Below are 275,444 nucleotides of genomic sequence, written 5' to 3'. Positions count from 1 at the left end.
AGACAAGGAACAACAGGGACAAGCTGGACCCCAGGAGGTTCCATCTGGACAGGAGAAACTTCTTTGTGTGAGGGTGCTGGAGCCCTGCAGCAGGCTGCCCAGAGAGGTTGTGGAGTCTCCTTCTGTGGAGACTTTCAAGCCCCCCCTGGATGTGTTCCTGTGTGCCCTGCCCTGGGTGATGCTGCTCTGGCAGGAGGTTGGACTGGATGAGCTCTGGAGGTCCTTCCAACCCTTCCATCCTGTGACTCTGTGACTCCACAGACAACGTAGTCTCCATCCTGTCAGACAGTTCATGCTCCCTGAGGGGAGCTTCCTGCCAGTTTTGGGGGGAGCCAGGTTGATCCAACTGAAGACACAACTGAAAGCTTCCATTGTTTTTCTACTCATCTCTAGAGTCATTCCAGCTGCAGGAAGGTGGAGCCAGGAGTCACTGAGAGTCATGAGAACAGTGCAAGTCAAGGGGCACCAACTGGACCCCAGGAGATTCCACCTGAACAGGAGGAGAAAATCCTTTGGTGTGAGGGTGCAGAGCCCTGGAGCAGGCTGCCCAGAGAGGTTGTGGAGTTTCCTTCTTTGGGGAGATTCCAACGCCCCCTGGCCATTGTGCTGCTGGGAAGCTGCTGTGGGTGCCCTGCTGGAGCAGGGGCTTGGACTGGCTGAGCTCCAGAGGTCCCTTCCAGCCCCTCCATGCTGGGATGCTGTGGATAAGGACTCCTCTGCTCAGGGGATGTCACAGGATCTCCAGGTCAAAGCAGCAGCAGACACAGAAGAGTCTCTTCTCAAAAGGTAGGACCTGAACTCAGCCCCTGGTGTTCAGAGCAGAGCAGTGGGTGGGAGAAGTTAAGAAGGGTGGGAGGAGAACTTGAGAACCTTCATCAGATGTCCATCAGAGCCTCTAGAGAGCTTTCCCTTGACTTCAGTGTGCTTGGAATCAAATCTTCCCCAGCAGCTTTGCCAACCTGTCCATGGCTGCATCCCTGTGAGGGAAGAAGTTGCTGGGCTGTGGGTGGGCACTGCAGCACCTCTGCTGCTTTTGGACTGCAGCCCTTCCAGAGGTACCCCTGAGACCCCTGCCCAGGGCACAGCAGCAGTGATGTCCCTGGGGTTTGGGCCTCAGGTCTCCTTCCCATAGTGACTGTCTGCAGCAGCTCTTTGTAGCTCATTGCCTTGGTTTGTAAATCCTAGCACCAAGAAACCACAGCATCAGAGGATGGCAGGGGGTGGAAGGGACCTCTGGGGATCTGTGAGTCCAACCCCCCTGCCAGGGCAGGACCATGGGGCACAGAGAGCACTGTCAGCAGGTTTGCTGATGACACCAAACTGGGTGGAGTGGCTGACACAGGAGGGTTGTGCTGCCTTCAGCCAGACCTGGACAGGCTGAGAGTTGGGCAGGGAGAAACTGAACGAAATTCAGCAAGGGCAAGGGGAGAGTCTGGCACCTGGGAAAGAACAACCTCATGGAGCAGGAGAGGTTGGGGACTGAGCTGTTGGAGAGCAGGGAAGGGGAAAAGGCCCTGGGGGATGGGAGGCTGACCATGAGCCAGCAATGTGCTCTGGTGGCCAAGGGTGGGTTAGAAGGGTTGTGGTCAGTAGGTCAGAGAGGTTCTCCTCCCCCTCTGCTCTGCCCTGGTGAGGCCACATCTGGAATATTGTGTCCAGTTCTGGGCCCCTCAGTTCAGGAAGGACTTCAGGGAACTGCTTGAGGGAGTCCAGTGCAGAGCTACAAAGATGCTGAAGGCAGTGGAAGATCTTCCTCATGAGGAGAGCCTGAGGGAGCTGAGGGCTCTGCAGCCTGGAGGGGAGGAGCCTGAGGGTGACCTCACTGCTGTTGATAAAGGTGTGCAGGATGAGTGCCCAGAGGCTGGAGCCAGGCTCAGCTGGGCAATGCCCAATGCCAGCACAAGGGGCAGTGGTGGAAGCTGAGGCAAAGGAAGTTCCATGGAAACAGGAGGAAGAAATTTTTCCCTGTTCAGACAGAACACTTGGAGCAGGCTGCCCAGGGAGTTGTGGAGTCTCCCTCTCTGGAGATATTCCAACCCCACCTGGCTGTGTTCCTGTGTGACCTGCCCTGGGTGACCCTGCTCTGGCAGGGGGATGGACTGGAAGAGCTTTTGAGGTCCCTTCCAGCTCCTAATATTCAGTGACTGTGATAGAATCCAGCACAGGTCACACAGGAACACATCCAGATGGGGCTGGAAAGTCTCCAGAGGAGGAGGCTCCACAACCTCTCTGGGCAGCCTGCTCCAGCACTCTGTGACCCTCACAGTCAAGAAGTTCCTCCTCATGTTGAGGTGGAAATGGAGAAAGAGCATTTGGTATTGTTCCCCAATGCCTGTCCCAGCCACCAGGACCTGGATGATGGTCTCCAACCAATTGGTCAATTCAGACTTCCAAAGCTTTTCCCAGCTGGATTCCTGCAGTTTGGAGGATATTTTTGTCCTCCTCCATGGGTTGTCAGTCACCTGGAGCCTCACCTGAGCTATCTCACTTCAGGTTCCCCTTTTGCTGCCCTCTTTAGCACTTTGCCATTGTCACAACAGAAATTCCTTTGCTCAGTTCTTCTCCTTTGCTCAGTTTGTAGGGCTCCAAAACACCCAACCAGGGAGGTACAAACCTGTGCAGCACTTTAAGCTCTGCTCTTGCTACATCTACTTAGAGCTTCTTTCACAGCTTCATCGAATACGTTGGGTTGGAAGGGACCTTGAAGGTCCAACCTCTCTGCCATGGGCAGGAACACCTCCCACCAGCCCAGGTTGCTCAAGGCCTCACTCAACCTGGCCTTGAACACCTCCAAGGAGGGGTTCCACCACCTCCCTGGGCAACCTGTTCCAGTGCAATTCACATACTCCATGGCTCACTTGGAACCAGTCACTTCAAAGAGCATCTCCTGGCACTGGAACCAGAGAGAAAGGCACAGAACCCTCTTCATCCATCCTGCTCAGCTCATTCAGCCTCCAGAGGAGAAGAGTCACATCTGAAGGGTCTGTGTGGTGCCAGCAGAGCCAGAGAGGTGACTCTGCCACTGCTCTGCTCTGGTGAGGCCTCACCTGGAATACTCTGTGCAGGTCTGGAGCCCTCAGTATAGGAAGGACATGGACCTGATGGAGCAGCTCCAGAGGAGGCCATGAAAATGATCAGTGGGTTGGAGCAGCTCTGCTGTGAGGACAGGCTGAGGGAGCTGGGTGTGTTCAGCCTGGAGAAGAGAAGGCTGCAGGCAGACCTAAGAACAGCCTGCCAGTACCTGAAGGGGTTACAAGAAGGATGGATAGAGACTAATCCGAAAGGCCTGCAGGGACAGGACCAGGGGCAATGGCTTTATGCTGGAGAAGAGCAGATTGAGATTGGATGTGAGGAACAAGTTCTTTACTATGAGGGTGGTGGAACACCAGAACACGTTGCCCAGGGAGGTGGTCAAGGCCCCATCCCTGGGGATGTTCAAGGTGAGGCTCAGCAGGACTCTGGGCAACTTGATCTAGTTGGGGATGTCCCTGCTGACTGCAGGGGGCTGGGCTGGATGAGCTTTGGAGGTCCCTTCCAGCCTGGATCATTCTATGATTTGAAACAGTTCCTGCTCCACACTAACCCCAAATCATGACTACAATTTCTTCAGGGCTGGGCCCTGCCAGGATCCATGCTTCACAGCTAAAAATGTGGATAACTGAGTTGAAGATCTGGGGAAGATTCCCTGGCACTGTTCAGTTTGGTGGAACAGATTCCATCCACATGTCTCCAAATGCTGATCTGAAGCCCATTGCTTTCCTGCAGCCAAGGAGCTGTGTGCAAAAAAACATGGCTGGGTGCCAGGAAGGAGACTTGCCAGGGCACAACACAAGATCCCACGAGGGGACCAAACCATGTCCAACATCTGTGATAGACCATACAGCTGGAGAACTCATTGGGTTGAGCCTGGAGAAGCTTGGCTGAGCTCAGAGTCCTTGCAGCAGGTGAAGAGGCTGATGAAGAGGAAAGACACAGAGTGAAGAGCTGGAGGTGCCCTCTCTTGGGTGCATGATGGCCTGGAAACCAAACACCACTTATGAGAGCAGCTCTGCATCAACTCATTGTCCAGAACCACTCAAATGCAGGAGAACTGGGGATCAGGAAAGGCAGAGGCGTGAGGCAGTGACTCCACAGCACCAAGGGATGTGTTTAGACCCAGAGCCTTAACATCAGGAAAAGGTCTGCAGCTTCCAGAACCATGAGATGCATTGAGCTGCCTGAGAGAATCCCAGAATTGTCAGGGTTGGAAGGGACCTCAAGGCTCAGCCAGTTCCAACCCCCCTGCCATGGGCAGGGACACCTCACACCAGAGCAGGTTGCTCACAGCCACATCCAGCCTGGCCTTCAAAACCTGCAGGGCTGAGGCTTCCACCACCTCCCTGGGCAACCTGTGCCAGTGTCTCACCACCCTCAGGGGAAGAACTTCTTCCTGACATCCAATCTGAATCTCCTCACTTCTAGTTTTGCTCCATTGCCCCCAGTCCTGTCACTCCCTGACACCCTAAAAAGTCCCTCCTCAGCTTTCTTATAGCCCCCTTCAGATCCTGGAAGGCCACAAGAAGGTCTCCTGGGAGCCTTCTCCTCTCCAGACTGCACAACCCCAACTCTCTCAGGCTGTCTCCAGAGCAGAGCAGCTCCAGCCCTCTGCTCATCCTCATGGCCCTTCTCTGGACACCTTCCAGCACCTTCCAGATCCTTCCTGTAATAGAGGCTCCAGAGCTGGACACAGAGCTCCAGGGGATGGGATCTTGGACCTCTGTTACAGCCACTGCTCTGCAACAAGCGGATTTGGTGGTTCCTCCTCAAGCAACTCGTCTCCAGGTGGTCATAACCTGGGCAGATCCCCTGTGGGTGCTGGAGCTGGGATTGCTGAGGATGCTTTAGGAGCAAAAGGGCTTTTCTGACTTGTTTCTTTGTCCCACTCTGTTGAGTCATGCCCTAGAGCTGCTCCTGCAGGACCAGTGTCCCTGGGCAGGATTTTTCAAGGAAGGTCTCTATTGGCTCTTTGCAACCCCCAAGATCTTGAGAGGAGTGGTTCATACAATCCAGAATGGTTTGGGTACAAAGGGACCCTAAGGCTCATCCAGCTCCAAGCCCCTACCAAGGGCAGGGACACCTCCCCCCAGCCCAGGTTGCTCAAGGCCTCATCCAGCCTGGCCTTGAACACCTCCAGGGAGGAGGCATCCAGGACCTCTGCCAGTGTCTCCCCAGCCTCACTCAGCTGACGCTGCCTGGGATTTATTTCAGTCCTGCCCTCTGTGGCTTTTGGCAGCATTTCTGCACCCAGAGAAGCCTTTCACAAGGGCTCCATGGCTGGGACACCTTCCTGCCTGCCTGCTCTGCTCTCCCCAGGACAGAGAAAACCAAAGTGTGCCCTCCCCAACCCCCCCCTCATCCCACCCACCCACTTGGGAAGACCTCCCCTGGGCACTGCAGGGCTCATGGGAAGTTTGGAGCCAGCCTTGCCCATGGGGCTCACTGCAGCACTTCAGAGGTTCTCCTGCCTCCTGCAAGGGTTGGTGGTCACCTCCCTGCCCACCTGCAGGCTCAGTTCTCTGTCTCACCTCCACCCTGAGCCTGAGTCTCCTTCATCCTGCAGAGGTTTGGTGTGGTCAGGCACCAGCAGTGGAGGGGAGCTGGAAATAACTGACACAAAAATTATCAAAAACATTAAAACAAAAAGGGTTTTAAAAAAAATAAATTTTGGAGGGGAAAAAATTTGAAATTCAAAAAATTTATTAAAAAAACAAAAAAAAATTTGAAAAAACTGAAAACAAAAATTTAAAATATTTTTTAGAAATTAAAAAATAAAATGAAAAAGTAAAAATAATTTAAAAACCAAACATAAACTAAAAGGAAAATTAAAAGAAAAAATTAAAAGAAAAAATTAAAAAAAAATAAACACAAATGGAAACAAAAAAATTAAAATTACAACAATTTAAAACACATTTAGAAAAGTTAAAAAATAAGAAGGAAAATAAAAAGGAAAACAATTTTTAAAACTTAAAGAAAAAATATTTTTTAAAAGAAATTTAAAAACAGGACAAAAATTAAAATAAAATTAAAATAAATTTTAAAACTTAAAATAATTTTTTTAAAATATGAAAACTAAAGCAAAAAAATTAAAAATCAAAACATAAATTTTAAAAATGCACAAATATTTAAAAAATTTAACAACAAAAAAATTAAACATATTGAACCAAAACATAAAAAAATTTAAACATAAATAAAATAAAAATTTAAATGAAACACAAAATTTTTAAAGAACAAAAATTTTTTTAAAGCAATTTTAAATGAAACAAAAATGAAAACAAAAATCAAAGAAGAAAACAAAATTCATAAAATAAAACAGACATTAAAACAAAAATTAAAATAAAAATTTAATTAATTTTTTATTAAGCCAAAAAATGAAAACAAAAATGAAAAAAATATAGTTGAAACAAATTATTAAAAATAAAATAAAAATTACAGCAGACATTTTAAAAAATTAAACATTTTTAAGAATTAAAACATGAATTAAACTAAAAAATAATATCAAAATTAATGCTAAAATGAAACAAAATTTAAAAAAACATGAAAAAGTAAACCAAAAATTAAACAAAAATTGAACCGAAAATGAAAACAAAATTTGAAAACAATTAAAAGAGGGAACAAAAAAATTGATAACAAAATAAAACTTAAACAAAAATAATTTAAAATTGAAAAATACATTTTAAAAATTGAAACAAACATTTTAAAAAATAAAACAAAAAAATTAATGCCAAAATAAAACCAAACAGGAAAAACAATTAAAACTTACATTAAAACAAAAATTTAAAGAAAAATGAATGCCAAAATTAAACAAAAAATGAAAACGAATTGAAATAAAAAAGAATTAAAAAATTAAGGAAGAAAATAAACAAAAATAAATCCAATTGAAAGAAAAATTGAAATCAAAATGAACACAAAAAATCACCTAAATTTTTTTATACATTAAAACATGAATTAAAACAAAAACAAAACTAAAAATGAATGCCAAAATCAACCCCAAATTTAAGACAAAATATAAATAAAATTAAAAGAAAATTTAATGCAAAAATTGAACCAAAAATTAAACCAAGTTAAAGCAAAGTGAAGCAAAAATTAGAGGAATGATGAATGCCCAAATAAAAAAATTTAAACAAAGTAAAGCAAATTAATACCAAAATTAAGAGAAAAATGAATGCCAAAACTAAACCAAAAATGAGAACATATTAAACAAATTAAAAGAAAATTCAAATAAAAAATAAAGTAAAAATTAAGCCAAACATTGAAACAAATTAAAGGAAATTCAAACAAAAATTAAGGGAAACGTGAATGCCAAAATTAAACCAAAACTTTAAAAAAAGAGAGAGAAAACATGAAATAAAACAAAACTTAAAAGAAATTTAATTAAAAGAGATTAAAACAAAAATTTCCCAACTAAAGCAAAAAAACTAACAGAAATTATTATTTTTTTAAATTCCGCTCAATTTTCCCCAAATTTCCCCACCCGCGCCCACCGCTGCCCTGCCCTGCCCTGCCCTGCGGTGCGCTGCGGGCTGTGGTCGGGGGTCCGTGGGTGGGAGCCAGGGGAACAAAGTTGCGGTGCGGAGGGGGCAGGGCCGCGAAGGGGAGCGCCGCGCAGAGCCTCATCCCTCACCTTGCGCCGTGCGCGCTGATTGGCTGCGCGCTGACATCCCCGCGCCCTGCACTTTTTAACAGCCGCTTTGGGATGCGCCGCGGGGCCAGGGCTCGGCGAGGTGCGCGTCCGACCAGCCGGGGACGGCACCCGCAGCGCCGGGGGCTTGGCCGCGCTCTTGGGGTGGATTTTTGGGGTCGGGGTTGTTTCGGTTTTTATTTTTTGGGGGGGTGGGTTTTTTTCGGGGGGGGTATTTGTTGTTTGGGGTTTGTTTTGTTTTTTTTTCCCGCGGAAGGAGGCGGACTTGCCGCATCTTGGCACTTGATGTTTTGCTGCAAACTTCGCTGAGCTCCCCCCCGCGCAGCAGCCCGGACTGATGGATTGCCACCTGCTCGGACTAATTCTAGCTTTTCTCTTCGATGGCACAAAGGTCTTAGCCGGGTACCCAATTTGGTGGTAAGATTATTTTTATTTTCCTCCCCCTCTCTGCGCCATCCTTCTCCTCCCCACCTTCCCCTTCTTTCTGCGATCGATTAATGAATTAATTAATTATCGGCCACAGGCTCTGCCTGGGCTCCTGTCCCTTCACCCTTCGCCCTGCTGCGTGGCTGATTCCAGGCGTGATTCCTTTTGGATTTGGCCAAGCAATGAGGGAAAAGTTTGGGGGAGGGGGGGTTGGTTAAAAAGGGGCCAGGTCTGGGCTTCCCTTTGCGCTAATGGAGGCTTCCCCAACCACTCTTAATTTCTCCATTTTCGGCACTGTAGCAAGAGGCATTTTTTGTTCCAGATGGAAAGAGGCTGCAGGGGTTCTCCTGTGCAATAGGGATTTGGTCTGTGGGATGAGTCTGGAGCAGGTATTTGCTTCCTTGCCATTAAATTGTGGTCAATCCTTTAACGACAACAAAAATTAATTAATATTAATTCAATTTGCTTCTTGGCTGCTGCAGTTTTGGGAGTTCTTTTCTCTTCTTTTGTTGCCTTCTGCCATGTGAAATTAAGCCCTGCAAAAAAGCTGGGAAAGCCCAAATGGCACCTGAGGATAAAACAAAACAAAACCCAACCCAACCAATATTCGTTAGGAAAATCCCTCCCCAGATGGATTTTGTTCTTTATTATTAATGATGGAAATGTCACTTCTTGCCTCGCCCCAACAATAGGCAATAATTTTAAGCCAAAAGAATTGGTTCCGACCTCGAACGTGGCTGAGAAGTGACCTGAGTTGTGTGAAAGGAATTTAAAGCAATATCTGAATACAAAAAAAAAAAAAAAAACACCCCCCTCCCCCCCCCCAAAAAAAAAAAAAAAAAAAAGGAATGGGGAGCACTAGGGAAGGGCAAAGGCACAATAAAGCGTTTCAGGTCCTTTGGACACAGCAGCCAGCCAGTTGCATAACCCAGAATTTCAGCTCCTTGCTCTCCCCACGGGCTGGGATTTCTGGCTGGAATATCCTTGGCTGAGTTGTGCTGGGTGCCAGGTAGGGGCTGCAGCCCTGGAGATCTGCAGGGCGAGGAAGGGAGGTGCTGGGGTTTGGTGCTGCTGGGGGGCTTGGGTGATTTTCGCCTTTCCAGAAAAGTCCTTTTCTTTTCTTTTTATCATTAGTGAATTAGGTCCTTTCAGTGCCAACATGGAGATGGCAAGAAGTAGGTGGGAGAGAACTTGGAAAGGGGCTGCCATGTCTGGGGATATTTAGAAACCAGAAGGGCAAAGCTCAATTTTATTTGAAATCATCTTGCTTCTTGCCGTGGAGGTTGGGGGTGAAAATGAGCAGTGCCAGGGGAGCCAGCCCGAGAGCACAATGAGAAGTCCACGCTCAGGAAGCATTTAAAACCCACCCAGGTTCATGAAATGGCTAACTCACAGCGGGTTTTCCCGAGGAATTAAACGATCTCCTAGCCCTGAGCACGGCTGCCCCAACTTCGGGAGCTGAGCCCGGGGGCAGGGGAGCTCAGGGGCAGCATCGCTCTGCGTCCTCCCAGCCCTTGTCTCCTTCTCCGGGCACCGGCGCGGCGGAACGGGGGCGGTGCGGTGGGTAGGACGGCTCGGAACCGCCTGGCTTGGCCCTGAAGGCACAGATATGCGTGGGGCACTGATACCTTGTCGTGACATCAGCTCTCCCAGGGTCTCACCAGCTCCTGCCCTGCCTCGGGCTTTGATAGCCATCAGGATTTAACGCCCTGATCAAGGAGGCTTTGGGCTCCCAGGGCGAGGGAACGAAATCTTCCCGAGCAGAAGGTCTGATTTTCCCCGGGAAGCACAATCTGTCCCCGAGAGCAAAATGCCTCTCCCTGCTCTCCGGAGATGACACTGCAGACAGGTGTCTGCCCCACGTCCCTGCCTGCCCCCACAGCCCTACGAGTTCACCTGCAAGGAACAATACAGAGGCCGTGTGAGACAGGCGCACGGCGAGCAGCATCTAGGGAAAGGAGGGAGCCGAGCAGGCTCTCCGCAGGATTTCCTTCCGTGGAGCCTCGGCTTGCAGATTTTTTGGAGATTTTGGCAAAAGCCAAGTGCCAGAGGCTGCACTGCTCGGAGGGGAGGGGAGGAGATGCCCCTCGTAGGGTTGAGGAGCTATCAAAAACGTCACCGGGCTTTGGAGGTTTCCTGAAGCTAAGGGAACAGAAGGGCAGAAATATCTGGGCCAGGGTTCCCCGAGTGCTCCACAGACACAATGCTGCCCACAGCACAGCCAGCTCAGCACCTCCTGCAGCACTGGGGTCTCAGCACAATGTGTGATGTGAGAAATGCTCTTCAAAAAGCAGCCTTTTCCAGCCTCTCCCTGAGCCTCTGATCCTTCGGCAGGTACAGAGCAGACTTTGGGGGATGGGTCTCACCTGCAGGGCTCAACACGTCCCAGAACAGCAGGAGGGAAGCAAGGATGGGGCACAGCATCAGCCCAGCTCCTGTAGACCTCCAGACCCATCTGGACCAGAGCCCACCCATGCTTCCTTACCCTCAGCTAAACCTGTCTCTGCTAAATGTGAGACCTTCAGGACTCCCACTGATCTTGCAGGACCCCAGCTGACCTTGCAGGACCCCCAGCCTGCTGACAGACAGTCCCTGGTCCTGCTGCCGGGACCTCCCCGGGGGTCTTTCTGTTGTATACGGAATATTTTGGCAGCCAAATCCATAGGGATTGCTCCTGATGGGGGTGTGGACGGGGGGATGTTCTTTGCTGTAGCAGGGAGGAAGAACCTGAGGGTGCAGGGGGAGCAGGGGTGCCGTGGGAAGGGGCCCTCAGCCCCTGATGGATGGGTGCTGGGGGGGCAGGAGCAGCCGGGCGGCTCCGCGGTGCAGGCAGACAATGCCCAAGCACAGCACCGGTGAGAGCCTGGTGGAAGGGATGAGAGCAAAGAGATGGAGCTGCTGAGGGCTGCCCCTGGGGGGTGCTTGGACTGCAGGGCCAGGGCAGGATTTTGCCCATCTGGTCACCTCACCTAGAGAGAGCACAACCCAACAGTTGCCCTGCAGCCTGCTCGCCACCACCTTGGAGGCTGGATGCTGCCCTTGGACTCGGTGGGGGTCACCTTGTGTGGAAGGCAGGGAGGCTGGAGCCAGCAGCTCTTGGTGTGAGGGGAAGGCTGGGCAGAGGGCAGCAGAAGGGAAGGACTTCCTGGTGCCAGTACAGATCTGCAGTGTCCAGGCTGGCTGGTAGCTGCTGGAGTCTGCTGCAGAGACCAGAGAGGGGTTTGCAGTGCAGCCCTACAGGCTGGGGACAGAGTGGCTGGAGAGCAGCCAGGCAGAGAGGGGCCTGGGGGTGCTGGTTGACAGCAGCCGAACAGGAGCCAGCAGTGTGCCCAGATGGCCAAGAAGGCCAATGGCATCCTGGCCTGGATCAGGAACAGAGTGGTCAGCAGGAGCAGGGAAGTCATCCTGCCCTGTGCTCAGCACTGGTCAGGCCACACCTTGAGTGCTGAGTCCAGTTCTGAGCTCCTCAGTTCAAGAGAGATGTTGAGATGCTGGAAGGTGTCCAGAGAAGGGCAACAAGGCTGGGGAGGGGTCTGGAGCACAGCCCTGTGAGGAGAGGCTGAGGGAGCTGGGGGTGTTCAGCCTGGAGAAGAGGAGGCTCAGGGCAGACCTCATTGCTGTCTACAACTACCTGAAGGGAGGTGTAGCCAGGTGGGGGTTGGGCTCTTCTCCAGGCAAGCAGCACCAGAACGAGAGGACACAGTCTCAAGCTGTGCAGGGGGAGGTTTGGGCTTGAGCTTAGCAAGAAGTTCTTCCCAGACAGAGAGATTGCCCTTGGGATGTGCTGCCCAGGAAGGGGGTGGGGTTGATGTCCCTGGAGGTGTTTAAGAAGAGCCTGGATGAGGCACTCAGTGCCATGGTCTGGTTGATTACTCAGGGTTGGGTGATTGGTTGGACTTGGTGATCTTGGAGGTCTCTTCCAACCTGGGTGATTCTGTGATTCTGTGATTCCAGCCCGTTGGATTGTAGCAGCTCCCTGTGACATTGTCCTGTCCCCAGGCAACCAGCACCAGCCCAGGCAACGCCTGAGCAAGGCCCAGGAGTAGCCCAGACTGAGATGTAACCTTCAGGGGTGGTATTTTTCCAGAGGCCTTCTTCACAGGCTTCCATCCTACGACAGCAGTGAAAAGGAACAAATGGAGCACAGATGGGAAAAGGTCATCTAAACTCTGCCTGCCAGAGTGCTGACAAGGGCAGCTGGAGCCAACAAAAGCTCCCTCAGATACCTGTCCAGCACTTCTGCTGCTACTGAAAGAGAGCCAGAGAAGGGTGAGCTGGAGACATGTGGTGATGTCACAGAGAGCAGGGCTGCTGCTCCTCCTGACCCCCCAAGGGTGGCATGGATGGAAGCAAAGTGGGCAGCAGGGCCACAGCTGGCACCCCAGCCCCACAGACCCCAGGTATGGGGCATGCCAAGAGCCTTTTTAGGTGGCAGCAGCAGGGCCTGGTGGTGGCACCAATCACACCTGCATGGTCCCAATGGCAGCCTGGGAAGGGAGTGAGTCTGAGTCACTGGGGATCAAGGTATGAAGGATGGGTCCAAGCAGTGAACAGACAGACTGATGGATGTGCCCTCAGCTTTCTGGGAGTGTCCTGAGACTCATTCAGGTGAAAATCTAGCCCACAGGCAGGGCTGTGTCAGTGCTGGGCAAGGAAACAACCAGAAACTGCTCCCAGGATGTGAACACATCTGCAGGGACTGAAAAAGAGGATCAGGGAGACAACTCCACCCATCAACTGAGGATCAACTCCAAATGCTTCCCCTTTCCACCAGCAGTGTTTAGCAGAAAGCTCTGAGCAGCCTGGAGATCAGAGCCAGGTCTGGGAGTCATTGGTGTAAAGAGGGAGGAAAAACCACAGCCCCACTCCTCTCATCCCCTCTCCAGGCAGCACTGGGAGGTCACTGCCTGTGGCTCTCACCAAGGGCATTGCTCACCCATGAGCAGATGGCTTAGCAACTGGAAGAGAGGTTGTGGAGTCTCCTTCTCTAGAGAGCTTCAAAACCCACCTGGATGTGTTCTTCTGTGACCTGCCCTGGTGACCCTGCTCTGGCAGGGCTTGGACTCAATGACCTCCAGAGGTCCCTTCCATTCCCCCAGCATTCTGAGAGTGACTTTGAGCATCATAGAGCCACAGATTGGGTTGGGTTGGAAGGAACCTGAAAGCTCTTCCAGCTCCAACTCCTGCCATGGGCAGGGACACCTCCCACCAGCCCAGGTTGCTCAAGGCCTCATCCAGCCTGGCCTTGAACACCTCCAGGGAGGGGACAGCCACAGCCTCCCTGGGCAACCTGTGCCAGTGCCTCCCCACCCTCACTGCCAAGAATTTCTTCCTCCTCTCCAGTCTCACTCTCCCCTCTCCCAGCTCAAAGCCATTGTCCCTTGTCCTGTCACTCCCAGCCCTTGTCCAGAGTCCCTCCCCAGCTCTCCTGGAGCCCCTCAGGTACTGAAATGCAGCTCTGAGGTCTCCCTGGAGCCTTCTCTTCTGCAGGCTGAACATCTCCAACTCTCCCAGCCTGTACCCACAGGGGAGCTTCTCCAGCCCCTGATCATCCATCATGTCAGTGGCTTTCATTTCTGTCCCTCAGAAATCTTTTCAGGGGGAGCTGGAGGACTTTGGCAGCTGGCAGAGGATCTCAGTGGCCTTGGGCCCCTAGGAAGAGGCAGAGAGAGACTTAAAAACATGTTCCCACTGGTCCCACCTTAGCTTCCTCCTGAGGGAAAATCTGGATGTGAAACCATTTGCATGCAGATGCAGTCTGAGGTGACAGCCAACCTCCTGTCCTCTGCCTTCTGGTCTCTGCCCCTGCTGGGGTGAACAAGAGGCTTCCTTCTCTTGGCTTTTCATCCTCTGGAGGCTCCCAACCTTTCTGTCCCACAGTCTGTGTCCTGTTTGTGGCCCTCAAAGCCTCATTCCAGAGCAGTAAGAGCACAGTGTAGCATCAGCCCCCGAGAGGGAGCCCCTGATGTACTGCCAGCTGCTGTGCACGACAGAGGCAGGGAAAGACCCCAGGTGACAATTCCCTGCAGCTCAAACTGCAGCCACTTCTGGGGCAAAATGCCTGAGATGAGGCTGGTGTGTGCCAGAGGCAGCTGCTGCCCTGGCACATGGAGCCAAACCACCTCCCCCAGCAGCCTGCACTGGCACATGAGGCTCTCAACTGCAAGGGCTGATGGACAAACCACAGCTCACCTGCTGCTGGGCACTGCCACGGGCTCTGGGGGCTGCTGGGGGCTGACATAGGCTGCTGGGTGCTGGCATAGGCTGCTGGAGCTGCTGCTGGGCACTGCCACAGGCTGCTGGGTACTGCTGGGTGCTGCTGGGCACTGCCACAGGCTGCTGAGGGCTGCCACAGGCTGCTGGGTGCTGCTGGGCACTGCCACAGGCTGCTGGGCACTGCCACAGGCTGCTGAGGGCTGCCACCGGCTGCTGGGTGCTGCTGGGCACTGCCACAGGCTGCTGGGTGCTGCTGGGCACTGACAAAGGCTGCTGGGGCTGTTTCTGGGCACTGCCACAGGCTGCTGGGTGCTGCCACAGGCTGCTGCTGCCCCTCGGTGTGCTACAGCCTGGGGGAAACTGCCTAGGGACTGGCACTGAGGACAGGTGCTGGGGTGAGGTGTGGCTGCTCATGAAAACAGGGACTGCATGGCCACCAGCATCAGCACCTTGGGATCTTAAAGAGCCTCTTTACCATTCTCCACAGCCAGGCATGGTCCCTGGGGTGCCATAGCAGGTCCCTACCAGATGGGATGCCCATGAGCCATGCCATGGAAGTGAGAGGCTTCCAAGCTGGAATATCAGATTGCTCACCTGCCCTGTCCATCAAGCACAGGTGGGCAGCTCTGGTCTGTGCCAGGGGAGAGCTCAGGAGGATGTGAAGCCTTGGGCAGCTCAGTGTACCCCAGGGCCTGGCAGGGAGTGAGCATGGCCAGGGAGCTGCTGCTGCTGCTTTTGCCTCTGCCCCACCTGGCAGAGTGTAGTGCAGTGGAGTCCTGAGCTCAGCAGCAGCTCCAGAAAGCTACCAGAGCACAGCAGCTCAGAGCAGTGAGGAATGCAGGAGGCTCCCAGGTTTCAGGAGGTCTCATCCCCTACAACCTTCACCACCATCTCTGTCTCCTGGGGATTGCCAGCCCCAGGGACCCACTGAGCTGCAGGGCCTGCACCAGCCTGGAGCAGAAGAGCAGGGGAGCAGGGGAGCAGGGGAGCAGAGGAGCAGGGGAGCAGGGCTCTGCCTCCCAGAAAAGCTTCTGATCTAGAGCAGGGCAGAGTCAGGTTGAGCATCAGAGAAAGTTCTGTCAGTGAGGGTGGTGAGACACTGGAACAGGTTGCCCAGGGAGGTGGTGGAAGCCTCAGCTTCAGGTCAGCCTTGCTGTGGCCCTGAGCTGCCTGTTCCAGCTGGAGCTGCCTGCAGGGGGGTTGGAGAAGGTGATCCTGGAGGGTCCCTTCCAGCACAATGTGTCTCTGGTTCTGAAAAATGTTTCTGCCCTTAAGGCAGAGATCTAAGACCATTCCTGGAGCTGAACTCAATGGGTTTGCAGCTGACCTGCATCCTCACAGCTCTCTGTGACCACTCAGACCCCCTCCTGACCAGGCACTTTAGTTGCAAACTGTTTGCCTCTCATGTGAAGCCTTCACTCAAAGGAGCCAATGGAGCCCCAGCCTGGGGGACCCCATGGCAGAGCACTGGGAACTCAGAGGCTGCCTCTGGCCACCCAGGACCCTCAGCTTGGGGCTGGCTGTGGGGTGCTGGAGATGCTGGAGACCACCACCCCACGAACTGCCAGCAGCTCTGCCTGCTGCCTTGCTCCCCCAGCTGCACAGCAGCTCTCACCTCCGTGTGGTCAGGCTGCAGCTCCACAGCCCAGCTGCAGCTCCACAGGCCAGCAGCAGCTCTGTGTGTCTGGTGGTGAGCACAGGAACAGGAGCTCCCAGCTGGGCTCAGCTCAAACTGTGCTGGGCTGTGCTGGGCTGCACTGGGAGGAGAGGTGTGGGCAGCAGGCTGAGGGCAGCTGTCACCCTCTGCCTGGCCTTAGGGCACCTGTGTGGAGAAGTTTCCCCCTGCCAGAGTGCCCCCTGCCAGCTCTAGAGAGGTGTGGAGAAACCAGAGAGTGAGCAGAGGGTGCTTGCAAGATGGCAAAGGTCTGGGACATGTGGCTCAGCAGGAAAGGTGGTGGGACCTGGGTTCATTTAGTCCAGCCAAGAGCAGACTGAGGAGACAACAGCAGCTTCTTGAAGGGCTCTTGCTGCTGGGATGGACTCCCTCTTTGCTCTGTAGGGCTTGGACTGGATGCTCTTTCCAGGTCCTTCCAGCCCCTAGCATTCTGTGAAGCAACAGAGCAGAGGGCAGCTGCCACGAGCTGGAACTTCCACAGCTCCTGAAGCCAGGTGGTCATGAGCCAGCTGCTGATGGAGCTGAGGAGGTGCTGCCCTTGGCCATTCACAGGACTACTGCACAAAGCCCTGACCACCCTGGGCTGGTGCTGGGGAGTGTCCTGCTCTGAGCAGGTGCTTGGATGAGAGACCTCCAGGGATCCTCACAGCCATCAGTTCTGTGGCAGTGGTGCCCTCCTTGCTGAGCTGTGCTGGAGATCATCACAGAATGGTTTGGATTGGAAGGGACCTTAGAGGTGTCTACTCCAAGCCCAGGGATGCCTCTCAACCAGCCCAGGTTGCTTGAGGCTTTATCCAGTGGCCTTGAACACCCCCAGGCAGGAGGCAGCCACAGCCTCCCTGGGCAGCCTGTGCCAGAGTCTCACCACCCTCCTACCAAAGAACTTCCTCAGCTCCACTCTAACCCTGCTCTGCCTCAGCTCCAAACCATTCCCCCTTGGCTTGGCTCCAGACACCCTCAGGCCAAGTCCTTCTGCAGCCTTCCTGTAAGATGTCTTCAGGCATTGGAAGGCTCCAGGGGGACTTCTCTTCTCCAGGCTGACCACCCCCAGCTCCCTCAGCCTGGCCGCATAGCAGAGCTGCTCCCCAGAGTCTAAGGAGGAGGTTTGGGACCCTGAGCACATGCAAGCAGCTCCCATCCCTGTGCCAGCCCCTGGCTGACAATGGCAGCAGATGGCCCAGCACAGACAGGTGCCAACTGGTGGTCACTGCTGCCACCCCTGCCAGGTGCTGCACATCTTCTGTGCCTGGATACAAGGCACTGCCAGCCCTGCTAGGTGGTGCCAGGGCTTTAACTCAGGCTTTACCTCAAGCCTCTCTCTTGGCTCTGCTGCCCTCCAGCTCCTGCCATGCAGTCACTGCTCTGCTGCATGTGGGAGCCAAGGAGAGATGCAAGAGTGCCTCCAGCCCTCCCTGCAGGCACAGCACAGTCCTGAGCCCTCACAGCACCTGGCTCTGTGTCTGAATCACTTTTAAGTGCCACTTGCACTGGCACTCAGAGGGCAGTTTGTTTCCACAGCTGTCCTGGAGGTCAGATGAACACTGCCTATGCTCTCCAGGGCTGGTAAGCAAGGGGCAGAAGGTTCTCTACCACCTGACATCAGTGATGCTCATCAGGCCCTCCTACTGCCAAGTCCAAGAGTTCAGCCTAAACTGCTGGATTTGGGATGGAAAGGCAGGAAAAGTGCCCAAGCAGCCAATCCTGAGGAGCTACCAAGCAAAACTGCAACACAGCCTAGAGAACTGCACCTGGGAAAAGAGCAGATGCACTGCAGAGCTCTTCCAGGTGCCTCTGATGGGCCCAGCTGAGCAATGCCTTCAGCTGACATCCCAGTTGCTAAAGCTCAGCAGCAGGTAGCCCAACTCTGGCACAGGTTGCCCAGGGAGGCTGTGGCTGTCCCCTCCCTGGAGGTGTTCCAGGCCAGGCTGGATGAGGCCTTGAGCAGCCTGGGCTGGTAGGAGGTGCCCCTGCCCATGGCAGGGGTTTGAGCTGGATGAGCTTTGAGGTCCCTTCCAGCCTGGGCTCTTCTGTGATGAGGGAAATACACATCAGACACAGAAGCTCTGTGCCCACCTGTCACCAGGCATCCCAGCATGAGTGAGGGTGCAGAGCCCCTCCTGCAGCATGGGCCCCAAGCTGCTCTCGTGGAAGGGTGCTCAGTGCACCCTGCCCAGCTGGGCTGGCAGCAGTGTCTGTGTGGATGTGCCTGGCTGCCACTGCCCCCTCAGCACTGCAGACCCAACCTGCACCTCTGGTGCTGAGCCAAGGTGGGATCCATGGCAACCTGCACCAACTCCAGCCTCCTGGGGACCTTCTGCCAGGCCTGAGTGAAACATCCCAGACACATCCAGCAGGAGCCTTCCAGCAGCCAGTTGCTGCCTTCCCTCTGCTTGGTTGGTTTCAGTTTGTGACAGCAGATCAGAGTCATGCAATGGGTAGGGCTGGAAGGGACCTCAGAGATCAGGTGACTATTTTGCAATAGCTGAAGGGGCTCCAGGAGAGCTGGGGAGGGACTTTGGACAAGGGCTGGGAGTGCCAGGATGAGGGACAATGGCTTTGAGCTGGGAGAGAGGAGATCAAGACTGGAGAAGAAGAAGAAATTGTTTAGAGTGAGGCTGGGAAGAGCCTGGCACAGGTTGCCCAGGGAGGCTGTGGCTGTCCCCTCCCTGGAGGTGTTCAAGGCCAGGCTGGATGAGGCCCTAAGCAGCCTGGGCTGGTGGGAGGTGTCCCTGCCCATGGCTGGAGGTTGGAGCTGGATGAGCTTTCAGGTCCCTTCCAACCCAACCCATTCAGTGCAGCTCTGGACTGCAAAAGGATTTCTCTCTACAGCCTTTGGCTCTCTTGGCCACCTGGGCACACTTCTGACTCCTGTTCAGCTGCTTGTCCATCAGAGCCCTCCAGATCCTTTTCTGCCAGCAGCTTGTCAGCCACACTACCCCAAGCCTGGAGCCTTGCTCGGGGTTGTTGTGCCCCAAGTGCAGGCCCTGGCACTTGGCCTGCTTGAAGCTCCTCCTGTTAATGTTGGCCATGGCTCCAATCTATCCAAGTCCCTCTGCAGAGCCTTCCTCCCCTCATGAAGATCAAGGAAGAGTTTCCCCTGGAACACCAAACCTGCTGGTCCCCTGGGACTGCTCCTGCAGCTGCCTGGCTCTGAGGAGGACAGAAGCAGCTTTGATGAGAACATTTGCTGTGATAAAGGAGCCAAACTCTTCCTAATTCCTCTCCTACAGACAGGTTTCCTGACCTGCTAATTTGCCAATTTGTCTTTTTCACAGCTCTCTGAGCCTGCCTGCTTTTAATTAATCTTGCAAATCTAATCAAGCCTCTCTGGCACCTTTCCCACTGCTGGCACTTGCCTTGCTGCATGAGAAAGGCTTTCCCTGAGCCCCTGAGCACTGCCTGGGCCCAGGCACCAGAGATCTGCCCCAACCTTGTCTGCAGGTGGACCCTCCAAGGCCAGGCCAGGAGGGGTTGGTGTTAGGAGGTAAAATCTTGACTTTTTTCTTCTCATTCTGAGCCCATTTCTGTGCCTCACAGCCATCTGCTTGCCCTGCAGTTACTGTCTGGAGGCTGTGAAGGATTATAATGAAGAATCATAGAACCATGGCACTGTTGAGGCTGGAAGGGACCTCTGAGGTCATCAAACCCAGCTGCTCACCCAGAGCTCACAGTCCCACCACTGCTGAGCCACTGCCACTGAACCACCTCCCTCAGCACCACATCCTGGTGGCTTTTAAACACCTCCAGGGATGGAGACTCCACCACCTCCCTGGGAAGCCTGGGACAGTGCTTCAGAACCTTTGTTGGGAAGCTTCAGAACCTTTGTTGGGAAGAAACTCTTCCTAATGTCTGTCCTGACCCTCCCCTGAATTGAGGCTATTTCCTCTTGTCCTGTCTCTCGGTGCAAGCAATAAGAGCCCAACTCCCACTCATTACAACTCCTTTGAGGTAGTTGCAGAGAGCAATGAGGTCTCCCTCAGTCTCCTCTTCTCCACACTAACCAACCCCAGCTCCCTCAGCTGCTCCTCCCCAGCCCTCTTCTCCAGACCTTTCCCCAGCTTGGTTGCCCTTCCCTGGACCTGCTCCAGCCTCTCAATGTCCTTCTTGCAGTGAGAGGCCCAAAACTGCACCCAGGATTTGAGGTGTGGCCACCCCAGTGCCCATACATGGGGACAATCCCTGCCCTGCTCCTGCTGGCCAGGAAAAATTCACAATGATCCTTAAGAAATGTCTAAGGGATTTCAGAGCTCCAGTGGGGTCCCAACAAGTGCCACTCAACCCCTTAGTCCTTCCTCCTTAGTCCTTCCTCCTTAGTCCTTCCTCCTTAGTCCTTCCTCCTCTCCTGCCACTGGTGACAGGTGGCCTTAGTGACTCTGCTGTGTTTGCAGGGTGGAGTTTCCTTGCAGAGGTCTAAACCAAGATGAGTTTCTGGTTTGTTCCTTGGACCATGGTGGTCAGACCAGGCCAGTGGTCTCAGCTGAGATGCCTGCAGCCCATCAGCTCATCATAGAATCACAGAACTGTCAGAGTTGGAAGGGACCTCAAGGCTCAGCCAGTCCAAACCCCTCTGCCATGGGCAGGGACACCTCACACCACAGCAGGTTGCTCACAGCCACATCCAGCCTGGCCTTCAAAACCTCCAGGGCTGAGGCTTCCACCACCTCCCTGGGCAACCTGTGCCAGTCTCTCACCACCCTCCTGGGGAAGAACTTCTGCCTAACATCCAATCTGAATCTCCCCACTTTGCTCCATTTGTGCATCTGCAGGCACAGTGCAGCTGGGACCAGACTCAGCTGCAGGTGTCCCCATTGCAGGCTGCAGCCCAGACTGCAGCCAGCAGCAGGAGTGTCCCTGCTGCAGCCCTGCAGTTCCTCACTGCTGGTCTCAGAGGTGTCTCATGCTGCAGCCCTGCAGTTCCTCACTGCTGGTCTCAGAGGTGTCTCATGCCGCAGCCCTGCAGTTCCTCACTGCTGGTCTCAGAGGTGTCCCTGCTGCAGCCCTGCAGTTCCTCACTGCTGGTCTCAGAAGTCTCTCATACTGCAGCCCTGCAGTTTCCTCACCACTGCTCTGTTCCAAACCTGATTTCCCAGAACATGGCCCCCTGGCTGCTGCTGCTCAAAATGCTTGCAGGCTTTATTTTCACTGTTGCAGTAGATTTTCAGTTGCCTTTTTAACTCTTGATCATTGCAATTTTTGCTCTCTGGCCTGGTTATCTTTGCTAGCCCAGCACCTCTTAGAAGTGATTCATGAAGGGTTGTAGTGATAGGGTGAGAGAATGGATTGAAGCTGGGAGAGAGGAGACTGAGACTGGAGATGAGGAAGAAGTTCTTTAGAGTGAGGCTTGGGAGAGCCCGGCACAGGCTGCCCTGGGAGGCTGTCCCCTCCCTGGAAGTGCTCAAGGCAAGGCTGGATGAGGCTTTGAGCAGCCTGTGCTGGTGGAAGGTGTCCCTGCCCTGGGGGTTGTAGCTGGATGAGCTTTGAGGTCCCTTCCAACCCAACCCAACGCATTCTGTGACTCTATGAATCTCTGCAATCCATCTGATTCCTGCTTGCTCAGCAGGTTCTGCAGCTCCCTGGCTTATCCTCAGCTCTCATTTCATTTTCATTTCAGTTTGCTCATGTTTTCCTGTAAGTCTCCTATAAATAAGACCTCCAGAAGCTCAGATCTCCTTTGTGGCTATGGTGGGTTTGGCCTGTTGGTTCTTCTTTTGGGGGAGAATGCTGAAAGAGTCTGGGAGCTGCTAAAAGCCCCCACAAAAAGGGAGCCTTTGCCTTGAACTGAGGCAAGAATGGTGCAGCATTCAGGATCAGAGTTTTGGAGACTCAAGTTCTACCAAAACCCCTGAAGGACTCCCACTGCCAGGTCTGCAGTCTTCAGTCCTATCAGTGGGCTCAGACCTTGAGGGCAACCCTTATTGAGCCTTTGATCTGATAACTGTCCCCTCCCTGGAGGTGTTCAAGGCCAAGCTGGATGAGGCCCTGAGCAGCCTGGGCTGGTAGGAGGTGTCCCTGCCCATGGCTGGGGGTTGAAGCTGGATGAGCTTTGGGGTCCCTTCCAACCCAAGCCATGCTGTGATTTGTTCTGTGATAAATCAGAGCTTGCACCAAGGCAGCAGGAGGAGAATGAGGAAGGTCAATGAGACACACTGGGGACAGAGCTTCCATCTGCACACCAAATGCTCTGGTTCTTCAGGTTCTTGAAAGCCAGACTTGAGTACCCAGAGGACAGAGAGAAGCCTTCCCAAATGCTCAGACATCATCTTCCTCCACTGGGTGTACTTCTTCTCCCCATTCAGGGCCCATTGGGTGAGGGATAAAGGCAGGACCCCTGTGGCTGTATAGCAATGAGATTGGAGATGTGCAGAGAGCAGAGAATCTCAGAAGCCCTCCCAGAAGGCCTTGTAGAATCCCAAGAATTACAGAGCCTCAGAGTGTCCTTAACAGCAGAAGTCCTGGAAGCCCTTACCAGGGGAAGCAGCTACCAGAAGCCCTGATCATGTCCCTAGCAGCATCCCTGCACCTGAGCATGTCCCTAGCAGCATCCCTGCACCTGAGCATGTCCCTAGCAGCATCCCTGCACCAAAGCCCTGACCAGAAGCAGGTAACTAACAGAAGCAGAGGTCCTGAACCCCCCAAGCTGCTCCATTGCTCAGAATGGCTCCTCCTGTTCTCTCTGTTCTCAATCCCTTACCCACTAAAACCCAACCACATGTCTAAGTTTGGTGACCTTGGAGGTCTCTTCCAGCCTGGCTGGTTCTGTGGTTCTGGAAGAGAGATTGCCCCTTGGGATGGGCTGCCCAGGGAGGTGTTTGAGATGTGCCTGGATGAGGCACTGAGTGCCATGGTCTGGCTGGTCACTCCGGACTGGGTGATGGGTTGGACTTGCTGATCCTGGAGGTCTGTTCCAGCCTGGGTGACTCTCTGGTGCTGTGATTCTGTCAGCTGACATCTGCTCCCAAGGAGAGGTGCCAGCGTGTCAAAGAGGTGGCTCCTGCAGCATGGTCCAACCCCAGAGTGCCAGGGTGAGGCTGCTGTGCTTGGCACACAGGGAAGGTTATTCTTTTGCCCTTTGCTTCCTGCTAAGGAATTGGTCAGCTAAGGAATCCTGCACTCTGCACATGGCCAGCAGCTGCCCTCAGAGCAGAGGCTGCCACAATCAGGTGTGCTGGAGCTGCCCCCAGCACCAGGGCTGCTCTGCTGGCCTGCACTGAGCTCTGCTCTGCCAGCCCAGTGCAAAAGACTCAGCTCACAGCTCTGCAGCTGGGCTCAGGTCAGCAGGATCCACACAGAACCCCAGGTCTGCAGGGCCTGCAGAGCTCTTCAAACCCCCCAGGGGCTGAATGATTCTCTCTGGGGCTTTTCACCTGGCTGAGTACAGAGTTCACTTGGGAGGTGTTTCTGTAGTTTCCTCACCATCATTGCTGCCAGGAGGCTAAAATAAGCCACCAGCCCCTCCCTCAAATTCCTCAGACCCTCAGCAGCTTCTCTGCAGCATTCATTCTCCCAGCAATAGCTGAGAAATCCTCATCCTGCAGCTCAGCACTGCTGGAACCTGCACAAACTGGGCAAAGCCATCTCCACCCTTGCCTCCTTCCATGGAATCAGAGAATCACAAAATGCTCTGGGATGGAAGGGAGCTCCAAAGCTCATCCAGTCCAACCCCCTGCACTCATCAGGGACATCATCCGCTGGAGCAGGTAGTTGAGTCCCATCAAGCCTATCTCCAGGGATGGGACCTCAACCACCTCCCTGGACAACCTGTTGCAGTGTTGCAGCAGCCTCCTGGTGCAGAACTTGTTCCTCACATCCAATCTCAATCTGCTCTGCTCTCATTTCAAACCATTGCCCCTGGTCCTGTCCCTGCAGGCCTTGGGGAACAGTCCTTCTGCAGCCTTCTTGTAGCCCTCCTCAGGACCTGGAAGGCTGCTCTGAGGTCTCCCTGGAGCCTTCTCTTCTCCAGGCTGAACACCCCCAGTTCCTTCAGCCTGTCCCCATAGCAGAGCTTCTCCAGCCCTCTGATCATCTTTGTGGACTCCTCTGGACCCTCTCCTGCAGCTCCAGGTCCTTCCTGTGTTGAGGGCTCCAGAGCTGGCCCCAGCCCTGCAGGTGAGGTCTCCCTAGAGCAGAGCAGAGGGGCAGGATCCTCTCTCTCCAGCTCTGGCCATGCTGCTTTGGCTGCAGCCCAGGCTGCAGGTGACCTCTTCTCCTTCATGGCCACAAAGGCCTCCTGCTCCAGCCTGTCCCCATAGCAGAGCTTCTCCAGCCCTCTGAGCATCTTTGTGGCCTCCTCTGGACCCTCTCCACCAGGTCCATGTCCTTCCTCTGCTGAGGGCTCCCCAGCTGGACACAGCTGAGTTCTCTCATGAAGCAGGCAGCTGTGGAGCAGCCCCAGTGTGTCCCATGGCAGTTTGTGTCTCCCAGAGCCCAGCACCCTGGGTGCTGCTCTGCTCTCCTTGGGGGAGGTTCTGGAGGTGTCACTCCACCACCACAACCCAGCAGCATGACTTCTAGCCCTGGTTTCCAGAAGATTCCATCTGTCCTTCCCATTTTGTGTCTGACTTAAACCATTTTCAGACCCACTTTATCCAGATGGGAGAGGGCTAAGTGGCTCAGGCTCAGCTGGACAGCCCAGGATGGGGAGAACCAAGCTCCTTGGGTGCACTGTGTCCTCCTAGGCCAGGACATGCCCTTCCTGGGGCAACCTCAGGCTGGGGATGGGAGCAGAACCATCCCTGCTGCTCCCAGGGATGCTCTCAGGATGCAGTGAAAGACTCTCCAAAGGGAGGCAGCCTGAGCAGCCACCTTAGATCACTCCCAAACCACAGGACAGCTTGGGTGGGTGTCCCACACAGCACCTGAGCCAGGGCAGTGCCAGAGCTGGTGGCTTCCAGGGGCTGATTTCCAGCACTGACCACACCAAGGCCCCTCCAAAGCAACACTTAAGCTCTAGGCACATGGTGACCAGCTGGAGATGGCCAAGATCCTGCTGGCTTGGGTGGAGAGGGCTGGTTGCCTTTGCTCTGTGTCTGCCATGCTCCATTCTGGGCTGAGCATCACCTCCTCACCCCGGCAGGAGAAGTTTCCCTCCATCAGTGCCAGCCTGGGGAAGGAGGCAGGAAAGGAAAGTGAACCCCAGTGGTGGTCATCAAGTGGTGGTCACTTGAGTGGTGGTCATCAAGTGATAGTTATCAGGTGGTGGTTGTCAGGTGGTGGTTGTCAAGTGGTGGTTATCAGGTGGTGGTTATCAAGTGATGGTTTCTCAGTGGTGGTTATCAAGTGGTGGTTATCAAGTGATGGTTGTCAGGTGATGGTTATCAGGTGGTGGTTATCAGGTGGTGGTTATCAAGTGATGGTTTCTCAGTGGTGGTTATCAAGTGGTGTTTATCAAGTGGTGGTTATCAAGTGATGGTTGTCAGGTGATGGTTATCAAGTGGTGGTTATCAGGTGGTGGTTATCAGGTGGTGGTTATCAAGTGGTGGTTATCAAGTGGGGGTTATTAAGTGGTGGTTGTCAGGTGATGGTTATCAAGTGGTGGTTATCAGGTGGTGGTTATCAGGTGGTGGTTATCAAGTGGTGGTTATCAAGTGGGGGTTATTAAGTGGTGGTTGTCAGGTGGTGGTTGTCAAGTGGTGGTTGTCAGGTGGTGGTTATCAGGTGGTGGTTGTCAAATGATGGTTATTAAGTGGTGGTTATCAAGTGATGGTCTCTCAGTGGTGGCTGTTGAGTGGTGGTTATAAATGATGATTATCAAGTGCTGGTCTCTGAATGGTGGTTATCAGGTGGTGTTTATCAAGTGATGGTTATTAAGTGGTGGTTATCAAGTGCTAGTTTCTGAGTGCAGGCTATCTCTTTGCTGGGAATGCCCCACAGGCAGGCCTGGCAGTGGGAGGGGCGTGAGGGTGGCCCTGGTGGCACAGGATGCAGACGCAGCTCCACGGCCCTGCCAGGACTCACTGCTCTGCAGCAAGCAGGGCTCCAACCAAACCTCAGCCTCCCTCTGAGGAGGAAAGGCTCTGCAGGGCTGACAATCTTGCTGTGTTTACGGCAGTCACAGCCTAGAAGCCTTCATTTGCATATGCAAATCATATGCATGTATGCAAATTCCCGGCTGAAGGATCTTCTCCGGGAGCTGCTCTCCCATCGCGAATCTCTTGTCATGCCTAAGCAGAGGGGCAGTGGCCTGCCCCAGCACCGCTGCAGACCCCCTTCCTGTCTGCTGCAGGGCACGATGCAGGACGCAGGCAGGTCCTGCACCCACGGCCCGGCCACCAGCTCCGCCCCAGGCTGCCTCGGTCGGCAGCAGAAGGAGAATCAGCTCCGGAGCCCTGCCCCCGCCGGCGCCATCCTCCCAGCGCTCGCTGGCAAGTCGGAGCCCAGCCCCGCGCGGTGCCAAGACAAAGGGGTGGAGGCAGATGCCAAATCACTTTCAAGGCCATGACAGAGCCCTGAGTCACCCGAACAGGAGTAGCTCCCCCAGAATGGGCTGGCCTGACAAAAGTGCTGTTGCTGCAGCAACACTAATCCAGGGGCAGCAGGCAGCCCTCGGCGTGCTCAGCCCGGAGCAGGGCTCAGCACCCTGATCCCGAGGGATCCTCTGCTCCTGGGAAGCTCTTTGTTGTGGGCACTCCTCAGCAAAGGGGCTGGGGACACTGGGTGACACTGGGTGACACTGGGCTGGGTGCAGGTGAAGGGCTCAGGTCTGCCCCGGCTCCCTGCTCTGCACAGACACAGAGAGGGGCACTGGCAAAGTTTCCTTCACAGCCTGGGCTGGAACTGGAGATCAGCCACAAGGCCACTTGAAGTCCTTGAGGCCCTGAAGGTCTCAGCTGCACCATGGATTGCCCTCTGTGCCAGGCACTGGGGAGACTGCACCTCAAATCCTGGGTTCAGTTTTGGGTTCCTCACCTTCAGCAAGAAGGACATTGAGAGGCTGAAGCAGGTCCAGAGAAGGGCAACAAAGCTGGGGAAGGGTCTGGAGAAGAGGGCTGGGGAGGAGCAGCTGAGGGAGCTGGGGGTGTCCAGTGTGGAGAAGAGGAGGCTGAGGGAGACCTCATTGCTCTCTACAGCTCCTGAGAGGAGGCTGGAGCCAGGTGGGGGTTAGGCTCTGCTCCTTAGGATCAGATGATGGAAGAAGAGGAAATGACCTGAAATTGTGCCAGGGGAGGGTTAGATTGGAGATGAGGAAAATTTTCTTTGCTTCCAGAGTGGTCAGGGATTGGCAGAGGCTGCCCAGGGAGGTGGTGGAGTCCCCATCCCTGAAGGTGCTCCAGAAACCTGTGGCCATGGCCCTTGGGGCCAGGGTTTAGTGGCCATGGTGGTGCTGGGTTGAACTCAATGACCTTAAAACTCTCTTCTAATCAAAACAATTCTATGAGTCCATGACTGTGAGAGCCCAGAGCAGGTGAGGGTGAAGAGCCCAGCTGGGGTGAGCCAAGAGAAGTGGTGCACAGGCACTGGCTGCAAGGGCTCCCATCCAAACCTGCACTCCACTGACACAGACACGAAGCTCTCATCCCAAACCAGCTCACCTGATGTGGGAGCTTCCATGCTGCTCTCTGTGGAGTTCCAGGAGAATCCATTTCCAAATCCAAGTCAGGATCTGGACATAGCAGCTCTTGGTGTACCCAAAAAGGGTTTGCAGCAAGGGGCAGAAAAACCCAAAAAACATCTCCCCCAAAAAAGGTGATTTCAAAGGATTTCAACCCAGAACCTCACATCAACCTCCCCTGAGCTCTTGCTGCAAGCTCTTGGTGAGGAGCAGAGAGCTTGACAGAAAACCTGGAGGACAAGAGGTGTAAAGACATCACCTGCCAGAGGGTCTGGCATGACAGCTCTGAGGGGGCAGAGTGGAAACCCTTTGAGATCAAGAGTTTGTCCCAAGGTGCTGCTCTGGGGTCCTGCCACCCCCCTGTGGGCAGCAGGTGGTACAAAGGTGCCCAGGGGTTGAGTGCTTGAGGCTCCATCCCTGCAGACAGTCAAGATGAGACTCAATGTGGCCCTGGGCAGCCTGCTCTAGCTGGAGGTGTCCCTGCTGCCTGCAGGGGGTTGGACAAGATGCCCTTGGAGGGTCCCTTCCCCCCTGATGTACTCTGTGGATCTGGGGGGGACCATCCCTCATGCCACCAGCAGGCTCCAAGGCCATCAGTGCTGCAGCACTGCAGCAGTGACCTCTCCCTGCATACCCCTCCAGTCCTCCTTGACTCCCTTGCTCCTACACTGCAGTATGAGAGGGGCATCCAGAGCCAGGGCAGTGAGGTCACCACCACCAAAGGCTGGCAAGGTGCAAATGTGGACATTGGCTGCTGGAGTCCAGTGAGGAAATACCTCAGGGAGTTACAAAACCTTTGGGGTGAGCTGAATGGGGTCAGAGTGGCTGGAGAGCAGCCAGGCAGAGAGGGACCTGGGGGTGCTGGGTGACAGAAGCTGAGCCAGCAGTGTGCCCAGGTGGCCAAGAAGGCCAATGGCATCCTGGCCTGCATCACAATAGTGTGACCAGCAGGAGCAGGGAAGTCATCCTGGCCTGTGCTCAGCACTGGTCAGGCCACACCTTGAGTGCTGAGTCCAGTTCTGAGCTCCGCAGTTCAAGAGAGATGTTGAGATGCTGGAAGGTGTCCAGAGAAGGGCAGCAAGGCTGGGGAGGGGTCTGGAGCACAGCCCTGTGAGGAGAGGCTGAGGGAGCTGGGGGTGTTTATCCTGGAGAAGAGGAGGCTCAGGGCAGACCTCATTGCTGTCTACAACTACCTGAAGGGAGGTTGTAGCCAGGAGGGGGTTGGGCTCTTCTCCCAGGCAAGCAGCACCAGAACAAGAGGACACAGTCTCAAGCTGCTCAGGGGAGGTTTAGGCTGGAGGTGAGGAGAAAGTTCTTCACACAAAGAGTAATTGGCCATTGGAATGTGCTGCTCAGGGAGGTGGTGGAGTCACCATCCCTGGAGGTGGTCAAAAACGATTGGATTTGGCTCTTGAAGCCAGGGTTGAGTTAGTCCTGAGGTGCTGGGTGATAGGTTGGACTTCATGATCTCTGAGGTCTTTTCCACCCTGGGTGATTTTATGATTCTATGAATTTTGCCTCTTGCTGCCCCACTCAGCCTGTGGTCAAGCAAAAAGTGGAAGCCAATTGTCCCAAAAGAGGACAATTCAGTTCCAGTTCAGTGGGGCTGGAACTGGACTTTGCCAGGGCTTGGACTTGCCCTGCTCAGAAAGAAGGTCTGGGGAGGAAGGAGCAGGAGAAAGGGCAACAAGAAGAGAGAGTGCTGGAGGTGTGCCAGTGTGGGAGCTCAGGGCATGGTGGCACTGCAGGGCAGGACCTGGCTGAAGGCAGGGTGGAGACTGCACAGAGGCTTGGCAGTAGCAAAGGACATGGCCCCAGGCTGTCCCTGCAGCACAGCAGAGTCACTGCAGACCCTCCCTGAGCAAAGAGAACTCAACAGCACAGCCCAGGACCTCTGTTCCAGGAAAGATCTGGAGGTGTTGGAATGTGTCCAGAGAAGGGCCATGAGGATAAGCAGAGGGCTGGAGCTGCTCTGTCATGAAGAGAGGCTGAAAGATCACAGCTCACAGGATGTTAGGGTGACAGGTTGGACTTGATGATCCTTGAGGTCTTTTCCAACCTTATTGACTCTGTGATTCTGTGGAAGGGATCTCTGGAGAGCTTCCAGTCCAGCCCCCTGCCAGGGCAGGACCAGAGAATCCAGCACAGGTCACATCCAGACATGGCTGGAAAGGCTCCAGAGCAGGAGACTCCACAACTTCTCTGGGCAGCCTGCTCCAGGGCTCTGGGACCCTCCCAGTGAAGAAGTTCCTCCTCATGAAGAGAGTTGGGGTTGTTCAGGCTGGAGAGGAGAAGGCTTTGAGAAGACCTTCTTGTGGCCTTCCAGTGTCTGAAGGGGGCTACAGGAAAGCTGGGGAGGGAGTTTTTAGGGAGTGACAGGACTGGGGAGAATGGAGCAAAACTGGAAGTGGGGAGATTCAGATTGAATGTCAGGAAGAAGTTCTTCCCCTGAGGGTGGTGAGACACTGGCACAGGTTGCCCAGGGAGGTGGTGGAAGCCTCAGCCCTGGAGGTTTTGAAGGCCAGGCTGGATGTGGCTGTGAGCAACCTGCTGTGGTGTGAGGTGTCCCTGGCCAGGGCAGGGGGGTTGGAACTGGATGATCCCTCAGGTCCCTTCCAAGCCTGACAGCTCTGTGATTTGAGGCTTCCAGAGCAGCTTTCCTGCAGAGCAGTGGGCAGGCTCCTGGCTGTCACAGGGCATTGCTCCTGGGCCAGCCTTTGTGAGGTGCCTGGCTGTGGTCCCTGTGGTGTGAGGAGCATGGCTGTGGTTCCTCTAGCAGCATGCTGCTGCTCCTACTGAGCCTGTAGAAGGATGAGCCCTTCATGGGCTGTGCTTGCAGCTTCTCCCAGCCCTGGTGGGCGTGCAGGCAGTGAGTGCCACCTGAGGCAGGCATGGAGGCACAGGTGACAGCCACACATCTGCACTGCAGCCCAGAGGACCCAGAGGGGAACAGATAAACCAGGTCAGAGGATGATGCTCTGATGCATCATTGCCTCCCTGTGTTGGGAAGGGAGCCCATGGGGCTTGCTTAGGTGGAGATGGGCACTTGATATCCCTGCTGGGGCCTCCTCAAGGTCAGTTCCCTAAGCCAGCCTCCATTTCAAGGGCAGCTGGTCAGTGAGGCTCCAGGGGAGTCAACCTCCACTCTGAGGTCCTGCACACGGAGCACAGTGGAAAGGGAGCTCCCACAGGTGCTGGTTCTTCTTCTCCACTGACTGGAGGAGGAACCAGTACCACCAGCTGCCATTTTCTCAACCATCTTTTAGAATCATAGAATGGTTTGGTTGGAAGAGACCTCCAGGACCATGGAGTCCAACCCTTAACCCAACACTGCCAGGGCACCACTAAACCATGGCCCTCAGCACCACATCTACACAGCTTAGAAACCCCTCCAGGGGAGAGGTCCCCACCACTGCCTTGGGCAGCCTGAGCCTGGCTTTGAGAACCCTTTTGGGGAAGAAATTAGAGTCACAGAATTGTCAGGGCTGGAAGGAACCTCAGGGCTCAGCCAGTTCCAACCCCCCTGCCATGGGCAGGGACACCTCACACCAGAGCAGGTTGCTCACAGCCACATCCAGCCTGGGCTTCAAAACCTCCAGGGCTGAGGCTTTCACCACCTCCCTGGGAAACCTGTTCCGCTGCCTGGGGAGCTTCTGCAGTGCTCCCTGAACCACCACATCACAGAATACTTCAGACTGGAAGGATCCTTTGGTAGGTTCTTCTCTGGAGCACCTGCTCAAAGCAGCCCCTGACCATTGTGGTGGTCTCCCCTGGACTCCCACCTGTCTGGCCCTGTTTTGCCTGCCCTAAGGAGCCCCAAACTGGACATCAGATCCCACAGGTGCTGAGCAGAGGGAAGAGTCACAGCCCTGATGGTCCAGGAAGTGTCCTGATAATGAATCAGAGAATCACAGAATGCTCTGGGCTGGAAGGGACCTCCAAAGCTCATCCAGTCCAACCCCCTGCAGGCAGCAGGGACATCCTCCACCAGATCAGGTTGCCCAGAGCCTTGTGGAGCCTCACCTTGAATATCTCCAGGGATGGGACCTCAACCACCTCCCTGGACAACCTGTTGCAGTGTTGCAGCAGCCTCCTGGTGCAGAACTTGTTCCTCACATCCAATCTCAATCTGCTCTGCTGTAGTTTGAAGCCATTGCCCCTGGTCCTGTCCCTGCAGGCCTTTGGGAACAGTCTCTCTGCAGCCCTCTTGTAGCCCCTTCAGGTCCTGGAAGGCTGCTCTGAGGTCTCCCTGGAGCCTTCTCTTCTCCAGGCTGAACACCCCCAGCTCCCTCAGCCTGTCCCCACTGTAGAGCTGCTTAAGTCCTCTGAACATCTTTGTGGCCTCCTCTGGACCCTCTCCTGCAGCTCCAGGTCCTTCCTGTGTTGAGGGCTCCAGAGCTGGCCCCTGCCCTGCAGGTGAGGTCTGAGCAGAGCAGAGCAGAGGGGCAGGATCCTCTCTCTCCACCTCTGGCCCTGCTGCTTTGGCTGCAGCCCAGGCTGCAGGTGACCTCTTTTCCTGCATGGCCACAGAGGCCTCCTGCTCCTCTTGTTGCCCACCAGGGTCCTCTAGTTCTTGTCTGCAGCCAGCCCCAGCCTGTCCCACCCAGGACTTTGCATTTGCTTTAGTTAAGGTTCATGAGGTTCTCACCAGCACATTTCTCCTCCTGTTGAGAGGAGCATTCCTGAAGCCCTGCCATGCCCTCCAACCCCTCATAACCACAGACTCCCAGGTTGGAAGGACCTCAAGAATCCTCTGGTCCAAGCTCTCCTGGCAAAGCCCAGTTTAGGCAAGCTGGCCCAGCTCCCGTCCAGCTGAACCTGGCTGTGTCCCATGGTGGGGACTCCACCACTGCCCTGGGGAGATGCTTCCAGTGCTGATTGTTCTCCTTGTGAGAAAACTTCCTTTAGTGTCCAAGTGGAATCTCCTCAGTGGTGACTTGTCCCCAGCTCATCCTTCCCATGGGACTCCTTGGCAAGAGGGAGTCTCCAGCTCCTTTGCAGCCACCCTTTAAACACATGGTGAGGAGGTCTCCCCTGAGCCTTCTTTACTCCAGGCTGAACAAACCCTCAGCCTTTCCTCACAGGGCAGCTTCCAGTCCTTGGATCATCTTGGTGGTACTTCCCTGGACTCTCTCCAGCCTGCCCACAGCTTTTTTGAGCAGTGGGGATCAGATGCCAGTTAGACTTTCAGCCACTGACCACAAGTTTTTCAACCCAGTAGTGCATCCCCCTGCAGCCCAGTGGTGCATCCCCCTGCAGCCCAGTGGTGCACCCCCCCTGCAGCCCAGTAGTGCATCCCCCTGCAGCCCAGTAGTGCAGCCCCCTGCAGCCCAGTCGTGCATCCCCCTGCAGCCCAGTGGTGCCCCCCCCCTGCAACCCAGTGCTCTCCCACCCTGCAGCCACTCTGGCTGGCACTGGCTTGATGGCTGCACCCAAAGAGTGGCTGTCAATGGCTCCATGTCCCAGTGGATCCCTCAGGGATCAGTGCTGGGACCAGGCTTGTTCAATGTCTTTGTTGGTGCCATGGACAGTGACATTGAGGCAGCCTCAGCAAGTTCCTGATGACAGCAAGCTGTGTGGTACAGCTGAGAGCCAGAGGAAAGAGATCCATCCAGAGAGAGCTGGACAGGCTGGAGGGAAGGGATCCATCCAGAGAGAGCTGGACAGGCTGGAGGGAAGGGATCCATCCAGAGGGACCTTGACAGGCTGGAGAGGTGGGCACAAGCCAACCTCAGGAGGTTCAACAAGACCAAGTGCAGGGTCCTGCATCTGGGTGGAGGCAATCCCAAGCACAAATCCAGGCTGGGCAGGGACTGGCTGGAAAGCAACCCTGAGGAGAGGGACTTGGGGGTGCTGGGGGAGGAGAAGCTCAGCAGGAGCCAGCAGTGAGCACTTGCAGGCCAGAGAGCCAAGCAGAGCCTGGGCTGCAGCAGGAGAAGTGTGGCCAACAGGGCCAGGGAGGGGATTCTCCCCCTCTGCTCCACTCTGCTCAGACCCCACCTGGAGCTCTGTGTCCAGTTCTGGAGCCTCTGTTACAAGAGGGCTATGGACATGCTGGAAGGTGTCCAGAGAAGGGCCACCAGGATGAGCAGAGGGCTGGAGCTGCTCTGCTGTGAGGACAGCCTGAGAGAGTTGGGGCTGTTCAGTCTGGAGAGGAGAAGGCTCCAAGGTGACCTTCTTGTGGCCTTCCAGGATCTGAAGGGGGCTACAAGAAAGCTGGGGAGGGACTTTTTAGGCTATCAGGGAGTGACAGGACTGGGGGGAATGGAACAAAGCTGGAAGTGGGGAGATTCAGGCTGGATGTGAGGAAGTTCTTCCCTATGAGAGTGGTGAGAGCCTGGAATGGGTTGTGCAGGGAGGTGGTTGAGGCTCCATCCCTGGAGGTGTTTAAGGCCAGGCTGGATGAGGCTCTGGCCAGCCTGATCTGGTGTGAGGTGTCCCTGGCCATGGCAGGGGGGTTGGAACTGGCTGAGCCTTGTGGTCCCTTCCAACCCTGACTGATTCCATGATTCTATGATTCTATGACTTCCTCTTCTTTTCCATGGGGATCCCCTGGCAGATAATCCCAGAGGTGCTGCTCAAGCTCAGGTCAGGACACCTCCTGCTCTCCCCCCAGCACAGAGCAGAGCTGCTCACACATCCCAGTTTGCTCTCAGACTGGCCAGGCACACTCGGCTTTTGCTGAAGCCATGCTGGTTGCTCCCAGTCCCCCTCTTGTCCTCCATGTGCCTGGAGAGGGCTTCCAAGAGGATTTTTCTCTGTAGCCTTCTCCAGCTGAAGCTGTTTCCCAAGCCCAGCTGCTGCAGCTGGTGCTCTTGGGCAGCCACGCTGCCCCCCACCTTTCCAAGATGCAGTGCTGGGCATAGCTTGGAGCAGCACATGGGAGACCACAGAGCCAGCTGCACCCTGGAGGGAGCTGTTCATTGCCAGCAGAACCTGAAACACTGAACTGCCCTCAGCAGGGTGACCATGGGAGGTGCTGCCTCCCAGCAGCCCTGCAAGCTTCTGTGGCTGAGCAGAGAAGGCTTCCAGAGGTCTGCTGAGCTGCAAAAGCCTTAGGAGCACCTGAAGCAGGCATGGGAGGAAGGCTGAGATGTGCATGTGCTGGACAATGATTAGGAGACAAGGAAAGGCAGCACATTGACACTGGTCCAGAAGATTCAGGCTGCTTAGAAAACTCTTCTCTAGGAGGTGGCACAGCTCTGGGACAGAGTCACACAACCACAGAATCGATCTGGTTGGAAGAGAGCTCCAAGCTCATCCAGTCCAACCCACAGCCCAGCACTGCAAGGTCACCTCTGAACCATGGCCCTAAGCCCCAGGTCCCTGCTGCTGGAACACCCCCAGGGATGGTGACTGCAGCACTGCCCTGGGCAGCCTGTTCCAATGTTTGAGATCCCTTCCAGGGCAGAAATATTTCCTGAGCTCCAGCCTGAGCCTCCCCTGGGGCAGCTTGGAACCATTGCCTCTGCTCCTGTCCCTTGCCCCCAAGGAGCAGAGGCTGCCCCCTGCTCACTGCAACCTCCCTTCAGGGAGCTGGAGAGAGCAACGAGGTCTCCCTCAGCCTCCTCTTCCCCAGCCTCAACACCCCCAGCTCCCTCAGCCCCTCCTCATAGCCCAGGGGCTCCAGGCCCTTCTCCAGCCTCACTGCCCTGCTCTGGACAGGCTCCAGCCCCTCAGTGTCTTCCTTGCAGTGAGGGTCCAGAGCTGAACACAGCACTCGAGCTGTGGCCTCCCTGGTGCTGAGCACAGGGGGAAGGTCACCTCCTGTCCCTGCTGCCCAGCCTGTTTCTGACCCAAGCCAGGATGACATTGGCCTTCTTGGCCACCTGGGCACTGTTGGGTCATGGTCAGTGAGTGCCAAGAAGACCCCCCAGGTGCCTCTCCAAGCTGCAGCTTTCCCACCACACATCCTCAAGTCTGTAGCTCCCCATGGGGTTGTTGTGACCCCTGTGGAGCTGGGCAGTCCTCACCCTTGGATGCTGGCTTGTCAAATCCATCACCAATCCAGACCAGTGCTGGTGGCTGTCCTGCTCCAAGTCAGGTTGTCCTGAATCCAGCATGAGAAACCTTCCTCTGTGTTGTTTCAAGCAGGCAGAGGTTGAGTTGGGGTGGGAAGTTCTTTCATGGCATTGTACCAACTGGAGGACACCTTCCAGCTGTTTCCTCTGATCTGTTCATCCAGGAAATTCTCTTAGGGTGCTGTGTCCAGCTCTGGGCCCCCCAAAACAAAGACATGGACCTGCTGGAGTAGGTCCAGAGGAGGCCATGAGGATGTTCAAGTGGGCTGGAGAACCTTTCCTACAAGGACATGATGAGAGTTGGAGCTGGTCAGCCTGGAGAAGAGAAGGCTCCAGGGAGACCTTAGAGCTGCATTTCAGTATCTGAAAAGGACCTGCAGGCAGGCTGGGGAGGGACTGTTCAGAAGGGGCTGTGGGGATAGGATGAGGGGAAATGGTTTGGAACTGGAGCAGGGGAGGTTTGGGTTGGCCATCAGGAGGAAGTTCTGCACAGTGAGGCTGGGGAGACACTGGAACAGGCTGCCAGGGAGGTGGTGGAGGCTCCATCCCTGGACACATTCAAGATCAGACTTGAGGTGGCCCTGGGCAGCCTGCTCTAGCTGGAGGTGTCCCTGCTGAGTGCAGGGGGCTGGACAAGGTGACCTTGGAGGGTCCCTTCCAGCCCAGTGCAGTCTGTGAGAGGTCAGCCCAGATGACCTTTGCTGTCCCTTCCCTCCTGGCACACTGTGGTTCTCTCATTTCCAGGATGTTTTATTATTCTTCTCTAGAGGTCTTCTCAAACCACTTCCCCAAAGCAGCTCCACTCTGGCCTCTCCCTTTACTCACAGATACAGCCTTAAATTCCTCTCCTCACAGGGACATTTCTGTCCATTCATGCTGACAGCCTCAGGGGGGTTGTGGCCACCAGTCTGGAGAAGAGAAGGCTCCAAGGATACCTTCTTGTGGCCTTCCAGGATCTGAAGGAGGCTACAAGAAAGCTGGGGAGGGAGTTTTTAGGGTGTCAGGGAGTGATAGGACTGGGGGGGATGGAGCAAAACTGGAAGTGGGGAGATTGAGATTGGATGTTAGGCAGAAGTTCTTCCCCTGAGGGTGGTGAGACACTGGCACAGGTTGCCCAGGGAGGTGGTGGAAGCCTCATCCCTGGAGGTTTTGAAGGCCAGGCTGGATGTGGCTGTGAGCAACCTGCTGTGGTGTGAGGTGTCCCTGGCCATGGCAGGGGAGTTGGAACTGGCTGAGCCTTGAGGTCCCTTCCAACCCTGACAATTTTGTGATTCTTTGCTTCTTCCAGCCTTGGCCTTTCCCGCTTTTGCCAGGTCATTCCCAGTCCTCCTCTCTGCCCAGGATACAGCAGCACAGGAACTGAGCCTCTGGGGAGCTGCTGGCAGTGCTGCAGATCCTCTTCTTCTGTTGGAGTCATTTCACAGCCAGGTCACATCTTTGCCTTCTCAGATCACAGGATGGTAGGGGTTGGAAGGGACCTCTGGAGATGATCCAGTGCAACCCCCTGCCAGGGCAGGGGCACCCAGGGCAGCTCACACAGAACACATCCAGGGGGGGCTTGAAAGCCTCCAGAGCAGGAGACTCCACAACCTCTCTGGGCAGCCTGCTCAACCTCTTCCTTCTCTCTCCTCCTGAGAGAATCTGAGTGTCATCATTTCTCTACCTATTAGCACTCTGAAAGTCAGTTTATGTTTCCAGCCACATCCAGACCATCCCTCAGGCTTCCCACTACCAAATCCCTGCAAGAGGCAACAGGCTTTGGAGAAACAGGACTGGGGTTGGCTACTGAGTGACTCTGTGTGACTAGAGAAAGAGATTTGTGCAATCAATCAGGAGCATTGCTGGGGACCAGGAGTTCATTTTCCTTTGATAGGGCTCTCCTCACTCCAAAACTGCCACAGGAATTTATAGATTCATAGAATGCTTTGGGCTGGAAGGGACCTCAGAGATCTTCTGCTGTAACCCCCCCAGCCATGGGCAGGGACACCTCCCACCAGCTCAGCTTGCTCAGGGCCTCATCCAGCCTGGCCTGGAACACCTCCAGGGAGGGGACAGCCACAGCCTCCCTGGGCAACCTGTGCCAGTGTCTCCCCTTCTAAGGCCCAGAGCATTTGAGAGCTCACCGAGCAAGAACCTCCTGCCCATGACAGGATTTTGCCATGGCCTGGTGCTCTCCATCCTCCTGTGAGATGTCTGCTTCTCTGACAGTAGACCCTAAAGAGGCAGGAATCTCCCTCAGACCTGCCCCAGCATCAGTGCTGAGCCCATGGGGCTGCCTGGGCAGCTCTTATGAGAACAACCTCCCAGCCAGGCACTCCCAGCTCTGTGCTCCACCTGAGCTGAGAGGAGACACCAAAGTCCTCAGCTCAGACATCAATCTCCTATACAAATCTTTTCCACCTGCAAGGAATTTTGGAGCAGCTCTGCTCTGCCCTGCTGAGGCCACACCTGGAATACTGCATCCAGTTCTGGGCTCCCCAGTTCAGGAGGGACAGGGATCTGCTGGAGAGAGTCCAAGGGAGGGCTACAAGGATGCTGAAGGGCCTGGAGCAGTGCCTGGGGAGGAGAGGCTGAGAGCCCTGGAGCTGTTCAGTCTGGAGAGGAGAAGGCTGAGAGGGATCTGATCAATGTCTATCAATAGCTGAGGGCTGGGGGGCAGGAAGGAAGGGACAGGGACAGGGACAGGGACAGGGACAGGGACAGGGACAGGGACAGGCTCTGCTCAGTTGTGCCCTGGGATAGGCCAAGGGGCAAGGGATGGAAACTGCAGCACAGGAGGTTCCACCTCAACATGAGGAGGAACTTCTGCACTGGGAGGGTCCCAGAGCCCTGGAGCAGGCTGCCCAGAGAGGTTGTGGAGTCTCCTTCTCTGGAGCCTTTCCAGCCCTGTCTGGATGTGTTCCTGTGTGACCTGTGCTGGATTCTATGGTCCTGCTCTGGCAGGGGGATTGGACTGGATGATCTTTGGAGGTCCCTTCCAGCCCCTGACATCCTGTGAGCCTGTGAACAGGGTGTGCAGGGCAATGCCCATGCTGGCAGCACTCCTAGGGGTTTGGAAGTGCCCCTCAAGGTTGCTGTCTCCAGAGCAAATTCTCCCTGGTGAGGATGGGCAACTGAGGAGAGGCATGGAGTGTGCAGAAAGCTCGTGGGAAGTCAGCAAAGTGCTTCAGGTTTGGTCCAGAAACACCAACTGAGAGCTGCTGAAGGTGCTTCTGGGCAAGCCTGATGTGCAGGACTCTGAGCCCTGTAGCTGAACCTGGGTCTGCTCTGGAGCCATCCCTCAAAACCCAGCTGAGATTAGAAAAAAGGTGCTGAGAAGACAGGATGGGAGGGAGCCAGGCAGGCCCTGGGGGGTGGGAGCAGCCACACTGCTGTCTGCAGGCAGTGGATGCTGCTGCACCAGGAGCTGCAGGCAGAGCCTCTGAGAAAGGCTTAAAGCTCTGCAAAGCAAAGTGGATCTGAAGGGAATGGGGCAGAGGATGCAGGACCAGGAAATTTGCAGGTGACAGGAATGTGCCTCAGTGCTCCTTGGGTTTAAGGGGAACACCAGCAGCAGGAGCACTGCCCTGGGAGGGTGCTCAGCACAACCATCCTGGGGAGCACAGCACCCTCTGACCAGCTCTGGTGACTCCAGCACCCATGTGTGGTCTGCAATTAGCAGACACTGGGCCCAGGCTCTGCTCAGTGATGCCCAGGGACAGCACAAGGGGCAAGGGGCACAAACTGGACCCCAGGAGGTGCCACCTGAACAGGAGGAGGAAATACTTTCGTGTGAGGGTGCTGGAGGCCTGGGGCAGGCTGTCCAGAGAGGTTATGGAGTCTCCTTGTGTGGAGAGCTTCCAACCCCCCCTGGGCATTGTGGCAAGCTGCCTTGGGTGGGCAAACTGCTGTGGGTGCCCTGCTGGAGCAGGGGCTTGGGCTGGATGATCTCCAGAGGTCTCTTCCAACCCCTCCGTGCTGAGGTTCCAGGACTTCACATTCCTGAGCTGACTTAGACTCCTTACACACAGGACTCCTGCTCCTCCCATGTTTTTCCCTGATAATTCAGGGTCTCTCCCCAGACACTGATGAGTCCCCCCTAGTTCAGAGAAGAATTAAGGAACATTGATTACCCTACAGCTGCTTCCCAGCTCCTCTAATGATGCCCAAATCCATCCTCCCCCTTTGGCTGCCTCTGCATTTTCCCAAGCAGTCCCATGGAGAAGACCAGGGCTGATGGGGACAAGTCCCTGCTGGGGACGTTCCCACTGGACTCCAGAAGAAAATGTTCCACTGTGAGCACAGGCAGACACTGGAATCATCTCCCAGGGGAAGGGGTGGATTCCCCTACACTGGGCAGTGTTCAGACCCAGCTTGGCAGGGTGCTGAGCCAGCTCATGCCAGCTCCACCATCACCTAGAAAGGTTGGGCCAGGGGATCCTTGGGGTCCCTTCCAAGCTGGCACTCTGGGATTCTGTGGCAAGTGCAGAGGATCACTCTGGAAGAGATCCAGCAAGACACAGACCCTGTGGGCTCTCCCTCTTTGTGAACCCAGAGGAAAAGCCTCTCCTGGCAAAGGCACCCCTGAGTTTGCTGCCTTCAGCCCAGGGGTGAGGGATTCCAGCTCCTTCCAGGGAAGCAGCAGCTGGGGCTGAAGCCTGTGGGTGTTAGAGTCTGCAGCAGGAGCTGTCTCTGCCTTTGAAACCTGCTCCTTTGCATTTTGCTGCTCTGAATCCCCACTCCCCAGCCATTGTCTGGCCCTCTTCTGCTGGACACAAAGTCTTAATCTTCCCCTTCTGCTCACTGTAACTGAATAATCTCCCAGAAGCCTTTCCAATAGACTAATCAAACTGTCAGCATAAGCCTCTGCCTCAGCTCACTCCTGGTGCTCTTTTGTCTCCTTCCCATGTTTAACATCCTCCTTACAACAGGCAGGAGGCTTTCAACACCCCAGCCAGGGCTGCAGCATCCTCAGCTGCTGGCTGGAGAAGGCAGCAGAGGCAGGGCCAGGGCTCCATGAGGGCAACAGAAGCACAAAACCATCTTTAAGGTGGCCAGGAGGGAAGCTGCAGGCAGCCTCTGAGCCTGGGAGCTGAGTGATCCAATTTCCTGCAGGTGACACCATCCCTGCCCCCTTGGCTGGCTCACTCACCCTTGCTGAATGTCAGAGGAGGTGTTGGCATGCCCATGGAGATGCCCACCCCAGCTTCAGGAGAGCTCTGAGGCTGCTGCAGGAGCCTCTGCTGCTGGGGAGGTCACATCTGTGATGGGGCTTTGAGGTGCCCCAACAGGACACTAAGGACATTGAGATACTTGAATGTGTCCAGAGAAGGACAAGGAGGGTGGGGAGAGGCCTGAAGCACAAACCCTGTGAGGAGAGGCTGAGGGAGCTGGGGGTGTTCAGCCTGGAGAAGAGGAGGCTCAGGGCAGACCTCATTGCTGTCTACAACTACCTGAAGGGAGGTTGTAGCCAGGTGGGGGTTGGGCTCTTCTCCCAGGCAAGCAGCAATAGAACAAGAGGACACAGTCTCAAGCTGTGCCAGGGGAGGTTTAGGCTGGAGGTGAGGAGAAAGTTCTTCACAGAGAGAGTGGTTGGCCATTGGAATGTGCTGCCCAGGGAGGTGGTGGAGTCACCATCCCTGGAGGTGTTCAAGAGGGGGTTGGAGGTGGCACTTGGTGCCATGGTTTAGTAGTCATGAGGTGTAGGGTGACAGGTTGGACTTTGATGATCCTTGAGGTCTTTTCCAACCTTATTGATTCTGTGATTCTGTGACCTCTACCCCAGCCTGGGGCAGATGCTGTGGTACCAACAGGCACAGCCAAAAAGGTTCCCCTTGGGGGCAGCAGCATCCCGGCACTGCTGCCCACAGCTCTGGGCAGTGCCAGGGCCTCACAGTGCCCCACAGCCTGATTCTGGCTCACAACTCATCTTAGAGTCATGGAGCCATGGAATGGTTGGGTGGGAAGGGACCTCTAAAGCTCAGCCAGGCCAAGCCCCTGCAGCCAGCAGGGCCAGCCCCAGCCAGAGCAGGCTGCTCACAGCCCCAGGCAACCTACCCTGGGATGGTGCCAGCCATGGGGCAGCTCCCACTTCCTATCTCAGGTCACTCTCCCTCCTGCCTTGGTACTGTGGGAAAGAGAAGGAATTGGCAAGGGGCAAGTGGAGTGGGAAGGGGGAAGTGGAGTGGGAAGGGGGAAATGGAGTGTCCAGGAGGAAGTGGAGTGGGAAGGGGAAGTGGAGTGGCCAGGGGGAAGTGGAGTGGGAAGGGGGAAGTGGAGTGGCACAGAAGGCAGCTGGCAGTCACAGCCAGGTGGTGCCCACCAACAGGATGACTCCTGAAGGACATCTGCTGGCATCCTCCACTGTCTTTGCCCTTTCCTGAGCACTCCACCTTCCAAAGCCAGCTGCAGTACCCAAGAGAGGAACAGTGAAGGTCCTTAGGGGTCCTCTAGGGCTGCTGGTTTCCAGCTGGGGAGAAGGCACCTGACAGAGCACAGTCATGGAGCCACAGACTGGGTTGGGTTGGAACGGACCTCAAGGATCATCCAGTCCCAACCAGGGGCAGGGACACAGCTCAGCTAGACTCAGCTGCTCAAGGCCTGGAACACCCCCAGGGAGGAGGCAGCCACAGCCTCCCCTGGCAGCAGGCTCTCACCACCCTCCCTGTCAAGAATCCCTTCCCAATCTCCAGCCTCACTCTCCCCTCCCTCACTCAGAGATCCTCTCCTCTCCTCCTGTCACCACCCTCCCTGGCACAGGTCCCCCTCCAGCTTTCTTCCAGGTCCCTGTAAGTACTGAAAGGCTGCAGTGAGGTCTCCCCAGAGCCCTCTCTGCTCCAGGTCACTAACAATCTTCCCCTCTCAGATGCAGCCCCAGCTCTCCCCCTCTCTCCCCCTTGCCAGTTTCTGCTCCCCCCTGCCAAGCACTCCCCTCCTGCCCTCCAGCCAGCTCTGGCAAGTCTGCTCAGCCAAGCCCAAACCAATCTGAGTTGCCAAATGGTCAGCACTGACCCAGCCAAACCAAACTGGAGCCAGGGGCAGGGACAACCCCTGGGACATCAGAGGAAGGCCAAAGAGATCCTGGGTGCACTAAGAGGAGTCCAGCAGAGCCAGGGAGGTTCTGCTCCCCCTCTACTCTGCCCTGCTGAGACCTCACCTGGAATATTCCATCCAGTTCTGGGCTCCCCCGGTCAGGAGGGACAGGGATCTGCTGGAGAAAGTCCTAGCATCCAAGGATGCTGAAGGGCCTGGAGCACTGCCTGGGGAGGAGAGGCTGAGAGCCCTGGGGCTGTTTAGTCTGGAGAGGAGAAGGCTGAGAGGGATCTGATCAATGTCTATCAATAGCTGAAGGCTGGGGGGCAGGAAGGAAGGGACAGGGACAGGGACAGGGACAGGGACAGGGACAGGGACAGGGACAGGCTCTGCTCAGTTGTGCCCTGGGATAGGACAAGGGGCAATGGATGGAAACTGCAGCACAGGAGGTTCCACCTCAACAGGAGGAGGAACTTCTGCACTGTGAGGGTCCCAGAGCCCTGGAGCAGGCTGCCCAGAGAGGTTGTGGAGTCTCCTGCTCTGGAGCCTTTCCAGCCCTGTCTGGATGTGTTCCTGTGAGACCTGTGCTGGATTCTATGGTCCTGCTCTGGCAGGGAGTGGGACTGGAAGATCTCCAGAGGTCCCTTCCAACCCCTAACATCCTGTGAGCCTGGGGCAGGTCACACCTCCTGCTTTGTTTGATAGCAGCCCAGCAGCAGCCTGAGAGCTGCAGGGTGTGGGTGCTGGGTAGCAAGGTCTCCACAGGAGCACAGCTCCTGCCATGCCTGCAGGACAGCAGCAGAAAAGGGCAAAAAGGAACAATCAACAAGGCTGAGGTCAGGTCATGGGGCAAAAATCCCAGCACAGAGCTTCTGCTCCTGGGCAGAACCTGGAGGCCTGCCCTGGTTCATTCTTCTCCTTCCCCAGGCAAGCCCACGTGGGTGGCACTGTCTGGGACTCAGACAGGTCATGACCTGGTTTGAGAAGTCCTTCTGCACTCTGAGGAGTCAGTGGAACTCTGCTGGAGCGTGGCCTCTGCTCTGCATGGACCAGACTGGCTGTGCTCCTGCAGTGCCTGCCTGCCCAGGGAGTCTGGGACACAGCCACCAGGAGAGGTGAACCTGGCCCCAGGGACAGGGAGAACAGGAGGTGCCCTCAGCCCTGTGCCAGCCACACTCAGCTTTGGAGGAAAGCTAAAGAAATCCAACAAGGCCAAGGGCAGAGTCCTGCATCCCATGGAGCAGCACAGGCTGAGTGCTGACCTGCTGGGGAAAGGGACCTGGGGGTGCTGGTGGACAGCAGGATGCCCAGGAGCCAGCAAGGTGCCCTGCTGGCCAAGAAGGCCAAGGGCATCCTGGGGTGGATTAGAAGGGAGGTGGGCAGTAGGTCAGAGAGGTTCTCCTCCCCCTCTGCTCTGTCCTGCTGAGGCCACATCTGGAATATTGTGTCCAGTTCTGGGCCCTTCAGCTCAAGAAGGACCTCAGGGAACTGCTTGAGAGAGTCCAGCCCAGAGCCCCAGAGCTGCTGCAGACAGTGGAACATCTCCTGGGAGGCCAGGCTGAGGGAGCTGGGGCTGGGAGCTGGCAGCAGAGCCTGAGGGCTGCCCTCAGTGCTGGGGATAAAGATGTGCAGGGCTGGAGCTCAGGGATGGCCAAGGACAGCACAAGGGGCACTGGGGGCAAGCTGGAGCAGAGGAGGTGCCAGGGGAACAGGAAGGAAAACTTTGTCCCTGTGAGGGTGCTGGAGGCCTGGAGCAGGCTGCCCAGAGAGGTTGTGGAGTCTCCTGCTCTGGAGAGCTTCCAACCCCCCTGGATGTGTTCTGTGTGCCCTGCCCTGGGTGGTGCTGCTCTGGCAGGGGTTGGGCTGGGTGGGCTCTGGAGGTCCCTTCCAGCCCCTGACACTCTGTCATTCAGTGGAATCAATGCCTTCTGGGACTCTGGGTGACAGCACCCAACATGTCCTGGTCCTTCACCACCCAGGTGAAGCTTTCCCCACCCCCAGGGCTCAGCCTGGCCCTATTCTGGCAATATTTGCATTTCCCTGATATCTTTCACACCAAAGAACTTCAACTCTCCTGGTGTGAGACCCCAACCCCTCCCAGGGCCCACAGACCTCACTGGCCCTGCCCAGCATCCTGCATCTGTCAGAGCTGGAGGTTCATTTCCCATGGATGCTTCTCACAGCTGCTGGCTGCCATCTCCAGCCCATCAGAGGGCACAAGATGTGCAGAAGCCTTTGCAAACAAGCTGGTGTGTGACTCTCCCTCCCTCCAGCCATGTCCATGCAGCTGGTGAGGTGCAGGTGCTGCAGCCTTCACCACCCTCCCTGGAGCTGTGTTCTCTCATCGTCCTCCTCAGTCCCATGTGTCCTGTGCTCCTCACACAGCCACAGGTGACAGCCATGTCACCAGGGGAGTAGATCACAGCTCACAGGATGTCAGGGGTTGGAAAGGACCTCTGGAGGGGTTGCAGTCTAGCCCCCTGCCAGAGCAGGACCATAGAGTCCAGCACAGGTCCCACAGGAACACATCCAAGGGGGGTGGAAGCTCTCCAGAGCAGGAGACTCCACAACCTCTCTGGACAGCCTGCTCCAGGGTTCTGGGACCCTCCCAGTGCAGAAGTTCCTCCTCCTGTTGAGGTGGAACCTCCTGTGCTGCAGTTTCCATCCCTTGCCCCTTGGCCTATCCCAGGGCACAACTGAGCAGAGCCTGTCCCTGTCCCTGTCCCTGTCCCTGTCCCTGTCCCTGTCCCTGTCCCTGTCCCTGTCCCTTCCTTCCTGCCCCCCAGCCCTCAGCTATTGATAGACATTGATCAGATCCCTCTCAGCCTTCTCCTCTCCAGACTAAACACCCCCAGGGCTCTCAGCCTCTCCTCACAAGACACATAAGATGCTTCCCCTTCTGCCTGTGACCCCAAGTCACAGCAGTGCTGGCAAGGGACCCTTACAGATCTGCAGCCCAGCCCCTGGTGGAGCAGATCCACCCCAGCCCCACCCCAAGGCAGCAGAGCTTTTGTCCAGCTGAACCCCACAAAATCCCACAAAAGGAGACTACCCCTCACTGTGTTGAGCACCTGGAAAGAGAGTTTTTCCTGATGCCCAACCTAAACTTCCAAGCCCCACTCCTAACTGCTGCTCCTTGTTCTATCCTCTGGTGCCCCTGGGCAGGTCTTGGCTCCATCACATTTGCAGCTGCACCACAGGAGGCTGCAGGCTGCTGTTGGACATCCCTCAGCCTCTTTCCCTGCACACCAAGCCAGCCCAGCTCCCTCTACCTCCCCTCTCAACCCCTGACCATGTTGGTCACAGCTCTTGGACACTGGCCACTTGGTCACTAATGGCCCTGGAGCAGGATGCAGAGTTCCCAGCTCGGTGTCACCAGCAGCAGGGGGAGCAGACAATGACTGCCTCTGAGGTGCTGACCCCACACTCACCTTTGCCTTGCTGCTGTAGAGAGCAAGCAGAGATTTGGGTTCAAACTGGGCATGTTCAGCCCCTTCACCCCTGGACCTGAGCAAAGGCTTTGACACTGTCCCACACCACAGCCTGGTCTCCAAGCTGGTGCAGTCTGGGGTTGATGGATGGACCATTGGGTGGATAAAGAACTGGCTTGATGGCTGCACCCAAAGAGTGGCTGTCAATGGCTCCATGTCCCAGTGGAGTCCCTCAGGGGTCAGTGCTGAGACCAGGCTTGTTGAATGTCTTTGTTGGTGCCATGGACAGTGGCATTGAGGCAGCCTCAGCAAGTTCCCGATGACAGCAAGCTGTGTGGTACAGCTGAGAGCCAGAGGAAAGAGATCCATCCAGAGAGAGCTGGACAGGCTGGAGGGAAGGGATCCATCCAGAGGGACCTGGACAGGCTGGAGGGAAGGGATCCATCCAGAGGGAGCTGGACAGGCTGGAGGGAAGGGATCCATCCAGAGGGAGCTGGACAGGCTGGAGGGAAGGGATCCATCCAGAGGGACCTGGACAGGTTGCAGAGCTGGGCCCAAGCCAACCTCAGGAGGTTCAACAAGACCAAGTGCAGGGTCCTGCATCTGGGTGGAGGCAATCCCAAGCACAAATCCAGGCTGGGCAGGGACTGGCTGGAAAGCAGCCCTGAGGAGAGGGACTTGGGGGTGCTGGGGGAGGAGAAGCTCACCAGGAGCCAGCAGTGAGCACTTGCAGCCCAGAGAGCCAAGCAGAGCTTGGGCTGCATCAAGAGAAGTGTGGCCAACAGGGCCAGGGAGGGGATTCTCCCCCTCTGCTCCACTCTGCTGAGACCACAGCTGGAGCTCTGTGTCCAGTTCTGGAGCCTCTGTTACAAGAGGGATATGGACATGCTGGAAGGTGTCCAGAGAAGGGCCACGAGGATGAGCAGAGGGCTGGAGCTGCTCTGGAGACAGCCTGAGAGAGCTGGGGTTGTGCAGTCTGGAGAAGAGAAGGCTCTGAGGTGACCTTCTTGTGGCCTTCCAGGATCTGAAGAAGGCTACAAGAAAGCTGGGGAGGGACTTTTTAGGCTATCAGGGAGTGACAGGACTGGGGGGAATGGAACAAAGCTGGAAGTGGGGAGATTCAGGCTGGATGTGAGGAAGAAGTTCTTCCCCATGAGAGTGGTGAGAGCCTGGAATGGGTTGTGCAGGGAGGTGGTTGAGGTTCCATCCCTGGAGGTGTTTAAGGCCAGGCTGGATGAGGCTCTGGCCAGCCTGATCTGGTGTGAGGTGTCCCTGCCCATGGCAGGGGGGTGGGAACTGGCTGAGCCTTGTGGTCCCTTCCAACCCTGACTGATTCCATGATTCTAGGATTCACCATCAGGAGCTGGGAGTGGACCTTGGACTAGGAGACCCCAAAAGTCACAGCATTGAATCCAGAGTTTAAAACCTTTTCTAGGGCTGTGTGGAGCAGAGAAGGTCTTGTTGGTGGCACTCTAGAGAAGCTCCAGTGGACACTGCTCACACAGCCAGGTGGGGGGAGAGAGTCCAAAGGATGCTACTAGGATGATTGGGGAACATCTCTGCTGTGAGGAAAGGCTGAGAGCCCTGGGGCTGTTCAGTGTGGAGAGGAGAAGGCTGAGAGGATCTGATCAATGCCTACGAATTTCTGAGGGCTGGGGGTCAGGATGAAGGTGCCAGGCTCTTGTCAAGGGTGCCCAGTGATAGGACAAGGGACAAGCTGGAACCACCTTAGCATGAGGAGAAACTTCTTCGGTGTGAGGGTGCTGGAGGCCTGGAGCAGGCTGCCCAGAGAGGTTGTGAAGTCTCCTTCTCTGGAGGATTTCAAGCCCCCCTGGATGTGTTCTGTGTGCCCTGCCCTAAGTGATGCTGCTCTGGCAGGGGGCAGGACTGGATGAGCTCTGGAGGTCCTTCCAAGCCCTAATGTTCTGTGACTCTGTGGGCAGCAGAGTCTTCTTGGCCAGCTTGGCATTAGCTTGGAAATCTGAAGGGTCTGGAGATGGACCGGGAGTGGCTGTGGGATGAGAGCCAGCAGAGACTGTGAGGGGCTCAACCCTGGGAGAGCTGAAGCCTCTTCCCCACAGTGGTCAGGAAACCCTCTGCAGCTGGGGGAATTTCCTCCTAACCCCTAAAGCCTTTGAGTCCTTGAGTGAGGGCTCAGCCACTCTGCACCTGCTCAGACTGCCTGCAGGCCACTGTCCCACTCCTGTCCCCTCTTGAGTGGGGATCCCTGGGGTGCTGTGCATCAGGGAGGGCAGGGACCCCCTCTGGGCCCATTTCAGCAGCTGCTTAACCTCCTGGGCAGAGCAGAGCAGATTGCAGAGGGGAGAAGCCCTGGGTCTGAGAGCCTGCCTGCTTGGCAGCCACTCTGGAAGCAGAGGGTCCTGACCCAGGATCACTCTCCCAGCCCTGGGCCAGCACCCGCAGACAGCAAGTCTGCACCTCCTTGTCAGGGGTGGGATCCAGCCAGGCACCTCTCCTGGATCCAACCAGGCCTCTTTTCTGGGATCCAACCAGGCTCCTCTCCTGGGATCCAGCCAGGTACCTCTCTTGGATCCAACCAGGCTCCTCTCCTGGGATCCATCCAGGCTCCTCTCCTGGCCAGTGTAATGGGTGCCCAGGGAGGTGGTAGAGTCACCATCCCTGGACGTGTTTAACATCACTCTGGATGAGGCCCTCAGTGCCATGCTTGAGTTATCAGATGGTGTAGGGTTGGATTTGGGGAACTTGAAGGTCTTTTCCAACCTGTCTGATTCTGTGATTCCTGGGAGCTCACCCAGCTGAGCTCAGTGGGAGAGGATCCTGTGGCTGCTCGACACTGCTGGGCTCAGCTTGGCACTGCTACCACTGGTCCCACCCTGTTTCTGCCCAGGACTGAGTCCAGCAGGCAGACTCTGGGCACTTGCAGCCTCCTAGCCTGTGAGCAGCAGCAGGCATTGCCCTTGGAGGTGGGAGATGAGGTGCAGGTTGGTTGGTGGGGCAGAGGGAGACTGAGGAGAACACAGCTGAGGTTGAGCTGCTGAAAGAAGTGACCTTCCCACCCCTCCATGGGCAGCTCCTGCTCTCAGCTGGGAGCCCATCTGGTGATGCAGGGCATGAGCTTGGGGCTTGAGTGGCACCTCCCCCCCTGCACCCCTCTGTCCCTCAGCTTCCCTCACTGCAGAATCAGGGTGCAGTGTATGAAGGCAATGAGGGCAACCACATCCCAGGGACCCAGGGATGGGTTTAGAGAATCACAGAATGTTAGGGGCTGGGAGGGATCTCCAAAGCTCATCCAGTCCAACCCCCTGCCAGTTGCCAGAGCAGGGGCACCTACAGCAGCTCACACAGGAACACAGCCAGGCAGGTCTTGAATATCTCCTGAGAGGGAGACTCCACAACCCCCCTGGGCAGCTTGTTCCAGTGCTGTGTCAGCCTCACAGTGACAAAATCTTTCCTCCTGTTTCCATGGAACTTCCTCTGCCTCAGCTTCCACCATTGCCCCTTGTGCTGGCATTGGGCATCATCCAGCAGAGCCTGGCTCCAGCCTCATCCTGCACATCTTCATCAACAGCAATGAGGTCACTCTCAGGCTCCTCCTCTCCAGGCTGCAGAGCCCTCAGCTCCCTCAGGCTCTCTTAATGAGGAAGATCTTCCACTGCCTTCAGCATCTTCATTGCTCTGCACTGGACTCTCTCTAGTAGTTCCCTGTCCTGAGTGAGTGGAGGAGGAAGACAAAACACAAATGGGAAGGTCCTCTTCAGGAGGGATGTTCTGGTGCTCCTGGGCCTCCCTGCAGTTGTTTTGCTGGCTGAAGCACAGAGGGAGAGCTGAGGTGGTGACTAATGGTGCCCTGAGTGCAGACACCCGCGGGGCTCCCCCTGCCCGAGCAGGGCCAGCTCCTCCCAGCACTCACCTGGCTGCTCCCTTCAGCCTCATCCTGGCTCTCTCCTCCTCTGCCTTTCCCTTCTGGCCATATCCCTGCACCCACTGAGCTCCTTCCCATTGGTGTCTCACTGGGATTACAGGCTCAGAGCTGCAGGTAACCCAGCCCCTGCCAGCCTGGCTACAGGGCAAGCTTCTTCTTGCCACCTCTGACATCCATCCACCCACTGCCTCCTCCTGCTCCTGCTGCTCCTCTGCCAGCCTCAGCACCCTGCTGCAGGGCCCAGTTAGCAGCCATCTGGGACAGGGCTTGTGGAGCCCTGAGGAAAGGGGCTGGGGAGCCTCATCTCAGGAGCCTCTCCCCTCCCAGCAGGCTGCCCACAGGGCGTGGCAGCAGTGACTGAGCCCTGGGGCTGAGCTAATTCATTCAGCTCTGAGTGCAGGACCTCTGGGAGGACCTCACTGCTTCGTTTACCCAACAGAGCTGAGGAGGAGGCAGCTTGGTGAGTGTAGCCCAGATGGCCACACGACTGCCACCAGCAGCTGCAGCCCCCCCAGCTGGGGAGGGCAGGGCCACCTGTGCCCCCTGAGCCTGCATGCCTGCAGCACAGCCTGGTGTCCAGGCAATGCTGGCCAGAGGAGCTGCATGCTGTATGCTGCAACTGCCTGCAGAGCCTGCTGCCTGCACAGGACTGTCCTGCTCTGCTCTGCTTCAGCTCCACTCATAGAATAATCACAGAATCACAGATTCACAGAATCATAGAATAACAGAATCAAAAAATAACAGAATCAAAGAATCAAAGAATCAGAGAATCAGAGAATCACAAAATCACAGAATCAGAGAATCAGAGAATAAGAGAATCATAGAATCACAGAATCATAGAATCAGAATCATAGAACCAGAGAATCAAAGAATCATAGAATCATAGAATCAAAGATTCACTGAATCATAGAATCATAGAATCAAAGAATTACAGAATCATAGAACCATAAAATCACAGTCATAGATTCAGAGAATAAGAGAATCACAGAATCACATTATCACAGAATCAGTGTCACAGAATCACAGAATCATAGAATCATAGATTCAGAGAATCAGAGAATCACAGAATCATATAAACAGAGAATCAGAGAATCACAAAATCATAGAATCATAGAATCACAGAGCGATAGAATCATAGAATCAAAAAATCAGAGAATCACAGAATCATAGAACCATAGATTCATAGAATGAGAGAATCATAGAATTATAGTCATAGAATCAGAGAATAAGAGAATCATAGAATCATAGGATCACAGAATCATAGAATCATGAATCAGAGAATCATAGAATTACAGAATCATAATATCAGAGAATCACAAAATCAGTCACAGAATCATAGAATCATAGAATCAAAGAATCAGAGAATCATCAACTTACAGAATCATAGAATCTTAGAATGAGAGAATCACAGAATCACAGATTCATAAAATCATCGAATCATACAATGAGAGAATCATAGAATCATAGAATCATAGAATCACAGAATCAGAGAATCACAGAATCATAGAATCAGAGAACCAGAGAATCATGGAATCAGAGAATCATAGAATCATAGAATCATAGAATCAAAGAATCAGAGAATCATAGAATTACAGAACCATAGAATCAGACAATGAGAGAATCATAGAATCACAGAAATATAAAATCATATAATTATAGACTGATACAATCACAGACTGATAGAATCACAGAATCAGAGTCACAGAATCTCAGAACCATAGAATCATAGGATGACAAAATCATAGTCAGAGAATCAGAGAATCAGAGAATCACAGAATCGTAGAATCATAGAATGAGAGAATCATAGAATCATAGAATTATAGAATCAGAGAATCAGAGAACCAGAGAATAAGAAACTCATAGAATCACAGAATCCCAGAATCAGAGAATCAGAGAATCAGAGAATCAGAGAATCACAAAACCATGGAATCATAGAATCACAGAATCATAGAATCAGAAAATCAAACAATCAGAGAATCAAACAATTATAGAATCACAGAATCATAGACTCACAGAATCATAGAATCAAAGCATCATCGAAACAGAATATCAAAGAATCATAGAATCAGAGAATCATAGATTCATAGAATCATAGAATCAGAGAATCAGAGAATCAGAAAATCATAGACACACAGAATCAGAGAATCATTGAGACACAGAGTCAGACAATCACAGAAGCACAGAACCATGGAATCATAGAGTCACAGAATCACATTATCAGAGAATCATAGAATTAACAAATCATGGAATCATAGAATCACAGAATCAGAGAATAAAAGAATCATAGAATCACAGAATCAGAGAATCACAGAAACATAGAATCACGGAATCAAAGAATCATAGAATCATAGAATCATAAAGTCATAGAATCACGGAATCACAAAATCATAGAATCATAGAATCATAGAACCATAGAACAATAGAGTCATAGAACCAGAGAATCACAGAATCACAGAATCATAGAATCAAAGGATCATTCAATCATAGAATCATAGAATCATAGAATCAAAGAAACATAGAATCAGAGGATCAAAGAATCATAGCGTCAAAGAATCATAGAATGACAGAATCACAAAATCATAGAATGACAGAAACATAGAATCAGAGAATCACAGAATAATAGAATCATTGAATCATAAAGTCATAGAATCAGAATCAGAGAATCACAGAATCACAGAATCATAGACTCACAGAATCACAGAATCAGAGATTCATAGAACTACAGAATCACAGAATCATAGAACCATAAAATCATAGAATCACAGAATCACAGAATCACAGAATCAGAGAATCACAGAATCACAGAATCACAGAATCACAGAATCAGAGAATCACAGAATCACAGAATCATAGAATCACAGAATCAGAGAATCACAGAATCATAGAATCACAGAATCAAAGAATCACAGAATCAGAGAATCAGAGAATCAGAGAATCATAGAATATCCAAATCACAGAATAATAGAATCATTGAATCATAAAGTCATAGAATCAGAATCAGAGAATCAGAGAATCACAGAATCATAGGCTCACAGAATCACAGAACCATAGAATCATTGAATCATACAATCATAGAATCATAGAATCACAGAATCATAAAATCACAGAATCACAGAATCAGAGAATCACAGAATCAAAGAATCACAAAATCATAGAATCACAGAATCATAGAATTATAGACTTAACCAGGTTGGAAGAGACCTCCAAGATCCTCCAGTCCAACCAATCACCTAGCCCCACCCAAATCAACCAGACCATGGCACCAAGTCCCTCATCCAGGCTTCTCTTGAACATCTCCAGGGACAGTGACTCCACCACCTCCCTGGGCAGCTCATCCCAATGGCAAATCTCTCTCTTAGGACTTCCTCCTAGCCCCCAGTCTAGACCTCCCCTGCACAGCCTGAGACTGTGTCCCCTCCTTCTGCTGCTGGGTGCCTGGGAGCAGAGCCCAACCCCCACCTGGCTACAACCTCCCTTCAGGTAGTTGTAGACAGCAATGAGGTCTGCCCTGAGCCTCCTCTTCTCCAGGCTAAACACCCCCAGCTCCCTCAGCCTCTCCTCACAGGGCTGTGCTCCAGACCCCTCCTCAGCTTTGTTGCCCTTCTCTGGACACCTTCCAGTATCTCAACATCTCTGGCCTCAGGTGACCTGCAGGCAGTTGTGCTACAAAGGTTTCTCACCACCACTCTTCCCCACTGCTTCACTTCCCAAGATGAGGTTGGAGCTCCTAGGGCCCAGACCAGCCTGAAGTTCATTTGTCCTTCTCTGTCCTCTGCCAGCAGCTTCCGGCGGCTTGAGCTGGGGTCCTGCAGCCCAGATCTGCCCAGATTCAGCTTCCCATTGAGTATATGACCAGCAGCAGTCAGTCACCACCTCACTGCTACCTCCCTGTGTCCTCAGGCTTCTTCATCCTGGGCAGGACCTGACCCCTCCACCTCTTGCAGAAGACATTTCCTTGTTGTGACCCTTTCCCAAGCAGCACAGAGCAGGGCAGGAGGGAACCTGCTGACAGCAAGGCAGGGGTGGATGGATGCAGCCTTGCTCAGCACCAAGCTGCCTGCAGAGGGGTCCACAGGGAGCTGCTAGGGGGCTTGCAGCTCAGTCACACTGTGGCCCACCTGGAGAGCCCTGAGCCGGTGCCCATTGCCTGGTGCTGCTGGGGTGGGCACCATCACCTGGGCTTTGCTGCCTCCTCACTTCCAGTACAGCCAGTGGTGGGTCACAGGGCAGTGAGATTGTCCCCTGGGAAGAGCCAACACCTTGGTGTCCAGCCAGCTCCCTTGGTGTCCAGCCAGCTCCCTTGGTGTCCAACCAGCACCCTGGTGTCCAGCCAGCACCTTGGTGTCCAACCAGCACCTTGGTGTCCAGCCAGCTCCCTTGGTATCCATCCAGCACTCTTGGTGTCCAACCAGCACTTTGGTGTCCATACAGCACCCTGGTGTCCAGCCAGCACCCTTGGTGTCTATCCAGCACCCTTGGTGTCCATCCAGCATCCTGGTGTCCAACCAGCATGGAAAACTCCTGTGTACAGAGAAAGGTTTGCTCTGTGTGCAGAGCTGGGTCCAGCTCTGGAGTCAGCACAAGAGAGCCAAGGAGCTGCTGGAGAGGGTCCTGAGGAGGCCACAGAGATGATCAGAGGGCTGGAGAAGCTCCCCTGTGGGGACAGGCTGAGAGAGTTGGAGCTGTTCAGCCTGGAGAAGAGAAGGCTCCAGGGAGACCTTAGAGCAGCCTTCCAGTACCTGAAGGGCTCCAGGAGAGCTGAGGAGGGACTTGGGACAAGGGCTGGGAGTGACAGGATGAGGGACAATGGCTTTGATCTGGAAGAGAGGAGATTTAGGTTGGCCATCAGGAGGAAGTTCTGCACCATGAGGGTGGTGAAATACTGGAACAGGTTGCCCAGAGAAGTGGTGGAGGCTCCATCCCTGGAGACGCTCAAGCTCAGGCTTGGTGAGGCCCTGAGCAACCTAACATTAAAGGTGTCCCTGCTGCCTGCAGGGGATAGGACAAGATGAGCTCTGAGGATCCCTTCCAGCCCAGTGCTCTCTGGGAGTCAAAGACTGTTTGGGGATTTCACCTGACTGAATACAGAGTTCACTTGGGAGGTGTTTCTGTAGCTTCCTCACCATCATTGCTGCCTGGAGGCTAAAATAAGGCTCCAGCCCCTCCCCCTCAGGCCCTCAGCAGCTTCTCTGTAGCATTTTTTCCCCCCAGCACTAGCTGAGAAATCCTCATGGAGTGGCTTTGCTTGGAAGACATCTTCGAGATCACTGAGTCCAAGCCTCACCCCAGCACTGCCAGGGCACCACCAACCCATGGCCCTCAGCACCACCAACCCCTGGCCCTCAGCACCACATCTCCACAGCTCTGAAACCCCTCCAGGGATGGAGACTCCACTGCCCTGAGCAGCCTGGGCCAGGTCTGGACAACCCTCAAGGGGAAGAAATTGTTCCTCAGGTCCAACCTAAACCTCCCCTGGGGCAACTTGAGACTCTTTCCTCTTGTTCTGTCACTTGCTCCTTGGGAGCAGAGCCCAATCCCCACCTGGCTCCAAGCTGCCTCCCAGGGAGCTGCAGAGAGCAATGAGGTCTTCCTCAGCCTCTTCTTCTCCACATTAGCCAACCCCAGCTCCCTCAGCTGCTCCTCCCCAGCCCTGTTCTCCAGACCCTTCCCCTCCTTTGTTGCCCTTCCCTGCCCTCTCCAGCCTCTCAATGTCCTTCTTGCAGTGAGGGCCCAAAACTGAACCCAGGATTCAAGCTGTGGCCTCCCCAGTGCCCAGTCCAGGGGCACAATCCCTGCCCTGCTCCTGCTGCCCACACCATTGCTGCTCCAAACACAGACAGGACAGACAATGTCCAAGCTGAGCAGGAGATCCTTTCTTTAACTGCTCTCTGATGTTCCCTTCTGGACATGCTCAGCAGTTCTCACATCTCTAACCAGCTGGTGCAGTGTGCTCCTGAATGCCACAGCCTGACCCCCCTGGTCTCTGCCAGATCCTCCTGTGGGGCACTCCCCTGCCACTGGGAACCTCTCTCTGTCCCCTGGGGGCTGGAGGAAGGGTTAAGCTCTCCTTGAAGAGGCTGCTGGAAGAGACTCTGCAGCTGTAGATAGGACACAGCTCATGGAGGGAGGCACCTCTGGTGTGCATGGACAGTAAAAGTCCCCCAGGACCTAGAGGAGCTGAAATACCCTGAGCTGTCCCTCTGGGAGAGCCCTCAGGGGGGTGTTTAACCTAATTCTAAGCAGGCAGAGGTTTGGGAGTGATCCCTGGGTGACTTTTGCCTTTGTGGAGGTTTTAGACAGGTTCCTGGCCCTGAGGTGTGACTAAATGAAGGCAGAGTCTCAAGTGGCCTGGAGCTGCCCCTGTGTGCTGCTGCTGCTGCCTGTGCAGCTCAGGCAGTTCAGAAGCACCACTGAATGAGGAAGCTTCCAGCAGAGCAACTGGGAGGGAAGCTCTCTTGGCCCAGAGTTCACAACCACTCTGCTTTGCAGCATCTACAGAGGCCACACAAAAGCCCCAGACCCAAGCTCATGCCCATGGGAATGCCCTGCCTGGGGGCACAGCCCCTGGTGCTCAGGCAGCTGAGAGAGTTGGGGCTGATCAGCCTGGAGAGGAGGGCTCCAAGGAGACCTTCTTGTGGCCTTCCAGGATCTGAAGGAGGTTCCAAGAAAGCTGGGGAGGGAGATTTTAGGGTGTCAGGGAGTGATAGGACTGGGGGGAATGGATCCAAGCTGGAGCAGTGGAGATTGAAATTAGACCTCAGGAAGAAGTTCTTCCCCTGAGGGTGGTGAGACACTGGCACAGGTTGCCCAGGGAGGTGGTGGAAGCCTCATGCCTGGAGGTTTTGAAGGCCAGGCTGGATGTGGCTGTGAGCAACCTGCTGTGGTGTGAGGTGTCCCTGGCCATGGCAGGGAGTTGGAACTGGATGATCCCTGAGGTCCCTTCCAGCCCTGACAATTCTGTGATGCTGTGACTCCTGCCTGATGCAGAGCCAGCAACAGCTGCAAAGACTGCTGGAGAGTCTGTGGCAGCAGCAAGGTCTCCTCCCAGGAGCACAAGGGCCCAGCAGAGAAGCTGACAACCCAGGACACCTCCAGCAGGGCTGCAGCTGTGGCTGATTCCTGAGCACAGGCACAGGATCCAGCCCAGCTCCCCAGCTCCTAGCCTCGCTGGGATGTTCCCTGCTGGAGCTCTGTCATCTGGCAGTCTGCTCTCCCTCCACAGCCAGGCAAGACCTGACACCCCTCAGGCTCCTGTGCACACAGCCTGCATGCTCTGACTTGCAGACATTTCCCTCTTGCTGCTCTTGATCTTCAGACAAACCCAAGAATTTGTGTCTTGCCATGTTCACAAAGGGCTGCAGTCAGCAAATCCCCAGGCACAGAACATCAGAGCAGGTCCAGCCCCACTGGGGACAGACAGCAGAGCAGGCAGCAGCTGGAGGCACTGCTTGGTGTCTGCAAGGACAGCTCTGCCCCAGGTGGGCTGAGAGCCCTGAGCTCTGAGCTGGAAATGAGCATCAGCCCCTTGGGAACAGCACTTTGAGCCTTGCACGAGGCTGAGCTGCACAGGTCAGGGTGCAGCAGGGCAGGGCTGGCTCCCCTGGAAGCTTTGGAGGTTCTCCTCCCCCTCTGCTCTCCCTGGTGAGGCCACAACTGGAATATTGCACCTAGTTCTGGACTCCCCAGTTCAGGAGGGACAGGGATCTGCTGGAGAGAGTCCAAGGGAGGGCTACAAGGATGCTGAAGGGCCTGGAGCACTGCCTGGGGAGGAGAGGCTGAGAGCCCTGGGGGTGGTTAGTCTGGAGAGAAGGCTGAGAGGGATCTGCTCAATGTCTATCAATAGCTGAGGGCTGGGGGTCAGGAGGGAGGGGACAGGGACAGGGACAGGGACAGGGACAGGGACAGGGACAGGGACAGGGACAGGGACAGGCTCTGCTCACTTGTGCCCTGGGATAGGACAAGGGGCAAGGGATGGAAACTGCAGCACAGGAGGTTCCACCTCAACATGAGGAGGAACTTCTGCACTGTGAGGGTCCCAGAGCCCTGGAGCAGGCTGCCCAGAGAGGTTGTGGAGTCTCCTTCTCTGGAGCCTTTCCAGCCCTGTCTGGATGTGTTCCTGTGTGACCTGTGCTGGATTCTATGCTCCTGCTCTGGCAGATCTCCAGAGGTCCCTTCCAACCCCTGACACCCTGTGACCCTGGGAGCCATTCTGCTCCTCTGCTCACAGAGCTTCTGCAGGGCTCTTGACCCACCTGAGATGTGAGGCTGTGGAGATGCCCCTGCCAGGGAGGGGGAAAGGTGAGAGCTGGGATGGCCTTGGACAGCACTAACTGAGGAGGAAGACTCAGCATGAGATCTCCTGAGTGCTCCTTGTGCAGCAGAACATGGCCCAGGACTGGGAAGCCCCAAATGTGTCTGAAATGAGCCAGAGAAAGCAGAAATGCCCAGGCAGAGAAATGTCTTCTGCAGGGGAGATGAACTGTGACCTGGTTTTCTCTTGCTGATTCACAGGGGAGGGCTGGAGCACCTCTGCTGTCAGCAGGCCAGGCTGAGGGAGCTGGGGTTGGTCAGCCTGGGAAGAGAAGGCTCCAGGGGACCTGAGCAGGGAGCTGCAGGAGAGCTGGGGAGGGACCTTCATCAGGCAGTGTGCTGACAGGGTGAGGGGCAGTGGGTGTCAGCTGACAGAAGGTCGATCTAGACTGGAGGTTAGGAGGAAATTCTTCCCTGGGAGGGTGGTGAGACACTGGCACAGGCTGCCCAGGGATTCCTCATTCTAGGAGGTGTCAAGGCCAGGCTGGACTGGGCTCTGAGCTACCTGGGCTGGGGGAGGTGTCCCTGCCCATGGCAGGGGTTTGGAACTGGATGCTCTTGAGGGTCCCTTCCAAGCCAACCCATCCTGTGGCTCTGTGGCAGCTCTCCCAGTGTGTTGTGGGCATTGCAGGGGCATGGGCAGCACACTGGGTGGCACCAGCTGGGTGGACATCTGCCAAGCACCATCATGTTGCAGCAGCCTGAGTTAAACCCTGGGTTAAAGCAGCCTCAGTCCCACCAGGGTCTTGGAGCCCTGAAGGGCTGCTGCTGGTTGTGACTCCCAAGGTTTCTGCAGGAGCAGTTGATGAGAAGAGGAAGGCAGAAGGTGGAGTTGTGGTGCCGCTCCTCCCCCCCCCCCCCCCAGTACTCACTTGCTCTTTGCACAGCTCTGCTCTGGCTCCAGGGCTGGGGGTGGCCAAGGGAAGTCTGAGTGTGTGGGCACATGGTGCTTACCCCCCTGCATGCCCCACAGTGTCTGCTGCCCCCTCCCTCCATCACTGGAGCCAGCAGCACCTCTGTGGTGCTCCCAGCCAGGGGATCTGCAGCTGTGCTGGGGGCTCCAGGGGGGAGCTTCCCTACCCTGTGGGGTACAGGCTGCCTAAGGCATGTCCTGAGCCCCCTCAGCAGAGGCAGGGAAGAGTTGCACAGCAGGCAGTGATCAGCCCCATGGCACAGGATGCCCTCTTGGAGACCCAGCTGGCCAGGGGCTGGAGGTGTCTTCAGGAGAGTGGGAAGAAAGAAACTTTGCTGCTTGCAGCTGCTGAGGTCAGAGCTGGAGAGCATCCTCCTAGCAGCACAGCCCAGGAGAGTTCTCCTGGCATCTCAAGTGCAAGCTGCAGCAGTGACCTCAGGAGGTGACAGCACCACAGGTGCTGTCCCACTGTGGAGCTCACACACACAGAGCATCTGCCATGGCTGAGACAGGCAAAAGCAGGATCCTGCCCAGCAGCTGGGCTCAGGACCATTCAGAGATGACAACAGCTCCTTGTGCTGCAGAAGGGAGGGGAGACCAGCCCAGAGGGGTGACCAGTCCAGAGGTTTTCCAAGGAAGGTGGTCCCCTCCTGGACTTTTGGGAGGTTTTCATCATGAAATTGGAACCTGAGACATGAGTGAGCAAAGCTCTCAGGCCAGCCCTGCACACAGAGCAGAGGAAGGACAGACCTCCTTCCAAGGAGCTGCTTTGTGCCAGACAGCAGCCAAGCAGAGCAGCACCCCCAGGGAAGGGCTCAAGCCCCAGCTCACAGGAGGAGCTGCTCACCCCTGCATGGCTCTGGCTGGTAAAGCCCAGCTCAGATGGGCAGCCTGGGTGCAGCTGGCAGCCCAGTCCAGAGAGCTCTGAGCAAGGGACAAGTGCCCCAGGGGCCAGCAGTGTCCTCCTGGCCAAGAAGGGCAATGGGTTCCTGGGGGGCATTAAGCAGAGTGTGGCCAGCAGGGCAAGGGAGGTTCTCCTCCTGCTCTGTTCAGCCCTGGTGAGGCCACAGCTGGAGTCCTGGGTCCAGTTCTGGGCTCCCCAGGTCAAGAGAGCCAGCGAGCTGCTGGAGAGAGTCCAGAGGGCTGCAAACTGCTGGGGGGCCTGGAGCAGCTCTGTGAGGAGCAGAGGCTGAGAGCCCTGGGGCTGAGAGCCTGCAGAAGAGCAGCCCCAGAGGGGAGCTGAGCAATGCTCAGCAAGAGCTAAAGGAGCTGTGGGGGGCAAGAGGCTGGGGCCAGACTCTTCTCAGTGGTGCCCAGGGACAGGCCAAGGGGCAGAGGGCACAAACTGGACCCCAGGAGCTTCCATCTGAACAGGAGGAGAAAGTTGTTTGGTGTGAGGGTGCTGGAGGCCTGGAGCAGGCTGCCCAGAGAGGTTGTGGAGTCTCCTTCTCTGCAGAGCTTCCAACCCCCCCTGGGCATTGTGCCCCTGGGCAAGCTGCTGTGGGTGCCCTGCTTTGGCAGGGGGTTGGGTCGGATGATCTCAGGAGGTCCCTTCCAGCCCCTCCCTGCTGGGGTCTGCAGTGCAGAAAGGACAAGCAGTGTCCCAGCAGCTTTGGCTGTTCCTGGCAGGAAACCTTTCTTGCTCTCCATCCTAGAAGTCCTTTTCCTATCTTTTGGCACAGCTCTGATCTGGCCAAGCCCTGCTGCTCTCCCAAGGCACCAGGCTCAGCTTCTCTTGGTGCCATGTGGCTCTCCTACCTGTGCCCAGACAGAAGCTGAGTTTGGAACATCTCTGTTCCTGCAGGGGGTGGGCACAGAGCCTTCCATGCTGAAGCAATGCAAAGACTTAGGACAAGAAGGAACAGCCTGAAGATGGAAGAGGGCAGATTGAGATTGGGGATTAGGAGGAAATTCTTGGCAGTGAGGGTGGGGAGAGACTGGCACAGGTTGGCCAGGGAGGCTGTGGCTGTCTCCTTCCTGGAGGTGTTCCAGGCCAGGCTGGATGAGGCCCTGAGCAGCCTGGGCAGGGGGTTGGAACTGGAAGAGCTTTCAGGTCCCTTCCAACCCAACCCAGTCTGTGGTTCTGTGACCTGAGTCACCTCTTTGAAGATGCTCCAAGGATGGGAATTGCAGGAGGAGGATCTGCCAGGACCATTTACCCTCAGGGTTTCAAAAGCTCATCCCAGACCAATGTGAACCATGGGAAGTCAGCTGGGGACTGCTGGATCCACAGCTCTGCCCTCTCTGGCCCTGCTGGGTGGCAACAAAAGGAGTCAGTGGCCTGGTGGCAGCCTGAGGGCTCCTGGGGAGTTTGGGGATTAAGCAGAGAAGGAGTCAGGAGACCTCCTGTGCCTGTGCCTCAGGCCCTCCTGGTGCTGGTGCTGTGCATGGTGCTGAGCTGCAGGCACACAGAGCCCTCCTGCAGCTGCAGCTCTGCCCTGGAGCAGCCATGGAGGGGCAGAGCTGGTGCTGCCCAGGGCTCCTGTCCCTCAGCCTGCAGAGCATCAGTGGGGAGCTGGGCTGGGGACACACAGCTGTCACCTTCTGAGGGCACAGCTGGGGCACAGCTGGGGGCAGTGGGCCAAGGCATGACCAGGCTGGCTCCTGGAACATGGTGGGAGCAGGGAAGGGGCACAAGCAGGGAGAGGAGGAGAGGGAATTGTGGGGGCTGGCACTCCAGCAGCTGGCAGCCTTGGAGCTGTGCTTTGTGCTTTGCAAACTGTCCATGGCCTACCCCCACCCCCACCCTGGGCACTTCCCCTCCTAGAGTCTGCTCCACAGCATCACAGAATGGTGAGGGCCAGAGGGACCTCTGGAGCTCATCCAGCCCAACCCCCTGCAGAGCAGAGGTGCCCAGGGCAGGGCACCCAGGAACATATCCAGGGGGGGCTGGAGTCTTTCCAGAGAAGAAGACTCCACAACCTCTCTGGGCAGCCTGCTCCACACCTCCAGCACCCTCACACCAAAGAAATTTCTCTTCCGTGTTGAGATGGAAGCTCCTGGGTTCCAGTTTGTGCCCTTTGCCCCTTGTCTTGTCCCTGGGCACCACTGAGCAGAGCCTGGCTCCTGCTTCCTGCCCCCCACCCCTCAGCTATTGATAGACATTGCTCAGATCCCTCTCAGCCTTCTCTTCTCCAAACCAATCAGCCCCAGGGCTCTCAGCCTTTCCTCCTAACACAGATGTTCAGTCCCTTCATCATCCTCATAGCCTCCACTGGACTCTCTCCAGCAGTTCCCTGTCCCTCCTGAACTGGGGAGCTCAGATCTGGACACAACATTCCAGATGTGGTCTCACCAGGGCAGGGTAGAGGAGGAGGAGAACCTCTTCTTCATGCCCCCCAGGAGCTCATTGGCCTTGTGGCCTCCTTGCTGTGAGAGCCACAGGGAGCCCAGAGGTGCCCCTGGGAGCTCAGGGCTGGACTTCATGCAGGTTTTCTTCACTGCAGAGGGAAGTTGTCAGAATGTGGGCCCCAGGAGGTCAGAGCAGAGCTGCAGCACCCCAGCCAGTGTCAGCCTTGTGCAGGACCCCTGGGCAGTGATGGGCCAAGAGGAATCAGGTGGTTTAGATCAGTCTAAGAGGGGTCAGCAGTGAGGAAACCATGAGAAGAACAGAACAATGTAAAGCAGAGATGAGCTGGGGGTGCTGGTGGACAGCAGGATGCCCAGGAGCCAGCAAGGTGCCCTGCTGGCCAAGAAGGCCAAGGGCATCCTGGGGTGGATTAGAAGGGAGGTGGGCAGTAGGTCAGAGAGGTTCTCCTCCCCCTCTGCTCTGTCCTGCTGAGGCCACATCTGGAATATTGTGTCCAGTTCTGGGCCCTTCAGCTCAAGAAGGACCTCAGGGAACTGCTTGAGAGAGTCCAGCCCAGAGCCCCAGAGCTGCTGCAGACAGTGGAACATCTCCTGGGAGGCCAGGCTGAGGGAGCTGGGGCTGGGAGCTGGCAGCAGAGCCTGAGGGCTGCCCTCAGTGCTGGGGATAAAGATGTGCAGGGCTGGAGCTCAGGGATGGCCAAGGACAGCACAAGGGGCACTGGGGGCAAGCTGGAGCAGAGGAGGTGCCAGGGGAACAGGAGGGAAAACTTTGTCCCTGTGAGGGTGCTGGAGGCCTGGAGCAGGCTGCCCAGAGAGGTTGTGGAGTCTCCTGCTCTGGAGAGCTTCCAACCCCCCTGGATGTGTTCTGTGTGCCCTGCCCTGGGTGCTCCTGCTCTGGCAGGGGTTGGGCTGGGTGAGCTCTGGAGGTCCCTTCCAACCCCTAACACTCTGTGATTCTGTATGGCTGCAGAGAAAGAGCTCTCAGCAATCAGCAACAGGGAAAATGAAGAGCAGACCCTCAGGAGTGATGGAGACCCTGCAATAGAGGAAGGGGAAGGTGGGAAAGCTTGGAACAGGTCATCAGAAGCAGCTGGATTCCTGTGTGTGGGTGAGAAAACAGCAGCTGGGTTAGGAGGAAGTTCTTCACAGAGAGAGATTTGCCATTGGGATGTGCTGCCCAGCGAGGTGGTGGAGTCACCATCCCTGGAGATGTTCAAGAGAAGCCTGGATGAGGGACTCGGTGCCATGGTCTGGTTGATTGGGTGGGGCTGGGTGATAGGTTGGACTGAATGATCTTTGAGGTCTCTTCCAACATGGCTGAGTCTGTGATTCCATGATTCTATGATTCCATGATTCTGTGATTCTGTGATTCTGTGATTCTAAGTCTGTGCCCAAATGGAAGGATGGATTCTGCCCAAGGGTCCCCAGCCCCTCCTGGGCAGTCCCAGCTCTCACTGCCTCAAAGCCACTGCTGCTTTCTGGAGGCTACCTGAGGGCTGGATCTGCTCTTCCAGATCAAACCTGGGGCAGGGTTTACACCTGTGAGCTGCAGCAGAAGGAACCAACATGTGAGACATGGTGTGGGGCTCACAGCCAGCACACCAGGACAAGCCTCATGGACAATACCTCACCAAGGTGAGGGCCACCAAGGTGACCAGAGGCTGGAGAACCTCTGCTATGGGGACAGGCTGGGAGTTCCTCACAGCTGCTCTGCTGCAGACTCTCTTGCAGCTGCTCAGCCAGAGGCTTGTCCAGAGCTTCTGGAGGGACACTGCAGGCCAGGTAGGGTCCCGGGCAAGGCAGGAGGGTGTGCTGGTTTGAGGCCAGCCAGAACATCTCTTGCCCCGAGAGGGACAAAAGAATGACACACGCAAACGGATTGGAGAGTGATGGAAAGTTTAAATGGAAAAGCAAACTGGTGAAGCTACAGAAAAACTACACAGCATAGTGGAAAAGAACATCCTAAAGCATACAGAGTCCCTTACATAGTATCCAGAGGTTTCCCAATCCTTCCCTTCTCCCACCTGAGGGTCTACCCAAACCCCCCAGGGCTCTTTCTTCCCCCCTCCCACTGCTAGGCAAGTCTCAGGCTGGCCAGGTCTGAGACTGCCCCCCCCTCCATTCTCCTCCTGGCATTAGGCCTAGACAGGCCTAAGAGGCCTTGAGGATACTCCCCCGGCATTACCCGATAAGAGAGGACATCTCCCAGGGGAGCAGAGAGGGAAGAAAGAGGAAGAGAATGACTCTGCAGATGGCTTTATAGGGTGCAGGATTTATGGGTAGAAATACGCCATTTCCTGTGTCCACCCCCAGTGGGTGAGCACCCAGGACACCAGAGGTGTATCTCATGCAGCAGTGGCAGGGGGCACCCAGCCTAAACTGCCACACTCTGCTATGGGGACAGGCTGGGAGAGTTCAGCCAGGAGAGGAGAAGGCTCCAGGGAGACCTTAGAGCTGCATTTCAATATCTGAAAAGGACCTGCAGGCAGGCTGGGGAGGGACTGTGCAGAAGGGGCTGTGGGGATAGGATGAGGGGAAATGGTTTGGAACTGGAGCAGGGGAGGTTTGGGTTGGCCAACAGGAGGAAGTTCTGCACAGTGAGGCTGGGGAGACACTGGAACAGGCTGCCAGGGAGGTGGTGGAGGCTCCATCCCTGCAGACAGTCAAGATCAGACTTGAGGCGGCCCTGGGCAGCCTGCTCTAGCTGGAGGTGTCCCTGCCGAGTACAGGAGCTAGAGAGAAGACCTCACCTGGAGAGCCCTTCCCACCCCAGCACTGCTCCAGGGGAAGCCTCTTGGTGGCACAGGAGACTCCTGATTCCCCCTGGGGGTGCGGCGGGGCCAGGACCATGGCGCCAGCCTGCTGCCCGCCCCTCAGGCCGTGCTCTGTGCCCGCAGGTCCCTTGCCTTGGGTCAGCAGTACAGCTCCCTAGGGTCCCAGCCCATCCTCTGCGGCTCCATCCCCGGCCTCGTGCCCAAGCAGCTCCGCTTCTGCCGCAACTACATCGAGATCATGCCCAGCGTGGCCGAGGGGGTGAAGCTGGGCATCCAGGAGTGCCAGCACCAGTTCCGGGGGCGCCGCTGGAACTGCACCACCATCGACGACAGCTTGGCCATCTTCGGGCCGGTCCTGGACAAAGGTAAAGGGCACAGCGGGGGGCTGGGAGGGAAAGGCTCTGCCGGGCTGGGTCCTGCTGGCACATCCCCCCTGGGCTCTGGACCCACCCGGGATGTCCTGCTGGGAGCACGCTGGGGAAGGCTCTGATGCCCTCACTGCCAACCTTCATTTCTCCAGATGCTTTTTTTTCTCCAGGTTCTTTTTTCCCTCCAGTTTGTTTTTTTCCTCCAGTTTCTTTTTTTCCCTCCAGTTTCTTTTTTTCTCCAGGTTCTTTTTTCCCCTCCAGTTTCTTTTTCCCTCCAGTTTCTTTTCCCCTCCAGTTTCTTTTTTCCCCTCCAGTTTCTTTTTTTGCCTCCAGGTTCTTTTTTTCTCCAGGTTCTTTTTTTCCCTCCAGTTTCTTTTTTTCCCTCCAGTTTCTTTTTTTCCCTCCAGTTTCTTTTTTCCCTCCAGTTTCTTTTTTTTCTCCAGTTTCTTTTTTTTTTCTCCAGTTTCTTTTTTTCCTCCAGTTTCTTTTTTTTCTGGTGTGCTACATCAGAAGGGATAATGAGGGGAGGGTGTGTTCCCACCCCAGCAGCTCTCAGTAGGGTGAAGTACAGGAAGGAGAAGATATCTCTCCCCATGCATGGTCTGGAATCATGGCCTCCATCGTCTCTGCCCAGGGCCTGCAGTGCTTCCAAGCAACAGAGTCCAGCAGATCCAAGGGAAAAGCCAGGGAGAGGGTTGGGGTCAGCTTCCCTGGGGCCAAAGCAAGCCCTCTGAAGCATGCACTCTATCCTAGGGGGCCACTGGGTAGAGGTTTCCCCCCCAGTGAGAAGCCATGGCTGAAATGCATGGTCCTGGTCAGGCTTGGTTGGCATTTCACCACTTCTTCTCCTGGGTGAGCCTGAAACAGTCAGGGCTGGAAGCAAAAAGAGGGAGACCAAACCCTACCTTCCCTCCAGACACTTGTGCTTGCTCCTCTTCATCCCCTGCTCCTGGAAGGCCACCTTTGTAGACCCACTGGCATGGATGAGGCACACTGGAAGCACACTGGTGAGGCACAGTGCAGTTGGGATTCCCAGGGAGGTCACAGCTGGGCAGCTGAAGCAGCAGCCTGCAGCAAGCACAGCCTGCAAGGAGGCTGCTGGAGGGTTCTTGGGGCAGACAACCCACCCAGGTCAGATGCTCACTTAGCAAGCCAAGTCCCCAGACTGAAAGGCATTGTCATGGAGCTGAGCCACGGAGAGGGTGCAAAGCTCCCCTTCCCCCATCCCATCCAGGGCTTTTGTTGACTCCATGCCCAGCCTGGCACAAGGCACATCCCCAGAGCACACCCTGGTGTCACAGCTCCAGCCAGCACCCAAAAGCCTTTCCTAAGCTGAACTTTTTTGGAGGCAACATGAACCAAGTCTGTTCAGTCCAGGGAGGTCTGTTTGTAGAGAAGGAATTGGTCACTCCAGTGGGGCTTTGGAATGGGGAATCTTAGAGAAGGATGGAACCATTTGGGTGGGAAGGGACCTCTGAGATCATCCAATCCAAGCCTTAGCCCAGCACTGCCTTGGCACCACCAACCCATGACCCTCAGCACCACATCTCCAGGGCTCTGAAACCCCTCCAGGGATGGAGACTCCATCACTGCCCTGAACAGCCTGGGCCAGGTCTTGACAGCCCTCAAGCAGAAGAAATTGTTCCTCATGTCCAACCTAAACCTCCCTGGGGAAACCTGAGGCTGTTTTCTCCTGTCCTGTTGCTTGTTCCCTGGGAGAAGAGCCTAACCTCTGCCTGGCTCCAGCCTCCTTCCAGGGAGCTGTAGAGAACAATGAGGTCTCCCCCCCAGCCTCCTTCTCTCCAGACTAAGTGGTTCAGCCTTTAAGAAACTGGAGAGATCAGAGCTGAACTCCAGGACATTGACATTTCCCAAGGGCCCCTGGACTGTGCACAACTCCTGGTGAATCTTTCTCACAACAAAGTGAAACTCTGCATGTGAGCAGGTCCTGATGAGCTTTCCAAGCTTCAGCCTTCCACTAGCAGCTCAGCTCCCTTCAGCTGCAGCTCTGCAGCTCAGGGAAGGTGATTCAGTGACAGGATGAGGGACAATGGCTTTGAGCTGGAAGAGGGGAGATTGAGACTGGAGATGAGGAAGAAATTCTTGAGAGTGAGGCTGGGGAGAGACTGGCACAGGTTGGCCAGGGAGGCTGTGGCTGTCCCCTCCCTGGAGGTGTTCGAGGCCAGGCTGGATGAGGCCTTGAGCAGCCTGGGCTGGTGGGAGGTGTCCCTGCCCATGGCAGGGGGTTGGAGCTGGATGATCCTGAAGGTCCCTTCCAACCCAACCCAGTCTGTGGTTCTGTGATTAGGGTTAAAGTGAGACACTGCAGAAATCAAGGGTTATGAAGGCATAGCAGAATGTAACAGGGACCAAGAGATTCAGCACCCCTTTTGGGGGGATGTACTTTGGGGCAACTCCTGTCTTTACAGAGCCACAGGACACATCTGGTTGGAAGAGAGCTCCAAGCTCATCCAGTCCAACCCACAGCCCAGCACTGCAAGGTCACCTCTGAACCATGGCCCTAAGCCCCAGGTCCCTGCTGCTGGAACACCCCCAGGGATGGTGACTGCAGCACTGCCCTGGGCAGCCTGTTCCAATGTTTGAGATCCCTTCCAGGGCAGAAATATTTCCTGAGCTCCAGCCTGAGCCTCCCCTGGGGCAGCTTGGAACCATTGCCTCTGCTCCTGTCCCTTGCCCCCAAGGAGCAGAGGCTGCCCCCTGCTCACTGCAACCTCCCTTCAGGGAGCTGGAGAGAGCAACGAGGTCTCCCTCAGCCTCCTCTTCCCCAGCCTCAACACCCCCAGCTCCAATCCAACCCAACCCCAGTCAATAACTCCTCACCAAGGCTCTCCACACTGTTACCCGCTGCCTAGACAAAAGCATGTCCCAAACCTCAGCACCTCCAAGACCAGGAAGGTTTGGGTTCCCTAAAAGCAATCATAAAATAATAACAACAAGAACTGGACTCCCATCTCTATGACCCTGTTTTGCCTGCCCCAAACTGGACATCAGATCCCACAGGTGGCCTCACAAGTGCTGAGCAGAGGGAAGAGTCACAGCCCTGATGGTCCAGGAAGTGTTTTGATAATTAATCAGGGCTGGAAGGGAGCTCCAAAGCTCATCCAGTCCAACCCCCTGCAGGCAGCAGGGACATCCTCTACCAGATCAGGTTGCCCAGAGCCTTGTGGAGCCTCACCTTGAATATCTCCAGGGATGGGACCTCAACCACCTCCCTGGGCAACCTGTTGCAGAGTTCCAGCAGCCTCCTGGTGCAGAACTTGTTCCTCACATCCAATCTCAATCTGCTCTGCTGTAGTTTGAAGCTATTGCCCCTCCCCCTGTCCCTTCAGGCCTGTCATAAAAATAGTGAACACATCAAGACAGAGTTGCTGCAGCACTCAGGCTCTGAGCATCTCTCACCACCACCTCTGTCAGCAAGGAAGCACTTTAAAGCTTGGCCTTGAAGCTCCCCACAAGGAGCAAGCTGAGCTCTGGATCCATGAAGGTGTTGAGATGCTCTGGGCTGCAGGGGCTGGAGCAGAGCTTCATGTGTGGACATGCCTTAGCATTTCCCTGTGCTCTGAGCTGGCAAAGGCAAACCTCACCCATGGCTCTGGAGCCCTTCTGACAGATGGAGAGAAGTCTCTGAGCACCTTTGTTATCCCAACCCTCCCAGTCCCTCCGTGGTACATCAGTGGTCTCTCAGACAGGCAATTAGCAGGGGAATTGTGTTTGTTCTGGCATCTCCCTCACCTCTAAGTGGAACAGTTAAAAATAAACAGCAGTGTCTGCAAAGGAGGACACATCAAACCCAGCCCAGCTCACCCTGCTCCTCTTTTACATCTCTCTCATGTGCTAATGGATTCTCACTGCTGCCTTGCAGAGGAACCGGCAGAGATGGGCTGGGGCTCACCCGGGCAGCACCAAGGAAAACCTCTGAGATCCCAAAGTCTGCAGTGCCAGCAGGCACGGGGGAAAACAAACCCCTCCCAGGCACTGCTTGCAGCTGAAGGAACAGGGAACACTGTCAAGGAGAAGGCTTTTGTCCTGCCCTCATAGACCTCATTAGCTGTCATGGCCCTGGGGACCAGGGCTGCTTGTGGACAGGGCTAGGGTTGGACACTTCCAGGCTGGACTTCTCCCAGGCTGTTGTCCCATCGTCCTTAGCTGCAGTAACACAGAAATGAAGAGTTTTGAGCCCATAACCCAGGTCTGAGACCAGTGCTCACCACTGGCTGCGTTTCCTCCATCTGGATGAGCTCTGAGCATCTTAGAGCCATAGAATTATCAGGGTTGGAAGGGACCTCAAGGCTCAGCCAGTTCCAACTCCCCTGCCATGGCCAGGGACACCTCACACCAGAGCAGGTTGCCCAAGAGCCACATCCAGCCTGGCCTTAAAGACCTCTAGGCATGAGCCTTCCACCACCTCCCTGGGCAACCTGTGCCAGTGTCTCACCACCCCCATGGGGAAGAACTTCTTCCTGACATCCAATCTGAATCTCTCCACTTCTAGTTTTGCTCCATCCTCCCAGTCCTATCACTCCCTGACACCCTCAAAAGTCCCTCCCCAGCTTTCCTGTAACCCCCTTCAGATCCTGGAAGGCCACAAAAAGGTCTCCTTGAGTGTTCTCTCCAGACTGAACAACCCCAACTCTCTCAGTCTGTCTCCATAGGAGGGGAGCTCCAGCCCTTCTTGTTGATTTGCAGGACATGCAGCAGGATGTAGCCCCTCAAAGAAAGAAGGGTTAATGAGTGGTAAGGCTCAGGCTAAGGTGACAAACCCTTGCAGCCTGCACTGCTGCAAGACATCAAGTGCCAAGAGGCATGCAGTGCTAAGCCCCAACTAGCCAGAGCTAAGCTGTGATAACTACCTGGGTGAAATCACCTCTTCAGGAGCCCCACTCAGGTTAATCTCATCCCTGCTCCCTTAGGTAGGTTGAAGCTGTTTTGGAGAAAACTTCAAAGGTGCAGCTCTCACTACAGCAGCATGGGAAATCATTTCTAATGCAGCCTGGAAAGAAATTGAGGGTAATTTCATCTTACAGGAGCTGCAAAAATGTTAATCACAGTCGCTTCCATTCCAGGAGGGCTTAGCCTGAGGAGTGGTGCAGTGTGGGAGCTGGCTGCAGTGGTTTGGCAGTGCAGACCCTCTCAGGGCTCATCCTCAGGCTTCTCTTGGTCACTCCTTCTGGCCACACCACCCAGGCTTGCAGCACTGAGAGCACTGAAGCAGCCCAAGAGCTTCCTGCTCTTCCACAGCCTCCCACCACATCTCCACCTCTCTTCCCAGTTCCACAATATGACTCTGATCTCTCCTTCCTCAGGCTTGTGGCTTCAAGTTTGCAGCAAAGCCAAACCCAGCCCAGAGAAAACCACCCCAGGGGGCCTGGCATCTGAGAGCTGCCGGTCACCAACCCCGGCCCAGGCTTTGCCTGAGCAACCTAATTCCCTCCCATGTGCCCTGCTCCAAATTCAGACTGGTGAGGGTTTTGCCGTAGAAGCTGTGGCAGCCTTAGCTGCTGAGGCTTGGGTTCCTGAGGGCCATCGATTATCTTCCTTCTGTTTTTTCATGTCTGTTCTGCTAACCTGGGCAATGCAAACCCCCACAGCCCAGCCCCAGTCCGTGGGGTAAGCTCATGTTTTTACAGGCAAATTCCCCGGGATGATTTATACTGCAGGTGTGCAGCCCGGGACGAGGGGAGAGGCAAAACCTGCTTCCTCCTGCTCCTGTCTCACTGCGAGAGCAGTCTTCAGCAGCAGCCAAAGCCTTTTGCAGCCAAGTCCTGCCCAAAGCCAGGGCTCAGCCCAGGGCCGGTGCCTCGCTGCCGCTCTGGAGGACGAGCGATCGCTGTCCTCCGGTCAGTGCTAACCTCCGTGGTGCCCAGAAGGGGCTGTTTGTGAGTGCAGGAGGAAGGGGGGCCCCGCAGGCACCTGGAGACAGACTCCTGGGGCAGAGAAGAGGTCTTGGAGCCGCAGGCAAGACTGGATCTGCAAGAGTTTGGCAGGAGCCGTCCCAAGCTCAGGCATCTCCCTCCGTCCTGAGCACGGCAGGGACCGCTCTTCCCCTGCCCTTTGCCGGCTCTCCCTCCCCAGGAAGATGCCACCGGCTCTCCAGGAAGGTTCCTCCTCAGCCGCAGCCGGGCTGAATCCTCCTGCCCACGGCGCCGCGCAGGGCAGCGCCTCGCTGTGCCCGGCTGCGAGGGGCCAGGTGCAGGCCGGGCAGCTGGGGCTGGGCTGCCTTTGGGGGTCCTTCTGTGTCGGGCTAAGCCCCTGACACGAGCTGTGAAAGGCAGGAGCCGCACCACGATAACCCTGCGCTTTTCTCAGCCATGACACCCGCAGTCATTTGCATCTAAACAGGGGTGTGTGGGATCAGGGGGCCGTCTTGATATAAACTCGGCAGCTTAAGGGGAGGGGGGAGGGAAAGGAGAGCAGGAGAGAGAAAAATAAGCTTATAGCGCTGAGAAAGAGCTAAGCTTCCTCCCCTACTGTGAGGCAGGGCGAGCGGCGGCAGCGCAGCGCCGCAGCCGCAGCCGGCGGCCGCATTCACACGCCCTTTAGCCGCTCCGAGCCGGGGCCGGGGGGCCGGGGAGCGCCATCAAAAGGGATTTCCCAGCCGGGCTGGCGGGATTGGAGGGTGACGGCAGGACAGGGGAACATTGCCCCGTTGCTACGAGGTGCTCCTGGGGAATGCCAGCGCTCCGTGCCGTGGGTACGCTGGCCGGCGGAAACATTCGGCATTATGCGGGTAATGGAGTGTGACACCGAGGGGACAATGGCAGATTGAGCGTCCCAGCAGGTACCGGCCCGGCTGGGGGACAGGCGCAGTGGTGCCCTGTCAAGGCGGCTCTAATCCTCCCTCCCGGCCCCTCCCCTGGCTCTGGGAACGCTGCTCCCTCCTCTCGTCTCTGGGAAATTCTCCCGGCGCCTCGCCCGGGCCCGGGGCAGCAGCTCCGGGCGAGGATTTGGTGCTTGCAGCTCGATGCCGCCGCCCCGGCACCGTGCGAGGTGCTGGGGGGCAGCCGCCGGCGTGGGGCAGCCCCCCGGGGCGGCTCAGGGCTCAAGGCTCTGGGCTCAGGGCTCAGGACTCAGGGCTCACGGCTCAGGACTTAAGGCTCAGAGCTCAGGACTCACGTCTCCGGGCTCAGAGCTCAGGACTCTCGGATCACGGCTCTCGTCCCGCCTCTGCCCGGCCGCGGCAGCCCCGGTTCGGTGCCATCCCCGCACCGCGCTCCGCACGGGGCCCCGCCGAGCGCCGCGGCTCCATCCCGTGCCCATCGCTGTCCCGCCCCGGCGTGGGCAGGGGAGGCAGCGGCCAGCAAGCGACTCGTGTCCTCCCCCCGTGCCCCCGAGCCGTCCCGGGCCGAGGCCAGAAGGGCTCCCTGGCTCCTCTTATCTGATCACAGGCCACCCAAATAGCCTTTGTCAGCCTGAGGCACCCTGGCTGGAGCAGTCATCTTCAGCCGGTGGCCTGTGGTCCCCAGATAGCTAAGGAAAACCTGAGCAGGAAGAGGCTGGACCTCTGCAGGTGGATCAGAGGTGGGAAGGACAAGGAGGGAAGAGTTTGAGTTCAAGGAGGTGAAAACCACAGCGTGGCCCCAGCAGCACAGACAAGATTGAGCAGCCCTGGTGTAGGACCACATCTGGCATCTAGATCCACATTCCCCTACTGCAGCAGGAGGAGATGAGCTCCTCCACAGCTGGCTTACACCCATGAGCTGCCTCTTGCAGTTACCTGCATGGGCAAAATTAGCTCTTTTTGAGGTTCCTGGGTCTTGGAAGGTAGAGGCCAGATCTTGAGAGAAGACTGCAGGCCAAGGAGCAGGACCTGGTGCAGTGAAGACCTCCCCAGGGCATGAGGCAAGAGAGGTGCATGGGGCAGCTGAGAAGGTAGTTCTTGGCTCCTGCTCTGGAAGGATGGGGTGGTCTCCAAGGTCATCATTGGTGTAAGCCAGCAGCAAATTCTGGCCTTGACCCTGACCCAGACAGGACAGAAACAGGCCAAGGGGGAATGGTTTGGAGCTGAGGCAGAGCAGGGTTAGACTGGAGCTGAGGAAGAAGTTCTGCAGTACAAGGGTGGTGAGACTCTGGAGCAGGCTGCCCAAGGAGGCTGTGGCTGCCTCCTTCCTGGGGGTGTTCAAGGCCAGACCTGATGAGGCCTTGAGTAGCTCAATCTAGCTGAGAGGTGTCCCAGCCTATGGCTGGGGGTTGGAGCAGATGATGTCTAAGGTCCCTTCCAACCTGAACCATTCTGTGATTAAACTCCAAGACCTCATGGTAGTCATATGTCATCATATTAAGTCATCTCCTTTTTATCCCCTAAAGCTAGGTCCAGGTCTTCTCACAGTCCTGTCAGTTGGTGCTTCTAACATCTCAGAAGTTTCCTCTGGTAGTAGCAGGCCAAGGAAATCCATCTGGGCAGCTCCAGAGCAGCTGCTGGTTCAGGTGTGCTCTTCAGAACAGCATCTCAGGGCTGCACTTCACCCCTGGGCTTTGGCCATTGCAGCCCAGGAGAAGCCCTGGTGCTTGGGCAGAGGGCACTGCAGTCTGCTGGGCTGCTGCAGAGGGTTTGGGGCATGCTGAAGAACATGCCCTCAGACACTCGAGGGGAGCTGGGAGGCTCCAGGCACAAAGCAGTCAGCTCTGGTCTGCTTTCCCACCCATCCTGCTTGGCCTTGCTGTCCTTCTCAGCCCCAGCCAATGCAAACATCTCTGTGGCTTCTGGTGGCTTCCTCATACCCCATGTGCACCTTGGCTGCTGCTGGGCAAGGTCTATGTCAGGGCTCCACAGAATGACCAGGGAAAGGGAGGGCTTGAAAGTCAACCTGCCATGGGCATGGGTGGAAGAGGTGATGGACAGAGATGCTCCAGCTCAGCAAGCCCACTGCACCTTCATCTCCATCTTCATCATCTTCTTCATCTTCATCTTCATGTGGATTTTCTGTACTGCCCCCACCTCCTGCCATGTGTCTTTGTTCTGCTGTTTCTCTCAGCACAGAAATTCACCCATGGTTGGACTTGATGACCTTAGAGACCTTTTCCAACCAAACTGCTCCTGTGGCTCTGTGCTCCTGTTCCCACCTCTCCACCCTGGGCATCCTGGACAATTCACTTCATCCTTTCTCCAGCCCTCAGTGCTGTCATGGCCTTCTCCAGCTTTGCTACTTTGGGCCTGCTGAAGGTCATTCTCTGCACCTGGAGCACACCAATGGTTAGAGGCTTCAAGACAGGGACCAAGTTTCACCTGCTTGGGTTTCCTCCTGGCTTGTTCAGTAATGACCTTCAGGGTTGTCTTCACACCCTCAGCTGGGCTGCACAGACTCACAGACTGTGTTGGGCTGGAAGGGACCCTCCAAAGGCATCTTGTCCAACCCCCCTGCACTCAGCAGGGACACCTCCAACAAGGCCAGGCTGCCCAGGGCCACACCAAGTCTGACCTTGAATGCCTCCAGGGATGGGGTCTCAACCAATGTCTATCCTGGGCCACCTGAAACCTTGCCCTGTTTCAGCACACGCCTGAGCTGCTTCATCTCCTCTTGAGCTAACTCTGGGCATGGAGGACCCTCTCTGGGCTTCCAGACAAGGAATTGCTCCAGTGACTCACTTCTGAGGCCATCAAACCCCTGCTGATGTTTCGTGTTCCCATCACCACCCATGAGCTGGGTGCTCATCTGGGGGAGATTGAGACTGGAGAAGAGGAAGAAATTCTTGAGAGTGAGGCTGGGGAGAGACTGGCACAGGCTGCCCATGGAGGCTGTGGCTGTCCCCTCCCTGGAGGTGTTCCAGGCCAGACTGGCTGAGGCCTTGAGCAAGCTGGGCTGGAGGGAGGTGTCCCTGCCCATGGCAGGGGGTTGGGACTAATGATCTTGAAGGTCCTTTCCAACCCAACCCGTTCAATGCTGCACTTGAGATCCCCAGAGCCGGAGCCAGGGCTGCAGCTCCTCCTGCCTGCAGGCATCACAGGGAGCTGCCAGCAGCCCCTGGCTCAGGCTTTGGGCACTGAAATGTAAGGAGAGAACTTTCTGGGCGTTGCAGAGCTGTGGGTGGTGGTGCTGGGGGGGGGGGAGGCTGGAAAGGAAGCCCGAGCCTGGCACCGCTGCTAACCCTCCGGGCTCTGCTTGTCCGCAGCCACCCGGGAGTCTGCCTTCGTGCACGCCATCGCCTCGGCCGGGGTGGCCTTCGCCGTCACTCGCTCCTGCGCCGAGGGCACCTCCACCATCTGCGGCTGCGACTCCCACCACAAGGGGCCCCCCGGGGACGGCTGGAAGTGGGGGGGCTGCAGCGAGGACGCCGACTTCGGGGTGCTGGTGTCGAGGGAGTTCGCCGACGCGCGGGAGAACCGCCCTGACGCACGCTCCGCCATGAACCGGCACAACAACGAGGCGGGCAGGACGGTGAGCAGCACGGCCGGGGCTGCTGCGGGCACGGCACGGCCGGGACTGAGCCCTCTGGAGACTGCAGTGCCCAGGAGAGAGCCATCTAGGTCATGGCAATGCCCAGGAGAGGGCCCTCTGGCGATGGCAATGCCTAGGAGAGGGCTTTCTGGCCATGGCAATGCCCAGGAGAGAGCCTTCTGCCCATGGCAATGCCTAGGAGAGAACCTTCTGCCCATGGCAGTGCCCAGGAGAAAGCCTGCTGCCCATGGCAATGCCTAGGAGAGAGCCTTCTGCCCATGGCAATGCCTGGGAGAGGGCTTTCTGCCCATGGCAATGCTCAGATTCTCCAACAGATGGGGGGGTAGGGATTAGAAAACCTCAAAGATGCCTTCAAGGCAGCACCTAGCAGTCCAGCTCAGCCACCTGAGACTCAGGTCAAGAGGACTTTTCTCCCCAGCTGCTCCTCCCTGTATGCTCCCCATAGTCACGTTTTCCCACCCAGGGATTTGTGGGACCAGGTGATGGCTGTCAGCCCCTTCCAGCTGGGATATTCTGTTCTGGCTGCAAGCAAAGAATCATAGAATGGTTTGGGTTGGAAGGGACTTCCAAAGGTCATCCAGTCCAATCCCCCCTGCAGTCAGCAGGGACATCCTCCACTAGATCAGGTTGCCCAGAGCCCTGTTGAGCAGCATGTTGAGCATCTCCACCTTCTCAACCACCTCCCTGGGCAGCTTGTTGCAGTGTTCCAGCACCCAGTGTGGCCTGGGACACTCTGCTCCAGGTCGTTTGCAAGCCCAGCAGGCTGAACCCTGTCACAGTGAGACCTCCCAAGCAGTGCCTGAAGCAGCACCAGGCATGGCTCCTCCACACCACAGCAGGCAGTGGTGGGAGGGTAGAAGCTTGGATCTCTAAATTGTGTTAACAGCTGACAGCTGCCTGTGAAAAAAACACCAAACTGGTAATGGCAACAGCCCCCAGGGGCTGCTCAGCTCCAAGGAGGAGCTTCCTGGGGAGGAGGAGCTCTGTGCCCTTAGGGACACAACTTCATTGACTTCCTGGTGCCACCGCTCAGGCTTGGGCATGAAAGGCTCCTGAGCAGAGCCAGCACAAGGGGGGCAGTGTAAATCCATGTCAGAGACATCCCCCAGCCCTCAGCTGCACTCTCAGGCAGTTTGCAGGTGACACCAAGCTTGGTGGCTGTGGTGAGCTGCTGGAGGGTCAGGAGGCTCTGCAGGGGGATCTGGGCAGGCTGGATCCAGGGATGAGGTTCAGCTAGAGGTGCTGAGTGCTGCACTTGGGTCACAACAACCCCAGGAATGCTCCAGGCTTGGGACAGAGTGCCTGGCGGGAAAAGGCCTGGGGGTGTTGGCCAACAGCCAGATGGAGATGAGGCAGCAGTGCCCAGGTGGCCAAGAAGGCCTCCAGCAGCCTGGCCTGGAGCAGCAATGGTGTGGGCAGCAGGAGCAGGGCAGGGATTGTGCCCCTGGACTGGGCACTGGGGAGGCCACAGCTTGAATCCTGGGGTCAGTTTTGGGCTCCTCACTGCAAGAAGGACATTGAGAGGCTGGAGCAGGTCCAGAGAAGGGCAACAAAGCTGGGGAAGGGTCTGGAGAAGAGGGCTGGGGAGGACTGCACTGAAAGGATTTGGCCTTTGGATTAGATTAGCCTGGACTGGACTAGAGTGGATTTGAGCGGGTGCCCATCTCAGCCATCCCAGTGCCATGTCCCCACCTGGAGGTGGCTATGCCACACACCAAAGGTGGGGGCTGGGAGCCAGCAGGGGTGGGCAGCTGAGAGCCAGCAGGGGGGCACCATGAGCTGCTGCTGACCACTTTGCTTTGTGTCCCCCGGGAAGACCATCCTGGACCACATGCACCTGAAGTGCAAGTGCCACGGGCTGTCGGGCAGCTGCGAGGTGAAGACCTGCTGGTGGGCACAGCCTGACTTCAGGGCCATCGGCGACTACCTGAAGGACAAATACGACAGCGCCTCCGAGATGGTGGTGGAGAAGCACCGCGAGTCCCGCGGCTGGGTGGAGACCCTGCGGGCCAAGTACGCTCTCTTCAAGCCCCCCACCGAGCGGGACCTGGTCTACTACGAGAACTCCCCCAACTTCTGCGAGCCCAACCCCGAGACAGGCTCCTTCGGCACCAGGGACAGGACCTGCAACGTCAGCTCGCACGGCATCGACGGCTGCGACCTGCTGTGCTGCGGCCGCGGCCACAACACCAGGACTGAGAAGCGGAAGGAGAAATGCCACTGCATCTTCCACTGGTGCTGCTACGTCAGCTGCCAGGAGTGCACCCGCGTCTACGACGTCCACACCTGCAAGTAACCCCCGGGGCAGCTCCCCGGCTGATGGCAGCTTCGCTCCGGAGCAGGGCACAGGGGGCTGGCGGCACTGGGAGCAGCCCTGGGAGCAGCCCCTGTCCGTGGCAGCCCTGGGAGCAGCCCCCGCATGGTGGCCTCAGGCTTCTGCGGATGGCACAAAAGAACCTGAAAGCCCTCGGTCAGGGCTGACCCCTCCGGCAGCCAGCACCTCATCCACACAAGGCTGGAGCTGGGGCTGCAGACACCTTAGGTCCCCGAGCTGCTGCCTTGCCTCAGGCTGGGGAGAAGCAGGGACGGTAGAGGTTCAAGCCAGGCACCACCATGCCAGGCCCTGTGGTGCTGAGGGCAGGCACAGAGCTTCCAGCTCTGTCCTCCTCCAGAGGTCTGCCCCACGGAGATGCCAGTGTGGGGGCTTCAGGTGGAAAGGAATTTTACACCACAAAAGCTGAGCAGCTCCAGGCTCCTCAGCCTGCTGGCATGGCCACCCTGCCCTCAGCAGATGTGCTGAGGAGGAGGGAAGGAGACAGCTCCCCACAGCAGCCAGGCTTCTTCCTTCCTCCTCCAAGGAGAAGATGGAGACACAAACCTGTTTGAGCCTGTGAGCAGAACCTTACAGCCAGCATCTCCTCTCACCTCCCCTGTGCCCTTTCTGCCCCCCATGGCCCCACATCATCTCCTGTCATCCCTCTGAGGACAGCAGGACAGCAAAGCCCAGAGCTGCCCCTCTGCTGCTGGCCTGGGGTGAGAGCAGCAGGCAGGGGGTGAGGCTGCCACCACCCCTGAGCTGGGGATGTCTCCATGCCCCACAGCCTCCCTGCCCTGCAGCTGCCCATGGCCCTGGGCAGATCCCCCCCAGCTGCTGCAGCTCCTTAGCAGGGTTCCCCAGCAGGACTTCACAGGCCAGGGCAAGCTCAGAGCATGTCCCTGGGGACAGGGCACCCACCAGTGATGGACAGGGAGACAAAAGCCATGGCATGAAGAAATGTCTGCCCAAGCCTTGTCCCCAGCCCTCCCCCATCAGACAGACTTCTTCAAACCACTTCCTGCAGCAAGAGAGGCCAGGGGAGACCTTCACCCACCCCAGGGGAGACCTTCACCCACCTGCTCCCCAGGCCACAGTCACCCCCAGACCATGGATCCTCTCACTCTGGGCTGAGGTTTTCATGGTGCATTGACCCTTGCCATGACTAAGTGTCCCCCGCCCTGCTGGGCTCCTCCACAGCTGGTGAGGACCAAAGCCCCAGGCCCAGCAGCACTCCTCACACAGCAGAGATTGAACACAGACCTGTCCCCAAGCCATTCCAGCTGTGTCTTCTCCTCCACTCCCTTGGTCCGTGGGAAGGAGCAGTGCCCAGCACCACAAAGAGCAATAAAAGGGCTGGCAGCCCCCTCCTGTGCAGCACAGGTCCTGGCCCTCCCCCCAGCCCTGTGGCTGGACAGAACCAGAGCAGAAGCCTTGGTCCCTCCTCTGTGGAGCACAATGAAGAGCTCCTGGATCCACCCAGCCTGAGCAGCAGCTTCGTGGAACTCGAGGTGCCAGGAGCCAGGACCTTCAGCAGCCAAACCCTCTGCTGAGCTTCCTCCTGTTGAAAACTCTCTCTGGAATCCTGAGTCTGGAAAGACTCCAAGAACCCAACTTGAAACAAACTCCCTTCCCTCTTTTGTTTGGTTTTGAGTCCAGAAGAGGCATTTCAGATAAACTTAGAGCATTTCTTGCCTTGCCATCCTCCTTTTCCTGTAGCCAGGTATCTCCTAGCACTGAAGGGAAGATTCTCTTTCCATCAACCTGCTTGATCCAAAGTTTTTGTATATAAAGTTGTAGAGGTTGAGTTGGGGGTGGGGGGTTTGTTTTGTTTTGTTGGGGGTTTTTTGTTTGTTTGTTTGGGGGTTTTATTTTATATTCAGAACAACAACAACAAAAAAGTCTCTTTTTATAAGCATTATTTATTATACACTGTACAGACCTGAGCTAAGGCAGAGTCTATATTATATAAATATCTATATTTGGAAAAAAAACTATTGCAGTTTTTGTGTGTGTGTGTGTGTGTGTGGTACAGGAATTAAAGAGAAGGTGGAGGGGAAAAAAAACCCAAACCAAAAGCAAATACTCAGTGGCCATCTTGTGTGGTTTGCCTCTTGAGGGTCCTTCAGTCCTGCTGAGCAGCTGTGGAGGGCTGGGGGGTCTCAGAATTATGAGTCACAGAGTGCTCCTCCAAGCTATCCTCTCCCCTTGGCAGCTCCTCAGGGCTGGGATCTTCAGAGGGTTTGTGCTCACTTGGACATTTTGGTCACACAGAATGTTAGAGATGGGAAGAGACCTCCAGAGCTCACCCAGCCCAACCCCTGCCAGAGCAGCACCACCCAGGGCAGGGCACACAGAACACATCCAGGGGGGTTGGAAGCTCTCCAGAGCAGGAGACTCCACAACCTCTCTGGGCAGCCTGCTCCAGGCCTCCAGCACCCTCACAGGGACAAAGTTTTCCCTCCTGTTCCCCTGGCACTTCCTCTGCTCCAGCTTGCCCCCAGTTCCTCTTGTGCTGTGCTTGGCCACCCCTGAGCAGAGCCTGGCTCCAGCCCTGCACATCTTTATCCCCAGCAATGAGGGCAGCCCTCAGGCTCCTCTGCTCCCAGCTCCCTCAGTCTGTCCTTCACTGCTTGCAGCAGCTCTGGGGCTCTGAGCTGGACTCTCTCAAGCAGTTCCCTGAGGTCCTTCTCGAGCTGAGGGGCCCAGAAGTGGACACCCCCAGCTCCCTCACAGTGACAGGCACAAAGGTGACAAACAGGAGATTGCACAGCTGAAAGCTGAGGCTTTTATTTCCAGAGTCAGGCTGACCCTGGTGCCAGGGAAGGTCCTGGAGCAGGTCCTCCCGAGAGCCATTCTGCACCATATGCAGGGCACCCAAGTGACCAGGCCCAGGCAGGGGGGTCATGAAGGGGTCATGAAGGGCAGGTCCTGCTTGACCAACCTGATCTCCTTATATGACATCTCCCTGCCAGGGGGTGAGGGCAGGCTGTGGGTTTGGTTACCTGCACTGGGACAGCTGGGGAGGCCACAGCTTGAATCCTGGGTTCAGTTTTGGGCTCCTCACTGCAAGAAGGACATTGAGAGGCTGGAGCAGGTCCAGAGAAGGGCAACAAAGCTGGGGAAGGGTCTGGAGAAGAGGGCTGGGGAGGAGCAGCTGAGGGAGCTGGGGGTGTGCAGCCTGGAGAAGAGGAAGCTGAGGGAGACCTCATTGCTCTCTACAGCTCCTGAGAGGAGGCTGCAGTGGGGTGGGGGTTGGGCTCTGCTCCCTAGTCTCAGGTGACAGAAGGAGAGGAAATGACCTGAAACTGTGCCAGGGGAGGGTTAGGTTGGAGGTGAGGAAAAATTTGTTTGCTTCCAGAGTGGTCAGGGATTGGCAGAGGCTGCCCAGGGAGGTGGTGGAGTCCCCATCCCTGGAGGTGCTCAGGAAACCTGTGGCCATGGCACTGGGGCCATGGTTTGGTGGCCACGGTGGGCTTGGGTTGCTGGTTCAACTGGGTGATCCTGGAGGCCTTTTCCAACCCAAACCGTTCTGTGGTTCTCAGACAAGGACACAAAATGCAGCAAACAGAGGAGATTCCTCAGCTGCATGCCAAGGGTTTGGTTCCTGGGCTGTCATCTCTCAGTGTGCACAGACAGGAGATTAAAGCAGGCTCTGGGCTTCATGTCCCCCCCTCCCCCAACACATTTGCAGCTGTCACTGAGTCACCTCTTGATGGATGCTGAGATCTCAGTTCTCTCCTAGAAAAACATCTCCTCCCCATGAAGCATCCTGTGGGTGTCTCAGCACCATCCTGTGGGTGTCTCAGCACCACATCCCCATCACTAATGATGCTCTGAAGTGCTGCACAGGACTTGCTCAGCCCTGGCCTCAGCCCTGGCCCTGTCTGAAGGGCAAAACTCACCACAGAACCACTGCAGGAGTCATGGCCAGTGGCTCCATGTCCAAGTGGAGAGCAGTGAGGAGTGGAGTTCCCCAGTGGGTTGGGTTGGGACTGGCCTGCTGGTGACATAGTGAGCCTGAGGCAGCCTCAGCTGCAGCTGACACCAAGTGGTGCAGGTGAGACAACTGAAGGACAGGATCCATGCAGAGGGACCTGGCAAACTGGAGAAGTGGAGCCATGAGAACATCAGGAGACTCAACAGGGCCAAGTGCAAAGCCCTGCAAGGTGACACTTGGTATCAGTTAAAGCTGGGGATGAAGGGCTGGAGAGCAGCCCTGAGGAGAAGGACTTGGGGTTGCAAAGCTGGCCAGGAGCTGGCACTGAGCACTGCCAGCCCAGCCCCAGCCCTGCCCTGAGCTGATCCCCAGCAGTGTGGGCAGCAGGGGCAGGGAGGGGATTCTGCTCCTCTGCTGTGCTCTGCTGAGACCTCCCTGCAGTGCTGGGGCAGCTCTGGAGTCCTCAGCACAGCACAGACAGGGACCTGGTGCAGCAGGGCCAGAGGAGGCCACAGCAATGCTGGCAGGGCTGGAAGCCCTCTGCTGGGAGGCCAGGCTGAGAGAGTTGGGCTTGGGCAGCCTGGAGAGGAGAAGGCTCCAGGGAGACCTTCTGGTGGCCTCTCAGTGCTTCAAGGGCCCAGCAGAGAGCTGGGGACAGAGTTTTGAGCAGGGGCTGAGGTGACAGGACAAGGGGGGACGGTTGGGAAGTGAAAGAGGGAGATTGGGCGTGGAGAGAAGGGAGAAATGTTTGAGACTGAGGGTGAGGAGAGCCTGGCCCAGGCTGGGCAGAGAGCTGGGAGCTGCCCCATGGCTGGCACCAGTGCAGGGGAGGTTGTTTGGGGCTGTGAGCAACCTGCTGTGGTTGGGGCTGTCCCTGCTGGCTGCAGGGTTGGGGACTGGGTGAGCTTTGGGGATCCCTTCCCACCCAAAGCAGTCTGCACTCCACACCCCTACACTGATCCCCCACTTCTACAGCTGCCTTCTCCCAGTGCTGCCTGAGCCACCACACCCCCGTGGTGGGGGACACCTGACCCTGTGGTGCAGACAGGGAGCTCCTGCCAGGGTTACCTCCTGGGCATGGCAGCAGCCTGCAGTCACCCCAGCAGCACTGCTGAGCTGCTAAGGAAGCAGCCAGCCCAGGGAGCTCAGCCTCAGCTGCTGGGAGCTTTAGGGGTGGAAGCTGTCTCCTGGCTCCATCTTCCCAGGGCTTTCTCCCCCACATTCCACACCCCAAAGCCATCCAACACTTGGTCTGTGGTTCACAGCCTGAGTGTGCAGCAGGGACCCTTCTGGAAGGCCCAGGAGAAAGCAGAAGAGGGCAAGGCAGGGATGAGGAATTTGGGCACTGGAGTTCAAGCAGCCCCAGGTCCTAGCAGGGAGCTGCTCCTGGCCGGGCAGGGTGGGGGTGGGGAGGTGCTGCCAGCAGCCATTCGCTTCTGCCACCTGCAGGAGACCTCCTGGAGGGAGACGTTGGAACAGGCTGCAGTGGGTGGAGTGTGCAGCTGCAGCCTGCCCTGGCCTGCCAGCAGGGCCTTCAAGTGACACACAGCTGCACACAGCTGCACACCGCTGTCCACTCAGTGCACACTCAGCTGCACACACACTGCACACTCAGATGCACACTCACACAGCTGCACACACACTGCACACACAGCTACACACACAGCTGCACACTCAGATGCACACTCAGATGCACACTCACACAGCTGCACACTCACACAGCTGCACACTCAGCTGCACACAGCTGCACACACAGCTGCACACAGCTACACACACAGCTGCACACTCAGATGCACACTCAGATGCACACTCACACATCTGCACACTCACACAGCTGCACACAGCTGCACACACAGCTACACACACAACTGCACACTCAGATGCACACACAGCTGGACACAGCTGCACACAGCTGTCCACTCAGTGCACACACAGCTGCACACAGCTGCACACACAACTGCACACTCAGGTGCACACACAGCTGCACACAGCTGCACACACAGCTACACACACAGCTGCACACTCAGATGCACACTCACACATCTGCACACTCACACAGCTGCACACAGCTGCACACACAGCTACACACACAACTGCACACTCAGATGCACACACAGCTGCACACAGCTGGACACAGCTGCACACACAGCTGCACACACAACTGCACACTCAGATGCACACACAGCTGGACACAGCTGCACACAGCTGTCCACTCAGTGCACACACAGCTGCACACACACTGCACACACAGCTACACACACAGCTGCACACTCAGATGCACACTCAGATGCACACTCACACATCTGCACACTCACACAGCTGCACACTCAGCTGCACACAGCTGCACACACAGCTACACACACAACTGCACACTCAGATGCACACACAGCTGCACACAGCTGGACACAGCTGCACACACAACTGCACACTCAGATGCACACACAGCTGCACACAGCTGCACACTCAGGTGCACACACAGCTGCACACACAGCTGCACACTCAGATGCACACTCAGATGCACACTCACACATCTGCACACTCACACATCTGCACACTCAGCTGCACACACAGCTGCACACACAGCTACACACACAACTTCACACTCAGATGCACACACAGCTGCACACAGCTGGACACAGCTGCACACACAGCTGCACACACAACTGCACACTCAGATGCACACTCAGATGCACACACAGCTGCACACACAACTGCACACTCAGATGCACACTCAGGTGCACACACAGCTGGACACAGCTGCACACACAACTGCACACTCAGATGCACACTCAGATGCACACAAAGCAGGACACAGCTGCACACACATCTGCACACTCAGGTGCACACACAGCTGGACACAGCTGCACACACAACTGCACACTCAGATGCACACTCAGATGCACACAAAGCAGGACACAGCTGCACACACAACTGCACACTCAGGTGCACACACAGCTGCACACAGCTGCACACACAACTGCACACTCAGATGCACACTCAGATGCACACAGCTGGACACAGCTGCACACCTCTGGGGCTTCCTCAGCCCTGTGAGGGGCAGACAGCTCCACACTGGGTTGGGGTTGGCCCAGAGATCTTCTCGGCCAACTCCCTTAGTGCCACCTGTGTTCAAGCTGCCAGGCAGCAGATGTCATCCATGCACACCTGGGCACCAGCTGGGCACCCTCTGGCTCTCAGCAGCTGCAAGGCATTTGCTGCCCTCACTCCAGCTGCACAGCCCTGTCCCAGCAGCACACACACAGCCCCCCCAGCCCTGTCCCACCAGCACCCTCCCCACACAGCCCACACAGCAGCACCCCAGACACACACAGCCCTGTCCCAGCAGCACCCCAAGGACACAGGTGACCCCAGGTCATCACCAGTCGTTGTGCTTTATTGGCCACTGGCTGTGCAGTCTCCAGCTATTTATTCAGCACTACACTTGTGGACAGACACAACAAGGCTCACACCATGAGCTGCTGAGTGCTCCTGGGCTGGGAGCAGCAGGGGAGGGGAAGGGACACAGAACCCACCAGATCACACAGAATGAGAGGGGAGAAGCACCACGGGGGCTGGCAAGGTCAGCACAACACAACAGCACTGCCACAGGAAGAGCAACCAGAGCTGGGTGGCCAAAGCCCCCCACCTGCTGCAGGGGGCCTGGGGCACCTCCTCTGGGCCTGGCAGGACGTGGAGCTGCCCTTGGGAGCTCGGCTGGGCCCAGCTGCCAGCCCCAGCAGTGCCTCTGTGCAGGGTTGGGAAGCCACCAATGACCACCAATGGCCACCAATGGCTTTGATCTCCACCTGAGGTATGTTCCATGGACCTCACTGAAGTGTGCAGCTGAGGAACCAGAGGGGAGTGGCCTGGTGCAGGCACTGTCACCAGCACCTCAGTGGCAGGAAGTGGCTCTTGGGGAGGGACCACACAGCAAAGTCTGATACATTCCTTGATTTCAGTGCAAAAACCTGGGCAGGCAGCCCTGGGGCACCTCAGAGCTTGGCTTCCTCTCCAGCTCCAAGGAGGAATCTCAACCTTTGGTAACAGGGTAGGGAAAAGGGCTCCAAGGAGGCTCCACCTGCACTGCACCCAGGAGGAGCTTTCAGGCTGCACTCAGCATCCCTGGAGCTGCTGCTGAGTTAAGAGCAAGCTCTGATGCCTTCAGTACTGGATTTGCTCTCAGCAGCACAGTCCCCTGCCTCCCCCAGCCCTAAGCCCACAGGAGAGCTGGATGGAGAAAAGCACAGGGGACAGCATCTGGGGGGCTGGGGTGTGGGGTGGGCACTGCCTGCAGGGCTGCAGGGCTGGCTCAGTGCTGGGGGAGCTGTGGGGTGTGCATCAGAGCAGGGAAGACAGAGCAGCACCTGAGGGTGCCTCCAGCTCAGGCTGTGGGGTCAGCAGGGGCCAGGACTCCTCCCCCTGCCCTAGCAGCTGGACACAAGTGAGGGTTAGCTTCAGAACCTGCAGGACCTTGCCCCATGCTAAACCCCAAGGAGGTGGCAGCCTGGCCTGCACAGAGAGAGCAGCTCTGGGAGACACCTGCACATGACATCAGGATATTGAAGACAAGGAATGAGGATACTGAATTGCACTACACATGCAGATCCCACGTGGGGGTGTGGGGAGGAGGGCAGCACTTCACTGTGTCCAGAGTGGAGAGCACAGGAGAGCAAAGATCCCAGGGAACCTTCTCCAGGTTGGTCGCTTTCCCAGCTGTTGATCTTGCACTTGGTCCAGCTTCAGTCTAGGGTAGGGACTCTTGCAAAGGAAGCCAAATCCATCAAGAAAGCATGCACAGGCACCACAGCACCAAGTACACACTGCCCCACTCACAGGCAGCCAGGGCAGGCACTGCTGAGCTGCCCCAGCACGGGCACTGCCCTGCGCCCGTCACAAAGTCACTGTCTGGGAGGTGCCACTGCCAAGCCTGGGCTCAACTACTCCCTGTGACACCTACAGGGGAAAGAGCAGGAGAGGCTTCTCTCAGACAGGAGGCACACAACCACCACAGCCCCAGACTGCAGACACAGCTGGCTTGTAACTCCTGCAGGGCCTCTGGAGCCTGCCCTCAGCCCCAGCAGCTGCTCCAGCTCCTCAGTGAACTGCTCAGCAGAGAACTCAGGTGTGCAGGGCCCCAGAGGGGCTGCAGGACCTCCCCCTCCCCACCCAGCTGGCTGTGAGGAGAACTGCTCTGACACAGGTGTGGAGCTACAGGTCAGACAGACAGAGCCTGCAGCTGCCCCCAGGAGCAGGGGTGCCTGGTACTTACGTGCCCTCCTCCCTCAGCAGAGCCAGGAACTTCTTCACTCGGTACTCAGGATCCATCTAAAGGGCAGACAAAGAGAGCTCCAGGGACCTGCTGCAAGGCTCCAGCAGCCCAAGAGCAAACCCAGAGAATGGGCTGGCTTGGAAGGGACCTCCAAGTCCCAGGATCGACCTGCACCACCATGGCTACTAAACCTGGGGATGTCCCTGCTGACTGCAGGAGGTGCAGTAGGTGACCTTTAAAGGTCCCTTCCAACCCAAACCATTCCGTGACTGGATGGGGCCAGACTCTGCTCAGTGCTGCCCAGGACAGGCCAAGGGGCAAGGGGCACAAACTGGAACCCAGGAGGTTCCACCTGAACAGGAGGAGAAAATTCCTTGGTGTGAGGATGCTGGGGGCTGCCCAAAGAGGTTGTGGAGTCTCCTCTGGAGAGCTTCCAGCCCCCCCTGGGCATTGTGCCCCTGGGCAAGCTGTTGTGGGTGCCCTGCTGGAGCAGGGGGTTGGACTGGATGAGCTCCAGAGGTCCCTTCCAACCCCTACCAGTCTGTGAGAAGGGTGCTGTGGGTCAGAACAAAAGCACCAGAGCAGTTTCCCTGTGCTCACAGCCCCAGGCAGTGTGGAGCCTCCCTTCCTGCAGCAGCCATGGGGCAGTGCTGTGAGCAGGGCTGGGGAAGCTTCTCCAGCCAGGCTGCTCCCAGGGCTGCCACCATTTACACAGCCTCCACCTCCAGGCTGAGGAGCAGCAGCAAACACTCTGTGTCAGAGGAAGGACTCCACTGTCAAGGCTAAGTGAGAGGGACTGCAGCAGAGCCAGGCAGGGCCCCAGGCCTGCAGCCCTTCAATCCACTCAGCCCTGGTGAGCAGAGACTTATGGCTGCCTGCAGGGATGGGATTAGAGGCAAGGGAGGACAAAGTAATCCAGATAAACGCCTTCAGCCCTGGGGTGACAGCCAGCAGAGCCAGCCCCAGCTCAGCAAGTCCCAACAGGGCTGGCAGCCCCAGCTTAGCCTCTCCTGAGTGCTCTGAGGGCAGCTCACTCAGGGGCACTGCTCTGAGCACAACAGGCTCAGGGGCACAGCTCTGGGCACAGCTCCCTCAGGGGCACAGCTCTGGGCTCAGCTGAGTTGGGCACAGCTGTGGGCAGAGCTCCCTCAGCTGCACTCTGCATTGGATGTGCAGGGGCCAGGGGGTGTCTGTAGGGGGCTCAGGGGTGCACTGCACCCTCTGCTCTCCAGCACCCAGAGGCTGCCCCTGGGCAGGGCTGGTGGCTGTGGGGGAGGGCTGCAGATTTCTGCCCCTGGAGGTACTGAAGGTGGCACTGAAGGGAGAAGCAGCTGAGGAGCCTGAGAGAGTTACCTACTGCAGGGCAGGAGCACAGCTGCCTGCACAGCACCTTCTGCACACCCCCAGCACTGCTGCAGTACACACCCCCAGCACTGCTGCAGCACACCCCCAGCACTGCTGCAGTACACACCACCAGCACTGCTGCAGCACACCTCCAGCACTGCTGCAGTACACACCCCCAGCACTGCTGCAGCACACCTCCAGCACTGCTGCAGCACACCCCAGCACTGCTGCAGCACACACCCCAGCACTGCTGCAGCACACCTCCAGCACTGCTGCAGCACACCTCCAGCACTGCTGCAGCACACCCCCAGCACTGCTGCAGCACACCTCCAGCACTGCTGCAGCACACCCCCAGCACTGCTGCAGCACACCCCCCAGCACTGCTGCAGCACACTCCAGCACTGCTGCAGCACACACCCCCAGCACTGCTGCAGCACACCTCCAGCACTGCTGCAGCACACCCCCAGCACTGCTGCAGCACACCTCCAGCACTGCTGCAGCACACACCCCCAGCACTGCTGCAGCACACCTCCAGCACTGCTGCAGCACACCCCCAGCACTGCTGCAGCACACCCCCAGCACTGCTGCAGCACACCCCCCAGCACTGCTGCAGTACACACCTCCAGCACTGCTGCAGCACACCCCCAGCACTGCTGCAGTACACACCCCCAGCACTGCTGCAGCACACCCCCAGCACTGCTGCAGCACACACCCCCAGCACTGCTGCAGCACACCTCCAGCACTGCTGCAGCACACCTCCAGCACTGCTGCAGCACACCCCCAGCACTGCTGCAGCACACCTCCAGCACTGCTGCAGCACACCCCCAGCACTGCTGCAGCACACACCCCCAGCACTGCTGCAGCACACCTCCAGCACTGCTGCAGCACACCCCCAGCACTGCTGCAGCACACCTCCAGCACTGCTGCAGCACACACCCCCAGCACTGCTGCAGCACACCTCCAGCACTGCTGCAGCACACCCCCCAGCACTGCTGCAGCACACCCCCAGCACTGCTGCAGCACACACCCCCAGCACTGCTGCAGTACACACCCCCAGCACTGCTGCAGCACACACCCCCAGCACTGCTGCAGTACACACCTCCAGCACTGCTGCAGTACACACCCCCAGCACTGCTGCAGTACACACCCCCAGCACTGCTGCAGCACACCCCCCCAGCACTGCTGCAGCACACCCCCCAGCACTGCTGCAGTACACACCTCCAGCACTGCTGCAGCACACCCCCAGCACTGCTGCAGTACACACACCCAGCACTGCTGCAGCACATACACAGCACTGCTGCAGTACACCCCCCCAGCACTGCTGCAGTACACACACCCAGCACTGCTGCAGCACACACCCCCAACACTGCTGCAGCACAGCCCCAACACTGCTGCAGCACAGCCCCAACACTGCTGCAGCACACACCCAGAGCTCTGCTGCAGCACACACTGTTGCAGCACACCCACAGCACTGCTGCAGCACACCCCCAGCACTGCTGCAGCACACCCCCCAGCACTGCTGCAGCACACCCCCAACACTGCTGCAGCACACCCCCAGCACTGCTGCAGCACACCCCCAGCACTGCTGCAGCACACCCCCAACACTGCTGCAGCACACCCCCAGCACTGCTGCAGCACACCCCCCAGCACTGCTGCAGCACACCCCCAACACTGCTGCAGCACACACACAGCACTGCTGCAGCACACACAGTTGCAGCACACACACAGCACTGCTGCAGCAACACACAGATCTCTGCTGCAGCACACACCCAGAGCTCTGCTGCAGCACACATGTAGCACTGCTAGGTGATTGCTGCCTGCAGAGCAGCAATTCCATGGCAGGTTAAGGTCACCCAACTCGCCCCTGCTGCCAGGAGCTCTTTTCTGCCTGTGGCTCTGAGCAGCCCATGGGCAGGGTGGGGTTTAAGGATCTCTCTGTCCCAGGACCTGGTGATGTCTGCACTCAGAAGGTTGCTGCTCACTGCAGCTCTCTTCTCAGTTAAGCCAATCCAAAGGCTCTAACCACACAGCTCAGGGAGCAGCCTGCAGGGAAGGGAACCTCTACAGCTGCTCCCCTGACCCTGTTCCTCCACTGAGAGGGAATCTGCTCAATGTCCATAAACATCTGAGAGGTGGGGGTCAGATGAAGGTGCCAGGCTCTTGTCAGTGGTGCCCAGTGATAGGATAAGGAACAACAGACACAAGCTGGAATCTAGGAGGTTCCACCTCAACATGAGGAGAGTGTGAGGGTGGCAAAGCCCTGGAGCAGGCTGCCCAGAGAGGTTGTGGAGTCTCCTCTGGAGAACTTCCAACTCCCCCTGGATGTGTTCTGTGTGCCCTGCCCTGGGTGGTGCTGCTCTGGCAGGGGTTGGACTGGATGAGCTCTGGAGGTCCCTTCCCACCCCTGACACTCTGTGACCTGGGCCAGGGCCATCCTCACCTGCAGGGACATTTCAATCAGCATCAGCAGCTTCTTGATGCCAATCCAGACAGGCTTCCCTTTGACGTTCTGGGCGATGGTGCTGCGCTCCTTGTCTTTGAAGTTACCCAGCAGCTGGGGGGGAAACCAGAGTCAAAACCAACCCAGCAGGGCTGGCCAGCAGGGCCAGTGCCACCAGCCCAGCACAAGGGAGTGAGAGGCTCAAACTGTTTCAGGAAGGAAGTTTGCTGCAGTGCTTCTAGGCAAGGCAAAGCACTCAGCTGCTTGTATTCCATGATGGACCTGCTGATGGCATCTGCAGGCCAACAGCTGCTGAGTTCCTTCTGTCACCCATTGCAGCTTGTCTCCAGATGGGGGTCTAGAAGGACACAGAGCCTCAAGTCCCATCAGGATCCAGAAGGACACAGAGCCTCAAGTCCCAGCAGGATCCAGAAGGACACAGAGCCTCAAGTCCCAGCAGGATCCAGAAGGACACAGTGCTTCAAGTCCCAGTCTGTTTCCAAAGCTGCTGTGGCCATGTCCATGTCCCTCAGGCTTGGCTGTGTCACCACTGTCACAGCTTTGCAAGCCTGCTCCCCAGCCATGCCTGCTTGTTCAGGTTCATTTACCAGCCTTCAGCTGTCACTCCAACTTCCACCATGGCACACAAGAAGCCATGAAGGGCATTACTGTGCCTATAATCTCTTCAGCTCCCAGCACTTCCATCTGATGTTCCAGGTCCTGAGAGCTCAGCACCCTTCAGGGACACTTGGTTGAAGTGCCCTAATTACACTCATTTAGTGCCCTAATGATATTCATTACCTGCTTCCATGCCCTCCCAATCTTTCAGTGCAGCTCACAAGCTCTGTCCCCAGCCCTACTGACCTCTCACTGTGCCTCACTTCATTGCATGACAAAGTGACTTGGAGAAGCCTCAGAGCTGTTCCTTCAAAGGGCAGAGCTGCTGCACCACCACTCCCTGCCAGCGAGCCCTGAGCTTCTCTGCCATCCTGGAACCCTTCCTCACCTCCAAGGCCTCCATCAGCTGCTCCCCTGTGGCAATGTTGGGCACATGGATGGTAGTGCTGAAGGCATTCAGCATTTCCATCTCCTGCAGCACGTCCTTGCGGCTGGTGGTGCCGATGATCAGCAGCTTGCGGCCCTGGACACAAGGGGAAGAGGAGTCAGGAGATGAGAGGAGAACTGCCTGGGAAAGCTGCAGCTGACTCCACATGAAGACCAGAAAATGGCCATGGACTGCCACCACTTGGAATGAAATGGATTCAACCTCTCAGCAGCTGCAGTCAGCAACAGCAACCACCCAGGACTGGGAGCAGATCGCAGCAGTCAGAGTAACGCCGGCAAGGGGGTCCAGAAACACCCACCCAGGAGGCTGCCCACACTCAACCTTCCTACCTCAGCTCTCCTTCCACATTCACCATTGTGACCTGCAGGAACAGGTCCAGAGAAGGGCAACAGAGCTGGGGAAGGGTCTGGAGAAGAGGGCTGGGGAGGAGCAGCTGAGGGAGCTGGGGGTGTTCAGTGTGGAGAAGAGGAGGCTGAGGGAGACCTCATTGCTCTCTACAGCTCCCTGGGAGGAGGCTGGAGCCAGGTGGGGGTTGGGCTCTGCTCCCTAGTCTCAGGTGATAGGAGAGGAAATGGCCTGAAATGGTGCCAGGGGAGGGTTAGGTTGGAGATAACTGCAAGAGTGGTCAGGGATTGGCAGAGGCTGCCCAGGGAGGTGGTGGAGTCCCCATCCCTGGAGGTGTTCAGGAAACCTGTGGCCATGGCCCTGGGGACCATGGTGGTGCTGGGTTGATGGTTGGACTGGATGATCCTGGAGGCCTTTTCCAACCCAGACAATTCTGTGATCCTATAAATAGCTGAGAAGCAGGAGTCACCTCCCACCACCAGAATCTGAGCTAGAGAGTACTGCTCAGGGGAACAGCCCCAGGGCTCCAGTGCAGAGACAGCTCCAACACCCTCACAGCAGTGTGTGCCCTTGTGGTTAACTGCTCCAGGTGCTGCAGGGGAGCACTGGGTTTGCTGTTGCTGGTGGGAGAGGAGTGGCAGAGAGGTGACAGAGAGCCCTGTTCTGAGCAAGTCATTCCTCTGAGCCTCCACTGCCTCAGCAGCCACTGCAGAGGCACCACAGCATGCATGCAGGCTGAACTTCCAACCATCAGACAGCAGGAGAGTAACTCCTGAGTAAGGAGGAACTTAACTCCATGGTTCTATAATTCTATGACTGTTCAACAGCTTGAGATCACTGAGTGAGGCCAGAGGAGGCCACAAAGGTGACCCAAGGGCTGGAGCAGCTCTGCTGTGAGGCCAGGCTGAGGGAGCTGGGGGTGTGCAGCCTGGAGAGGAGAAGGCTCCAGGGGGACCTCAGAGCTGCCTGCCAGGACCTGAAGGGATCCTACAGGAAGGCTGCAGAGGAACTTTTCCTGAGACAGAACAAGAGGGAATGGTTTGAAGCTGAGGCAGAGCAGGGTTAGAGTGGAGCTGAGGAAGAAACATTTCAGTGTGAGGGTGGTGAGACTCTGGCACAGGCTGCCTAGGGAGGCTGTGGCTGCCTCCTCCCTGGAGGTGTTCCAGGCCAGGCTGGATGAGGCCTTGAGCAGCCTGGGCTGGTGGGAGGTGTCCCTGCCCATGGCAGGAGGGTTGGAGCAGAGGAGCTCTGAGGTCTCTTCCAACCTGAGTCATTCTATGATTTGCTATCAGGCTGCTGTCCAGGGCAGTCCTAGGCCTTGTTGTGCCAACAGCAGGGATCAGACACAGACACCTGACGTGAGCCTGGACCCATCCTGCCCATACTGAGTGCCCCAGACTGGAACTCAACACCCTGTACTGGTGGGGGGCTACCCAGTAGAGAGGTGCTGTGTGTCCTACCCTGCTGCCTTCTGGCAGTGAGCTAACAGCAGATTGCACCTCTCTGTCCAGGGATTTGATCTGACTGAAGGCCACAATCACAGAGAGAGCTTTGGGGCTCAGAGGTGAAGAGGAGGCAGTTCCAACCAATGGCCTTTGCAAGCACCATGAGGTTGGTTCTTCTAACACAGCACTTGTGTCCTGCTGGCCCCCACAGTGTCACAGGGACTGCTGAAGACAAATGAAAGAGCTACACAGACTCTGCTACAAGCAAATGGAGGCTCAAGATGTTGGTGGAGCTCAGAGGTTGGAGCTGGATGAGCTTTCAGGTCTCTTCCAACCCAACCCCTTCTGTGACTCTGAGCCATGCTCTAATCCAGTGGTGGTGGAGACTGAAGTGTGGCTCCCCCAGCAGCTGTTCACCCAGCACTGGGTCCTTGTGTACTTCTTTGGCTGGTTTTGGGCTCAGCTCAGCTGCACTGGCAGTCTGCAGGTGCAGAGGGAATGCCACTGGCAGCCTGAGTGGCTTCCAACTCCCAGCCTGTGAGGTGGAGCAAGGCTTGCTGCTGGGATTCTATCAAACCAGGAGATTATTGCCCCTTCCCTGGCCACTTTCATAAATCCAGCAGGAGAGGACAGGGGCTGGGGGCCTCTTGGAGCCATGGCAGGGCATGCACAGGAGCGTGGAGAGCAACTCACTGAGCCAGCAGCCTGCAGCAGGGAAGCAGCAGGGAAGCAGTGTGAGCCTGGCCACTGCCTGCAGGCTGTGTGTGAAGCTCTGTGGGGCTGAGCAGTGCCTGCAGGCTGTGTGTGAAGCTCTGTGGGGCTGAGCAGTGCCTGCAGGCTGTGTGTGAAGCTCTGTGGGGCTGAGCAGTGCCTGCAGGCTGTGTGTGAAGCTCTGTGGGGCTGGCCACTGCCTGCAGGCTGTGTGTGAAGCTCTGTGGGGCTGGCCACTGCCTGCAGGCTGTGTGTGAAGCTCTGTGGGGCTGGGTAGTGCCTGCAGGCTGTGTGTGAAGCTCTGTGGGGCTGAGCAGTGCCTGCAGGCTGTGTGTGAAGCTCTGTGGGGCTGAGCAGTGCCTGCAGGCTGTGTGTGAAGCTCTGTGGGGCTGAGCAGTGCCTGCAGGCTGTGTGTGAAGCTCTGTGGGGCTGGACAGTGCCTGCAGGCTGTGTGTGAAGCTCTGTGGGGCTGGGTAGTGCCTGCAGGCTGTGTGTGAAGCTCTGTGGGGCTGGCCACTGCCTGCAGGCTGTGTGTGAAGCTCTGTGGGGCTGAGCAGTGCCTGCAGGCTGTGTGTGAAGCTCTGTGGGGCTGGCCACTGCCTGCAGGCTGTGTGTGAAGCTCTGTGGGGCTGAGCAGTGCCTGCAGGCTGTGTGTGAAGCTCTGTGGGGCTGGACAGTGCCTGCAGGCTGTGTGTGAAGCTCTGTGGGGCTGAGCAGTGCCTGCAGGCTGTGTGTGAAGCTCTGTGGGGCTGAGCAGTGCCTGCAGGCTGTGTGTGAAGCTCTGTGGGGCTGGGTAGTGCCTGCAGGCTGTGTGTGAAGCTCTGTGGGGCTGAGCAGTGCCTGCAGGCTGTGTGTGAAGCTCTGTGGGGCTGGCCACTGCCTGCAGGCTGTGTGTGAAGCTCTGTGGGGCTGAGCAGTGCCTGCAGGCTGTGTGTGAAGCTCTGTGGGGCTGGACAGTGCCTGCAGGCTGTGTGTGAAGCTCTGTGGGGCTGAGCAGTGCCTGCAGGCTGTGTGTGAAGCTCTGTGGGGCTGGCCACTGCCTGCAGGCTGTGTGTGAAGCTCTGTGGGGCTGGGTAGTGCCTGCAGGCTGTGTGTGAAGCTCTGTGGGGCTGAGCAGTGCCTGCAGGCTGTGTGTGAAGCTCTGTGGGGCTGGACAGTGCCTGCAGGCTGTGTGTGAAGCTCTGTGGGGCTGGCCACTGCCTGCAGGCTGTGTGTGAAGCTCTGTGGGGCTGGGTAGTGCCTGCAGGCTGTGTGTGAAGCTCTGTGGGGCTGGGTCGTGCCTGCAGGCTGTGTGTGAAGCTCTGTGGGGCTGAGCAGTGCCTGCAGGCTGTGTGTGAAGCTCTGTGGGGCTGAGCAGTGCCTGCAGGCTGTGTGTGAAGCTCTGTGGGGCTGAGCAGTGCCTGCAGGCCCTGTGTGCCTCTGCATGTTGATGAAGCAGCCCCAGCCCTGGAGCTGCTGCTGCTTAGTTCTCAGAGGGTCCTTTTCTGCAGCCTGGCTCCCTGCTGTGCCAGCCCTTTTCAGCCCTGCCACTTCCCCCCAGCCTCTTCTGTACAACACAAGGAAGTTGATGGCAATAAAGGCCCAGGAGAACATGGCTTCACTTTCTCCTCTTCAGTCCCTCCTAGAAAGGATTTTTAATTGGGTTAAAAGAAGATGTTGAACAGAACTCAGCATTTCTCAGCCCCCTTCAGCTGCTGGTAATGGACACCACTATTGAAGCACTGCTCACACCCCCTGCTCCCCTCCCCCCCTGCTCCCACTCACTCCTGCTCCCCTCACTCCCTGATCCCTTCACCTCCTGCTCCCCTCACCCCCTGATCCCTTCACCCCCTGCTCCCTTCACCTCCTTCTCCCCTCACCCCCTGCTCCCCTCACCCCCTGCTCCCCTCACCCCCTGCTCCCCCTCACTCCCTGCTCCCCCTCACTCCCTGCTCCCCTCACCTCCTGCTCCCCTCACCCCCTGCTCCCCTCACCCCCTGCTCCCCTCACCTCCTGCTCCCCTCACCTCCTGCTCCCCTCACCCCCTGCTCCCTCACCCCTGCTCCCTCACCTCCTGCTCCCTCACCTCCTGCTCCCTCACCCCTGCTCCCCTCACCCCTGCTCCCCTCACCCCTGCTCCCCTCACTCCTGCTCCCTCACCTCCTGCTCCCCTCACCCCTGCTCCCCTCACCCCTGCTCCCTCACCTGCTCCCCTCACCCCTGCTCCCCTCACCCCCTGCTCCCCTCACCCCCTGCTCCCCCTCACCCCTGCTCCCCTCACCCCTGCTCCCCTCACCCCTCTCACTCCTGCTCCCCTCACCTCCTGCTCCCCTCACCCCCTGCTCCCCTCACCCCTTGCTCCCCTCACCTCCCACTCACACACTACTGCCCTCACCTCCCCCTCAGTCCTGCTCTCCACTTGCTCTGTGCCTGTGGTCCCAGCTGCTTCCTCACTCCCATTTCTAAGCTCTTCCCACCAGCTTCCCTATTTCAGCCCAAGAGCCTCTCTGAGAGCACTGCAGAGCAGGTTCTGCACAGTCAGTTTAGAAGGTCAGAGTGGTCAGAAGGGCCTGAGGTGAGAGGAGGAGGAGCAAGGGTCTGAAAGTGGAACAGGGCAGGTTTGGGTTGGCCACCAGGAGGAAGTTCTGCACAGTGAGGCTGGGGAGACACTGGAACAGGCTGCCAGGGAGGTGGTGGAGGCTCCATCCCTGAATGCATTCAAGGCCAAACTTGATGTGGTCCTGAGCAGCCTGACCTAGCTGGAGCTGTCCCTGCTGCTTTTAAAGGTCCCTCCCAACCCATTCTGGGATTCCCCTCAGCACAGGGCCATGTTTGGCAGGTCCCAGGACACTCCATTTTACAAGGAATGAGCCCAAACCACAGTCCCAGTGCCACAGCCCTGGCACTGACCTGAGCCCCTGGAGCAGGCTGGCACCACTGCTGTGCAGGGAAAGCTCTTGGGCAACAACAAAGCCCCACAGCAGCCATGGCTCCCAAGGGAACTGCTCCAACGGAACCAGAGCACTCAGAGGCAACTTGGAAGGCCTTGGATCAGCCACAGGCTTATCTCTCTGTTGGGCTCCTGGCTTGAGCTTCAAACCCCCAGAGTCCCCATGCCCAGATGCCAGCAGAAAAGGCCTTCAGCTGCACAGCTCTGCCCTTGTGCACTGCCTTGGAGTTTGCAATGAAGGCATCCCCACGTGCCAAGGCTGCCACAGGGGGAAGCAAACACCTCAGGAAGAGCCTCAGCAGCAGAACTGTCAGGGCAGGGCAGCCCAAAGGCTCTGTCTACCCCAGTGTCCAACCTCCACAACAGCCAAGAGAGGACACTTGAAAAGCAGAAAGGTAAAGCCCAGCCCTGCCACCATCAATCAGGCACTGACAGCTCCTCAGAGAGCCCTCCCTACCCTCTAACAATTTATGGCTTAAGTCACCATAATATTGGCTGTCAAGCCAAAGCCTTCCCCTCAAGGGCATTTCAGAGACTGCAGAGCACAAAGCTCCAGCAACATGCAGAAACTTGGCAAGCATCTGAGAGCTCCCAGCCCCACAGCCTGCTTGTGGGGGCACTGGGCTGCCAGCAAAAGAGCACCAGAAGCCCTCCAGAGTGCTGAGATGGTCAGGTCAAGGTGTTCAGTTCCTCTACAAATCAAGTTCTGTTTCCCCTCCCTGATTCATGCAAGCAATCATCTCCTGGGGCTGTGCAAGCAGCCAGCACCAGGCCAGTGATTGTGCACAGAATCACAGAATGGGTTGGCTTGGAAGGGACCTCAGAGATCATCCAGTTCCAACCCCTGCCCTGGGCAGGGACACCTCCAGCAGCCCAGGTTGCTGAAGGCAGTGTGAGATCCTGACCCTCACAGTGGCTGTGCTGGCACACAGCAGCTCCTCTCCTCCCACCTAGGGGATGGCTGCAGCCAAGGCTCACATTAGAGTCTCCACATGGCACTGAAAGCTCACTGGGAAAGATCTTGGGTGGCCCAGCTTGACAGTCAGCAGGGGAGCTTCAGGGCCTGTGGCACAGCAACTGAGCCCAAATTTATCATAGAATCACAGAATTGTTTCAGCTGGAAAAGGCCTCCAAGCTCATCCAGTCCAACCAGCACTACCATGGCCACTAAACCACATTCCCAAGTGCCATGGCCACAGGTTTCTGAACCATCTCCAGGGATGGGGACTCCACCACTGCCCTGGGCAGCCTGTTGCAATCCTCATGTCCATCCTAACCCTCCCCTGGCACAATTTCAGCCCATTTCCTCTCCTTCTATCACCTGATCCTAGGGAGAAGAGCCCAACCCCCACCTCACTTGCAACCTCCTCTCAGGGAGCAATGAGGTCTCCTCTCAGCCTCCTCCACACTGAACACCCCCAGCTCCCTCAGCTGCTCCTCCCCAGTCCTCTTCTCCAGACCCTTCCCCAGCTTTGTTGCCCTTCTCTGGACCTGCTCCAGCCTCTCAATGTCCTCCTTGCAGTGAGAGGCCCAAAACTGAACCCAGGATTCAAGCTGTGGCCTCCCCAGTGCCCAGTCCAGGGGCACAATCCCTGCCCTGCTCCTGCTGCCCACACCATTGCTGCTCCAGCCCAGGCTGCTGCTCTATATGAAGCTCTGTATTTGAAAGCTCTTCACCAACCCCCAACAAAAGCAACACTCCCCCACACACTTTCCTGTTCCCAGGGCATTGAAACAGACCAAAAAAACCCAATTCATCCAGGCTGTGCTCCTCTGCTTTCTCCTGACACCACCTTTCCAGGCTCTCCTGCCAGTGTGCTATCTGCTGACACAGACACTGCCCCACAGAGCAGAGCTCCAGAGAGCAGGAGGGAAAGGGCACACAGGGAAGGGACTCTGTGTGTGACCCAGGACAAGCTTCACAAACACCATCCCTTGGCAGGTCCTCAAACCTCATCAAGCCAGGAAGAGCAAAGAGAGAAGACCAGTGTGAGACAGAAGATCTTCAACTCTCCTCACCCACTGCCATCACCACCTGATCACTTCAGGTTCAGCACAGATCAAAGCCCTGGCAGCCACAGTCACCCCTCTCCTGCCACTGATTTCAAACAGGGAGGGAGCCTGTGGCAGGACTCAGCAGTCCCTCAGGTCACCAGAAAGCAGCCAACTTGCATGTTTGAGTTTTCCCTGGGGAAGGTTTAACTTATCTCCTCAGCTGCTATTTCTAGGGCGAAGTGCTGAAGAGTCAGCCCCAAGTCATTGGCTAATTAAAGCTGAATCCTTTGTGGTCTCCCTGAGTGAGCAGCAGCAGGCTGGGATTAGCATGGCTGCATCACAGACAATAGCAGCAATACCACTGGCCACACAGCAGCTCTCAGCAAGACACAAAGCTCTCCCCTGTCAGAATTCCTGCAGGAAGAGGGCAGCTGACTCCTCCATCACCTCCTTACCTGGGGAGGAGCCTTCTTGAGCAGCACAAGGAGGGCTTGCAGGACCAGGTTGGAGAAGCGAGGCCCAATGGGGACATAATCTGCAAAGGACAATGCACTTCAGTGCCTTCTGAGCAGAAGTTTAAACCACTCCAGGCTGCCAGGTAAAGGCTTGCAGCTGGTGTCCAGCCTGCAGGACTCCAGCAGGGCTGCACAGCAGACACCACAGCTTAGTCTCATCAGCACAACTCACCCAGGAGCCTCTCGATGTCGTCCACCACAACGCAGCTCAGCTGGGACTTGTAGGCATCATCAAAGATCTGCAAGACAGCAAAGTGACTCAGTGTCAGCCCCCAGCACAGAGCTGCAGCACTCATGGCAGGGCATGCTGAGGTGTTTTTAGCCAAAGACAGCAGTAGTTAGAGGGATGAACACAGAGCTGCAGCAGCAGGGGCCTAGGATCTGCCTGCAGTTACAGAAGCTGCCACTCAGGAGATCCACCTGAGCCACACTGCCCTGCCTTGGACTGGGGACCTGAACATCTCTGCTGTGATGAAAGGCTGAGAGCCCTGGGGCTGTTGAGTGTGGAGAGGAGAAGGCTGAGAGGGCATCTGATCAATGTCTATCAATATCTGAGGGGTGGGGAGCCGGAGGAAGGTGCCAGGCTCAGGCTCTTGTCAGTGGTGCTCAGTGATAGGGTAAGGAACAGCAGACACAAGCTGGAAACCAGGAGGTTCCAACTCAACATGAGGAGAAACTTCTTGACTGTGAGGGTGCTGGAGGCCTGGAGCAGGCTGCCTAGAGAGGTTGTGGAGTCTCCTTCTGTGCAGACTTGTTCCTCTGTCCCTGCCCTGGGTGACCCTGCTCTGGCAGGGGGTTGGACTCAATGATCTCTGGAGATCCCTTCCCACCCCTAACATTCTGTGACTGCAAGCAATGGGCACATCAGAGCAGCATCCTCTGCTTTGTGGGGCTGGGCCAACACAGATAATCCAGCAGCACACACAACTCCCCCCCACTGAGTTGCTTTTCCACCCAGGCTGGGCCCTGGTTACTGCTCATAGCCACATCTGCATGAACAGACCCCCCTGGGTACAGCTCCAGCCACCACAGCACCCTGCACAGCACCTGCAGAGCTTGGATGTGCACAGCAGTGGCCCTGAAGACAGCAGAGGCTCTGCAGCCCTGCCTGCAGCACCCAAGTCAAGTCCAAGACTCCTCTTGTAACCTACCTTCAGGCTGGGCCTCCAGCTCTGAGCTCCCTGCTTAGAAACCATGGAGCCCTGTGCCAGCCTGAGCCCACAGGAGCATTTCACTTCCTGCAGGCATGGAGGTTGAAAAAGACCTTCAAGATCCTTGAGTCCAACCATCAACCATCAGCCCTACTCCACCAAGTCCCCCACTAAGCCATACTCCCTAGCACATCTCCATGCCCTTGAATCCCCTCCAGGGATGGTGACTCCACCACCACCCCCCCGGGCAGCCTGGGCCAGTGCCTGACAACCCTCTTGGTGAAAGTTTTTTCCTAATATCCATCCTAATCCTCCCCTGGTGCATCTTGAGGCCATTCCCTCTTGTTCTACCACTGGTTACTTGGGAGAAGAGCCCAACCCCCCCCTCACAGCAACCTCCCTTCAGGGATCTGTAAAGAGCAATGAGGTCTCCCCTCAGCCTCCTCTTCTTCAGACTAACCACCCCCAGCTCCCTCACTGCTCCTCACCAGCCCTGACACCTCCTCAGAATGACTTCATGCTTCACTTGCTATCAGTCACTAGAAGAATATCCCCTCCCTGGAGGTGTTCCAGGCCAGGCTGAGTGAGGCCCTGAGCAGCCTGAGCTAGTGAAAGTGTCCCTGCCCATGGCAGGGGCAGGAGCTGGATGATCTTGAAGGTCCCTTCCAGCCCAACCCAGTCTGTGATTCCATCAGTAAGTGCTGGCTTGCCTCAGTACCCGACACCTCCTCCTTCCTTCCACCTGGATTCTGGAGATGACTTAAGATGCTCACCTTGTTGGCACTGTCCCTGCTCCTCAGGCTGCTGGTTGGTTCCTCTTTACCTCCCCATTACCATCCCCAAACTGTTCCCAGACTCCTTGAGGCAGGATCAATCCTTCCCAAGCACAACCCTAAGCCCTTCCTGCCTTCACCTCAGCAGCCAGGGCTCCAGCCTGGCCCATCTCAGACCTGGGGGTTCAGTCATGATCAAGCACCAGATCCAGCTGGGACAGAGCCTTGGAATTTTCCCTGAGTCACTCAAGTGTCAGTGCCACAACAACATTCACTCAGCTCTACACAGGAATCTGCCCAGGAGCAGCAGAGAGCAGCACACAGCAGCACCAGGGGAATTCACTCTGAGGCCCACTGGAGAGCACAGAGCAAGGAGAAGAGCAGGACACAGATACCTTCTTCATGGCCTGGCACTTGGCTGTTTCAGAAAAGCCAATCATCTTGTCAGGAGAGCAGATCTTGATGAAGGGGAAGTTGGACTCCTCTGCTATCTTTGCTGCCAGAGCAGTCTTCCCACTGTGGGGGGGACCTGCAACAAAGGGCAAACAGAATGAAGGAAATGTTTCCCCATGAGCACAGGCAGACACTGGAATCATCTCCCAGGGGAAGGGGTGGATTCCCCTACACTGGGCAGTGTTCAGACCCAGCTTGGCAGGGTGCTGAGCCAGCTCATGCCAGCTCCACCATCACCTAGAAAGGTTGGGCCAGGGGATCCTTGGGGTCCCTTCCAAGCTGGCACTCTGGGAATGCAGAGCTTTGGGCTCAGTTGCTGTGCCACAGGCCCTGAAGCTCCCCTGCTGACTGTCAAGCTGGGCCACCCCAAGATCTTTCCCAGTGAGCTTTCAGTGCCATGTGGAGACTCTAATGTGAGCCTTGGCTGCAGCCATCCCCTAGGTGGGAGGAGAGGAGCTGCTGTGTGCCAGCACAGCCACTGTGAGGGTCAGGATCTCACACTGCCTTCAGCAACCTGGGCTGCTGGAGGTGTCCCTGCCCAGGGCAGGGGTTGGAACTGGATGATCTCTGAGGTCCCTTCCAAGCCAACCCATTCTGTGATTCTGTGCACAATCACTGGCCTGGTGCTGGCTGCTTGCACAGCCCCAGGAGATGATTGCTTGCATGAATCAGGGAGGGGAAACAGAACTTGATTTGTAGAGGAACTGAACATCAAGGGAGGAAGCAGCCCTGGCAGGGCTCTCCTGGACAGCATTTTAAGGATTTTGTGTCTCACTCAGAGCTCTCTGCACTTGGAGGTGCCCTCTGCCTCTCCTTGCAGAAGGCTCACACCAGCTCCTGCTGCAGCCCAGCCCTCCAGGTGAAGGAAATGAACACAGCAACAGGAGCAGGTGCAGACTGGTTTGCCACGGATCCAGCACCAGAGGGATCAGACTGGGGCCAGTGTTGTGGCCAGTGCTGGGCTCCCCAGCTCAAGGACAGGGAAATAACAGAACCACAGAATGTTAGGGGCTGGAAGGGACCTCAAAAGCTCACCCAGTCCAACCCCCTTCCAGAGCAGGGGCACCCAGGGCAGGTCACACAGGAACACATCCAGGAGGGATTTGAATATCTCCAGAGAGGGAGACTCCACAATACCCCTGGGCAGCCTGAAACACTGGAGAGTGTCCAGTGGGAGCTACAAGGATGCTGAAGGGACTGGAACACTTCTGTGATGAGGAAAGGCTGAAAGCCCTGGGGATGGTTAGCCTAGGGAAGAGAAGGCTGAGAGGGGATCTGATCAATGTCTATAAATAGCTGAGGGGTGGGGAGCAGGAGGAAGGGACCAGGCTCTTGTCAGTGGTGCCCAGAGATAGGACAAAGGGCAACAGGCACAAACTAGAGCCCAGGAGGTTCCACCTCAACATGAGGAGAAAATTCTTTGGTGTGAGGGGGGTGGACGCCTGGGGCAGGCTGCCCAGAGAGATTGTGGGATTTCCTTCTCTGCAGACTTTCAAGATCCATCTGGATAAATTCCTGTGTCCCTGCCCTGGGTGACCCTGCTCTGGCAGGGGGTTGGACTCAATGATCTCTGGAGATCCCTTCCCACCCCTAACATTCTGTGACTGCAAGCAATGGGCACATCAGAGCAGCATCCTCTGCTTTGTGGGGCTGGGCCAACACAGATAATCCAGCAGCACACACAACTCCCCCCCACTGAGTTGCTTTTCCACCCAGGCTGGGCCCTGGTTACTGCTCATAGCCACATCTGCATGAACAGACCCCCCTGGGTACAGCTCCAGCCACCACAGCACCCTGCACAGCACCTGCAGAGCTTGGATGTGCACAGCAGTGGCCCTGAAGACAGCAGAGGCTCTGCAGCCCTGCCTGCAGCACCCAAGTCAAGTCCAAGACTCCTCTTGTAACCTACCTTCAGGCTGGGCCTCCAGCTCTGAGCTCCCTGCTTAGAAACCATGGAGCCCTGTGCCAGCCTGAGCCCACAGGAGCATTTCACTTCCTGCAGGCATGGAGGTTGAAAAAGACCTTCAAGATCCTTGAGTCCAACCATCAACCATCAGCCCTACTCCACCAAGTCCCCCACTAAGCCATACTCCCTAGCACATCTCCATGCCCTTGAATCCCCTCCAGGGATGGTGACTCCACCACCACCCCCCCGGGCAGCCTGGGCCAGTGCCTGACAACCCTTCTACGATTCACCCAAGCAGCTGAACCAGCCTGGTGCTGTTTCTCCTCCTGTGTGTTTCTTTGCTGGAGAGCTGCAGGCCCCAGGCAGTGGCAGGTGCTGGTGGTGCTGAGTACCTTCCAGCAGCACGCTGACCAGCGGTGTGCGGTCGCTGTTCTTGGTCTGCTGCACCAGCAGCTCCCCATCGTCCAGCACCCTGGTCACTGGGTCACCCCACTTGATGATGCCATTCATGATGTAGCTGGCATAGTCCTCCTGGTTGGTTCCAAAGGCCTGGGTGGGCACAAGGGACAGTTTTATTTCACCAAGGAGTTTTGCATCCCAGCAGACAAGTGTGAAATGAGGAAACAGCTCCGAAAAGAGAGCAGGAGCAAGGCTCTGGCAGAGGCTGCCCTGAGTCAGTGCCAGCTGGTGACACACAGAGCCCTGAGTGCTGCTCAGCACCATGCAGAGCTTCTCATACACCCTCAGCACAGAGTCTTATCACTGCAAGCTGCCAGTGGGTTCTGACCTCACACCACTTGAAGACAGCTCCCAGAAATGAGGCTCAAACCTCCCAGCCCAGCCCACGTTCAGCTCTCATCCAGCCACTGAGGAGGGAGAGCACACAGCCAGCAAGAGCCATGGAAGGGGCTGGAAGGGAGCTCCAAAGCTCATCCAGTCCAACCCCCCTGCATTCAGCAAGGACATCCTCCACTGGAGCAGGTAGTTGAGTCCCATCAAGCCTCACCTTGAATATCTCCAGGGATGGGGCCTCAACCACCTCCCTGGACAACCTGTTGCAGTGTTCCAGCAGCCTCCTGGTGCAGAACTTGTTCCTCACATCCAATCTCAATCTGCTCTGCTCTACTTTGAAGCCATTGCCCCTGGTCCTGTCTCTGCAGGCCTTTGTGATCAGTCTCTCTGCAGCCTTCTTGTAGCCCCTTCAGGTCCTGGGAGGCTGCTCTAAGGTCTTCCTGGAGCCTTCTCCAGGCTGAACAGCCCCAACTCCCTCAGCCTGTCCCCATAGCAGAGCTGCTCCAGCCTCTGATCATCTTTGTGGCCTCCTCTGGACCCTCTCCTGCAGCTCCATGTACTTCTTGTGCTGAGGGCCCCACAGGTGGACACAACTCTGCAGGTGAGGTCTCCTCAGAGCAGAGCAGAGGGGCAGGATCCTCTCTCTCCAGCTCTGGCCACACTGCTTTGGATGCAGCCCAGGCTGCCCTTGGCCTTTGTGCTGCCAGTGCCCATTGCTGGCTCCTGTCCAGTTTCTCCCCCCATAGCACCCCCAAGTCCTTCTCTGTAGGGCTGCTCTCACTCTCATCATCCCCCAGCCTGGAGTGATATCAAGGGTTGCCCTCACCTAGGTTCAGTTCCTTGCCCTTTGCCTTGCTGAACCTCAGGAGGTTCTCCCCAGCTCACCTCTGCAGCCAACAAGCAGAGGCAGCTCCAAAGTTGCTCTTTGCCTGTTGTGTTCCTTGTTAGGATGCAGCAGAAGGCACAAAGCAGAGCCTGAGCACTGCAGGCAGAGGGAGGCTCCCTCCAGCAGGGTCACAGAATGCCAGCCCATGGGGCACCACCACATCTCTGCTCTCAGGAGGATGCCAGCCCAGGAGCCACCCAAGCCTACTCACCGGCTTGATGTCGTTCTCCAGAGAGGCAAAGAAGTCTCCCCTGGTCACACGCAGGCTCTCTGCCTTCTCCATGTCCACCTCCACCTTGTTGCTGGCCTGTGGAGGAAAAGAGAGCCTGAGGGACAGCAGGACCACAGCCCCAGCACCTTCCACCCATGGAGCCAGCCCTGCTCTGCACCAAAACAAAAATGCTTCTGAACAGGACCTCTGCTGGACCCCAGTGCAGCACCCAGCCCCTCCCAGAGCCACAGCTGGACCCCACTGCAGCACCCATCCCCCTCCCAGAGCCACAGCTGGACCCCAGTGCAGCACCCAGCCCCTCCCAGAGCCACAGCTGGACCCCACTGCAGCACCCACCCCCTTCAGAGCCACAGCTGGACCCCACTGCAGCATCCAGCCCCTCTCAGAGCCACAGCTGGACCCCACTGCAGCACCCACCCCCTCCCAGAGCCATTTCAAACTATTGCTTCTTCTCCTGTCCCTGAAGGCCTTTGGGAACAGTCCCTCCCCAGCCTGCTTGTAGCCCTCTTCAGATACTGAAATGCAGCTTTAATATCCTCCTGGAGCCTTCTCTTCTCCAGGCTGCACACCCCCAACTCCCTCAGCCTGTCCCCATAGCAGAGCTTCTCCAGCCCTCTGATCATCTTTGTGGCCTCCTCTGGACCCTCTCCTGCAGCTCCAGGTCCTTCCTGTGTTGAGGGCTCCAGAGCTGGCCCCAGCCCTGCAGGTGAGGTCTCCCAGAGCAGAGCAGAGGGGCAGGATCCTCTCTCTCCAGCTCTGGCCATGCTGCTTTGGATGCAGCCCAGGCTGCCCTTGGCCTTTGTGCTGCCAGTGCCCATTGCTGGCTCCTGTCCAGCTTCTCCCCCCCCCAGCACCCCCAAGTCCTTTTCCTCAGGGCTGCTTTCTATCACCTCCTCCCCCAGCACTTCCCTGAAAGCATCCTCTGCTTTCCTCACATTCCAGACTAAGCACATCTCTTACTTCCCAGAGGTGCTGTGGAGCAGATGTGGAAGGCTCTGCTCTGCAGTCAGTGCCAGCAGCTCCTGGCCAGGCCAGCACAGGGGCTGTGCCTCTCAGCCTCCTTCCTCACCAACTCATCATCTCATGTTTCAACACCACTCAATACTGGGGTGTGCAGCTGGACTGATAGGAACTGACATTTCATGGTCCTGAGCTCCTCTCAGTTAGAGCCTCACTGACCTCCCCTAATCAGCAAAGAGCAGGAAATCAGAGTCACAGAATGTCAGGGGTTGGAAGGGACCTCCAGAGATCATCCAGCCCAACCCCCTGCCAGAGGCAGGGTCACCCAGGGCAGGGCACACAGGAACACATCCAGGTGAGGTTGGAAGTGTCCAGAGAAGGAGACTCCACCACCTCAGTCCCACTGTGTGCTGCTGACTAAGATGTTAAACAGCACTGGACCCAGGAGACCCCTGAGGAGCTCCACTTGTCACTGGTGTCCCTTTGGCCATCAAGCTGTTGATCAGAACCCTGAGTGTGACCATGTAGCCAGTTCCTTATCCATCAGGTGCTCCATCCACCCACTCCAGGTGTCCCCACCTTAGAGACAAGGATGTCATGCAGGACAGTGTCCAATGCCTTGCACAACTCCAGGTTAGATGCCCTCAGTTGCTCTTCCTATATACTCTGGATGTAGGAAGCTGGAACTCTGCTGTAGAAGCCCACCAGATCCATCAGGTAGGACCTCCCTTTGTGAAGCCCTGTTCACAGGCTCACAGGATGTTAGAGGTTGGAAGGGACCACTGAAGATCATCCAGCCCCATCCCCTGCCAGAGCAGGAGCATAGAATCCAGCACAGGTCACACAGGAACACATCCAGATGGGGCTTGAAAGTCTCTAGAGAGGGAGACTCCACAACCTCTCTGGGCAGCCTGTTCCAGGGTTCTGGGACCCTCACAGTGCAGAAGTTCCTCCTCATGTTGAGGTGGAACCTCCTGTGCTGCAGTTTCCATCCATTGCTCCTTGTCCTATCCCAGGGTGCAAATGAGCAGAGGCTGTCCCTGTCCCTCCCTTCCTGCCCCCCAGCCCTCAGATATTTATAAACATTTATTAGATCCCCTCTCAGCCTTCTCCTCTCCAGACTGAACAGCCCCAGGGCTCTCAGTCTCTACTCACAGGGCACTGCTCCAGTCCCTCCATCATCCTGGCAGCTCTCCCTTGGACTCTCTCGAGTCACACATCACCTCCTCATGTGCCTCAGCACAGACAGCACCAGAACCACACAGAAGCATGGGGAGAAGGTGGTGACCACATGGATGTCACCTCCTAAGGCAGGCTGAGCTGCCATGACCCACAGGGAAGCAATCCAAGAGCAGACTCCAGCTGTGAGCATCTGGCCTGGGGAGGGACAGCAGCACTGACCTTGATGTGCCTGTTCATGGCTGTGGACTGTGCAGCCCGGACCAGCCCCTCCAGCTCAGCCCCACTGAAGTTCTTGGTCTCCACAGCCAGCTCTGCAATGTCCACATCCTCAGCCAGCAGCTGGTGCTCCCTCATCCTCACTGTGTGGATGTGCAGGATCTGGAACCGACCCTTCTCGTCCGGCAGCCCTGGGGGTGCAGACAGCAGGGCTCAGTGGGGCCAGGCCCTGCCCCAAAGCCTTTTTCTCACCATGGCCAATTCATCCTTCAAGAAGAGCTCCTGGCAGAGCTTTTGCTCTGAGAACACCCAGTGGCACTGACTGCCCTTGGCAAACTGATTGGCACCACCACAGAACAACAGAGGACAAGCAGAAGGTTTTGTTCCTTCCCTGCAGGCTCCTCTGAGCTGGCTGCTCTCAGGACTCCATACCAGGAATTTACCTCACACAAAGGCAACCTGGGCAGGCCCTTGGCATCCCCAAACCCAGTTCCCACCTTGCAATCACCAGAATGATGGAATGGGTTGGGTTGGAAGGGACCTTGAACAATCTAGGGCACCACTGTTGCCATGAGCAGGGACACCTCCCTCCAGCCCAGGCTGCTCAGGGCCTCATCCAGCCTGGCCTTGAACACCTCCAGGGAAGGGACATCCACAGCCTCCCTGGGCAACCTGTGCCAGTGCCTCCCCAGCCTCACTCTAAACAATTCCTTCCTCATCTCCAGTCTCAATCTCCCCTCTTCCAGCTCAAAGCCATTGCCCCTTATCCTGGCACTATTTCCCAGGGCACTCATCCACTTAACTGAAAGTTCCCTCTCCCAAAATTCAGGATCTTCACTTCACTCTTCACCCTCATAACCCTTCCCCCATACACTGGGTGATGATTTCCCTGTCTGCACCTTGGCAATTACCCCTGCCAGGCAGGTGATGTGGAGCCAGGCCAGCCCTGGCTGAGGGCACCACTCAGTCTGCACTTAGTGCTCCTGGGGCTGCTCTGCAGCTCACTTCCAGCCAGGCTCTGACAGTGAGCACTGCCTGCTGCTTGTGCTGAGGGGATGGCAAAGGGACCCTGAAGTGTGCAGGGACCCTGCAGTGCCCAGGCCTCACCACACCTTCAGTTACTCCAGGGGTGCCTTGCTCAGCCTCTGCAATGTATTTACCTCTCAGCAGCTGGAGGTGGAGGCACAGCAGCTGCAGGATCATCTCCTCTGTGTCCAGCACCAGTTGCCAGCAGGCAGCTGCTTGCAGCTGTTTCCAGCTGTCAGCTATGAGATTGCTCAGGAGTGACTGTCCCTGTGGCTGCACTTCTCCAGCCCTAACCCACCCTGGGGGATTGCTTCTTTCCTCCAGCTCCCTGTAGCTGTGCTGGCTTCAAAGGTTGTCTGCCACAGGTCCTGCCAGGTCTCCATCACTGCTGCCAGCCTGGCTCTGATCATTCCCCACCCACTGCATGCACCTGTCTCAGGTTTCCTTTTTGTGCATCACAGAGTCATGCTGCTTGGAAAAGCTCTTTCAGATCATTCAATCCAAGCCTCACCCCAACACTGCCAGGGCACCACCATCCCATGGCCCTCAGCACCACATCTCCACAGCTCTGAAACCCCTCCAGGGATGGAGACTCCACCACTGCCCTGAGCAGCCTGGGCCAGGCCTTGACAACCCTCAAGGGGAAGAAATTGTTCCTCATGTCCAACCTAAACCTCCCCTGGGGCAACTTGAGACTCTTTCCTCCTGTCCTATTCCTTGTTCCTTGGGAGCAGAGCCCAATCCCCACCTGGTTCCAGCCTCCTCTCAGGAGCTGTAGAGAGCAATGAGGTCTTCTCTCAGCCTCCTCTTCTCCAGCCTCAACACCCCCAGCTCCTTCAGCTGCTCCTCCCCAGCCCTCTTCTCCAGACCCTTCCCCAGCTTTGTTGCCCTTTTCCAGACCTGCCCCAGCCCCTCAGTGTCCTTCTTGGAGTGAAGGCCCCAAACCTGAGCCCAGGACCTGCTGCCCCATGCCTCTTCACTCTGTTGGGCAGAAGCTGCCATCAGGTCAATGCCTCATCAGTGGGGCAAGCTGAACTGCTCCTTTAATTGGCTAATTAACTTTCCATGTCACATCATGGAGGGAGCTGCAGGAAGCTGAGCCACCCTCACTGATTGGTTTTGAGCTGATGCAGGCTGCTTACCAATCTCCATCTTCACCTCCAGCCTCCCTGGTCTCAGCAGAGCCTCATCAATCAGGTCAGGTCTGTTGGTCATTCCTAAATTCAAAGGTAAAAACAAAATCAGCATGATCTGAGCTTACCAAGTGGGTCTCCAACTCCTGCATGCAGCCCCCAGAGACAAGAACATACCTCAGAGAGGCTCAAGAGATCTTCAGGAACATTGGTGAAGCCATGCCCTGAGCAGAGTCAGGGCAATGGAGCTTAAACAGGTTGCTGTGACTGCTCTGCAGGGCTCCTGCAGCAGGACAACCACAGCCAGAGAGGCCTCACTGCTTCCCATGCCAGCACAGCACTGCACAGCACTCCCTGCAAGCTTCCTCAGACTATGGAACACTTGTGAGCAACAGCTGCAGGAGCAAATGGCTGAATGCAGCAGCACCACAGACCCCCAGCAGAGAGGGGTTTGAAGGGACCTCTGGATCCAGCCCAAGCCCCTGCTCCAGCAGGGCACCCACAGCAGCTTGCCCAGGGGCACAATGGCCAAGGGGGGGTTGGAAGCTCTGCAGAGAAGGAGACTCCACAATCTCTCTGGGCAGCCTGCTCCAGGCCTCCAGCACCCTCACACCAAACAACTTTCTCCTCCTGTTCAGATGGAACCTCCTGGGGTCCAGTTTGTGCCCTCTGCCCCTTGTGCTGTCCCTGGGCATCAACTGAGCAGGGTCTGGCCCCAGCCTCTTGCCCCCCACAGCTCCTTTAGCTCTTGCTGAGCATTGCTCAGCTCCCCTCTGGGGCTGCTCTTCTGCAGGCTCTCAGTCCCAGGGCTCTCAGCCTTTGCTCCTCACAGAGCTGCTCCAGGCCTATCACCACTGACAGCAGCACCTCCCTTCACAGCTGCTGCTGACACCTGCCCTGCAGTCTGCATTTGTCTGAAGGGATCCAACCCCAGAAATCAGAGCACCACAGAGCACCTGGGCTTGGAAGGAACCCTTACAGGTCATCTAGCCAGGCTCTGCTGGGTGATGCCCAATGCCAGCACAAGGGGCAGTGGTGGCAGCTGAGTCAAAGAAAGTCCCATGGAAACAGGAGGGAAACTTTTTTCCCTGTGAGGCTGACAGAACACTGGAACAGCCCAGGGGGGTTGTGGAGTCTCCCTCTCTGGAGATATTCAAAACCCTCCTGGATGTATTCTGGGTGACCTGCTCTGGCAGGGGGCTGGACTGGATGACCTCCGAGGTCCCTTCCAGCCCCTAACATTGACTCTGTGATTCTGTAGCCCAACCGCTTGCAGCCAGGTGGCCTGCAGCGAGGAAGCTGTCAGCAGTTGGTGCCCCAAAGCCCAGGAGAGCCAAAGCTGCAGCTTACCAATGACCAGGATGTTGTTGAGCTGCTCCACACCATCGATCTTGGAGAGCAGCTGGTTGACGACGGTGTCGTGCACGCCGGTGCTGCCCGCCATGCTGCCCCGCTGCTTGCAGATGGCATCAATCTCGTCGAAGATGATGATGTGCACACCACTGTTGGCTCCAAGCTGGGGGAGACAAAACCCTACAGGAGTGCCAGGTGCCAGCACACAGATCCCAGCACAACAGTCACTGCTCCCCCAGCTCCACCACGCAGATACAGAACCACAGTGTGCTGGGGCACACCCATCCTGGATGGGGCTGAGAAGAACCCAGCCCCAGGTGGACAAAAGAAATTTAATCTGGGGAGGGCTTGGCCCCTCCCCTGCTGGGAGAAGGTGGTCCCCTGACTCAGAGGTGGTTTATTCCACTTCCCCTTCCTGTCCAGCAAGCCTATAAAAGGGGCGGATATCTCGCTGCTCTTCCCTTTTTTCCTGCCTCGTCTGCTCAAGAGGATTTTCTGCTGCTGTTGCTGTCTCCTGCACCGGACCACGTGGCTGGGGCCCTTTCTCTCTCTCAGCTGAATCCACCGACATCCAGGGGAACACAAGGCCATCCAGGCTTGGTTTTGTATATATTTTTTCCCACTTACCCTCATCCCTCACCTCTCTGAACCCCCCCCCTGTTACTGATATGTATATATATATGTAAAAATTTTTTTTTTCTTTTCCCTTTTGTGAAAAAAGAAAAAAATTTACTCCTCCTACTTCCAAACCGACTTCAGAATATTTCTTTCACGAGTTTTTTTGGGGTTTTTTTTTTGTTTGTTTTGTTTTGTTTTGTTTTTTTTTCTTCTCTCTCCAAGGGAGAAGGGCTGGGGGAGGAATTTATATCTATTATCATTTGAACTCCTAAACTCAGAGCTCAAACCACCACACACAGCTTGCAAGGGTCCCTCCAAGGGCATCCTGTCCAAGCCCCTGCAGGCAGCAGGGACACCTCCAGCTAGAGCAGGCTGCACAGGGACACAGCAAGGCTGAGCTTGAATGTCTCCAGGGATGGAGCCTCAACCACATCTCTGGCTGTTCCAGTGTCTCACCACCCTCACTGTGCAGGACTTCCTCCTGATGCCCAACCTAAATCTGCCCTGCTCCAGTTTCAAACCACTGCCCCTTGTCCTGTCACCTTCTGAACAGTTCCTCCCCAGCTCTCCTGCAGCCCCCTTCAGGTACTGGGAGGCTGCTCTAAGGTCTCCCTGGAGCCTTCTCTTCTCCAGGCTGAACAGCCCCAGCTCTCCCAGCCTGTCCCCACAGGGAAGGTTCTCCAGCCTCTGATCATCCTCATGGCCTCCTCTGGACCCTCTCCAGCAGCTCCATGTCTGTCTTGTTTTGGGGGCCCTAGAGCTGGACCCAGCAGTGCAGGAGAGGTCTTCCCAGAGCAGAGCAGAGGGGCAGGATCCCTCTCTTCATCTCTGGTCACACTGCTCTGGATGCAGCCCAGGATGGGATTTGCCTTCTGGGCTGCCAGTGCACCTACAGGACACTGCTAGCTCCAAGTGTTTTGAGGACCACAGTGTGGCTGTGTGACACCTTGCCAGGTGCCCCTGCTCTGGAGCATGCCAAGCTCCATTCTGCTGGGCTCTACCCAGTGTGGGACTTCAGAGCTGCCACTGGTGGGTGAGAGACATCATGGTTCAGGGAAGTGGTCTCAGAGTGCAGAGCACAAGCAGAACCCAAAGCTGGAGCTCACAGCTCAGACAATGGTCACAGCACTCTGGAAGGGAGATGGGGAGCAGGGCCCAGCTGTGAAGGGAATACTCCAGGTTGTACTCCAGTTAGTAAGCACAGGGCTTGCCAAGGCAGCTTTGTCCTTCATGTTAGCAGCCCTGTGGCTCTGTGTTGCTCAGGGCCAGAGCTGCTCCCTTCCAGGGTCACTCAGAGGTGATGCAGTGGCAGCTGGAAGAGAACAGGATACTTTTTGTGACCATGTTATGAAGCTTTTCCCCTCCAAATTCCACCTCAAAAACATCTTTTGTGGCCAGTGCAGCCCATGGGGAAGGTGCTGGCCCTGGCCAGCTGCCCCAGACACCAGTGCTCACAAAAGCAACCTTTGGGGGACCTTTCTAATCTCCCAGCTTGTCATCAGGCCCAGCCCCCAGCCACTATCAGCTCCACTTTAACAGGTGTCTGGTGCAGAGGGAAGGCAGCTCCCAGCCCTCAGTTGCACTGCCTCAGCCCACAGAGCCTTGTTTACAGCTCTGACACTGCTGAACACATCTGCTGCAGAAGATGAAAGGATTTCAAGCCACACAATCCCCTCCATGTCCCCTGCAGGGGATGTCCTTGGCTGAGGTCTTCTCCAGAGCACCCCCCAGTGTGGATCTGTGACTGGGCTGATCTTGAGGCTTCTTTCCCAGAGAACTTCTCAAGGTTTAGTGATCCACAGCAGAGAAAACTGAGTGCACCCTGTGGAAATACTGCCCAGGGAGGTGGTGGTGGAGTCCCCAACCCTGGAGGTGTTCCAGAAAGCTGTGGCCATGGCCCTAGGGGACAGGGTTTGGTGGCCATGGTGGTGTTGGGTTGATGTTGGACTGGGTGATCCTGGAGAGCTTTTCTAACTCAAACCACTGTGTGCCTCAGCCACAAGCAGCAGTGTTCTGACCATGAGCCCCTTGCAGCCACTCCTGCAGCACCCCCACACTGCCCATGCTCAGCTGCATCTGAGCATGCTGAGGGACCTGGCCAGGTTGCAGAGCTGGGCCCTTGACAACCTCATGAGGTTCAACAAGGCCAAGGGCAAGGTCCTGCAGCTGGGTGGAGGCAATGCCAGGCACTGATACAGGCTGGGCAGGGGCTGGCTTGAGAGCAGCCCTGAAGAAAAGGCCTTGGGGGTGCTGGGGGAGGAGAAGCTCAACAGGAGCCAGCAGTGAGCACTTGCAGCCCAGAGAGCCAAGCAGAGCCTGGGCTGCAGCAAGAGAAGTGTGGCCAGCAGGGCCAGGGAGGGGATTCTCCCTCTCTGCTCCACTCTGCTGAGACCACAGCTGGAGCTGTGTCCAGTTCTGGAGCCTCTGTTCCAGGAAGGATCTGGATGTGCTGGAAGGTGTCCAGAGAAGGGCCACGAGGATGAGCAGAGGGCTGGAGCTGCTCTGGAGACAGCCTGAGAGAGTTGGGGTTGTGCAGTTTGGAGAGGAGAAGGCTCTGAGTAGACCTTCTTGTGCCCTTCCAGGATCTGAAGGGGGCTCCAAGAAAGCTGGGGAGGGACTTTTTAGAGTGTCAGGTAGGGATAGGACTCGGGGGGGTGAAGCAAAACTAGAAGTGGGGAGATTCAGATTGGATGTCAGGAAGAAGGTCTTCCCCTGAGGGTGGTGAGACACTGGCACAGGTTGCCCAGGGAGGTGGTGGAAGCCTCATCCCTGGAGGTTTTGAAGGCCAGGCTGGATGTGGCTGTGAGCAACCTGCTCTGGTGTGAGGTGTCCCTGGCCATGGCAGGGGTTGGAACTGGCTGAGCCTTGAGGTCCCTCCCAGCCCTGACCATTCTGTGATCTCCATTACCCTCCTCTGCTCCTCCTCTGCGTCAGCGAACAGCTTCCGGATGTTGGCCTCCGACTCCCCCACGTATTTGTTGAGGATCTCAGGGCCATTCACCACCTTTGGCTCTCTGGCATTCAGCATCTTCCCAATCTGCCTGGCCATCAGGGTCTTGCCACAGCCTGGAGGTCCATACAGAAGGATGCCCTTCACATGCTTGCAGCCTACAAGAGAGAACAGCATTTAGAAAGCAGCTTCATGATGGGAAGGGCAATATCAGAGGCGAGGTTGGAAGGGACCTCTGGAGCTCAGCCAGTCCAGCCCCCTGCTCCAGCAGGGCACCCACAGCAGCTTGCCCAGAATCACAATGGCCAGGGGGGGTTGGAATCTCCCCAAAGAAGAAGACTCCACCTCTGTGGGCAGCCTGCTCCAGGGCTCTGCACCCTCACACCAAAGAAGTTTCTCCTCCTGTTCAGATGGAACCTCCTGGGTTCCAGTTTGTGCCCCTTGCCCCTTGGCCTGTCCCTGGGCACCACTGAGCAGAGTCTGGCCCCAGCCTCTTGCCCCCCAGCCTTTAGTTCTTCTGAGCATTGCTGAGATCCCCTCTGGGGCTGCTCTTCTGCAGGCTCTCAGCCCCAGGGCTCTCAGCCTTGTCCTCTGCCTCTCTTGAACTTAATGCTCAGAACTGGACATAGCCTTCCAAACGTGGCCTTATTACAGCAAAGCTAAGAAACCCCTCCAGGTAACTCCTCTTCCTATTCAGCCCTGCTTATCATGGAATCATGGAACCCTGCAGGCACAGTCCCAACCACAGCAGGTTGCTCCCAGCCCCAAACAACCTCCCCTGCACTGGTGCCAGCCATGGGGCAGCTCCCAGCTCTCTGCCCAGCCTGGGCCAGGCTCTCCCCACCCTCAGTCTCAAACATTTCTCCCTTCTCTCTATTCTCAATCTCTCTCTCTTACTTTCCAACCATCCCCCCCTTGTCCTGTCACCTCAGGCCCTGCTCAAAACTCTGTCCCCAGCTTTCTGCTGGGCCCTTGAAGCACTGAGAGGCCACCAGAAGGTCTCCCCAGAACAGAAAGCCCCATCTCTTATCTAATAAATTAAAGGAGAGCAGCTGCTGCAGGAAGGAGGAAAGCAAATGTGCAGGTCAAAGACCACTGCTCCAACTGCCCCATGCCATTAGCTCCTCACCCCTCCAGAGCAGAGCCAGCAGCTCAGGGACACTGCACAATCAAGGTGATGACTCCCAAGCCTCCCCAGAGCAGCTCAGCAGGCTCTGGGTGCCTCACACTCAGCTTTAGCAAGAAACTGCAATGGTTTGAGACTGGAGCAGGGCAGGTTTGGGTTGGCCATCAGGAGAAGTTCTGCACAGTGAGGCTGGGGAGACACTGGAACAGGCTGCCAGGGAGGTGGTGGAGGCTCCATCCCTGCAGACATTCAAGATCAGACTTGAGGTGGCCCTGGGCAGCCTGCTCTAGCTGGAGGTGTCCCTGCTGCCTGCAGGGGGGTTGGACAAGGTGACCTTGGAGGGTCCCTTCCAGCCCAATGCACTCTGACTCTGTGACCACCACAGACGTGTGCTGCCCCACACCTGAGCACCCAGGCCATGACTGACCACCTGCTGCAAGCTGTGCTGGCCACTGAATGGGGAACACCGAGAGCTGGCTCCCAGCCAGGGGAAGAACATTCCTGAGAGCACAGCAATTAGTTCCTCTGCAAGTCAAATGGCCATGAGGGTCTGCAGTGGGATCTCACCTGGCTGAACTCAACGTGTCAGGCACAAGCAGGCCTCTGTGAAATGGGCAGGTGATGACAGCCCCCAAATGTTACAGCTCCCAGCCCAGCAGGATGCTCTGCTCCACACAGGAATGTTGATTAAGTTTATCTCCCCTTGGCTGATTTGCCCAGCACAGCCCAAATGTCACTGCAGATATGAGCAGCTCAGGAGCACCACTGGTGAGCTTCAGCTCCCCAGGATGGACCCCAAACAAAGGTCAGGCCTGAAATGTGGCACTTCATTCTGCTCTGCAATGACAAATTAGGCTGAGCTGGGATTAACAGGAACTGAAGCATGGAATCACAGAGGGGTTTGGGTTGGAAAAGGCCTCCAGGATCACCCAGTCCAGCCAGCAACCCAGCACCACCATGGCCACCAAACCCTGGCCACAAGGGCCATGGCCACAGATTTCTGGAACACCTCCAGGGATGGGGACTCCACCACCTCCCTGGGCAGCCTCTGCCAATTCCTGACCACTCTGGAAGCAAACAAATTTTTCCTCAACTCCAACCTAACCCTCCCCTGGCACAGTTTCAGGTCATTTCCTCTCCTGTCACCTGAGACTAGGGAGCAGAGCCCAACCCCCACCCCACTGCAGCCTCCTCTCAGGAGCTGTAGAGAGCAATGAGGTCTCCTCTCAGCCTCCTCTTCTCCACACTGCACACCCCCAGCTCCCTCAGCTGCTCCTCCCCAGCCCTCTTCTCCAGACCCTTCCCCAGCTCTGTTGCCCTTCTCTGGACCTGCTCCAGCCTCTCAAAGTCCTTCTTGCAGTGAGGAGCCCAAAACTGAACCCAGGATTCAAGCTGTGGCCTCCCCAGTGCCCAGTCCAGGGGCACAATCCCTGCCCTGCTCCTGCTGCCCACACCATTGCTGCTCCAGGCCAGGCTGCTGGAGGCCTTCTTGGCCACCTGGGCACATCCTGGCTCATGTTCACCTCCTCTCACCCAGCACCCCCAGGTCCTATTCAGCCGCTCTGCCCCCAGCCTGGAGCCTTCCTGGGGTTGTTGTGACCCAAGTGCAGCACTCAGCACTTGGCCTTCTTGAACCTCCTCCCACTGGCCTCAGTCCATGGATCCAGCCTGGCCAGGTCCCTCTGCAGAGCCTCCTACCCTCCAGATCACCACTGCCCCCAGCTTGGTGTCATCTGCAGAATCCCTGGGGGTGCCCTGATCTCCTCACCCAGATCATTGATAAAGACATGAAACAGACCTGGCCCAGCACTGAGCCCTGGGGATCACCACTGTGAGCAGCCCCCAGCTGCACTGAACTCCCTTCCCCAGCACTCTCTGGGCCCAGCCAGCAGCCAGAACTTCAGCCCCATCACCATGGCAAATGTTGGACACAAAGCAGCAGGGCAGAGTCCTGAGGCCTGGTGGGAACAGGAGAGCTGCTGGTGCTGCCCAGCCAGGCCAGACCCTGCCTGAGGCACACAGAGGCTGCAGTTCAGCTCTCCCTCCCCACTGCTGCTGAGCCCTCAGAAGGTGCTGAGGCCCAGCAGGGTCTCTCCTCAGGAGGGGAATTCCTCTGCTAAGCACAATCAAAGCATTCTGCAGGGGCTGTGTCACTCAGCTGCTCCTGGGGCTCTGCAGCTCCCCAGCACAGCAGGGACCTGCTTGGCTGTGCACAGCAATCCTGGGGCAGCTTCAGCTCAGGGCAGGCTTCCACCTCCACCCAGGCACAGCCTCCCCACACACACAGCTGCAGGGCTTCTCCCTCAGCCTGTGAGCCCAGCCCAGCCCCCAGCTCAGCCTCACACAATCACAGAAACAGTCAGGTTGGAAAAGACCCTCAGGACCACCAAGCCCAACCACTGACCCTACTCTAAAAGGGTCACCCCTAAACCACATCCCCAAGCACCACATCCAAACCACCTTTAATCACATCCAGGGCTGGTGACTCCACCACCTCCCTGGGCAGCTCCTGCAGCACTGCCCTGCCACCAACAGCAGCAGGACTGGAGGGACTTGTTCTGCTCCGGGTTCAAAGCCCAGGCAGGGCAAGGGCCACCCTGACACCCAAGAGGTTCCCTCCAGGGGCCTCTCACCAGAGACCTTTTCTGACCCCTCAGCTCCTCTGGCACTGCAGAGAACAGAACCAAGTCAGTTAGCTCCTCCTGGGTCTCTGCAAAGAGCTTTCTCCCCACACCTGGGGAGAAATGGTTGGGATCAGCCATTCCAGGCATGCTAAGGAGGCCCTGAGGGAACTTAGAGCAGTGGCAGGACATGGATCATCTCCTGATGGGATGTGATAGAAGCTTTAGAGAAGCTTCCCATGGAATGCTTTGGCTATTCCAACTAAATCCTGGCTCTCAGGAAAAGGGATTTGATTAGAACATATCCAAAGCAATGATGAAGAAGCAGCCAGCACTGCAGCACAGAGCCAAGGTGTGCTGGGCTGCAGCAGGGCAGGAGAGGGGATTCTGCCCCTGGGCTCTGCTCTGCTCAGACCTCACCTCCAATCCTGCCTCCAGCTCTGCTGTCCCCAGCAGGAGAAGGACACAGAGCTGTGGAGTGAGGCCAGAGGAGGCCACAAAGATGCTCCAAGGGCTGGAGCAGCTCTGCTGTGAGGCACAGGCTGAGGGAGCTGGGGGTGTGCAGCCTGGAGAGGAGAAGGCTCCAGGGGGACCTCAGAGCTGCCTGCCAGGACCTGAAGGGATCCTACAGGAAGGCTGCAGAGGAACTTCTCATGAGGGTGTCTGGAGCCAGGGCAAGGGGGAATGGTTTGGAGCTGAGGCAGAGCAGGGTTAGAGTGGAGCTGAGGAAGAAGTTCTGCAGTGTGAGGGTGGTGAGACTCTGGCACAGGCTGCCCAGGGAGGCTGTGGCTGCCTCCTCCCTGGAGGTGTTCAAGGCCAGGCTGGATGAGGCCTTGAGCAGCTGAGTCTGGTTGAGAGGTGTCCCAGGGCTTGGCAGGGGTTGGAGTAGATGATCCCTGAGGTCCCTTCCAGCCTGAGCCATTCCATGGTTCTGTCAATGTCTGTTCCTTCAGAGGAGCTGCAGGGACGTGGCTGATGGAAGAGAAAGTTCATGCAGAGCTGGGGGGGATCAGTGAGCACAGAGCTGATGTCTAGAGCCTGGTCCCACCTGGATGCTACCAGGCAGCAAACTCAGCACATTTGCTGCCTTCCAGCATCCAGCTGGATCCTGCCTGCTCCATGTCAGTTTGAGGCACCCTGCAGATGCCTTGAGGAGCACCTACAGAGTGAGCAAGCAGCAACAGGACAGGGTCCTGGGATGGCTGCTGGGGCCTCCTTCTGCAGCTAGAGCAAACCTGTGCTGCTGATCACTGCTGGTGCTGCCTGGAACTCCCACCACAGCTGCAGCCATGTGAGGGAGGAGCAGAAGCCCTCTCAGCCCCTGGTGATGACTGTGTCCATCAACATAGAGGTGCAGAAACTCCCTGCAGCACAGCTGCTGTGAAGCACCTGCCCCTGCCTCACCTCTGCACCTCACTCTCCCTGTGCTGAGAGCAAACCCTCTGCTTCCCTGGCCAGGCAGGACTCTGGAACCCTCTCCTCACATCACAGACTAAAGGATTTCATTGCCTTGGAAGGGACCCTCCAAGGTCACCTTGCCCAGCCCCCTGCACTCAGCAGGGACACCTCCAACTAGAGCAGGTTGCTCAGGGCCATACTGAGTCTGATCTTGATGATTGCAGGGATGGAGCCTCCACCACCTCCCTGGGCAGCCTGTTCCAGTGTCTCACCACCCTCATGGTGCAGAACTTCCTCCTGATGTCCAATCCAAACCTGCCCTGCTCCAGTTTCAAACCACTGCCCCTTGTCCTCTCACCTTCTGCACAGTCCCTCCCCAGCCTGCCTGCAGGTCCTCTGCAGGTATTGAAATGCAGCTCTAAGGTCTCCCTGGAGCCTTCTCTTCTCCAGGCTGCACAGCCCCAACTCCCTCAGCCTGTCCCCATAGCAGAGCTTCTCCAGCCTCTGATCATCTTTGTGGCCTCCTCTGGACCCTCTCCTGCAGCTCCAGGTCCTTCCTGTGTTGAGGGCTCCAGAGCTGGCCCCAGCCCTGCAGGTGAGGTCTCCCCAGAGCAGAGCAGAGGGGCAGGATCCTCTCTCTCCAGCTCTGGCCATGCTGCTTTGGATGCAGCCCAGGCTGCCCTTGGCCTCCTGTGCTGCCAGTGCCCATTGCTGGCTCCTGTCCAGTTTCTCCCCCCCAGCACTCCAAGTCCCTCTCTGCAGGGCTGCTCTCAATCTCACCACCCCTGCCACTGTCTCCTATTCCCTGTGTGCAGAACCTTTCTGCCCCCACACTGGACAGTGTTCAGACTCAGCTTGCCAGGCGCTGGCTCAGCTCATTTCAGCTCTGCTCCCTTTCCCTCTCAGCAGTGTGGTGTGGACTAAATCCCTGGACACTTCTGGCACAGCTTTGAGCAGGCAGGAGAAAACAGGATACAAGAAACAGCTAAAAGGAATTCCTGAAACCAGCCTGAGACAACTTCCCTCTAGGAAAGGGCAGAAGGTCCCACACGGAGGGTTTGAGAAAACAAATAAAGCAAGAGAGGGAAATGTGGCCTCTGAGAAGGACATAAACAGGCCTTGAACATCTTCACAAACACCCAGGGGAAAACCCAGGCTGGCTGAAGTTACAGGGACATGAAAAGAGGATGGGAAAAACCCACAAAGGTTTAAAGCACGACAAGGAAGGCTCCATCCTGGATGCACTGCAGTGTGGTGCTTCCATGAGCAGCCTGGCAGATGGAACAGGATGCTCCTACCCCAGGTGCCAGCACTCACAGGGACACTGCTGGCAGTGCCCAGCTCAGCTCAGCCCAATGTAACCTGAGGCACAGGTTCCTAAGGAGGGGGAGGGAGCAGGAACTGCAAAACAAGAACCACCCTGAGGACTAAAGAGGCCCAGAGCAGAGCTGCTGCCTGAGCACCACCTCTGAAAGCCTGCCCTGCTTTGGCCAGCACACTGCCAAGCACCACAGGGTGACCAAGGGGAGACAAACAGCAACCAGCAGTGACTCAGTGACCAACAACCCAACAATGACTCCCACCTCAACATGAGGGAGCTGAGCAATGCTCAGCAAGAGCTAAGGGGTGGAGGGCAAGAGGCTGGGGCCAGACTCTGCTCAGTGGTGCCCAGGGACAGCACAAGGGGCAGAGGGCACAAACTGGAACCCAGGAGGTTCCATCTGAACAGGAGGAGAAAATTCTTCAGTGTGAGGGTGCTGGAGGCCTGGAGCAGGCTGCCCAGAGAGGTTGTGGAGTCTCCTTCTCTGGAGAGCTTCCAACCCCCCCTTGGCCATTGTGCTCCTGGGCAAGCTGCTGTGGGTGCCCTGCTGGAGCAAGGGGTAGGACTGGATGAGCTCCAGAGGTCCCTTACAACCCTCCCTCCCCATCCCCAGGCTGGGATTCTGTGATCTAGAGCTTAAGAGAAATGGTTTCTGAAACAACCTTGAGAGCACTGAAGGGAACCAAAGCCAGGCAGGTGCACAAAAGCCTCCCCCCAGAGCACAGAAGGGAACATCTCTGCTGAACTGCTGCAGGGCTGAGAGCAGCCCCTGGAAAGCTCTGACTTTGAAGATGCTCAGACCATCTCCCCTTGTCCTTGTCACATCAGGCCCTGCTCAAAACTCTGTCCCCAGCTTTCTGCTGGGCTCCCTGGGGCACTGAAAGGCCACCAGAAGGTCTCCCTGGAGCCTTCTCCTCTCCAGGCTGAACAAGCCCAGAAGCTGTGGCAAGTTCCTTCCTCCCAAGCATCCCTCACAGGACAGTGAGGTCCTCTGGCTGGCACCAAGCAGGAGTGACCCTTTTTGTTTCCAGCCATCTTCCCCAATCCTCATCCAAGTGAAGATTTCTTTCCACCTGGCAGGCCCAGAACAGTTAAGGGCCAAGCAGCAGGTGAAAGCCAACAAAGCCAGCAGCATCCCCAATGGCTGCAGTGCTGCAGAGCTCCTGCAAACCACCCCAAAGCTGCAGCCTGAACAACACTCAGCTGCAAGTGAGGAAGGTCTCTGACCATGGCTCACAGTGCCTTGAGCCCTCCACCCTCTGCCCTCCAGCATTCCCCAGCTGAATCCTAACCCTGGCACTTCTTTATTACCAATATTATTTGCTTCCAGGGGGATCAGCTCTCTGCAGAGCCACACAAGCCCAAAGCTCCCCCAGCAGAGGTGGCAGCTAAAGTGTGGGTAGGGTCCAGTGCCCCTCTCCAGGGCAGCCATGAGGGAGCTCTGGCAGGGTTTAAGGAGCAGCTGAAGTGACCTAAGATTTCTTTTCTTGGACAGATCAGGAGTCTTGTTTGCAGCCTTGCCCGAGCTGGTTAGCTACCTCTGATTTGTGTGCTCCAAGCCCAGGACATGCATCCAAAGCAGTGTGGCCAGAGATGCAGAGGGGATTCTGCTTCTCTGCTCTGGGAAACCCCAACTGCAGTGCTGTGTCCAGCTGTGGGGCCCTTGACACAAGAGAGACATGGAGCTGATGGAGAGGGGCCAGAGGAGGCCACAAAAGTGATCCAAGGGCTGGAGAACCTCTGCTATGGGGACAGGCTGAGGGAGCTGGGGCTGTTCAGCCTGGGGAAGGCTTCAGAAAGACCTTAGAGAAACCTTCCAGGACCTGAAGGGGCTACAAGAAGGCTGCAGAGAGACTGTTCCCAAAGGCCTGCAGGGACAGGACCAGGGGCAATGGTTTGAAATGAGAGCAGAGCAGATTGAGATTGGATGTGAGGAACAAGTTCTGCACCAGGAGGCTGCTGCAACACTGCAACAGGTTGTCCAGGGAGGTGGTTGAGGTCCCATCCCTGGAGATATTCAAGGTGAGGCTCCACAAGGCTCTGGGCAACCTGATCTGGTGGAGGATGTCCCTGCTGCCTGCAGGGGGTTGGACTGGATGAGCTTTGGAGGTCCCTTCCAGCCCAGAGCATTCTGTGATTCTCTGATTCATTATCAGGACACTTCCTGGACCATCAGGGCTGTGACTCTTCCCTCTGCTCAGCACCTGTGGGATCTGATGTCCAGTTTGGGGCTCCTTAGGGCAGGCAAAACAGGGCCAGACAGGTGGGAGTCCAGGGGAGACCACCACAATGGTCAGGGGCTGCTTTGAGCAGGTGCTCCAGAGAAGAACCTACCAAAGGATCCTTCCAGTCTGGAGTATTCTGTGATGTGGTGGTTCAGTGAACAACCCAACCCCTTCCATGAGTCCATGGCTCCCTGGAAGTTAGATGAAGCACTCCCAAACCCTGGGTGATTTCTGAGGGGTCTGCAGAGCCTCCCTGCAGCCACTGACAGGAATATTTCTTGCACATGGCATGGGAGCTGCAGCCTGTGAGCACAGGGCCAGCCCCAGCCAGGGGTGAGCAGTAGAGCATCAGGGAGCAGGCAAATTCCTTCTTTTCCTTTCCCAATAAATCACATCCAAAGCTGAGCAGCTGTCAGGCTGACATTTCAGAGCTGAAATATAGTTCAGAGCAAGTTCTAACGAAGGCACAGAAAATGAATGTCAGAAAGTTTTGGTTTTTTTCACATTTCAGAGGAGCTCTTCAGCCCTGGGGTTACTCAGAGGGCTGGGAGCTCTCTTTGGAGTCAGCTGCTGAGCAGAGAAGAGCTCCTTTGTGCAGCCCTGGGTGTAAACAGGCAGCAGCAGGGCTAGCTGTGCTCCTGCAAACAGCATGGCACACCTTGAATTCATTGCCCAGGGGAATCCAAATACCTGTGGGCCTCCAGACAACCTTCTTCTTCCTGTATGAAGCAACACCAATTACCCAGAGGAACCACCTGAGCAGCACACCCTGCAGAGCAGCTCCACAGCCTCACCCCGCAGCCAGCACACTGCCTGACCTTCTCCAGAGGGTTTCTGACCTTCTCCAGAGGTTCCTGATGGAGCTGCAGGTCCTGCCCAGCACAGGCAGCCCTGCAGGATGCCTGCATCCAGAGCTGGCTGTCAGGTTCAGTCAGCTCATGCCAGCAGCAAGGGAACACAGCCCCAGCCTGGCACACGACTGCTCTGCATGCTGCCAGCTCACCCCCAGCCAGGGAAGGTGAGGAGGTGAAGCCACAGCAGATGAGAACAGCCTCTAATTATCTCCTCTCTGGACACATTTCCCATCACAGCCCAGTGGCACTGATGAGACCTCCCAAAGCCTGAATCTTTCTCCTCCAGACATGGTCCCAGCCAAGGGCTGCACTGCAGCCATGGCCACGTCTGAGAGCTGCAGCAAAGGGCAGAAGAATGCCCAGGAGGGGCCAGCAGGGAGCCCCTGGCCAGCTGCAGCCACAGGCCTGGCCACAGCACTGGCTGGGCACAAGACTTTCTCTCCACAGCCAGCCCCATGTCCCTCATTTCCTCCCTCTGCAGAGCAGCTCAACATTGAACTCCTGGAAGGATCTGAGCCTCTCCAGCAGAGGCAGAGGCAGGACATGGCCAGAGCTGCAAACAGCAAGAGAACCAAGAGCAGCCCCAGGGGCCTCAGCTAGGGACCCATGGGACTGAAGAGAATGGAGCGGGGCCTGGGCTGAGCCTGCAGGGCCTGGGCTGAGCCTGCAGGGCCTGGGCTGAGCCTGCAGGGCCTGCTCAGTGCAGCCAGCAGGGCTAGGGAGGTTGTCCTCCCCCTCCAGTCTGCCCTGGTGAGCCCACACCTGGAGTATTCTGGCCACTTTGGGGCTTCCCAGTCCAAGAGGGACAGGGATCTGCTGGAGAGAGTCCAGTGGAGGCTACAAGGATGATTCAGGGACTTGAACATCTCTGCTGTGAGGAAAGGCTGAGAGCCCTGGGGCTGTTTAGTCTGTAGAGGAGAAGGCTGAGAGGGATCTGATCAATGTTTATCAATACCTGGGGGTCAGGATGAAGGTGCCAGGCTCAGGCTCTTGTCAGTGGTGCCCAGTGATAGGACAAGGAACATCAGGGACAAGCTGGAACCCAGGAGGTTCCATCTGGACAGGAGGAGAAACTTCTTTGGTGTGTGGGTGCTGGAGGCCTGCAGCAGGCTGCCTCACCTGGATGTGTTCCTGTGTGCCCTACCCTGGGTGACCCTGCTCTGGATGAGCTCTGGAGGTCCCTTCCAACCTCCACCATTCTGTGATTCTGGGATTCCCTGCAAGTGTAGAAACCACTGAGGAAAGGCCCTGACAGACCTCACAGGGGAGTTCACTCCCAGCTGAACTCCACCAGCACTGCCAGCAGCCACATTTCACACAGCCACACACAAACAGGACGTGTGGGTTGCTGGAAATCTGCTTTGTAATCAAGAACCTTGATTGCTTCCCTTGTGGGGAGAGGGAAGGTGGGTCAGGAAACATAAACATGGGCAGGAATTCCACAGCCAGGGATTCCAAGGTGAGATCTGAGCCCACAGAGATCATGTTCAGGGAAGGAGGAGCAGCTCCAACACCCCCAGCAGCCTTCTGTGACAGAATCAGACACCTGCAGCTGCAGAGTGCTGACCAAACATGAAAGGCAGCAGCACCTCTCTGCCTGCCAGCTCTTGTTTACAGGCTGCTGGGGCTGCCTGCCCTCCCCCTCCCCAGAACAAAGCTGTATTTGGAGTCAGCACTTGGGTTTCACAGCCCCCAAGATGTGGCACTGCCTGGGCACCCTCACAAGCACTGCCACTATGACCAAGCACAGCTCACACCAGAACCCAGCCCTGGCAGAGGGACAGAGGCTTACAGTGCAGGGGTCAGGCCAGCAGGGCTGCAGATGCCACCAAGCTGAGAGGCCTGGTTGACATTCTGGGATGAAGGGATCCATCCAGAGTCACTTGGGCAGGCTGCAGATCTGGGCCCAAGCCAACCTCATAAAGTTCAGCAAGGCCAAAGGCAAGGTCCTGTGCCTGGGTCAGGGCAATGCTAAGCACAAATCCAGGCTGGGGGACAAATGGCTCAAGAGCAGTGCTGAGGGTGACCTTGTGCACCTGAGGTGTCAGGTGGTGACAAACTCCCCAGGAGCCAGCAATGGTCACAGAGAGGGCAGCAGGACAGGGAGGGGATCCTGCCCTCTGCTCAGACCCCACCTGCAGCACTGCCTCCAGTCCTGGGCCCCCCAGAACAAGAAGGACCTGGAGCTGCTGCAGAGGGTCCAGGGTAGGCCAGAGAGATGATCAGAGGGCTGCAGAACCTCTGCTATGGGGACAGGCTGGGAGGGTTGGGGCTGTTCAGCCTGGAGAAGAGAAGGCTCCAGGGAAAGCTCAGAGCAACCTTCCAGTACCTGAAGGGCTCCAGGAGAGCTTGGGAGGGACTCTGGACAAGGGCTGGGAGTGACAGGATGAGGGACAATGGCTTTGAGCTTGAGGAGGGCAGATTGAGACTGGAGAGGAGGAAGAAATTCTTTCCAGTGAGGGTAGGGAGACACTGGCACAGGTTGCCCAGGGAGGTTGTGGCTGTCCCCTCCCTGGAGGTGTTCAAGGCCAGGCTGGATGAGGCCTGGATGAGGCAGGGGGTTGGAGCTGGATGATCTTTAAGGTCCCTTCCAACCCAACTCTGTGAGAGAATTTGCTCAGAGTTCACACACAGTCCCTTGCCAGCAGGTCATGAGCAGGGACCAGGACTCCTTAGTCCCACTGCTAGCAGCCAATGAAGCTCTTCAAAGAACAGGCAGGACCTGAGTTGCCAGAGGAGCAGCCAGGCAGATCCTGTGCTCCCTCATCAGACACTTCCTGCAGGGTGGAGCAGTCCTGCTGCTCCCCTGCCCCCCTCCAGCCATGTCCCCGAGTGTGAAATCCAGGAGCAACAGCAGCGAAAAGGCTTCCTGGGGCTGGGAGGTCTGTAGCAGCAGGGAAGGCAGAGCCTCAGCAGGGTGTTAGGTGGTGACCCAGCAGTGGGAGAGGCCAGGCCCTGCCCTGTGCCCCCAGCCCACACTCACCCATCTGCTCCACGATCTCCGGGGGGAAGACTCTGGAGGCGAAGGCTCTGCGGAAGATGTCGGAGAACTCCTTGTCCAGGCCCCCGATGCCCATCCTCTCGAAGTTCCAGTCAGGGTTGATGATGGACTGCCTGTTCTCCTTGGTCTTGGATTTGCCTGCCAAACAAAGGCCAGGGTTCAAAGGGCTGCAGGAGTTCATTGGCAGAAGCACAAAGGAAAGGCCTGCAGGGGCCAGGGAGAGCCCCAGGGGGACCAGCAGCTTGTCCCAGGCTATTGTGACCTCTGATCCTCTTCCACTTCCCTCTGGCTCTCTCTGCCCAAGGGAGAGCACAGCCAAAGCTCTCTCTCTCTTCTCTCCACCTCAGGATGTGTGCTCTTGTGGCTGTGCAGCCATTCAGGGAGACCTGGACAGGCTGAGGGCTGGGCAGAGAGGAACCTACTGAGGTTCAACAGGGAGGAGTGCAGAGTCCTGCACCTGGGCAGGAAGAATAAACTGCAGCAGGACAGGTAGGGAGAGGATCTGCTGGAGAGCAGCCCCAAGGAGGGGGACCTGGGAGTGCTGCTGGGCAGAAGTTCTGCATGGCACAGCAATGTGCCCTGGTGGCCAAGAATGCCAAGGGGGTCCTGGGTGCACTAAGAGGAGCCCAGCAGAGCCAGGGAGGTTCTCCTCCTCCTCTACTCTGCCCTGCTGAGACCTCTCCTGGAATATTGCATCCAGTTCTGGGCTCCCCAGTTCAGGAGGGACAGGGATCTGCTGGAGAGAGTCCAAGGGAGGGCTACAAGGATGCTGAAGGGCCTGGAGCAGTGCCTGGGGAGGAGAGGCTGAGAGCCCTGGGGGTGGTTCAGTCTGCAGAGGAGAAGTCTGAGAGGGGATCTGCTCAATGTCTATCAATAGCTGAGGGCTGGGGGTCAGGAAGGGGACAGGGACAGGGACAGGGACAGGGACAGGGACAGGGACAGGCTCTGCTCAGTTGTGCCCTGGGATAGGACAAGGGGCAAGGGATGGAAACTGCAGCACAGGAGGTTCCACCTCAACATGAGGAGGAACTTCTGCACTGGGAGGGTCACAGAGCCCTGGAGCAGGCTGCCCAGAGGGGTTGTGGAGTCTCTTCCTCTGGAGACTTTCAAGTCCCATCTGGATGTGTTCCTGTGTGACCTGTGCTGGATTCTATGGTCCTGCTCTGGCAGGGGGTGGGACTGGAAGATCTCCAGAGGTCCCTTCCAACCCCTGACATCCTGTGAGCTGTGATCTGTGAGCCTGTGGTTTGTGGGGCAGAGGCTTTCTCCTGGCCTTGGCTGGCAGTAAATTTCCAGCTGCACCACAGGGCTGTGGAAGCCTGCAGTAGGCCTGGCTCTAGCGGGGGGAGGAGGGGGGCAGCTTGGGCTGCTCTTGGGCCTGCTGAGACTGAGTGGAGGTTTTTGGAAGTCTCCGGAAGGTGCTGGTAGGTCCAGGTGAAGACCTGAGCCTGATTTGTGAGTGTACTCATTTCACCTGAGTGCCTTTTGCATATATTTGTAAACAGAATTCCCATCTAAACTTCCAATCCAGTGCAGAGCATTTTGATTTCACTCCTTGGGAAGGGGTAAAATATCTTCTCTGTCCCTTGGCCCTGGGCAGCTCGTGGCTCAAAACCTGGACACCAACAGAGCACAGCAGGATGAGAGCAAACAGAAGCACAAACACCAGAACAGACCCAGCAGGACACAGCTGTGGCCAGCTCCATGCTTCAGCAGCTGGAGGCAGGGGGATGCAGCAGAAGAGGCCATGGGCAGCAGAGCTGAGACTCAGCTTGCTCAGTGATGTTCCCAACCCTCCAACCATCCTCTTCAGGGAGCTCTTCAGCCCCTGGGTATTTCAGAGCCCACAGCAGATTCCTCTGGCACAAGCCTGGCCCCATGCCAGAGTGCCCTACAGCACCTAGCTCCCCATGGCTGCTGCACCACCAAAGCCCTCCCTCAGTGCCAGCTCCTGCCAGCTCCATTCCATGTCCCCTACACCTTCTATGTGAAGGGGCAGGAAAAGGTTTCAGTATCTGGGGCCAGGCTCTGCTCAGTGCTCCCCAGGCACAGGACAAGAGGCAATGAATCATAGAATCAACAAGGTTGGAAAAGACCTCAGAGGTCATCAAGTCCAACCTATCACCCAGCACCTCCTGACTAACTAAACCCTGGCTTCAAGTGCCACATCCAATCCAATGGACACAAACCTGGACAAAGGAAGTTCCATCTGAACTCCTGACTGTGAGTGTGACAGAGCCCTGGAGCAGGCTGCCCAGAGAGGTGAAGTCTCCATCCCTGGAGATCTTCAAGCCCCACCTGGATGTGTTCCTGGGTGACCCTGCTCTGGCAGGGGAGTTGGGCTCCATCTCCAGTGGTCCCTTCCAACCCCACCACTCTGATCTGCTCTCTTTCAGGTCCCTGGGATGCTAACAGGCTTGCCCTGGCTCCTCCCCTCAGTCATGCCTTCTCCAGACAGAGCAGTCCCTTCCTTGGGCAGCAGCTGCTCCACACTGCAGCACTCCTGCTCTCCTCTCAGGCTTCTCCATTCCTCCTGCAGCTTTTGACAGGGGGGGAGACCAGAACCACCCCCACTGTGCTCTGTGTCTGCAACACAGGCACAGAACTGGGTCCTGTTCCTGCTCCTCAGGAGCAAGGTGCAGGCACTGTGAGTAACTCTGAGCAGCACTTCCTTGGAACCACCACAGCAGGGCCCTTGGCCCAGCACTGCCAGCAGTGCTCTCCCCCACACCTCCTCTCCTCTCACTGGGTTTCCTCTGCTGCTCTCAGTGCCTAAGCCCCACTGAGTTTTGCCACCTCAGCCCTCACTCTTTTCCCAGCATTCAACAACTGGAATGAAAAGCAAAGGCCCCAGCAGAGGTTCAGCCTGAACTCCACTGGCACCAGCCACATACTTCTGCCCTTTCCCCACTCATCTGCTCATGCCAGGACCTCTCCTCTTACAGACCTCTGCTTTAATTCTTTCCAGAGAAACTCCAGTAAGAATTTTGCTGGAGGAGCTCTGGAGCCGAAGCAGGTGGTGTCAGGAACAAGCTCTTCAGCAGGAGCTGCTGGAACACTGCAATAGGTTGCCCAGGGAGGTGGCTGAGGTCCCATCCCTGGAGATATTCAAGGTGAGGCTCCACAAGGCCCTGGGCAGCCTGCTCTACTGAGGATGTCCCTGCTGCCTGCAGGGGGCTGCACTGGATGAGCTTTGGAGGTCCTTTCCAACTCAGACCATTCTGTGGTGCTATGTCAGCCTTGTGCCTGCGCCTTCTGACCCAGGCAGTGAGCTCTGGTGGGCCCAGGAGGCAGACCCCAGGCTGGCCCTGCCAGCCCAGCAGCTCTGTCCAGACACTCACTGCAGCAGGTTGCCCAGGGAGGTGGCTGAGGCCTCTTCCCTGGGGATATTCAAGGTGATGCTCAACAGGGCTCCTGGCAGCCTGATCTAGGGGAGGATGTCCCTGCTGACTGCAGGGGGCTGCACTGGATGAGCTTTGGAGGCCCCTTCCAACCCAAACCATTCTGTGATTCTGTGACTGACACCCACTGAGTCCCCCCCACTGTGATTCACCCCCAGCTGCACCCTCTGGTGATTGTTTTGTGCACAGCTTTCAGGTTCACAGCTCTGCAGCTCTCCAGAGCTTCAGCTCATCCCCCTCCTGCCAGCCCTCAGCCACAAGAGCAGCTCCAAGCAAGGTTACCCAAGCCAGCTCTGAGGGCAGCAGGTCCCTCAGCACTCAGAGGGATAAAAGCCAAGCTTGGTAAAACATCCCTGGTCCTGTTGCTGGTTGTTCCACAACCTCTCCTAGAGCTACTCCATCCCTGGAGACATTCAAGGTCAGGCTTGGTGTGGCCCTGTTTGAGGGACAACCTAGATTTGGGTTGGACATAGGAGGAAGTTCTGCACAGTGAGGCTGGGGAGACACTGGAACAGGCTGCCAGGGAGGTGGTGGAGGCTCCATCCCTGCAGACATTCAAGGTCAGGCTTGGTGTGGCCCTGGGCCCTGCTCTAGCTGGAGGTGTCCCTGCTGAGTGCAGGGGGCTGCACAAGGTGACCTTGGAGGGTCCCTTCCCTGCAGTCTATGACCCATGACACTCTCCCTGGTCAGATCAACAGCTGCAGAGGACATTCAGAGGCATCTCTGTGCTCAGCTCCCAGGGAAGCCAACAGCAGAAGGCAAACCCAGAGCAGAAGCAGAGTCTCTGAAAATTATCCTAAGCTGCTTCAGGAATGGATGTCCTCTGTTCTCCTGGACTGACACAGAGCATTACAGGATTGGCTCTGGGAACTTTTCTCTCCCTCCATTTCTGACCAGGCCAGGCTGGATCTATGGGAGGAGGTTCAAGAAGGCCAAGTGCTGGGTCCTGCACTTGGGTCACAACAACCCCAGGAAGGCTCCAGGCTGGGGGCAGAGTGGCTGGGAACTGCCAGGCAGAAAAGGACCTGGGGGTGCTGGGTGAGAGGAGGTGAACATGAGCCAGGATGTGCCCAGGTGGCCAAGAAGGCCTCCAGCAGCCTGGCCTGGAGCAGCAATGGTGTGGGCAGCAGGAGCAGGGCAGGGATTGTGCCCCTGGACTGGGCACTGGGGAGGCCACAGCTTGAATCCTGGGGTCAGTTTTGGGCTCCTCACTGCCAGAAGGACATTGAGAGGCTGGAGCAGGTCCAGAGAAGGGCAACAGAGCTGGGGAAGGGTCTGGAGAAGAGGGCTGGGGAGGAGCAGCTGAGGGAGCTGGGGGTGTTTAGTGTGGAGAAGAGGAGGCTGAGAGGAGACCTCATTGCTCCCTGTGAAAGGAGGCTGAAGCCAGGTGGGGGCTGGGCTCTTCTCCCTAGGGTCAGGTCATAGAAGGACAGGAAATGGCCTCAGGTTGCTCCAGGTGTGATGGTTTGAAACTGTCTTTTTTTTATTTGCAAAGTTCAAACAGAGAAAGCAAAAGAGTGTAAATAAAGTCACTATTGGGTGTAAGACAGCAAAACACCTGGACTCCACCTCACTTCCCACTGCAGGAATCATGGAATCATGGAATGCTTTGGGTTGGAAGGGACCTCAGAGATCATCCAGTTCCAACCCCCCTGCCATGGGCAGGGACACCTCCCACTAGCCCAGGTCCAACCTGGCCTTGAACACCTTCAGGGAGGGGGCATCCAGAACCTCCCTGGGCAACCTGTTCCAGTTAGGAAAACAACCAAGGCCGTGGCTGCAGCTGGCAGCACAGGGAGCAGCTGGGGGCTGTGCCCAGCTCGCTGCAGGGCAGCTGGCAGCAGCTGCTTCACTTCTGCTGCTTTGTTCTCTGCTGGCTGCAGCACAGCTCAGAGCTCAGGCAGGGCTGTTCCTCCTGCTGCAGAGCTTGGCCTACACTACCCTCTTCTGGCTGCATCTGATCCCAGCTCAGCTGCTGCAGGCTGAATGAGCCCCCCTGGGGCTGCAGCCCCCTCCTGCTGCTGCCCACGAACACAACCTGCTGGGTGTGATCCTCTGCATGGACCACAGCCAGGCCTCTGCTGCAGGCACAGCCCAGGGACACCTTCATCTCCTCTCACCATTTAATTATTCAGGACTCCATGAGTCTCCAGGGGCTCCCAGAGCAGCTGAAGTGGCTCTGCCTGGGATGAATGAGGAGATGAGCAGCACCCTGCCAGTAGGAAACTGAGGCACAGGAGGCTCTGGCCTCATCTGCAGGCCACGAGGGGCACAGGGGGTGAAGGATTCCTACCTCCAGGCAATCAGCTCTCCCTCAGGACCACCCCTCACCCCTCCCTGTGCTCTCAGGGGGATCACAGCCACCACACCTGGCTTTGAACATCGACCCAGGACAACACCAGGGTTTGCTGGGATGCAGTGGTTGGGTTCTGCTCATGCCCACCTCAGGCTGCCCTGGCAGAACTGTGACAAATAAAGGGACTGCAACCAGCAACATGAGCCAGGCTGTGCCCAGGGGACCAAGAAGGCAACCAGCATCCTGGCCTGGATCAGCAATGGTGTGGGCAGCAGGGGCAGGGCAGGGATTGTGCCCCTGGACTGGGTGCTGGTGAGGGCACACCTGGAACCTTGGGTTCAGTTTTGGGCCTCTCACTCCTGGAGCTGGCTGCCAGGGGCTGGAATCACAGCCAGGGGACAGCAGCAGCAGCAGCAGGGAGAGCCTTGCAGCCACAGGTGTGGGACATCTCCTCCCCTCTGTGACACTGCTAAGAGAAGGGAGAGCCAGGCTAGCAGGTGGGGTGTCCTGCAGGACAGCTGCCATGGTGCCAAAGCACCCAGACCCTCACTGCCCACTTTGAGGCCCACATCCCCACCAGACATGCAGGTGGCTCTGAGCACACAGCAGGTTCCTCCCCACACCCATTTCATTCTCAACAGATGTATGCAGGACACATCAATTCCTCCATGACTGCTTTGCCAGTGAAGGCTGAAACTGTACCAGAGAACTGCTTGCTTGAGGCTTCAGAAGCTGTCTGTAAGACAAAGCTGGGTCCAAAACCCTGCTGTAAGCAGGCAAACCCCCACAGCATGGAGGTTGCTGCATGGGCTGGCTGCTGCAGCTGCCACCAGTTCCTGAAGAGCAGGGCTGCCAGAAGGCAAAGAAACTGAAGTGCACCTCCAAGCTCTCCTCTCTCCTTGAGACCTGCTCAGAGCTGGGATCTTCAGTTCTGTGCTTGCTTGGACGTTTTGGCCACACACTGAAAAACTTCACAGAACTCTGAATGACAGAGTGTCAGGGGTGGGAAGGGACCTCCAGAGCTCACCCAGCCCAACCCCTGCCAGAGCAGCACCACCCAGGGCAGGGCACACAGAACACATCCAGGGGGGTTGGAAGCTCTCCAGAGCAGGAGACTCCACAACCTCTCTGGGCAGCCTGCTCCAGGCCTCCAGCACCCTCACAGGGACAAAGTTTTCCTTCCTGTTTCCCTGGCACCTCCTCTGCTCCAGCTTGCCCCCAGTGCCCCTTGTGCTGTGCTTGGCCATCCCTGAGCAGAGCCTGGCTCCAGCCCTGCACATCTTTATCCCCAGCCATGAGGGCAGCCCTCAGGCTCCTCTGCTCCAAGCAGCCTCAGCTCCCTCAGCCTGGCCTCCCAGGAGATGTTCCTCTGCCTGCAGCATCCTCTCACTTCCCCTTTTCCCCACTGCCTTAATTCAGGCACAGAGGTGTTGTCTTGTTGGTGTCCCTGGAACATCCCTCTCTGGTTCAGCCAGGGAAGCTCCTGCTCCCTGGTGCCTCCCTACCACAGGCCATGAGGTGCAGCTTCATTTCTCTGCTCTTGTCAGAATCTCTCAGTCACACTCACTGTATTTCAGACACCCTGTGGTGCTAAGCATGGTACAGAGCCCCCCAGCACCGCCCCAGATGTTGGGCAGCTGTGGAGCTTCACACCAGGAGGACATTGCCTCTCACAGAGCCTCTCTTCAGGAGCAGTGAGGTCTGCTGCAGGGATGAAGTCTTCTCAGTCCTGAGCACCTACAAACTGCTGTCAAAAGGGCCTGGCAGCTTCACAGAACACAAAATATTTGGGTTGAACAGGACCTTTCAAGCTCATCCAGGGCAACCCCCTGCAGCCAGCAGGGACAGCCCCAACCACAGCAGGTTGCTCACAGCCCCAAACAACCTCCCCTGCAATGGTGCCAGCCATGGGGCAGCTCCCAGCTCTCTGCCCAGCCTGGGCCAGGCTCTGCCCACCCTCAGTCTCAAACATTTCTCCCTTCTCTCCACTCCCAATCTCCCTCTTTCACTTCCCAACCATCCCCCCTTGTCCTGTCACCTCAGGCCCTGCTCAAAACTCTGTCCCCAGCTTTCTGCTGGGCCCTTGAAGCACTGAGAGGCCACCAGAAGGTCTCCCTGGAGCCTTCTCCTCTCCAGGCTGCCCAAGCCCAACTCTCTCAGCCTGGCCTCCCAGCAGAGGGCTTCCAGCCCTGCCAGCATTGCTGTGGCCTCCTCTGGCCCTGCTGCACCAGGTCCCTGTCTGCTGTGCTGAGGGCTCCAGAGCTGCCCCAGCACTGCAGGGGAGGTCTCAGCAGAGCACAGCAGAGGAGCAGAATCCCCTCCCTTGACCTGCTGACTCATATCCAGCTCTTCATCCTCCAGTCTCCCCAGGGCCAAGGGTTGCTCTTCATCCCTTCCTCCATCTCCCAGTCTTTGACACCAGGGTTGCCCCAATTCCTAAGAATTCCTAGGGGATGATCAGTGCAGCCATCTGCTAACCAGATCCCCTTCTGGGCTGCAGCCTGCAGTGCAAGAGGCCAGCTGATGGACCCAGGGAGGCCAGCTCTGAGGCACAGGAGGGCTGAGGAGCAGCCACCTGCAGCACTGCCCATGCCCCAGCCACAGCAGCACTCACCTATCAGATTGAGAGAGGAGTTCTCAGCTTTCTCAAAGGCAACCTGACTGTTCCCAAGGACCAAGCCAACCTCGATCTGCAAAAGGGAGGGAAACAAAGAATGTCCTGAAGGCTTCAGGCTCAGCTTCAGATTGCTCCTCAAGCATCTTGAAAGACAAGGAACAGCAGCAAAAGCTCCAGCACAGGAGTCAGTGGGAAGAATGTGAAACACCAGCACCTCCTACAACCACCAGCAGGGAATGCAGGAGGTCACTGGGTGTAAGAATTTGGCTTTTTGAAGTGATTTGTTTAGTTCAAACCCAAGCAATCTATTTCAGCAAGGTCTAGCAAGTGAAGAGACTCAAATCATGTTCCTTCTGCTGAAGGAAAGATCCAAACTGAACATATCTGGAGGACAAAAAGGCTTAGGAGAGGCTGTTCCCAGGAATTAGCACACAGAGAACAAAAGCTACTCCTCAAGATGGGTTCCAGCCCTGCACTTCAGAGGCTGCAGTACACAAGCACAGGAGGCTGCATTCAGCTGCAGCTTCATCTCCTGAGGCAAAAGATGCAGCCAGGTGAAACCTCTGTGCACCCTCTCCAAAGGCAGCTACCCAAAAGTCCTCCCTGCAGCCAGTCCTGATCAGTGCTGCAGTCTCTGCAGTGCCCAGGGTAGGAGCAGGGGTACTGGGAGCCTACCTTCTGCTTTTTGTTAGCTCCAGACTCCCCTTTGAGGATGCTGGGGTCCATAGCTTCCATGTCCTTCACCAGGAGGCCAAAGAGTTTGTCATTGAAGCTGAACACCAGCTGTGGAGAGAAAACAGAGCAGGGGATCTGACCTCATTCAAAAGCTGAGAGGGACCTTGACAAGGCCACCAAGGTCTGAAGAGAAAGAGCCCTGAAGATTAAGTTTAGCAGCCAACAATTCCCTGCAGCCTTCACCCTGTACAGGTCTGGGGCACTCCCCATGAAGGTGGTGAGACACTGGCACAGGTTGCCCAGGGAGGTGGTGGAAGCCTCATCCCTGGAGGGTTTTAAGGCCAGGCTGGATGTGGCTCTGAGCAACCTGCTGTGGTGTGAGGTATCCCTGCCCATGGCAGAGGTTTGGAACTGGGTGAGCCTTGAGGTCCCTTCTATGAGGAGGGACTTTTTAGGCTATCAGGTAGTGATAGGACTGAATAGGATAATGATAGGATAGAATAAAGCTGGAAGTGGGGAGATTCAGGCTGGATATGAGGAAGAAGTTCTTATCCATGAGAGTGGTGAGAGCCTGGAATGGGTTGTGCAGGGAGGTGGTTGAGGCTCCATCCCTGGAGGTGTCTAAGGCCAGGCTGGATGAGGCTCTGGCCAGCCTGATGTAGTGTGAGGTGTCCCTGGCCATGGCAGGGGGGTTGGAACTGGCTGAGCCTTGTGGTCCCTTCCAACCCTGACTGGTTCCATGATTCTATGAACATGTTCCTTCCATGTCCTGCACTTAACAGTAACACAGCAGAAGTGGCAGAACCTGAGGACAACTGGCAACACTCACAGAAACCCTCTCCCTCCAGAAAAAGCTTCTTGCCTTTCGTTTTCTCCCCAGCCAAATGTCCTGTGTCATCTCCTGCCACTCCAGCACAAGGACATGGAACTGCTGGAGCAGGTCCACTGGAGGCCACACAGAGGATCAGAGGCTGGAGAACCTTCCCTACAGGGACAGGCTGGAGACCTGGGGCTGCTTGAGCTGGAGAAGAGAAGGCTCCAGGGACACCTTAGAGCAGCCTTCCAGTACCTAAGGGGCTCCAGGAGAGCTGGGGAGGGACTTGTGATAAGGGCTGGGAGTGACAGGACAAGGGACAATGGCTTTGAGTTGGGAGAGGGGAGATTGAAACCTGAGAGGAGGAAGAAATTCTTTAGAGTGAGGGTGGGGAGAGCCTGGCCCAGGCTGCCCAGCGTGGTGGGAGTTGCCCCATGCCTGGCACCACTGCAGGGAAGGTTGTCTGGGGCTGTGAGCAACCTGCTCTGGCTGGGGCTGAACCTGCTGGCTGCAGGGGGACTGGACCAGATGCCCTTCAAAGGTCCCTCCCAACCCAAACCATTCTGTCAGTCTGTAACCACCCAGGCCACAGGGAGGCTGATCCCAGCTGTCTGGAGCCCTGGGACTTTCCTCACAGCCAGATTTCCTTAGCTGAGGAAGAGACAGAGCTGCTAGTGCCAGCCAGGCTGGGTCAGCTTCTCCTCCAGCAGCCACTGAGGCCCCGAGCCAGCTGCCCCTCACCACCCAGCCCACCCCAGGCTCTCAGCTGGACTCCCCTCCGCACAGGCAGGTCTCTCCCAGGCTTCTCCCCTGCAGCCTGACCTGCTGGCCCACAGAGAAGGCCTGGCTGTTGAACTGCTGGATGAACTCTGCTGCCATCTTGTCGCTGTCGTAGGGGTTGGAGTCGATGTTCTTCTTCTGCAGGAAGTCGATCTCGATGGTCATGGTCCCGATGCACTGCTTGGCCTTGTCGAAGCTGTACAGGGACACTGCAGGGACAGCAGCAACAGAGGGCTCAGGCAGGGCCCCAAAAAGCAGCAGCAGCAGTCAGGGCTCAGACAGAACCCCAAAAAGCAACAGCAGGAGTCAGGGCCCCAAAAAGGAACAGCAGGAGTCAGACTGCAGGTAGGGCCCCAAAAAGGAACAGCAAGACTCAGACAGGACCCCAAAAAGGAACAGCAGGATTCAGACTGCAGACAGGGACGCAAAAAACAACAGCAGGAGTCAGACAGGACCCCAAAAAGGAACAGCAGGAGTCAGACAGGACCCCAAAAAGGAACAGCAGGAGTCAGACAGGACCCCAAAAAGGAACAGCAGGAGTCAGACTGCAGACAGGGACCCCAAAAAGGAACAGCAGGAGTCAGACTGCAGGTAGCGCCCCAAAAAGGAACAGCGGGAGTCAGACAGGACCCCAAAAAGGAACAGCAAGACTCAGGCAGGACCCCAAAAAACAACAGCAGGAGTCAGACAGGACACCAAAAAGGAACAGCAGGAGTCAGACAGGACACCAAAAAGGAACAGCAGGAGTCAGACAGGAGCCCAAAAAGCAACAGCAGGAGTCAGACAGGAGCCCAAAAAGCAACAGCAGGAGTCAGACAGGACACCAAAAAGGAACAGCAGGAGTCAGACAGGAGCCCAAAAAGCAACAGCAGGAGTCAGACAGGACACCAAAAAGGAACAGCAGGAGTCAGACAGGACACCAAAAAGCAACAGCAGGAGTCAGACAGGGCCCTCAAGAGGAACAGCAGGGGTCAGACTGCAGGCAGGGCCCCACCGTGCAGCAGACACACCCTAGGGCTGGCAGAGCAGCTGCTGCCATTCTGAAGGAGGAATGAAACAGATCCATTCCTCCTGGCAGGCTCTAGCTTCTCCTGCACACACCATCAGAAACAGCAAATCTCTCCATGAAAACTTCTCCATGGAAAAAAAAAACTCCCCAAGGAAAACCTCTCCATGGAACAAAAAAACTCTCTGTGGGAAACTTCTCAGTGGAAAAACCTCTCCGTGGAAAACCTCTTTATGAAAAAACTTCTCCATGAAAAACCTCTCCATGGAAAACCCTCTCCATGAAAAACCTCTCCATGGAAAACCCTCTCCATGAAAACCCTCTCCGTGGAAAAACTTCTCCATGAAAAACCTCTCCATGGAAAACCCTCTCCATGAAAACCCTCTCCGTGGAAAAACCTCTCCATGAAAAACCTCTTCACAGAAAAACCTCTCCCTGGAAAAACCTCTCCATGGAAAAACCTCTCCATGGAAAACCTCTCCCTGGAAAAACCTCTCCATGGAAAACCTCTCCCTGGAAAAACCTCTCCCTGGAAAAACCTCTCCCTGGAAAAACCTCTCCCTGGCAGAGCCCTGGGGTTTGCAGTTGAGTTCTCTTCAGCCTGGAGCCCCCACCTCGCCTTCCTGCGGCCCCTGCAGGTGAGCTGCTGCTGACTTACCCTCGATCTCCTGCCCGATGGAGAGCCCGGCCCACTTCCTCTGTGGAGAGAAGACAAACACCTTGGGAAGCTGGCCCTGGGCAGCACACTCAGCACCAGCAGCCTCTCAGAACCAGCAAGGAAGGGCAGAATGGGACCTTCCAGAACCCCACATCAACAGGAAGCAAACCAAACCCATGGGATCATTTCTATCATCCTGGCTCCTGAGCTCAGGAGGCTCTTCTGGCCAACCTCCTTCACCTTACCTCTTGGAGGCAGCAGTGACTGTACTGGACAGGGCTCATTTCCCAGGCAGGCTCAGCTGCTGCTCACACAGCAGGCAGGGCAGGAGCCAGGAGAGGCTGTGACACACTGCAAGGTCACTTCACAGCTCACACACAGCTACCAGTGGAGGAATTGTTCTGAGGAGCTCCAAGGTGCAGCATTACCCAACCCAAAACTTCCTCAGAGAGCCAAGAACAATAAACTGTTCATGAAGCTCAACAAGCTCAAGTGCAAGGTTCCTGCAGCTGGGTCAGGGCAATCCCAGGCTGGGTGAGGAGTGGCTCCAGAGCAGTGCAGAGGCGAAGACCTTGGGGGTGTCAGGTGGTGACAAACTCCCCAGGAGCCAGCAATGGTCACTGGCAGCCCAGAGCTGGGCTGCATCCAGAGCAGGGAGAGCAGCAGCACAGGGAGGGGATTCTGCCCCTCTGCTCTGCTCTGCTCAGACCCCACCTGCAGCACTGCCTCCAGTTCTGGGGGCCCCAGCACAAGAAGGACCTGGAGCTGTTGTAGAAGCCACAGCCCAGAGCAGGAAGGCAAAATCCAATCCTGTTTCCATATTTCCATATCTCAGGCTTCACAGCTTCCACTGCTCGCCTGCAAGGCCAGGAAGATGCCCTCCTCCCCTTGGCACTGAAGATACCCCAAACCCACCTTCACCTGGCCAGCCAGGCACTGGTGCCCAGGAGAGCAGGGATGGTGAGCAGCTGCAGTGCTTCTCCTGCTAGCACTGGGCTTGGCTTAAACCCTCCAGGTTCAGCCTGTGAAGCCTGGCACCCAAGCTCAGGACTGGAAGGGAAGTGTCCAAGCTCTGCTAGGAAGCTCAGTCAGGATCTTCTCTGTGTTCATTTGGATGCCTCCTGCTAAGAGCTTTGCCATCACTGCACAGCTCCTGAGCTCTGGGCTCTGCTGTATCCAAACTCTGTCATGGCTTTTGGGTTTTAAACCCAGGAGGTAAGATTAGGACAGAGTAAAGGTCGCCAAGAACTTTGTGTGCTTAATGAATGCTCCTCAGACAGATGTTTTTGGAGGACTTGGAGCCTGTGACCTCTCCATGATGGCCATGAACAGACAAGGTGAGCACACACTGTGTGTAACACTGCCTGCAATCACCCAGGGCTGCAGGGAATGCTGGAAAGCAAACCCAGCACCAGGAATGCTCAAAATACTCAGCTGCAGCTGCAACACCTCCTGCCACAGTCACCTGTTGGAGGTAGGCAACCCACCAAGGAGGGCAGGTTGAGACTGGAGATGAGGAAGAAATTCTTCACAGTGAGGCCTGGGAGACCCTGGCACAGGTTGCCCAGGGAGGCTGTGGCTGCCTCCTCCCTGGAGGTGTTCCAGGCCAGGCTGGATGAGGCCTTGAGCAACCTGGGCTGGGGGGAGGTGTCCCTGCCCATGGCAGGGGTTGGAGCTGGATGAGCTTTGAGGTCCCTTCCAACACAACCCATTCAGCCCTCGGGGCTGAAAGAGCACAACAGAGCTGGCAGCTGCTTAAGGAGCACACAAGAGCTCTTCATGCCCACAGGTATGGAGCAAGGAGGGCAGGAGACCAGCACAGCTCAGTAGGAACCTCCTGGTGAAGCTGCAGTGTGAGAAGGAAATGCACAGGCAGTGGAGCAACCTGGGCTGGTGGAGGTGTCCCTGCCCATGGCAGGGGGTTGGAGCTGGATGAGCTTTAAGGTCCCTTCCAACCCAAAGCATTCTGTGAGCTCCTTAGCAGAAGAGCTCCCTATTGGAACCTACCAAACTCAACCCTGAGATGCAAACAGCTTCTCCTGAGAGCTGCTCTGCAGTGTGGGCATCACTGAAGTGGACATCTGTGTACCACAGCATCCCTCACCCAGGCACATCTGAGTTTGAACAACAGCTCAAAAAGCAGAAAGTCCTTTGGGAGCCTACGGCAGGACATCTGGGGAGGATAAAACCTCTTGTTGACAGCACAGAGAGCTGGCTGCTGGAGCAGCTCTGAGCAGCAGAGCAGGGAAGGGCTCAGTCAGTGGAGGTGGCTGTGGCACTTTCAGGCTGTGCCAATGCCCTGAGCCAGAGGCTATGAGATCCACTGCTCTATTTAGAGTTAATTGTGCTCGTTAGTTACTGCAGCCATCACTGAATAGGGGATAACCTCAGGAAGAGGACACAAGTGGCATCTATTGGAGGCATACAAATGCACTTTTCATTTAAAACTAATGACTCAATCTAGTCAGGAAAGCTTCCAGCAGCTCCTGAAGACAGCATGGCAAAGCAAACTGGCTAGGGTCAGGGGAGCCAGGGGCCAATAAACACTCCCAAGGAACAGCAGAGCCTGCTGAGGCTTTTCTCCCTGACACAGTTTGTGGTGGCTCTGGAAGGGTTAAGTGAGACATTTCCTACTGCCTTTAGCCCACCAAGCACCAAAACCAGATCAAAGTCACAGAATAACTTTGCTTCAGTCATGGTAAAAGTCTCCTTGGGCTGCTGCTGCCAGAACTCAGGCCTGCAGCAGATACTCACAGCATCACAGAATCAGCCAGGTTGGAAAACACCTCAGAGATTCTCAAGTCCAACCTATTAATTCCTAACACCTCCTGACAACTAAACCCTGGCTCCAAGGACCACATCCAAGCTTTTTTTGAACACCTCCAGGGATGGTGACTCCACCACCTCCCTGGGCAGCACATCCCATGGCCAATCACTCTCTCTGTGAAGAACTTTCTCCTCACCTCCAGCCTAAACCTCCCCTGGCACAACTTGAGACTGTGTCCTCTTGTTCTGGTGCTGGTTGCCTGGGAGCAGAGCCCAACCCCCACCTGGCTACAACCTCCCTTCAGGTAGTTGTAGAGAGCAATAAGGTCTCCCCTGAGCCTCCTCTTCTCCAGGCAGAGGAGAAGAGGAGGACTCCTGCAGACATCTCCCCCAGGCAGAAGCTCTCCTCAGAGGTTCTGCTGCTCCTGCAGTGAAAGGAACTCAGAGGGTACCCACCTGGGGCAAGCTGAAGGCAATGCTGCCAGGAACGACCGAGGGATGGGTCCTGAGGGTGAAAATGTACTTGTGGTTGGGAGAGGTCTTCACAACAACATGTCTGCAAGAGAGAGCAGAATGGGACCTCAGTACACATCCAGCAGGGCTTTGCACTGCCCCTGCTGCCATGAGGGTGCAGCAGAAATGAGGCAGCTTCCATCTGCTGCTAGGAAGGAAAAGCCAAAAGCTTTAGACCAACAGCACAGTGCAGGCACTCCCCAGGCTCGTGGAGTCCATCACCTGCAGAGGAAGAACATGAAACATGTCCAACAGAGACCACAAAGCTGCTGAGGGGTCTGGAGCAGCTCTGTGAGGAGCAAAGGCCCTTGGGGATCTGAGCAATGCTCAGCAAGAGCCAAAGGCTGGGGGGCAAGAGGCTGGGACCAGACTCTGCTCAGTGGTGCCCAGGGACAGGGCAAGGGGCAGAGGGCACAAACTGGACCCCAGGAGGTTCCATCGGAACAGGAGGAGAAAATTCTTTGGTGTGAGGGTGCTGGAGGCCTGGGGCAGGCTGCCCAGAGAGGTTGTGGAGTCTCCTTCTCTGCAGAGCTTCCAACCCCCTCTGGCCATTGTGCCCCTGGGCAAGCTGCTGTGGTGATCTCCAGAGGTCCTCTCCAACCCCAGAGGTCCTCTCCAACCCCTCCATGCTGGGACTCTGTGTGGTTGCTGGGAAGAAGGTGGAACAGGTTTCACCACACCTTCACACCTGCCTGCACCTTCACTACCCACAGGGTACATGAGGCCACCCATGTGGGCTGAGATGCCTGTCCCCATGGTCAGAAGCTCAGGGCTGGCTGAAGCCTGCTAACAGCCCAGGCCCAGGCTCCTGCCCACCCTCCCTGCCTGGCAGTGGCTGCCTCAGCTGCCATGTGCTCTGCACACCTCCTGTGCACCTGCCCAGGGAGTTCAGCCCCACACAGCAGCAGCTCTGCATTGGCTACACCCAGTGCACAGAACAGCCACAGGCTAGGAGAGGACAAGAGGGAACGTGGGGCCTGCACAGCCTGAAACACCAACCAGGACCAGCTGCACCCCACCAGAGCAGGGAGCCAGCAGAACCCTTCCAGCAGCTGCTGGTGCTTGATGGCATGGGGGGTGAGGAGGCTTTATCAACAGTGGAGCTCTGCTTTGATTCTTAGTGGGATCTGGCCACAAATCCCCAGTAGCCACCCAGAACTCCAGCTGCAGGATGTGCTCCTTCCTTCTGCACCTCCTCCTGCCTCAGGGGTCCTGCACTTGGGTCACAACAGCCCCAGGAATGCTCCAGGCTGGAGGCAGAGTGGCTGGGAACTGCCAGGCAGAAAAGGACCTGGGGGTGCTGGGTGACAGCAGCTGGAGATGAGGCAGCAGTGCCCAGGGGGGCAAGAAGGGCACCAGCAGCCTGGCCTGGAGCAGCAATGGTGTGGGCAGCAGGAGCAGGGCAGGGATTGTGCCCCTGGACTGGGCACTGGGGAGGCCACAGCTCGAGTGCTGTGTTCAGCTCTGGACCCTCACTGCAGGAAGGACACTGAGGGGCTGGAGCCTGTCCAGAGCAGGGCAGTGAGGCTGGAGAAGGGCCTGGAGCCCCTGGGCTATGAGGAGGGGCTGAGGGAGCTGGGGGTGTTGAGGCTGGGGAAGAGGAGGCTGAGGGAGACCTCGTTGCTCTCTCCAGCTCCCTGAAGGGAGGTTGCAGTGAGCAGGGGGCAGCCTCTGCTCCTTGGGGGCAAGGGACAGGAGCAGAGGCAATGGTTCCAAGCTGCCCCAGGGGAGGCTCAGGCTGGAGCTCAGGAAATATTTCTGCCCTGGAAGGGATCTCAAACATTGGAACAGGCTGCCCAGGGCAGTGCTGCAGTCACCATCCCTGGGGGTGTTCCAGCAGCAGGGACCTGGGGCTTAGGGCCATGGTTCAGAGGTGACCTTGCAGTGCTGGGCTGTGGGTTGGACTGGATGAGCTTGGAGCTCTCTTCCAACCAAAGACACTCTGGGACTCTGGGACTCCAACAGGCTGCAAGCAACCTCAGTGTTCAGAATGCTGAAAATGAGGCAGCAGCAGGAAAAACTGAATGCATTTGCACAAGGAGCCTGGAAAGCTCAGGGAGACACATGGGGGAAATCTCAACCTCATTAACAGCTTCTGCTCATAAATAATTAAAGGCACAATGAGTCACCAGGGGCAGGTATCCCCCAAGAGCTCCAGCAGATGAAGCTGCTGCTCCTGGATGTTGTAAAGATTGCCTGAAACCACCAGAACCCAAACAGGGCTTCAGGAGGGCTCCAGCCTGGGAGCAGGAAGCTGTCAGCTGAGGAGTCTGCAGGCCAGGCTGGAGCAGCTGAGCCTCAGACAGATGGCAGAGACCTGTTCGTGCACCGAGGAGTGAGCACAGGCTCTGTAAGGCCAGCAAGCCCCTGAACCACACAGGCAGATCTTCCTCTGGGGCATGTCTGCAGCCCCTGCAAATTACTCAGCAAGGCTCCTGAAGGGTTCTTCAGGTAACAGCTGGCAGGGAGGGTGCTGTAAAAGCTGTGAGTGATTAGTGAGTACTCGGTGCAAAAACAATGCCACTGAGGGGGAGGATGCTGCTCTGGCAGGGGGTTGGACTGGATGATCTCTGGAGGTGCCTTCCAAGCCCTACCACTGTGATTCTGTGTGACTTGACCTGCCCTGGCTCCCTGCCAGCCCCTTCAGCATGTCCTCAGCAGGGATTTCTCTGCCCAAAGCACACTGGGAGTCCTCAGGGAGAAGGAGGTCAGAGCATGTTTAGGTGCTGCAGCTCCCCAGGCCAGCACCACAGTCATGCAGCACATCTCATGGCCTCCTGCGTCACTGGATGGTGACTCAGCCTCCTGCAGCTGCCAGGGTGTGCAAAATGAAGCATGACAAGATCCTCCAGCAGCATGCTGGGCATGATCTGAGGGGAAAGCCCCAGCTCCAGACCATGGCACCAAGTGGCAGTGTTACAGCACAGCTCTTTGCTTTGCAGGCAGTGGTGGTGATGGCAGAGCCCAGCCTGCTGCCTGCCCCACGCTGCAGTGGAGCTCAGGGGATCTGCAGTGCAGCAGGGAGAGCACAGCCCCAGCAGCAGCTCAGCACCTGCCTCCCTCTGGCCTCTGCACCTCCTGAGTGCTCTGCAGCAGCTGCTCACAGCCAAGCACTTGCTGCTGTCCTGATGAGCCCCCACTGCCAGAGACAAGCAGCAATCTCAGGGGGTCAGCATGGCAGGAGCTGTGCCCTGCTGGGCAGGGAGGGATCAGGGAGAGGATCCCAGAGCTTCCCACACTGCCATGGAAGAGGGCTCTGGGAGGGAGAGGAGAGCAGGCAGCTGCTGCAGGCCTGCAAGCTGGGTCCCTCCAGGACACTGAGGCTTGAGGAAAGGAACATGTGCATAATGCAGGAGGCACAGCCAGGGCTCAGGTACCTGTGCAGGGAAACTGCTCTGGAAAAATCTGCCTGGGGAAGGCAACCTCTGAGGGGAGCAGGAAGCTGCTGTGGCTCCAGAAGTGCTGCTTGCTTGCAGCTGTGCTCAGAGGGGATGGGTTTGGGTTGTTTTGGCTTTTTATAGCAAAGCTGGGCTTGGGAAATCACAGCTCAGCTAAGGAAGGAAGGGCCAGGACAGCTCTCCAGGGTAGAGCAAGGCAGAGTGGCAGCACAGGTGACAAGATTTAAATCACATCACAGAGTCACAGAATGGTTTGAGTGGGAAGGGACCTTCAAGAGCTTCCAGTTCCAGCCCCCTGCCATGGGCAGAGACACCTCCCACCAGCCCAGCTTGCTCAAGGCCTCATCCAGCCTGGCCTGGAACACCTCCAGGGAGGGGGCAGCCACAGCCTGCCTGGGCAACCTGTGCCAGGCTTTCCCCAGCTTCACTCTAAACAATTTCTTCTTCATCTCCAGTCTCAGTCTCCTCTCTCCCAGCTCAAAGCCATCATCCCTCATCCTGGCACCCCCAGCCCTTGTCAAAAGTCCCTCCCCAGCTCTCCTGGAGCCCCTTCAGGTACTGGAAGGCTGCTCTAAGGTCTCCCTGGAGCCTTCTCTTCTCCAGCCTGAACAGCTCCAACTCTCTCAGCCTGTCCCCATAGCAGAGGTTCTGCAGCCCTCTGATCATCTGAGGCCTCCTCTGGTCTCTCCCCAGCAGATCTATCCCTCCCTGTACCCTGCAGTTCACAGCCACCTCGCTGTCCACCCCAGCAGAACTCATCCAGCCCAGGTTCCACTACCCAGGACCACTCAGTATCTTCTTTGAACATTTCCTCTCCTTTTTTAAGCCCAAACTTTCTGCTGCACAAGACCCTCTCTTCCTGCTTCAGTTAATGACTTCTGTCTACAGTCTCCACCCTGCAGGCTCTGAGAGGCACCCCAGCAAAGCCAGGCAAGGCAAGGCAGCTCATTATCTGCCCTTGTACCCCAGCCCTTGTGTGGGCTGAGCTGCAGTGCTGCTCTGCCTGCTGCCTCGCCCCCAGCAGCAAAGCCCAACCCAGCTCCCATCAGCCACCCACCACTGTCATTAAAGAATCCAAACTGTTGTGCCCACACTCGGTTTGCCTTCCCCTTCTGCTCTGGTGCATGAACCCCCCCAGAAGGTGAGAGAGCTTCCACTGACTGCTCAGCACCCCAGCAGGATGTGAACCTGAGAAGATGCCCTCAGAAACACAACTAATGACTCCAACCTGACAGCTCAAACATCCAACTCTGTGACAGCAGCAACAGCTAAGCCAGCAGAGGACTTCAGCAGATCAAAGCAAGCCTCAAGTCATTCATTAACACAGTGACTGTAATTAGGCCACAGAGACAGAGTAAGAGAATCACTTCAGTTGGAAAAGCCCTTTAAGATCCTCCAGTTCAACCATTCTCTAACTCTGCCAAGCCTGCTTCCAAACCATGGCCCTCAGCACCACACCTCTGCCTCTTTGAAACCCCTCCAGGGATGGGCATTCAGCCACCTTCCTGGGCAGCCTGTGCTGAGAATCCCTTGAGTGAAGTTTCACAGAATCACAGCATGTTAAGGGCTGGAAGGGACCTCCAGAGGTGATCAAGTCCAACCCCCTGCCAGAGCAGGGTCACACAGGAACACATCCAGGTGGGTTTTGAATCTCTCTAGAGAAGGAGACTCCACAACCTCTCTGGGCAGCCTGCTCCAGGGCACCCTCCCAGTGAACAGTTTCTCCTCATGTTCCCATGGAACCTCCTCTGCTCCAGCTTGCACCCCCTGCCCCTTGTCCTGTCACTGGACATCACTGAGAAGTTTCTTCTAATGTCCAACCTAAACCTCCCATAGTGCAACTTGAGGCCATTTCCTCTTGTCCTATCCCTTGTTCCTTGGGGAGAAGAGCCCAACCCCCACCTGGCTCCAACCTCCTTTCAGGGAGCTGCAGAGAGCAATGAGGTCTCTCAGCCTCTTCTCCACACTAAACACCCCCAGGTCCTTCAGCTGCTCCTCTCCAGCCCTGTTCCCCAGTCCCCTCACCACCTTTGTTTTCCTTCTCTCCAGCCCTGTTCCCCAGACCCCTCACCACCTTTGTTGCCCTTCTCTCCAGCAGATGCAGCTCCCAGAGCAGAAATGCTTCAGAGGAAATGGCACTGTCCTTTTAGTGTCTCCAGCTGTGAGCAAGAGGCACAATTAGTGTTTTGGCCTCTAAAGAGGCAGCAGCTTGGTGAATTAACCTTTTGTTGGCCCCTTCCTGACTTTGACATTTCCTTCCAGCTCCAGCAGACACTTACTGCCCAGATGGGAAGTCCTTCTCGTTCACCACAGCACAGTTGGTCAGGGACAGCTCATCCGTGGGACATCTTGCAGCTTGCATAGGCTAAGAGAAAGGAAGAGGAGAGCACATCACACACAGCTCTGACCCTGCCCCCAGCACAGCCTCAACCTTCTGTAAACCACAGCCTGCCCAGGGAGGTGCTTGGGAGTCCCATCCCTGCAGAGGTTCAAGGTCAGGCTCAACAGGGCTCTGGGCAACCTGAGCTAGTGGAGACCAAGGGAGGGGATTCTCCCCCTCTGCTCCTCTCTGCTGAGACCACACCTGTTGCTCTATGTCCAGTTCTGGAGCCTCTGTTCCAGGAAGGATCTGGAGGTGCTAGAAGGTGTCCAGAGAGGGGCCACAAGGATGAGCAGAGGGCTGGAGCTGCTCTGGAGACAGCCTGAGAGAGTTGGGGTTGTGCAATCTGGAGAGGAGAAGGCTCCCAGGAGACCTTCTTGTGACCTTCCAGGATCTGAAGGGGGCTCCAAGAAAGCTGGGGAGGGACTTTGTAGAGTGTCAGGTAGGGATAGGACTCGGGGGGGTGAAGCAAAACTAGAAGTGGGGAGATTCAGATTGGATGCCAGGAAGAAGTTCTTCCCCTGAGGGTGGTGAGACACTGGCACAGGTTGCCCAGGGAGGTGGTGGAAGCCTCATGCCTGGAGGTTTTGAAGGCCAGGCTGGATGTGGCTGTGAGCAACCTGCTCTGGTGTGAGGTGTCCCTGGCCATGGCAGGGGGTTGGACTGGATGACCTTTGGAGGTCCCTTCCATGCCTGACCATCCTGTGATTGTGTCTCTGAGTAGTGACAGAGCACAGCCCAGTGCCACTGACAAGCTCCTCTCATATATTTGCACCCCAAAACTCTGTGAATCAGGACACCTGAGATCTTCCAGCACAGGTCTGAAGAAGCCTGCAGGGTGAATGCTGGGACCTTGCTGGGCAGCCCTGGTGTGCATGCAGCCTCCCTGAGCCCTGCCCAAGGCCAAATATTCTGCCAAGTACCAGAATTTGGGGTTCTTTAAGCTGGTAAAGCAAAGCAGCCCAGAAAAAGAGCAGACCCAGCCCTGGGTGACCCTGCCTCAGAATGCTGTGCTGGGTTAGAGAGACTGGGAGGGAAAGGGGTGGAATAGGGACATGGAATAGATCTGAAGAGAAGGAGATCAAGGGGAGACCTTCTCACTCTCTACAACTCCCTTAAAAGGAGGCTGGAGTCAGGTGGGGGTTGGGCTCTTCTCCCAAGGAACAAGCAATAGGAGAAGAGGAATGGCCTCAAGTTGCCCCAGGGGAGGTTTAGGTTGGACATGAGGAATAATTTTGTCCCTTTGAGGGTTGTCAAGGCCTGGCCCAGGCTGTCCAGGGCAGTGATGGAGTCCCCATCCCTGAAGGAGTGTCAAAGCTGTGGAGATGTGGTGCTGGGATCATGGTTTAGCAGCAGTCTTGGTAGCATTGGACTTGATCTGAAATGTCCTTCCCAGCCTAAACAATTCTGTGGTTCCATGGCTGTTCCCTGACATCCCTCAGATGAGTGGGATTTGAGCACATCCTCTCTGGATATCCATCCTGCAAACACTGCACTCCGAGGCAGGTCCACAGGAAGGCTGCTCTCAGCCAGCTCCTCTCTAAAGCCTCTCAAAAGAAACACCACAGGCTAAAGAATGTTCTGTAGGAACACCACAGAGCAGCAACAACCAGGAGGAAATGAATCCTGGGGAGCATCATGCAAAGTGTGCCCAGCAGGTCTAGGGAGCTTCTCCCCAACCTCTGCTCTGCCCTGCTGAGACCACACCTGCAATACTGTGTCCAGTTTGGGGCTCCTCACTTCAAGAGAGACAGAGACCTGCTGGAGAGAGTCCAACCACAAGATTATGAGGATGATGAAGGGACTTGAACATCTCTGCTTGGGGCTGTTCAGTCTGGAGAGGATTGATGTCTACCTGAGGGCTGGGGGTCAGGATGAAGGTGCCAGGCTCAGGCTCTTGTCAGTGGTGCTCAGTGATAGGACAAGGAACAGCAGGGACAAGCTGGAGCCCAGGGGGTTCCACCTCAACATGAGGAGAAATTTCTTTGCTGTGAGGGTGCTGGAGCTCTGCAGCAGGCTGCCCAGGGGGGTTGTGGAGTCCTCCTCTCTGGATGTGTTCCTGTGTGACCTGCCCTGGGTGATGCTGCTCTGGCAGGTGGGTTGGACTGGCTGATCCCTGGAGGTGCCTTCCAACCTATAACACTCTGTGACCCAGGGAAGTTTCATGGTCAGTTCCAGCCCATTACAAAAGCTACCATTACTCAGCCAGTTCTGAGGCTCTGTCCTCCCTCCTCCTCTCTTCTCCTGAGCTCAAAGGAGCAATCCCAGTTCAAGGCTATCTGCTCAGTTCTTTCCCCTCCACTATTACTCATCAATTTAGTAGCCAAATAGCCAAATCCCACCACTCTCAGCCCAGGCTACCCCCTCCCATAACAAGGCAGCATATCAGGGGAGTGGGGCAGAGGCACCTTGGCCCCATCCCACATCCCCCTCCTTTAATTGCTTCTGCAGAATTATTCCACAAAATAATGGCTGAAAGATGGAAATGGACTCAGAATGCCTCCAGAGGTGGAGAAAAGGCTGGAAAGGACAGGATGTCTCCATCATTAGCTCCACTGAGACAACCTCATCTGCAGGAAAGCTGAACATGCCCCCCCAGGGTGGTATTTTTAGCATCCAAGCTCAACCATTTGCTTTGGCAGACTCCAATTTGCAGGCAGTGCAGAAGCTTTCTGTCAGTGCCAGCCTCTTGCTGAGGGCAATTCCAAGTGGATTTTCTCCTAAGACATCCTGAAATCCCAGGCATGGGAGGAAGAAGAGCCTTGATCCTAAGGCACACACCACAGTAATTTCCCTGGGGTTAACACCACAGGTACCTGAAGGGGCTCCAGGAGAGCTGGGGAGGGACTTGTGACAAGGGCTGGGAGTGACAGAAGGAGGGAGAATGGCTGTGAGCTGGGAGAGGGGAGATCGAGACTGGAGATGAGGAAGGAATTGTTTAGAGTGAGGGTGGTGAGACCCTGGCACAGGTTGCCCAGGGAGGCTGTGGCTGTCCCCTCCCTGGAGGTGTTGAAGGCCAGGCTGGATGAGGCCTTGAGCAGCCTGGGCTGGTGGGAGGTGTCCCTGCCCAAACCTGCACAACCTTTCTGCCCCTCTGAGCCATTTGAGAGAAGAATCACAGAAAATCCATCCTCATGGGGGGCTGAGGCAGGGCTGCCCTGCAGCTCTAACCACCCTTCTGTGCCAGGCTGCAATTACCACGGAATGCTCTGGGTTGGAAGGGACCTCCAAAGCTCATCCAGTCCAGCACCCTGCAGTCAGCAGGGACATCCTCCACTAGATCAGGCTGCCCAGGCTCAGCCAGGCTGTCAAGTCTCACCTTGAATGTTTCCAGGGATGGGGCCTCAACCACCTCCCTGGGCAGCCTGTTGCAGTGTTCCACCAACTCTCCTGCAGTAGCTGTTCCTTAGAGCAGGCCTGGTGGAACATTCTCCCTGAACAATGCTCAGTGGCCCCTGACATGTGCCAAAAGGACTCCACTGCCAGCCCTGAACATTCCCCTACCTGGATGTGAAGTGCAGCAAGAGGCTCCATGAACCATTCCTGCACTCACCCCTCCATGAGCAACTCTGTGCTCTCCTGAGCACCAGTGCCCTGCTGAAGCACACAGCCTGCCCGTGGAGCTTCCCCACCTCTGGGCACTGCCCCACAGCCTGGTTTCTGCCCCCACTTGCCAGGGGAGAGCTCTGTGAAGGGCATGCCCTGCTGAAGGCATTAGGGGGCTATTTCTGGAGCACAGAGCTGCTGGATTAAGCCTTTTGTAGATGCAGGTTTAATCCTCCCTGACAAACTGCTTCCCACACACCAGCAGTGAGTGCCCAGCAGAGCTGCCAGCCCCTCCTGGCCTTCCTGCCTGGGCCCAGGGAGGTGCCAGCTCTGCTCTGAACGTGCTTCAAACCCTGCTCCAAGGCCTCCTGCTGCAAGCCCCAGCACAGGACAGACCCCTGGCAAACCCTCCCTCGCTGACACCTGAGGTGACACTGCAGCCTCTGCAGCAGCAGAGGATTTTAAATGTGGCCTTGCCAGTGCCCAGTACAAGGGGACAATCCCTGCCCTGTTATGTTTGGAACATCATAAACCTGGTGCAAGGAAAGGTCACTGGATGGACACAGGACATGTGAGGGACAACCTGAGGAGATGTGGTCATGCAAAAGGTGATGCTGTCTGGAGAGAATCCAGGCCAGGAGGAGGAACACACTGCTCCCCTCTCTTCAACCCAGAGCTGGCATCCCCAGCACTGCTGCCCACAGGGATGGCTGGCTGGCTGGCTGGCTGTTTGTCAGCCAGGATCTAGGCACTGGCTGCTCCTGAGTCAGTTCTTCTGGCATGAACACACCAGCCCAGAGCTGTAACACCAGAGCCTGGTGGGCTGCCTCATGCCTGTGGTGGGCCTGACCAGCTTCCCAGGACACCCAGAGCCCTGCACCCTCTGCCCTCTCTGCCTGCCCTTGCACACCACACGTCAGGGACAGAGGACAAAATCCAGAAGAGTGTTTCTAAGGAATCCTCCAGAACACTCCCACAGCTCCTCTGAAGCTGTCTGACAGGTTACTAGCAACTAGGCAAGGCAAGGTAGAGTTTAGCTCTGCAAGCCAGCAGAGCAGATCCTGGGCTGACAGCAAAAGCCATCTGCTGCAGTGACACTGCTGTCACACCCAGTTTGAAGGTGACCCAGATACATCTTCACAGGTTGCAGCCTGTGTCCACAATATTGATAGGTTGGGCTTCAGGCAGCAGAAGTCCTCCCTGCCTCCAGTCATTGTTCTGGTTTCTGCAAGGAGGAGACTCCAAGGACAGTGAAGTTCTGGAGAGGTGACTCCACACTGCATCCTAAGGCACCCTCAGCTGGAGGCAGCCACCAGCAGTCATGCAGCATCCCCTGCTAAACCTGTGTCCATGCAGGGCCTGCCCTGATGCTCCTCCTGTGCTCCAGGAGGGAGAGGAGAACACACAAGGCACTGCTCAATCTCATGCTGCAAGACAGGGGTTCAGGACCCCACCTCTGGATTTATCAGAGAATGGCTTGGCTTGGGAGGGACCTTAGAGACCATCCAGTCCCAACCCCCCTGCCACGGGCAGGGACACCTCCCACTGGAGCAGCTTGCTCATGACACAGCAGCAGCACTGCCTCCACTCCTGCTGCTGAGCTGCTGCCCACCATGAGACCCCCACGCCAGGAGGCTCAGTGGTGCTGACACATTCCAGTGACAAGGTGAAAGTCATCCTGGAGAACAAAGCTTCTCAACAGCAGTCACCAGAACACCTGATCTCCCCCAGACTTCTCTTCCCAAAGTTGCATGGATTGAGGTCTTCCTCCACAGAACCATTGGCCTGAGCTGGTGTGGCACTGCAGGGAGGGCAGCTCAAGAGAGCAGAGCTGCCTTATCTGGGTGTTTTCACACACACCCAACCTCACCTCTTCTCCTCCTGACCTTCAAACCAAGCAAAGCACTGCTGGGGCAAAGGGTGAGCAGTGAACACTCTGAGCACCACAGCCAGCACAAGCACAGAAACTTGCTGGCTGCTCCAGAGCTGGGCAGCTGATGGCAGAGGAGCTGGGGAGAAACATTTCTGCATCCCTCAGAGCACACAGCAGGCAGGCTGGTGGGACAGCACCCAGGGGGATGAGCGAGCTGGGGCTTGGAGCCTGGAGCAGAGGAGCCTGAGGGGTGCCCCCATTGCTGGGGATAAAGATGTGCAGAGCCAGGCTCTGGCTCAGGGATGTCCAAGGACAGCACAAGGGGCACTGGGGGCAAGCTGGAGCAGAGGAGGTGCCATGGGAACAGGAGAAACTTTGTCACTGGGAGGATGCTGAAGCCCTGGAGCAGGCAGCCCAGAGAGGTTGTGGAGTCTACTTCTCTGGAGACTTTCCAAATCCACCTGGATGTGTTCTGTGTGCCCTGCCCTGGGTGCCCCTGCTCTGGCAGGGGGTTGGACTGGATGAGCTCTGGAGGTCCCCTCCAACCCCTACCCTTCTGTGATCCTATGAACTGGGGATCCCCACTCCAATGTACCACTAAACCCAGAGCTTCAACAAGAACCTGCTCAGGAGGTACTCTGAGGAAGAATGTTTGGTTCCTATTTACCAGGGACCAAGCAGACGTGTGCTGCAGCATGGCTGCTCAGAGGTGTTTGGCTCAAGAACCCCTTCACTGCTAAAAGCCTGCAGGCAAAATTAAGTTTGAATACAGAAGGAAGAATTGTGGTGTTAAAAGGAGCTCTGGAGATAAACAGGGAGCTAAGATGATGACAGGCAGAGTCTACATTATCCAGGACCATAGAATCATCAAGGTTGGAAAAGCCCTCTAAGGTCAAGTCCAACCTCCTACCCAACACCTCCCTGAGCATTAGAGCATGACCCATAGTGCCACACCTACTCCTTTCTTGAACACCTCCATGGTGACTCCACCACCTCCCTGTGCAGCCTGTTCCAATCCCTGACCATTCTTGCCTCAAAGAAATTTTTTCTCATCTGCAATCAAACCCTCCCCTGGGACAACTTGAGTTCATTTCCTCTTGTCCTGTCATTAGTCACGTGGGAGAAGAGGCCAACACCAGCCTCACTCCAGCCTCCTTTCGGGGAGCTGTAGAGAGCCAGAAGATCTCTCAGCCTCCTCTTCTCCAGGCTAAACACCCCCAGCTCCCGTAGCATCTCCTCACCAGACCTGCTCCCCAAGCCCCTCAGCAGCTTCCTTGCCCTTCATTGGACCTGCTGCTCAGGACCAGCACGCAGCACTGCCCAGAGCCAGCATGCAGCACAGCCCGGCCCCAGCAGACAGCACTGCCCGGCCCCAGCAGGCAGCACCGCCCGGCCCCAGCACGCAGCACTGCCCAGAGCCAGCATGCAGCACCGCCCGGCCCCAGCACTGCCCTGCCCCAGCACACAGCACCGCCCGGCCCCAGCACGCAGCACTGCCCAGAGCCAGCATGCAGCACAGCCCTGCCCCAGCACTGCCCTGCCCCAGCACGCAGCACCGCCCGGCCCCAGCACGCAGCACCGCCCGGCCCCAGCACGCAGCACCGCCCGGCCCCAGCACTGCCCTGCCCCAGCACACAGCACTGCCCTGCCCCAGCACGCAGCATCGCCCGGCCCCAGCACGCAGCACCGCCCGGCCCCAGCACACAGCACTGCCCTGCCCCAGCACGCAGCACCGCCCGGCCCCAGCACAGCCTGGGTCCAAAGCTCCACCAGACCAAGTGACAACAGAACCTGAAGGTCAGAGCTGCAAACACAAGGAGCCTGCTTCCCACAGCTGACAGACACCAGCATGAGCACACAGAGAACTGAGCTGCAGACAGCTGGGTTAGCAGTAGCCTGGGAGCAGAAGCTACATCGAGCTCAGTGCAGGAAAGCCTGAGGAGGAGCATGACTGCCTTCCTCTGCAGGCACACATACACCATGGAGCTGAATAACGGGAGACAAAACAGCTATGCACTGAAGGACAGAAGAAACTGGCATCGATCAACAGCACTGCTGGCACAGAGGAGTTAAGAATGGGTCCCAACCAGCAGAGGAAGATGGCACTGCCATGGCTGTAGTGGGAAACAGCAAAGACAACAGCAGAGCTCCTTCTTGGGCAGCCTGCAGTGATGGTTATGAAAGGAACAAGAAGATGATGCCTGCAGCAGGGCCCAGGCTCAGCCACAGCAGATGTCCCAGCTGCTGGGTCCTAGTTTGCAGAAGGCTTTTCTGGGCATATAAAAAATATTTGAATAAAGGTTCCAGAGCTCTCCAGCTACAAGAAGATATCAAAAATCTACACAGAACTCTGTGGACAGCAGGCTTGGCCAGGCAGGTTTCCTCTGCAGACCTACAGTCAGTCAGGGAGTCCTGCTGTGCCCAGCAGGTCAAGGGCACTGTGCCCAGGACAGGCAGCCTCATGCCCAGGACAGGCAGCCCTGCCTGGCTGCTCAGGAATGACCCTTCCATCAGCTCCATTTGACCTCAGGTTGACTTTGCTGGAAGCTTTTATCCTCACCAGAAGGAGCTGCATGCTCTCCTGAAAACAAGCTCATAAATACCAATCTTCCTCTCCTACTAGAAGAGGAACACATTAGGAAAGCTAAAATGTCAGAATTAATATTCAAATGTAAGTCAAAGCCAGGGAGCTTTGAGCAAGCCAACACCAAGACAGCCTCAAGACAAAGAGCTCAGTCAAGAAGGACAGAGGAGATGGCAGCCTCCCTCCCCCACCACCCACTCTCATCAGTACAAGCCAGCTCCTGCTGCTGGCTCAGGCAGCCCAGGAGGCATCAAGGCGAGCAGGACCAGAGCCACCTACACATCAGCTGCTGGCCAAGGCAGAGGCCACAGCTTCAAACATGACAGAGGAAGAGTCCTGATAGAACCATGGAACGGTTTGGGTGGAAAGAGACCTTTCAAGCTCACCCAGTCCCCAACCCCCCTGCAGCCAGCAGGGACAGCCCCAACCACAGCAGGTTGCTCACAGCCCCAAACAACCTCCCCTGCACTGGTGCCAGCCATGGGGCAGCTCCCAGCTCTCTGCCCAGCCTGGGCCAGGCTCTCCCCACCCTCAGTGTCAAACATTTCTCCCTTCTCTCCACTCTCAATCTCCCTCTTTCACTTCCCAACCATCCCCCCTTGTCCTGTCACCTCAGCCCCTGCTCAAAACTCTGTCCCCAGCTCTCTGCTGGGCCCTTGAAGCACTGAGAGGCCACCAGAAGGTCTCCCTGGAGCCTTCTCCTCTCCAGGCTGCCCAAGCCCAACTCTCTCAGCCTGGCCTCCCAGCAGAGGGCTTCCAGCCCTGCCAGCATTGCTGTGGCCTCCTCTGGCCCTGCTGCACCAGGTCCCTGTCTGTGCTGTGCTGAGGACTCCAGAGCTGCCCCAGCACTGCAGGGAGGTCTCAGCAGAGCACAGCAGAGGAGCAGAATCCCCTCCCTGCCCCTGCTGCCCACACTGCTGGGGATCAGTGCAGGGCAGGCTGGGGCTGGGCTGGCAGTGCCTGGTGCCAGGTCACGGCCAGCTTCTCACCTACCAGCACCCCCCAAGTCATTCTCCAAAGGGCTGCTCCCCAGCTCTTCATCCCCAGCCTGGACTGACACAGCAGGTTGCAGGGCCTGGTAACTGCCACCTCCTGACTCGCCAGCACTGCAGTGAATCAAGAACACTTTCCCCCAGGTTGTTTCGTGCTGGCACCACCAGCAGCTTCCTCTTTCTCAACTGATAAGAGCTCTCTACACCAGCAGAGGAGGTCAAGCCCAGCTGGCAGTGGGGGTCAGCACTGCAGAGCCAACTCTACAGACAGCAGACACTTCCCATAGTTCCAATTCCTTCACCCAGAAGATTGTGCTCCCCTCATGGGGCTGGGCAGTGCCACAGACCCTCCTGTCTCAGCAGGTGGAAGTCTCTCTCTGGGCAGGGAAGTGCCTGCCTAGGCAAGCAGAGGGTATTGATTTTGAGGGTGGTGCCAGCTGTTTATACCCTTTGCTTGCAAAGTTTACAGCCAGAGGAGTTTTGCAGCCCCAGCAGAGTCTCCCCCAGCACAGTTTAGATGTAGGTGGCTTTGGGAATCTGGCTGTGGCTCCAGAAGTGCTGCTTGCTTGCAGCTGTGCTCAGAGGGGATGGGTTTGGGTTGTTTTGGCTTTTTATAGCAAAGCTGGGCTTGGGAAATCACAGCTCAGCTAAGGAAGGAAGGGCCAGGACAGCTCTCCAGGGTAGAGCAAGGCAGAGTGGCAGCACAGGTGACAAGATTTAAATCACATCACAGAGTCACAGAATGGTTTGAGTGGGAAGGGACCTTCAAGAGCTTCCAGTTCCAGCCCCCTGCCATGGGGACATTGCTCACGGCCTCATCCAGCCTGGGCTTAAACACCTCCCTGGGCAACCTGTGCCAGTCTCTCCCCAGCTTCACTCTAAACAATTTCTTCCTCATCTCCAGTCTCAATCTCTCCTCTCCCAGCTCAAAGCCATTGTCCCTCATCCTGGCACTCCCAGCCCTTGTCAAAAGTCCCTCCCCAGCTCTCCTGTAGGTGCCCTTCAGATATTGAAATGCAGCTCCAAGATATTCCCTGGAGCCTTCTCTTCTCCAGGCTGAGCAGCCTTCCCCAGCTCTCCCAGCCTGTCCCCACAGGGGAGGTTCTCCAGCCCTCTGATTCTCTTTGTGGCTTCCTCTGGCCCCTCTCCAGCAGCTCCAGGTCCTTCCTGTGCCTGGGGCACCAGAACTGAAGGCAGTACTGCAGGTGGCATCTGAGCAGAGAGGCAGAATCCCCTCCCTGGACCTGTGCTGCTGGGCCACAGAAGCAGGAAGCTGTTTCCTCACAGTTCAGCACCAGCATCAATTCCACCTCCTAATTAAGCAGCAAGGACCCAGACTACCTGCATCTGTAATTAGCACATCCAGCTCTGCACTGGATGTTGCCTCACATTCTTCTGAGCCAAGCTGAACAACAATTTAATTACAGGGAATTGCTCCTTGTTCTGTTTCATCTAAACCTCTTAATCCTCAGAAGAATGAAACATCTCACAGACAGCTCTAGGAGGAGAGCCTGGGGTGCTGGTCACAGGACTGTGACGGCAGCTGGGAGGACACCCACTGGATGCTAATCTCTTCAGTCACATAGGAAAGTGACCCAGCAGCACCAGGGTTAAAAATGCCCCCTTGGATGTGGAACTTGCCTCCTGAAAGGCTGAGGCTGCTGTCCCTGCAGAACCAGAGATCCACTGAATGGGTTGGGTTGGAAGGGACCTTCAAGAGCATCCAGCTCCAACCCCCTGCCATGGGCAGGGACACCTCCCCCCAGCCCAGCTTGCTCAGGGCCTCATCCAGCCTGGCCTTCAACACCTCCAGGGAGGGGACAGCCACAACCTCCCTGGCCAACCTGTGCCAGTGTCTCCCCACCCTCACTCTCAACAATTTCTTCCTCATCTCCAGTCTCAATCTCCTCTCTCCCAGCTCAAAGCCATTGTCCCTCATCCTGGCACTCCCAGCCCTTGTCAAAAGTCCCTCCCCAGCTCTCCTGGAGCCTCTTCAGGTACTGCAAGGCTGCTCTAAAGTCTCCCTGGAGCCTTCTCTGCAGCCAAGGGGCTGCATCTGGCACCAAGCTTCCCCAGGACCCTGAATAATGCCTCAAACAGTACCCAGCTACAAGTGGTTTAAGACACACCACCCTGCAAGTGTCTGTGTTTTCTACAGAAAAGGCAAGCAACAAGACACATCTCCAGGGCATAAATTACTCCAGATTGCAGACAGGAGGTCATTGATTTATTGCAGCCCAGGAGACTGGAGAATGCTAAATCTTCTCCTGCTGCAAACACTTGACCTTCCCCACCAAGTATCTGCCATGGAGACAGGGCTGAGCACAGCAAGGCAGCAGCAGGGGCAGAGAGCACCTGAACATGCCCAGGGCAGCCTTGATCTAACAAGCACAGCTCTGAGCAGTTGGCTCAGGCCCAGAGCACCAGGAGAGTGCACTGAAAGCTGTTCCATTAACTGTGGCATCTCTATTCTTGTGTGGATTTTGCTGCTCACATTCTCCAGCACAACTTGCCAGCTCCTGGAAGCCAAAACAGTTTCTAGAGATAGGCAACATGGAAATGAGTCACAAGATTCTGGTCTCTGCCAGAGAACTTCCCTGACTTGAGAGAGCATCCTGACAGGTATGGGAATGACTGCTCTGCTGAGAACCTCTTCAAGAGCTGGGGCCAGCTCTGGAGTCCTCAGCACAGACAAGGACCTGTTGGAGCAGGGACAGAGGAGGCCACAGCAATCCTGGCAGGGCTGGCTGTGAGACCTGAGCTTGTTCAGCCTGGAAAAGAGAAGGCTTCAGGGAGACCTTCTGGTGGCCTTGCAGTGCTCCAAGGGCCCAGCAGAAAGCTGGGGACAGAGTTTTGAGCAGGACCTGAGGTGACAGGATGGGGTGGGGGGTGTGGTTGGAAACTGAAAGAGCAAGACTGAGACTGGAGAGAAGGGAGAAATGTTTGACACTGAGGGTGGGGAGAGCCTGGCCCAAGTTACCCATCAGGAAACACTAAAGAAGCTGAATGCTGCTAGAAGGATCAGCCCCACAGTGCCAAGAGGAGCCAGGCTGATTCACAAACATTTCTCTAGCTGCCTGACACCTGCAGCTCTGCAGGCTGACTCCATCTGGCAGCACAGATCAGCCTGTACAGCTCTAAGCAGAAACACACAATCCAGCTGCCCTTATTTCGGTGTCTACCACACTGTGCAACCTAAACCTGCCCTGGGATGGACTGCAAGGAGCAGAGGAGAGCACAGGGGACTGCAGTGATGCCATCAGCACCGTGGGACACCATGGAGTGCAGCCTGTCCTCCACCCCCTGCATCTGACAGCCCAGCAGGCACTGGGCAGCCATCCTCTGCTGCAGGCACAGCACCATTCTGTGAGGGAAAACAACATCTGCTAGGGCCTGACAGGAACCAAAACCATCTCCAAGCTAATCCAGGTGGGAATCCCTGCTGAGAAGCCAGCAGGTGAGTGTCTCCTGCCACTGGGCCAGCAGCAGTGCCACTGCAAATGAGCCCCAAACAGCAACTAAAGAACAATGAAGGTGTTAAACCATTTGTACCACACACATCAGCCACTGCTTCTGCTCACCAGGGGCTGTTTGAGAATGACCACAGGCCTGGCAGCCCTGCCATGGGAGGAGAGGAGGAGAGGCTGAGAGAGCTGGGTTGGTTCAGCCTTGAGAAGAGAAGGCTCAGGGGACACCTTGTTGCCATGGACCAGGACATAAAGGGTGGCTACCAGAAGGATGGAGACTCCCTTTTCACAAGGACTCCCATGCAGAAGACAAGAGGTGATGGGGACAAGTCCCTGCTGGGGACGTTCCCACTGGACTCCAGAAGAAAATGTTCCACTGTGAGCACAGGCAGACACTGGAATCATCTCCCAGGGGAAGGGGTGGATTCCCCTACACTGGGCAGTGTTCAGACCCAGCTTGGCAGGGTGCTGAGCCAGCTCATGCCAGCTCCACCATCACCTAGAAAGGTTGGGCCAGGGGATCCTTGGGGTCCCTTCCAAGCTGGCACTCTGGGATTGGGTTACACAGGAGCTTCAACACTCCCTAAAGAACAAGCCCCAGTCCCTTTGCCAGGACCAGCACCAACATCCCCAGCACTGAATCACCACCCAGCACCTGAGATTCTCCCTCTGAAGGAAGACAGAGCTCCTGCCAGCTCACAGGCTACAGCTGCAACCACCCAGCCCTGCTTCATCTCCCACACCAGTCCCCTGTGTAGCTCTGCAGGCTGGGACAGACACAAGCAGCAGCACAGCTTGCTCTGGATCAACAGCTTGATGCTGGCTGTGCTGTCCCAGCTCTGGGCTCTTTACCTGGTGTGCAAAGACCAACAGACACAGAGTGGAGATGTTTGTGTTACTCCAGCTCTGCACAGAAAAGGGAGCCAGCTGGCAGCTCCACAGCTCAACCTGATTCCAAAGTGTCACACATTTATCCAAGTCTGGCTACAGAATCCCAGACTCATTTGGGTTGGAAAAGCCCTTTAAGATCCTAGATACCTATTCTCTAACTCTCCCAAGGCTGAAGCTAAACCATGGCCCTCAGCACCACATCTCTGCCTCTTTGAAACACCTCCAGGGATAGGCATTCAACCACCTCCCCGGGCATCCTGTGCCAGTCCTTGAGAACCCTTTCAGAGGAGAACTTTCTTCTCATGTCCAACCTAAACCACCCATGGTACATCCCCCTCCTACCTGTGCATATCTACTGTCCTACCTCTGGACCAGTTTACAGTTTCTTGGCATTCAATTAAAGCAACAATAGCTACAGACTAAACAGTGCAGCTCTGAGGGGTGGTCCTGCAGGCAGGAGGCTTCTCAGCTCAAAGCAAAGGGCTGGGGGGGCAGTAGTATAAAGACAACTTAATGAGTGAAATTCACTCATTAGGAACAGATGTTACAAGAGTTTCACATCTGCAGGGTTTGCTGATGTTGCTTCTGCTGACAACAAGTTGTTGTTTCCTTAGGTGTTAACATCCTTGGTGTCTTCTGACAGCCTTTTGGTTTACTTTGGAGGGAATTCCCAGGCAGACAACACTTAGATAACAGCTGGAACAAGGCAGAAATCATCTGGCCTTTCTACACCCCTTTGAGAACTAAGCCCTAGCAAGGTTCAAATCAATTAGCTACAGACAGCAGCAGGTAACTTACAGAGCTCCACTCTTGGTACAAGGGATCTGTAACCAACGATGGGCACAGCCAGGCACCTCTACACCTTTCCCTCTCTGCAGCAGAGCCTGGCAAGACTCAGTGTTCCATGCCCACTGTGCAGAGAGACAGAGCAACCTAGACCAGAACCTGGCACTATTTCTGCCCATCAGCTGCTTCTCCTGACCTCAATCACTGCTAACCACCGTCCCTGCCCTGCCACTGAGGAAGCCCAGAGCAGGGAGTGGAGTAATGAACCTGGAAGCACAGCAGGCAGTGAACAAGGCTGGGTCAGCATCTGCCAAACGCCACTGAAGTTCGAAGGCTTTGCCTCTGCCCCCAGGAAACCATTCCTCTGCTGCACAAGGATACACACATGGGCCCACTCCCACCCATCCCACACACCCTAGCCCCACATGGCCTCCCCACACACAGATCCAGGCACACCAGCCCCACACACACCCACTCATGCCAGCCCCACACAGGCTGGCCCCACAGGGGCCAGGCACACCAGCCCCACTCAGGTCAGCTCCATGCACTCCAGCCCCACAAGCCCTGAGCAGCCCCATGGGGCAGTTTCCCTGGCCAGCAGCAGCAGTGCCTGAAGCCTTTCCTCTGCATGCTACAGGTGGAGGCAGACCTAGAAGCACTGAGAGCAGCACAGCAGCAGTGCCAGCAGCACCCCAGCCATACCCAGGCACATCTCCCCTCTGTACCCAGACACATCACCCCTCTGTACCCAGACACATCTCCCCTCTGTACCCAGGCACATCTCCCCTCTGTACCCAGCCACATCACCCCTCTGTACCCAGCCACATCACCCCTCTGTACCCAGCCACATCTCCCCTCTGTACCCAGCCACATCTCCCCTCTGTACCCAGCCACATCTCACCCCTCTGTACCCAGCCACATCACCCCTCTGTACCCAGCCACATCACCCCTCTGTACCCAGCCACATCTCCCCTCTGTACCCAGCCACATCACCCCTCTGTACCCAGCCACATCTCCCCTCTGTACCCAGCCACATCTCCCCTCTGTACCCAGCCACATCACCCCTCTGTACCCAGCCACATCTCCCCTCTGTACCCAGCCACATCTCCCCTCTGTACCCAGCCACATCTCCCCTCTGTACCCAGCCACATCTCACCCCTCTGTACCCAGCCACATCACCCCTCTGTACCCAGCCACATCACCCCTCTGTACCCAGCCACATCTCCCCTCTGTACCCAGCCACATCACCCCTCTGTACCCAGCCACATCTCCCCTCTGTACCCAGCCACATCTCCCCTCTGTACCCAGCCACATCACCCCTCTGTACCCAGCCACATCTCCCCTCTGTACCCAGCCACATCACCCCTCTGTACCCAGCCACATCTCCCCTCTGTACCCAGCCACATCTCCCCTCTGTACCCAGCCACATCTCCCCTCTGTACCCAGCCACATCTCACCCCTCTGTACCCAGCCACATCTCCCCTCTGTACCCAGCCACATCTCCCCTCTGTACCCAGCCACATCACCCCTCTGTACCCAGCCACATCTCCCCTCTGTACCCAGCCACATCTCCCCTCTGTACCCAGCCACATCTCCCCTCTGTACCCAGCCACATCACCCCTCTGTACCCAGCCACATCTCACCCCTCTGTACCCAGCCACATCTCACCCCTCTGTACCCAGCCACATCTCACCCCTCTGTACCCAGCCACATCACCCCTCTGTACCCAGCCACATCACCCCTCTGTACCCAGCCACATCACCCCTCTGTACCCAGCCACATCTCCCCTCTGTACCCAGCCACATCTCCCCCCTCTGTACCCAGCCACATCTCCCCTCTGTACCCAGCCACATCTCCCCCCTCTGTACCCAGGCACATCTCCCCCCTCTGTACCCAGGCACATCTCCCCCCTCTGTACCCAGGCACATCACCCCTCTGTACCCAGCCACATCTCCCCCCTCTGTACCCAGGCACATCACCCCTCTGTACCCAGGCACATCTCACCCCTCTGTACCCAGGCACATCTCCCCCCTCTGTACCCAGCCACATCACCCCTCTGCACCCAGCCACATCTCACCCCTCTGTACCCAGGCACATCTCCCCCCTCTGTACCCAGGCACATCACCCCTCTGTACCCAGGCACATCACCCCTCTGTACCCAGGCACATCACCCCTCCATCCTCCAACAGGCAGGGCCCGCAGGAGCTCCGGGGTTACGTCGGACACAAGAGCTGTTGCCTGCCCACCGCGACCCTCCCCTCGGGGCTGCCGGCAGCCCGCAGGCAGTTGCCGGAAGCAGGCAGCTTGTCTTTAATTAGCGCTGGAGCATCTGACAGGGTGCAGGACTGACTCCGGCTCAGAAAATGGCACCCAGCACTTGGCTGGGGAGCTCTCCTCACAGTATGAGATGATTTGCTCATTCTGTACCAATTCTGATCGTAGGAAAGACACAGAGGGGTAAGAAGCTTTCTGGGAACCCAAGGAAAGCATCACCCACTTGAACTGCCCCATTGAGAGGGAATCAGACTCCAATCTTCCCCTAATCTCCATAAATCCTCCCTTTCCCCCAGAAGCCCTCCAAGATGGTCACATAAAGGCACTTTTTTTTTCCCAGGTGTTAGCAGCACAAAGGCTCAGAGCAGCAGGAAGAAGTTGGAGCTGATTCCTCTCCTTCCTCCCCACATCCTCAGTCACCTCCTGCAGCACTCAGGATACTCAGTGACAGCCTCCAGCACACACAGCAGCTGAGAACTGGCTCAGACTACACAGAGAGGTTTCTCTGTTGTCTTTGCATTAGGAAAGGCTGAGGGCAGCAAGTGAGGAGGGGGTAAGACAAGACCACTGCAGTCAGGCTGGTTTAGGCACAGAGAGCCTCAGAACAACATTCACTGTGGCTAAAATGACCTTACCCTAGTGAAGGCTCTGGACTACTGTTTCTGGCAACAGAGAGCTGGGAGGAAAAAAAACAGTCAAAATGCAGATTCCACTTGGCTTAGCAGCAAAATGTGAGGGGAAAGAAAAAGGTGCAAGGAAGAAAGTGAGACCATGTATCAGGGGCAGAAGAAAAGGTCTGAAGAAGAGAGAGACCACAGAACATGCAGCCCTTTTCCCAGTTAACAGCAGGGCTTTGGAGATGGTACTCAGTGGATGTCCTCCCTGTGATGCGCAGCTTACCCCTGAGCCAAGCTCCCCACCACTGCTCCAGCCTCCACTGCTCTGCACCACAGCACTGCGCCATCTGGCCTTGCATCCACCAGGCAAACCACAGCACACAGAAAACGATCAGAAAACCTATCCCCCAAGATCTCAATTGCTGCATTATTTGGCCAAGATGGAAGATTTCAGCCTAAGGCAGCCAGAAAAAACGTGACTTCCACAAGCTTATGGCCAGCAGAGGATGAGGGAGCTCCTGCAATCTCAGCTGCATCTTGCAGCACTTGAGATGGACACCTAAAAACAGAGGGGACTTAGAGGCACTGCAGGAAGTGATCTGACAAACCAACCTGTTCCTTCACCTTTTAAAGGGCTTTCTGGCCACTTGCTGATGTTATCTAAACCATCATCTATGAGGCTTTTTCAATTTATTATGTAAATAGGGAATAAAACCACTGCACACCCCTCACAGTGTGTTTTACCACCACCCAATCTGGACCCACATCACAGCACCGTGTCTGGCTGGTGCCCACAGGGCAGAGTCTGTAGGGCTTCAAGAACCCTAAAACCTGCCCCATACCCCACAGCACCCTCGGGGGACTCAAATCCTGCCGCACACCCCATGGTGACAGAGATCACCCCAGCCTCAAGACGGCCCTCAGGGAATCCCACATATCCCAGAGCACCAAGGGGTCACAGCACCCTTAGGGGACCCTGCCCCACAGCCCACGGGGTCACCACAGCCTCACAGCACCCCCGGGGCAACCTGAAGTCCTGCCCTGCTCCCCATGGGGCCTGACAGTCATTACAGCCTCGCAGCACCCCTAAGGGATCCGAAACCCTGAGAGCAGCACCGAGGGACCCCACACAGGGTCACTAAGGCTTCACAGAGCTCTTCCTGGGGGACCCCCCAGTCCTGCCTCACACCCACTGGGGCAGGAGCTACCTCGGCCTCACAACGCTCCTGGGGCACCCCGCAGTCCTGTCCCACATGCCACATAAGCAAGGGGCCACCTCAGCTTCACAGCACCCCGGGGGACCCTACAGCCCAGGCCCACAGGGAGAGAGGTCACCACAGCACCCCCAGGACTGTGGGGGTCACCACAGCCTCACAGCACCCTGCGGGGACCCCACATCCGCCCCAGGGCTCAACGACCACCCCAAGAAGCGGGGCTGCGAGAAGCTACCGAACCACCCCGGCGCCCAGCGAGGAGCAGAAGCGGAGGTGGCTTAGCGGAGGAGGGGGGTAGCGACGCGGCCGGGCAGGGCGGGCAGGGTCCGTCCCCGTTCCCCCCCCACTTACCCGCCCCGCCATCTTGCCGCTGCGCCCGGCCCGCAGCGCCGCGCCGCCTGACAGCCGCGCCGCAGCTACGGTCCCGCCCCGCGGCCGCCAGGGGGCGGCGCAACGCAGGCGCTGCGGCAGGACTGGGCGAGCCTCCGAGGACCGCGGGGGCGGTGACGCCCCCTTGCAGCGCCAGCGGCCCCGGATTGGCCGTTCCCCACAGGCGCTGACGGGCGCCTCCGATGCCGCTCGGCCATTGCCAGAAGGGCAGGTGAGGGGGAGGGCATTCTGCCTACGTCACTAGGAGCGCTGCTGTGATTGGCCCATGCGCCGTGCGCCGCGCCGCGCCGCGGCTCTCCGTAGTGCGGCCGCAGCGCCGTGGGACCTCACCGCGGCGAGACGTCGCCGCGGCACTGGCGGGCGGCTGGGCCCGGTGTGCCCATGGCCTGAGGGCGAGCAGCAACCCTGAGGGAAGGGGTGGTGGGCAGCCGGGACTCAGCTGCCCTGTAAGGGCCAGGTCTCCGGGCAGAACCCTCCGCTGCAGGAGTGGCATCGGCAGGAGGCGTCTCGGGGCTTAGGGACGTCTCTGGGCCTCTGAGCATGGAGGAGTCACCAGCGTTCAGTGAGCTGGGCACTGAGTTTTGGGGGAAAAAGGACGGAATCTATCAAACTGCTCCAAATGGGCAGCACATCAATATAGTGGTTACTGTAAAGGGGGGCTGGGGCCCTTGCTCTGTGAAGTTGTTTTCCAGTCAGAGAATCCCGGAATGGTTTGAGTCGGAAGGGCCCTGGGAGATCATCTGTGCCAAACCCCCTGCCACTGGCAGGAACACCTTCCATAGACCAGGGATTCACCTTCACTAGACTCAATTGGACAAGCATCTGGGTTGCTAACAGCACAGGTGTTTCCAGCCTAAACAATTCCATGATTCCATGTTTTTATGCTTTTTGCTACAAGTCAGAGGTGAGTGCAAGCCTGAAAGGTAGATAATGGGAGCTCAGAGCTGCTGCTCTGGTCTCAGTGCATGTCTAAGCCAGGAGCTAATCTCCATCTTTGGTGAGGAGGGCTTGGGGCTGTTGCTAGGCCTTCACTCATGACATTGGTGTCTTCTGTTTGTTGCAGCTCTTCCTTCTACCTGGAGCCTGGTCCTCTTTGAACACTTACTGAATGTTTGCAGCCAGACTTCTGGATATGGATCCATATGGAGGCCAGCTCCTGGGATTTGGTTGAAGCAATGCTTCACTGAAGAGCAACAGCTCACAGTGGATAAGCTTTGTCATGCTGAGAGATGACAAAGGCTTGTTCTCAGAGCAGTGGCCCCTGTGTGAGGCACTGCATGATGAGATTCCAGTTATGCTCTTTGGTCTTGGCTTTGGTTTGAGGGAGGGGGGTGGTCAGCACTTGGACTCCAAAGGCAGGTTCAGTACTGTGTCCAAAGCCAACCTCAGCAGCCTGGAAATCAATTCAGGGAGCAAGCTGTAGTGTGTTAACAACCTGCCACAGCAGCAGCAGCTTCCTGCAGGGCTTGGACAACATCATCAAATATTAATACTGATTGTAACTGCTGCTTTGCCTCTATGAACAGGTAACAGTGTCAGCAGGGACTGGAGAGGAGTGCCAAGTTCATGGAAACCTGGGGGGCAGCACTTAAATACAGTGGTTGGTATGTGGGACAACAGATGTGCCTGATGCCTCTGAAACAGCACTTTCAGAAGTCCTCTGCACTTGGTAAAGGTGCCTGGCCTAGGGGGTGGTCCCTGGAGGGTCTGCTGCAGCTGCTCCCCTGTGAGCTGTGAACTCTGGCTGAGTGATTTCGTTTTGGAGGGATTCTCACTGCTCTGACCTTCCCCAGTCTCTGCTGTGTGGCTTTGAAGGGAACTCGTGCAGAAACAAACACAAGAAAAAGGATCTCTGAGATTGTAGGGAAATAGTTGGGATGGTGAGGGTGGGGTGATTGCACTCCCCAACATGTCACCATTTCAAAGAGGAGAGTAAAGCAAAGCAAAGCTCCCCAAACCAGACAGGGTGCACTGGTTCTGGGTGCAGATCTGGGGCCAAAGGAGACCCCAGCCCACCCCTGCTGCGTCTTGAGCTCCAGCCATGATTTGTCCCTCTGGGTGACAGGACTGCACCTGGAGGAGCTTTGGGCCTAAGGGGTTCTGAACTAGGGCATGGTCCAGAGCCCTGCCCCACAGCCAGCTCTCCCCTGGGGCAGGGACTGAGGGACAAAGCCCCTGGGACAGCACACACCATGGAGCCAACACTCTCACAGCTGCCCCCTCGACACAGCTGTGATCTGCTGGAAGCCAGAGGCTTCACTCCAGACACAACATCTGGCCTGGGCTTCCTTGGTTGGTTTAGGAAGGCACTGGGCAAGATCCAGCCCCCCAGGCTCGCCCCAGTAACCTCCCTGTGAACCCAGTGGCTGGCAGCACACTGAAGGGAGCAGGAATGCTGGAGGGGAGGCAGCAGCAGGAGATGTGAGAGATGGAACACAACACAGATGCCCTCCATTCATAAAAATCATGCTGCCTGTCTTGTCAGCAAGTTAGCAGTGTGCTGCCTTTATCTGCCCAAGCAGAGACAGCAGCAAAAACAATGTCCCTGGACTCCTTATAAATAGCTTGGGAAGTGAAAAGCAAAACAGCTTGGGAAGTGATGAAACAGCTTGAGAACTGAAAACAAGAGTGTGGCTTGGCCTCAGGGCTTTGGGGCTTTCCTTAGTCCTTCAGAGCAAAGCCAGCTACACTCACATGCTTGGTGGAGCATCTAAAGCAGCTGCAGGGATGAGAGGGGTAAGGAAACAAGGCGCTGGCAACACAGTGACCCTGCAGCTTGAACTGGGCTCCCCCTGCCATCTTGTCTCCTGTGGTTTCTCCTTCCAGCCCCAGGGCTCTGGGGCACCCTCAGCTGCTGACCCCTAGCAGGGAGCCATGCTGTGGGGACAGGACTGTCACTGGTGATGGGGAGCAGGGGGCTCCTCTTGCTCTGGTAGGTGATGGCAGAGTCACCAGAGCACCCTGGCCCCAAGCAGGGCTGTCCTAGCATGGAGCTAAGGTGGCAGCAGCTGAGGGCAGCCTTGCTGGCAGGACCAGGGGTAACAACCCTTAGGGGGTGGCAGGAAAAACTACGAAAAACGTCCTAGAGTGGTCAGGGATTGGAAGAGGCTGCCCAGGGAGGTGGTGGAGTCCCCATCCCTGGAGGTGTTCAAGAAATCCATGGCCATGGCCCTTGGGGCCATGGTTTGGTGGCCAAGGTGGGGTTGGGGTGGGGGCTGCACTCAATGACTTTCGAGGGCTTTCCCAAGTGAAACAACTCAATGATCCCATGGCCTGGGGGCTGGCAGGGCCTGGAGTTGACAGGACCTGTTGACAGTTCTATGAGCCAGCAATGTGCTCTTGTGGCCAAAAAGGCCAAGGGCACCCTGGGATGGATTAGAAGGGTTGTGGTTAGTAGGTCAGAGAGGTTCTCCTGCCCCTCTGCTCTGCCCTGCTGAGGCCACATCTGGAATATTGTGTCCAGTTCTGGGCCCCTCAGGTCAAGAAGGACCTCAGGGAACTGCTTGAGAGAGTCCAGCACAGAGCCACAAAGATGCTGAAGGCAGTGGAAGATCTTCCTCATGAGGAGAGCCTGATGGAGCTGAGGGCTCTGCAGCCTGAAGAGGAGGAGCCTGAGGGTGACCTCATTGCTGTTGATAAAGATGTGCAGGGTGAGTGCCCAGAGGCTGGAGCCAGACTGCTAGGTGATGCCCAATGCCAGCACAAGGGGCAGTGGTGGAAGCTGAGGCAGAGGAAGTTCCATGGAAACAGGAGGAAAGATTTTTCCCTGTGAGGCTGACAGAACACTGGAACAGGCTGCCCAGGGGCATTGTGGAGTCTCCTCTCTGGAGATATTCAAAACCCACCTGGATGTCTTCCTGTGTGAGGTGCCGTAGGTGACCCTGCTCTGGCAGGGGGTTGGACTGGATGAGCTTTCAAGGTCCCTTCCAGCCCCTAATGTTCTGTGATTCTATGATTCTGTGACCTGAGGGGTGACAGGGCCTGAAGGGGTGAGTGTTACCCCCAAAGCAGGGTCATTTACCCAGCGTGCAGCAGCCATGTGCACACAGAACAGGGATTTGTGCTCAGCCAGGAGCCAGGTGGGAACTCCAGAGAGCTCAGCTCGGTTACAAAGTTTCACACAGATACACAAGTCTGGCTAACACCCTCCTCCTACCTGTCATGGCCATATCCTCCCTCTGCTTCTGGACTGCTTTACAGCTTCTCGGCCTTCAATTCAAGCAACAATATCTACACCGCTGTGGATGCTCTGGGAAGGGTGGTCCTGCAGGCAAGGGGTTTCTCAGCTCAAGGGGGGTGGTTTAGTATTATAGTGATATGTTAATGAGTTCAGCCATTAGGAACAGATGTTGCAACAGATTTACATCTCCAGGGTTTGTTGCTTCTGTTGACAGCAAGTTGTTGTTTCCTTAGGTGTTGATGCCCTCGGTGTCTTCTGACAGCATTTTGGTTTACTTTGGAGGGAATTCCCAGCCCAAGCCAGACTTTGGGCTCCTCTCCAAGGCAGGCAGTGGTTGTTCAAAGATCTGCACCATAAAGCTCCTCATAGAGATCCTCCTTAGAAGACCAGTGCAGCATAATCAGCAGCAGCGCTGTAATCTGGGCTTTTTCTCCACGCTTTCACTTACATAACAACAGTGCCAGGCCTGAGGGGAGGGACAAGGGTCAGAGCTGACAGGGCCCGTGGATGGCAGGGCCTGTGAGGATGGCAGGGCGTGCCCCACGGCAGCCAGGCGGCTGTGGAAGGATGGCGGTCAGGGGGCAGCTCGCATGGCGCGGGCAGCCCTCCGCAGCAGCCTGATCTTAAAGGACAAAACTCAGAAGGCGGCCCTCAGGGGGCGGGGCCCGGCTGGAAGCCTGTGTCCGGAGGGGCCGTCTCTGGGTGAAGGACCTCTCCGCGTCCCCTCATTGGCGGGAGGGGATTTTTTATTGGCTGGATGTTGGCGGAAGGAGCCAATAGCAATAAAGCTCCGTTGCCATGCGCCGGACTGCGGCCCCTCCCCGTCGAGTAGCCGCGTGGAAAACACAGCGGGTCACGCGGCACGGGGAGGTGCGAGGGAGCCCAGCGGCTTCTCATTGGCTGCGCCGCTCAGGGACTGACCAATCCCCCGCAGCGCGCGGGGCGGGGCGGCGGTTGGCCCAGCGCGAGGCTAACGGCCGGGGCCGCCTTAGCTCGCCCGCCATGGGCGCGCGCTACCGGTAGCCGCTGCCGGGCCGGGGCCGCCATGGAGGTGAGGGCCGGGGCCGCGCCGCGGGTGCGGGGAGTGTGGGCTGTGCGGCTCCAGGAGCCCAGCTGAGGGTTGGAGCTGCCCCGAGGTCGGGTTTTGCCTGGGCACCGGTAACCGAGCAGGGCTGAGGGTGGGTTTGGTTCACACCCTACCCCCGTGGCGTAGCCGCGGCCGGGCCTTCCTCAGTGCCCTGACGCCCTCCTGTGTGGGGCTGTCTGGGCCTGGGCCCGGGCCCGGGCTCGGCTTATCCTAATGGCTGCTGGGAAATTGAGTTTGGAGATGTGGGAAAAACTCTGTTTGGTGTCCTGAAAAAGTTCGGTTTGGGGAGTGTGTGGGGGTGGGTGAGGGCTGTCACAGCCACAGCAGCTCCCCACTGCTGTACGCTTGACAGGACAAGAGGTGAGGGGCACAAACGGGAGCACAGAGTGCTCCAGTTAAATGTGAGGAGCAACTTCCATGTTTTGAGGGTGCTGAAGGAGGCTGCCCAGAGAGGTAGTGGAGTCTCCTTCTCTGAGGTCATTCTGAACCCATCTGGACAGTGTGACCCTGGGCAAGCTTTAGCAGCAGGGGGGGTTGGACTCAATGATCTCCAGAGGTCTCTTCTACCCCTATCCTTTTGTGGCTCTGATACATCCTCACCGAGCTCTCTGGTCCGTGCTGGGTGGCCTAACAGGACAACTCAAAAACTGAGGAGAAGACCTTTCCCCAGTCAGTGTAAGCAATGGAGGTGTGCTCCGTGCTGATGCTGGCTTTGTGTGTTCATGTTTGTAAAGCATATCTGAGCAAAAAGAGTGTGTTGATGCTATTCAGCTATTCAGTCTGAAGAAGAGAAGGCTCTGAGGGGACCTTATTGTGGCCTTCCAGTATCTGAAGGGGTCTTACAAGAAAGCTGGGGAGGGACTTTTTAGGGTGTCAGGGAGTGATAGGACTGGGGAGAATGGAGGAGGGGAGATTTAGATTCAACCTTAGGAAGAATTTTTTTCCCCTGAGGGTGGTGAGACACTGGCACAGTTTTCTCAGGGAGGTAGTGGAAGCCTCCATCCCTGGAGGGTTTTAAGGCCAGGCTGGATGTGGCTCTGAGCAACCTGATGTATTGTGAGGTGTCCCTGCCCATGGCAGGGGAGTTGGGACTGGATGATCCTTGAGCTCCCTTCCAACCTTAACAATTCTGTGATTCTATGATTCTATATTGCAGTGGGTACCAGAATGAAGCTCATGCTGTAGACCTGCACATTAGGTGTAGAATCTGTTTTCATCCTCGGGTATCTGTAGAACAATATCGAGAGAGTGGAGCTTTTAATCAGGGTACTATCAGAACACTACCCTGTGAAACTTGAAATCTGAATGTCCTAATAAGTGTTTCATATGTGCTGCTATGGGAATATTTTAAGTATTAAGCAAAGAACTTTATTTTATTTGTGAACTAAGGGGTTGTTTGTTATTTGGGTTTTTGGGGTTTTAGCCAGCTGGCTTTATTTTAACTTTTCCTTGTGTACTTCACCTGCTGAAGAAGGGAAGGAAAGATACCCAACTTCCTAGTTTTCGTTTGGGTTAGAAGGGACCTTTAGAGGTCATCTAGTTCCAACACCCCCCCACCCCCACCCCGAATGACCAGGGGCATCTGCAACTAGAGCAGGTTGCTCAGGTTTTCATTTCTTGCTTCCCTTGGCCACTTGTTTCTGAGTGCTTCCAGGCTGCTGGCAGGGACAGGGATGTTCTTAGGTGGAAGTTGTTTCTCCCAGAGGTGCAGAATGGAGCAAGGTTCCCTACAGCTCCCAGTGTCTGTAATTATTGCAAAACTCCAGCTCCTGAAGTCCAAAGATGCACGTTTGTGTGATGTAAATGATGAAGTAGGAGCAGTGATGAAAGGACCAGAGGTGTCCATCAAGGTGCCAAATGACTCCTCTGCTGCTCTTGGTGGAAGGGAGGATAATTCTACCACTCCTGTAGGTGATGTTCTTCTGTGGTGATTCAGCCCTTTGGAAGCTCATTATCTGTCCAGGCTTGGGGAATGATGAGATTTAGAACAGCCTTGCTGAAAAGGACTTGGGGGTGCTGGTGGATGAAGCTGGATAGGAGCCAGCAATGGGCACTTGCAGCCCAGAAGTCCAGCGGCATCCTGGGCTGCATCCAAAGCAGCATGGCCAGAGATGGAGAGAGAGGATCCTGCCCCTCTGCTCTGCTCTGGGGAGACCTCACCTGCACTGCTCTGTCCATTTCTCATGCCCCCAACATAAGAAGGACATGGAGCTGCCAGAGCTGATCCAGAGGAGGCCAGAAAGATGATCAGAGAGCTGGAGAACCTCCCCTATGGGGACAGGATGGGAGAGCTGGATCTGTTCAGCCTGGAGAAGGCTCCAGGGAGACCTTAGAGCTGCATTTCAGTATCTGAAGGGGACCTGCAGGCAGGCTGGGGAGGGACTGTTCAGAAGGGCCTGTGGGGATAGGACGAGGGGCAGTGGTTTGAAACTGGAGCAGGGCAGGTTTAGGTTGGACATCAGGAGGAACACTGAGGTTGGTAAAACACTGGAAGAGGTTGCCCAGGGATGTGAGTGTGGCCCAGTCCCTGGAGGCATTCAAGGTCAAACTTGTGTCCCTGAGGGGGCTGAACTAGGTGGAGGTGCCCCTGCTCCCTGCGTGGGGGTTGGACAAAGTGACCTTTGAGGGTCACTTCCAACCTGATGCACTCAGCTGATGCAGACAGAGTGCAGGTTTCCTCTGAGTCTAGACCTCCTCTAGACACTTCTCATGGTCTGTTGGCTTAAGCTTTTCTCTCAGGGTAAATATGGAAGTGTTCTAACGCAATGTGTCAGGCTGATTCCTTGAGAGCTCAGATGGAACGGAATCCACAGGTAAATTAAAGAATTCAGGAAGCTGATCTTGGTGTAAAATCTACAGCTCCCAGGTGTGTCTCTCATGATGTCCCTCTACCACTTCTTTCCCTTCTCTTTGCAGCCCAAAGTGGCGTTCCGAGGCGGCAGCTGCTGCTGGAGCGGTGCGGAAGCCGGCGGGAGGCTGACTGATGCCTTCAGCAGCATCATGACAGGCTCTGCCTCCCTCTATGGTTGCTACAAATCACAGGTTCAGCTCATTCTAAACAGTTCTTTCCTATCTCTGTAGGAGTTTGGGTTGCTTGTAAACAAAAGGTTACAAAAAATGCTTCTAACAGTTTGTTGTTGTGGCAATCATAAATCACCAGGTTTGATTTATCCTTGATAGTCATCAGGAGGGACAGGGACTGCTTCTAGGAAAGCCACAGGTGAAGCAGTGTGGTGTTCAGTAAAGGAGTGCTTCTGGGTGCTCTCTGGTCTGTTGTTGGCATAAACAGGATGTTAGGGGTTGGAAGGGACCTCCGAAGGTCATCGAGTCCAACCCCCTGCCAGAGCAGGGCCAGAGAATCCAGCACAGGTCACACAGGAACACATCCAGATGGGTCTTGGAAAGTTTCCAGAGAACGAGACTCTACAACCTCTCTGGGCAGCCTGTTACAGTGCCCTGTGACTCTCATAGTGAAGATGGTCCTCCTCATGTTGAGGTGGAACCCCCTGTGCTGCAGTTTATATCCATAAACTCTTGTATGCAGAGTGAGGAGCAAATGGCTGTTTTCAGGAAGACTGGGAAGTCAGTGAGAAGGAGAAGCTTAGGTATTGCCACAGATAATTCTGGGGCATGCAGACGTGTGGAGTGCAAACACTGGGCATAGCCAGGAGAGCAGGGGGGTTTAGTCTGGCAAGTAGAAAATGCCAGGACAGGACAGTACATCGTAGAATGATTTGGGCTGGAAGGGACCTCCCCAAAGTATAATCCTCCTGCAGTCAGCAGGGACATCCTCCACTACATCAGGTTGCCCAGAGCCCTGTCCAGCCTCACCTTGAGGATCTCCAGGAATGGGGCCTGAACTCCCTTCCTGGGCAACCTGTTGCAGTGTTCCACCACCCTCATGGTGCAAAACTTGTTCCTCACATCCAGTCTAAATCTACTCTGCTCTCATTTTAAACCATTGCTTCTCCTCCTGTTCCTGCAGGCCTTTGGGAACAGTCCCTCTGCAGCCTTCTTGTAGCCCCCTTCAGGTACTGGAAGGCTGCTGTTAGGTCTCCCTGGAGCCTTCTCTTCTCCATGCTGAACATTTTTGCCTTTCATAGCCATAAACTTTCACCAAGGTAAAAGACTCAAATGGAAACTGAATCCAAATGCCTGCAAGGACAGACCTGTTTGTTGCTCTCTCCAAGACTTGTGGAGTGTCGTCCTTCCATGGCCTTCAGCCCAGCAACTGGGCATCTTTCCTTGTTCACACAGACATGGGGAACTGAGGCATGGAGTACAGACACCTGTCCAGAGTCAGGCAGAAAGCCTTACTGGGAGCAAAACCTGGGCTTTGTGTCTTGCTTCCTGCAGCTGCTGGCCTGCTGTGCTTCTGTGTGCTGCATCTCTTAACGTTTAACCCTGTGAACACACCACTCAGATTTTCACTCAGCAGGAGCTAAGGAATTGTGTTGTGGTTGAACCAAACAAGCAGCTGCCCCTTTTCGCTTACATTGGGCAGAAGACTTTGCTCTAGAAAAGAATTGGCTGTGAGCTTTCTTCAGCATGGCTCAAATAATCTGCAGTGGTTGGTTGGGAGGCTCCTGACAGTGACAATCTGTTAGAAGTTGGTGCCGAGGTGGCCTGAAATGGTCACTGCTGCACATGTCTGCACTGGGCACTTGTCACCACAGGAGTGACCTCTGGCATGGGGTCATGGCTGGCTTTGCTTCTTGTGCTCTGGTTACTGCAAGGCTGAACTTGGTTAGAGCCACATAGCATGATGAAATGACAGCTTGCTGTGCTTGGGATTCCCATCAATGCTTTTATTGTACCTGAAATGCAGAATGAAGAGAATGTAGAGGTGCCTCAGACCTACGCTTCTTCCCTTTCCGCATCAGAGTTCTCTGCCCCTGTGGACACTTCCCTTTTGTACACACCATGGTCTACCTGTGGAGATGACAGCAAGCAGCCTGCTGCTTCCCAGATCAGCATGAAGTCCAGGTAGTGCCTGGGACAGGCAGAGAATGTCTGTGGTGATGGAGTGGATGGGGTCTGTTGGTTCTTGCTTACCTCACAAACCAGTTTGAGTGCAGTAATTGTTTTAATTGCTGTGAAATTGGTTTCCAGGATTCAGCCTGAGAGGAGTGATTATGGCAGTGAAACAGATCTGTATGGGCTGGTGTCAGACATTCTGGAGGAGCAGGAGAAGCCGCAGCCGTATTGTGCTGAGGGGTGAGTGCTGCCTTCTCTGCTCTGACAGGAGCTGCTCTCTGTGCTCCCTTAGCTTCACATCTGCTGCTGGCAAGTCCTACTGCTCTTTACAGCTTTCCTTCCTTCTCTCCAAATCTTCTAATAATTCTCTTGCCATACTTGACAGCTTTCCTCTGTATGCTCAAATTACACCAGAGCTGCTGGCTCTCTGCTATTTGCAGAACTTTTTAATTGGCATCTTTAAAAGAGCCCTTAACAAGCACTGTGGAAGTGCTGGGCTCAGATAAATCTCCTCAAATATATGCCTTGGCCTATTTTTTTTCCTTTTTTAGTTCAAGACTGAATGCAGCCTTTAGGTTTCCTTCTTAATTAATTTCTATGCAGAGACAAAAAAAAAACCCACACAAAGCACAAAACCAAACTCTTTCACTCTTTTCCTGAGTTGGCAGGGGAGAAGAATTCTACACACAATGAATGTTTCCTGCTGTTAGTGCTACCTAAGCACCACTTGTTTATCTCAGTGTCAGATTTACTGTGCTTGTATTCTAGCACCAGAAAAACTTTTAGATAGCCAGGGCAGTGTGACACAGAAGGATTCAGATCCAGCATCCCCAAGATGCTTGGAGGGCTCAGGGTCTACTGCCTGAACCTGAGTGTTTTAGCTCTCTGAGATGAGAGGGAACCCAGTTCTCCAGGTTCCCAAGCCAGGCACCACTCCTTTCTGTTTTCCCAGACAATTCCAGGTATTTCTCTAGGTGTGCTGAAGCGAGGGAAAGTTTTAGAGAGGTCAGTCTTGAGCGAGAGAGAGCTTGCTAGTGCCTTAGCTTCAGGCAGCAAAGGCTGGGCTTCTGTTCCAGCGCTGCCGAATTCAGCAGGCGCTGTGGTGACTTCCAGGCACAATTTCAGGTGTTACTGAGTCTGTTCACACTTCTACTTGACAGCCAGTGGCTGACTGTCCTGTGTTAATCCATGGCAATTAGAGGCAAGAAATGTGCTGAGGTGCCTGTTCCTGATGTACCTGCAGGAAGCAGTATAAGCCCGTCTGAAAACACAGGCGGCTCTGCAGCACTGAGCAGGAAGAGAGACAGAAGTAGTTTGTGCTGGGACATGGCTTTGAAAGGTTGGGGGCACCTGGGGAAGGGTGGATACCTGAACTTGGAGTACTGGGCAGTGCCTGGCTTGAGAGCAGCCCTGAAGAGAAAAGGACTTGAGGATGCTGGTAGATGAGAAGCTCAATATGAGCCAGCAGTGTGCACTCACAGCCCAGAGAGCCAACCAGAGCCTGGGCTGCAGCAAGAGAAATGTGGCCAACAGGATGAGGGAGGTGATTCTCCCCTCTGCTCCACTCTGGTGAGACCCCACCTGGAGCTCTGTGTCCAGTTCTGGAGCCTCATATCTAAAAGATTTGGCCTTACTGGAGCATGTCCAGAGAAGGGCCACAAGGATGAGCAGAGGGCTGGAGCTTCTCTGCTCTGGAGACAGCCTGAGAGAGTTGGGGTTGTGCAGTCTGGAGAGGGGAAGGCTCCAAGGAGATCTTCTTGTGACCTTCCAGTATCTGAAGGGATCTTACAAGAAAGCTGGGGAGGGACTTTTTAGGGTGTCAGATAGTGACAGGACTGGGGAGAATGGAGGAGGGGAGATTTGGATTCAACCTTAGGAAGTTCTTCCCCTGAGGGTGGTGAAACACTGGCACAAGTTGCCCAGGGAGGTGGTGGAAGCCTCATCCCTGGAGGTTTTGAAGGCCAGGCTGGATGTGGCTGTGAGCAACCTGCTGTGGTGTGAGGTGTCCCTGGCCATGGCAGGGGGGTTGGAACTGGCTGATCCTTGAGGTCCCTTCCAACCCTGACAATTCTGTGATACTTTGGCGGCACTGACTGACTGTCACTTGGTACATGCACAGCTTGAAGGCATTGAGTGTAGCTCCTGAGGTGGATGGGTGGCTTTAGACAAGCAGGATCAGTGTTCTCATGCAGTGACAACAGTAGTGGATAGAAGCTGAAGAAAGACATCACTGACTCAAATTATTAGGGAAGAATTGAGTTCCTTCACCTGCTTGGGACAGGAAGAGGAGCACCAGAGACAAGAACCTGACCTCATGTTTCTTGTTTTTTAAGGTGCTACCCTTCTGACCTGAAATCCATCTGGCCTGGGAATGCCACCAGAGTCCCAGACCACCACGAGCTGCTGCCAGAAACCAAAAGAGCAGCTGTTGGGGCAGCCTCCCCGCAGGGTTTTTATGGTGGTGAAGCTGTCCCTGGTGCTGAGAAGCAGCACTTGCAGAGGGCAGAGGAGTGCTACCGCGGCCTCACCGCCGTCAGCCTGGAGGAGCAGTGCCTGTACCCTGCCAGGAGCGAGCGTGCCGGCGGCTGCAGCCTGCAGGCCAGCGAGGGCATGAGGACCAGCCCTGTGTATCAGAACTATCCCTACATAAAGAGCACCTTTGCATCCCAAGCTGGGTGCTCCGAAGTGATCAAAGACTCGGGGGCTGAGGCTTTTTGTTATGGAAGGGAGAAGCTGGGTCCCAAAGGAGTAGATGCGCAGCTGCACCAAAAATGGGCAGAATCCTTCCTCCCACAGTTCCACAGATACGGTGAGGGCACAGATTACAGCAGGTACCCTGAGTACCCTCATGCTGGCAAAGTCAAGCCTAACAAGAGCTCCAACTGCAGCCTCCAAGAAGCTAAATTAGTGAATGGAACCACTGAGGCACCATCCCTGGACACAGAACCCTACACTAAATTATTTCAAGTTAAATCTGGAACTCAGAAAAAGCCAGAGGATAGAATTTCTGAGCAGCAAAGCTTCCCTTTTCCCAAGGCTGCAGGGCTTCTACCAGAGAAACCATTCCCAAATGAAGCTTCATTCTGCACTGATGTGGGGCCAAAATTTGAATATGGACTCAAAGCTTTCACTCCTTGTCCAGGGGCTGGTGACTGTGCAAATGGTGTCGAGAAGCAGCTTTTTCCCAAGTCTGATCTGCAGAATTCAGAATACTGCAAACCCCTTCCCCTGTTTGCAGGCACAGCAAACCCTGCAGCAGGTGCTAGCGTGCGGCCAACCTGGCTGAACACCCAAACCAAGTCTGCTGCCCCTGTCCCACTGCAGAACCCCAATCCTCTGGTGAAACGGAATCATCATTTCCCTGCTTTTCTAAAAGGTTCCGCTCATTCCAATGATTTTTTCCAGCTCCCCTCTTCAAGTTTCCCTTTGAACAGCAGCTTGTTTCCCAAGCACTGCCAGGAGAACCCTTCCTTTGCCTCAAGCCTTGACTTGGGTTACAGTGCCGCAGAGCGAGCTCGCTCCGCTGCCGGCCTCGAAGTGCCAGTCAGGGCTGGAGAGGAGAACTTCCTGGAGTATTTGAGTGAGAAGAAGCTAAAGCAGCCCAATGGCTTCTGTGACAGCTTCTCAGCTCAGCAGTTTGGCATCATTGACAGCCTGAGCAAACACTGCTTCCAGATGAAGCCACCGGGCGAGCGCCACGAGCTGGAGGGGCAGAAGCACGTGGACGGCTGGTTGCAGACCATGTACCGAGAGCTGATGGAGTCTCAGGGTCAGTTCCTCCTGGGGCAGGGGAATGGGGACCCTCTGAGCTGCCTGCAGGCCCCCAGCTTTCCTGGCAGCTGCCTGATGGGGGATTTGAGGCGCAGCCAGCAGCCTGGCTCCGGCGCCTTCCCCTTGAGGTCCCCTCATCTCTTCGGCCACTCTGTCCTTCCTCTGATGGAGCCTCCTGACTTGTTCTCCCGTGAGGATGTGAAGCACTTCTACCCTTACTTCAACAAGAAGATGTGTGGTGATGGTTCTGCTGCTGCCTTTGTCCCAGCATTTGCAGTTCCAAGGCAAGTGAAAACCCGCTGTGGGCCTGCCAGTGAGCTCCATGTCAGACTGGAAGAATGTTACGAGCAGTGGAAAGCTTTGGAGAAAGAAAGAAAGAAGGTAAAGAAAATGAAACCCCGCAACTGTGCCCTGTCACAGGTTTGATGTGGGTCTCACCTTCCTCAGCCTGGGCAGAGATCATGGGTAGTCCTCACCGGTGGGAGTTGAAACACTTAATCATGGAGTCATAGAACAATTTTGATTGGAAGAGACCTTTAGGATAGGTCACAGGATGTTAGGGGTTGGAAGGCACCTCTGGAGATCATCCAGTCCAATTCCCTGCCAGATCAGGACCACAGAATCCAGCACAGGTCACACAGGAACACATCCAGATGGGTCTTGAAAGGCTCCAGAGGAGGAGACTCCACAACCTCTCCGGGCAGCCTGCTCCAGGGCTCTGTGACCCTCACAGTGCAGAAGTTCCTCCTCATGTTGAGGTGGATCCTCCTGTGCTGTAGTTTACATCCATGCTCCTTGTCCTATCCCAGGGTGCAAATGAGCAGAGCCTGTCCCTGTCCCCTCACTCTTGCCCCCCAGCCCTCAGATATTTATAAACATTTATTAAATCCCCTCTCAGTCTTTTCCTCTCCAGACTAAACAGCCCCAAGGCTCTCAGCCTCTCTTCCCAGGGCACTGCTCCAGTCCCTTCATCATCCTCATCAAAGAATGGGACTTCAAAGTTCAAGGTGTTTGCTTCCTTGTATATATGGGCTGAAAATAGAAATTTTGAAGGTTTGTAGCCCAGTTGGGAGCATAACTAATGTGGTACTGCACTTAAAGCAGAAATCAAGTGACAGTTTCTGGGTTCGGGTGGGGCTGACAAAACCATGGCACACTGGGGCTTAATACAATAACTACAATGGATCTGGAATCTTTGAAAGGCAATGCAGTAATTGCATGTTGAATTGGGACTGAGCTTTAATCCTTTCAAGAATTAATTTAAGTTTCTTAGGCCTTACACTTTCAGTTCTTTCAAAAAAGTCCTCACCTCCTGTTTCTCTGAAGTTTGAAACTGAAGAGGTGTTTAAGAGGGCTCCTTTTTCCCCAGAAACAGGCTGAAGACAGGGTAAAATTAAAACCTTGAGCTGAAAGATTGAGGTAGCTCTGTGTGAAGCCCTTCATAAAGCAATTACCCTTTTAGGTCATCAGCAGAAGTGGTTCAGGCTGCTCTTGAATGTAAAATCTGCCTTCGTTTTCACCAGTTTATCTGGGGTTGAAATTTAAAAATTGCCTGAAGCTGTACCTTTGTGAGGGGTAAGTGACCAAATCAAGGTGCAAGTACCTTTGGATGCTCAGCTGCCTCTCTGGAAGCTCTGCTGGGCCACAGAAAGAAACTTGATTGGAAGGGGATATAGCAGGGAGCAGTGTCCTGAAGTGCTTCCTGACTAAAGCTGGATGCTGGTTCAGGGGAGAATGAGCTAGGCTCAAGGGGGGCTTGCAGGGAAAAGTGCAATGGAGAAAGAGTTGAGACATGCTGAGAAGCTGGAGGTGGAGAAAGTGAGGCTGCAGCTCGATGGGGACCACCACAAAACTATCTTAAGCAGTTCTCAAGCTAGTTTTTAGCTGGGTGGTGGTAACTGGTGTGGCAGTGCCAGAGTAATGGACAGGACAAACTGACATCTTGCAGTCAGCCTGCAAAATCATTTTCTGATGGCCAAATAAAAATCTGGTTTCTCTTAAAACAGAAAAGGCTTTCTGGAGTTTGACTGCTCTGTGCAAAAATCTCCTGGGCCAGGTGCTGAGTTCATTTCTATTTTAGCTTGCTGAGTGAGTTCCACACAGAGGGAGCACTGTAAATGTTTTGCCCAACTGAAACGACTCTGATGATTGTGTTCTCTGCTTCTCCTCTCTTGCCTTGTGGTTCTGACTGGCCTCCATTTCCTCTGCAGGCAAGATGAGAACAGGCTGTAGTCAGAGTGAGGAGACAGAGCACTTCTGAAAGGCTTTGTGTGGGCATAATGGCTTTAGTGAACTGCTCTGAGTGAAGGGGTTGCTCTCTTGCAACAGGTGATTGTCTCTCAGATGCTTCCATGCTAAATGCCTGAATCCTTCTCATCTGCTTTTAAAAAGGCAAAACTCAGGGAAGGAAGTGGTTTGGCTGCTGTTGGGTTTTGTTTCTGAACCAAAGCACGCTGTGCAGCTCACATTCAGAGGCTTGTTCTTTTGTTTTCTTGCAGACTGAATCAGCTCTTGGGAAGAATTTCCAAGGGAAGAAGGTTTCCAGTGCTAACAACATCCCAATTCCAAGGCTGCCATCAAACCCATCGAGAGTTGATCGCTTGATTGTGGATCAGTTGCGTGAACAAGCCAGAGTGAGTTGTAGGGCTACAAAAATACCTGCTGAGCTTAGCAGAGGGAACTGAGAGTACAGTGAGAGAGCTGGGAGATGATCAGAGCAGCCTCTCCCAAAATAGCTTTGTTCTGAAGCACTGTGCAGGGAATAACATTTCAGCAGGCCCTGCCTGAATGTCTGCAGCTCTGGCTTTGCTGCTGCTGTTTCCAGGGAGCTCGATGCAGGCTGAGGCTCACGTTCAGAGCTGAGTGCCAGGAGGATGTGGGTTTGGTACAGAGCCTGTGTGAGGTGCCAGGATCCCCTGCACTGCTCCAGGCTGTGCCTGCACTGTGAGTTCTTCTCTCCTGAGTGTCTCAGCAGAGAAATGCTCACCATGGATACACAGACACTGCACCAGAGGAGGTATTTTTTGGGGGGAAAAAAACAAGTTTAATTAATACTTGCAAGACTTCGCTATGTATTTGCTCGAGAGTCTTGTATTTTGTAATGCAGAATGGTTATTGATGCACTTTCAGCCTGAGTTCTTCAGTTTGCTGCTGCAGCCAAACAGCCCTAACCTGCAGGGCAGGCTGGGGTCTGCTGAGTGGCCAAAGGGTGGTGCCAGCGGGCAGCAGCCTCCTCTGTGTGAGGCAGCAGCCTGCCCAGAGCTCTGCAGGAGAGGCTGGAGGGAGGAGGTGAACACAAGCAGCACTAATCTGAGCTGCCAGCAGAATAGCAGGGGCCTGGTCTGGCTGTTGTGGGGCTGAGAGGCCAAAGCCAGGATGCTCAGGCTGCAGAAGGAGGAGAAGGGTGGGCTGGGAGTGCAGAGCCAAAGCCACCCCCTGTGAGGGGAGACTTACTTTGGACTCCCACCTGTGGATGCTTTCAGTTCCATGACAAAGCAGAGCTGATGGAGAGGTGACGGTAGCTTCCTTCATGATATCATCAATAGTTCCTAAAACCACATCACACTAAAAGAAAAGACTTTAAACCAGGATCTCCTGTCCACAGACTGCATCTCCATCTCCCTTGTGTCTAGAGATGTAAATCCACAGCTCCACTGTGACTGGAGAATGCAGGGTCCTGCCGAGCACGAGTCCAGGCTGAATGGCAATGGGTGCAGAGGAGTCCTGAGAAGGACTTGGGATGAGAAGCTCAACATGAGCCAACAATGTGAGCTCCCAGCCCAGAGCCAGCCCTGCCCTGGGCTGATCCCCAGCGTGGCAGCAGGGGCAGGGAGGGGATTCTGCCCTCTGCTGAGACCCCCCCCTGCAGTGCTGGGGCAGCTCTGGAGTCCTCAGCACAGACAGGGACCTGGTGCAGCAGGGCCAGAGGAGGCCACAGCAATGCTGGCAGGGCTGGAAGCCCTCTGCTGGGAGGCCAGGCTGAGAGAGTTGGGCTTGGGCAGCCTGGAGAGGAGAAGGCTCCAGGGAGACCTTAGAGCAGCCTTCCATTTCCTGAAGGGACTGCAGGAGAACTGGGGAGGGACTTTTGACAAGGGCTGGGAGTGACAGGACAAGGAGTAGTGGCTTCAGACTGGAAGAAGCTGGATTTAGATGACACATTAGGAAGAAATTCTTCCCCATGAGGGTGGTGAGACACTGGAATGGGTTGCCCAGAGAAATTGTGGAGGCTCCAACCCTGAAAGTGTTCACAATCAGGTTGGATGAGGCCTTGAGCAACCTGAGCTAGTGGGAGGTGTCCCTGCCCATGGCAGTGGGGGTAGAACTGGATGGTTGTTAAGGTCCCTTCCTACCCATACTCCTCTGCGATTCTGCCCACAGGGGCATGCTCTGAGGCTGGGTGTTCAGCTTGTCCTGTTGAAGTTCTGTTGTTCTGGGCTGCTGCTGATCCTTCCCAGAGAGAGGACACAGCAGCTTATTCTAGCAGTGAGGGTATCTGCATGGGCTGGGAAAGACTTCCAGTTCCTGCTCCAAATGCAGTGTTTTGTGAAGAGCTCTCATCAACACTGGGCCTGAAACATCAGTCCCTGTCCCACAGGGTCTGCTCACCTCTGGATTGGAGACCATGGCAGCAGCCAGCCCTGGCCGCACTCAGGGCTTGTTGCCTTGCCCAAGGCAGGGGCTGAATGACTCAAGCAAGCCCCATGGCAGTGGAAGGGACCAGCTGTGCTGTGCAGGGCAGGTTGAGTAGTGCCTCTGAGTGGTGAGTGCAGGAAGGTGAGCACTGGAACCTTCTGAGGTTCCTGCTGCCTTGCTGGGACAGTTGAGCTCTGCTGAGCTCTGTGGCCTTGGCCTGCAGACACCTGGCACTTCTCCCAGGGTTGGTATAAAGGTGGTAGTAGGCAGTTGACTGTCAGCTGTGGGTCCCACTAGGTGAGGCCATGGTACCTGAAAACCAGGGCTTCAGAACCCAGGTCCCTTGGTGGATGTGGACATAGTGGTACATGGCACTGGGAGGTGACAATCAGCCTCATCTTCATTTCTTTCACTTGCTTAGGTCACTCTGCTGTGCCTGTCCCTAAAATCTGAAACATTTTTAAAGTAACCAAATCCAGAGACCTCCTTCAGTCTGCTGTGCCAGTGGCTGGTTCCACAGCAGTTCCTGGGAAGTTCTCCCCTCTGTTTCAGACTCTCAGCTTCCTTCCACACATTCAGTGGCACTGTCTCAGTGTATTGCTCATTGCTGCTGTTTCAGCAGCTTGCATGGATTTTTTTTTTTTTCCTACCTGTCTTTGCCCACCCCCAGGCTTTTGCCAGTTCCAAGGGACAGCAGCACAAGTCTGGCAGTGGGAGCTTGCTCCTTCCTGCCTGCTGTCTCCTGAGCCGTGGGCCAGGAGTGTTGCCTCTGTTCTGCTGTGGTGCCTTGGCCAGCAGCCTGCTCTAAGGATGCTTGGGGCAGACTGGATCAGTTGTCCTGGTTCAGATGCTGTTCTCCACCTGCCTTTCCTTGGAGCTCAGAGCTCCATGTCCTTTTCCTAGGGAAGCCTGCAGTCCTTGTGGCAAGGAAAGGCCAAGAACTTTGTGCTCTCAGCCCCTCTGTTTCTTAACCTGTGGGTGACCAGGGATCATCAGGTTTATTTGTAGGTCATCAAGTGGTATAGTTGCCCAATGAAGGTTACAAATTCAGAATTCAGTTGTGTCTCTTTCTGCAGGCCAGAACCAGGTTCTTCAGTGGTCTCTGAACCATGATTGAGGAGTTGCTCAGCAAGGGGGAATTCATCATAATGTTTAAGATAAACAAGATCACAAAGCTGCAGATTTTCAACTGACTAAAGAAAACTGAATTATTCTGAATGCTTGTGCTCTGTACTCTCTGAAAGAGCTCCTTTAGCACTGAGCATCCATCCCAGAGGTCAGCCCATGTGGGTCCACAGCAGCTTTAGCCTCTCCACCCTGAGACTGCTGCTCACTGCACGCTGGCAGAGCACAGGGAGGTGATTGGGGTGAAACCCAGCTGGGCTGTATGGGGCTGGTGTTCACCCACCCAAACAACTGCAGCAGTGCTGATGGAGGGGGGCCCACAGTGGTCCTGATTCAGAGGAACACAGGTTGTCATGGACCCCTCTGCTGTGCCATGGTTGCCTCAAAGCTGTATCTGCTGGTTCAGCAGTAAGCTGGGTGTCCTACTGGAGTGTTTTAGCCTTGCTGCTGTGCTGTGTACACCTGGGGTTCTACAGCTTTGGGTATGGAGAAGGAGGAACCCAAGGTAAGAAAAAGCTGTTTCAAGTAGACCTTTATGAGCTGTTCTCAAAAAAAAAAAAAAAAAACCAAAAAGAGAAATGAGCAGTCCTCATGAACCTGTTGTCCTGAGGTGGTTAATGTTGCTGTGAGCCCAGCTGGGTGTGGTGCTACCTCCTGTCACCTGTGCGATGCTCCCCAGGTGGTGACTTTGCTGGGGAAGATGGAGAGGCTGCGCAGCTCCCCCCTGCCTGCCGGCATCGCCACGGCCCTGGACAAGCATCTGGAGCTCATCCACCTGCTGCAGGCTCGGCGGAAGGAGGAGATTGTCAGCACTGCCAGTCGACAGAGGCCAGCAGCTCCCCGAGGCCAGGATGACAGAGGTAGAACTGCTTCCCTGCTCTGGGGGGGGTGGGGGAGGTTGAAATTCCCCCCAACATAGAGGTGCCAGAGCAGCTCAGTTGGAAAGCAGATGAAGCTGCATGTGCAAGCAAAGCTGCAGTCTAGAAATATGGAATGCAATGAACATGTCCAAAATCTGTTGACCTAGATGTACAATTTCTAAACAACCCAAGAACCCCCCCTTGGACAGAACCAGGGGGTTATCAGTAGTTTCCCCTTCCCTGCTCCCTTCCTCCCTGCACAAGGTGAAAGAGGGAAGAGCAGAGAGTAGCTCTTAGTATTTAACCACAACAAAGAATTGCAGTCAAGGTCAGCAAAGCCAGCAGAAGTTAGTGTCTGCCAGAGCAAAGGAGTCTGCAAGAAAGGGAGTTGGTGTACACAACTAACTTCAGCTTAGATATCAGACCAAGGGGATTATTTAGATTTTATCATTATTTTCCCTTTCACATCCAATGGTAATTTATTTATATTCTACTGCTTCTTGTCAAGATCTGTGGAAAATTTGCTAAGCACAACCTAAAACTACTAGAGGTAGCTGCAAGCCCTACAGCTGTTGTAACATGGCTGAGGGGGTGTGTTAAAGGCTTAGGTCATTTGGCAGTCTTTTAAAGCTTGGAGAAAGGCAAACCACAGCCCTGAGATGAGGAGGTTGGGAAGACACTAAAATGGGTTTAGAGATAAAGGGGTTTAGTCAGTTTGGGGGGTGTTTATTAGGGCAATGAAAAGGTAGTGGGGGGTGTTCTGTGAAGCAGCAGCAGGGAGGACTGGAGATGGCATTGAGCTGTTGCCTCTTTTTTCTGTCCCTTGTGCTTCTGTTGCTGTCACCTCTCTCACCCAGCCTGGATTTCTCTGTAGAACCTCCTTGGTATCTCCATGCTCACACTGTGCAGAGAGATTCCTAAGCCTTGGCTTAGGAGTGGATTTTCTCTTCATGCAGGCTCTGTCCAACACTGGCAGGAGTCCAGATTGTATTTGGATGGATGCACAGGAATGCATGGCTCACAATGGGTTAATTCTTCATGCTGTCCAGAGTGTGCAGGATACTCAGCTTGCTCTTGCCCCAGTGCAGAGGCAGTGGCAGATTCCCTTCTCTCTTAGCTGGGAGTCAGAATGAATTCCTCTTGGAAGCCTTCTTACGTTTCTGAGAGCCCTCTGCTCACTTCCTGCCTCTTTCCACCACGGAATTAGATGGATTGCTTACTGTTCTGAGATGTCCCTCCATCCTCTTCTGGAATTCCCAGCTTTACCTCAGAGTTGCACCACAGCCATCTTCTGTTCACCTCCTTCTGCTTTCTCCTCACCTTGACTGAAGATTGTTTCTTGTTAAGATGAGACCAGGCTCTCTCAGTGGTGCCCAGGGACAGGCCAAGGGGCAGAGGGCACAAACTAGAACCCAGGAGGTACCATCTGAACAGGAGGAGAAAATTCTTCAGTGTGAGGCTGCTGGAGGCCTGGAGCAGGCTGCCCAGAGAAGTTGTGGAGTCTCCTTGGAGCCATTCCAAACCCCCCTGGCCATTGTGATCCTGGGCAAGCTGCTGTGGGTGCCCTGCTTTAACAGAGGGGTTGGACTGGGTGATCTCCAGGAGTCCCTTCCAACCCCCCCATTCTGTGCTGAAGCAGGTTTTGGGGGTGTTGAAGCCGTGGTGCTTTACTTGGTGCTGCTTCTTACCCAGATCAGTGGTGTTTGGGATGAGAGGGGTGGGAAGGGAATGGCTGTCAGCCCTTGAAACCTGCTCCTGGGTCCAGCTGCTGAGAGAATTGGGTGGTGCTAAGTGGATCTGATCCCTCACCTAGAAGAGCTGCACTTGTTTGCCTCTCATCCTCCCTACTGGCTGTCTTCCAGAGGTGCTGGCCTGCTGTGGCAGCTGGGAAGGATTTTCCACCCCAGAGCTCATTGAAGGCAGTAAGCAGGTTTGCTGCATGGCTGGGAAAGCCTTGAGGTAGCACCTCAAGCTGTCTCCTCTCCTTGGCAGAGCTTTCTTGTTGCTAGCAGTGTTGGTTTCTTTTGAGAAGTCTTTCCTAGCCCAATGCTGGTTCCACAGCACCTTTCTATTCCATCTGATCTGATATTTTCAGCAGGCAGGACCTCCCATGGCCTCTGTTCCAAGAAGATTTGAACAAAACTGATACAAAATTGACTTTAGCAGGGAGCAGATGGAGCTGAGCTGCCTCACAGGAGCTATGTTCAGGCACAATGTGGCTCTGCTGTCACTGAGGCTGTGGCACTGTGAGGTGTCTGGTGGTTGTTTGGGCATGACAGCATGGTTCAAGGTTGGAAGGGACCTCAGAGATCACCCAACCTTGCTGCCATGGGCAGGGACACCTCCCACTGGACTTGGTTGTTTAAGGCCTCAACCAAACTGGCCTTGAACATCTCCAGGGGAAGGGCATCCACAACCTCTCTGGGCAACCTGTTCCAGTGTCTCACCACCCTTGTACTGAAAATCTTCTTCCTAAGATCCTATGAATAGCTTTTACCACTTAATGAAGTTCTGGAAGAAAGCTCAGTGATCAGAGGAAAGCTTTCAGGGAGTGCCATCTGCCACCCAGAGCAGCCACCCAGCCTTTCAGAGCTGCCTGACCACACCTCTGCTTTGAGTTTGCCCTTGGTTTTGTTTTCAAGGTCTGTCAGAAGGACACAGAGCATAGAGTCAGGGAATTGCTTGGGTTGGAAAAGCCCTCTAGGATCACCCAGTCCAACCAGCAACCCAACAGCACCATGACCACTGAACCATGGCTCCAAGGGCCACGGCCACAGGTTTCCTGAACACCTCCAGGCATGGGGACTTCACCACCTCCCTGGGCAGCCTGTTCCAGTGCCTGATCACTCTTGCAGCAAAGACATTTTAACAGAGATGTTTCAGGTCACCTTCTGAGGGCAGAAAAGGCCTCATGAGTGTCTCTATCTCTTGGGCACTGCCTTCAGCTACAGGCTTGAAACCAACTCTGCCTTCTTGCTGAGATGTTTTCCTTTCTGCCTGGGTAGTGACCCAAATGCCAACCATAGCTTAGAGCTTACAGAGGTCCATTTGTGTCACTTGTCCTTAGCTGCCTCTAGGCAGTCCAGATGCCACCATTCCTGTGTCCTCTTCTTGAGTCCACAAATCCTGCTGTGGAAATTGATGATCAGCTCCTCCCACTCTGTCCTGTGCTTTGTCTCTTTGGAATCACCCTTCCAAAGGCTGCCTCCTGCAGTTCTTAGGGTGGCTCACACCTGCCTTCAACAAGGGCATTTTCATGGCTCTTCCTCACAGTTACCTCCACCAATTTGTTTACCACTTCTTCCAGCAGCTGCTTAGCTTTGGGCACTGGGGAGGAGTCAGGGGGTCACAGAGGGGAGGAGTCAGGGGGTCACAGAGGGGAGGAGTCAGGGGGTCACAGAGGGGAGGAGTCAGGGGGTCACAGAGGGGAGGAGTCAGGGGGTCACAGAGGGGAGGAGTCAGGGGTCTGTGTGCAGAAGGAAGGAAGGAGGGAAATCTCAGAACAGGTTTCCCAGAGCCTGGGCAGTGAGAGCCAGACAAGCTGGTCAAGCTAGTGATGAGGGCTGGGGAGGGCATCAGGTTAGGCTGTTAAATTCTGCCCTGTTCTGAGGCCCCCTGAGAACCCCAGCAGGGAGGGCCATGCTTGCACCTGGACCAGTCCACTGGCTGAAGGTAGGTGCCAGCTTTTGGCAGTAAAATGAAACTGCAGCTGTGCCCACTGAGCTCCTGGGACAGCAGACTGGGACTTGGAAGTTCTCCATTGCTTCAAGTGCCAGGGCAGCAAGTGCCCAGCATACAGCCAGCTCCTGGAGGAGGGAGTGCCCCTGCCCCAGCACAGCAGTCCTGGCATGGCAGAGGACTGAACTGGTTTGTCCAGACACAGGCTGGAGTTAAAACCAAAGTGTTCCCTGTGCAGTCACTGCTGCTGAGCACTACAGCACCTTGATGTGAGGTGGTGGGGCTGGCAGCTTTGCAAAGCTACTCTGGGAGCTTTGGTAACATGCCACAAAGGAGCTACTCCTTCACCTGTCTTAGGAATTTCCTCTTTAAGATGGGCAAAGGATTGGCTTTGGGGTGTGGGGGGGTTGCTGTGAACATTCAGCAGTGAGCTTGCGTGGGAAGGGGTGAGGTGACCTCACTGTGTCCATGGAATGCTTCCAAACCTGTTGGGAAATGGTTACCAATTTCATCAGCTTGGGCAGCTTGTGCCAGCTCAGCAGCTGAACCACAGCCTTCCTGCCTGTGGTGACACAGAGTCTTGGGCATCCTTACACTGAAGCCTCCACACAGAGCATTCCTTAACTAACCAAGTGTCCCCTCAGGGTCCCCAGAATTGTCACAGCAGTCAGGAATCAGACTCCCTACTGCTGGGGCTGGCAATCTAGTTGGAGGCCTGTGTCTAGTGGGGTCCCTGAGGAGTCAGTACTGGGACCAGACTGACACAAGAGGGTTGTGTTGCTGTTCAGCCAGACCTGGACAGGCTGAGAGTTGGGTAGGGAGAAACTGAACAAAATTCAGCAAGGGCAAGGGGAGAGTCTGGCACCTGGGAAAGAACAACCTCATGGAGCAGGAGAGGTTGGGGACTGAGCTGTTGGAGAGCAGGGAAGGGGAAAAGGCCCTGGGGGTCCTGGGGGATGGGAGGCTGACCATGAGCCAGCAATGTGCTCTGGTGGCCAAGGGTGGGTTAGAAGGGTTGTGGTCAGTAGATCAGAGAGGTTCTCTTGCCCCTCTGCTCTGCCCTGGTGAGGCCACATCTGGAATATTGTGTCCAGTTCTGGGCCCCTCAGTTCAAGAAGGACCTCAGGGAACTGCTTGAGGGAGTCCAGTGCAGAGCCACAAAGATGCTGAAGGCAGTGGAAGATCTTCCTCATGAGGAGAGCCTGAGGGAGCTGAGGGCTCTGCAGCCTGGAGAGGAGGAGCCTGAGGGTGACCTCACTGCTGTTGATAAAGGTGTGCAGGATGAGTGCCCAGAGGCTGGAGCCAGGCTCAGCTGGGCAATGCCCAATGCCAGCACAAGGGGCAGTGGTGGAAGCTGAGGCAAAGGAAGTTCCATGGAAACAGGAGGGGAAAAAAAAATTCACTGTGAGCATGACAGAGCCCTGGAACAGGTTGGCTGCGGGGGTGTGGAGTCTCCCTCCCTGGAGATATTCAAAACCCACCTGGATGTGTTCCCGTGTGAGGTGCTCTGGCAGGGGGTTGGACTGGATGAGCTTTCAAGGTCCCTTCCAGCCCCTCACATTCTGTGAGTAACAGCAGCATTGCTTTGTTGCAAAGCTGAGTGAGTTTGCTGGGGGTGTTGCCACAGCTCCAGCACAGCAGCTGGACTCCAGTGAGGTGTAGAAGTTCCACCACATCTCAACACCACTAACCAGCCATTGGCCAGTGTCTTACTTGCTCCCCAAGAAAGGTTCAGCTTCTCTTAGATCCACTGCACATGCTCAGGGGGTCAGGGGGGTTCATTTGGGACAGAAGTCTTCCAGCTAAGAAGTGTGATGATCTCCAGAGTCTCTGATCATAGGATCCCAAGGGGTTGGAAGTGACCTCTGGAGGTCGAGAGCAGGACCATAGAATCCAGCACAGGAACACATCCAAACAGGGCTGGAAAGGTTCCAGGGAAGGAGACTCCACAACCTCTCTGGGCAGCCTGCTCCAGGGCTCTGGGACCCTCACAGTGCAGAAGTTCCTCCTCATGTTGAGGTGGAACCTCCTGTGCTGTAGTTTATATCCATTGCCCTTTGTCCTCTCACAGGGTGCACCTGAGCAGAGCCTGTCCCTGTCCCTCCCTCCTGACCCCCAGCCCTCAGATAGTTATAAATATTTATTAAATCCCCTCTCAGCCTTCTCCTCTCCAGACTAAACATCCCCAGGGCTCTCAGCCTCTCCTCATCAGTGCTCCAATCCCTTCAGCATCCTTGTAGCCCTCCCTTGGACTCTGTCCAGCTGTTCCCTGTCCCTCTTGAACTGGGGAGCCCAGGGCAGAGTAGAGGAGGAGAACCTCCCTGTATCTGCTGGACACACTCAAGCTTGAGCTTTGTTTGAATGTTTGAAGTCTCTTTCCCTCTATGGTCACAAGTTAGATCGTCACCCAGTTTGCCAGGTGAACATGGATTTGGTCTTGCTGGTTTTGAAGGACACTTGGTTAGTTAAGGAATGCTCTGTGTGGAGGCTTCTGTGTGAGGATGCCAAGACTCTGTGTCAGCTACAGGCAGGAAGGCTGTGGCTCAGCTGCTGAGCTGGCACAAGCTGCCCAAGCTAATTAAGATTGGTAACCAGTTTCCTGCAAAACCAGAGCTGACCACAGCTTTGGGTGTCCTGAGATCAGGGCCCAGCTGTAACAAATACCTCTAGAGACAGGACAGGGGGGAATGGTTTGGAGCTGAGGCAGAGCAGGGTTAGAGTGGAGCTGAGGAAGATGTTCTGCAGTGTGAGGGTGGAGAGACTCTGGCACAGGCTGCCCAGGGAGGCTGTGGTTGCCTCCTCCCTGGGGGTGTTCAAGGCCAGGCTGGATGAGGCCTTGAGCAGCTGAGGCTGGTTGAGAGGTGTCCCAGGGCATGGCAGGGGCTTGGAGCAGATGACCTCTGAGGTCCCTTCCAGCCTGAGCCATTCTATAATACTGATGTTGGACCTGCCTGTCCCTGGGCAGGGCTAGGGGCCTCAGCTGCACGTTCAGTGTTTAGAACCATGGCAGGGGGTTGGAAATAGATGATCTCAAAGGTCCCTTCCAACCCAAGCCATTCCCTGACTCTATGAACCTTACACCGAGGCAGGTGAGATGCTAACAAGGCCTAAGGAGCGTTGCTGTTCCAGCATGGCCTGGGGGTCGTTCCCCTGGCAGTGCCCAACCCGCGCTGGTTGCTCCCCACAGGTGTCCTTGCGCTGGCGCTGGCGGTGGGCGAGCTGAGCGCAGCCACACGCAGGACGCGCACCACGCTCTGGTGTGCCCTGCAGATGACCTTACCCAAACCTGCCGCGGGCAAGGCAGCAGCAGCAGCAGCAGCAGCTCCTCAGCTGGAGGGGTGAGGTGAGCAGCGAGGAGACGCCGGCTGTGAGCAGAAGAGGCCTCGGTGAGAGAGCAGCCACTAATTGCTTTTAATTACTTGTGAAGTTTGAGCCACTCCCAGTCCTGTTGAAAGCTGTGTCTTGACCAGGAGTTGAGTTTAAGGTGAGGGGCAGCACCAGACGATTGCAAAGCCAAACTGGTGAATGTTAACTTAGAAAAAACCTAATCAAACTAATTAATTAGCAGCCGAGGTGTTATTTAACGTCCCCAGTTCCAGCTCTTCCCATTGCTTTTTAGTTTCCCTTCAGGAAATTGGTTTTAAAATAATGATTCTTAAAAGACTTGGCTTAAGGGGGGAGAGTAGGTTAAGATTGTGATGTAAAAATGGGTTCAAAGGAGGAAAAAGCACTCAGAAATACCCAAGAGTCATGTAAAATGAAATATTTAAAGTATAAATATTTATAAATTAGAGATTTTAGACTTCTGTGTCTGTGCAAGGAGGAGCACCGGCTCCTGCTGCAATGACAGATGGCTGGTGTGGAGCTGGGCAGTTCAGTCAACGCCTTCAAAGCGCTTGGGCGTGCTCTTGGTGGGGGAGTGGGGAGAAAAGATCCTGTTTTAAAGTATTTAAAGATAATCACAACAAGCCACGGGATTGTCCTTGGGAAAGCTCTGCAGCAGCTGGAATAATGCCATTGTTTTTAGTGCCGGGACTTGAGAAGTGGCAGAGGTAGCACCGAGTGCTGAAACTTCAGTTGCCTTAAAGTTACTTTTCACTGGTTTGGTTTGAAATTCTGTTGTGTTGTAGATTTCCTGGTTCAGCTCCGCGTGTTTGGCAGCTGCTGGTGCTGGGTGTTTGCTGCAGCTCTTCACCTGGGCGGGACAGGAGTCGTTTCCTCACCGCTTTGTGCGGCTCGGGGCGGGGCTTTAACACCTCCTAATGTGTGCATTGGATTTCTCCGGCGGCCCTTGCCCTGCTGCTTTAAATGTCTCTGTTCTTCCTGCCCGCGGGAATCCGGGTGCACACGGTGTGAGCACAGCCTGGCATTAGATGATAGCAGAAAGCCGATGGGAGTGCAGCTGCAGGTCAGTGGGGTGTTCCCAAGCACTCCCCAGCACCGGTTGCTGCCTACACCTCTGTTGAGCTGAACCTGGGACACGCTGCTGCCAGACACAGCAGTGATGACCTGAGGCTGTCTGCTAGGAAATAAATTCACTTGTGTTGAAGAGCTTTTGTTCTGCCATTGTCTTTGTGGGCTCAGCCCACAGGGAGCAGGAGTTCACAGAATCACAGAAGGGTGGGGGGTTGGAAGGAAGCTCTGAGGATGGAGTAAGATCCCCAGATCAGGATCCCCTAAAGCAGATCATTCAGGAACACATCCAGGAGGAGCTTGAACCTCTCTGGGCAGGCTGCTCCAGGATTCTGCCACCCTCACAGTCAAGTAGTTCCTCATGTTAAGCTGGAGCTGCCTATGTTCTAGTTTATGCTCATTGCCTCTTCTCCTGTCATTGGGGACCACTTAAGAAGAGTCTGGCCCCATCCTCCTGACCCCCACCCTTACATGTTTGTAAGCATTCATGAAATCCCCCCTCAGCCTCCTCCAGGCTAACCCCCAGCTCCCTCAGCCTCTGCTCATGAGACATTCCAGTGCCCTCAGCACCCTGCTCTGCACTCTCCAGTGGTTCTTTGTCCTTCTGGAGCTCAGGTGCCCAGAACTGGACGACTGAGTCTCAGCCAGATGTGGGAGCACGTTAAGAGGTGTAAAGCAGTGGGGATCACCCTCTTGTGGAGAGAGGTGAGAGTAGTGTCACACAGAGCAAGGGGCAGGGCTGACAACAGCAGTTAGGAGTTTGGTGCTGCCAAAGCTTGTGCAGTCTGTTCAGGAACCTTCCCTGCCTGCTCTGTTCCTGCCCCATAACCTTCTTGGTGCTGGTGCCAGCTGCTCACTCCTGAGGATCCCAAGTGCCCATCTCTGGAGGGGGCACCACCTCAGTGGAGAGCTGCTGGCCCTGGGCTGCAGCAGCTCCATGGGCTGAGGGCAGAGCTGCAGCCTGGCTGTGCCCAAATGGCTCCAGGGCCCCTCAGACCCCTCAGGCTGATCCCTGTGTGTCTTCACACTAGAGCACAGCACACCCCTAGCTTCCCAGCACCAACAGTTCCTGAAGCTGCCTTGGCAAGGTGCTGCTGGTTGTGGTTCTCCTGCTGTGCCCCTTGGGGCTGGTGGCCCTGCCCCTCACAGGGTCTTTTGAAAGGGAGGGGATGAGGTGAAGTCTCCCAGCCAGACACTACGGACTTCCAGCCCTCTGCTGGCTGTGGGGCACAGATGGTAAAGGTGTTCTGCCAGTCTGCAGGAGGGAGCCTCCACCTTGAGCCCTTCTCAGTGCATAAACTTCTGCTGAACCTGCAGTTTGGGAAACCTGTGGTGGTTGCTCTTTGGCCCTTGAGCACAGCAGTGAGCAGAGAGGGTTCAGCTCTTGTCACAAGAGGCAAGTGCAGCTCTTTGCTGTGGACCTTTTCAAGCTAAGGCAGGTGCTGCTGTGCCAGTGGGGAGCTCCAGCAGCAGTTTGGGGAAGGTCAGTACCAGACTGCAGAGCTCTTGGTGCCCATCTTATGAACTGGGGAAAATCCAAGGCTGCTGCCAGCAAGGGGAGGGCAGCTGATGCTGCCAGAGCAGCTGAGGCACAGGTGGTGGTATTGAATCACCCTAGATAACCTGCAGATCCCCTAACCCCTCCTGTGGCCAGGGCTGCTCCAGGCACTGCACAATGTCCTTGGCCCAGCCTCAAGCCCAGGGGCTGTGCAAAGGCTGCAACAAAAAGTCAGAGCTGGGCCCCAGTGCTGGGCTCTGAGACTCTGGGTGGGGGTGGGGGTGCAGTGCCACCCTTGGCCCTCAATAGCTGCTTCTCCCCCAGCTCCCTGTCCTGCTGCAGCTGGGATCCACACAGCACCCCAGACTGAGACATGACCCTGGGGACAAGCACAGCTTGTTCAGAGTCACAGAGTGGTTTGGGCTGCAAGAGACCTTGAAAGTCCTCTGGTCCAAGCCACCTGCACTGGACAGGGACATTTTCCCCCAGCCCAGGTTGCTCAAGCCCCCATCCAATCTAACTTTGAACACCTCCAGGGAGGGAGCATCCACAGCCTCCCTGGCAGCCTGTTCCAGTGTCTCACCACCCTGTGAGGGATTTCCTCCTTACAGCTATTCCAAACCCACCCCGTGTCAGTCTGAAGCACCACCCCCTCAGCCTCTCCCCACACTCCCTGCTAAGGTCCCTCCCTGGCTTTCTTTGTCCACTGCCCTGTGAGGCCTTGGGAGAGGGGAGGAGGAAACTGCAGCCTTGGGAAATGAGCTGGGAATAAACAAAGATTGGCAGTGGGGGAGCCCTCAGAAATATCCCTGCTGGGTGAGGGGAGCAGGAAGGGATGGGACGAGGCAGAGGGGAGCCCCCAGACTTCACCCCAGGGCACCCCAGTCAGTAAGAGTGACGTGCACTCAGACACAGGAGCCCATTCTTGGCCAACCAGTTTAATTGTTCAGGTCCAAAGACAAAGCAGCTCAACACTCACACATGCAGCAGGGAGTTACACAGAGGCACAGCCCAGTGCCAGGCTGGCTGAGAGCAGGCAGTGGGCTGGCAGCTGCTGGTGCCCAGGAGCTCACCTCACCTGCAGACACCCCAGAGGCACAGGGTTCCTCCTGCACCCCTGAGCATGCTGCAGCTCCTCCTTCACACTCCGTTCCCATTGCTCCACCTTCTCCTCTCCCAAGGTGGATGGCACTAAAGAAGAGGCTGGGAACAGCCCTCTCCAGGGGTGACAGAAGCCACTGGCCCCCAGGGGCAGCTGTGCCCAGTGACAGCATCCAGCTCCTAACCCCAGTGTGTCCAGATCACAGCTGCCCAGTGCTGGGCCTGCCCTGGAGCGCTCAATCTGGCACCCACTGCAGCAGCAGCAGCCACTACTGACCCAGGGGCACCAGGGAGCCATGCAGCAGCCACTGCTGACCCAGGGGCACCAGGGAGCCATGCAGCAGCCACTGCTGACCCAGGGACACCAGGGAGCCATGCAGCAGCCACTGCTCACCCAGGGACACCAGGGAGCCATGCAGCAGCCACTGCTCACCCAGGGACACCAGGGAGCCATGCAGCAGCCACTGCTCACCCAGGGACACCAGGGAGCCATGCAGCAGCCACTGCTCACCCAGGGACACCAGGGAGCCATGCAGCAGCCACTGCTCACCCAGGGACACCAGGGAGCCATGCAGCAGCCACTGCTCACCCTGGGGACACAAGAGAGCTCCATGAGCAGCCACCAGCAAAGTGCTAAAATAGCAGCAGGGCTCAGCCAACTCCCTGCCACTGCTCGAATCAGCACCGTGCTCACTGTCCCTGGGGCCTGGGGATGCTGCAGCCTCCCAGCTGCACTCATGGATATTTGATGAGGTTCCCTTTGCTTGGCTGCAGAAAGCCCCAGCTGAGGTCAGCTCCAAACCCTGCATGCCCTGCTCAGCCTGACTGCAGCAGCAACACTGATCTGGCAGTGGCAGAAGCACTGTCTGCAAACTCCTCGCAAGGCTGGTGGCAAGAAAATTCATCTTTGCCCTGTAGCAGCATGTCCATGAGCAGCCCAGATGGGGCTCTGCTCTCAAACCCCCAGCTCCTGCAAACCAAGGCTGCTGAGAGGCCACAGGCAGCCTGGGAGCCCTCTCCTGCCTCACCATTTGCCTTGGTGGAAGTGTTTGGAAGGCCAAACAGATCCAGTGGAGCACACTGACAGCAGCACTTCCCTGCTCTTTGGTACAGACATTGGCCACAAGCACCCAGGGGGACACTGGACACCACAAGCACATGGCACACTCCCACTGTGAGAGGTGCTTGAAATGTCTTCTCTGCTAGGGAAACCCAACAAAAACAGAGGGGAAAAAACTCAAACCAACCCAAAGAAACACTTCTGCAGAGCCACTCTGCCAGCCACAGGCTCGGGGTTCCTGCTGCTCCCAAAACACAAATCCTAATCCAGGTTATCCCTTTGGAGTCCAGCTGGGAACCCCCAGCTACCGCTTCCGCTCGCCCTTCTGTGTCCTTTTCTTCTCCTTCTCCTTCCTCTCCTGCTTGGCCAGCTTGTCCTTCTCTCGCTGCAGTTTGTCCTGCTCCTTCTTCTTCTGGAACTCATCCCTCAGCAGCTCCCTCTCCAGCTTCCTGGCGTTCAGCACATCCTCCACGTTGGTGTTGCGGAACAGAGCTGCCCCCACGTTAAGGGCAGACCTTGGAGCCATGAGCCAAGCCCCAGCTGTAGCACACAGGGAGGTTATTCCACCTCCCCCTTCACATCCTGGCCCACATCCTTTCTGTTTACCAAGCAGGGACTGAGTTTGGGAATGGAGAAGGACAAAGGAATCCCAGCTTGTTTTCCCAAAGAAGTCACATCTAAAATGCCTGGGAAAGGGAGCAGCTGCTTCCCTCCTAGCCCAGCAAGCTGAGGAGCTCAAGGAACAGCCCCAGTGAGTGTGGAGAGAAGGTTGGGAGCTTTGAGGGACCTTTGGGCCTTGTTCCCCTCTGAAGCTCAGCTGCACCACAGCCCTCTTGAGCTTCACAACCATTTGCCGCTGCACTTTGACCAACTCCTGACAGGAGTCACCTCCCTGGACACAGCTAACATTGACCTGAAGTGCTGGGAGGATTGTCCTCATCCATGAGCACGTTCTGTGAAGCTCCAGAGAGGGGGAGGGAGACAATGGAGGAGAGAAAGAGAGCAACAGGCTCAGTTCCAGCCATGCACTGGGGCAGGGAGCAGGTGGACACAGAAACTTCATGTTCAGATCAAGGTGGAAAAAATGAATCAGCAGCCTGAAAAGGTGGCCCTGAAGGAACAGGGAGGATCAGCTCTGCTAAGGAAGGACAGGAAATGCCCCCTGGAAGCTGCCTTCCCTCCAGCCCCCCAAGGGAAACAGGATCAGCTCTGGTAAGGATGGACAAGAAACTCCCCTTGGAAGCTGCCTTCCCTCCAACCCCCAGGCACTGGGATTCAAAGGATACACTTCTCTGATCCGATGGTGACTGCCGCAGCCGACCCGTCCTGCTCGTCCTCACCAGTGAGGGGGTTCAGGAAAATCATCAGCACTGAGCTGCTGCCTCTGCACTGCCAGGCACTGAGCCTGTGCCTCTGCACTGTGACACCTCCCCAGACCATGACAGATCAGGCCTGCATCCATTCATGAGGAAGAAACCACACTGACCATGGACAATCAAGGACCAGACAACCACAGACTCCATGTTCAGCTCCCTCCTGCTGCTCAAGTGCCAGGTCTGAGTCCCTCCTGTTCAGTTTCACTCCTCAGGGCAGAGTTTGTTCTTCACACAACCATCATGGAATGGCTCAGGTTGGAAGGGACCTCAGGGATCATCTACTCCAACTCCCCTGCCATGCCCAGGGACACCTCTCAGCTAGACTTGGTTGGTCACGGCCTCATCCAACCTGGCCTTGAACACCCCCAGGGAGGAGGCAGCCACAGCCTCCCTGGGCAGCCTGTGCCAGAGTCTCACCACCCTCACACTGCAGAACTTCTTCCTCAGCTCCACTCTAACCCTGCTCTGCCTCAGCTCCAAACCATTCCCCCTTGCCCTGGCTCCAGACACCCTCATGAGAAGTTCCTCTGCAGCCTCCCTGCAGGATCCCTTCAGGTCCTGGCAGGCAGCTCTGAGGTCCCCCTGGAGCCTTCTCCTCTCCAGGCTGCACGCCCCCAGCTCCCTCAGCCTGGCCTCACAGCAGAGCTGCTCCAGCCCTTGGAGCATCTTTGTGGCCTCCTCTGGACTCACTCCACAGCTCTGTGTCCTTCTGCTGCTGGGGACAGCAGAGCTGGAGGCAGGATTGGAGGTGAGGTCTGAGCAGAGCAGAGTCCAGGGACAGAATCTCCTCTCCTGCCCTGCTGCCCACACTCCTGTGGCTGCAGCCCAGCTCACAGCTGCCTTTGGGCTGCAGGAGGGCACTGCTGGCTCCTGGGGAGCTGCTCAGCACCCAGCACCCCCAAGGCTCTTTCTTCAGCACTACAAGGAGGGAGCTTTCCCCTCTCCCACTCCACATACTCTGAAGAGGACCTTCTCACCAGAAAGCAGGAGATAAACTCAACACATGAACTGCAGTTCCAGGAGGTGATTCATGGCTCTTCTGCAACACACCTGGACTGGGTGACCCCTCCCCAGGTGGGGAGTGTGGGATGACAGAGGAGCACCCTCCAAGGAGGGTCTGCTCATGGCATTCCACAAACTAGGAGCTTTTTTCTATGGAATTTGTTTTACCATGGAGAAGGAAGCCTGACAAATTCCCCCAGCTCTCCCCCCAGCCAAGGGGAGGCTGGAGAGGTGCAGCTGTGGATGCAGAGCACCAGGAATCACCAGGGCCAGGGCAAGGATATTCCTCCTCGTCTGTGACGTTGGCATACTGGGCCAGGAGGGCAGCTTTCCTCTGCTTCTCCTCCTGGGACACCTCCTTTGGCTTCACCACCATCCTGGCCTGCTTCTCCATCATGCTGGCGATGGCCTGGATCTCATCTGGCAGGGAGAAGAGGCAGAGCATCAGGCAGTCCCTGCAGGCACAGCAGCAAGGCCCCAGAGCGCTTGAACCACAGACCCAAAACTGCAGGAAACACCAAGTCTGACAGGCAGAGTGATCAGCTCAGTCCTGCCCCAGCATTAATTAACACAATTAACTGATCACCCACCCAGGCACCCAGCAGCTGATTCACCCTTAGCTCTCCAAGTGCCACCTGGGGCTGGCACCATGTTCCTGTATGGATCCTCAGTGTTTTCACATCTCAGCAGGTATGGACCTGTGACCAATCCTTTCATGGACCCCCTCCCCCCCCATTAACCCTTTGTGTTCCTACCAGGAGCACTTCCTGCTGCCTTCTCTGTGTGCCAAGGAAGGAAAACCCCTGTGGGTAACCAAGCTCCTGAGCAGGAGGAGCCCAGCAGCAGCTCCAGCAGCCCCAGCCACGTGTCCCCAGAGGGCTTCATTGTATTTACTGCCCAGAGCAGTGCAGCCCTGCCCTGGCCCCAGCCAGAGGTGAGCTTGAGCCAAGGATGGCCTTTGGTGGCCTCTCTGGGAAGGCCCCAGGCTGCTGCATGGCTCAGCCAAGCCCTGCAGAGGGAAGGGGGAGTTGTGAGGGGCTGGGGGTAGCCAAGCAGAGCAGTGCACAAGCCCCTCCCTCACTGCAGGAGTGCCTGCAGGATGCCAGCAGGCCGTGGCAATGTCCTGTTTGCATCCAGAGCCAAGGGGGAGATGCAAAGCAGGCAGAAAGGAGGATTCAGCCCCGGGGCAGGGCAGGGCACACTGTCACAGCTGGGTCCCTGCTGCTGGCAGGTTACAAACTGATCCAGGCAGGATGCTTGAACCAGCAAAATCTTTCCAGTGGCTGAATCCATTGTTCTCAGAGGTCTGCTCAGTGACCAGAACCAGCCTCTGCTGAGGATCAGGGATGAGATGGAGGGGTGTAATGGTTTGAAACTGTCTTTTTAATTTTTCCTTGCAAAGTTCAGAACAGAGAAAGTGAAAGAATGTAAATAGGTCACTATTGGGTGTAAGAAAGCAAAATAACGATTGTTCTAAACACTTCCATTGGATAGATAGAAATGTTTAAGAACTATTACCCAAAACAAAGTAGGCACTCTGCACATTCTGCGTTCGGCAGTGGGGGCAGTTGCTGGGCTGTCTGGCTGCTGTTTCTTCTTCTTCTCTTCTGGCTGAAGATAACACACTGACCTTGGCAGCTAAATTAACAACTTTCTGTTTAACTAACTCTGCTTCTCTGTCCAGGGGGGGCTGGGGGGAAGCTCCTGGGAGAGAGAGAGGCCCCTTTGGGAGGGTCCCCTTGGGGGGAAGCAAAGGGAGCTTGGTTGTGCTTTTCTGTTGATTGTATATATTTGTAAATGTTGTGAATTTTGTATACTTGTACATATTCATTGCATTTCATCATAGATTTTAGATTCTGCTTGTAAATACAGCCTTCATTTGCTTCCAGACTGAGCTAGCCTGGTTACTTGTTGGTGTGGGGGGGAATTTCAGCTCACACCGACACAAGGGGGCTGCTCCCAAGCTGCAGAGGGCTGAAGGAGCAGTGGGGCTGGGACAGGAGTAGCATTACTGCAGCAGCCTCACAGAGCTCACCCCACAGGCATTGCTGGGGAAAAAGGAGAGTTGTAAGAGGAGATTTTGCAAGAGGAGGATGTGAGGAGGTGAGCAGTGGCAGGAGGGGCAGCTCAGCTCTCCTTGGCTGCTCTGCAAACCAGCACAGGGGTTCTGCACCCCACAGTGCTGCCAGCGCAGCAAGCAGGCCCTGGGTGCTCTGTGAAAAGGACAAACCCTACAGGGAAAGGAACAGCTCAACTCCAGAGCTCTGCCTCTGCAAACCCAAAGAGCAGCAGGAGGCTGGGGACAGCCAGAACTGGAACTGCTCATCCTCATCTCACATCTCAACCAAAGCAGCAGTAAGCAGCAGTGGCAATGAGGAGCAGCTCAGCACAGCAGCGTCGGTGTGAGCTCCCTGCAGGGGGGACACAGCCTGGGTGCCCTCTGGGCCACTCGCACCACCAGCAGCCACACTACCTTCTTTCTTCTCTTTGGTGTCCACAATCTGAGATTCAGACCACTTCTCCACCACCTCTCTGCAAACATCACTCAAGAGATCTTCTTCCTGGAGAGGGAAAAGAGCCTCAGCTTGGCACAGAGCTGCCCTGCTGGGAACAAGCACCAAGCAGCTATGAGGAGTAGCAGCTGCGGGGAGCCACAGCACCCAGGCAGCACTGCAGCCATGCACCTGAGAGCTGCACACCCAGGCCACACCGGGGGAGGCTCCTCAGGCCTGGGGATGCCTCCACCCCCAGGCGAGCAGAAGGTGCTGGGGCTGCGGCCCTGCAGCTCTGCAGCACGGAGGCAGTGCCCTCACCACAGTGCCTGCTCCCCAGTGCAGCTGCACCAGCACAGCCTGGGCTCCAGCACCGCGCTGCCAGTGGCCCCGGCAACAGCAGAGAAAGGCCAGGGGCAAGCCATGGCTCCAGGCACCCGCTGCTCAGCACCACCGCCGCGGCTCAGCACCACCGCCGCGGCTCAGCACCACCTCTGCTCCTCAGCACCACCGCCGCGGCTCAGCACCGCCTCTGCTCCTCAGCACCACCTCTGCTCCTCAGCACCACCTCTGCTCCTCAGCACCATCTCTCTGCCCCTCAGCACCATCTCTCTGCCTCTCAGCACCATCTCTCTGCTCCTCAGCACCACCTCTCTGCTGCTCAGCACCACCTGTGCTGCTCAGCACCACCTCTGCTCCTCAGCACCATCTCTCTGCTCCTCAGCATGGCTGCAGAGGAGCTGCTCAGCACCACCTCTGGGCCAACCCCCCTGTGTAAGTTCATCAGACAGGAGGGAGGTGAAGGGCAGGGCAGAGCTGGCACTCCCCTGGTGGGACTGAGGAGCATCTCCTGCCCCTGCAGGGCTGCCCCTGGCCCTCCTGAGCTGCCTGCAGCATGGCACAGGCAGCAAGTGGCAGTGGAAGAGCCACAGCAGGGCACTGCTGAAGGGAGAAAGACAAACACAGCAGTGCCAGGGCAGGAAACCAGCACCAGGACAGGATCTCCAGCACCAGGATGGGATCCCCAGCACCAGGACGGGATCCCCAGCACCACAGCAGGATCCCCAGCACCACAGCAGGATCCCCAGCACCAGGATGGGATCCCCAGCACCAGGAGAGGATCCCCAGCACCAGGAGAGGATCCCCAGCACCACAACAGGATCCCCAGGATGGGATCCTTGCCTTGCTGAGCTCCCCCATGAGTGACTCTCTCCCCAGTGCCTGCCTGCAGCTCCCCTGCACTGAGCACCACTGTGATCAGGCAGCAGCCAGGACTGCCCTCAAGAGCTGCCCAGGCTGAGGCCAGGCTGCAGAGGCTGCATCCAGGCAAGACCCAGGGGTGCTGAGAACCAAGAGAAGTGTCCTGAGGGTGTGTCCCTGGCAGCTCTGGCAGTGCACTGCAGCTGTTAGTGCCCAGGCTGGATCCAGGCACTGCCTGCAAACCATGGAAGTGTTCTGCCTGGCAAAGTCCTTTTCAGATCATGGAGGCCAAGCCTCACCCAGCACTGCCAGGGCACCACCAACCCCTGGCCCTCAGCACCACCAACCCCTGGCCCTCAGCACCACAGCTCCAGGGATGGAGACTCCACTGCCCTGAGCAGCCTGGGCCAGGCCTTGTCAGCCCTCAAGGGGAAGAAATTGTTCCTCATGTCCAACCTAAACCTCCCCTGGGGCAACCTGAGGCCATTTCCTCCTGTCCTGTCATTTGTTCCTTGGGAGCCCAACCCCCACCTGGCTCCAGCCTCCTTTCAGGAGCTGTAGAGAGCAATGAGGCCTCCCTCAGCTTCCCCTTCCCCAGGCTGAACACCCCCAGCTCCCTCATCTTTCACAGGATGGTAGGGGTTGGAAGGGACCTCTGGAGATCTTCCAGTCCCACCCCTGCCAGAGCAGGACCACAGAATCCAGCACAGGTCTCACAGGAACACATCCAGACAGGGATGGAAAGGCTCCAGAGCAGGAAACACAAAGCACAAACTTCAGGTGCCAGGGACCCCTCCAGCCCTCAGACACACAGGGAGGCAACAAAATCAGCATGGGTCAAGGCCACAGAAGGCCTGGAGAAGGTTTTTAGGTGCCAGAAACACTCACAGGAAAAGGATCCTCCCCAAGGGTTGAGCTCTCCCAGTCAGAGAATGCTGCAGACAGGGCTGGCAAAACTACAGAGAACTTCATATTGGAGCAGGGGAGAAGGAACTTCATGCTGGGGCTGTCAGTTGGTGACAAACTCCTCAGGAGCCAGCAATGGTCCCTGGCAGCCCAGAGCCAGCCCAGAGCCAGCCTTGTGCTGGGCTGCATCCAGAGCAGGGAGAGCAGCAGCACAGGGAGGGGATCCTGCCCTCTGCTCAGACCCCACCTGCAGCACTGCCTCCAGTTCTGGGGCCCCCAGCACAAGAAGGACCTGGAGCTGCTGGAGAAGGTCCAGAGGAAGCCACAGAGATGATCAGAGGCTGGAGAGCCTCCCCTGTGGGGACAGGCTGAGAGAGTTGGGGCTGTTCAGCCTGGAGAAGAGAAGGCTCCAGGGAGACCTCAGAGCAACCTTCCAGTACCTGAAGGGCTCCAGGAGAGCTAAGGAGGGACTTGGGACAAGGGCTGGGAATGACAGGATGAGGGACAATGGCTTTGAGCTGGGAGAGGGGAGACTGAGACTGGAGAGGAGGAAGAAAGTCACACTGAAACCAGCCAGCAGTGCAGCAGCCTGAGACAGAGATGCTGTAAAAGGCCCTGACTGCTCCAAAGCAATTCTGCACCCTTCTAACCCCAGGAGTCTGGTGGGGGAGAGGCAGCACTGCCCACCCCAGCAGCTCCAGCCTCTGCCCATGCCCAGCTGGCAGCAGGATTGGTTTGTCCCAGCTGGGAGCTGGACTCCAGCTGCAGGCTGATCCAAGGGCCTTGAGGATAACCACTGTGCTGTGAGGAGCAGGAGCTGCTGGAGGAGCACCACCACCCACCACAGCCACCCCTGAGCCTTGGCACCAAAGATCACTTGGGTGCTACCAGGCAGCACTCAGCTCACAGCCTGAATCCTGTGCCCCCCATGCTGTGAGAAGCTGAAGCCTCTTCTTCCCCCAGGGCAGCTGACACAACAAAGAGTCATGACAGAACCATGGACTGCTGTAGCTTAAAAATGACATCTAAAGCTCCTCCAGGCCAACCCCTGCAGCCAGCAGGGACAGCCCCAACCACAGCAGGCTGCTCACAGCCCCAGACAACCTCCCCTGCAGTGGTGCCAGCCATGGGGCAGCTCCCAGCTCTCTGCCCAGCCTGGGCCAGGCTCTGCCCACCCTCAGTCTCAAACATTTCTCCCTTCTCTCCACTCTCAATCTCCCTCTTTCACTTCCCAACCATCCCCCCCTTGTCCTGTCACCTCAGCCCCTGCTCAAAACTCTGTCCCCAGCTTTCTGCTGGGCCCTTGAAGGACTGAGAGGCCACCAGAAGGTCTCCCTGGAGCCTTCTCCTCTCCAGGCTGCCCAAGCCCAACTCTCTCAGCCTGGCCTCCCAGCAGAGGGCTTCCAGCCCTGCCAGCATTGCTGTGGCCTCCTCTGGCCCTGCTGCACCAGGTCCCTGTCTGTGCTGTGCTGAGGACTCCAGAGCTGCCCCAGCACTGCAGGGGGAGGCGGGGGGGCAGAGAAGCAGTTTCAGTCCCCTCCCTGCCCCTGCTGCTAGGGATCAGCCCAGGACAGGCTGGGGCTGGGCTGGCAGCGCTCGGTGCCAGCTCGTGTCCAGCTCTGCACTCAGCGGCACGGCCAAGTTCTCCTCCACATGGCTGCTCTCCAGCCCTTCATCTCCCAGTTTGTGTTCCTGAGCAAGCAAAACCCCCAAACTCCAAAAACCTGAAGAGACAGGAAAGGCCCCCGGGGTGTGTGCGACCTCCCAGGGAAGGCGAATATCATCCCCAGCGCTTCCCGTGAGCGGTGCCTGTGGATCCCTCCAGGCAGTCCAGGCCACTAGCTCTCCGGAGCCTCCGGGATCAGCAAGGCCGCGGCCTCTCATCGCCTCCGGGGCGCGGACCGGGCCTCGATACCCGCCTGAACCAGCCCCTCCCCCAGAGAGAGTCGACCCGTTCGACCGGCCGCCGGTGAGATCAACCCTCGCCTTGCCCCGTCCCTCACCAAGCAGGCGGCGAGCACACCGTGCAGGGCCTCCAGTCGCTCCTCGTCGCTCTCCTCCTCACGGAGTAGCCCCTGAATGTAGGCACCATAAACGGTGCGATCCAGGCCCAGCGCCTCCAGCCGCGCCGCCAGCCAGGCCGCGAAGCCGCCCTCCGCCTCCCCGCCGGGCGCCGCCATCTTGGAGCAGCGCCAGCAGCGCGCGTGCGCGCGGCCTCCCGCGGGACAGGGAGGGAAGCTCGACGGTGGCCGCAGAGGACAAACTTATTGGGAGAGCGGCAGCGGGCAGGGGCTCAGCTCGCCTGTTTCGACCGCCAAGGAGCGCCGGCAACGAGCGGAAAGACTTCGACATGCCCATGGCCGCGCTCCGCTGGGACGAGCAGCCCTGCTCCTCCCCTTCAGGAGCAGCGAACCTGCTGCGCCTCCTTCGGGGGGCGGGGCGTGTCCCCGCGCGGCCGCCGTAGCCCCGCCGTTAGGGGCGGAGCAGGAGTTTAAACGGTGGCGGCGGGTGCCGGTCCGGGAGCCATGGAGGGTCCGGGCTCGGCCGCCCCCCGGCCTCTCCGCGGGAAGTCCTTTTACCTTGACCTGCCGAGCGGGCGGGACGCGCGGGAGCTGGCGGCGGCCATCGGGCGGCTCGGCGGGGTGAGCAGCGGCGGCCCGGGACCCTCCCCGCTCCTGGGGGGCTACCTGCGCCTGGTGCTGAGGCGGCCCCGCCTCCACCTCTGCGCTTTTCCTCTTTTTGCTCTTTTGTTTAGTAGCTTTTTGATTTTCTTGGTTACTTTGGCGGTGGTCTGGCCTGGCTCTTTCTCCCGGTCCTCGGAGCGTGCCCGCTCTGGCCGCACAAGCAGGGAAGGAGAGCCGGCGCCCGTCCTCCACCGCCCTCTTCCCCTCGGTGCTCCCCTTTCTAGAGCCCTTACAGGGCCGTCGGGCAGCGTGGTCCTACCTGTGACCACTGCTGTGGTAAATGCTTCCTCCCTCCTGTCTGCTGGGTAGTGGCAAATGTTCGTCTGGTCCTGGCAGCATCTTTTTTGGGGTGGTAACTGGTCGATCGGCAATGGAGGAGCAGCTGAGGGACCTGGAGTTGTTCACCCTGGAGGAAAGGAAACTGAGCGGAGACCTCATTGCTCTTACAGCTTCCTGGAAGGAGGTTGGAGTCGGGTGGGGGTTGGTCTCTTCTCCCAGGTAACTCACTTGTTAGGACAAGAAGAAACGGCCTCAGGTTGCCCCAGGGGAGGTTTAAGTTGGACATGAGGAACAATTTCTTCCCCTTGAGGGTTCTCAAGACCTGGCCCAGGCTGCTCAGGGCAGTGGTGGTTTCCCCATCCTTGGAGGGGTTCCAAAGCTGTGGTTTGGTGGTGCTGAGGGCTGTGGTTTGGTGGTGCCCTGGCAGTGCTGGGTTAAGGGTTGGTCTCCACGATGTTGAAAGGCTTTTGTAAGCATAACAATTCTGTGACTCTGTGAGAGCACCTTTTGGGTGGTTGTAACTAGCTGCCTGGCCACAGAAGTGCCTTCTAGGCAGGGGGAGCTGCTTGCTTGGTCCTAAGAGCACCTTCTGGCCATGGAGGCAGCTTTGGGTTGGTGATAAGTGGTTGTGTGGTCCCCCTCATCCCTCACAACAACAGCTGTTTTTTTTTTTTGTTTTTTTTAAGGAACTTGTGAGACTTTCCTGGAAAGCAAAGCAGGGGGAAAGCAGGATGGCACCAGCCAAGGCTCTTCTGTCCTGTAGCTGTGTGCTTTGCTCCTGGCTTTCCCAGAACAGCCATCTGCACCCTTCCCCCTCTGAAGCTGTTGCTTGGGTGGATCCATGTGGCATTCCTTGTGGCCCCTTTGGTCTTCCTCAGTGCTGATTTCCCTCACCAATTCCTTGTATCTTCTCCCAGCACCCTTCCAAAAGCAGCATCACTTTAGCCACCTGGGAGCCTGCAGAGGGCTGGACCCTGCAACTGTTTCCTCTTTCATTTTCCTTCTGCCCCTTCAGCACACAGAGGGGCTGGCAGCTGCTGCTGTTTCAGGCAGGTTTCTCATCTGCAGCCCAGAAATTCCTTAGGTCATAGCTGTCCAATCTCCATTAGTTCCTGTGGGTGCTGTACCTCTGCCACCACCATCCTGTGTTGGCTGTAGGGACACACAGGGGACTCTGATTTGATGTTTTCCCTTTGATCACACCTTGGTGCTGAACTTGCTGATTGCTTTCTGTCCTCCCCTGGATGTGCCACCAGTGCTCAGGGACAACCTCCCTGCAGTGTCTCTTTAGCCAAGCAGCTTCAGCTCTCAGCCCCCTTGCTCCCAGCAGTCAGATGTTTCTCTGTGTGGCTGCCACATGGCTTGGAAATCATTTCAGCCCCTTGGCTGTCCCTCTGGTTTCTTATCCAACATCATCCTGGGTCACTTTCCCTTTGGAAATGCATGAGAGGAGCAGAGTTCCCATTTCTCTTGCTCCTGTAGAGGTGCTAAATTCAGCTACCCCCTGGCCACCCATCTTGAAGAGAATCCCAGACTGGGTTGAAAGGGACCCCCAGAGGTCATCCAGTCCAGGTCCCCTGCAGGGACATCTGGACCTCAAGCAGGTTGCTCACAGCCCCAAACCTGCAATGGTTCCAGAAATGGAGCTTCAATGGTGATGTGTAACCCCAGGTCCTGGTGGTGGTCCTTAAAGTTAAGGACACCTTATGGCCCTGGCCTGGCACTTGGTGTCTTGAACTGAGCCTTGGTGTGAGGGTGGTGTCACCTTGGGGCATTAGTTGGCTTGGGGAGACTTTGATTTGCTCTCTGCTGTGCTTCAGCCTCCTCCATCACCCTTGCAGGACAGGATGCAGTGCTGCTGATGGCACTCCGTGGGTCCAGGATCTCAATCCCCAGGGATTCTGTAGTGCAGCAGAGCCACTTCAGATTGCTCAGAGCTTTGTCTTCCTGTGGGCTTCACACCTCTGCACCCCAGCTGTCTGCCTTCTGTTGAGTCCTACAAGTCAGTGTCCCAGATTTTGGGTTTCCACCTCTTCCTCACACCTCTGTCCTCTCTGCAGAGGGAGGTGTGTGTGTGGTTTGCTCTTCCAGGCCCTTGCTGCCCTGTTCCAGGTGGAGCTGCTTCTCTGGATGCTCACTTTCATTTGCTGAAGTGTCTTCTGCTCTCCTGAGAATGGCTCTTGCACACTGATGCATTGTTAGCAGCTCCATGCCTGGTACCACCCCATGTTTGGGGCTGTGAGCAGCCTGCTCTGGTTGGGGATGTCCCTGCTGGCTGCAGGGGGCTGGACTGGCTGAGCTTTAAAGGTCCCTTCCCACCCAAAGCATTCCCTGGTTCTATGTCAGGGCCTTTTCCTCAGCTATTGCTTTGTTTCTGTAGCCACTGCTTGAGGAGTAGGTGACTGTGGTCAGTGTCCTGGAGGTCACTCTGGGGGTTCTGGTGGTGGCTCTCCAGGACAGGCACTCTGAGCATGGTAGGGACTCCTCTCCTGGGAGGCAGCAGGGAGGCATGGAAGAGAGGAGCACTTCCAGCAGCCCCTTTGCTGTGCCTGGGGGTCAGCTGAAGGCAGGGTTGGTGTTCAGCAGGGCACTCCCAGCTCAGACTTGGATGGTTTCAGAGCTGCTCTGTTCTGTCTCTTGCTGCAGGTGACTGAGAGCTTCCTAAGCAAAGAAGTCAGCTGTGTGGTGTCCAGCAACAGCGAAGCCAAACGAGACAAAGCCAGGAGCTGGCCTGAGAAGCAGAGCAATGGAACTTCAGAAGGTGCAAAAGCCCCAAGCCTGATGCCTTCTGCCTCCAAAGGGCAGCACACCAGACCTCAGCAGAAGCCACCAGACACTGTAAGAGTTCTACAGGTTTGGGCCACCTCAAAGATTGTCCCAAGGGATCTATAGAGTAGAAATGAGGCTGGTGTTGGAAGCTGAGGTTGTTCCTGCCTTGAGCAAGTGTTTTGTGTGGGTTTGCCCTGGCTCTGGCTGGTCACATTGCCAGCCTTGTGTCTGCACAGCACTGTCCTCTCAGATGTGCATGGCACAGCTCTGAGAATCAGAGAGTCAGGGCTGGAAGGGACCTCAAGGATCATCCAGTCCCAACCCTGTTCCAGTCTCTCAACACCCTCATGGGGAAGAACTTCTTCCTAACATCCAATCTGGTTCTGCCCTATTCCCCCCAGTCCTGTCACTCCCTGACACCCTAAAAAGTCCCTCCCCAGCTTTCTTGTAGCCCCCTTCAGATCCTGGAAGGCCACAAGAAGGTCACCTGGGAGCTTTCTCCTCTCCAGACTGCACAACCCCAGCTCTCTCAGGCTGTCTCCAGAGCAGCTCCAGCCCTCTGCTCATCCTCATGGCCCTTCTCTGGACACCTTCCAGCACCTCCAGATCCTTCCTGGAACAGAGGCTCCAGAACTGGACACAGAGCTCCAGCTGTGGTCTCAGCAGAGTGGAGCAGAGAGGGAGAATCCCCTCCCTGGCCCTGCTGGCCACACTTCTCCTGCTGCAGCCCAGGCTCTGCTTGGCTCTCTGGGCTGCAAGTGCTCACTGCTGGCTCCTGCTGAGCTTCTCCTCCCCCAGCACCCCCAAGGCCTTTTCTTCAGGGCTGCTCTCAAGCCAGTCCCTGCCTAGCTTACATCAGTGCCTGGCATTGCCCTGACCCAGCTGCAGGACCTTGCCCTTGGTCTTGTTGAACCTCCTGAGGTTGGCTTGGGCCCAGCTCTGCAACCTGTCCAGCTCCCTCTGGCTGGATCCCTTCCCTCCAGCCTGTCCAGCTCCCTCTGGCTGGATCCCTTCCCTCCAGCCTGTCCAGCTCCCTCTGGCTGGATCCCTTCCCTCCAGCCTGTCCAGCTCCCTCTGGCTGGATCCCTTCCCTCCAGCCTGTCCAGCTCCCTCTGGCTGGATCCCTTCCCTCCAGCCTGTCCAGCTCCCTCTGGCTGGATCCCTTCCCTCCAGCCTGTCCAGCTCCCTCTGGCTGGATCCCTTCCCTCCAGCCTGTCCAGCTCCCTCTGGCTGGATCCCTTCCCTCCAGCCTGTCCAGCTCCCTCTGGCTGGATCCCTTCCCTCCAGCCTGTCCAGCTCCCTCTGGCTGGATCCCTTCCCTCCAGCCTGTCCAGCTCCCTCTGGCTGGATCCCTTCCCTCCAGCCTGTCCAGCTCCCTCTGGCTGGATCCCTTCCCTCCAGCCTGTCCAGCTCCCTCTGGCTGGATCCCTTCCCTCCAGCCTGTCCAGCTCCCTCTGGCTGGATCCCTTCCCTCCAGCCTGTCCAGCTCCCTCTGGCTGGATCCCTTCCCTCCAGCCTGTCCAGCTCCCTCTGGCTGGATCCCTTCCCTCCAGCCTGTCCAGCTCCCTCTGGCTGGATCCCTTCCCTCCAGCCTGTCCAGCTCCCTCTGGCTGGATCCCTTCCCTCCAGCCTGTCCAGCTCCCTCTGGCTGGATCCCTTCCCTCCAGCCTGTCCAGCTCCCTCTGGCTGGATCCCTTCCCTCCAGCCTGTCCAGCTCCCTCTGGCTGGATCCCTTCCCTCCAGCCTGTCCAGCTCCCTCTGGCTGGATCCCTTCCCTCCAGCCTGTCCAGCTCCCTCTGGCTGGATCCCTTCCCTCCAGCCTGTCCAGCTCCCTCTGGCTGGATCCCTTCCCTCCAGCCTGTCCAGCTCCCTCTGGCTGGATCCCTTCCCTCCAGCCTGTCCAGCTCCCTCTGGCTGGATCCCTTCCCTCCAGCCTGTCAGCTGTACCACACAGCTTGCTGTCATCAGGAACTTGCTGAGGGTGCACTCAGTGCCTCTGTAACAAGGACATGTGCTCCAAGGGCAGAGGGAAGAGAGGCTTTGGCTGGCCTCCCAGCAGGACAAGTGATTGTCCTGACTCAGAGGTGTGTCTGGAAAAGCCAGAGAATCCCCATCCCTGGAGGTGTTTCAAAGCCACAGAGGTGTGCTGAGGGCCATGGTTTAGCCTCAGCCTTGCTAGAGCTGGAGAGTGGCTGGGCTGGAGGATCTCCAAGGGCTTTTCCAACCCAAAGGATTCTGTGGAGAAGATAAGGGAGCTGCAGGCTCTGGGTGCTCACAGACATGGGTAGGGCAAGGCCATTGGCATGTGGCATCTACAAGGGCACCTCCCAGAAGGGGTTTGTATGGGTGCTGCTCACCCTGCTGGGGCTGGGCTCTCTGGGCAGGAGTGCTTGAGACCAAAGCTCCAATGAACACTGGTGTCTGGTGGAAGCTGTGGCTGTGGGGAGAGCCCAGTGGTGGCCTCTGGCAGCTGGGTCTGGGCTCCTGTGGGTGGTGAGCCTGAGCTGGTGCTGGGGGTGTCACTCACTCAGGGTGTTTGCTGCCGTGCCCTCCCTCACAGCTCCACCCCTGTGTCTTACACTCAGCTCCTTTGCTGGCTCTTGGCTTGCAAATGAGACTCACTGCCCAGGAAGCAGCCTACCCAAGGATGTTCCTAGCCCCTGCCAGCCTGGTGGGATGTGGCAGGCAGTTTCTGAGCTGAGTTGCTGCTTCCTCTTGGCTTTCTCTGCTGTCCAATAAAAGCCCAGCCCTGGCTGAGCAGCTGCTCAGCACAGACCTGGTGGTGCCTCTGCGGCTTGCGGTCCCTGCGAGTGCTCAGCCCTGCTGGCTCAGCCCAGGCCTTGGCCAGCTTCCCCTCCCCAGCACAGAGCAGCTAGCACTGGAAGCAGCTCTGACTGGACAGCTTGCTGCTGCCTGGGAGCTCTTTGCCTTAACATGGTCCTTGGCTCCTCTCTCTGCAGGCCCTGATCAGCAGGGGAAGGGAACTGCTGCAGAAGGCCATGAAGAATCAGGTGAGCAGCGTCTGCTTGGGCTTGGCTCTAGCTGGGTGTGCTCAGAGGACTGCTGAGCCCTGCAGAACCAGTGCCAGCCCCTGCTCCAGAGCACCTGCCTGCTGAAGGGAGCAGATTCTGGGGCTGAGAAAGGTCTGAAGCAGTTGCTTTGTGGCTCTGCAGTGCTGCTGGGCACTGCTCTGCATGGAGCTGTCATCTCTTGGTACTCCTAGGGCCTGCCCCAGTGATCTGGGTGCCTAGAGCAGAAGAATTATCAATACAGAGCCATTGCTAGAGGAATTTTTAGCCTAGAAAGAACTAAAGATCCATAGCTGGGGCAAGAGACTGCTCTGGAATACTTTCACTGGTAGCACAAGTGGCCAGAAGAATTTCAGTGCCCATTTGATCCCTGCTGCAGCTTGAGCTGGGAACCTGACCTAGATGCTCCTCTTAATTTGGGGTAGATGAAGCATGAGTTGGAACCTTTTCTGCTGTGCCCTGATTTTAACAGCTAGGCACTGGTCTGTCAGTTGGGCAGCAGGAACAGCCTTTCTGAACTAGATTTAGAGCTGCCTGTGCTCCTGCAGCCATCTCTGCTCAGAGCTGGCCCTTGCCAACCCTCTCTGTCTGTGCAGGACACCTGCAGCGGCAGCAGCATCCTGGCCAGAGCTCGCCTGTGGGGAGTGCAGATCCTGCACGTGGATGGTATCCTTCTGGGCTGGATCTCTGAGGTGGGGGCAGCAGGAGTGATGCAGTGAGTGTGGGACAGGAGAAGGAAGGAATTGCAAGTGGCATCTGGTGTCACCATGGGGCACCATGAGGTGAGGCCCTGCCCGTGTCTAGAGCCTGCTCCTGTCAGCAGCAAGCACTGGGGGTGCTGGAAGGTGCTGAAGCCAATATTAACAGCTTGGGCAGTGCATTAATTTGTTCCAAAAAGCTCCTTTCTCCTAATTGACCTGGAAGTGCAGCTCCTGCTGATGGCAGCCTTGGGTCCTTTTTAATTAGGAGGTGCTGCTGGTGGAGGAGCTGCCCTGGAAGGAGCTTCCTGTCCGGGTGATGGATGAGGAGGGGGTGATGGGGAAGAGAGGTGGTGGGACTCTGCTTCTAAGAATAGATCTGGAGTAAAAGGTTCCTGAGTGGCTGCTGACAGTGACATACAGCTGTGGCTGGGCCTGTCTGGGTGCTTGCTGCAGGCAGCTGCTGTTCCTGCACCTTCCCCAGCAGCTCTGTGCAGCCTCAGTGTGTCGGTATGAGCTGAAATTTCCCCCCCACACCAACAAGTAACCAGGCTAGCCCAGTCTGGAAGCAAATGAAGGCTGTATTTACAAGCAGAATCTAAAATCTATGATGAAATGCAATGAATATGTACAAATATACAAAATTCACAACATTTACAAATATATACAATCAACAGAAAAGCACAACCAAGCTCCCTTTGCTTCCCCCCAAGGGGACCCTCCCAAAGGGGCCTCCCTCTCTCCCAGGAGCTTCCCCCCAGCCCCCCCTGGACAGAGAAGCAGAGTGAGTTAAACAGAAAGTTAATTTAGCTGCCAAGGTCAGTGTGTTATCTTCAGCCAGAAGAGAAGAAGAAACAGCAGCCAGACAGCCCAGCAACTGCCCCCACTGCCGAACGCAGAATGTGCAGAGTGCCTACTTTGTTTTGGGTAATAGTTCTTAAACATTTCTATCTATCCAATGGAAGTGTTTAGAACAATCGTTATTTTGCTTTCTTACACCCAATAGTGACTTATTTACATTCTTTCACTTTCTCTGTTCTGAACTTTGCAAGGAAAAATTAAAAAGACAGTTTCAAACCATCACACTCAGTGATGTCCTCAGCCTGGCAGAGCTCTGCCTGCTGCAAGATTCCAACAGTCTTGTCCCTGCAGGGGCCTAAAGCCAGCTCCAGCTCTGCTGAAGCCCAAAGTGCTGTCCCTCCAAGCACCCTTTGGGCTGCTTCTTGGGCTGGTTAACCATGCAGTGGTGATGTGCTGGGCAATGGCAGGCTTGAGTGCTTTCTGCTTTTGCCCTTGCATGCATGGGAAGCTGTTCTGCAGTCACTGGAGGGGCAGAGCTCACCTCCTGCTGCTGCTGCTGAGCTTTGGTTCCTTGACCTCCCCCCTGCACAGACATGCTGGCCTACACTCAGCAGCTGCTGCGTGCTGCCTCGGGAGCAAGGAGACCCTGCCAGAAGACAGAGGTAACTGACTTGACTCAAACAGGTTGAGCTCCTCAGCAGCTCTGAGAAATCCTTAGGGTCTAGAGAACAAATTCTGTGAGGAGCAGCTGAGGGAGCTGGGGTTGTTCAGCCTGGAGAAAAGGAGGCTGAGGGGAGACCTCATTGCTCTCTACAGCTCCCTGGAAGGAGCCTGGAGCCAGGTGGGGGTTGGGCTCTTCTCCTAGGGAACAAGTGATAGGGCAGGAGGAAACAGCCTCATGCTGCACCAGGGGAGGTTTAGGTTGAGCATGAGGAACAATTTCTGACCCTTGAGGGTTGTCAAGCCCTGGCTCAGGCTGCCCAGAGCAGTGGTGGAGTCTCCTTCCTGGAGGTGTGGAGCTGAGGACTGTAGATTAGCAGTGGACTTAGTAGTGTTGGGTTGATGGTTGGACTTGATGATCTTAAAGGTCTCTTTCATCCTAACCAGTTCCATGATTCCATGGCTCTAGCTCCTCTCCTGCTAATGGAGCACGGAGCAGAGCAGCCTCCAAGGCTCCCATCCACCAGTGGTGCTTCTGCTTATGGATGGAGATGCAAAATTCAGAGGATGGGAGGAAAAGCAGCTGAGGAGGAGGCAGCCCTTGGTTATCAATGCCACCTGTAGCACAGCTCATGCTGATTTTTGACTCCTAAGGGACTGAGGGTAGCAGGAAGAGCAGGTGCAGCTGGGCACTGCCCTCCTGAGGGGGGTTCAGATGTCCTGGGGAGGGCAGTGGGAAGGTAGGGGATGTGCCAGCACATTTAAACTGAGTCTAGGGAACTTGGAAGACAATCCCAGGGGGAGGTGATGTGATCTCTGCTGCAGGAGCTCTGAAGGTGGGGGGAGGCTGCTGTGATGTCACCCTGGCACTGGTAGCTGCAGCCCTGCCTCTGCTGCCTCCCATGCTCATCCTGTCCCTCTTGCCTTCAGGCCAAGTGCCCTGCGTCTGGATGGAAAAGCCACAAAGGTAGGCCCTGGAGCTGTGCTCCTGTGCACTCTGGGCTGTGGAGCTGCTTGGAGAAGCCTCATTTAGAATCTGAAAAGTCCATCTGAGACTCCCACAACCCCAAATATGCCAAGGGTTAAGGCAGTCTGTCTTGAGGGGGCTTGGAACTCCTTGGCTGGCTCTGGCTGTAGGCTCAGCAGAGCCAAGGAAATTCAGGCAGGAGGCTGCACCCCATCACCCCCAGGATCCTGAGGCAGCCCAGAGCTGTGCTGCTGGCTCTGCACCTTCAATCCTCTGGTTCCAAACCACGTTTCAGAGAAGAATGCATCCTCCAGAGCAGAGCCTGTTCCTCCCAGCCCACTCACTGCTGCAATGTGCTGCTGAGACACCGCTCCTGGGATAACGCTTCCCGAGGAGGCAGGCAGGCAGGGAGGAGGGGGGTGGGGGGGAAAACCAGGTTCTCATCTGCAATTAGACAAGAGCCAATTGTGGTCCCCAGCTTGGCACTGCTGACGTCAGCTCCGTGGTGCTTTGCCTGCCTTAGCTGCCGGGGAGCCACGCGTGGGGAGCTCGCGGAGCAGGCTCCAACCTGCATCCTGCTGCTCACACCTGGGGGGTGATTTCCCACTTCAGGGGGGGCAAGGTGGTGAGGAGAGGCTCAGAAAGCTGTTGGGTGGAGGCAGATTGTCTTCTGCAAGCTCAGAGCTCTGTGCTGTGGCTCACTCTGAAGCCTGCCTTGGGGACTTGTGGTGGCAGCTGAACTGTTTGGCACTGTGCAGCACCCTGCCGAGAGAGCCTGGGACCTGCGCTCCTGCAGGGCCTGGCTTTCACCTGGGTGTGGCCTGGCTTTCACCTGGGTGTGGCCTGGCTTTCACCTGGGTGTGGCCTGGCTTTCACCTGGGTGTGGCCTGGCTTTCACCAGTGCTAAGCATGTGGCAGCGTTTGCATCCTATCCTGAACTGAAATAGCTCCTTAGGTGAGGTAGCAGGCTTGGTGCAAGCTCAGGGTGAGGCTGGAGGAACAAACTGGGGAGGACAGGGTGGGATCAGCCCTTCTGGAGGATAAGGTCTGAGCTTCCTTGCAGGCAATAGCACTGAGTGCCAGGATCACCAGGAAATGAAGCTCCTTGCCCTCCAGAGGCCCTCAGGGAGGCAGGAGAGGTTTGGTTTCAGGGTCAGGCAGACTCCCCATGGGAACACCTGGGGTTCATTTGCTCCTGAGCTGGGTCCATGCTCACATTTCCAGGCCCAGCCTAAGGTTGCCCCTGCAGGCTGCACAGCCCTGGGGCAGCAGGGAGCTGCTGGCCTCTTCCCCCAGCCTGACTGGAAAGCTTTTCTCCGAGTGCACTGCTGAGGCTTTTCCTGCTCCCTTAATAGATTTTTATGCCTCTGTAGGAAGCATAGCTGCTGTCTGCCCTCCTCAGGGACAAAGTGAAGGCCAGAGACTGCTCTTTAGTGGTGTTCTCATGCCAGGCTTGCCTCTGCCGCATCTTGGTTTGTCTCCAGCAGCTCTTACTGCTTGGTGCTGACCTTCCTGGCCTGAGCCACCCTGAGTGTGAAGGGACAGGGAGAAAAAGGTGCTGGCAGGGCTGATGCAGAGCTCTGTGTGTGTGCAAGTGCTGCTGCAGTTTGTTGCTTATAGAATCCTCTGGTGTTCAGCACGGCCTGGGTTGAGGTTGTTCTTGGGACAGTGTTGGGATTTGAGTCAGCATCAGAGGCTTGGGGCTAGGCCAGCACCTGGTAGAGCTGAGCAGCCATTAAAGATGCAGGAGACTCAGCTGGATGTTCTTTCAGAGGTGGAAACAGTCCCTGGTGGGGCTGCCCCTAGGGTTTGGTCATCCTGCTGAGTCCTCTGAATGGGGGTGGTTGTAGGTTACCCAAAGAGCTCTTCTGGCTGCATTTGGCCAGCACTGACCCTTCCTGGCTGCAGCAGTACCCCTGAAGCTGGCTCTGTAGCCAGTTCTGCTGGGGAATGGATGAAGAACTAGGAATTGAGATTGGAGATGAGGAAGAGATTCTTTCCAGTGAGGGTGGGGAGGCACTGGCACAGGTTGCCCAGGGAGGCTGTGGATGTCCCCTCCCTAGAGGTGTTCAAGGCCAGGCTGGATGAGGCCCTGAGCAGCCTGGGCTGGTGGGAGGTGTCCCTGGCCATGGCAGGGGATTGGAACTGGATGATCTTGAAGGTCTCCTAACCCATTCTGTGAATTATTGAATGTATGAATTTGAGCCTGGCAGCTTCTAAGCAGCTTTCTTTTTAGCAGGAAAACTGAAGCCTCCTTTTCTGAAGGTTGAAGACCAAAGCAGGTAAATGAGACCTTTCTAACTATCACACACCCCCCAAAGCCTCAGGGGCTCCCAGGGCAGGAGCCCCTCACTGGTTTTACCTGCAGGAGATGTTGTGGGCACAGGGCAGAGCCTGGCTTCCCTGGAGAGCCTGCTCCACATGAGGAAGTTGACCTTCTCCTAGGGGGAGGCAGATGGAACACAGAGAAACAATCTGGTGGCTCATATGTCACAGGGGGAAGGTGTTAAATGAGACTTGCCCCAGAGGTTTGTGCCTTGCTCAGATCCTGTTTGTGATCCTCAGTAGGTCACTTAATCTGCTGGAGCCCTCTGCAATGAGGAGAGAGATTGAAACATGAGGTCAGGGCCTGTAACTCGATTACAGCACCCAGCACACCCAGGGCTCTGATCTGTGGTGTTCCTGAGAGCTCTGTAACTCTAACAGTGCCCACAGCTCTCCTTCAGTACTCTGGAGACCACACCTGAGGCAGATGCAGAGGCAAATATTGGGTTCTACCTGCTGCATGCAGTGAAGTGTGAGGAGAGAGCTGTCTGGGAACCAAACCCTTCCCCTGCTGCTGTGTGCACACTGCACTGGCTCTGCTGCACTGCTCTGGGGCACACTGGGTTTGTGGGTGAGCAGGCAGCCTGCCCAAAATATCCCCCAAAACATCCCCCCCATCAGTGCTCTCACTGGGAAATCTCTGGAGCAGGCAGGTGGAAGTCAGCCATGGGCAGAATCCCAAGTGAGAGCACCCTGAGCCCCTCTGAGGCAGGGACAGCTCTGCCCAAGCTGTCCCAGCCAGAAGCCTGATGTCCTCATCTCCTGCTTTCAGGCAGTTCCGACCCTTCTATCAGCAGTTCAAAAGCTTTCCCAGCCTGAACCTCCTGGGCCCCAAAGGCTGCAGCCCATTTGAGCCTCTGAAGAGCCTCCCAGAGCCTTGCAGAGCCAGGTAGGTTGCAGCTCCTCCTGGGCACACTTCTACCCCAGCTGCTGCCCTGCTGCTGCTTCCTGGCACCAGAGAACCTCTTGCCTGGGAGACAGGAGCCCTGCTCTGGGTCAGAGCTGTAGCAGGCAGCTGGGGACTGCTGGTGGTGTGCAGCATGGGCAGGGCAGGTCAGGTCTTTGCTGCTGCCTGCAGGGCTGTGGAGGGCTGCCCGGTGTGCAGTGAAGGGGAGAAGAGCCCCAGGTCCACACCAGCCACTGTGCCCAAAAGGAGGAGAGGATTTTGTGAGTGCTGCCAAGAGACCTTTGAGGAGCTGCAGGAGGTAAAGGCTGCCCTGGGATGTGGTTCATGCAGAAGTTCTAGAGGGGGCTTAAGCACAGTGAGCCCATTAGTGGTACAGACCCCTTGGGAAGGAGCCAGGGTGCTGCACCTGCAGCCTTTGTGGTGGCTCCTAGGGTCAGATGAAAGCCTCAGTGTCTGTGCTCTGACCTCCTGGTCTGCACAATCAGTGCTCTGGGAAATTGGACCACTGTGCTCATCTCTGGGGCCAGGAGGCCCTCAGGAATCATCCCATTCCCTGCTCCCTAAGCTGGGAAGCTTCTCCCAAGCAAACAGGGCACAGGCTGGTGACAAAGGTGGGAAGAGGCTTTCTTGTCTGCTAGAAGATCCCAAACAAGATGGCTTTGAGAGCCCAACCTGTAGTGACAGACAGATGGTGTTTGGAGTCTGCATTTGCAGCAGCTGCAAGGGAAGGCTGTAGGCTGCTGCTGGGTGCAGGCAGCTGCAGCTCACCACAGGTGCTATGGGAACAGGATTCCTGCTGGAAGCTCCTGCAGGCCTGCTTCCAGACACGGGCTGGGGAAGGGGCTGCTTGCTCTCTGCCAACTGTGGGGAAGGGGCTGGCACTGCAGATGCCCCTGCTGTGAGGGGTGAGTGATGCTGACAGAGCTGTGCCACTGGCAGCACCTGCGGAGCCCCCGGCACCGCCGCTTCGCGCTGGACCCCTCGCACTACGCCGCCGTGGATCACCTCATCGCCCAGCTCCCCACCAGCCTCCTGCACCACTCAGCCAGGTGAGTCCCAGCCACTCTGCCAGCCCTGCAGCCTGACAGCACCCCATGCACTGCAGGGCCTGAGCCTCTGTGCTGCTGGCACCTTGTGCCTCGTCCCAGGGAATCAGCAGGCAGGGACCAGGGCTGTGGCTGACACTGGGACCAGCCTGGTAACTGCTGCTCAGATGAACCAGGGGAGATGTCCTGTACCCCCCTGCAGTGCTGGGGCAGCTCTGAGTCCTCAGCACAGCACAGACAGGGACCTGGTGCAGCAGGGCCAGAGGAGGCCATAGCTGGGCCAGCTGGCAGGGCTGGAAGCCCTCTGCTGGGAGGCCAGGCTGAGAGAGTTGGGCTTGGGCAGCCTGGAGAGGAGAAGGCTCCAGGGAGACCTTCTGGTGGCCTCTCAGTGCTTCAAGGGCCCAGCAGAAAGCTGGGGACAGAGTTTTGAGCAGGGCCTGAGGTGACAGGACAAGGGGGGGATGGTTGGGAAGTGAAAGAGGGAGATTGAGAGTGGAGAGAAAGGAGAAATGTTTGAGACTGAGGGTGAGGAGAGCCTGGCCCAGGCTGGGCAGAGAGCTGGGAGCTGCCCCATGGCTGGCACCATTGCAGGGGAGGTTGTTTGGGGCTGTGAGCAACCTGCTGTGGTTGGGGATGTCCCTGCTGGCTGCAGAGGAGTTGCACTACATGAGCATGGGCTGAGGCCATCTCTTCTGTCCCTGTGTCCAGCCCAAGCCCTGCTGCTCTGTGGAGAAGCCTGAGAGGTCTCTCCTGCTGCCTGTGCCCTCTGCCAGCAGCAGTGTCACTGGCTGCTGAGCCTCAACACTCTAATTTCTTCCCTCCTCCTGAGCAGGGCTCCAAAGGCTGCAGAAAGGCTTCCTGTGCCCGGGGGAGGGTGTTGGTAGGCCTGGAGTGAGCACTAACTGCTGGTTCTTCTCAGGATGCCTCAGTCCTGCCTGGCAGATGAACACTTGGTGCCTCAAGCACAGGTTCCGGGAGGATTTGAGCTGCTGACAGCAGAGCTGGGAAAGGAGAGGGAGCAGCCAGAGCAGGCTGCTGTGGAAGTGCTGATTGATCTGGAGTGTGACCACAGCCTGGAGACCAAGAGCTGCTCCCCTTGCCTTGCCCCTGGAGGAGGCTGGGGCTTCTCAAAGCACCACCCTGTGGGGCTGCCTGCCGGAGCAGGGCTTAGCAGAAGGCTCTGTGCTGTGCCTGGCACCACAGAGGAGCCTGCAGTGAGGGACACAGCTTTGGGCCTGGCTCCTGGCCTGGGCTGGGGCAGTCATGTAGTGGCTGCTCCTGTGGGGGAGAGAACTGCTCCATCTGAACAGCCAGGGTCTGAGAGCCACCCTGCAGGGGCACTGCCAGCCCCCAGGAAACGCCATCTGTCCTCCAGGCAGAGCAGCCAAGTGGGAAAGAAGCCCAGGCTGGAGCTGGGGGGAGGCCTCTCTGCCTGTGAGCTGTCAGACCCAGTGGGTGCTGGGCTGGGTGCAGGGCAGACATCAGAGGCAGGCTTGCCTGGTCTGGTGGAGTCTGGCAGCTTGGCCCTCAGCACAAAGCTCTCCAGCAGACCTCAGAGCTCCCTTGGTTTGGACCTGTGCCTGTGTTGGCACCCTGGGGACCTAATACCATGGGCAGGGTCCCTTGAAGCTGTGTCCATGGGGTTCCATCCCCCAGAGGCTGCAGCCAGCCCCATGGGCAGGTGTGGCTGGGGCAGGGCAGGCTGCCAGGGGAGGCAGCTCCCAGGGCACAGTGAGAAGGTCCCCAGCAGCCTGCATGCTCCTGACCTGGAGAACAGCATGAGCCACACCAGCTGTCCCCCTGGCCAGCTGCCCTCTCCAAAGCTGCCTGTGGCTGGAGCCAGATGTTGCTGCTCCCTCTGTGCCAGAGCAGCAGAGAAAGCAGCACCTGAGCTACCTGCCCTGCCAGGCCTCAGCAGGGAGCGGGCACCCTGCCCTGGGCTCCTGCAGCCCCTGCCACACAACACAGAGGCTGGTCACTACCTCAGCAGAAGCTCCTCAGAGTCAGACTGGGATGTCCAGCTGCTCTCCGTGCTGCCAGGGGCCCAGGACAGCAGGCTGCAGCCCATGGACAGGGACTTGCTCCAAAGGACACACATCAATGTGAGGGACAGTGGCTATGAGTCTCAGCTCTGCTCCGTCCTGAAGCAGAAGTCAGAGCTTGCCTGGGCAGGCAGAGAGGACAAGAACTGCTGGAACTGCTTCACAGAGACCACAGGAGCCTCTTACCCCTGTTTGAGACCTTTTTTTGGCAGCTGGATTAGCTGAAGCCACCTCCTGGATGCTGTCTGGGCCCTTATTGGGAGCTGGGAAGAGGCTAGGAAGGGATTTCAGAAGCTTCCCTCCCTTGAGAGCTGGAGTGAGGACCAGCAGCTGCACCATGGTCTCCACAGAGCACCTGGGCAGCTCTCCTCTTGGGACCTGCTGGGGGCTGTGATGGTTTGGCTGTGATGGGCTGGGGTCTCCATTCCTCTCTGCTGCTGCCATTTAGAGCTGGTAGCTTCTTCCTTCTTCAGCTCCTCACTGGGCCTCTGACCAGCTGGTCTCTGGAAGAATCTGTTCCTTGCCCTTCCACAGTGAGAGCATGGCCTGTTCCCTCTTCCCACCCAGTCCTTGGAGGTGGAGAGTGGGTCCTGGGGGTGGGTTTGGTTGGATGTCTTGGAGTATTTGCAGATGTTTGTCACTGGGCCTAAGCTGGAGGATTTTAGCAGCCTTTTAAACTTTGAAATAAAATGGAAGATGAGATCCTGAGACCTGTCTGGTGGCCTAAGCATAGCTAACTCCATCTACTGAAGCCTCCATCCATGGAGGCTGGGCAGAAGCCTTGCTGAAAAGGAGCTGTGGGTGGTGGTGGGCACCAGGTTGCAGTACAAGGCAGTGGTGGCTCTGGTCACAGAACATCCACCCCCCAGGTGGTCTGCCCAAGGAATGGGGGCAGCAGGCTGCAGGAAGCTGTTGGAGCCAGCACAGGGGTGGCCATGTGTGGAGTGGCTCCAGGTGAGGAGGGAAGTGGAGAAACTGGAGAGCAGTCAGTGGAGACTATTGACCTATCCTGGGCATGGGGCCAAGGAGGAGAGATCAGAGCCTTGCCAAGAGGAGGCTGAAGGGTGTCTGAAAGCAGCCTCTGACTCCTTGAAGGGCAGCCCCAAGCAGGATGGAACCAACCTCTCAGTGATGCCACATCCCAGAATAGGGCTTCCAAGGTGGGGGATGGTGAAAGGCCTCTGGGCACCAAGAGCAGTGGTGTCTGTCTGTCCTGGGAGGTTTTCAAGCCCTGAGGGAAGGGCAACCATCCTTCACTCATGAAGCACTGAGCAGCTGGGTGAGGCAGAGCTGCTGGGAGCAGGAGGCTGCACATGAGGCATCAGAGGGTCCTGAGCTGACTCATTCTGCAGTGCAGAGGCCAAGCTCTGGCTCTTCTTTACCTGCTGAAGACCCTCCCCAAGTTAAAAAGGGCTGAGCAAAGCTGCTGCAGGAGCTGCCCCACACCAGGCATGGAGCACTGCTGGGAGCATGCCCCTGGGGCTGGTTGCTGTCATGATGGAAAGAGAATTCCTGGAGGGCAGGTACAAGGGGGTGCCCCAACATGGCCAGCATCTTGCTGTGCTCAGTCTCCTGGAGGCAGTGACCAGCCCTGTGCCCTAGGCAGCAAAGAGAGGAGTCCTGGCCTGAGGGTGAGCCAGGTCCCCCCAGAGCATTGGTGGCTGTGACTCAAACTCAAGGTGCTGAGTTGTCCCCTGCAGATATTGAGCTGCCTTGTGCCAGTGGTGCTCAGTGCAGGAACAGTGGCAGAGATGGGCCTGGGAGAGCAGCTGGAAGGTGACAAAGTGTCCTTCAGCAAGCTTGGCCCTTCCTTGGAGGGAAGCCCTGGTTGCTGCCTGCCTCCTTCTAACACTGACCAGTGACCTACATCTTGGTGGTCCCTGGTTGTGGGAGCTGAGAGCTGCTTGTGGAGCCTTGGACAGTGTGCAGGCCTTGGCTCAGATGTTCTTGCTGGAGGTTTAGTTGCTGTCCTCAGGGAAGCAGCAGTCAGTGCCCTTTGGCACTGGGCCTGAGGCTCACCAGGAGAGCTTGGGCTGGGCACCTTGCAGGCCTGGCTGAGGTGCAGAAGCTGAGTCAGTTCTGCTGTGCTTGGTGCTGCAGGTTCCTCACCTCACTGCTGCCTTTGTGGCTGATTGTTAGAGAATCACAGAACTGTTTGGGTTGGAAAAGCCTCCTAAGGTCATGGAGTCCCAGCATCCACCTAACACCACTACAGCATGCCCCCAGGTGCTATGTCTGTCTGGTTTTGAACACCTCCAGGGATGGTGACTCCACCTGGGCAGCCTGTTCCAGTCCCTGGGCAGCCTTGCAGTGAAGAAAAAGTTCCTAACATGCACAGGGAAAAATATCCTGTGCTGAGGAAGAGGAAGGTCTGAGGGCAGCAGGTCACAGCTTCACAGCCCTGCCTGCCCCAAGGCTGAGCTCAGAATCCTGCAGTCACAGGATTGTTCCACTTGGAAAAGACCTTTAAGGTCATTGAGTCCAACCATTCATGGGGACAGGAGTGGGACTGCTCCAGGCCCCATCCTGAGCATGAGCACCTCAGCAGCTCCTCTGCTAGCACCCAGCTGGGATGAAGCTGCTCCCTCCACCCTGGGACTGCTGCAAAGTGCTGATGGCAAGGAGCTGGAGCTGAGCCTCCTGCCTGCTCCCAGCCTCAGGCACATCCCTGCTCTCTCCTGTCTTCCCTTTCCCTCCTCTCTCCCCCCCACCCCCAGCTCTGAGGGGGTCAGGGTGGGGAGGGAGGCTGTGGCACTCAGCCTTCCTGGCAGCCGAGCCTGATGCTTTTGGGTGGCTTTGACCTGCAGAGCTGTCACCAAGGGCTTTTGTCACCAAAGTCCTGGCAGGCCAAGGGAAGAGGTGCAGGGGAGCCAGAGGAAAGTGCTTGGAAAAGAGGAGGGTCTGTGAGAAGAGTACACACAGGGTCAAGGGTCCCTGAGGGCCCAGGGGGAGGGGATGGGTGCTGGAATCATCCTTTCCCTGGCTTCATCAGAGGTGTGGGGAGGAGTGGGGATGGGTGCTGGAATCATCCTTTCCCTGGCTTCATCAAGGTTGCAGAGGGTGTGGGGAGGAGGAGGAGGAGGAGAGATGTGGGGAGTCCCTCCCTGGGTGCTGGCTGCCCCAAAGTGGGGGCTGGAACCTGAGCAGAGGCAGCCCAGGAGGACTTTGGCTGGAGAGGTGATGGAAAAGGTTTAAGTGTGGAATGAGTTCTCCCAGAGCAGGATGAAGGACTTGAGCTGGGGGTTGGGATTCTGGGGAGCAGTGTGGTGGTCATGCCTCACCCCCAGCTCAAGCATAGGCAGGGACTGCCCATCAGCACCCATAGAGACACCAGCACCCAGGGCCTGGGTATGGCCCCTGAGCCACCCCTGGGGATCAGGAGCTGGGGCTGCTGCTCTCCAGGTCTCCAGGATGAGTTGTCCCCCCTGCACTGCTCAGACTGACCATCACCTTCAGGCTCAGACACCCCCCTCTCACCCAGTGCCCTCAGGATGGTCCCCCCATGGGGTGGGTGTCCACCTCCCACGGTGCTGGACTCTCCCACCCCACAGCTGAGCAATCAGGACATTGCTGGAGCTTTTATCCCCTCAACAGTTGTCCCTTAGCCCCACGTGCGGAACGTGGCCTTGGAGCACCCCTCTGAAACTGGGGCACCCCAAGGTGGGGTCCCTGGTTCTGCTACTTCCTGAGGGTTAAGTCTGGCTGTGGGTGGAGACCTCTCAGCACCCACCCACCAGTGAGGGTCCAGGGCTGACCTACTTCCCCAGCTGCCAGCATCCCCAGTTCCAGAGTCCCCCAGACCCTGCCAGAGGTGGGTTCCCACAGCCAGCAGCAGCATTGACTGGGGACACTGGACCAGTCAGGGACTGGGAACCAGCTGAGGGGCTTGGTACTGGTTGGGGGGGCTTCAGTCCCAACCGGGGGGGGGTGGGGGCTCTGATAATGACTCAGGGTCCTGATAATGGCTGGGAGTCCTGTACAGAGTGGAGTTCAACATCAGCTGGGAGCCTGATACCAGTTAGAAGGTCCAGTGCTGGCTGGAGGGGCTTCAGTGATGGCCAGGGAGGGACTTGGGACCAGTTGGGAGACTCAGTGAGAGGGTCTGGCACTGGCTGGGGGTTGGCACTGGCTGGGCATTCCAGTCCCTGGGGGAAGTCCAGTATTAACTAGGGGAGGTCCAGTACTGGTGGTTCTCTACTGCCTAGGGGGTGCCTGGTACAGACTGACCCCCTCCAGTCCCAGCTGGGGGGCTGGTGACTGGATACTGAGGAGTGGTGCTGGATAAGGGGCCTGGTACAGGCTGGGGGGCAGCACTGGTGGGGAGGTGTCCATAGTGCCTGGGAGGGCTGGTGCTGGTCAGGAGGGCTGGTGCTGGTCAGGAGGGCTGGTGCTGGTCCAGTACTGACTGGGGAGGGTGTCTGGTGCTGGCTCATCCACTCCAGTCCCTGCTGGGGGGCTGGGTGGTGGGAGACGGGGGGTACTGACTGAGGAGCCCAGCGCGGGTGTGGAGATGTCCTGTGCTGGCTCGGGGGGTCTCGTACTAGCTGGGGGGTGTCTGGTACTGGCTTCTCCATTCCAGTCCTGGTTCCACCGGTACCGGTGGAGGCTTCGGTACCGGCTCGGGAAATGGTACTGGGAGCGGGGTGGTGGGGCGGAGAACAGGAGCTCCGGTACTGGGGCCAGGGGAGCGTGGGCGATACCGACCCGGGGGCGAGACCGGCCCGGAGTGTGATACCGGCGGAGCCCCGGTGCTGCAATGCCACGGGGGTGCCAGCGGCGCTGCGGCAGCCGGGGCTGGCGGGGGGGAGCGGTGGGAGCCGGGACCGCGGTTGGGTTGTGGGGGGGTGGCGGCGGGGCCGGGGCGGGGCGGCCCCGGGGCGGGGCGGGCGCTGCCGGTGCCGCTGCCGGCGCCGGTGCCGGGGGCCCGGTGCCGTGCACGCGTGCAGGGGGGGCGGCGCTCCCGGGGCCCGGCGGCCGCTCCCTGCCCGGCCCGGGGCGGAGGGACCAGAGGGAGCGGAGGGACGGGCAGGACGGTCCCCGGCTCCACGGGCCCGGCGCGGCCGCGTTCGGATTATGAGGGAGCCATGAGCCCGCTGCGGGGCTGGCTGCTGGCCGCGCTGCTCTCGCTCACCCCGCGGGCAGGTAGGTCCCGGGCCCGGGCCCCGCATGGCCCCGCTCCCGGCATCGCTCCGGCCCCCGCACCGCGCCGGTCCCCGCATCGCCCCGCTCCGCGCATCCCCGCGGTACCCCCCGCCGCTCCGACCCCGGCATCCCTCAGTTCCTGGCCCCGGTCCCCGCATCCCCCGGGTCCCTGCATGGCCCCGGCCCCGCTCCCCGGCCCCAGCATCGCTGCCGTTAGCGGTGCCCAGCCCCGGTGCCCGCCGCCGCTGCGGTTTTTTCGCTGCATCGACACATTTTTCCGCAGCGCCGCCCCGCAGCGCCCCGGGAGGGGCTGGGCCCGCGCCCCCCCCCCCCCCCCCGCAGCCACCCGGCCCCGCACCTGCCGCCCCCGCCGGCCCCGCAACCCCTGCTCCGCGCCGGGTCCGCGGCAGTGTCCCCATGGCAGCCCTCCCTGCCCTCTCCGGAGGTGCCCCCATAGCTCTTTCCGCCGTGTCCCCTGGCTGTCCCTCCTGGGAGGTGTCCCCATAGCCGCCCCTCATGTCCCCGCTGCGAGGTGTCCCCGTATCGACTGCTGTGTCCCCCTAGAATGTGTCCCCCTAGAACATCGCGGCCCTCTGTGTCCTCTTGCGATGTGTCCCCATAGAAGCCCTCTGGTGTCCCCTGGATGTCCCCTATGGCGGTGTCCCCATAGTGGCCCCCTCACGGTCCTTCCAGTAGTGTCCCCATAGCTGCTCTCCTGTCCCCTGGGTGTCCCCTCTGGACGGGTGTCCCCACAGAGGCTCTCCATGTCCCCTCAGGAGGTGTTCCCCTACCAGCCCTCTGTCCCCTCTGTGTCCCCTCCCAGAGGTGTCCCCACACTGGCTCAGCAGCTCCCGTGGGGATGTGTCCCCGTACCAGCCCTCAATATCCCCTGCATGTCCTCTCACAAGTTGTCCCCATCCTAGCTCCCCTTGTCCCCTGTATGTCCCCTCCAGGCTGTGCTGTCATGCCCAGACCCACTGCAGGTGCCATGGCATTCCTGGGTCCCTCCTCCACAGCCCCTGGGTGACCCCCCCGGGGATGCATCACATTACCAGACCCCCCCCCCCCCCCTTCCCTCCCCCATCCCATGTTCCCTGAGTATTCCCTCCAGGACATGCCATTGTGTCTGAGGCCCTTCGAGTTTCCTCTTCAAGATGTGTCCCCATACTGGTCTCCCATGTCCCCTGGCACCCCCCAAGCCTGTGCTCCCTGGGCACCCCCCAGCCTGTGCCCTCCCGGACACACCAGTCTGGGTGTCCCTCCCGTGTCTCCCAGCCACCCAGCCTCAGGCATGTCCCTGTACCCACCTTCCATGCCCTCTGGGCCATCCCATCCAGGACACAGGTGTCCCCTTGGGGATTCAGTGCCACGCTTGAGTCATCCCCAGGGCAAGTCCCCATTCCCATCCCTCTTTGTCACCAGTCCCCTGTGTCCTCAACTCTCCTTGTCTTCAGCCCTCCTCATCCTCAACACCCTGTGTCTCCAGCCCTTCACATCTTCAGCCTGCCATGTGCCCAGCCTCCTGTGTTCCTCCTCATCCCCAGCCCCCCACGTCCCCAGCCCCCATGGCTGCAGTCCCCTGTCCCCCCCAGCCATCCCTGGGCTGCCACCAGCAGCTGCCTTGCCCACAGGTCCCGCGGTGCAGGCCAGCTGGCTGCAGCGGAGGCTGCCCCGGGCCGGCTGGCAGGACGGGCAGGGGGTGTCCCAGATCACCCACCCCAGCAGGCTGGTGGGGCAGAGCTCGGGAGGAGAGGTCCAGAAGCATCAGCTGGACACCAGGGTCAGGAATGATCCTGGAGGAGGAGGAGGAAGAGGCTCTGTAAGTGAACCACAACCCCCCTGTCCTCTATTTCTGGGGTCCCTAGAGGGGTGGGCACGTCCTCAGGGAGCTGCTGGTGCCAGCTCGTTCTCACTCCAGCACGTGTGTGGCCACCAGCAGCCCAAACTGGGACCTTCACCCCTCTGGGGACCGTAGGCTGCCGTCACCCCCCAGGCGGGGCACTGCTGTGGGCCACAGGATCCCATCGGATCTGGGTGCTGGCGAGGCACGTGTGGGCGACGAGAGATGGAATGGGAGCGGGCAGGGTGCGAGTGGGGAGGGTGGGAGCTGGCAGAGCTGCTGCGGAAGGGGTGGACTCACGGCTCCCGTGCCATGGAGGACAATCCTGGCCACGTGGAGCAGCCCCACATGGCGCTGTCCCCCTAGCCAACCCCTCCTTGCATCAGCACTGCCCTGCGACCTTCACCCATGGCCGGTGCCCGGTGTGCTGGCGTTAAAGAGAGAGGGCCACAGGGGTGACACCCGGCGCAGGGGGGTCGGTGCTCAGAGCCAGGCAGCTGCGGGGGCCGAGGCTCATCGATCCCCTCCCGGCTCTCCAGGAGCAGTAACGAGCGGTGGCTGCCGCAAGGGTGATTGAAACCGGAGTAAAGCCGCCGGGCGCCGGGAGGTGCAAGGGGTGCCAGGCTGCTGCCGGCACTGGAGGGACGCTGAGGAGGTGCTAAGCCAGGGCGCCACAGGGCGATGGAGCCGCTGCGGACCCCAGGGGATTTGGTGGCGGCACCGGCAGAGTCCCCATGAGGCTCTCCCAGCTGTGCTGCCCGACCACCAGGTCCCCTCCGAGGGCTGCTGGGCAGCGGTAGATGGATCCTTGTCCTCACATCACCACCCTGAGCTGCACCCAGGGTCCCAGCAAGGGGATGGAGCACCCTGAGCTGCACCCAGGGTCCCAGCAAGGGGATGGGGCACCCTGAGCTGCACCCAGGGTCCCAGCAAGGGGATGGGGCACCCTGAGCTGCACCCAGGGTCCCAGCAAGGGGATGGAGCACCCTGAGCTGCACCCAGGGTCCCAGCAAGGGGACAGAACACCCTGAACTGCACCCAGGGTCCCAGCAAGGGGATGGGGCACCCCAAGCAAGAGTTGGCTTCCCCTGGTTGCCGTTTGCCCCAGTGCAGAGCTGCTGGGCTCCCAACGGATACACTGCTGGTGACAGACCCTCAGTGAGGGCCACGCTGCTGGTTACAGCCCCTCACCAAATGCCACACTGCTGGTGACAGCCCCTCACCTGTGCAGAGAGTTTGCCAGGTCTCAGGCAGGAGCCACGGAATGTGGCTCCCTCCAGCAGAAATTAGGTCAAGAGCAGCAGGCACCACAGGATGGGAGGGAGCTGGAGAGGCTCTGCCACAGCTGAGCTGGGCCCAGGGGGAGTGGGGATGATGCTCTAGCAGCCCTCAGCCAAACACAGCTCCTGAGCAGGAGGGTGAGGGGATGCAGGTGATGGGGTGCAGGAGATGGGGTGTCACTGATGGGGTGCAGCTGTCCTCCCGGTGCTGCAGGAGTGAGGATGAGGGGGCAAGATGTGTTGCCTGCCTTTGCATAGAGTTTGGGGAGAGGAGGGGGCTATAAATCGAAGGGCACCCTGGGGGCTGCACCCTTGGCCTGGGGGTTGTGATTTTAATTCTCAACCTCCCCCGGGGGCTGCCGGTTCCGGCTCTCTCGCAGGGGCTGCACCTGGCACGGGTGAGCTTCGTGGTGCAAGCATTTGGCTCCGCCTTCACCCTCGACCTCCGGCTGAACCAGTGAGGAATGGGGGCCTGGGAACATAGCCTGGGGATGGGAGCAGCTACTGTGTGCCTGGGGGGTACCTGCCACGGGGCTGAGGGCACCTGCTGCAGGGTTGGGGGCACCATCATGGGGCTGGGGGCAACTGCAGCGGGGTTGGGGGCACCATCAGGGGGTGGGGGCAACTGCTGCAGGGTTGAGGGCAACATCATAGGAGGGACATCTGCTGCGGGGCTCAGGGCGCTATCATGAGGTTGAGGGCACCTGCTGTGGGGTTGGGGAGACCATCATGAGGCTGGGGGCACCTGCTGTGGGGTTGGGGAGACCATCATGAGGCTGGGGGCACCTGCTATGGAACTGCCACTGCCCCCCGGCAGGAAGCAGGCAGTGGAGATGCTGGGGATCCTGGGGGCCAGGGGATGGTCAGTGTGCAGCCATCCCAGCTCTGGTAGTGGGGCTGAGCTGGAGGGTGTGGGTAGAAGGCAGAGAGCCCTGTGGGATGCCAGCACCCTCACAAACTGAGGGGTGCCCAGCCAGGGTGATGCCACCTGCATAGGTGGTGGGTGGGTGCACGATGAGGGTGCATGATGAGGATGCTGCCTCTCTCTCCTCCTCCTCCTCTCCTTCCTCTTCCCTCCACTGTGGCCTCTCATCCCCTGCCTGCTCCTGGCAGCCACCTCCTTGCATCCCACTACGAGGAGCGGCACGTTGGCATGGGCAGCAACAGCAGTCACAGCACGGTGAGTGCCATGCCATGCTGTGCCATGCAGTGACACAGTGTACCACCCCCTGCCATTGTGCAGTGCCATGCCATGCCATGCCATGCCATGCCAGCTCTGGAGTCATGGTAGCAGATTTCTAAACCCAGGAGAAGTTCGGGAGTGGCCACCAGCAGCTCAGGATCTCCACCTGGTTGCCCTCAGGGTGCCCCCCTTCCCCGGGGTGCCCATCCCCTGCATCAGGGTGGGTGCAGAGGGCAGGGTCTTCCTCCTGTGGGTGCTGGCATGACTGGTGATCCCCAAAGTGCTTTGGCACACACTGCCAGCCCCTGGTAGGTGCCCACATGGGTGCCATGGGCAGCAAGGGCACCCCAGGGGTGACACGCAGTGAACCCCAGTGACTGCTGAACCCCAGAGCCACAAGCCCAGGGGCTCCTGGGGATGCCAGCAAAGGGGCAGCTGCCTGCACAGCACCGGGCAGGATGGGACGCAGGGACCAGGCCCAGTAGGCTCAGCTGCCCCTCCCCGCCCTGGCAGGGTGCAGGGGAACACTGCTACTACCAGGGCCGGATCCGGGGGCAGCCTCGCTCCTTCGCGGCTCTCTCCAGCTGCCACGGCCTGCGGTGAGTACCCAGGGCGGGCCGGAAAGGGGCCGGAGGGCTGCACCCCCCCTGTCCCCTGTCACCACATCTCTCCGTGCCAGGGGGGTCTTCTCGGACGGCCGAGCCACTTACCTGATCGAGCCCCGGGTGGGCGCTGAGCACAGGCAGGTGAGCGGCGGCACCGGCGCCCCCTGTGAGCCTGCCTCAGTTTCCCCACTGCAGTCTTGTGGGTCTGGCTGCGGCTCAGGGGCAGCCTGGGGGACTTGGGGACGTGGCTGTCCCCACTCCACGCTGCCCTGTCCCTGAGCTGTCCCTGAGCTGTCCCTGAGCCCTGACACTCAGCTCCCTGCGGCAGGGCCTCCGACCACACATCGTGCAGCGAGTCCCCAGCTGCACCCAGCCGGGTGAGCCTTCGCGCGGGGCCAGCCCTCAGCACTGAGGACAGCGACGGTGGCCCCGGTGGCCCCGGTGGCCCCACGCCCTCCTGCACATCGCCAGCTCTGTCCCTTCCCTCCAGGCTGCCTCTTCCCTGCACTGAACCGGGACCTCGAGGGCGGCTTACCAAAGCTGCGGCGACGGCGGCAGGTTGGTGAGGGACAGGGGGGAACAGCGGGGGGACAGGAAGGAGGGGTCAGAGGATACAGGCAGGGGACAAGGATATTTGGACATGGGTTGGCCTCCAGCTGCCAGCTCAGCTTCAGCAGGGTGGCCTCTCGCACATGGCACAGCTCTGACATGGCGGCAGCCAGGTTCATCTGAGGTGCTGGGGCCATGTCTGCAGGGTGCTGGGGCTGCATTTGCAGGGTGCTGGGGCTGCGTTTTCAGGGTGCTGGGGCCATGCCTGCAGGGTGCTGGGGCCGTGTCTGCAGGGTACTGCTCTTGCCCAGGCTCGGGGATGCCCTGGGGACCCACCAGCCCAAGGGGAACCATCCCTGAGCCCACCCAGTTAGCTTTTCCACTCCGTGCACCCCAAGCATCCCTCACAGGCAGCCACCAAAGGGCTCCAGTAGGGTCCTTGGTGGCTGCTGCCACTGGCTCAGGCTGGGCTCCTCCCGGGGGCTCAGGCTGGGCTCCTGCCGCAGGTTCGCCGAGCCCAGCACACGGTGCACAGCGAGACCAAGTACATCGAGCTGGCTGTGGTGAACGACCATCAACTGGTAACCTGGGGGGTCTGAGGACTGAGTGGGGAGCGGGGTGGGGTCTTGGAGTGACTCCTCCCAGCCCAACCTGGCCCCTGCTGTCCCCCCAGTTCCTGCAGCTCCGCAAGTCTGTGGTTCTCACCAGCAACTTTGCCAAGTCTGTGGTCAACCTGGCTGACATGGTGAGAGGGGGTGGCCCTGTGCCCAGGGGGTGGCCCTGGTGAGGACTTGGCCCTGGTGGGGTTGGTCCCTGGAGCAGTCAGTCCCTGGCATCTGGTGGGTTTGTCTCTGGGAGGTTCACTCCCAGCATGTTTGTCCCTGGCGGGCATCCCTGGATGGAGGGCATTGTCCCCAGTGCTTGGTGGGTTTGTCCCCGGTGGGTTTGTCCCCTGGTGGGAGTTTGTTCCCAGAGGATTGGTCTCCAGTGGGCTTGTCCCTGGGAGAGGTTGTCCCCAGGGAGTTTGTTCCCATCACCTGGAGGTGTCCCCTGGAGGATTGTCCTCCAGAGTTCTGTCCCACTGATGGTTTGTCCTTGAGGGAACACTGCAGCTGGTTGTCCTTGGCACCTGCTGGGTTTGTCCATGCTGGGTTTGTCCCAGGGGGGTTGGTCTACACCCAGAGTGTTGGTCTTCAGCACCTGGTGGGTTGGTCCCTCAGGGGTTGTCCCCAGGAGGATTGTCCTACAGGGTCTTTTCCCTGGCAGCCTATGGCTCTGTCCCCAGGGGCTTTGGTTGGCAGCACCTGGTGGGTTTGTCCCACTGGTGGTTTGTTCCTGGGGGATTGTCCCTGGAGGGGGTTGTGCCCAGGTCCTGCAGGATTTATTCCCAGGGGGTTCACCCCTGGTGCCTGGTGGGTTTGTCCTGGGGAGGGTTTGTCCTGGGGAGTGATTGTCTTGGGGAGGGATTGTCCTGGGGAGGGATCGTCCTGGGGAGGGATTGTCCTGGGGAGCGATTCCACCGGCAGTGCTGTCCCTTCACCCTCCCAGATCTACAAGGAGCAGCTCAACACCCGCATCGTGCTGGTGGCCATGGAGACCTGGGCCTTGGAGGACCGGATCCGGATGGGGCAAGACTCCCTGGAGACGCTGAACGAGTTCGTCAAGTACCGGCGGGAGGGGGCGGCGGAGCACAGCGACACCGTCCACCTCTTCTCGTAAGCGCTGCGGCCACGACCCCACCCGGGGGGCCTGGAGCCACCACCCCCATCCCCACCATCCTCTTCCTCGCAGGGGTCGGACGTTTCAGAGCAGCCGCAGCGGCACCGCCTTCGTGGGGGGCATCTGCTCACCCACCCGCGCCGGGGGTGTCAACGAGGTGGGTGTGGTGAGACCGCCACCCCCCATGAGAGCAGGCTGGGGCTAGGGGGGGGAGTCCCTCCGGTGAGCCCCTGTCCCTCCCGTGCAGTACGGCAACGTCGCAGCCATGGCGGTGACGCTGGCACAGACGCTGGGGCAGAACGTGGGCATGATGTGGAACAAGCACCGGGCGGCTGCAGGTACTACCACCCCCCCGGGAGAGGCATGGGGACAGTGGAGGAACACTGCGGTGCCACCAAGCAGGTGGCAAGGCCGCAGGCACCCCCAGCCTGTCTCCTCTCCCCCCAGGGGACTGCCGCTGTCCAGACTCGTGGCTGGGCTGTATCATGGAGGACACAGGGTGGGTGCCCGCTCGGGGTGGCACTGCCCCCCTGAGCCTCACGTCACCGCTGGTGGCAGGGACATCCCCGTGCCTGCTCATGGAGTGACCAGTGGTGTCAGGCGACAGCAGCTGGGCGGCAGAGGGGGTGACAGTGTCCCCTCCTTCCCCCTCACCCCCCGCAGGTACTACCTCCCGAGGAAGTTCTCTCGCTGCAGCATCGATGAGTACAACCAATTCCTGCAGGACGGGGGCGGCAGCTGCCTCTTCAACAAACCCCTGAAGGTAACAGCCCCCCCCCCCAGCCCCTCCCCTGGCCCTGGTGGGGACGATGCCCCAGGGGAGGCTCCCAGGGCCTCCTGATCTCCCCCCGCCCCTGCCACATCCAAGGTAATGACATCGGCATTGCACCTGCGGTCCCCAGTGGGGGACAGGGCTGGATCCTGGGACAAAGCAAACAGTTTGGGGGTCCTGCTGCCCCTTTTGGGGGGGGCTTGTGGCAGAACCCAGCTTAGGGACCGCCCCCCCCCCCCAGAAGCTCTTGTTTCCCCGACCTCCATCTCTGTCTTGGCAGCTCCTGGACCCTCCAGAGTGTGGCAATGGCTTCGTGGAGGCCGGAGAGGAGTGCGACTGCGGCTCGCTGGCGGTGAGCAGGGGCTGGGGACTGCTGGCCATGACCTGTCCGAGTGGCATTGCTGGGTGGCTGACAGTGCCATGCTGGCTGTTGTCCCCGTGGTGGCATTGTCAGGTGGCTGACAGTGCCATGCTGGCTGTTGTCCCCATGGTGCATCACCAGGTGGCTGACAGTGCCATGCTGGCTGATGTCCCTGTGGTGGCATTGCCAGGTCGCTGACAGTGCCATGCTGGCTGTTGTCCCTGTGGTGGCATCACCAGGTGGCTCACAGTGCCATGCTGGCTGTTTTCCCCATGGTGGCATTACCAGGTGGCTGACAGTGCCGTGCTGGCTGTTGTCCCTGTGGTGGCATTACCAGGTGGCTGACAGTGCCATGCTGGCTGTTTTCCCCATGGTGGCATCACCAGGTGGCTAACAGTGCCACGCTGGCTGTTGTCCCCACAGGAGTGTGCCAAGAGTGGGGGCAACTGCTGCAAGAAGTGCACACTGACCCACGATGCCATGTGCAGTGATGGGCTCTGCTGCAAAGGCTGCAAGGTGAGGGGCTGGGGGACACAGCTGGTGTCCCACATGGCCACCAGAGCTCCTGTGCCATGGGCTCCTGATGGCCTCCTGTCCCGGTGCAGTATGAGCCCCGAGGAGTGTCCTGCCGGGAGGCTGTCAATGAGTGTGACATCCCCGAGAGCTGCACTGGGGACTCCAGCCAGGTGAGCCGGGCTGGGGGGCACACAGAGGGGCACACTGGGGGGCAACGGGGCGTCACATGTCCTCTTCCTGTCTCCACAGTGTCCGCCCAACCTCCACAAGCTGGATGGCTACTTCTGTGAAAATGAGCAGGTGAGGCCAGCTTGGAGTGATGGGACATGGCCAGGGGGCTTGGGCACACCCCCAGGGGCTGCAGAATGCCCATGGGCCTCGGGCACACCCCCGTGGGCTGCAGAATGCCCATGGACTTGGGCACACCCCCATGGCTGCAGAATGCCCATGGGCCTCAGGCACACTCCCAGGGGCTGCAGAATGCCCATGAGCCTTGGGCACACCCCCATGGGCTACAGAATGCCCATGGGCCTTGGGCACACCCCCGTGGGCTGCAGAATGCCCATGGACTTGAGCACACCCCATAGGCTGCAGAATGCCCATGGGCCTTGGGCACACCCCGTGGGCTGCAGAATGCCCCATGGGCTGCAGAATGCCCATGGACTTGGGCACATCCCTGTGGGCTCCAACCTGTCCTTTTGGGCCCAGACACATCCCATCGGGCTCAGACACATTTCTTGGGGCTTGGGCACATCCCGTGGGGCTCAGGGATGTCCCCTGTGGGCTCATGCATGTCCCATGGGCTCAGGAACATCCTGTGGGACTCTGACACCTCCCATGGTGCTGGACACATCCCTCCAGCATGTCCCTGTGGCCTTCAGCATCCTGGTGCTTGGGCACACTGGCCAGGGCCTTGCAGCACCTCGGTGGCTGTGCACACGCAGGTGCCAGCCCCTCGGCAGCCCCTGAGCCCTCTCCTGCTCCCCAGGGACGATGCTACGGAGGGCGCTGCAAGACCAGAGACCGGCAGTGCAATGCGCTCTGGGGTCGCGGTGAGTGCGGGGCCCTGAGCGGCTTCGCCAGGCCAGGGCGGGGGGCGCAGGTGACAAGCAGGTGACAAGCAGGTGACACCAGTTTACTCCCAGGCTCGGCTGAGCGCTTCTGCTATGAGAAGCTCAATGTGGAGGGGACCGAGAGGGGCAACTGCGGGCGTGAGGGGCTGGGCTGGCTGCAGTGCAACAAGCAGTGAGTGAGCCCCGATCCCTGTGCCCCTGTTCCGGGTGCCACCTGCCGGCCTGGCTGATGCCAGCGGCGCCTTGCAGGGACGTCCTCTGCGGCTTCCTCCTCTGCGCCAACATCTCGGGCGCGCCGCGGCTGGGGGAGCTCAGCGGCGAGATCGCCACCACCACCTTCTACCACCAGAACCGATACGTGGACTGCAGGTGGGGATGGGGGTGTCCCTGGGCTGGAGGGGGATGTCCCTGGGCTAGTGGGGGTGTCCCTGGGCTGATGGGGGTGTCCCTGGGCTGATGGGGATGTCCCTGGGCAGATGGGGGTGTCTCTGGGTTTGTGGGGGTGTCCCTGGGTTTGTGGGGGTGTCCCTGGGCTGGTGGGGGTGTCCCTGGGCAGATGGGGATGTCCCTGGGCGGGTGGGGGTGTCCCTGGGCTGGTGGGGATGTCCCTGGGAGGGCGGGGGTGTCCCGGTGTCACCTCTACTGCCCTTCCTGGCACAGGGGAGGCCATGTGCAGCTGGTGGACGGCTCGGACCTGAGCTACGTGGAGGACGGGACGCCCTGCGGCCCCGGCATGCTGTGTCTCGACCGCAAATGCCTTCCAGCCACGGCCTTTAACTTCAGCTCCTGCCCCGGCAGCTGGGACGGGAAAATCTGTTTCGACCACGGGGTGAGGGACAGGGCGGGCGACAGACGGGGCCCGGGGGTAGGGGGGTGGCGGCAGTGGGGGCGTGACGCCGTCCCCCCGCAGGTGTGCAGCAACGAGGGGAAGTGCATCTGCCGCAGCGAGTGGACGGGCAAGGACTGCAGCGTCTACGACCCCATCCCCGAGCCGAAGCCCACGGGGGAGACCGAGCGATACAAGGGTCCGTGCGCCCCACCGGGTCCCCGTGTCCCTGCTGTCCCCCCCTCCCCACGGGCAGGGATGTTCTGCTTTGTCCCCGGCCACCCCAGGGAGTCCACTGGCACCATCCCCCAACCCCGGTGCCATGGATCAGCTGGGCACAGCTGGGTGTTGTCCCTCACCTCACGTCCCCACAGCGCTGGGGCTACCCTGGGGTTGTGTCCCTATGTGTCCCCGCCTCCCACTGACGTGTGTCCCTGTCCCCTCCTCCCTGTCCCCTCTGTCACAGGTCCCAGTGGCACCAATATCATTATCGGCTCCATCGCGGGGGCCGTGCTGGTGGCCGCCATCGTCCTAGGGGGGACAGGCTGGGGATTTAAGTAAGCAGCTGCCGCATGGCTCGGCCCTTCCCACCGCTGCCACCGCCACCAGCCACACCCCGACAGGCCCCTGCCCTCCTGGGGACACCCTGGGCACCCCTGGGTGGGGACGGCCTCAGTCCCCCCCAGCTGGGCATCTCCTGCAGTGTGATCTCCTGGGGCCTGGGGATGCTGGATCCCCATGTCTCTGCCTGGTCACCATGTCCCTGCCTGGGCCCATGTCTCTGCCTAGTCTCTGTCCCTGCCTGGTCCCTGTGTCCCTGGCTGGTCGCTTGTTCCTGCCGGGTTCCCTTGTCCCTTCCTGGTCCCCGTGTCCCTGCCTGGTCCCATTGTCCCTGCCTGGTCCCCATGTTCCCTGCCTGTTCCCTTGTCTCAACCCCTGCCTGGTCCCCTTCGTGTAGTACTGGGGGGGTCGCTGTCACCCTGACCCTTGCTCAGTCCTGGCTGTGTCTCTCCCCAAGCACTGAGGGCTGTGTTGGTGGGCCCTGTGTGTGTGCTCCTGGCTGGCACGGGGACACACGTGCTGCCGGTGGGACCAGGGACACTGGTGGGGGGGACGCACTGAGGGGGTCCGCGGGACCGGGGAGGTGGCACTAACCCTCCTCTCCTCTCCCCTCCCCCCGCCGCCCCCCAAGGAACATCCGCCGAGGAAGGTACGACCCGGCGCAGCAGGGAGTGTAACCGTGTCCCCCCCATCGTCTCCTCCTCGTCACCGTCACTGTCACCGTCACCGTCCGGCAGCCTGACGGCGTGGGAGCCCCCCGGGCCCGTCTGTCCGTGTGCTGTGTGTCCGGCCGTGCTGTCTCCATCTCTGTCCCCCCGCAGCTGAAAAGAGACGGCGGGTGGAGGGAGGGGCTTGGCAGCAGCCCCCCACCCCCACCCTAGTGCTGGCTCTTACCAGCTCAGTGTCCCCTCCCCCGTGTGTCCCCCCCGTGTCACTGCCCCGCACTAAACGCAGCCCACTTCTGTGTTGCAGGTCCGGGGGATCCTGAGCGGAGCCGCTCTGCCCCAACCCCCCCCAGAGTGCCCGGCCGAGGACGAGAGCGGGGGGGGGGAGCACTCAGGACCCCTCCCCCGCCCCGCCCCTCACCACACCTCCACGAATGTAGGGGCCCCCTCTGGCCCCCTCCCCGGGGTTGGTGGCACTCCCTGCACCGCCATGAATGTACCCGCGGGGGTGGGCAGGGACCCCCCATGCCCGCAGCCCCTCCTCTGCCTTCCATCAGCATCTTCCACCTTTGGGGCCTGGGGCTCCAAATGGCAGCCAGTGTACCCCAGTACCAGGCCAGTATAGCCCAGTACCAGTCCAACACCCCACTCCAGTGCAGGGCCTGGGAGTCGTGTGCCCCCCCCAGCCCAGATGCCAGCTCTGGTGTGGGGTCCATGGGGGCCAGATCTTCACCCCAAGATGTGTCTCCTCACTCCAAAGCACCTCTGCAGCCCCCCACGTGGGGTATGATGCCTGCCCAAGCCCTTCCCAGGCTGCCCCTTGAAGGCAGGGATTGCGTCCTGTCCTGGTCCCCTTCCTTCCCCAGCTCAGGCAGGCAAACCCCAGACTGGTGGCACTCAGGCTGGTGCAGCAGTAGGTGACAGCAGGGCTCACCCTGGGGGGACTGGAGGCAGAGGGTGAGCCCTGAGCTGGTGGCACATTGGGTGGCACATGTCACCTCAGCCCAATGGCAGGGTGGTGGCACCTGTGTGCCCACAGGCTGGGTGGGAGGACAGCACGTGCTGGATGCCCCTCATCCTCATGGCAGGTGAGTAGGATATGCCACCCTGTCCCCGTGACACATGTCACCCTGCATGGGGTGGCTCCATAGGGCCACCCACCCCACAGCACCACAAAGCACTGGGGACCCACACTGGTCCCTTCAACCACTGGTGACACTCAGCACTGGGGGAAGGGACACTCAGAACCCCTGGTGACACTCAGTGTGTGTGTGTGGACACTCCTGGTGACACTCGATGGGAGGCCAGCATTGGATGACAACCTCATGCCCATAGTGGTCTGGGCATGGCCCTTTTACGTCCTCCCCTGCCCACCGCTGGGCCCCTTTGCCATTGTGGCAGGAGGGGACGAAGGGTGTCTCCAAGACCAGCCATGGTCAAGGTGCACACTGGCCCCCAGTGTTGTGTGACAGCCCAGCACCCATGGGTGCTTCTGCTGTGCTGGCACTAGGCAGGGGACAGGACACTGCCATGCCAGGTGATAGCAGAATCGGGGTTGGCAGGGCACCCCCAAGCTTGAGTTTGGTAGTGACTCCTCGCATGAGGTATCAGTGATGGGCTGGGGAACAGGAGGACCAGGAGCCAGCACGGGAAGGGGGAGTCTGGACTTAATGTCCCCATCTCTGTCATTTGTCACCACGAGGTCCCCACAGCTGTCACAGCCACAGTGCCAGGGCGGTCCCCTCGGCGAGGGGCCGGCCCTGTTTCAGAGCAAGAAGCCACCGTTGTCACTGGGGCTGGGGGCGTTACTATACATATATAAATAGTGGAGTTTTTCTTAACGATTTTAACGCTGCAAGGTCAGGCGGTGCCGCCGGTGCCGCGCCAGGCAGGGGGTGGGGGTGCACACCCGGTGCTTCCAGAGCCAAGAGAGCAAAACACCCCCCAGCCCCTCACCCCAGCAGGCCGAGCCGCAGGGCCCCGTCCCGGCAGGCGGCAGGGGACAAGCACACCGGGGCGGCGGCACCGCTCCCTCACCTCACCGCCGCCGCTGCACCGCCATCCCGCACCACCTCGCTCCGCGCTACGTCCGCAGCCGGGCCGGGCCGGGCCGGGCCGGGGCCGCGGGGTCAGGGCTGTGCCGAGGCCCACCCCGCCCCGCCCGCCCCCGCCCCGCCCCGCCCCGCCCTCCCGCTTTGCACGCGCTGGGGAGCTGCCGGGGACGCCGCTGCCGGAGCCGCCGCCGGCGGGGATGCTGCGCGCTCCTTGCTCGGCCCCGGCCCCCGGCAGGCTCCTGCAATGCCGCAGAGTTTATTTACAATAAATATTTGGAAAACGGTGCCGGTGTGCTTCCTGCCGGTGCCGAGCGCGGGCATTGCGGTGTCAGCAGGCAGGAGCCTCTCCAAACCTCAGCCCCGAGGATGCTCCGGGCCCTGGTCCCCTCTGCCTCATCCCAAGGACGTCCTCCCTGTGTCTTACACTCCACCCTGGTCCATCCCCAAGGGTTGGGACTGTCCTGACCTTCCCCTCACATGCAGAGAATGGCACACGGTGAGTGCCACCAAGCTGCTGCCTGGCTGGGGACACTGCAGCACCACAGGTGGTGGCCCTCATCCCACCGCGGCAGTGCTCAGTCCTGCACCTGTCCCAGCGAAAGGACACAGCTCCATCACTGTCCCACCACGGCACTGTCCCAGGATGGGCACCAGTCCCTTGCCCACCTGGGGGATGCATCATCCCGTTGAGGGATAAAGGGCAGGCTCCCATCCCCTTCCAGGAGGAAAAGGTGAGCAAAACCTTGCAGAGAGGGCTCTGGGAATGGGTTCCAAATGCCGAGACCCACAAGGATCAGAGAATGGTTTGGGTTGGAAGAGACCTTCAAGAGCATCCAGTTCCAGCCCCATGCTATGGCCAGGGACACTTCCCACTAGACCATGGTGATCAAGACCTCATCCAACCTGGTCTCAAACACTTCCAGGGATTAGGTATCCACAACCTCCCTGGGCAACCTGTTCCAGTGTCTCCGCACCCTCACTGCAAACAATTTCTTCCTCCTTTCCAGTCTCAGTCTCCCCTCTCCCAGCTCTAAGCCATTGTCCCTCATCCTGGCCAGTCCTAGCCCTTGTCATAAGTCACTCCCCAGCTCTCCTGGAGCCCTTCAGGTACTGCTCTGAGATCTCCCTGGAGCCTTCTCTTCTCCAGGAACAGCCCCAACTCTCTCAGCCTGGCCCTGTAGGGGACGTTCTCTAGCCTCTGATCATCTTCATGGCCTCCTCTGGACTCTCTCCAGCAGCTCCAGGTCCTTCTAGCATTTGGGGATCCAGAATTGGAGGCTGTGCTGCAGGTGAGATCTCAGCAGAGCAGAGCAGAAGGGCAGAATCCCCTCCCTTGGCCTGCTGGCCACACTGCTTTTAATGCAGCCCAGGCCACGGTTGGCTGTTGGGGCTGACAGTGCACACTGCTAGCTCATGTCAAGTGTCTCATCAACCAGCACCCTCAGGCCTGCTGCTTTCCAGCCACTCCTCACCCAGCCTGGATTTGTGCTTGGAATGGCCCTGAGCCAGCTGCAGGACCTTGCGCTTGGTCTTGTTGAACCTCATGAGGTTGGCTTGGGACCAACTCTGCAGCTTGTCCAAGTCCCTCTGAATGGATCCCTTCCCTCCAGCCTGTCAGCTGCACCACACAGCTTGGTGTCATCTGCAGGCTTGCTGAGGGTGCCCCAATCCCTCTGCCTGTGTCACGGTCAGCACTGGTCCCAGTACCAGTCCCTGAGTACTCCACCTGTCACTGGTGTTCCTTTGGACACTGAGCTGTTGCCCACAAGTCTTTGAGAGTGGCCTTCCAGCCAGTTCCGTATCCCCCAAGCTATCCATCCATCAAATCCGTCTCCTTCCAGTTTAGATGTGGAACAATCTCCTACAGGACCAGTCCTGGTGGTGCTCCACTGGGGCTGATCTGGCAAAGTTCAGCACACATGGGCTGACAGGCACAGACAGCCTGTTTGGCACAGTGGGGTTGATGGGCACAGCGGGGCTGATGGGCACAGACAGCCTGTTTGGCACAGTGGGGTTGATGGGCACAGCGGGGCTGATGGGCACAGACAGCCTGTTTGGCACCGCCGGGGCTGATGGGCACAGACAGCCTGTTTGGCACCGCCAGGGCTGATGGGCACAGCCGGGTTGTTTGGCACCGCTAAGCACATCCACCAGGAGAGGGCTCCCCCAGCCCACGCACACCAGGACGGACGGGAGCCGGAGAGCACAGGATCGGAGACTCGGAGAATGGTTTGGGTCGGGAGGGACCTCAGAGCTCACGCAGCGCAACCCCCTGCGGCCCCAGCTGGAGCAGGTTGCTCACACCCCCAAGCAAGCTGACCTGGAAGGGTCCCGGGGATGGGGCAGCTCCCACCACTCTGGGTCCCCCGGGCCAGGCTCTCATCACGCTCAGCAGCTTCTGTGCTAACCTCTTTCAGAGGAGCAATCTGAGGGGGGGAGTTGTTTCCTTCTAGGGGTTCTCTTGTCCTGTCTCCACTCTCCCTGGTGCAGCTCCCTCCCCAGCTTTCCTGTGGGGCCCCTGCAGGCACATCTGGCAGGTGCCAGCTGTGAAAGTCCTGACCTTGTGCAGGAGCCTGAGCTGGCCTGAAGCAGGATTAGATGCAGACACTGGCAACTTGCTGTCATGAACTAAGACTGCATTTGGCTGTGCATTTGGAGTGAGGGCAGGACACAGCAGGCTCAGCAGGCACTGAGGCTGCAGGCTCGGGCTCAGCAGGCATTGCCCCAGAAGGAGGTGGTGTTGGAGGTGGTTCCCAGCAGCCTGGCCTGGATCCTGCTCATCCCACTGCTGGTGTCTGGTTTCCAGTGAGGGCCTGCAGGAATCCCTTCAGCCAGGTGAGGAGTTCCACCAGCTTCTGCAGTGGCAACGAGCAGGAGCTCACCCAGCCCAATGGTTTTGGTGCTTGGCTTGGCATCTGCACAGGGGCTGGTGTGGTGAGGGGTGGTGCCCATGTCTGTGACGTTGGAATGGCTCTTTCTGTCTGCACAACGCCTCTCTGGACCAGGATCCAGTGGTAGAAGTGCTGGATGGAGGTGTAGACACTGGGCTGCCCTGTCCTGGCACAGTCCTTCCCCCAGCTGGCCACCCCCACAAGCCAGAAATAGTTGGCATTGCTGGCCTGGCACATGAGGAGACTGCCACTGTCACCCTGCATCAGAGGAGAGAGAGCTCAGGGGGGGTTGGGTGGCCTCTGGCAGCACTGGTGCTGGCTCCTTCTCCCTGCCAGGGCTGGGGCCATGCACACCAAGGCTCTGCTCAGGGGCTGAAGCTCCAGCAGCTTGTCTGGGAGGGGATGAAGGGTCTGTCCTTGGCTGCCAGGAGCAGGGGGTGGACTTTGTGGGCTGGGGACAAAGGGTGGCACTGCTCAAGGCCCAGCAGCTGGGGAAGGGGAGGGGAGCCCCAGAAGTGGTGGGCAGCCAGCAGTAAGTGGCCAGAGCAAGGCAGTGCCAGGGCTGTCGAGGTGGGTGTGCCAGAGCTGTCAGGGTGGTTGTGTCAGGGCTGTCAGGGTGGTTGTGCCAGGGCTGTCAGGGTGGTTGTGTCAGGGCTGTCGGGGTGGTTGTGCCAGGGCTGTCAGGGTGGTTGTGCCAGGGCTGTCGGGGTGGTTGTGCCAGGGCTGTCAGGGTGGTTGTGCCAGGGCTGCTGGTGCTGCTGAGCTTAGACTTGTAGCAGGCTCCTACCTGGCAGGTGTTGATGCCAGCCTGAGTGGAGCCCACACAGAGGTTGTAGCTGTGGATGGCTCCTCGGTACCAGCGGCTGCTGTTGCAGAGGTAGACACTGACCAGGTGGACCCTGGCCTCCTGCAGTGCATCTATTGCTGCCCCAGCTGTGAGCAGAGAAAGCAATGAACCTCCCAGCAGCTCCTGGCCAGGTCTCCTCCCCTGCTGGGGTAAACCCCTTCCTGAGGGCTTGGCATTTCCAGGGCATCATGCCCCTGGCCTTTGGGCTACAGCTCTGGCCCATCTCTCTAGAGGTGTCTCTGCCTCCCCACAGCCCGGCTCTGGCTGTCCCCTCTGCTCTCAGGAAGCCCAAGCTGTCTACCAGCAAGGGTGCCCATCCTGCCCTCAGGCCACGAGGCGGTGCTGGGAGCTCACATCTGGCCCTGGTGGCAGCCCAGCCGCTGGTGTAGCAGTGGGAGAGGTCTGCGAGGCTCAGCGAGGTGCTGGGCAGGCAGCCCAGCTGCACCTGGAGGCTGCACTGCACAGGCTGGGCCAGCTCCAGCAGGGCTATGTCGTTCCTGCTGCTGGTGCTGCTGTACCCTGGGTGAGTCAGCAGCTGCTTGATGGTGTGCACTTGGGTCTCGGGGCCAGGGTGGCTCAGGTAGGTGGCCCCCACCACCACGTGCCACATGTGGATGTTCCTGGAAGGAGGAGATGGGGAGAGGGCTCAGAGCCAGTGGGGCCACGGGGCACAGCAGCCCTGCACTTCCCTGCCCTCCGCTTGCCAAGGGAGAGGGCAAGGAAGCTTAGAACTATAGAGTCACCCAGGTTGGAAGAGACCTCCAAGATCACCAAGTCCAACGAATCACCTAACCCTAACCAATCAACCAGACCATGGCACTGAGTGCCTCATCCAGGCTCTTCTTAAACACCTCCAGGGACATCAACCCCACCCCCTCCCTGGGCAGCACATCCCAAGGGCAATCTCTCTGTCTGGGAAGAACTTCTTGCTAAGCTCAAGCCTAAACCTCCCCCTGCACAGCTTGAGACTGTGTCCTCTTGTTCTGGTGCTGCTTGCCTGGGAGAAGAGCCCAACCCCCACCTGGCTACAACCTCCCTTCAGGTAGCTGTAGGCAGCAGTAAGGTCTCCCCTGAGCCTCCTCTTCTCCAGGCTCTGGGAAGCCTCTGTGGAGGCTGTCACTGCCCTGGCATTGCCTTAGGCACAAGGTGATAGAACGAGAGGCAGTGCCACGGGAGGGTTAGGTTGGAGAGTAAGAAAGATTTTTTTTTTTTTTTTTTTTGCTTCCAGAGTGGTCAGGGATTGGCAGAGGCTGCCCAGGGAGGTGGTGGAGTCCCCATGCCTGGAGGTGTTCAGGAAATGTGTGGCCATGGCCCTTGGGGCCAGGGTTTGGTGGCCATGGTGGGGTTGGACTTGGGGATCTTAAACAATTCTGTGATTGCTGAGCTGCAGGCTGCTGGGAAGCTGTGGCATGAGCCCAGCCTTCTCCTGAGCAGTGTCTTGGCTGGGCAGTGCCCAGGCACTGGGCATGCAGGAAGGAAGTGGGGTGGGAGCATGCGGGGGTGCTGCGGGCAGGGCAGCTGCCAGTGCTGTGGGGAGATGCCCATGGCCTGCCCCTCCTCACCTGGCCCCGAGGAAGCAGTGAGCTGCTGTGAGGACCCACTGGGAGCTGATCAGGGCCCCTGCACAGATGTGTCCTGTGCCTGCTTCCCAGGGATCCTGGATGCTGACGATCCAGGGCCAGGCCCCAGGCTGGGCACTGCTGCCATGCGCGGAGCCCTGGTCTGAAGCCCTGAGCCCACAGGTCCTCCTGCAAGCAGAAACAGGAGGGTCCTGCTCCAGGGCTGGCCAGGGGCTCAGCCTGCCAGGGGCTACGGGGAGGGGCAGGGGCAGGGTTAGGGTGAATGTGAGGGGCAGGGTGAGGGTGAGGATTAGGGTCACGGTCAAGGTTAGGGTCAGGGTTTAGGGTTAGGGTTAAAGGGAGGATTAGGTTTAGGATTATGTTGGAGGTTAGGGTTAGGTTTATGGTCAAGGTTAGAGTCAGGGTTAGGATTAGGATTAGGGTTAGGGTTAGGGTCAGGGTTAGGGTTAGGGTCAAAGTTAGGGTTAGGGTTAGGTTCAGGGTTAGGATTAGCCTTAGGGTGAGGGTCTGGGTTAGGGTTAGGGCTAGGGTCAAGGTTAGGCTCAGGATTATGGTGAGGTTTAGGGTTAGGGTGAGGGTGAGGGTTAGGGTTAGTCTTAGGGTTAGGGTTAGGTTTAATTTGAGCATCAGTTTTAGGCTTATGGTCATGGTTAGTGTTAGGTTTAAGTTGAGGGTTAGGGTGAGTGTTAGGTTTAGGGTTATGTTTGAGGTTAGGGTTAGGTTTATGGTGAAGGTCAGGGTCAGTATTATGGTGTGGGTTTGTGTTAGGGTTAGGCTGAAGGTTAGGTTTAGGATGAGGTTCAGGGTTGTGTTTAGGGTGTGGGTCAGGGTTAGGGTCAGGGTTAGTTTTATGGTCAAGTTTAAGATCAGGGTTATGGTGAGAGTTTGGATCAGGTTTAGGGTCAGGTTCAGTTTGAGGGTTAGGGTCTGGGTCTGAGCTAGGTTTATGATCAGGTGCAGGCTGAGGTTATAGCTAGGGTTAAGTTCATGTTCAGGTTTAGGGTCAGAGTTAGGTTTAGGGTTAAGGTTTGCTTCAGGGCTAGGGTTAAGTTCAGGGTCTGGTTTAGGGTTAGGGTCAGGGTTAGGGTCAGTGTGAGGCTGTGACATGGCCACACACTCCAAGCAGGCAGCCTGCAGTAATGCCAGCAGGGTTCCCATGCCTCCTCCCACAGCCTCCTCCTACTTACTCACAACTGTCCCAGGAGCTGAGTGCAGGCCAGCACAGGGCCAGCAGCACGAGCAGGGGCAGCAGAGTCTCCATTGCTATTGCCAGGAGTCAGCTGCAAGAAGCAAGGGCTCATTGCCACCAGAGCCAGCAGAGTGCTCACAGCACTCACACTGTCATGGTGCCCCTGGCCCTGGCACTGATGTCACAGTCACTGGTGCTGGGCTTGGTGGCCTCTGGGGAGGCAGCATAGGATGATAGAATCATGGAATGGATTAGGTTGGAAGGGGCCTTTAAAGCTCATCCAGGCCACCCCCTGCTGTCAGCAGGGACATCCCCAGGCAGAGCAGGCTGCTCACAGCCCCACACAACCTGTGCATTTGCCTTCACTGGTTGCCCAGGATCACTTTCAGGCAGGTTTTCAATCCCTCCAGAGAAGAAGCCTCTACAACCTCTCTGAGCCTGCTCCAGGGCTCCAGAACCCTAAAAAAAAATAAAATCCTTCAGTGCAAGAGAAACCTCCTGGGCTCCAGTTTGTGCTGTGGCCTTGTACTGTCACTGAGCACTGCTGGCCCCATCCTCATGGCCTCCACCCTTTAGATGCTTCTGCTCATGGAGAAGATCCCTCTAATGGTCCTGTCCTCTTGCCCCCCAGCCTTTAGGTCTTGCTGAGCATTGCTCACATCCCCTCTGGGGCTGCTCTTCTCCAGGATAAACAGCCCCAGGGCTCTCAGCCTCTGCTCCTCACAGAGATGCTCCAGCCTCCCCCCTTGACTGTCTCCAGCAGCTCCCTGTCTCTCTTGAACTGGGGAGCCCAGAACTGGACACTCCAGATGTGGTCTCACCAGGGTAGAGTAGGGGGGGAGGAGAAGCTCCCTTGACCTGCTGGCCACACTCTCCTTCATGCACCCCAGGACCCCATTGGTCTTCTTGCCCACCAGGGCACACTGCTGGCTCATGGGGCCAGCGCTCCCAGGTCCCTCTCCACATTGCTGCTCTCCAGCAGATCGCCCTCTCACCTGTCCTGGGGCAGGAGGTTGATCTTCCCCAGGGGCAGGACCCTACACTTGTCCTTGGTGAACTTCATGAGGTCCCTCTGCCCAGCTCCCTAGGTTTCATTGAATGCCAGCACAGCCTGGCAGGTGTCAGCCACTCCTCCCAGTTTGGTATCATCAGCAAACTGGCTGAGGGTCCTCTCTGTGCCTTCATCTTCGGTGCTGAAGAGCTACCTGGAGGGTGAAGAGCAGTGCCTTGGTGAATGGCAACCTGAGAGCTCCTGAAAGCTGTGGGAGCTTCCTGCTGCCATCCTGAGTGGTGTGGAGAGATGAACATCACAGAGCTGACCACACAGCCTGGTCCCTGCATCGCAGAACTTCTTCCTCAGGAGCTCATCCCCCATCCCTTGCTGACTGAATGCTGCCATCAGTCCCTGAGGCTGCAGGCTCTGCCTTGCACCTTTGTTTCTGCCTTTGGACCTCGAGAAGAAAGGTCTTTGCTTGCTCCATGGAAACCAGCCAGTGCCAGCAGCTGGACCAGCAGAACTTTGGTCTCCTGAGCTGTGCCCTCTGCACACCAAGCTTGGTGCATCGCAGAGTTGTTCCAGGGCTGGGATGTGGAGCTGTGGACTGCCAGGAGCAGGCTCTGTGGGCAGAATGCCTGGTGACTGGGGACAAGGGTGGCACTGGGCAAGGCCCAGCAACTGGGGAAGGAGAGGGGAGCCCCAAGAGAGGCGGGGAGCCAGCAGTGGGTGGGTGAATGGCCAGGCCAAGCCAGTGCCAGGGCTGTCTGGGCAGGTGTGCCAGGGCTGTCTGGGCAGTTGTGCCAGGGCTGCTGTTGCTGCTGGGCTTGATTTGTAGCAGGCTCTGCTGTCCCTTTGTGCCACACCTGGAATCAGCACCTGGCACCAAGCACCAAGGCTCAATGGTCCAGGGTCCCAGGGTGGTGATGATCTTGCTGCCAGCTCTGCCCCAGCTGCAATGTGGGGGTGCCTGAGAGCACCTTAGGGTGCTGCCAGGGTGCTCCTTGGGCTGCTGCCCAGCCCCAGGCAGGGGCTTCTCTCCTGGGGCCTCTCTGCTGGTTTCAGGAAGGGTGAAGTTCATCCAATGAAAGCAGTGACCATCATCTGCCTGCTCTGTGCCCCTCAGCTCACACGAGGTGGTGTGGGGTGAGGAAGACATTGGAGAAGCCTTTGGCCATGTCAGGGAGCGAGGGGCAGGCACTCAGCTGAGCCAGGAGGGCTGTGCCAGGAGCCACCTCCCCATCCTCACTGCCTGAGAGCCTGGCCCCTGCCCAGGCAGGGCTGGAGCAGCCAGCAGGGTGAGGCCACCACACAGTCTCCCTCCTAGCCCTGGAGGAGCTGAGCTGCACGTTTGCTGCCGGCCGTGACGGAGCCTGTCTCAGAGAGGAGCTATTTTGGGTTGGTGCCTGGATACCAGGGTGATGAGTGAGCCAGAAATACAGCAGATGAACAGACTGGTTCTGAATCTTGAGTTATTTGGGGCCTTCAGGGTCAGGAGGGCAAAAAAAACAGGGCTTGAAGTCAGCCCAGCTCTGCTCTGCAGCCCCGCAGGGTCCTCCACCGCTGCCTCTGCTGGGGAGGGGGGGGGCTGGGAGGATGCTGCAGTGGGGCTAGACACATCTGGCACAAGGGAAACGCTCCTTGGCCAGCTCCCCAGGACCACAAAAACTGAGGGAGCAGCAGGGTCCAGTACCCAGAGGTGCTTGATGGTCCAGGCTGCCACTTCTCTCCATCAGAAACTTCTCCAGAGTCTTTCTAACTTGGAATCAGAATCATCAGGGGATGGGTTGGGTGGGAAGGGACCTTTAAAGCTCATCCAGGGCAACCCCCTGCAGCCAGCAGGGACAGTCCCAACCACAGCACGTGGCTCACAGCCCCAAAAAACCTCCCCTGCAATGGTGCCAGCCATGGGGCAGCTCCCAGCTCTCTGCCCAGCCTGGGCCAGGCTCTCCCCAGCCTCAGTGTCAAACATTTCTCCCTTCTCTACAGAGAAAGACTCCACCCTGGAGGTGTTCAAGGCCAGGATGGATGAGGCCTTGAGCAAGCTGGGCTGGTGGGAGGTGTCCCTGCCCGTGGCAGGGGGTTGGAGCTGGATGAGCTTTAAGGTCCCTTCCAACCCAACCCATTCTGAGATTCTATGAACTGTTAACCCAGGTCACCATAACCCTTGGCCCTCAGCATCACATCCAGCTGCTGTGAAACCCCTCCAGGGATGGGGACTCCACCACTGCCCTGAACAGCCTGGGACAGGCCTTAACGACCCTCAAGGAGGAGAAACTGTTCCTCATGGACAACTTAAACCTCCCCTGGGGAAAGCTGAGGTCATTCCCTCTTGTCCTATCCCTTGTTCCTTGGGAGTGGAGACCAACCCCACCTGGCTCCAACCTTTCAGAGACTTGCAGTGAGCAAGGAGGTCTCCCCTCAGCCTCCTCTTCTCCAGGCTAACAAATTCCTCATTATTAGTTAACAAATCCCTCACTATCAGTTAACCCAAGGAAATCAGTCCCCAGCTCAGCAGAGCTGCCTCTGTGTCTGTGCCATTACATAAGGGGAAGCCCTTGAACCTAAAATCCCTGCATGGTTCTGTGGTTGCTGAAGCTGATGTCTGACCATCTGGCTGTGGGTTTCCAACGATAATCTAAGGTGGCAGAAGTTGCTTTTAGGGTGCTCAGAAGGAGGACAATCCTGAAGGACTCCCCAGGAATCTGCTCATGGCAGAGGCCACTGTGTGGGGGCTGCCACGTGAGCAGGAGGAGGATGTGGGTTTCAGGTCCTGGGCTCATGAGAAAGCTGAGATGTTTTGGTCACTCTTTGAGAGCAGAGGGAGATGTCAGCTGGGCAGGGGTAGAGCTGCTGGGTGAAGGGCAATGGGGAGATGGCAGCTGGGCAGGGGCAGAGCTCCTGGGTGAAGGGCAATGGGGAGATGGCAGCTGGGCAGGGGCAGGGCTGCTGGGTGAAGGGCAGTGGGGAGGTGTTCTCCTTTCTTTGGGGGTAAATCACAGGGGAGGGACAGCACCACCCCAAACCCTGGGCTCACACCGCAGCCAGGAAATCACAGCCTCATTTTTCATGCAAAGACAGCAAGAACCCAGACTGAACTCTGACAACAGGCTCAGGTTTTCCAGCTGGGAAAGCCTCTGAAGGCTGCCACGGCCACACGGCCCCGAAGCCGTCCGTCTGTCCCTGCTGTCCCTGCCCCGACGGCACAGCTCCGGTCACACCCCCACAGCAACAGGAGCTGCGGTGCTGGAGGACAGCGAGGCTGCTCCTGGCTGTGTCAGCACTCGTTCCTGCTGGGAAACTGAGGTCTGGAGAGGCAGAGGTGAAGTGTAGAGCCTGCTCTGGCTCTCCCCTGAAGTGCCCCAGCATGTGGGGTGGCTGGGACAGAGCAGGGGCAGATCTGAGCCAAGGCTCTCGTGTGGTACATGGAGGCCTTAGGGCAATTCAGCAGTTCCTCACCAGGGAGAAATTCTGCAGGCAAACAGCTGATGGACTCTGGCTTGAGAGACAGGGAACTGTGGAGGCTCTGAAGATGCTGAGGGGCCTGGAGCAGCTCTGTGAGGAGCAAAGGCTGAGAGCCCTGGGGCTGAGAGCCTGCAGAAGAGCAGCCCCAGAGGGAAGCTGAGCAATGCTCAGCAAGAGCTAAAGGAGCTGTGGGGGGCAAGAGGCTGGGGCCAGACTCTGCTCAGTGGTGCCCAGGGACAGCACAAGGGGCACAGATTGGAACCCAGGAGGTTCCATCTGAAGAGGAGGAGAAAGTTGTTTGGTGTGAGGGTGCTGGAGGCCTGGAGCAGGCTGCCCAGAGAGGTTGTGGAGTCTCCTTGTGTGGAGAGCTTCCAACCCCCCCTGGGCATTGTGCTCCTGGGCAAGCTGCTGTGGGTGCCCTGCTGGAGCAGGGGGTTGGATTGGGTGAGTTCCAGAGGTCCCTTCCAACCTCACCATGCTGGGATTCCAGGATTCTGTCAATGGTCAGAAGGAATAAGCACACTTCAAGCAACAGCAGACCCTGGCACTGTCTCACCTGTGAGGGGGATTTTGCTATTTAGGCTCCAGCTGGAAACAAAAACAGCTCAGTGCCCAGAAAAGAGGCAGCTCAGGGGAAAGCAGCAGCACAACAGAGCAGCCCCTGCCCTGTGGGCCCTACACAGCCCTGCCAGTCCCTGTGCCACCCCAGCAGCTGAGCAGGAACCAGCCCTGCTGAGGGTAGGGGTGTAGCAGTATCTCCAGCCACTGAGGGTTCTCTGAGCAGGATGGTCTGAACTTGGGAGGAGCAGGAGGCACTGGGCAGGCTGAGTTGGAATGGGTCACACCAAAGGGTCCTGGGCATTCTGGCACCTGCTTGGCATAGCTTGGCAAACACAACAGGCATAGAATCACAGAATGGTCTGGGTTGGAAGAGACCTCCAAAGCTCATCCAGTCCAGTCCCTCTGCAATCAGCAGGGACATCCTCCACTAGATCAGGCTGCCCAGAGCCCTGTTTAGCTAAGGCCTTGAAGGTAAGCCTTGAATACTTCCAGGGATGGGGCCTCAACCACCTTCCTGGGCAACCTGTTCCAGTGTTGCACCACCCTCATGGTGCAGAACTTGTTCCTAACACCCAGTATGAATCTGACCTGCTCTAGATTGAAGCCATTGCCCCTGGTTCTGTCCCTGCAGTCCTGTGCAGTCTCTTTCCAGCCTTCTTGTAGCCCCCTTCAGGTACTGGAAGGTTGTTCCTGTGTCTCCCTGGAGCCTTCTCTTCTTGTGATCCTGGTGACTCTGCTCCCGGTGACCCTGCTCCCCTCAAAGGCTTCCTCCCACTGGATGCCCTGAGGAGCTGTTTGGGGTGATGGACATGGGGCTGGAAGTGTTCTGTGAGGGAAAGCTGGAATCACAAAGACCTCAATGCTGAAACCTTCTGCAGACCAGTTGGAGACAACACTTCAAGGGCAACCAGGGACCTTCACCCTCACCTCAGCAGCAGAGATGAAGGACAGGAGCAAAAACTCAGACCTCCTAAGCCTGCAGAGAAACCAGACACACATTGGAGTCTCTTTTCAATCGCCATGGAATCACAGACCATAGAATCAGATTGGAAAGACCTCAAGGATCATCTGGCCCAAACTTTGTTGGCAAAAGCCAAGTCTAGACAAGCTGGCCCAGCCCCTGCCCAGCTGATCTCCAGTGCTGGGGACTCTGTCACATCCCTGGCAAATGATTCCATGGCTGCCTGCTCTCACCATGAACAATTTTTGTCTTGTGTCCAGTGAGGATCTCCTCAGCAGTGACTTGTCCCCAACTCATCCTTCCCATGGGACTCCTTGGCAAGAGGGAGTCTCCATCTCCTTTGCAGCCACCTTTTAAACACTGGAACATGGTCAGAAGGTCTCCCCTGAGCCTTCTTTACTCCAGGCTGAACAAACCCTCAGCCTTTCCTCACATGGCAGCTTCCAGTTCTTGAATCATCTCTGAAGCCCTTCTCTGGGACCTCTCCAGCCTGCCTAGAGCTTTTTGTGTGCAGCAGAGAGATCATTTTAGACATCATTAAAAAAATTCTTTGAGGGTTAGCACCTTCAGGTAGAGGAAGCTCCCATAAGCTGCTGGCCCTGGTCTGCCCACAGGCACACTGAGGCCCTCCCTACTACACAATAGCTCTGAACCCTCGGAGATGTGGAATCATGGAATTGTTTTAGTTGGAAAAGACCTTTCAGATCATTGAGTCCCAGCCTTAACCCAGCACTGTCAGGGCACCACCACACCATGGCCCTCAGCACCACATCTCCATGGCTCTGAAACCCCTCCAGGGATGGGGAATCCTCCACGGCCCTGGACAGCCTTTTAAGGAAGAAATTGTTCCTCATGTCCAACCTGAACCTTCCCAGGGGCAACTCGAGACCATTTCCTCTTGTCCTGTGAAGTCAGGCAGGAAAAGAGGAGCTGAGCCCCCGAGGGCAGCCGAGGAACCAGAGTGACAAACAAGAGCAGCCCTAGGGCAGTGAATGCAGGAGCCCAAGGCAGGAGCAGAAGGATTTGGAGCTGCCAGGAGGCAGCTGGGTGAGGGAGCAGCTTGTGTCCGAGTGTGGCCACATCGGGAGCTGCCTGTGAGGCTCCTGGGCTGGGGGTGAGTGAGCAGCCTCAGCCGACAGAGAGAGGGGCAGGAGTTTTGCTAGCCCAGAGCCAGTCAGTGGCCTGAAAAGGCAGTGGGAGGCTTTGATGTGCTTCAGCTCCTGCTGCGCGGCGGGGGCGAGGCTGAGAATTCCCTGGGGGAAATGGGGGAACCCCAAATCCCTGAGCCTGCCGCGTCCAGAAACGTTCCCGAACGCCCTTTCAGGACCAGTCTCCTGCTGGCCGGGACGCTGACTGCACTGCCCTGTAGGTCTTTCCCAGCTCCAAGCCTGTGTCCCTGCCGACGAGCGCCAGCCTCCCGCCGCAGGGGGCTGAGTTCACATCTCCTGCCCTCAGCTTTAACCCACGAGCAGCCGCGGCACAGGCAGCGCCGCAACCAGGCCTGCTGGGCTGGCACGAAGAGAGCGGCAGGCTGGCATGAAGGAGAGGAGCAGGGTGGCATGTAGAATCATAGAATTGTTAGGGTGGGAAGAGACCTCAAGGATCATCTAGTTCCTACCCCCCCTGCCATGGGCAGGGACACCTCACACAGGTTGCTCACAGCCACATCCAGCCTGGCTGCAAAAACCTCCAGGGGTGAGGCTGCCACCACCTCCCTGGGCAACCCATTCCAGGGTCTCACCATCCTCATGGGGAAGAACTTCTTCCTAACATCCAATCTAGTTTTTCTCCACCCCCCCCCAGTCCTATCACTGCCTGACACCCTAAAAAGTCCCTCCCCAGCTTTCTTGTAGCCCCCTTAAGATACTGGAAGGTCACAAGAAGGTCTTCTTGGAGCCTTCTCTTCTCCAGACTGAACAGCCCCTCTCTGCCCTTCTCTGGTTTGAGGGAGCAGCCCTGAAGAAAAGCAGGAGAGGGGCAGGCTGGCACACAGGAGAAGGGCAGGCTGGCACAGAGGAGGGGGGCAGGCTGGCACACAGGACAGGGGCAGGCTGGCACACAGGACAGGGGCAGGCTGGCATACAGCTCAGCAGGGCAATGCCAGGTTAGCAGAGCTGAATTGAGGGTCCCCAGCAGGCTGGTGTCCCCTTGACAGCACAGCCAGGGTGAGGCCAGCCACACAGCTCCTTGCACATGTGGGACCCCCTGGGCCCCTCAGCCTGGGTTCAGCTGCAGGAGCTGGGGATCAGAGATCAAACTGGCATCTGACAAGGAAAAGGCTCCATTCTGTTTTCCTGAGCTTTTCCTCCTGGGATTATCAGGAATTTGAATGTGGAAGCACAAAGCAGCAGTCTGTGAAATGAGCTCCCAGGTCTCTCAGGATCCTGCTCCCCTCACCAGGGGATCTGCAGCACTGTGGCGCTCCAGGCCAGGGCACCTTCTATAAGGATTTCCTTAACCCTGCACTGGCTCCTGTCCTTGTTCTGGGGTCTCCTGTCTTAATGATCTTTTCTTTCCTTACCGGCCATCAAAATTCTCCCATTCAGCCTGGAGAAGAGAAGGCTCCAGGGAGACTTTAGAGCAGCCTTCCAGTACCTGAAGCGCTCCAGGAGAGCTGGGGAGGGACTTTGGACAAGGGCTGGGAGTGCCAGGATGAGAGACAATGGCTTTGAGCTGGGAGAGAGGAGATTGAGACTGGAGATGAGGAAGAAATTGTTTAGAGTGAGGCTGGGGAGACACTGGCACAGGTTGGCCAGGGAGGCTGTGGCTGTCCCCTCCCTGGAGGTGTTCAAGGCCAGGCTGGATGAGGCCTTGAGCAAGCTGGGCTGGGGGGAGGTGTCCCTGCCCATGGCAGGGGGTTGGAGCTGGATGAGCTTTAAGGTCCCTTCCAACCCAACCCATTCTGTGAACCTATGAATATTCTCCCAGCATTTCTCCCCAGTGCACACCAGTTGGGACCTGCTGTGGTCTCTGGTGCACACCCACGAAGAACCTCTGTGTTGCACTGAGCCTTCACCTCCTGTGGATGGCCTATGAATGCAAGCAGCAAAGCATTGCTCAGGGCTGCACCATCAGCTTCAGGGGAGGATGAAGCACTGCCCTCAGCAACACACAGGAGAGAGGAGCCTTGTGCCAGAGCTGAGAGGCAGAACACTTAGATCCAAGTACCACAGGGCAGACCCCTTCAGCTTCTGCCCTGCACAGAGTCAGGGGCAACAAGAGCCAAAGGGAATGGGGCAGCTCCAAACCCAGGGATACAGACAGACAGGCAGACATCTACTGACATCAGTGTGCTACCAAAACATCTTCCATGCAGAACAGGCTTTGTAAGGAACTTTCTGGGAGTGGATTTTGGGGTGATTTCAAGTTTATGGAAAAGACAGAAAAAGCCTGGACAGGATCATTCACAGGGAAAATGAATTTCTGTGGATGGGAAATATCCAGAGGGGGGAAAGTAACTCCCCTGAGTCACAGAATGTCTGCAATCAAGGGCAAGGTGGAAGCTGAGAAGCTCTTTGGATGCTGTGCAGCAGAATCAGAATCGTTTGGGTTCAATGATCAGTCAGAGGAAATTGCTCCTCATGCCCAGCCTAAGGCTCCCCTGGGGCAACTGGAAGCTCTTTCCTCTTGTTCTGTTACTTGCTCCTTGGGAGCAGAGCCCAACCCCCACCTGGCTCTAACCTCCTCTCAGCTGTAGAGAGCAATGAGGTCTCCTCTCAGCCTCCTCCACACTAAACACCCCCAGCTCCCTCAGCTGCTCCTCCCCAGCCCTCCTCTCCAGACCCTTCCCCAGCTCTGTTGCCCTTCTCTGGACCTGCTCCAGCCTCTCAATGTCCTTCTTGCAGTGAGGAGCCCAAAACTGACCCCAGGATTCAAGCTGTGGCCTCCCCAGTGCCCAGTCCAGGGGCACAATCCCTGCCCTGCTCCTGCTGCCCACACCATTGCTGCTCCAGCCCAGGCTGCTGGAGGCCTTCTTGCCCCCTGGGCACTGCTGCCTCATCTCCAGCTGCTGTCACCCAGCACCCCCAGGTCCTATTCTGCTGGGCAGTTTCCAGCTACTCTGCCCCCAGCCTGGAGCATTCCTGGGGTTGTTGTGACCCAAGTGCAGGGCCCAGCCCTTGGCCCTATTGGTTGAATCTCATACAGTTGGCTTCAGATCATGGATCCAGCCTGGACAGGTCCCTCTGCAGACCCTTCCTACTCTCCAGCAGAGCAACACTGCCACCCAATTTGGTGTCAACTGCAAACTCCCTGGGGGTGCCCTGATCCCCTTATCCAACTCATTGATAAAGACATTAAACAGGACTGGCCCAGCACTGAGCCCTGGACACCACCAGTGACCAGCCTGCACTGGGTTTAACTCCATTCTCCACCACCCCCTGGGCCTGGCCCTGCAGCAAAGCTCTCAGCAAAGCTCAAAGCCATCACTGCTGCTCTGTACTTAGGAAAATTCATTCATCACAGGGACTGGGACCTCACCTTCCACCTGCACATGAGGACCAACCTCCTGGCACAGTGTGTCACAAGAAGGGACAGCCCTGCATGGCTCCATGCCACAGCCACACCGGTGACCACCTTCTGGCACAGGCTGTGGCCATCCCTGGAGATGAACTGAGTGTGCAGCTGCTGCTGCTCAGCCAAACATCATCTCCATGCAGAGGAGACCCAGGCCACGAGGCAGCAGAACTCACGGACCTGGACAAGGGTGTGAAGGTCCCAGAGTACAACACAACATTTGGCCATGGCTGCAGGGACCACAGCTCTGCTCCTGGGGGAGCTGCAGGCTCAGGTCCACCAACAAGCAGCACATCCCCTGCCAGAGGGTAACCAGAACATCCTGTTCACTGAAAAACCCAAGGGAGGAGGACAGCAAAGTCTGCCCCATGCCGAAACCATCCCACAGCAGCAAGGAGCACAGACTGGGTGCCTTTAAATCCTGCTCCTGAGGCATTTTTGCCAGGCTATCAACACAGCATTTACACAACAGTGCTAATGTCAGGCTGCAGAAAACAAAATGTCATCTTCCCAGCAATGATATTTGAGGTCTCCTCTGGCACAGAGGAACTGAATGGCAAACCCTGCAGGAGCAGGAGACCCTGAGCTCCTTCCCACGCTGATGCAGAGAGGTGGGGGTCTGCCCAGCTCCCCCATTTACAGGAGGGCTGAGTGCACCTCTTGCAAACATCTCTCAAGACCTGCTGCAGGCACCTGCACAATGTGCACAGCACAGCAGGATTGATCCACAGGAACCAGGCACATCACAACCCCCCCGAGAGCAAACAGCTCCTCTCCAAAGGAACCTCCTAGCTGGCAATGGTGTGCCAGGGATAAAGGATTCCTGAATTATTAACAACTCACCAAGAAGAAGGGAGGAGCTGCAATGGGACTGGAGCTAAGCTCCAGGCAGGAACACTTCATGCTAATGGCATAAACCCCAAAGCTGCTCTGACAGGAGAGTGATTCCCAGGCAGAATACCTGGTAGGAAATCAGCTGTGCTGCCACAGAAACACAGAAGAAATTGCTCCTCATGTCCAACCTAAACCTTCCCTGGGGCAACTTGAGACTCTTTCCTCTCATGCTATTGCTTGATCCTTGGGAGCAAAGACCAACCCCCACCTGGCTCCAACCTCCTTTCAGGGAGCTGTAAAGAGCAATGAGGTCTCCTCTCACCCTCTTGTCCACACTGAATACCTCCAGGTCCCTCAACTGCTTCTCCCCTGTTCTCCAGACCCTTCCCCAGCCTTGTTACCCTTCTCTGGACCTGCCCCAACCCCTCAGTGTCTTTCTTGGAGTGAAAGCCCAAAACTGAATTCAAAGTGTGGCCTCACCAGTGCCAAGTCCAGGGGCACAACCCCTGCCCTACCCTCCCTCTGTGGCCCAGGCAAACAAGGTGGAGCTATGGCTGCCTGCCCAGTGACACGAAGGATCAGTTGTATCATGTCGTAATGCCGTCAGGGGGGACTCACAGCATCTGTGCAGGGCTGGCAGATGTGACACAGGGTCCCTGGGAGACGTCTGCCCTCGGAGCAGCAGCTGGAGGCCACAAACACCCAGGGGCACCTCCGGCAGCACCGAGCGAGCGTCTGCAGAGAGCAACCGAACCGTGCCTGGGGTGAGCCCCGCACGGCCCCAGCCACGACCTCAGGGCTCGCTGCTCCCAGCCTGTTTCTGAACATAGCATCAGACACTGCCAACACCTGACGGCTCTGGGCGGTGACTTCCCAAGGACCGAGCAGCAGGCGAGCAGCGCCGCAGCCGACCCCATCCCTGCCAGCTCCGGCTGAGCACCGCAGCCCGCAGCGCCGTGCGGGGATCCGCTGGAAGCTGAGCTGAAGGATTCTGCGCTCCCGGACACTCAGCAGAGGCTGGGACGGCTGCCTGCCGCTGCCTGCTCTGACTCATGCCCAGACCTCCACACGCCTGGAGGCAGCGGCGAGGGCAAGTGTCCGGCGGCAGCGGAGGGGACGCGGCAGGAGCCGAGCCCCGCGGCACCCCCTGGCTCCGCCGGCACTGCCCCGCCTGGGCACCGCCCCGCATTCCCCAGTCTGTGCAGGCAGCGGGACGCTCAGGTAACCTGAGAGATGAAGACACAGACAAGATTGTCACCGATTGTCACCGCTGCCTCGGTGACTGCCTCCAGTTCCCGGCGCTGAGGCTCGGGGACACCCTGCTCTGGGAGCAGGAGCAGTGCTGTCCGTGTCCATGCAGCTGCTTTCGGCCTTAGCTCCACCCAAACAGCTCTTTATTCCAAGCCCACCCCGCTGAACCCATCTCACTTCTCCCTTCCTTGCAGCTGCAGGACACCACACACCACTGACTGCCCTCTCAGAATGGTGAGGGCTGGAAGGGACCTCTGGAGATCATCCAGGCCAACCCCCCCTGCCAAGGCAGGCTCACCTAGAGCAGGTCACACAGGAGCACATCCAGCTTGGTTTTGAACACCTCCACAGATGAAGACTTCACCACCTCTCTGGGCAGCCTGCTCCAGGGCTCTGTCACCCTTCAATTAAAGAAGTTTCTCCTCATGTTTGGGTGGAACTCCTTATATTCCAGTTTGTGCCACTTACCCCTTGTCCTGTCCCTGGGCACCACTGAACAAAGCCTGGCCCCATCCTCCTGCCATCCACCTTCTAAGTATTGATCAGCACTGATGAGATTCTCCCCTCAGGCTGCTCTTTCCAAACTAAAAAGAGCCAGTACCCCCTGCTCTGGGGCCAAAACCGTGGTGAGGGGCAGCAGGGGACAGCCCCATGCTGAGTCTGATCTTGAATGCCTCCAGGGATGGAGCCTCCACCACATCCCTGAGCAGCCTGTTCTAGTGTCTCACCACCCTCACTGTGCAGAACTTCCTCCTGATGTCCAACCTAAATCTCTCCTGCTCCAGTTTCAAAGCATTGCCCCCTTGGCACCCAAGAGCAATGGACACGTGGAGGAGCAGGCTTAGTTTCTAACCAACTCTTTATTATGCTAAACAAGGTCAAAGAGATCAAAATTCCAAGTCGTGGCTCTAAGACAAAGCATACAAACATCCCTCTCCCCCCTCACATTTTCTCTTGCTGGAAGAAGCAGCCTCTCATCACTCAGGCTGAAGCAATCCACTGGATTTCACAGATTATTGAAGAATTTATTTTTTTTCCCAAACCAGAGAACAACATCACAAACCTGAGTGCCCTTCAGTATTTTTTTTTCTTTTGTGTCCCAAACTCTCTTCTGAAGGTTTGTTCTGGGGTGGCCTGCATGGAGCCAAAGCAAAGAGCATTGGAAGTGCAGGAATTGTTTCTGAGGAAGGAAAACCTGACCCCTGTGCTCTGAAACCAAACAGTTGTGGGTAGGGGTGTGTGGAGCTCCACCAGACACCCACCACCACCAAGGGACACCCAGCCCCAAAGCAAATCTGCAGGTCACACCCCAGTGAAATGGAAACAGAAAACCAGGAGCAGAAACCAGTCCCATTGCTGTGCTCTGGGAATGGATTTGGGCTGGGATGGGAATGCTCTGCACGCTCTGCTGACTGATGGGGCATGGTCTGGTAGGGGCACAGCTCACAGGGCTGGCCCAGGACAGCAGCTCCAGGTGGGCAATGGTTTGGTCATTAGCTGGGAAGGGTTAATACAAATGAGGGGGAAGCAGCCATCAGGGACCAGCCTTATTTTAAGCTGTTAACACAAAATCGTGGAGAGCAGCAACGGGAAAGGATTTCCACTCCTTGCCTTTCAGCTGGGGAAAGGCTGTGCTGAACCCACCATCAAGAGTTAAAAGCAACACAACCCTTGTTGGAAGCTGAGAACAACCCAGCCACAGTGTCAAGATAATGAGGGGATTGTAGGCACCATCCCTGTTTATCTCCAGGCTCCAAATGTCTTTCCCCAGTACTTTCAGACAAGATGTTTTCCCCACAGCTTCTCCAGCATCCTGCTGGCAAAGCCCCTCTGCCCATCTTGAGGCAGCAAGCTCCTCTCCAGTCCCCTCTTTAATTAGAGGAGCACTGTTAATGAGCTCTCTCCTGCCCTACACGGCTCCTCCTGTCTCGCTGGCTCCTGTCCCTGCTCACAGCTCCACTCAGGCTTTCAAAGCTGCTGCATTCTTGCTGTGTTGCTTCCTTACAGCCATCACCCTGAAACTCCTCAGCACAATCTCAGGCATTGGTCCTCTCCTGGAGCAGCAGCCAGGAGTCACAGCTCCACAAAAAGCCACACAGCAAGTTCCTTCCAAAGATCCCTGCAGGAGCTGAGCTGGAGGAGCTCTCACTGAGCATTGTCTGCGGGCAGGCTTCCGCCTCACTGCCATGGAGCTGAGGGATAGCTGGGATCTATGCCTGGAATGCCTGGTGTCCCAGAGAGAAAAAGACCAAAAACAGTCAGCAAAACACCTACTGCTTGCGGAGAGAGGAACTGCAAGCTCTGCTGCAGTTTAAACTGAAGGTAGAGCCCAGGCTTGGGTGTGCTGTGGGACAGGAAGGGTCCTCCACAGAGCCTTGCTCCTCAATCCCACTCCTGGGCCAGGGCACTAAGGATGGAGGTAGCCTCAAAACAGAGCAGCCCTGCGTGGAAACAGGCTCCCAGAATATATGAAAACCTAACAAACAGGAAAAAAAAAAGAAAAGAGAGAGCAGAGCGAGGTCCTGAACACAGCATAAACAGTAGCAAAGAGCAGCCACATTTATCAGCGCGGCGAGGAGCAGCGCAGAGCCCCGCCAGGAAGACAGCGCCCAGGGCAGGGCCGGCCCCGCGCTCGCCTGCTGCTCATTAGAGATTCAAGTGCAAGGCCAAAGCCACCCCGCGCCAGCCCGGGCTGGTCTCCCGAGCAGAAACCTACGGCACACACACGGCCCTGTCTGAACTGAGAGCCTCAGCCACGGGGGAGGGGAGGGGGTGAGGGCTAAGGCAGCGTCGTTGATATTCGGAGCCTTGCAGACAGCTCCTGCGCCCCGCCCGGGGGAGGGAGGTTTGCTCCCCGGGTGGAAGGCAAGGAGAAGCAGAATCACCACGACTCCATCCAATCTAATTACTTTGGAAAAGACAGAAATCTCCTCCAAAAGGTATGGTAACGAACTCGTGGCCCGGAGGAGCAGGGCGTTATATAAGCACAGAGCTCACACCCATCCGTTCCTATAGCTATCACACAGCCACGGGAGCTGCCGCGGCCATCGCCTCCTCTCGGGATGCTTTACAAGGGGTTGAGCTCTCTCTTCCCTCCTGTTGCATAAAGCCTGGAGGGAGGTCTGAGCCTTCCCCCCTGTTAGGGCTGGCCCTCTGGCTCCCAACACAAGAACTCACACATAGGACCATTTTTCCTCTGAGTAATTTTCCACAGGGGGGAAGAAACCCTGCAGCCCACAGTCGCTCCAGCACGGCAGCTCCAGCTGAGGAGCAGAGCCTCAGTCACCCTCAGAAAGGACAGAGTCAAGAGCACCACTGACAGATGTTCCCCAAGCCTTTCCCTGCTCTGCTGCCCGGAGAAGCAGAGGCTCCTCTGTGCTGTCTGCATGCTGAAGGCACTTTGGGAACGCAGCATTGAGAGTTTTGACGTTGAGGAGGAGGAAGAATTATGATGAAACACTAAGGGCTCCCCCACTGCCTTCTCCTTGGGCATGTAAAAAACAAGAGCGAGGGCAGAGATCCAGTGTACAGGTACAAAAGATTGTGCATAAGAAATGTACCAGAAGACTGTACATACAGCATAAACCCTTCAATGAGAACGATTTAAATAGACCCTAGTGGTCTCCTGACTGGGAAGACAGAAGAAGAAAGTCCTCTAAACCCTAGGATCTGAGTCCAGACCCCTCTGGAGGGGGTAGAATCACGAGCCAACGGTATCCCTGAAGATCAGCAGAGTCCAAAGTTCACTGGATGGAAGCCATTATTCAAGGGGGTGCTGGTTATGACAAACTAGGAGAGAAAACAATGCTGCCCAAACCCAGTCAAATCCAGACAGAGCTCTTCCCATCTCCTGACTTGCTGCTGGCGCTGCTCTTGTTGGAGCCTGCTTTGGCTTTCTTCTCTCGGGTACCGCCGGGGTTGTTTTGGTTGTTGTAAGCCTGGATGGCTAGGTCCAGGCGCTCCTGAGCCACTTTGATTTCCCTCTGCAGGTTCTCCAGGTCGGCAGGAATGTTCTCCTCGTTGCTGCCGTACTGCTGCTCCTGGGCGATGTTGGCCTTGTTCTGCTTGTAGGCCATCTTGGCGTTGGACAGCTCCGTGTACTGCAGCTGCTCCGGCTTCACCGCGATGTTGTAGCCGGGAGGAGCGGACGGCGTGTTCCAGGTGAAGGGGTAGCTGTAGGGGCCAGAGTCTTCCAGCTCCCTCCTCTTGTTGTTCAGGGTGTCCCGGATGGTGCCGAACCCCAAGTGGAGCATCTCCCAGACGTTCAGGAGCAAGCACAGGCAGCTGACCCCGTACATGATCAGCAGGAAGATGGTCTTCTCGGTGGGTCTGGAGATGAAGCAGTCGATCTTGTGCGGGCAGGGCGTCCTGCTGCAGACGAAGATGGGGCTGACCTGGAAGCCGTATAGGAAGTACTGACCCACCAGGAAGCTGATCTCAAAGGTAGTCCTGGCCAGCAGCTGCAGGACGTAGATCTTCATCAGCCCATCCTCCCGGATCCGCCGCCGGCCGTCGTGCTTAGCTTTGGCGGTGGCCTGCTGCTCTTTGTTCTCCCTTTCGCTCTCCAGCTCCATCTCTGGGTACATCATGGGGTCCTCCTCATGGTCCTCCTCGGCCTCCTCCAAGCCCCGGTGCTGTTTCCAGCGCATGGAGAAGCCTTTGCTGCGGATCCTCCTGTCGGCCTCGCCATGCTCCACCATCCGCGCGATCTTGTGAATGGCGTAGCCTAGATACATGACGGAGGGGGTGGCCACCAGGATGATCTGGAAGACCCAAAACCTGACGTGGGACAGAGGAGCAAAAGCATCGTAGCAGACGTTCTCGCAGCCTGGCTGCTCCGTGTTGCACACAAACTTGCTCTGCTCGTCGTAGTAAATGGATTCCCCTCCCACCGCCGTCAGGACGATGCGGAACACGATCAGCGCCGTCAGCCAGATCTTGCCCACGAAGGTCGAGTGGTTGTGGATCTCCTCTAGCAGACGGGTCAGGAAACTCCAACTCATGGTGCTCAAATGATTTTACCTAAATAAAAACAAACAACACCCCCGCCCCCACCACACACACACACACAATATTTATGAGTTTATCAGCTGGAGCCTGCACAATGTGAAGATCAGAATCACAGAACGGGTTGGGTTGGAAGGGACCTTCAAGAGCATCCAGTTCCAACCCCCTGCCATGGGCAGGGACACCTCCCACCAGCCCAGGCTGCTCAAGGCCTCATCCAGCCTGGCCTTCAACACCTCCAGGGAGGGGACAGCCACAGTCTCCCTGGGTAACCTGTTCCAGGGTCTCACCACCCTCACTCTCAACAATTTCTTCCTCCTCTCCAGTCTCAATCTCCCCTCTCCCAGCTCAAAGCCATTGTCCCTCATCCTGGCACTCCCAGCCCTTGTCAAAAGTCCCTCCCCAGCTCTCCTGGAGCCCCTTCAAGTACTGGAAGGTTGCTCTGAGCCCTCCCTGGAGCCTTCTCTTCTCCAGGCTGAACATCCCCAACTCTCTCAGCCTGTCCCCATACCAGAGGTTCTCCAGCCCTCTGATCATCTTTGTGTTCTTCTCTGGACCCTCTCTAGCAGCTCCAGGTCCTTCTTGTGCACCAGAACTGGAGGCAGTGCTGCAGGTGGGGTAACAACAGAGCAGAGGGCAGAATCCCCTCCCTGTGCTGCTGCTCTCCCTGCTCTGGATGCAGCTCAGCACACAGCTGGCTCTGGGCTGCCAGGGACCATTGCTGGCTCCTGGGGAGTTTGTCACCAACTGACACCCCCAAGACCTTCTCCTGCAGAATGCTCTGGAGCCACTCCTCGCTCAGCCTGGATCTGTGCTTGGGACTGGCTCATGAATAGAGTCAGAAAGCTCTGGAAGTCTACACCAACCACGTTTGGAGCCTCACCTGCTATCGGGAAACTCCAGTGGCTAGAGTCTGCTTGAAGATCCTACGTCTCCTCCGCAGGCTTTTGAGAAGTCTGTGACAAAACAGAGGAGCAGTTCACTGCCATTTCAGAAACCAAATGTCCTGAGCAGAAGGGAAAGATGTGGCTGCTCTGCATTTTCAGTTAAAAACATTCACATCAAAGCTGAAGCCTCCAAAGCACAGCAGATCAAAAGCTAAGCTCCTGTGTAATTTTATGGCCACTGCTGGCTACATCCCACTGCCAGCAGTGAGATTCACTTTGACTGCACAGAGGTGGTCAAGCCCTGTTCAAGCCTGCACCAGCCATGGTCCAGAGAGGAAATGTTCCTTCCATGGGGCAGCACCAACTGTATAGAAACAGAAAGGAGTGCCCCAGCCCCAACCTAAGCAGCAAACAACTGCTGTTAGCTTTGATTCCAAGACAGGACAACCTGAGTGACCCAAGCTGCCCTGCAGGGCTCACCTACAGACAGGGTTTGAACAAAGGAATCATAGAATTATTTTGGTTGAAAAAGACCTCCAGTCCAACCATCAACCCAACCCCACCATGGCCATTAAACCACATCCCAAAGTGCCATGGCCACACATTTCTTGAACACCTCCAGGGATGGGGACTCCACCACCTCCCTGGGCAGCCTGTGCCAATCCCTGACTTCTAAGCTGATGTTCCAACTCTTCTGTAGATTTGGGTTCAGAGAGGCTAAAAATCCTCTTCCAGGGCCAGAAGAAACTTTTCTATCTATTTTGTGATGTTTTTTGGGAGAGCAAAGGAAATTCCAGTTTTAAAAAGTTCCCTGTTAGGAATTTTAGAAGACAGGAGATAGAAATTGATAGGAATTTGCAATCCTAAGAGTAAAACCCAACCAGCAGTGGACACTCAGGGCTGGCACCACTGTGAAGTGTCACAATGAACAAAACCAACAATTGTATCCTGGGCTGCAGCAGGAGAAGTGTGGCCAGCAGGGCCAGGGAGGGGATTCTCCCCCTCTGCTCCACTCTGCTGAGACCACACCTGGAGCTCTGTGTCCAGTTCTGGAGCCTCTGTTCCAGGAAGGATCTGGAGGTGCTGGAAGGTGTCCAGAGAAGGGCCATGAGGATGAGCAGAGGGCTGGAGCTGCTCTGGAGACAGCCTGAGAGAGTTGGGGTTGTGCAGTCTGGAGAGGAGAAGGCTCCAAGGAGACCTTCTTGTGGCCTTCCAGGATCTGAAGGGGGCTACAAGAAAGCTGGGGAGGGACTTTTTAGAGTGTCAGGGAGTGACAGGACTGGGGGGGGTGGAGCAAAACTGGAAGTGGGGAGATTCAGATTGGATGTCAGGAAGAAGTTCTTCCCCTGAGGGTGGTGAGACACTGGCACAGGTTGCCCAGGGAGGTGGTGGAAGCCTCATCCCTGGAGGTTTTGAAGGCCAGGCTGGATGTGGCTGTGAGCAACCTGCTCTGGTGTGAGGTGTCCCTGGCCATGGCAGGGGGGTAGGAACTGGCTGAGCCTTGAGGTCCCTTCCAGCCCTGACAATTCTGTGATTTCTAATGTTATGGTCCCTCCTGGAGCTGGAAAGAGTGAAACTGGTAAAATACTGAGCACAGGAAGGATGTGTGGCATTGGCACAGCACAGGGCACAAGCCACCTCTCACCCTCTGATGATGTGCCCATCAATTTCTCAAACATTGCTAACAGAATTTTTCCACAGCACAACAACCATTTGCTGAAAGAGCCCAAAAGCAGAATTGGACCAATCCCTGGTGCTCTGATCTGAGAAGTGATTTAATTCTTAACCTAGAGAAATGTCAGGAGCCTGGAAGAAAACTGCATTTGCAACTATTCAACTTCTTCCACCTATCTAATAAATGCAATTTAATGCAAAGTGATAATGAGAAAATAATGCAATTGGAGGGGATGTGATGAATGCAGAGTTAAGGGCTACAAAGGTAATTCCTCCCTCCCCCCTCCTGGGACAATTCAGTGCTTCTTGGAAAAGCCAACAACACAGGCATGATGTGGAGGGGCTGTGAGGGACAGCTGATTTATTACTTCATGACAGTGTGAGAAAAAAAATAGCACAAGAGAGGATTAAAAAAGCCCAAATTAGGTGGATTAAAGTAACAAAGATCTTGACAGATGATTCCCACATTAGAACCAAGATCAATTGCAGGTAATTACAGCAAGTTCTGCAGAGCCCAGGAACAGGCCTGCAAATGAGGTTGTGTTTTCCCAGACTCAACCAGAAAATGGCTGCTGACAGATCTGCAAATGGCACAGAAGTTTGCAGGCTGACAGACAGAGAGAGAGTTATCAGTGAAGCAGAAAAACTCTCCAGATTGCTGAAGAGGCTGAGGCCACCAAAGCAAACCCACTGCTGGAAACAAGCAAAGCCATGCAGCTAAGAAAAGCCCAGCAGGGTGCTTTAAAGGAGAGAGCAGCTCCTGTGGAGATGAGTTACTGGGGAAGGGAGTGAGGGTGCTGAGGGATGAGCATCTCAAGAGAGCTGGGGGTCCACAGAGATGGTTCATGTGAGCTGTGTCCTGGCCAGACTGCAGCCAGGAGGGTGGCCCTTACCTCCTTGTTAGCAAGGCAGCACTCAGTGCCTGTGTCTGCATCCTTCAGGAGTTGCTTAAACATCAGAGAGGGAATGTGTAGGTCTTGAAATCAGTTGAAGATCAGGGAAGATGCCTAAAAGTGAGAGATTTGGAAAGTTCAATTTGTGTAGCTGGGAAATTCGGGAAGAAAATGATGGATTCTCAGTGGATCAGTCTAGTGGCTGCCAGCTGTGCATGCAACCAACCCAAGGGTTTACAGAGCTTTGCTCTCCATGCAACCACAGCAGGACTGGCTGCAAGAACCCATTTTTAACAGGCAAAAAGCCCAGATGGTTCCAGCTCCCATGCAGTGCCTTACTGCAGCAGGAGCTTCATGCTCTGAACCCCACTTCAGGAAGGTACCGGAGTGCAGCTCTGCGAATAGGACAAGACAGTGCCCCCCACTCCCACCTGCCTGGCACGGCCCAGCAGCTCTCTCCAAATGCATGGCAGAGCAGTCTGGAGGTCTCTGCATGCCTGAAGCCTCCAGGACACTGAACAGAAAGGGCAGCCCCACATCTGGAGCTGGGGATCACACAGGCAAGAGCCACAGCACCCCCACTGCCATCAGCCAGCACAGCCACCCAGCACGGGCACCGACAGCACACACGTGTGGCCAGCTGGCATGCCTGAGGTGCCACTGCAAACAGCACCAAGCCCAAAGGAGGTGAAGAAAGGGTCAATTTTCACTCATGGAAATAATACTGGGGCCAAACTCTTTTCTACAAGTCAACTGCTAAGTAAATCTGAAAGTAATTAATCCTGCTGCCAGGGTGGATCTGGAGCCCAGGCAGGAGGCAGCCTCCCGCTCGCAGAGGCTGTCGATGCTTGTTCCTCAGCACTACCACCCCAGGACTGGCATCAGTGCTGGGTGCACTGACACAGGGGACACTGAGTGCACTCTGAGATCAGCTTCTACCTCGCCAGCCAAGGAACCCTTCTGAGGTGTCTGTCGGCTTCTCACAGCAGCTGCCCGCTGACAGAGCTCAGGTCTGCAGAGCCCAGGTCTGTAGAGCCCAGGTCTGTAGAGCCCAGGTCTGTAGAGCCCAGGTCTGTAGAGCTCAGGTCTGCAGAGCCCAGGTCTGTAGAGCTCAGGTCTGTAGAGCTCAGGTCTGCAGAGCCCAGGTCTGTAGAGCTCAGGTCTGTAGAGCTCAGGTCTGTAGAGCTCAGGTCTGTAGAGCTCAGGTCTGCAGAGCCCAGGTCTGTAGAGCTCAGGTCTGTAGAGCTCAGGTCTGTAGAGCTCAGGTCTGTAGAGCTCAGGTCTGCAGAGCTCAGGTCTGTAGAGCTCAGGTCTGTAGAGCTCAGGTCTGCAGAGCCCAGGTCTGTAGAGCTCAGGTCTGTAGAGCTCAGGTCTGCAGAGCTCAGGTCTGTAGAGCCCAGGTCTGTAGAGCCCAGGTCTGTAGAGCTCAGGTCTGTAGAGCCCAGGTCTGTAGAGCCCAGGACTGTAGAGCCCAGGTCTGCAGAGCCCAGGTCTGCAGAGCCCAGGTCTGTAGAGCCCAGGTCTGTATAGCCCAGGTCTGTAGAACCCAGGTCTGTAGAGCCCAGGTCTGCAGAGCCCAGGTCTGCAGGTGCTTGGGTCCTACCCCAGCAGCTCTGGGGAGGACAGGATGTGTGGATCACCCCCCAGCACCTTGACAGCCAGCTGCTGGAGGGCCCAGCCTGGCTTTAACACATTCCAACACCCACATAAACAAAGAGTGAGACAAACCCACAGCCACTGACCACAGGCTCAGGCATCAAGGAGACAGAAGGTGGTTACCAGCCACATGTTGAACACCCACAACTGCTGCCAGTCGGAGAGCAGCAATGGGAAGCTGCTGAGGAGCTCTGATTCCTTCAACAAGGAAATGGCACTTCTTCCAAATTTAGTCTTAGTCCAGAGCACAGCTACTGACACAAACATGAAAGGATCCACCAACAGGCCAAGAACTCTCTTGTCTTTAAGGAAACATCTTGTTTCAGGCAAGATGACCTTTCATGAAACCCTCCTTCACCAGGCATGTTCAGCCCATCCACACTGAACATCATACGAAGGCACAACAGTCACAGGCACAGAGTGCACTGAGCTGCAAGGGACCCTCCAAGGGCATCTTGTCCAAGCCCACTGCAGTCAGCAGGGACACCTCCAACTAGTGCAGCCTGCCCAGGGCCACATCAAGTCTGACCTTCAATATGTCCAGGGATGGAGCCTCCACCACCTCCCTGGGCAGCCTGGTCCAGTGTCTCCCCAACCTCACTGTGCAGAACTTCCTCCTGATGTCCAACCTAAATCTGCCCTGCTCCAGTTTCAAACCACTGCCTCTCATCCTATCCCCACAGGTCCTTCTGCACAGTCCCTCCCCAGCCTTCCTGCAGGTCCCCTTCAGATACTGAAATGCAGCTCTGAGGTCTCCTTGGAGCCTTCTCTTCTCCAGGCTGAACAGCCCCAACTCCCCCAAGTCTGTCCCCATAGTAGAGGTTCTCCAGCCCTCTGATCATCTCTGTGGCCTCCTCTGGACCTGCTCCATCAGGTCCATGTCTTTCTTGTGTTCGGGGTCCCATGGCTGGACACAGCAGTGCAGGTGAGGTCTGAGCAGAGCAGAGCAGAGGGGCAGGATCCTCTCCCTCCAGCTCTGGCCACACTGCTTTGGATGCAGCCCAGGCTGCCCTTGGCCTTTGTGCTGCCAGTGCCCATTGCTGGCTCCTGTCCAGCTTCTCCCCCACCAGCACCCCCAGGTCCTTTTCTGCAGGGCTGTTC

The 275,444-nt window shown here is 56.9% G+C and overlaps 8 protein-coding genes across 10 annotated transcripts; 4 read left to right on the top strand and 4 right to left on the bottom strand.

Annotated features, from left to right (window-relative positions):
- Nucleotides 1–8,015: 8,015 nt before the first annotated feature.
- LOC128978465 (proto-oncogene Wnt-3) lies at nt 8,016–78,295 on the top strand. Of its 2 annotated transcripts, XM_054396408.1 has the most exons (5): nt 58,813–58,835; nt 60,789–60,809; nt 65,340–65,581; nt 75,713–75,978; nt 77,816–78,295. In XM_054396408.1, the coding sequence occupies exons 3-5, from the start codon at nt 65,455–65,457 to the stop codon at nt 78,293–78,295; spliced, it is 873 nt and encodes a 290-aa protein (XP_054252383.1). In that variant the 5' UTR covers nt 58,813–58,835; nt 60,789–60,809; nt 65,340–65,454. The 2 variants fall into 2 exon arrangements, with proteins under 2 accessions (XP_054252382.1, XP_054252383.1); XM_054396407.1 differs by lacking the exons at nt 58,813–58,835; nt 60,789–60,809 and adding an exon at nt 8,016–8,095.
- Nucleotides 78,296–86,891: 8,596 nt separating this feature from the next.
- On the bottom strand, nt 86,892–168,406 carry NSF (N-ethylmaleimide sensitive factor, vesicle fusing ATPase). Its single transcript, XM_054396480.1, has 21 exons — nt 168,389–168,406; nt 149,693–149,778; nt 143,959–144,058; nt 140,737–140,776; nt 139,115–139,281; nt 137,479–137,586; nt 136,801–136,876; nt 128,472–128,627; nt 115,902–116,101; nt 112,373–112,538; nt 111,032–111,106; nt 108,867–109,054; nt 106,485–106,580; nt 104,988–105,144; nt 102,632–102,765; nt 100,485–100,551; nt 100,253–100,332; nt 92,313–92,447; nt 91,307–91,420; nt 87,523–87,578; nt 86,892–87,009 (listed from the first exon to the last, which is right to left on the bottom strand). Exons 1-21 carry the CDS (start codon nt 168,398–168,400, stop codon nt 86,892–86,894), a joined length of 2,331 nt encoding a protein of 776 aa, XP_054252455.1. The 5' UTR covers nt 168,401–168,406.
- Nucleotides 168,407–176,610: 8,204 nt separating this feature from the next.
- On the top strand, nt 176,611–196,079 carry MEIOC (meiosis specific with coiled-coil domain). The gene is made up of 7 exons (XM_054396436.1): nt 176,611–176,736; nt 178,523–178,680; nt 178,807–178,911; nt 181,005–182,823; nt 184,941–185,075; nt 188,879–189,059; nt 195,925–196,079. Exons 1-7 carry the CDS (start codon nt 176,695–176,697, stop codon nt 196,077–196,079), a joined length of 2,595 nt encoding a protein of 864 aa, XP_054252411.1. The 5' UTR covers nt 176,611–176,694.
- A 4,229-nt stretch (nt 196,080–200,308) lies between these two features.
- CCDC43 (coiled-coil domain containing 43) lies at nt 200,309–209,965 on the bottom strand. Of its 2 annotated transcripts, XM_054396489.1 has the most exons (5): nt 209,789–209,965; nt 205,661–205,748; nt 203,472–203,607; nt 202,096–202,151; nt 200,309–201,301 (listed from the first exon to the last, which is right to left on the bottom strand). In XM_054396489.1, exons 1-5 carry the CDS (start codon nt 209,963–209,965, stop codon nt 201,114–201,116), a joined length of 645 nt encoding a protein of 214 aa, XP_054252464.1. In that variant the 3' UTR covers nt 200,309–201,113. The 2 variants fall into 2 exon arrangements, with proteins under 2 accessions (XP_054252464.1, XP_054252465.1); XM_054396490.1 differs by lacking the exon at nt 202,096–202,151 and having other exon boundaries at nt 201,195–201,301.
- Nucleotides 209,966–210,310: 345 nt separating this feature from the next.
- Nucleotides 210,311–231,069, top strand: DBF4B (DBF4 zinc finger B). The gene is made up of 13 exons (XM_054396435.1): nt 210,311–210,427; nt 213,395–213,586; nt 216,478–216,528; nt 217,143–217,212; nt 218,637–218,707; nt 219,636–219,672; nt 221,912–221,954; nt 222,770–222,886; nt 223,076–223,202; nt 223,844–223,953; nt 224,870–226,182; nt 230,572–230,820; nt 230,939–231,069. Exons 1-13 carry the CDS (start codon nt 210,311–210,313, stop codon nt 231,067–231,069), a joined length of 2,628 nt encoding a protein of 875 aa, XP_054252410.1.
- Nucleotides 231,070–231,076: 7 nt separating this feature from the next.
- On the top strand, nt 231,077–243,096 carry ADAM11 (ADAM metallopeptidase domain 11). The gene is made up of 26 exons (XM_054396481.1): nt 231,077–231,134; nt 232,766–232,953; nt 234,635–234,711; nt 235,368–235,434; nt 235,951–236,036; nt 236,117–236,183; nt 236,371–236,419; nt 236,533–236,600; nt 237,098–237,172; nt 237,265–237,336; nt 238,140–238,306; nt 238,383–238,467; nt 238,558–238,648; nt 238,758–238,809; nt 238,974–239,073; nt 239,363–239,434; nt 239,867–239,959; nt 240,049–240,129; nt 240,209–240,259; nt 240,948–241,011; nt 241,105–241,204; nt 241,282–241,401; nt 241,693–241,861; nt 241,943–242,057; nt 242,325–242,415; nt 243,051–243,096. Exons 1-26 carry the CDS (start codon nt 231,077–231,079, stop codon nt 243,094–243,096), a joined length of 2,304 nt encoding a protein of 767 aa, XP_054252456.1.
- A 1,834-nt stretch (nt 243,097–244,930) lies between these two features.
- Nucleotides 244,931–251,717, bottom strand: LOC128978491 (acrosin-like). Its single transcript, XM_054396434.1, has 7 exons — nt 251,644–251,717; nt 250,439–250,621; nt 249,231–249,496; nt 248,817–248,962; nt 248,100–248,287; nt 245,041–245,377; nt 244,931–244,999 (listed from the first exon to the last, which is right to left on the bottom strand). Exons 1-7 carry the CDS (start codon nt 251,715–251,717, stop codon nt 244,931–244,933), a joined length of 1,263 nt encoding a protein of 420 aa, XP_054252409.1.
- A 16,326-nt stretch (nt 251,718–268,043) lies between these two features.
- On the bottom strand, nt 268,044–269,232 carry GJC1 (gap junction protein gamma 1). Its single transcript, XM_054396491.1, has one exon. It carries the CDS (start codon nt 269,227–269,229, stop codon nt 268,048–268,050), a length of 1,182 nt encoding a protein of 393 aa, XP_054252466.1. The 5' UTR covers nt 269,230–269,232; the 3' UTR covers nt 268,044–268,047.
- Between the last annotated feature and the right edge of the window lie 6,212 nt (nt 269,233–275,444).

Source organism: Indicator indicator, chromosome 37, assembly GCF_027791375.1.
Source record: "Indicator indicator isolate 239-I01 chromosome 37, UM_Iind_1.1, whole genome shotgun sequence".
Classification (NCBI taxonomy): domain Eukaryota; kingdom Metazoa; phylum Chordata; class Aves; order Piciformes; family Indicatoridae; genus Indicator; species Indicator indicator.
The sequence above is the reverse complement of the archived record's forward strand: the minus strand, read 5'-3'. Positions and strand labels throughout refer to the sequence as shown.

What these genes read in the sequence shown, in the direction of transcription:
- LOC128978465 (XM_054396407.1), top strand. Translation starts at nt 8,016, where the DNA reads ATGGATTGCCACCTGCTCGGACTAATTCTAGCTTTTCTCTTCGATGGC. An exon ending in CGGGCCGGTCCTGGACAAAG is followed by an intron (nt 65,582 to 75,712) that starts GTAAAGGGCACA and finishes GCTTGTCCGCAG; the next exon opens with CCACCCGGGAGTCTGCCTTC. An exon ending in ACAACGAGGCGGGCAGGACG is followed by an intron (nt 75,979 to 77,815) that starts GTGAGCAGCACG and finishes TCCCCCGGGAAG; the next exon opens with ACCATCCTGGACCACATGCA.
- NSF (XM_054396480.1), bottom strand. An exon ending in AGTGCCAGGCCATGAAGAAG is followed by an intron (nt 100,552 to 102,631) that starts GTATCTGTGTCC and finishes GCTGTCTTGCAG; the next exon opens with ATCTTTGATGATGCCTACAA. An exon ending in TCAAGAAGGCTCCTCCCCAG is followed by an intron (nt 92,448 to 100,252) that starts GTAAGGAGGTGA and finishes CCTTGTGTCCAG; the next exon opens with GGCCGCAAGCTGCTGATCAT.
- LOC128978491 (XM_054396434.1), bottom strand. Translation starts at nt 251,717, where the DNA reads ATGGAGACTCTGCTGCCCCTGCTCGTGCTGCTGGCCCTGTGCTGGCCT. An exon ending in GGCTGCCACCAGGGCCAGAT is followed by an intron (nt 248,963 to 249,230) that starts GTGAGCTCCCAG and finishes CTCTGCTCACAG; the next exon opens with CTGGGGCAGCAATAGATGCA. An exon ending in CTGCGGCTCGGCCTGCTGGG is followed by an intron (nt 245,000 to 245,040) that starts GTGAGGGGCTGG and finishes TGGCTCTGGAAG; the next exon opens with CACCGGGTGTGCACCCCCAC.
- GJC1 (XM_054396491.1), bottom strand. Translation starts at nt 269,229, where the DNA reads ATGAGTTGGAGTTTCCTGACCCGTCTGCTAGAGGAGATCCACAACCAC.
- DBF4B (XM_054396435.1), top strand. Translation starts at nt 210,311, where the DNA reads ATGGAGGGTCCGGGCTCGGCCGCCCCCCGGCCTCTCCGCGGGAAGTCC. An exon ending in AGAAGGCCATGAAGAATCAG is followed by an intron (nt 216,529 to 217,142) that starts GTGAGCAGCGTC and finishes CTGTCTGTGCAG; the next exon opens with GACACCTGCAGCGGCAGCAG. An exon ending in CCAGAGCCTTGCAGAGCCAG is followed by an intron (nt 222,887 to 223,075) that starts GTAGGTTGCAGC and finishes TGCTGCCTGCAG; the next exon opens with GGCTGTGGAGGGCTGCCCGG.
- ADAM11 (XM_054396481.1), top strand. Translation starts at nt 231,077, where the DNA reads ATGAGCCCGCTGCGGGGCTGGCTGCTGGCCGCGCTGCTCTCGCTCACC. An exon ending in CTCGCTCACCCCGCGGGCAG is followed by an intron (nt 231,135 to 232,765) that starts GTAGGTCCCGGG and finishes CCTTGCCCACAG; the next exon opens with GTCCCGCGGTGCAGGCCAGC. An exon ending in TGGGCGCTGAGCACAGGCAG is followed by an intron (nt 236,184 to 236,370) that starts GTGAGCGGCGGC and finishes TCCCTGCGGCAG; the next exon opens with GGCCTCCGACCACACATCGT.
- CCDC43 (XM_054396489.1), bottom strand. Translation starts at nt 209,965, where the DNA reads ATGGCGGCGCCCGGCGGGGAGGCGGAGGGCGGCTTCGCGGCCTGGCTG. An exon ending in CACCAAAGAGAAGAAAGAAG is followed by an intron (nt 203,608 to 205,660) that starts GTAGTGTGGCTG and finishes TCTCCCTGCCAG; the next exon opens with ATGAGATCCAGGCCATCGCC. An exon ending in AACGTCACAGACGAGGAGGA is followed by an intron (nt 202,152 to 203,471) that starts ATATCCTTGCCC and finishes GAACCCCCTCAC; the next exon opens with TGGTGAGGACGAGCAGGACG.
- MEIOC (XM_054396436.1), top strand. Translation starts at nt 176,695, where the DNA reads ATGACAGGCTCTGCCTCCCTCTATGGTTGCTACAAATCACAG. An exon ending in CAGATCAGCATGAAGTCCAG is followed by an intron (nt 178,681 to 178,806) that starts GTAGTGCCTGGG and finishes ATTGGTTTCCAG; the next exon opens with GATTCAGCCTGAGAGGAGTG. An exon ending in TGGAGAAAGAAAGAAAGAAG is followed by an intron (nt 182,824 to 184,940) that starts GTAAAGAAAATG and finishes GTTTTCTTGCAG; the next exon opens with ACTGAATCAGCTCTTGGGAA.